General features: G+C 40.0%; 1 protein-coding gene across 2 annotated transcripts; it reads right to left on the reverse strand.

Annotated features, from left to right (window-relative positions):
* Window positions 1-35,345: 35,345 nt before the first annotated feature.
* TOX3 (TOX high mobility group box family member 3) lies at window positions 35,346-124,936 on the reverse strand. Of its 2 annotated transcripts, XM_072117697.1 has the most exons (8): window positions 124,223-124,936; window positions 102,927-102,944; window positions 74,315-74,380; window positions 67,520-67,771; window positions 51,714-51,983; window positions 50,835-51,062; window positions 48,709-48,789; window positions 35,346-38,606 (listed from the first exon to the last, which is right to left on the reverse strand). In XM_072117697.1, exons 1-8 carry the CDS (start codon window positions 124,319-124,321, stop codon window positions 37,854-37,856), a joined length of 1,767 nt encoding a protein of 588 aa, XP_071973798.1. In that variant the 5' UTR covers window positions 124,322-124,936; the 3' UTR covers window positions 35,346-37,853. The 2 variants fall into 2 exon arrangements, with proteins under 2 accessions (XP_071973798.1, XP_071973799.1); XM_072117698.1 differs by lacking the exon at window positions 102,927-102,944.
* Between the last annotated feature and the right edge of the window lie 163,422 nt (window positions 124,937-288,358).

The raw sequence follows: 288,358 nt of genomic DNA on the forward strand, positions 1-288,358 counted from the left end.
GAACATAGGAATGTAATTGAATCCACAAACACAATAGAGTTAAAAGCAAAGCTCACTTGACTTGAACGGGAGCTGAGATGTATTGACTGGATATGGCCATTATACAGAGAACAGAGCTATGCTTCCAGTTTTCTTCTCTATGTTGTTTCCAGTTTAGGCAAAGAATAGAGTTGCATCTTGTTATATTTTAAATCCATGATACAGATTCAGCTGATTTCTTTTTGGCCTTATTTAAAATCTTCACACAAAAAAGCTACATAACAGTACTGTGCTGGGGGAAGTGACTTTTCACAAACCTGAGTGCTATTGAATTCAGCTTACATTACAGCTGACACATTTATTATATACAAATGAAATAAAGTAAAAGTCCCCAAAACAACTCCATGTATAGAAATACCGAATAAATACCGTCCTGAAATGACCACTGAAAAGAACAACTCTTCTTGCTAAAAATAAACCCTCAACTGAAAGTTTAAAAGGTCATACCTCTTCAATCTCCTCATGGCCGGACACAGCAGCTGAAGGTAAACCTGCGACAGGGACTGTGACAAGGGGAGAAACCCGTCACCAGCGTTGCAAGCACCAATGAAAATGTGTCAAAATGTGCTAATCATAAAATATATACATATCCCTAAAAAAAACTTTTTTGACAATACATTTATTATGGTACTCTATTTTTTTTCTTATTTTGATACCAAGAAGAAAATCCAAAAGACTCATGTCTAATTTGTTGTTTAAGCTGCTAGGGCCTGGGGCTTTGATTTTCAATGTCCATCTTTTTTAACCTTTTTTTCTGAAGGAGGAGACATTGTTGGTCTCCTCCTGATTTTAGAGGTGGCACATATACAATCCTTGCAAATAAAATTTTTAGAAGGTTAGCATTGTAACATGAAAAAGAAATTTCCGGATCCAGCTAGGTGCAGATTAAAATCGCCTTTATTTGATTTTCAGGGCATCCATCAGATAAAATACAGGTGGCATGGTATAATCGTGGTATAATCGTAATCTGCACCTAGCTGGATCCGGAAATTTCTTTTTTGTGGACTACATCGCCCAGCAGTGGGGTGGATCCGTGCTAGCGGACTAAGTTGCCACATGATCCAGGTGAGCTGGAGGACTCTTTGTATATATAGCATTGTAACATGACCTGATATGCTTACTTAGTCTTGGTGCCCCATGTCCAGTTCTGATGGACCTTACATGTGCACGAAACCTGATATTAAGATCTCTAATTGTTTACCAAAATGAAACCGTTGGTAGGGTTAAATTATAGCATACACACTACATCATTTGATTTGCATGTCATAAATTGTCTAATTTTTCTTTGTGTCATCCAACCTAGAGTTGTCTAGAGTGTAAGAACTAAAGACAAAAAGTGAAGCCCCAAACTTATGGTTGCCCTTAGGTGTAAAATGTGTCAACCAATCATCAATCGTAGGATTAAAAGAATTAGTCACTAGCTCTGTTTTTAACAACCTTTCTCGCGGGAAAGTCACTATTGGCCATCTTTCTACTAATTCTTTCATAACTACTTCAGTAATAAACCAATTGCTTTTTATTGCTGTTCTTACTTTTTTGGATAGTGGCCTATAATCAAACGAAAAGTGAACTCCTTGTCTTCCTCTGGATTTTTTATTCACATAATAGGGGTGGTAACTCTGAAAATGTAGGAGGGCATTTCTTGCTGTCATTTTTCCAAGCTATCACATCCTATCTGTAATCTAAATAGCATATTCATATCATATTGGGAAATTAGATAGTAGATCAAGTCCCTAAACATGGGGATGCTTTACTGTAAGAGTAGTGAGACTATATAATTCTCTCACACAGGAGGTTTTTATGGTGGACTCTATGTACATGTTCAAGAGAGGCCTGAATGCCTTTCTGAACAGCAAAAATATCACGGGCTATGGCAAAAAAATGTTTAATTCTTTAAGGTTGGACTTGATGGACTTGCATCTTTTACAGCTTTATATAGTATGATACTATGCCCCAGCCCCCAGAAGACAAATATATCACCCACATAATTGTACATATGTATGAATTGTATATAGGGTATCTTTTTAGAAAACACAAATTTCTCTTCAAATATATCCAGAAAGAAGTTAGCGTAGCTACAGGAGACAAGAATCCCCATAGCGTTCCCCTTTTTCTGGGCGTGCTACCTTTTGTAATGTCTGAACGTTTTGTGTGTAAACATGTACATCAGAGCCTCATAGCTTGCATTGCTGGGAATCAATTCAGGAATTTATGGGAGAAGATACTAGAGAGGGGAATAAATTAATATACCTGTACCACTTATCTTCATACACATACAAGATGGAAGAAGCGTTTGTGTGTGAAACAGCCGTAGCTGTTGTTTTGTGATGTACTGCATGTCCATTCCTCCCTTTTACTGTACCAGCACGTGTAGTTAAGTACTATCCATAAAAGAAGATGCTTTTACATGGTGAGTGCCTCTCCACTTTTTCTTACATGTTGATGTTAACAAGGCTAACAACAGACGTGGACCACTAACAGATATGTTGTAAGGCTTAACTAGAAAGTGGAGTCTTTGGGTATTACATCTTATTACATCATTACATCTTTTGTAGCTTCTATCCACCATGGAGAAGAAATAAGATTGAAAAAAATGCCAGCATGCATTCCATATTATTCTTTTCCTTTCTGGAAAATCCGCCTCAGCTTTGAAAACAGACATTTGCAGACACTGTACAAAAAATGCCTGCAGAATTTTTTAATCTGGCTCTATTTTAATATTAGGTGCAGGATGAGTGCATCCAGTAACCAAATGTCATTAGCTGCTTCTTGCTCATACATAAAACTATTGGTTGGACCCAGTTTATATATGCACCCTAATCCACCCTATAGAAGCATAGGCCACATCTCTGGGTTTAAAGATCCTGAGCAGTTTACAATATCCATCATCCAATTTGTAGATGGAATGATGACTGAATTGTCAAAGAAGTGGAATCATGGACAGAATTCATTTTTTTCCAAGGCACTAAACATGCAGGGTCAGAACACATAGCAGTCAAAAACGTATTGTACATAAAACTTGGTTCAACATCAAACAGAACCACAGCTAGACCATTTGGAAACTGCTAACCTATGTGTTAGTTGTAGTCATCCAATGCTTCAGAAGGTAATTGGGCTGCAGCCTTGCCTGGTTACCGGATCTGGTAGGTGCTGGACTAGTAGTTATAGTTAGATAGTTATATAGAGTTAAAAAGTAACTCTGACCGGAGCTCCAAAGTGTTCAATCGTCCTTCCTTTTTTTTGGATATATCCCTGCTTTCACTGTGACGGGAAGGGCAACGTCTATCCACGATTTTTATAGCACTCGAACATCCGACAAGACTAGACCACTGTTCAGAACTCCCTTCATGCGGTTTTCTTTCTTCAATCCCGCCACTGTCTCCAGCGGGCTGCTAGAATAAAATATTCGCACGGATAGTGTAGTATGTTCTTTAAAACAGGGTATTCTTTATTTAAAATATACTCACAATGGTAGTTTAAAAAATGTGCATATCAAATTTCCAGAGGACGCCAGCTACACATGACCGCCCGACCCTGGGTTTTGCCAACCTCAGCTTCTTCCAGGGCGTTTGCTAGCATCCAATTGCAGTCCTCCCTTATAAACCAATCCTGGCATAGATTGGGTATAATACAATGAACATAATCATATCACTCTCTTATATTATATCTACAACTATATACATAGTAAAAAATAAAGAAAAATTATAAAAAAGCTTTGAATAAAACCTAAAGGCATTAAGGTTAGTTCTAGAGATGAGCGAGTATACTCGTCCGAGCTTGATGCTCGTTCGAGTATTAAGGTACTCGAAACGGCTCGTTGCTCGGACGAGTATTTCCCCTGCTCGAGATCGAGCATTTAATTAAACAAACACAGTGAAGAACAATGAAGAATAGAATAAAAACAGTGAACACAGGATCATTTAAGTGAAAAACACAGTGAAGAACACAGTGAAGAATAGATTACAGATGTTCGGCACATCTGCTTACTTGTCGGAAGATACACGTGGAACGGGGAGACATCGCGCACCAGGGAGACATCGGGCGCAGCAGAGACACATCGGGCGCAGCAGAGACACATCGGGCGCAGCAGGGAGACATCGCACGCAGCAGGGAGACATCGCGCGCAGCAGGGAGACATCGCGCGCAACAGGGAGACATCGGGCACCAGGGAGACATCGGGGAGACTTCAGTGGAAGAAGAGGAGCGGATCCCAGGACAGCGTATCTCCTCTCCCGACAAGTAAGCAGATGTGCCGAACATCTGTAATCTATTCTTCACTGTGTTTTTCACTTAAATGATCCTATGTTCACTGTTTTTATTCTATTCTTCACTGTTCTTCACATCTGCTAACTTGTCGGGAGATAATATACGCGCGGAACAGTGAAGAATAGATTGCAGATGTTTGCATACATCTGCTAACTTATCAGAAGACATTCTTTTTCAATTAAATAACACATTTTATTCCCGAACCATGGTCCCTTTGAAAAATGCTCGAGTCTCCCATTGACTTCAATGGGGCTCGTTATTCGAGACGAGCACTCGAGCATCTGGAAAAGTTCGTCTCGAATAACGAGCACCCGAGCATTTTAGTGCTCGCTCATCTCTAGTTAGTACCTATAAATGCTCTAGTAGGTACCTCCCAATCATTTCCATATGTAGGCACCGCCTCAGACAAAATGCATTCCCCTATTCATTCATTGTCTTGCTCACCCCTCCTACGTCCGAAGTATTTTACTTATGGGTATAAGACCATTGAAAAAACTGTCACTGGCAAGGAGCCAGAACAGGCCCCCAACACGTCAGAAGTTCCTCAATAGCGGATTGGTGGGTTTACAGACCAATGGGATCCGGAGCAACCACGCTTGTGACCCAATCCCAGCTCTCCTTAAGCCACACACCTCCTTTGTTGCTGTGCGTCTCCACAAATAATGTCGTTCCTCTTTACTTGGAACCACCAATGGTCCACAATCAATCTATGATGTGTCTGGATCTACCGGACCAACATGTCAACACCAGATTTTCACGCAACTCCGTCCACAACATCACAACACGACCCCAACCTCCATAAAGTGAAGATACATTTTATATATACTCTTAGATGTAACAGAAACCATTTTACATTGTTTGGCCCTTGTGTAACCTATTTTTGATTATGTACTGTATTATATTACACCCATCTAGGTAAAAACTCCCTATTAATTTTATCTGTATCCCATAATGATAGTGATTATTGATCATGACTAGAGATGAGCGAGTATACTCGTCCGAGCTTGATGCTCGTTCGAGTATTAAGGTACTCGAAACGGCTCGTTGCTCGGACGAGTATTTCCCCTGCTCGAGATCGAGCATTTAATTAAACAAACACAGTGAAGAACAATGAAGAATAGAATAAAAACAGTGAACACAGGATCATTTAAGTGAAAAACACAGTGAAGAACACAGTGAAGAATAGATTACAGATGTTCGGCACATCTGCTTACTTGTCGGAAGATACACGCGGAACGGGGAGACATCGCGCACCAGGGAGACATCGGGCGCAGCAGAGACACATCGGGCGCAGCAGAGACACATCGGGCGCAGCAGGGAGACATCGCACGCAGCAGGGAGACATCGCGCGCAGCAGGGAGACATCGCGCGCAGCAGGGAGACATCGCGCGCAACAGGGAGACATCGGGCACCAGGGAGACATCGGGCACCAGGGAGACATCGGGGAGACTTCAGTGGAAGAAGAGGAGCGGATCCCAGGACAGCGTATCTCCTCTCCCGACAAGTAAGCAGATGTGCCGAACATCTGTAATCTATTCTTCACTGTGTTTTTCACTTAAATGATCCTATGTTCACTGTTTTTATTCTATTCTTCACTGTTCTTCACATCTGCTAACTTGTCGGGAGATAATATACGCGCGGAACAGTGAAGAATAGATTGCAGATGTTTGCATACATCTGCTAACTTATCAGAAGACATTCTTTTTCAATTAAATAACACATTTTATTCCCGAACCATGGTCCCTTTGAAAAATGCTTGAGTCTCCCATTGACTTCAATGGGGCTCGTTATTCGAGACGAGCACTCGAGCATCTGGAAAAGTTTGTCTCGAATAACGAGCACCCGAGCATTTTAGTGCTCGCTCATCTCTAATCATGACCATTATTTCTAATCTACGTCAAATCTTTCCTAACCTATCTAATAGTGGCTTTTTCTATGTGTAAAAGACTCTATACGTTAAATACTATCCATCTTTCAAAAAACATTTTAATTCAAAATCTATATTGAGTCCCCCTGGTGTGAGGGTACCCAATCTGTGAATCCAAAAGCCCTCTCTTCTACAAAGTTTAATATTTATGTGTTCACCTCGCCAATGTGTTTTAATTTTTTCTATTCCTGAAAAGTGCAAAAGTTTGGGATTGGAATTGTGAAACTTCTTAAAGTGTGCTAAAATGCTATGACTGGTTAACCCCTTCTTAATGTTACGGCAGTGTTCTGCCATTCTGGTTTTAATCTTTCTACTTGTTCTACCCACATAGCCCATACCACAAGGGCACATTAATAAATATACTGCATGAGTCATGTTACAACTTGTATCTTCTTTGAGTCTCATTGTTAGCCCATTAATTTCTTAATTTTTTAATTGTTTTCCTAGTTTGTCTAGTTACACTGCATGCTTTACAATCCTCACAATGTGTGAATTTATTTTTAGTATTCTCGTTATATCGTTCTTCATTATCTCTCACGTAACTCCTGGTTAGCATGTCCTTCAGAGAGGGGGCTTTCCGAAAAATTATTTTGGATTTATCTATAAGCTTTTTCCCTATAACAGGGTCATTTTTCAATATGTTTTTGTATTATTGATTTAATTTTTAGGGCTTCTTTTGAAAATGTGGTGATAAATAGAGGATTAATTGTATCGGTATTGACATTTTTTTTGTCTTGGAACAATGACTCGGGATAACCCCTTTCTCTAAATCTTTGTTTAATCACATTGGTTTGTGCCTGTATATCCCGTGTGTGTCAGGGTCGCTAGGGAAAAAGCTGGGACTTCTGGTTCTTCTGCTGGTGCCAGCAGCGTTCTCCGACCCCCGGCGCGTATCCGCGCAAACTCCACCTCTCGTCCCGGGCAGCGGCTGCTAAGATCTCGCGCTGTCTAGGAGTTGTTTTCGGAACTGCTGGGACTTGTGTACCTCTGCATGATGCCTGGTTGTTCTGCACCATGAGGGGTTAATTCCCAGAAGCTGTCCAGCTCCTATCAGGTTCTGGAGGTGGAGTTCTGGCTGCATAAATTGGCACAGGTGGCTAGTGAAGCTGCAGTGTTTGAAATCCCTTCTCCACTCGCTCTCAGCATTAGGTTTGACTTGCTCTGTATCTGTACCTGTATCGTTGTGACCTCGGCTCGTTTTTTGACTCTTTGTATACTGATTTTGCTATTGACGTACCCTCTCGTTGTGAATCCGGCTAGTTTGCTATTCTTTTGTGTTTTATGTTTGTCAGTCTGTTTGTGTTTCCCTTCCCACACTTATCAGTGTATTTCGAGTCTTCAAGTAGTCGCCCCACGCTTTAGCGTGGGGGGGCTATAGGAAGGGACAGAGGTTGGGGCAAGCTCAGGGCACACTATCCCCTGTCTTTTGTGTTACCCATCCTAACAGTGTGTTCATACAATTCCTTTCTATTCTTTTGATCTGGCCTCTGGGAATGTTCTCCATCCAGGGTCTATAATGACAGTTATATAGAGTAATGATAACCAGTAAGCCAGGTAATTAGCAAGGTATGTTTATTCATATACACAAGTGGGTTTGCTTCATCGCGTTTTAGCAGCATACCGCTCCCTTTATCGGGTCAAAAGAAAGCATATGGGATGCTGCAGGTCCGAAGATAGCAAGAGAAGATGATGACTATTGGAGGGTTTAGTGCAAGAAAATAGCAGGCTGCAGGTGTGGACAGGATCGTTGCGACGAAGGGACCTGTAAGCCCCTGAAACACATTAGGGCACATTAACTTACCCGGTCCAGTCGCGATCCCGCGGCGCATTGTCAGACGCTGATTCTGGTATGCTGGGATTCACTAAGGTCGTGCGCCTGATATACAGCAGGTGTCGCTGCTGCGCCGGAGTTCACCTTCTTCTTCCCGGGTCATGTAGGTACTGATCTTACGACACAATTCTTTTTTTAAATTCCATGGTTTTTCCGAATCCGTCGGGTTGTCCGACGGCCACACCCCCCCATTTCTGTCGCGTGAAAGCTGGCACCGAAGCGACACAATCTGATCGCGTGCGCCAAAATCCCGGGGCAATTCGCCGCAAATCGGAAATATTCTGGAAACCTGATCAAAGTGCGGCGTTCGGACCCTTAGTAAATGAGCCCCATTGTATCAAAGCCATTTTTGCATATGATTAAACAGACCTTGCTAAATACTTAGCAGCACTTCTACAACTATTTTAAGTACTATATCTAAAATGATTTGAGAAAGCCATAGTGCAGCTGCCAGTTTCAGCAGCAGCAGGACAACAATACTGGTGACCCAGAGGTTTGTTGTATAACTTTTATATCACATAATATAGTGGCATTTGAATGGTCATAATGTCCCATTATAAATAGTGACAGGGAGTCAGACCAGAATTTAATGTTGAAAAACATGAGAAGATCAGTTCAATTCAATATGTTGGTACAATATAGGATAAAATGGAGGATCCAGTGCAGCATGGCTCAAAAAACTCAAGGATGATCAAATCTGTAGCAAATCAATAGGTGAGCAGTCACAGGCAGACATGGAAGCTATGTCAGAGGTGTAGCCTAAGAAGAGCTAAATATACTTTATTATGTTACTGCTACTGATAAGTTACATAATTTGGACAACCCCTTTAAGTTTTTAAAAGATTTGGGCACATATTGAACAGAGAAAAACATTCTGTTCTTGCTAATATTTATTGTGTCATTATCATGACAATAGATTACACATTTATATTTATAATGTCTTGATTAATCCTAGTAATATTTCCACTCAATCTATTATGACATATTAAACATAGAATGACAAAATGTTACAATCAAGCTCTATACGCTTGGCAGTAATTTAGTATCAAATCGGAACTTCATCTTAATCCACCCCATAAACATAGATACATTATAGCAGACACTGGTTATTTTGGAAATCCCTCTGCAGTTAAAGAATAAAACACAACTAAGCTACAATACGATGCTACAAAACTCCCTGTAGCCGACAGTTTAATACGACGTCTGTGCAGTGAACTTCAAATGACCCTCTATAAAATAGTCTAAAAAAAGGTTTGGCTATCATGGGGGTGATTTACACCAATGATACAAATTCATATTTAAACATTACATCAAGAACAGTAAAGTATTACTTGCAATAATATTTAACACTATTAAATTATATATTAGGAAGGTGAATTAATACCCAGTGTTACTGACAATAAAAAGAATACAACACTTACTGAGTGTGTTTTTCTACAATAGTAGATGTGTTTTATGGGAAGGAATGTACAAAAGAACACAAATACTCACATTATAAGCAGCATATTATAAAGTTTTAATCTTTTAAAATAATAACAATAAAATAGTAATAATAATAATTTATGAAATCCTAACATGTTCTGTAGTACTTTACAAATAAGAGGGTACATGTACAGACACAATTAACAGAGTTAAAAAATTAAAGATATTTTCATGTTTAATACCTATCAATAATAAGATAATTACTATCAAATTAGTGGGGTCCCTGCAGATCAGACAACTGAGACAGAAAACAGCTCTGTTCTTGGTTTAATGTATGAGCTGTGTTCCTGCACCTCCGCTTGGCAGTGAGGTGTCGGGAGCAACAGCGGCAGCATGTGCAGATCGCAGATGGATGCAGAGACTGCGTGCCTCCACAATGGGTGGGGGGAGATATGGGGGCATGGGAGGGTTTTTTAAAATTAGACGCATGATGGAGTGGTTTCTCAAGAGTGGAGGGGAAACCGTCTCTTACTTGCCACTCCCATGGGACAAGGGAAACAGCTCTGCATACAGAAAGGTAAACTTTGATCTAAGTTATATTTTTTTCTGTAAAAAGTCAGTTTTATTATAAAAACTCTTTGGCAATGGGTACATTATGTTCTATGGGGACATAGGGGAGCTAGAAAAAGGACTCCTAATGACAGATTCCCTTTAAAAGTTCCTGTGTCTCCAGGTGATGTTCAATAACCATGATATACAAACATAATATCATTAACCCCTTAACAGTGTGTGACGTAAAATCACACATCATCTGGCAATGTTTGGAGTGGGCTCATGGAATGAACCCTCTCCATACCCGGAGGGTGTTGGCTGCATATTGCTATTGCCGCCCATGTTCCGCCATCTTGGTGAAGATCATCGCTCCGTGTGATGTCAGATTTATATTTAAAAAAAAAAAAATTCAAATCACCCCCTTTCCCTAGACCTGATATAAATATAAATAAACAGTAAAAATCATAAACATTATAGGTATATCCGTGTCTCAAAATGTCCGATCTATCAAAATATAATAACAGTTATTCCTGGCGTTTAACCCCATAATGGAAAATAGCGGCCAATATAAAAAAAGCCACTTTTTTGTCATTTTGCAAAATATAAAAAAAAATTTATAAAAAGTAATTAAAAGTCCATACAGTCCTCAAAATGATAGAATTGAAAATGTCATCTCATTTCGCAAAAAATGACATTACAATTTCATTGAAGTATGAAAAATTCATAAGACAACAAAATGAAGAATTTTTTTTTTTGGACAGGAGGTTTTAATTTTTGTAAATGTATGAAAACAGTTTAAAACCTATACAAATTTGGTATCACTGTGATCGTACCGACCCAAAGAATAAAGTAGATTTGTCATTTGAGGTGCACAGTGAAAGCCGTATTCATTTGCATTTCCCAGTACAAGGTCCTCATACAGCTCTTTAGATGTAAAAATATAAAATTTAGGGATTTTTGAAGGTGGGGAGTGAAAAATGAAAACACAAAACAAAAAAGGGTCTGGTGGTTATTGGGTTAAAAAGGTTGTCCCAAGTAACTTATCCCTAAGTGGATCCCCTTCTCATTAGTGTCCCTATTTTGGACTGCACATGTTGACAGTGGGTGCAGCCTCAGTGGGCATGGTCATCCTGCAGCTACATTCACTGTACATAGGTAGTCTGAGATAGCTGAGCACTGTGCTCTACTAACTCTGTCACTCCCATAGAATTTAATGGAGCTCCAGGGTGCATGCTTTTCCTGCCGCTCCCACCATAAACAGCCAACTAGTTATCCCTTATACTATTGGCAACCCAGTTTTTTGTATAATTTTGCACTCACAACAAATCCACTGGATTGATATGATGTTTAGGAAGGCAATGAAACATGCATTTAAAGAAATTGTTTGCTGTAGTTTGAACCAACACCAGTAAAACATAAAAACATGCTGTCCTTCCGCCCCCAATCCTGATAAAGGGCAATTTTTACTAGTGCTGCCCATTTTGAGATGTAATGGAGCAGCCCATTGTGATGCAGCCAACACTGCTCATTGAAACCACCTGTCGCCATGTGAAGTCACTGAGCACTGCAAACTCAAAAATATAAGGGACGTGGCACTGCCCTCAATTATATAATGGAGATAAGTGACAAACTGCAGTTTATTATAACATAACACAGCATTTCATATATTGGAATAAGGTAAATCCATATTTAAAGCAATTGCCCAGAGCAAGCCATCTGAAAAGCTAACAATCTATGGAAAAACTAGGTTGGCAAACATTTAATTAATAGTGTTTTATTGTAGTTTTGAGAGGATATCTTGACACGAAGTTTATCAGACTATTTCTATAAAACTGTTACTATAGGGAGAATCAACTCTGTTGTCCCTATCCCAGAAGCAATTGTATCCATCCCATAGATGTATAGTTTTAGTGAGTGCCAGATCCCAATATGGTACACTTTCATTTGGCAGACTATTGTTACTGGTAAATTTTATGCAATATGTGAAGAGGCAACAGAGAATGTTTCATGCTTTCTGTATAGTGTATTATAGCAGGTTGCAGGCTATATCCTTGCAATGGGATTGAGTGATTGCAGGGCAACAAAAGCCCCCTCCATGTGTCTAACCACTTATTAATGGTGACATCTAAGGTATTGAATTTCTGGAAATGGTGTTAACTTCAATCTTGGACATTAGAGCATTATATCAACTGCATCAACTGAAACCTACTGTTGATGGCACGATTCCCAAACTGGCAGTAGTACTTTGAGTGGAGGCTAGACACGTCACAGCACAATGTACTTGTTTTACAGGAGAAGAATAATTCTAAAGTTTTGCCATTTTGTAATTTTAAAACTGGAGAAAATTCTAAGAACAATTATTTTCTATATACATTGCAGGGCTTTATTATGTGGCCAAATATGATCCTGTAACTGCATCATTTTGCATTCTTTTTATCTCTTTTATTCTCTCTTTTGAAAAATTATTTAATTTCTTTTGTTAAAATATTTCCAAAATATATGTCACAGTCTGTATTTCGTAAGAGATACCATACCCAGTCATTTAACAGTGGCCATTCGGACATAGGCTTAATATTAGACTGACACTTGGTCATAGGTGTTTTCTTTACAAAAGTCAGTTTATTTGCATCAGATTACAGATAGACAGGTTAAGCCTGCATTCACATCTCGGTTTGTCCATGTTTTAAGGATATTTTGGGAGGCTTGCTGATGTGGCCTCAGAATGTATGAAACAGGTAAATGTGTCCCACTTTAAACTCCTACCTGAAGCCTCCTCTATCCCCCTGAATGATGTTGAGGGTGTTTCTCCAGTGATGTCACTGTCCTTCTATGGATAGTCACTAGAGATGAGCGAGTACTAAAATGCTCGGGTGCTCGTTATTCGAGACGAACTTTTCCAGATGCTCGAGTGCTCGTCTCGAATAACGAGCCCCATTGAAGTCAATGGGAGACCCGAACATTTTTCAAAGGGACCATGGTTCAGGAATAAAATGTGTTATTTAATTGAAAAAGAATGTCTTCTGATAAGTTAGCAGATGTATGCAAACATCTACAATCTATTCTTCACTGTTCCGCGCGTATATTATCTCCCGACAAGTTAACAGATGTGAAGAACAGTGAAGAATAGAATAAAAACAGTGAACACAGGATCATTTAAGTGAAAAACGCAGTGAAAAACAGATTACAGATGTTCGGCACATCTGCTTACTTGTCGGGGTGATACGCTGTCCCGGGATCGCTCCTCTTCTTCCACTGAAGTCTCCCCCGTGCTGCTGCCCGATGTCTCCCCCGTGCTGCTGCCCGATGTCTCCCCCGTGCTGCTGCCCGATGTCTCCCCCGTGCTGCTGCCCGATGTCTCCCCCGTGCTGCTGCCCGATGTCTCTACCGTGCTGCTGCCCGATGTCTCCCCCGTGCTGCTGCCCGATGTCTCCCCCGTGCTGCTGCCGTTCCGCGCGTATCTTCCGACAAGTAAGCAGATGTGCCGAACATCTGTAATCTATTCTTCACTGTGTTCTTCACTGTCTTTTTCACTTAAATGATCCTGTGTTAACTGTGTTCACCGTTTTTATGCTATTCTTCATTGTTCTTCACTGTGTTTTTTTAATTAAATGCTCGATCTCGAGCAGGGGAAATACTCGTCCGAGCAACGAGCCATTTCGAGTACCTTAATACTCGAACGAGCATCAAGCTCGGACGAGTATACTCGCTCATCTCTAATAGTCACATCACTGGGCTCCTCCCTATGTATGTAGTGTATTACTTCTGCACTTGCCCCTATAGACTTCAATGGCCTCTGCTGTTTTTTTAAACAGTATACAAATTGTAAAATACCTGTCACCCCAAGTGTCACCAAAAACATCATTTGTATATACACCTTCTGTATATCATTTCATTTATTATTTTATGGCTTTCCCTTACACTAATATTACCACGTTAAATAAATTGCATACAGGTTTCCTCTTGTGGCTTTTAGCCATGCATTATTTTTTTTCAAAGTTATTTATTTTAATTGCCTTGAACTTTGTTGCAAATGTATCCAGTTAGCAGATTTGCACGTATATCATGGATACCAAATCAAATAGCTCTGTAGATTTATGTAGCAATTTCATGGGTAGTGCTGAGCGAACCCAAATTTTAAAAATCTATTCAGTTTCTGGTACCCCCATCTATAGCGCATTTTTGCTATTTTGGGGAGGTTTGTTGCTTACAATATCTTTGGGGAGTGACAATACCCCCACCCCCCAAAAAATAGCATTATATTGCAAATTCTGCCTGTTACCCACCAGTAAAGTTGCAGCTTTTTTCAGGAATGTCAGAAATGTTGATCAATTTAATAGACAAGCCTTGGTAACTGTACAAGGTTGCACTACTTGCTGTTTTATAAAATTCCCTGTGTCTTCAAGCTGACAATATAGGTGCAAAAGCGAGTGAAATTACTACATCTCAGCCTCATTTATTGGTCCACTTTTTATACACATGTGTAACAAAGGCAGTTGCCAGCTGTTTCATGTTATATTTTGACTTGTTGCTGTGATTTTTGGTGTAAGGGCGCATTCACACGTTCCGCTAACATTGTGTTCATAACGCTATACTAGCTCTCAGGGGGCGGGGCACAGGGCGATCACATATGCGTTTCCCGGGAAATGCATGTGATTGATAACCCAAACGCATGTGTTTCTCTGGAAATGCATATGCGATCGCCCCAAGTCCCGCCCCCTGTACACTAGCAGCGCTAGCTGAACTCGTGAGCGCGCCCTAAAGATTACCCCCTTTAAAGCTCAGCCGATTCAGGATTGTGGCTGCGTTTACACATTGGGATCAATTTATCAAAAACAGTGCAAAATGCAGTTTGCCTGTGAAGTGTGCCAAGTCCACCAGATTCAGGATTTGTGACACCCATTTTTCAAGAATGCTGCACTCCCTGCACTATTCCCACAGAGTGCACCAACTTTTTTTGGAGCACCTTTAACATGGGGCGGGCAACACACTTTTGTCAGACTCTGCATGATAAATGTCTTGCACTGTCCAAGTGTGCACCGGAACGTCACTTTATGTGCAAAAATTTGTGTAACGTCAGGGATAGAGCAGCTGAGACACAAATGAGTAGGATTTGCAAAGAATGTCTGACAGAAAACTTATGCAAGAACCTTAATAAATATGCCCCATTGTGTTTTAGTTGTGTTTTTAAATGCAACTCAAATGCAACTGGGAGGGGCTTGAAACACATGCATTCTGGAATCAGCAGCAGGTGTTTTGCATTATTTGTGGAAACAATTATGCTTTCTGGCTAAGCCCCTCCCTGTTGAGTTTGTGTTGCATTTAAAAACACAACTAAAATGCAATGGGGCTCATTTACTTAGCCGTCTGCTGGAGTTCCCTGAAAGTGCATTGTCCGACGATAATGTATTGTACTGGGATTCACTAAGATCATGCGCCCGATATCCTGCATGCATCTCCGACAGAGATCACCTTCTTTTTCGTAGTGCTTGTAAGTGCTTGGGCTTGCAACACAATTTGAATGTTAAATCCTGCACTCATTCCGAATCAGTCGGATCATCCAATGCCCCCCAATTCGTGTTGCATGGAAGCCAGCACAGTTGCACCAAAAACCGATTGTGTTCACCTAAGGCCGGCGCCACACAGGGCGCTTTGTCTGCGCTTGCAAACGCAAACGCAGACAAAGTCGCGCCCACCGGGGCGGGCCTCGGCTCGATCGCATCGGCGTTTCTATGGAAACGCCTGCGATCGGGAACGAGCCGCCGGTGTTTCGCGTTAATTTAACGCAAAACACCGGCGGCTCGTTCCCGATCGCAGGCGTTTCCATAGAAACGCCGATGCGATCGAGCCGAGGCCCGCCCCGGTGGGCGCGACTTTGTCTGCGTTTGCAAGCGCAGACAAAGCGCCCTGTGTGGCGCCGGCCTAAATCCCAATACAGACACTTGTTAAATACCTGTACAAGCCATGTAATCCCCGAAAAAGGTGCACAGTCCGATGAAAGTGCTCTCTACATCCCTTAGTAAATGTGCCCCAATGTGTGAAAATGGCCTCAGTCAGCCAGAAGCCAAGCCCACACCCGTAAAGTAAACAATTTTCTCCATTCTTATAATTTTTGCTAGTTTAGAATATTCTCCTTGCATATGGGTCAATGTTTATTATTAATTTTAATGAAATTATATTTTGTTGCCATTATTAAAAAATCTAACCATTTGAAAACTATAATGTTGCATAGTTGGCCATTATTTGATGTGTTATAAAGGGGTGGATTGAGTCGTGGGGCCTTTACTACCATGGCACAGCATCTATATTTACTGATAAGTGAAGTAATTTCATGGTATTTGCTCATTCCTCACCACCCAAAAAGATTCTTTTACATTTGGATTCAATCCAGATTAATAAAACATTAAGATAGTATAACATTTGTAATGCCTTTCTAAAATGGTTATATCTGTAATAATTTCTGGGAACATTTTGTATCTAATTAGGTCTATAAAAAGTTAGTAGTTGATCCATAAATTTAGGATTTTAACAGTACCAGGAATGTAATGGCACTCTGAAAGAACAGGCTCTGATCCACTCTTCAATGTCCACACATGACATTAAAATAGATTCAATCAAGGTACAATGTACTTTAAAATGTCAGAAGAACATATTTCTTTTAGCAATCTCAATCCAAGGCAAGGATTTTATTGACTGTTGGCTGAGCCAGGTTTTGTAGTATATCACCCCCAAAAAGGTCCAGGGTGACAGATTAAGTCCGTAATGGGTAAACTCTCTGCTTTCCATCAAATTCCATGACAGCTTGAAATAAAATATAGGTTTTAGACGCCTTGCTGAAAAACTGTGGCCATTTTCAATTTTTGATGCCGAGCTGTGTGAACTATTAAGAAAATAAATCATTTATCTGAAAAGGTTTTGAAAGTGAGTTAATAAATTGCTTGGTGACTCCCTCACTGAGATAGGTTGGTGACAAACTTATTTTCTGTACGATATGAAGTCAAAGCCTCAAAAAAGCTTATTGCCTATATTTCTCTGCTGCAAAATTGACATCTGTCTACATTTATCTATAATGCAATGCATGTAGGTGCAATGTTCTGAAGGAATTCTTCAGCCAGTGACTGACTATAACAAAACAAAGCATTTTGTATAATATCCTCTTTCAAAATGTATACATAAAACACACATAGAATTTCAGCCTGGCAACCGTATATGTACTAAGCACAAGCACTTATTCTGAAACACATTGACCTCCCAGCACCAGGAAAGTAACAGTGAACAAGCCATAAGTCCAACCCCATTCCCTGTATACTGGCCAGTGCTAAGAACTGCAGCCTGGCTCCAATTCACTTCACACACAATGTGCACCAGATCATTGTCCCCTTAGAAACTAATGCAAAGGAGGACAATCACATTTTTCAATTATGATCAGACCTGATTTACTTTTCATAATCTTTTCTTAAGGGAATGTTTCTTATTCCATTTTGTCAAGAGTTAATCTTTCTTTTAATTAATGAAACATAATAATTGGATTCACTTGCATAAGGTGTATCATAATTATTAAGAGGTGAATGCTTTTTACAAACTTTGGTACCCTTAATTGTCTATGTGAATGAGTAGGATCCAGCTATAATAAATAACAGGAATGCCATTGGTTAAATTAAATTTGCCATTTGCAGGGCAGATTGTGGGCTTGGCAAGGCTCAGAACAGAGCACAGTTGCCTCTACAATAAATAATTATTGTTTCAATTAGCGAACTGTCATATATACACATAGTATATAGAAAGGTAATAACAGCACTCTAGACGTAGAATTGTGCAAAAAGATAAGTGGATTTATTTCATATTCAAAGCAACGTTTTGGCTCAAAGTTTGAGCTTTCCTCCACACATGCAGTTTTGCATACTTAGCTCCCTAGTGCATGTGGTCCAAGGTGAAGAAAAGTGCAGGAACACATCCAGGGAAATTTTTGGAGTAAGGGAGATTTCTTTTTTTTTTGGATATTTCCCCAAATTTACAAAAGAGCTATACAGCACTCCTGCTAAAACGCATATTGGTGTAGAAATCCATGAATATATGTGGCAAATAAACATTTGCATCCTTTGTATCTTGCTAATTTATTTTCATGTAAACCTTTACAATGCCTATACATCACTGCATCTACAATAAAGCTTCAGCCCTACATTTCATCATGCTTTTTGTTTTTCCCTTAAATGGGGGAAGGGTCATTCCTTTCACCTGCTTTGTAAAGCCTGTACACAAGAGAAAAAGACTGCAGCAAACAGACAAGGGTCAGGGAATCTTCCAGCTTCAACACTCCCATTCCTATACGTTCAAAATGTCCATAGGTTTCCCAGTATGTTAGACCTCTGCCATCTAGATTGTAGCACAAGGTATTTCAATAAGAAATCTGTACATTGATCTTCTTAATAGTAATGAAGTACCACCCTTTGTGATGGAATATAGTGATTGTAACGACAGAATAATTTCAATGTGAGTACAGAGAAGAGTGAATGATATAAATTAGTCTTCATTCCTATTGTTTCAACAGACCATGGTTATTGCTGTGTAATGTCTTTTGCTTGTACATGTAACCTATGACCTGTAAAGCACTGCGGAATATGTTGTCTATGCATATAACTAAAATGTATTATTATTATTCCTGATATTATTATTATTGCACATTCTCATTTCTCATTACATCAATACATAAGAAATAGGTAAGGGAGCATTAATACAATAATATTTTATTTAGGGTTATTTTACATACCATACAGCACAAGCATTGTAGTTACACATATTTACCACTACTTATATCTACTACTTATATCTTTCAGAGACTGTTTCCATTTCCACTTGACATACAGTAATTTCACTTGTTTCTGTATGTTGACATTTAACAGCTATGCAATTATTATGAAAATTACTGAAATTTGTAAAAGATTACAATCCATGATACATCATTTTCAGTGCAGTCTTTGCTTATATACCTAATTAAACTGGCAACGTACACTCACCGGCCACTTTATTAGGTACACCTGTCCAACTGCTTGTTAACACTTAATTTCTAATCAGCCAATCACATGGCGGCAACTCACTGCATTTAGGCATGTAGACATGGTCAAGACAATCTCCTGCAGTTCAAACCGAGCATCAGTATGGGGAAGAAAGGTGATTTGAGTGCCTTTGAATGTGGCATGGTTGTTGGTGCCAGAAGGGCTGGTCTGAGTATTTCAGAAACTGCTGATCTACTGGGATTTTCACGCACAACCATCTCTAGGGTTTACAGAGAATGGTCCGAAAAAGAAAAAACATCCAGTGAGCGGCAGTTCTGTGGGCGGAAATGCCTAGTTGATGCCAGAGGTCAGAGGAGAATGGGCAGACTGGTTCGAGCTGATAGAAAGGCAACAGTGACTCAAATCGCTACCCGTTACAACCAAGGTAGGTAGAAGAGGATCTCTGAATGCACAGTACGTCGAACTTTGAGGCAGATGGGCTACAGCAGCAGAAGACCACACCGGGTGCCACTCCTTTCAGCTAAGAACAGGAAACTGAGGCTACAATTTGCACAAGCTCATCGAAATTGGACAGTAGAAGATTGGAAAAATATTGCCTGGTCTGATGAGTCTCGATTTTTGCTGCGACATTCAGATGGTAGGGTCAGAATTTGGCGTCAACAATATGAAAGCATGGATCCATCCTGCCTTGTATCAACGGTTCAGGCTGGTGGTGGTGGTGTCATGTTGTGGGGAATATTTTCTTGGCACTCTTTGGGCCCCTTGGTACCAATTGAGCATCATTGCAATGCCGCAGCCTACCTGAGTATTGTTGCTGACCATGTCCATCCCTGACCACAATGTACCCAACATCTGATGGCTACTTTCAGCAGGATAATGCGCCATGTCATAAAGCTGGAATCATCTCAGACTGGTTTCTTGAACATGACAATGAGTTCACTGTACTCAAATGGCCTCCACAGTCACCAGATCTCAATCCAATAGAGCCCCTTTTTTGGATGTGGTGGAACGGGAGATTCGCATCATGGATGTGCAGCCGACAAATCTGCGGCAACTGTGTGATGCCATCATGTCAATATGGACCAAAATCTCTGAGGAATGCTTCCAGCACCTTGTTGAATCTATGCCACGAAGAATTGAGGCAGTTCTGAAGGCAAAAGGGGGTCCAACCCGTTACTAGCATGGTGTACCTAATAAAGTGGCCGGTGAGTGTAAGTAAATATGCTGAAAAGCAGATAAAATGCAGGTGCAACCAGAATGCAATGATATTTATTTTCTATTGCTGAAGACCCATAGGCTGTCATGATTAAAGGGGTTCCCCCCAGGAGAAGCTCTATCTATTTTTGGCATTTTTTCATTTACTTTAGGAAGGGGTGGTTGTAAAGTTGTAAAAATGCTGGACATCCTGAAGCGTTTTCTATGCTACAGTATATACCACCCTTATTTTACTGCAGATAATATGGCAGCAACCCCCCAACCAGGGGCTAACCCACTGTAATCTATTTATATCACTGAAAGTACGTGCGTTGTATTTTTTCACAGAATAACTCCTATGGGGTATCTAAATCACTGAGAATGGAGATATTTCTAAGGAATAATTTTAAAATATAACTTTTAATATACTATTAATAAAATAGGACTCCAAAGTATAGACAAACAAACATGAAACAAGTGTGAATCTCAGTCTAGACATAAAAGGTAAATGCTGTCATGGTTTCATGCGCGCAGTTATTGCGGTTCAAATCCCCTAGATTTCTCCTTAGCAGCTAGTATGTCCTGAGATTATGATAAAAAAACTATATTGCTGTGGCTAGTTGGGTTTGTTACGCCACATCAATACTGTAGAGCAGTATATGGTGTTAGTAGTGGTAACTTGTGGGATGGCGTACTAGGTGAACACTAGTGCAGCATATGGAAGTCACGCTGCTGTGTCAGGCATAATGATGGCCTCTTATACCATCAATCTACAGTGGAACATATAACTGTGCCTGTGCCTATGCCTATCCCAATAGAGAGCCTAATTATTGTCTGAAATCCTAGCTGGTAAACGGCAGCTTATATTTTGTAAAGCTGCCGTGTCAGTGACAGTCAGATCGCCAGTATTTTGGCATTCTTTTACTGACACTATGGGGTTGGCAGATATAAAACTTTGTGTGTGCCTGCAGAATCAATACCAGCTGAGATAGCTGGTCGCAACGCACATCTGCCAACTCCAGCAAAACTGATCTACTGACGAGAGTTCACTAACGTTACTCCTGTGAACTCTCCTTGCTAAGTTCAGAGTAATGGCTGAAACACTGCACTAACTACTGCTTAGATCGTGTATACCCTAAGACCCAACGCGTTTCATCCGCCTAGACGCATCAGGGGTCATTGTTTGCGGCATTAATATTAGGGGTATGTGTCACATAGGTCTGTGCTGGTGCACGTCGGCATTGTTATGGCCGCGGCGTGCTGTTGCGGTCCTGCTTATATTGCTGCTCCATAGCTCGTCACCGCTGACGAGCCTCCTTGTTTAACCAGTTGTTAATCAGCTAGCTCTAATATGCAAGGGGGCGTAATCACTCTATGTCAAATTATTGACCAATTGGAGCGTGTACAGGAGGTTCCCAGACACCGCCTCATCCTGCCTCCTACTCATTCAAGTTAAGGATAACTTCCTGGACAGTAAACAGGGTACGTATTGCAATTCTGGATGGTAATATAGACTCCAAATTGGAGCTGTACTTAGGAGTAAATCTCAGACATGTATTTTAGTCTCTGGCATGTGGCATTTACATTTTCCTCACAGTCCCAGTCGTTGCGACAGATGTCCGGATGCCCATCGCAGAGTATATTCCGATAGTCATCAGATATCCTCCCAGTGTGTTACCAGAATGTGGGCTCCAAAACATCCCGAGGCGCCTATTTCTTCTCAGGCTTAAATCGCAAAGGAGTTAAAGGCGGTCACTTTGACCGCTGGGCTGTTACCCATTTTTTTATATATATACATACCCTGCTTAAAAGCCCCAAGGATTGTGGACCTATTGAAGTATCCCTGTTTGATGGAATGACGTAGGTGACATATATAATAGCGTGGGTGGCATAGGTGAGCTAGCTGATCGGCTTATCTATTGGAGTTTTCAAAATGGGCTGCAGAAATTTTATTTGTTTAAAAGATAGGAACGGCACTGCTTCCAGTGCCCTTATTGCAGGCATCCTTCCTGTACTAGGTGAAACTGTATGTATCAATGGCTTCAAAGGACTAAAATCATCATAGATGTGTGTTCAGTGTGTCACAGTAAGATGTATTGAAAATAGAGTACATAAGGGGTTTCTACCCAGTTAATGTACAGTTTAAAGAATCGCAGCCTACCCAGTGGGATGGGCCAATTATTACAGGGGTGTTATAAACTAGAGGTTGTACTTATATTCCGAGTGCTCCAGGGGTGTTATAATCCGGAGGTTGTACTCTATTTGATGAAACTTGCATATGAGATGAAGTCATTCATTCCATATGGTTTGACCGAGTTCATTCTAAAGGTCCACTGGGCTTCCTTTCTGAGGATCATTCTGTCCCAGTCTCCTCCTCTCATCGGTGGCCGTACTTCCTCAATACCCCTGAAGGAAATCTCTGGTTTGCCCTGATGGTATTTCCACATATGCCTAGCTAATGGGGTATCTTTGTTGTCTTTAATGTTAAGCATATGTTCTTGGATCCTCTTTTTAAATTGTCTATAGGTTTTCCCTATGTACTCTATGGGACAGGTGCACGTCGCTATATATACCACTCCCATGGTGGAGCAATCAATAAAGTCCCGAATTTCGAAACTTTCTGACGTAGATGCACTCGTCATATGCTTACATGGTGTTACCCATTTGCATGTGGAACAATGTCCACAGCGAAAGGCACCCTTGGGTTTCCTCTGTAGCCATGTCTCATTGGGTTTGTGTGGTGGTAAGTAACTGTGGACCAAAAGGTCCCTGAGGTTTCGACCTCTTCTATAACTGATCGCCGGGGACTGAGGAATCAATTGGGCCACCTCTCTATCATGAAGGAGAATGTCCCAATGTTTGTTGATGATACTCCTAATCTCCTTGTTGTTACCATCAAAGGTGCTAATAATGCGTGTGTTATTTTCAGACCCCTCATCTCTTTTTTTAGGGGTAAGTAGAGATGTTCTGTCCACCATACAGGCCTGTTGGTATGATTCTTTCAGAATCCCTGATGGAAACCCTCGCCCTGTAAAGCGCTCATTCAGGTCTTGGGATTTCTTTTTTAATTCCCGAAAGCCACTACAATTCCTCCTCATGCGGAGGAATTGCCCCTTGGGAATACCCTTTTTCAGGGAGTAGGGATGGCAACTATCCCAACATAAAAGATTGTTGGTAGCAGTAGTTATTCTATATACCGTCGTGGCTACTTGTCCTGTTGGTGTTTTGCTAATTTCTAAATCTAGAAATGCAATTTTCTGGGTATGAATTTCAGATGTAAAACGTAGACCTAAATTGTTGTGATTCAACTGAGCCACAAAAGCCCCAAACTCTTCTGGGGTGGATGTCCAGATCAGCAGTACATCATCTATGTACCTCAGCCATAGTGGTATATGTTGTGCCCACATTGTCATCTCCTCTCCGAAGACCACCCTGTCCTCCCACCACCCGAGGTACAGATTTGCGTATGTAGGGGCGCAGGGTGTCCCCATAGCCGTACCTCGGGATTGGTGGAAGAGGGCGTCCCCGAAGAGGAAATAATTATGGCTGAGGACATAGATGAGAAGGTCCAGAAAGAATTCGTTATGTTGGTAATACTGTACCCCTCTGGCTTGTAAGAATAAACGTACTGCTTCAATTCCCTTATCGTGCGGGATCGATGAATAAAGAGCTTCCACGTCTAAGCTTGCCAGGAAGTGATTGGGATCCACTTGGAGTCCTTCCAGTTTTTTGAGAACTTCCATGGTATCCCTAACATAAGAGGGGAAGGACAATACAAAAGGTCTTAGTAGGTTGTCTAAGTAGCAACTAGCATTTTGTGTCAGGTTATACATTATATGTACATCCTTCGGGGGCAATTTATCATATCCTATTCTTTATTTGTTTTTCTGGCACCATGGTTGATTTTTTTCCCCTTTAAGACACACTCCCTACCTATTTCACCACACCTGAGTTTTCCTATGCTGAACCTAATTTATCGCTGGTTTCAGCCCCTAGTAATTTACCAGCCGGGACAGGTAACACGGCTGTATAAGAGGTGGGGTTATATCTTCCAGCATTGTTACAGCTGGGAGAGAGATGGGGACAGTCAGACAAGCACCTTTATAATTACCATTTTCAGGGCAGGTAGGCAGGCTAAGAAGGATGGAACAGTTAGGGACAGCTAGAAATTAATTAATTAGTGACATTAACCAGGTGTTTGTACCCTTATCATCTTATAGTGCAGTGGCATTCTCTGCGTGTATGTTGTATCATTTTTAAGTGCAGTGGATATCCATACTGACTTATAGCACACTGACATTAAAGGGAACCTATCAGCAGAAATTTAGCTAATAAACCACTACCAGAGATATAAACTGGCAGTATAAAGTCAAGGAGGCGGAGATTTTAACACTGAAGTCATTTGCTCTCTTCCTCAGAAAACCCTCTTCACTGTAATTGAAGTTCCTGAATCCAGAGACATCACTTACCAGATCTCCTGAAGTCTGATGCATGATGCCAATCACAGAGGAGAAGTCGTTCAGAGCTCCCCAACTTGACTTCAAACTCTCCGTCTAATTGACTTTGTACAACCAATTTACATCTTAGTTCAAAGTTGATTTTCTAAATGATGCCATCACACTGACCATGAAAGAAAAAAAAAAACTAGAAGCTGCTATGCTGTTTGACATTCTTTTTGTGGTTTATTAGGCAAATTGCTGATGACAGGTTCCTTTTATCTGCATGTATATATCCATAGCATCTTATATTTTATTAACAGAATTTTTATTCCCATAGTGTCTCATAAAGCAGTGACAATAACTGCCTGTGCATTTTTATCTGTCTTAGGGCACAGTGACAGTAACTGCGTGTAAATATTCATACCATCATAGAGCACAGTTATAGTAGTTGCGTGTTTATACCTATACCATCTTCTAGTACAGTGACAATAACTGAATGTGTATACTCATACTGAATTTCATTGTAGTAATTTACAGTATTTATTTTTTGCAGTTTTGCAGCCCTTTACCCATTACAACCCCTCATTTTACAGACATTTTTGGGTAAACAAGTTCAGATCCCCATTGCCTTCTATGGGGTTCAGGTCAAACTGAACTTTTGTTGAAAGGTTAGCTCAATTTCAATAGATGCCTTAAAACTATTGCTAAAATACTGGAAAAAATACATAGGAAAAGTTTGATAAATCAAATTTTTGTGGATTTTAATATAATTTGTGTTTTTTCTTCACAGCATTCTGGGCAGATTCATCAAAAGTACTGCAAGGTAAGACAATGCAGTTAGACTAAAAAGTCTCATGCTGCACCAAAGTTGTCAATGTGCTTCATGCTGGATGGTAAATCTTGCCTAGTTTAAGACTATCAAGTCACACTTTGCACCTCCTATTAGTAGAAGTTTACAACAGCTTTCTACTATACATTTGTACTTTTTTTTTTGATAAATGTGCACATTTTTAAGCCATGCCCTTTCTAGTGCAGATTTTGGAAAATCTGTAAGTAAGTTGTTATTTTAGGATTACTTTGCTCATAAATCTGTGTAATATGATGTAAGCCATTCTTTCTGGTGCTCGTTATGACTAAGAATTGTCATACCTAATTGATACATTTACCTCACCATGTTCTAGGTGCAACTTTTTTCAGCGACAGTATTTTCCTCCTACCCTTTATCCTAAAAGTCATACAGCAAAATCATGTTTAAAATGTTGCGAAAAAAGATCTTGCCACAAAATATTACATGATTTTGAATTATATAGTCATCAAAGGAATTTTCCAGGTTTGGGATATCAAATTGTAGGTCACCAATATCAATTTGAAATAACTCCAAAACTTAATTCCTGCACAATTAAAATTAATCAATTAGTCTCTGATGGAGAAACTGGAAGCATAGCTTTGTGCTCGGACTAATGTTTAGACATATGTGGATCTATTTGTTAATTTGTAGATTCAGTATGAATTTGGTGATTTTCAGGCACCGAATCAAATCCAAATATTTCCATTTATTTTTATGGTTTTGACAGTTTACGTTATTGTCAATTTGCACTGCTTCCGTTATGCTTTCATAATTATAGTTTTGTTGAAAACTAGAGATGAGCGAGTATACTCGTCCGAGCTTGATGCTCGTTCAAGTATTAGTACCCGAAACGGCTCGTTGCTCGGACGAGTATTTCGCCTGCTCAATAACGAGCTTTCACTTAAGGAAACACAGTGAAGAACAGTGAAGAACACAGTGAAAACAGTGAACACAGAAAACACAGTGAACACATGATCATTTAAGTGAAGAACACATTGCAGATGTTTCCGTACATCTGCTAACGTATCAGAAGAAATTAGTGCAGAACGGTGTTCTTCACAATAGTATTTGAAGAACAATATGTGTGAAGAACACATTGCAGATGTTTAACACGGGTCATTCTTCTTTTTGAAGTTCCACGAATATTCCATTTAATTAAAAAAACAAAGAAACAGGACTGACTTCCTTATTTCTCAATAAATTGACACATTTTATTGCAGAGCCTTGGTCCCCATGAAAAATGCTCGAGTATCCCATTGACTTCAATGGGGTTCATTATTCGAAACGAGCACTCAAGCATCTGGAAAAGTTCAACTCGAGTAAAGAGCACTCGAGCATTTTAGTGCTTGCTCATCTCTATTGAAAACCAAAAATAAAAAAATATATATAAAATTACAAAAACAAAATAGAACCTTTTCTTAGAAAAGAAAACCAGTGCTTTAGAAAAATAGGTATGGTTATGTGCTAATTTCCAGTACAATAAACACAACATTGAATAGTTTCAAACCTGAATTGAATCTTATGAGAAATTTGGAAAAGTTTCTGCTTGAATTATTCACTCCTCTATAGAAGTGTCAGCAGAGGTACATACATTTGTGCATTTTTTAATAACTGCTGCAACACTAATTTAACTATAACTTTTTGAAAATGATTGCCTTCTTTGATGTGGCATGTTTTGCCTATGCATGGACCTGCTTTCTACATACAAAGTATGAAAACAATGACTAATTTTTGAATCTGAGACACTGAATGATGCATTTAAAGCTCATAGGAAAGTTTAGAAAAGCCTAAGGGTTGGTGAGATATTGGGAGAACAAATATAGGGCCCCATAAAAGTAGGATAGATTAAAGTAGGATAGGTACAAAATATGCATTAATAGTAAAGTCCCTATGGATACATGGGAGAAAAGTCACTTTGTGGTCCCAAAATTTCATGTTTATAGATGTCCTTGCTAAATGAGTCATTATTACAACAAGGAAATCCCAAACATTTAACAAATTAAGCTGCCTTGTTACACATGCTTAAATGCATCCTATGGGCACAATATTTTTTTTATATAGCTAATGGTTTCAAAATAAATGAGCTAGATGAGTAAAATCTACTAAAAATATATAAAACAAAGATCATCTTTTATTTGGGTTTCAATGACCCATCCCACATGCATAGTTTGTAAAAACATGACTATAAAATGATCAATTTCACTCCTTCCTACTTAGACCTCTTAATGTATGCCATTACTGATTGTGTGTTTCTATGGCAGCACAGCCTATAAACTGTACCAGGAGACTGCCGTGATAGATTACATATACATGCTGTGTCATTTCCAATTAGCTCAAATTGACTGTGCACTGCATTATGCTGTTAAAGCAGAGAGAATCAATAAGTATGTACAGAATCGAGAGGATCTTCTTCCTTTCCCATCTCTTTCTACTGGGTCTTGGGCAGATCGTACTACAAAGATGTTTAATAGTGCTGGTAAAGGGGCAGGTGGTGTATAGACACTATTCAGACTCAGCCTATTTAATCCAAAGTCTCCTAACTCTCCATTCATGCATAGCAAAACACCATCTGGTCCTGTTATGCCTCCAGCAACCACAGCTGACCAAAAAATGATAACAACAGCTGTTACAACACAAAAGCCAAACAAAGGAGGGGAGGGAAAGGTTAGAACCATTTCTGATGCTGAGATGGTGAAGAGGGGATGGGAGACGCAGCTAATTCAAGTATCTGGAAAAAAAGAATGTCTTTTAATTAAACTGGTAAAGACTCAGCTTAAACCTGGGAAATGTAATCTCTGCGATAGTGTAAAAATATATCAAGTGCATCACCTTATGTTCTCCGAACACCAGGGTTATTAATACCACTGCAGAGCTGATACACTAAGAGGGCCATGTATTGATACAAAGAGCTGTTTGGCTGTATGTAAGATGTGGTTGTAGTTTACTTACTAGGTGTCTAAGATAAACAGCAATGACCTCATCCTCCAGTTCATTCTAGAAAGTCTTTTTATTATCTAAACAGGTTCACGGAAGAGGAATGTCTAGCCGGGGTCATTAAACACCTGCTACAATGTTGCAGCACTTTATACAGAGAGTCACAGTGAATATATATATGTTACATAGCATAGAAAAGGAGATTAAACGATAGCATAGTAAAAGAGAAATTGTCTTACATATTTATAAGATAGAAAATGTAGAACAAAGATAAAATCTTTGCTTTTCGTTTTATCAACAGTTTTCAAGATAGGAATGTAATATCAAAGGAAAAAGCATGAATACTAAACAAAAAAGCAATAGCAATAGTATGTAATAGCGATAGTAGCAGTACTACTAAATAAAAAAAACAATAAAGCATAGTTAAAGAAAACCTGTCATAGCCTATGCTATGCTAATTTTAAAATGCCTTTGTCAGTATTCTGAATCATTTCAGTACTTGATAAAACTTTATCTCTAATTACCTGGCTCTCTGCCATCAGCATGCGTTGAGTCCCGTGGAGAAGGGGTCAACTGCAGAAGCCTGTGTGCTTGTGTCTCAGTTTCCTCTCCTCCACATCATTCTCCTCCAGCTCCCTCACCATTAACTTCCATTTACATTGAGCAGGCAGGGGAGGAAGTCTTGTGAAGGAGAGGAAGAATGCATAAGGAGACTTAGACACAGGATGTGCCCCCAGGACTCACCACACACTGCTGACAGAGAGCCAGGGTATGTGAAATGAAGTTTAGTAAAATACTGAAATGATTCAGAACAAAGGCATTTTAAAATCAGCATAGCCTAGGCTATTGCAACTTGTCACTAGCTAAAAATTACATTCCTATTGACAGATTTGCTTTTAAAACATCCCCCCCTCCTTCTGCATAACCAATTTTTACTTAAAAATGAGAATGGGTTTATATTTTTTTTTTCTGCCCATTCATCCAATAAATTATGTGCATCAAGACATGATCCCATTGAAAAATATAACTGGTCTCACTAAATACAATACCCAATGCAGCAAAGTAGCAGCAAAATTAAAAAAATACTTAAAATATGTGACTTTTTCGATAAAATGTTAGTTTTTGTTAGTTTGTGTTCATCTATTTTATCCAAAGTCAAAACCAGTAGCTGTCAGTTTCTCTGCATGTCCTGAAATGTTACTCCAGGAAGGCTGTTGAAATACCATAGAAAAATGTTACACATTCCAAAAAGAGTTTCTTCAAACCTCTAGCATTAAAACAGATAGTATAGCTCTAGGGAGAAATTCTACTATGGAGTCATGTCTAATTGACAAAGAAGGATGTCTTTTCATGCTATATTTTTGTGTTGTGATTTTACTGTGATTACCACAGTAAGCTGCACAATATTGCTGTAAGTTCATGGTAATTGAGACAAAGCTGCAGCATGAAAACCATGTAATGTACTGAAAATGTATAGTACCACTGGTGCAATCACACAAAAAGTGGGCAGATTTACATTAAATCCTAAGGAAAACTGCACCTGAATGTCTCCAGCCCCTGGAAATGGACCAGTATGTTGGTCCAATTCCATGGAGTGAACAGGACAAGAATCCTTGCATCATACAGAAAGTGCACTGTACTGTTCTTGTGCAGCCAGCCTAAGGTTGGGGACACAATGATATGGCCGCTGTGAATATTCCTCTGCAGATACACAAGACAAAAAAATGCCTGGATTTTGTAACTCAATAAAACAAGTAATGAGTAAAATACATGAAACCTATGACCTATGTACAGTTTTAGGATTGTGTAACATGCCTGCAAAATACTACAAACTGGACCAGACAAACCGTGTAAACAGGTGTGAAACAAAGGAAGTAATTATTTTCAGTCAACTAAAGGCAGCTGAACACATCTTAATGAATTGGAATATTTTAAAGCAAAATTACTTTGTGTTGTTAAACAAATATTTATGTAACAAATTACTAGAAACCTGTAATACTGGATTTCACACCTGCCAAACTGCCATCCGCAAATATTCCTCGTTATACCCGGTGCAATTTCCCTTGAAGCTACAATTCATCCTAAATTACTTTATGGTTAGTTTAAGATGTCATGCACATGGCAATGCCATATACATGATGTCAGTAGGCATAATACAATAGTAACAGGTACTTTATTTACGGTGTGAATGGAATAGTCATATGGCACAATAGTATAGGCCAGTCCTAAAATAAATGTTACTGAGTTCTATGCATCAATATAAAGTCAGTGGTACAGTAAGTAAAGTAGGCACAGCAACATCATACACATGAGGCTTACATGGCTGAACTAAGAATATGTGATGCTCTATGTTATTGAGCAATAGGCACCTCATGTATGCTTTTATGGTGCCAATATATGGCACAATAGCTCAGAATTATTTCCACAAAGAATTGTTTCTATTTTAGTCATATATATTTCCACACAAAATCAGTAGTCATGAATCTAGGAGGCTAGAGTTTGGTCAAGGTTGGTTGCTACTTATCTCCTTTCACTGTACTGAAGTACTGTGTAGGTTCATTAAGACTCATTATTGGTAGTTGCCAATTGAAAAGGTCAGAAAACATTGATTAGGGTGGGGGAGGTCTGACAATCTGAAGAATTATCCAGTGGAAGCGCTAATCAGAATGTGGCACATGGGTTTTAGTGCTAGTGTTTTTCATATTGAACTAAATGGGACTTACTAAATTATTGCAATTGTGGAAAAAATAGGTCATCTTCATATTAAAATATAAATTGCCTTAATATTCTAACAAAATACTGAATATATATATATACTACACAGTAGCAAAATGTAATTTTTTGGTTGCGATCATGTTACATAGGATACACAGTTAAGCCATATTTTCATAATACATAATGAAATAATTCCCTCTATCATAAATGTTTAATGTATAAGAAGCAAGGAGGACAATTACTCAGAAGTAATGATAAAGAAAAATATAAGGTTTTGAGCTATTTCTTAGGAATCTCTGTTCCAAACTACTCAATACTCATAGACAATAACAAGACTGGGTTCATTAAATATTAAGTGTTCAATCCATTATTAATAATCTACTGTATTACATACATTCTGGACAACGACTGTCTTGAGCCCATTCTGCATTCCGATTGTATCTCTGACAGAATTGGTTTCCCAAGCAAATCTCCAACAATATCATTGTTTGGGAATTAGGATTCTGATCAGGTCTGTTAGTTTGCTGTTTTTAATTTTCATTTTATCATAAGCAGTTTAAGATTGTTGCCAGCGGTAATTTGCAATTTTTATCAAGACCTCTTCATTATAGCTTGTGACAGGACAGATGCTGTAATTAATCTTGCAAGACAACTGGGGAATTGTGTCCGTAACACTTGCTGTACTGTGGGATGAGGGAAGAGAAAAATAGAGAGGGCAGTAAATGAACCTGTTTTGTTCTGAAATGTAAACAAGAAAAAACAGATCTGACATTATCCCTCCGCTGTATTCCTAAGAAACCAGGTATCTGTCATGTCATATAAAAGATCATTTGTACAGCACCTTCATTGTCTCAGCTCCGATAAAGCTTTCTTCTTTTTAGTGCTTTCAACAAAGAAACAAAAAACATCTGTCCTCTTGTTTAACCCCTTATCACCGACACTAGTTTTCAGCTCAATGACCAGACTTGATTTTTCAAATCTGACAAGTCTCACGATAATTGGTTATAACTTCGGAACGCTTTAACATATCCCGGTGATTTTGAGAATGTTTTCTCGTGACACATTGTACTTCATGTTAGTTATAAAATTTAAGTGATAAGTTTTGCATTTCGTTCTGAAAAAAAGTGAAAATTTGGCAAAAGTTTGTAAAAATTCTTCATTTTCCAAGTTTGAAATGTTCTGGTTTCCAGACAAGATGTAAAACTACCCAAAAAGTTTGATAATTAACATTTACAGAATATCTGCTTTATGTTGGGATGATAATTTATGCTTCCGGTCATTTTTCTAGGATGTTATGAGGTGCAGAACTTTAGGTGCGATTTTTCTTATTTTCATGAAAATTGCCAAAACTCACATTTTGAGGGACAACTCAGCTTTCAAGTGACTTTGAGAGGCCTAAATAATAGTAATACCCCATAAATTACCTCACTATAGAAACTTCACCCCTCAACGTATGTAAAACAACTTCTATTAAGTCTATTAACCGTTTAAGTGTTTCACATGGGTTAAAAAATATGGACCTGCGATTTAGAAACTATTGAATTTTTTTGGAAAATACATTCATTTAGGCCAAAACTGAAATTTTCAGAATAAATTAAATGATGAAACGCACTGCAACGCTTGATGCCCAATTCCTCCCGAGTGTACTGATACCCCATATGTGGTGGTAAACTGCTGTACGGGCGCACGGCCGAGTATAGAATGAATGGAGGCGCCATTCACTGCAGATTTGTATTGTCACATTGTACGACCTATAAATTTTTATTTTTTTTGGTAATACAAACATATGAGGGCTTATTATGTACGGGATGAGATACAATGTATAGATAATTTATTTTGGGAGTCTAAAGCTTATTCTTGAGATTTTATTAACTATTTCAAGGGGGACACAAACAAAATCATCAATTTTTATTTTGGATTGTTAGCATTTTTTTTCCCCCGCTCACCGTAACGTAAAAATAATATTTTATCTTTATTCTCTGGTTCACTACGATTGCGGTGATACCTCATTTATATAGTTTTTCTTATTTTTGCTTAATTTTCCTGAGCAAAACCAATATTGGAGAAAATCGCATTGTTTTTACTATTGACAACTTTTTAGGGCCATAACTTCTGTATTTTTCTGTTGTCAGATCTGGTTGAGGGCTTATTTTTTGCGAAAACAGTTGTTCTTTTCAGTCGTATCATATTAGGGAACGTAACTTTTTTTGATCACTTTTTAGAACATTTTTTGTGATGGTGTTTGATGAAAAATGTTATATTATGGGAAGTTTTCCGAGTTTTTTTTTTACGTAGTTCACCGAGCGGGTTCAATATTGATTTAGATTTATTGTACAGATTAATACGGATGCGGTGATACCAAATATGTATGTTTTTGTGTTTTATTTACTGTATATGCATTTTATGTGTTACAGGGGAGATTATGGGACTTTTATTTTATTTATTTATTTAATTATATTATAAAAAGTTTTAATTTTTTTTTTTTTACTTTTTTACATTTTCCACATTTTGGCTTGAATAAGCGATCATCCGATCACTTATTCAAGCCTCTACACTGCAATAACCTTGTATTGCAGTGTATAGTGTAAGTAACTGAGCATGCTGCGCATGCTCAGTTACTTACAGCCGGGTCCTGCCAGGAAGGCAGGACCCAGCAAGAAGAGGAGCCGACAGCCTCGGGTCACTCGCCGGGACCCGGGGCAGCGGCAGGAGGGATCGGATCCCCCGGTAAGCACACCGGGGGGCTCCGATCCACGGGGGACACACTTGCACGCCGCGGTCATGCTTGACCGCGGCGTGTAAGGGGTTAAACACCCGGGATCGGAGTTTTTCCGATCCCGGGTGTTAGTGCCGGGTCTGGGCTGTGATATCACAGCCCGACACCGGCACTAAACTGACCCGATGTCCCGAAATCTTCTTCTGACGCGGCGCCGTAGAAAGGCGTCGCGTTAGAAGAAGTACCCTTAATGACCGCCGTAGAATCCCGATAGGGCGGTCATTAAGGGGTTAATATTTAATCCAACAGAACTAAGGCTGTACAATCTATCCATCAGGTTGGTCATTTAGGCAATTTACGAGAAGAAATAAGTATTTGAAATGTTTCAAAACCAAGAAATAATAAGCACAAATATTTTCTTTAGTTTTTGTTTAGTGGGAATCATGTATAATGGCAGGGGCATTTAAATTAATGTGTTAATTTGTGCATACACAAATTGATGTCATCACAGAGTGATTGGCATAGTACATGAGACACATTCATTTGGGGGGGGGGGGTTTAGCTGGAAACTGAAGTTCGTTTAAGGATTTGGGGGCCCAACCGGCAAGGTTCTTTACGGACCCAAACTTTTTTGTGCATGTCCACTCCACACTGTTGATCACGCTTGATGATGTAAAGTGTACCTATAATAACGTGTACCTGTCTGTAAATATGTTCTAAATTATGCTCCACTTGAAGTCACCGCACTACCATATCCCACTAATTATAGCCGGTTATATATATAAATGATGGTTCTATAAAGCATTCCCCTACAAAACAGTAGTTATGGTCTCCTTATTATTAAACATTGGTTTGGGTATAAGCTTAGACAACAGGTAGATGAAAATTTCACCTGAGAAAACTCCATTGAGCTTTCACATGCTTACATAACACCAATGTTTATCCAGAACCCATTTTTGCGACAGCAATTTAGTATTCTATTATTATCCAAACAGGACATTTTGTGTGAGAAAACCATTCCCCTAAAGGATTACTTTTCAATTCTAAGTTGCATTTTGGTTGGAGAAAAGTAGCTTAAAATTAAATCTAATAAATGGTTAAAAGTTTGTAATAATGAGGCATAACTATCATAAGACTATGTAAATCCCCTTACTGCTTGCTACAATGTTAACAGAAGTCTGTTTTTATACTAATTTACAGGTCAATTAAAGCATCATTGGGTCAAATAGATTTGCACTCAAATTGAATGTTATGAAAAATTTGATGAAGCTTCAAATAAATGAATTTTGAATGATTCACTCAGTTCTACTGTTAGCAAGGGCATTATTTAGCATTTTTCATGCAAATCTTGGATTATAGAATTTTATCCATTCAAAATACAACTTTTTTTCTTTTCAAAGATTTGGTATGTGTTGTATAACAAGACAGTAAAGGAAATGAACAACAAAAATGTCTGTATATTATTTGTTTATTTGTCAATATGTTTATCTCTTGTAAGAAAAAATATCTACTAGCACTCTGAAATTTCCACATCCACAATTTGACAAATGTATGGTTCCAAAGAATACACAGTGACAAGGGTCAATAACAGTAGATAGCTGAACTGAATAATTCTTTTGGTCAAGGGAATTATGTCACAAAGAGCATTAGCGGTATGATACTTTCAATGTTAAATATTCGGAGGTATCCAAGTGCTCCTTTGTAAGTTTTTCCTTTTACGGTATTACAGCATTTCTTAATTGATTCATACTTTTGCATGTAATCACATACACAGAGCAGATTTAAACATGAGCATCCAAGTTTTAAATTACCCTTATAAAATCAATATAAAATGGATATGTCCAAAGACCATCCAATAAGTTCTGAGAGGTTACATAACTAAAAAAAATGTGCACATTTGTAATAGTTATTCAAAAAACTATTTAATTAAAAATGATAGTGCCTTGTCTTATAGAGGACCTGTAACAAACATATGACTAATAATAGGGATGTGCCAAATAGAAAACAGATTCGAGATCATGATAATGTTAACCAAAAATGTTGTTTTGTTATTTGGAGAACACAAAAAAATACAGTAAAGTTATTGTTATAAGTACACATTTTTATAATGTGAGTGTTTCCCCACCAAAAGGGGGATTATCCAGGATTAGAAAACTGTGCCACGCCAGTTTATAGGTTGTCTGTGATATTGCAGTTCTCTTTCACTAAAAGGAATGAAACTGAATTGCAATACCAATCACAACCGATGGAAAGATGTTTTTTTTTTCTAGAAGAGAACAGCAATGTTTTATTTCAATACCTTGACAAACACTAGCCAGAAAATCCCCCCTACATTTAAAAAAAAAATGATGTAATATTTATATATAGTCAAGTTTCTCGCACCTTCCAATACTTAAATGGAGTACTTTACAGAGAATTCCATTTCATTTACATTGCCATGGCCTTTTTGTTCATATATTTGACGCTTAGTGCAGGGCCTGAATAGGATGGCAGCATTATGTACATCAATCTCTGTTTAAATACATACTTCCTTTTATAGATAATATCTTTTTATACTGGATATTGGTAGACCAGATTATATGAGGATCTTGAATTTGCTGGCATGTGAGCTTAGGGTTATGAAAGTACCACAGGAAACCAAATGGTAATGTGAGAAATAACATGCTAAGGTCAATGGCAAAGTAAGAAATAAACCAGTCAAGAAAGATATAAGAGGTCATTGGACTTAGGATACTCATGATATATAGGTTTATATTCTTCTGCACTGGTGATGTACTCTGTATATTCTTTTTTTCACCAGAATTTGTTGAAATGGGCAGTTCAAAGCCTTTCACTGAAACTTAAATAAATACATTTGTAAAAGTAATATAAAAACTACAGGCAATCCCAAAAATAAATAAACATCATGCAACCTATTACAGAAATGTGTTTATTCTATCGCAAGATAAAAGCATTTTTTCAGTTAAGCAAAAATACAAACAACTTAACTGGCGCTATCAGAACTCATAAAAAAGTATAAAACAGCATAAAAACACAAGAAGCGATGTAGCAATTAATGTTTGTGTAACCAGTGTTACATTAAAGCCTTGTTTATGAAAACATTTTACAAGAAGTTATATTAAACCGTACAACTTGAAAAGAAAATATATACACCTTATTAGGGTACCCTTTTTAAATATTCTACTGTTCATACAGTACTTGTAGCATTAGTTAATTTTAGCTCTTAGAATAATCATATACAGTATTTAAGTGCATTTCCCTTTTAAAAATACATTGTTTTAAGAAGAAATGTGTCACTTCTGCACACTAAAATCACATTTCTGTCCTAATGCAGATGACGGGACACAGGTCATCAATGTACCATTACAGTGTATTCCAAACTCAATTTTGGTTGCTAATGAGAATTCTTTTTTTTAATTTCCATATAGACAAACATGAAAAAATAAGAACTTTGGCAAACATCTGTGATTTACATTATATCATATGACAAAAATGCCATTAACTATGTATATGTCATACAAATGCACTTGCATGGTCGTGACATCATCACTTTACAGGTAGCATACATTTTGTCTCTGTGAGCTTCCAATGCCAGCAACGCATTGAGGTCGCTTTTAAATGCTCTGTTGCATGTTCAAGTTCACTCAAATTGTCCACAGTTTTTTTGTGATTTCCCTGTCTGCTTTAGGATTACACAATTCACATATTTTAGGAAATTAAATCAATAAATTAAAAAAAGCATCACATAAAAAAGTCAGCATTCTTCAGTTTCCAGAGAAGAGATTTTGAAGATGCTAAAGTATGATACAAGTTACGCTGTCTTTTATTGCCTATCTAATAGACACATAATAGTCTCACTTGGTCCGTCATGCATTCTTGCATAACATGTTTCGACAATATGCAGAATATGTACCTTTCCTTAAAGAGATGAAAGTATCCTGCAATGAAACCCTTGGAGGATTAAAAAATACTGACTTGAGAGAGCACTTGAGTCTGTGCTTGGGATTGTATCAAGGGCTGGTGATGTTGAGATGCTGGGGAAGGACTATTGATATGGGGAATTGGGGATGCTATTTGGGAAGGAACACCAGTTTGGGAAGGGGCAGGAGAGGGCTGTTGAGGAGACAATTGTGACTGATGCTGAATATGTTGCATCTGCTGCTGTTGTTGCTGCATCTGCTGTAGATGTATGTGTTGCAGTTGCTGCTGCATTTGTTGTTGAAGTTGATGCTGTTGCTGCTGTTGGAGTTGCTGCTGCATATGATGTTGAAAATGCTGTTGCTGCATTTGTTGCTGAATCTGCTGGTGCATTTGGTGCTGATGAAGTTGTTGTTGCTGCATTTGTTGCAACTGCTGCTGCTGCAGTTGTTGGATGTGATGCTGCTGGTTCTGCATTGAAGGACTCACTTGAGAAGATGGAGGAGTGGCAACCATTGGTGCACCCATTGAGCTCATTAATGGAGTTCCCATAGTAGATGGCATGTTTGGTGCAATGGTTACTGAGGTCACAATCTGGTTTGATGGTAGCCTCATGGTTAAAGGTTTGGGTGCGATTGCCCTAGGAATTGACTGTTGGAGATTCTGTGCTGCCACAGAGAGAGATGCATGTTGAGAAAGTGAGGAGTTAAGTAAAAGAGTAGATGAGAGGTTTGTTGAAGCCAGTGTTTGCTGGACAGAGCGAATCGTCTGAGCCTCTGCAGATTCTGCTGCAGCCTATTAAAAAAAAATACAAAAACATCAAAAATATGGCATTACTACATTAATAACATAATGCAGAACATCAAAATATCAAGCAGACCTGGAGCCCCACATAGTGTCCATGTAACATATTACATTTTGGGATCCGCTGTTTCAGTTTGATAAAACTCAAACACTTGGTAAAATCCTGTCATTTAGGAGTTGGCTATGTTAATCAAAACTCCATCTGTTGCTAGCTCAAAGAAGGTCAACAGTGTATGAGGGAAGGCTAGTCTATCCATGCTTATACTTATATTTAATTGAAATTAGAATGTGCTGCTTTGTAGGATGAACACTTAAATTTAATTCAAAACATAGATTTGTTTAGGCTTCTATGTCAAACCAACAAAAAGATGTGTAAACAATAGGAGTTAGAATAGTTTCTTTGTAGTTGAAACTCGTCTTCATTTGTTTTATTTTCTAGTCTTGATATTTTTCTCACTGTAAGTTTATTTTTGGAAAATAGAAAATTCTAACGGATAAGATTATGGAGGCAGCCATCATTTTTGGGTTGCTGCTTTATAGCAACCATTGGTACCACAGGAACCTACAAACTGGAGGTATTTTTTTACTTCAATGAAGGGAGAGATGCTCTTTGACCTAGGTGGGGTACAAAGTTAACTTTGTATAAAAGAAAAAGTGGAACTGGCACTGCCACAACATAGGAAGTGTATAAGGCAATCCTATTTCTTGAAGGACCACAAATCCCAGGATGGTAACTAATACACAGGTGGTGCAAAGGGTAAACGTCTTCAAGTATAAATCTGAAAAAAGGCAAGAGAGTCCTATGCACTCAGCATAAATGCAACATCTTTATTCAAGCCATGTTGCAAAAATCATGCCAGACACAGATGAATGACGGACCGTGAAACAGTTCGTCATTCATCTATGTCTGGCATGATTTTTGCTCCCTGCGTGGCTTGAATAAAGAAGTTGCATATATGGTGAGTGAATCTCTATAGTGAAAGTTGTATTCTTGTGTTATCTATGCATTGGAAAAAAACTCAGGAGTGTAACTACAGTGGCAGCAGCTGCTATGGGGCCCGTAGTGTCAGGGGGCCCTATTATCCAAACTGACACAGGATGTGCACCATATTATGTATATATGGTGCACATATATATTATGTATGTTACATATATGTGACGTATATCTATGCTGTATCTGATGTATATATGCTGTATGTGTATATGGTGTATGGTTCCTGTACATACTGTGTTTACATATGCTGTAAATTTGTATATGTCCCTGTATGTGTGTGTATATGCTCTATATCTGTGTGCATAAGTGTGTAAATGTGCGATTGCATACTCACACATGCAAGTTACAAATATGTATATTTTTTAAATGGGAAGTTAATTGCTAGTTAATCCACTGCAATACGTTTTACTATTAACTTGTTCAGTAATAAGATGACTACTGCTGGGTTATCTCTAGGAAATTGGAAGTGTCAGCCTGTTACTATACTTGGCCACAGATAGAACTAACAGATTCCAGCATATTTTTATACAGGGAAATTAATTTTAAAAATTCCAAACAGCTAGCACTGTATTTAAATATAATAGGTCATTCAATTTTTGATGACAATACTGACAATTATGACAATATAATACTATAGCCTTTGCTCATCTGTTTTACACAAATATATGTGTTTATAAATATAATACGTAAACACGATAGACAGATAGATATATAACTGTATGGAATGTTCAACAATTTATTTCTTCCTTCTATTCTCTTATCTTTCAGATAGAAATCCCATCATGTCAGCCAGATCTTAATACAACTCCACCGCTTACTAATATATACCAACTAGAGATGAGCGAACACTAAAATGCTCGGGTACTCGTTATTCGAGACGAACTTTTCCCGATGCTCGAGTGCTCGTCTCGAATAACGAACCCCATTGAAGTCAATGGGAGACTCGAGCATTTTTCAAGGGGACCAAGGCTCTGCACAGGGAAGCTTGGCCAAACACCTGGGAACCTCAGAAAAGGATGGAAACACCACGGAAATGGACAGGAAACAGCAGGGGCAGCATGCATGGATGCCTCTGAGGCTGCCTAATCGCACCATTATGCCAAAATTATGGGCAACAGCATGGCCATGACAGAGTGACAGAATGAAGCTAGATAGCATCTAAAACATCCAATAATTGACCCTGACACTATAGGGGACGGCATGCAGAGGCAGCGGCAGCAGCGGCAGGCTACAGAGTGGCATGGCGACATACCCTAAATGGACTCAGGCTTCAAACCAATGGGTGGCAGAGAGGAACCAAAGGAGGTGAGCAAGAAGCGCTCAAATAATATCGCTACATGATAAAAGTTTGCCAGTATATTTTGTGGATTACACAGCAGGGTGGCGACAAAGTTAACATGGAAGCCATGAAAACAACCCCAAATTCTGCCTGACACAGCTCGTTTGATAAGGGGACCATGTATGCTTACAGTTCATGCCAGTCGCTGCACTTGCTGCCAGTCTCCTTTCGAATAGTTTAAAATAATAATAACCCTCATCCATAAAGCTCTGTATAATGCTGCACCCCCCTACCTCTCCTCTCTTATCTCAGTCTATCGCCCAACCCGTGCTCTTAGATCCGCCAGTGATCTTAGATTAACCTCTACCCTAGTGCGGACCTCCCACTCGCGTCTCCAAGACTTCTCTAGAGCTGCACCAATTCTATGGAATGCTCTGCCCCGGACTATCAGACTAATACCTAACCTCCAAAGTTTCAAACGTGCTCTTAAAACCCATTTCTTTAGGCAAGCCTATAACACTCATTAACTGCATGAAGTTTTAACTCTTCTACTAACCCGTCCTGTGTCGTCCTCCCATCTGTTATCCAGCAACCAACAGGCACCAGACTTCTCTGCAGTCCCATTCACCCTGGACCTGGTATATAAGATGACGGCTGAGTGTTTCAAGCGACAGCAATTCCATTTATTATATTTTTTTCTATTCCCTAAGAAGAATGGCTTGACCATTAAATATTCTTTTACCTCGTGTTACCCCATCATCTTCATAAAACGTAAGCTCTGGCGAGCAGGGACCTCACTCCTGTTGTTCCATACAAATGTTGTGCTCTGTTACATTACATTTGTATTTGTTTCCTATGATTTGTAAAGCGCTGCAGAATATGATGACGCTATATAAATAAAGATTATTATTATTATGGAGGCAGTGAACTAGTAGTAGATTAAAGGTGCTGCAACTATGTTAGTTGGATCTTGTGATGGAGCTGGCGCTCTGCAGCCAGGCGAGCTTTCGCCAATCCAAGCCCCTGTTTCTAGGCTACTCCCCAAACAGCACTTCTAAGAACCTTTTGTATAAGATCAAGTGTAGTAGCGTTCTTATAAGTTTAGGATATGCCGGGTGAGGGGAATGTAAACAGATGCGCAAGAAGCGCATGATGCGCATGGAGCTGGCGCTCCGCTGCCAGGCGAGCTTTCGCCAATCCAAGCCCCTGTCTCTAGGCTACTCCCCAAACAGCACTTCTAAGAACCTTTTGTATAAGATCAAGTGTAGTAGCGTTCTTATAAGTTTAGGATATGCCGGGTGAGGGGAATGTAAACAGATGCGCAAGAAGCGCATGATGCGCATGGAGCTGGCGCTCCGCTGCCAGGCGAGCTTTCGCCAATCCAAGCCCCTGTCTCTAGGCTACTCCCCAAACAGCACTTCTAAGAACCTTTTGTATAAGATCAAGTGTAGTAGCGTTCTTATAAGTTTAGGATATGCCGGGTGAGGGGAATGTAAACAGATGCGCAAGAAGCGCATGATGCGCATGGAGCTGGCGCTCCGCTGCCAGGCGAGCTTTCGCCAATCCAAGCCCCTGTCTCTAGGCTACTCCCCAAACAGCACTTCTAAGAACCTTTTGTATAAGATCAAGTGTAGTAGCGTTCTTATAAGTTTAGGATATGCCGGGTGAGGGGAATGTAAACAGATGCGCAAGAAGCGCTGAAATAATATCCCTAAATGGTAAAAGTTTGCCAGTATATTTTGTGGATAACACAGCAGGGTGGCGACAAAGTTAACAACTTTGATGTGGAATCCATGAAAACAACCCAAATTTCTGCCTGACACACCTCGTTTGATAAAGGGACGATGTATGGAGGCAGCTATATGGACGACTTTTGGAGGTAGCAATGGAGACAACGTGTGGAGGCTGCTATGGAGACAATTTAATTTGGATAGTGCCTGTATGTGGCAGTCCCAAACATTTTTCAAACCAGAGGAGCAGGTAGGTGGCCCTCCAGTAAAATGGAATAGATTGAGTGCCTGTATGTGGCAGTCCCAAAAATTCTTCAAACCAGAGGAGCAGGTAGGTGGCCCTCCAGTAAAATGGAATAGATTGAGTGCCTGTATGTGGCAGTCCCAAAAATTCTTCAAACCAGAGGAGCAGGTAGGTGGCCCTGCAGTAAAATGGAATAGATTGAGTGCCTGTATGTGGCAGTCCCAAAAATGTTTCAAACCAGAGGAGCAGGTAGGTGGCCCTCCAGTAAAATGGAATAGATTGAGTGCCTGTATGTGGCAGTCCCAAAAATTCTTCAAACCAGAGGAGCAGGTAGGTGGCCCTCCAGTAAAATGGAATAGATTGAGTGCCTGTATGTGGCAGTCCCAAAAATTCTTCAAACCAGAGGAGCAGGTAGGTGGCCCTCCAGTAAAATGGAATAGATTGAGTGCCTGTATGTGGCAGTCCCAAAAATTGTTCAAACCAGAGGAGCAGGTAGGTGGCCCTGCAGTAAAATGGAATAGATTGAGTGCCTGTATGTGGCAGTCCCAAAAATTGTTCAAACCAGAGGAGCAGGTAGGTGGCCCTGCAGTAAAATGGAATAGATTGAGTGCCTGTATGTGGCAGTCCCAAAAATGTTTCAAACCAGAGGAGCAGGTAGGTGGCCCTCCAGTAAAATGGAATAGATTGAGTGCCTGTATGTGGCAGTCCCAAAAATTTTTTAAAACAGAGGACCGGGTAGGTGGCCCTCCAGAAAAATGGAATAGATTGAGTGCCTGTATGTGGCACTCACAAAAATTGTTTCAAACAGAGGACCGGGTAGGTGGCCCTCCAGAAAAATTAAATGCATGAAGTACTATAGCAAGAGCCAGTGGGCCCTGTCAAAAAATAGCCATTTTCCTCTGCTTTACTGTACAAAGAGGAGGAGAAGGAGGAAAATGAGGAGGAGGAGGAGGAGTGGATCAATTATTCAGGTTGAGCTTCCTTCACCTGGTGGAGATTGGAAATTCTGAGAAATCCAGCCTTTATTCATTTTAATAAGCGTCAGCCTGTCAGCGCTGTCAGTCGACAGGCGTGTACGCTTATCGGTGATGATGCCACCAGCTGCACTGAAAACCCGCTCGGACAAGACGCTAGCGGCAGGGCAGGCAAGAACCTCCAAGGCGTACAGCGCCAGTTCGTGCCACATGTCCAGCTTTGAAACCCAGTAGTTGTAGGGAGCTGTGTGATCATTTAGGACGATGGTATGGTCAGCTACGTACTCCCTCACCATCTTTCTGTAAAGATCAGCCCTACTCTGCCGAGACTGGGGACAGGTGACAGTGTCTTGCTGGGGTGACATAAAGCTGGCAAAAGCCTTGTAAAGCGTACCCTTGCCAGTGCTGGACAAGCTGCCTGCTCGCCTACTCTCCCTCGCTACTTGTCCCGCAGAACTACGCACTCTGCCGCTAGCGCTGTCAGAAGGGAAATACTGTTTCAGCTTGTGCACCAGGGCCTGCTGGTATTCATGCATTCTCACACTCCTTTCCTCTGCAGGGATGAGAGTGGGAAGATTTTGCTTGTACCGTGGGTCCAGGAGAGTGAACACCCAGTAATCGGTGCTGGAATAAATTCTTTGAACGCGAGGGTCACGGGATAGGCAGCCTAGCATGAAATCTGCCATATGCGCCAGAGTACCAACGCGTAAGAATTCACTCCCCTCACTGGCCTGACTGTCCATTTCCTCCTCCTCCAACTCCTCCAACTCCTCTTCTTCTGCCCATACACGCTGAACAGTGAAGGACTCAACAATGGTCCCCTCTTGTGTCTCGCCAACATTCTCCTCCTCTTCCTCCTCATCCTCCTCCACCTCCACCTCCTCCGATATGCGCTGAGAAACAGACCTCAGGGTGCTTTGGCTATCAACAAGGGAATATTCTTCCCCCGTCTCTTGTGACGAGCGCAAAGCTTCCGACTTCATGCTGACCAGAGAGTTTTTCAACAGGCCAAGCAGCGGGATGGTGAGGCTGATGATGGCGGCATCGCCACTGACCATCTGTGTTGACTCCTCAAAGTTACTCAGCACCTGACAGATATCAGACATCCACGTCCACTCCTCATTGTAGACTTGAGGAAGCTGACTGACCTGACTACCAGTTCTGGTGGAAGTTGACATCTGGCAGTCTACAATCGCTCTGCGCTGCTGGTAAACTCTGGATAACATGGTCAGTGTTGAATTCCACCTCGTGGGCACGTCGCACAACAGTCGGTGAGCGGGCAGTTGGAGGCGGCGCTGCGCTGCCCTGAGAGTGGCAGCATCTGGGCTGGACTTCCTGAAATGCGCACAGATGCGGCGCACCTTCGTGAGCAAATCAGACAGATTGGGGTATGTCTTGAGGAAACGCTGCACTATCAGATTTAACACATGGGCCAGGCATGGCACATGTGTCAGTCTGCCGAGTTGCAGAGCCGCCACCAGGTTACGGCCGTTGTCACACACAACCATTCCCGGCTTGAGGTTCAGCGGTGCCAGCCACAGATCAGTCTGCGCCGTGATGCCCTGTAATAGCTCTTGGGCGGTGTGCCTTTTGTCGCCTAGGCTCAGCAGTTTGAGCACCGCCTGCTGTCGCTTAGCGACGGCACTGCTGCTGTGCCTAGAGCTACCGACTGATGGCGCCGTGCCCACGGATGGTAGTTCGGAGGAGGAGGTGGAGGAGGGGTGGGAGGAGGAGGAGGCATAGTAGGCCTGAAACACCTGGACCGAGGTAGGCCCCGCAATCCTCGGCGTCGGCAGTATATGAGCAGCCCCAGGGTCAGACTCGGTCCCAGCCTCCACCAAGTTAACCCAATGTGCCGTCAGCGATATATAGTGGCCCTGCCCGGCAGCACTCGTCCACGTGTCCGTGGTCAGGTGGACCTTGTCAGAAACGGCGTTGGTCAGGGCACGGATGATGTTGTCTGACACGTGCTGGTGCAGGGCTGGGACGGCACATCGGGAAAAGTAGTGGCGGCTGGGGACCGAATACCGAGGGGCGGCCGCCGCCATGAGGTTGCGAAAGGCCTCGGTCTCTACTAGCCTATAGGGCAGCATCTCCAGGCTAAGCAATCTGGAGATGTGCACATTAAGGGCTTGGGCGTGCGGGTGGGTTGCACTATATTTGCGTTTCCGCTCCAGCGTCTGGGGTATGGAGAGCTGAACGCTGGTGGATGCTGTGGAGGATCGTGGAGGCGACGATGGGGTTTTTGTGCCAGGGTCCTGGGCAGGGGGCTGACTAGCAGCTGACACAGGGGAAGGAGCAGTGGTGTGCACGGCCGGAGGTGAACGGGCTTGTTGCCACTGAGTGGGGTGCTTAGCATTCATATGCCTGCGCATACTGGTGGTAGTTAAGCTAGTAGTGGTGGAACCCCTGCTGAGCCTGGTTTGGCAAATGTTGCACACCACAGTCCGTCGGTCATCCGGTGTTTCCTTAAAGAACCTCCACACTTCTGAAGATCTAGCCCTCGCCGCAAGAGCCCTCACCACGGGAGCTTCACTAGTTGACAGTGGCGCTGATGCACCAGCTCTGGCCCTGCCTCTCCGTCTGGCCCCACCACTGCCTCTTCCAACCTGTTCAGGTCGAGGACTCTCCTCCGTCTCAGAAGCACTGTGTTCACCCGGCCTCTCAACCCAGCTTGGGTCTGTCACCTCATCATCCTCCGATCCCTCAGTCTGCTCCCCCCTCGGACTTCCTGCCCTGACAACAACTTCACCACTGTCTGACAACCGTGTCTCCTCATCGTCGGACACCTCTTTACACACTTCCACTACGTCAAGAAGGTCATCATCACCCACAGACTGTGACTGGTGGAAAACCTGGGCATCGGAAAATTGCTCAGCAGCAACCGGACAAGTGGTTTGTGACTGTGGGAAGGGTCCAGAAAACAGTTCCTCAGAGTATGCCGGTTCAAATGGCAAATTTTCCTGGGAGGGGGCAGACTGGGGGGGAGGAGGCTGAGGTGCAGGAGCTGGAGGAGTGGGGATTTCGGTGACATGGGTGGACTGCGTGGAAGACTGACTGGTGGTGGACAAATTGCTCGAAGCATTGTCAGCAATCCACGACATCACCTGTTCGCACTGTTCTGGCCTCAACAGTGCTCTACCACGAGTCCCAGTAACTTCAGACATGAACCTAGGGAGTGTAGCTCTGCGGCGTTCCCCTGCTCCCTCATCAGCAGGTGGTGTCTCACCCCGCCCAGGACCACGGCCTCTGACCCCTGCAGTAGTTGGACGCCCACGTCCCCGCCCTCGTCCTCTACCCCTAGCCCTCGGGTTAAACATTTTTAAAATGAGAGTTATAACTTTTTTTTTTTTTTTACTTCTTTTTGTTTTTTTTTGTGTTTTTTTGTGTTTTTTTTTTTTTTTTGTGTTTTTTTTTTTTTTTTGAGTTTTTAAAACCAAACAATCCTATCCTATTGCTATGGCTATTTTCTAGCCAAGTATCAAAGGAAGCACACTACTATGCCAGATGAGATGACACTGAGTTAGTGCCTAATAGAAATCCAACCCCTACTGAATTTTGCCACTTCGGCCTTTGCTATGGATATGTGCGCCACTAAGCGCAGAACACAGCGGTCGCAAGTCTCACTACAAATTGCTCAGAATTGGCAAGTACATGCACTGCAGAAACTACAGCCACCAGCAGATCAACCAGAAATCAAATATATAGAACGCTACTGTAGGCTTCAAGAAGCTGTTTGTATTCTCCTATGGCTATTTTCTAGCCAAGTATCAAAGGAAGCACACTACTATGCCAGATGAGATGACACTGAGTTATTGCCTAATAGAAATCCAACCCCTACTGAATTTTGCCACTTCGGCCTTTGCTATGGATATGTGCGCCACTAAGCGCAGAACACAGCGGTCGCAAGTCTCACTACAAATTGCTCAGAATTGGCAAGTACATGCACTGCAGAAACTACAGCCACCAGCAGATCAACCAGAAATCAAATATATAGAACGCTACTGTAGGCTTCAAGAAGCTGTTTGTATTCTCCTATGGCTATTTTCTAGCCAAGTATCAAAGGAAGCACACTACTATGCCAGATGAGATGACACTGAGTTATTGCCTAATAGAAATCCAACCCCTACTGAATTTTCCCACTTCGGTCTTTGCTATGGATATGTGTGCCACTAAGAGCTAAACACAACGGTAGCAAGTCCCCCTGCTAATTCCTCACAAAATGGTAATAGATGCAAATTAAAATAAAAAAAGTAGAACGTTATTGTAGCCCTAAGAAGGGCTGTTGGGTTCTTTGAGAATCACTCCTGCCTAACAGTAAGCTAATAGAACACCCTAACGCTTTCCCTGACCAGCAGCAGCTCTCTCCCTAGCGGCATCCAGAGACAGAATGATCCGAGCAGCGCGGCCAGCGGCTAGTCTATCCCAGGGTCACCTGATCTGGCCAGCCAACCACTGCTATCGACGTGTAAGGGTACCACGTCATGCTGGGTGGAGTGCAGAGTCTCCTGGCTTGTGATTGGCTCTGTTTCTGGCCGCCAAAAAGCAAAACGGCGGGAGCTGCCATTTTCTCGAGCGGGCGAAGTATTCGTCCGAGTAACGAGCAGTTTCGAGTACCCTAATGCTCGACCGAGCATCAAGCTCGGACGAGCATGTTCGCTCATCTCTAATACCAACTTAATAAATGCAAAACACAAACAAATACCAAACATTCTGCAGCAGATCTGAATTCACATGAAAGAAATTACTGCCATGTGTGAAAAATTATACCACATGGGAATTCCTTCTAAAATGTAAAACACAATAGCAACATCCTTAGGAGGCTATACAGGTCCTAAATTATAAAAATATAACTATTATCACAATCCTTACCTTAGACACAAGACTGGCTCTGTAGGCTGCAAGAGCCTTTAAATATTCTTTTTTGGCAGCTTCAGTTTTCCGCTTATAAACCTGTAAGGAGATGGAATTTATTGATTTTATTACATTAATGTTATAAAAAAAATCACTCTTATGACATTGTGAAAATTGTGAACATTTTCATTTAAAGAAAAAAAAAGAATAACAAATAGAACAAAAAGAAATAAAATAGGTTGACATTTTCCTGCTAGTTTGCCCCTCTCCTTGAATACAGATTAATATGCAGAGCTGCATGTGTGTCAGCTGTACATGCTAATAAGAAATCTGCAGGTATTGATAGAAATATTAACAAAATTAACAAAAAATAGTAAATAACTAGAACTGTATCACTATAAAAGAACTTAATCCTAAACATTGTCGTGATATATATTTATCATTTACATAATTATAGAACTACTTCTTAGACAAGTGCAGTAAAAAAAGACCTAGAGAAATCTTTGGATAGTTTCTCCGGTTTCTTGAATGGTTGTGATTATGCTTTTCATGACTTCCTGCCTCCTAAAGCCTGGCCTTTGCTGCATATTTTTTGTGCATTCAACAAAGGCCCAGTTGTTGCACACAACTACAAATAGGCTTGATTAATCACCATCATTAAATCATAACAGGGGAAGTCTGGTAGAGAGCAGATGTCTTAGAAACTTGTACACAATGCCATCATGTTACATTAACAGACTCCAAATAATAATTAAAAAAAAAACATACATTTTATACCACAAAACAAAAAACACGTTCCTTCCAAAACTATGGGAAAAGCAGCAATCACTCTTAGCATATATTTATTTATCATATGATGTACATTAATCCTAAAATGTAGCACTAACATACTCTGCAGACCTTCACAAGTCCCTGGCAGAAAGTCAAATAACCCTTACAAATTATCAAATATGGAACAAAAAAATATTCCCAGTAGCTCAATTGCAAAATCTTTTGTTAAAGCGTAACTAAAACTTTGAAGCGTTTTTTTTTAATTTCTGAAATAGGGCGGTAAAATAGAGGTGAAACTAGTAAATATTGTAATATACTTTATTAAAAGGGTTTGCCCATGAAAGAAACATGCTATCACGGAGTGATGGTCAGTGTAAAATTCCAGTGTGTTGGCTGTAGGGTGTGGGGACTTTTTAAGCAGACACTTCATGATTCCTCTGTACTATGAGATGCTGTGTGCTGGCAATGTGCTTATAATATCAAGGTCCATGGTTTATTTACACTTTTATTTAGCTTCTAAACTTTATACCCTTTAAGGAGATATTTCCACAAAGACAAGATTCTTAAATATACACAGGATAACAAGATAACACATTCTCTGATTCAGTGCTATCACAAAAATACAACATTTCACAGATATAATTCCAACTTGTCCATCAGCCCAGATGTACACAATTTTGGTTGCCCCTGGATCCAAACATCAATCTTCTTATGACTAGTGTCGGGCATGGAAGATTATTTTAATGAAACTAAATATACAAGCTACAGACAGATAAAATCTATATAGCAGGGGAGGGATGCATATAGCAGAGCTGACTGTATGTTATAGTTCAGATGTAGCAGAGCTAAGAGTGTCATTCTGTTTTATATCCAACTCATGGATCTCATTATCTCTCATCTCAGATCTGTCTCATCTCTTTCAATGTGTCAGATACTAGTACAATGTTCAGGAGCTAAATGAGTGTATATAAACCTGTACCTGTAATCTATCCACACTATCACTACACTGAACTAGAGGGTTCATGAAGTGTCTGCTCAGAGAGTCCTCGTTCACACTCTGGAAACTTACACTGACCATCACTGAGTGATAGTTTTATTTTATGTTTCAGCTCCTGAGTAAAATTGCAAAGTAAGCGGGTTGAAAGAAATTATCTTTATTATGTAAAGATGACTGTGGGATTAAAATTTGAGAACTTTAAGAAAAGCAGCTTATATGTGCCTTGATACCTCTAATACTATTATTTCAGGGGAAAATGGTATTCACTGTAAAGGTGAAACGCAACTAGAGATAGAGACCGCAATATAAAGAATTACATTTTTTATGTACAAATGACAAATGACACCATTTTAAGAAAAGACACCATAAATATTACCTGTTTTTGCTCTTCTCCAAGACCATCCCACATGGAGGCAACAATTTTTGATACTTCACCGAACGTTGCATTAGGGTTCTGACCTTTGATTGCAGCTTGTGTATCTCTAAAAAACAAAGCGTATGCAGAGACGGGTTTCTGGGGCTCGTTTGGATCTTTCTTTTTCTTCTTCTTTGGTGTTTTAGGCTTTTTGCCTGAATCTGGTGCTGCTCTTTTTTCTCCAATAGTCTGAAAAGTTAATACAATATATATTTTAGTAAAATATTTGCTAATATTTTATTGTTTATTTATAATGTTGTCAAAGTTAAAACATTAGGTAATAGACTATTGTTATTAAATATACTTTGTGAATATAATAAGAATTTTATCACACTAGACCACATTATTAACAATTTTATAGTAATAAAGCAGCTGGAGTAGATTAAAATCATTTGACTTTTTTATGTAGTCTTTTAATTCATATTTCTGAATAATAATATACATTGAGCTCTTGTTTTGGCAGGCTGAACTCTCTTGTGAATTTTGTTCTTGAAGGTGAATTGAAAATAACTACACATTCTGCTGAAATGTAAATTATTTATAAATCTGCTATTACCAAGAAGAATGAAGTATTCAGATGCAAAAGTACTTTCTCCAAAAGAAAAAGAAAATAATGTCACAGCACTCATGACATACATCATGTCTGTAAACAGGATTAATCACATACTTAACACTGGCATTAGTATGTGCGCCATCGCAATGTAAACAATAAGAGTTACTTAGTTCTAAAGAGAGTCTAATATTTTGGATGGATTAGGAAAGATAATGTAAACCGAGTTCTGAAAACACTGGGTACGGGAATCAAAATGAACCAGATATAATCTGCATTAATATACGCACTCTGTTTGTTTCATCAACATCTTCTTCATTTACTGAACTGGAAGGAGATGGAGTGGCCGACTTGCTTGCTGGAGGTGAAGGAGACGTATGGGGAATGGAAGTAGTACCAATATTGAGTCCCAACTGTGCACTAAGCTGGGACTGGTTTATGGTGGTAAGTTGACTTTGAGATATTATTCCTGCTCGTGCTACATCGGACATGTGAACCAATGACCTCATGATTAGGGAGGGATCCTGGCGATACTGAGCCATCTGAGCGTGTCTTTGATCCTTAAAAACAAAAAATATTATGTTAACCCAGATATGTACATTTATTAACAAATAAAAATTTAATGATACAATGTCATTAGCACATGACAAGTTCTTCAATCACAATGCATATCATAATATTGATAGAGTTAGTAGTAAAAGAGGGATACATAATGACTAGAGATGAGCGAGTATACTTGTCCGAGTATACTGCTCGGTCGAGTATTAGCATACTCGGACCGGCTCGTTACTCGGACGAGTATCTCGCCGGCTCGAGACCGAGCAGTAAATTAATAAAATAAATTGAATAAAAGTATTTTTATTGTAAAAAAAAAATATTACACATGTTTGCAGATGTTTTACTTGCAAGAACACATTGAAATAACACTATTCTTCACTTTCCAGGTGTTCGCGCGTGTCTCCCGCTAGGTTCAGAGATGTTCGGAACACCTGGAATGTGAAGAATATTGTTCTTTCAATGTGTTCTGCACTTAAATGCTCCTGTATTCACTGTTTTTAATGTTTTAATTCTATTCTTCACTTTGCAGCTGTGCGCGCGTATCTCCGAACCTATCGGGAGACACGCGCGCACACCTGCAATGTGAAGAATAGAATTAAAACATTAAAAACAGTGAACACAGGAGCATTTAAGTGCAGAACACATTGAAAGAACACTATTCTTCACATTCCAGATGTTCGTGCACATCTCCTAACTTAGCGGGAGACACGCGCGAACACCTGCAAAGTGAAGAATAGTGTTATTTCAATGTGTTCTTACAAGTAAAACATCTGCAAACATCTGGATTTTTTTTTTTTTTGCACTGTTCTTTTACTGTTCAGTTTTATTAAAAAAATGCTCAGGTCTCCCATTGACTTCAATGGGGCTCGTTATTCGAGACGAGCACTCGAGCATCTGGAAAAGTTTGTCTCGAATAACGAGCACCCGAGCATTTTAGTGCTCGCTCATCTCTAATAATGACCATAAAATGTATTTAGGTCAGTAAGTCAATTATGAGTTCTGGTTCTGCAACACAGTGCACATATTATTGGATTCATATTATTGGAGGCTTGCTGACAATGGCCGTTGCTCACAAGTGAGTTCTATATATGTGCTGGATTTGCCCAACCTAGGACAAAAATGTCATGCTGAGTTCAATTCATTGATTCTAGGTTTGGTAAATTCAGAACAAACTCACTCTTGAGCAAAGGTTTTATGTATCTTCCCTTGTCATCATAGAATTTCAGTTACACTTTGAATTGTGTAAATATTTAGCAGGAAGCACCGCAGAATCACTTATTTGAGCTTTAGGTGTGATGATTGGATCTCACCGGCACACTGTTACAGATTGTCAAGAATGAGAGGCCTGGAGTTTCACACAGACTCCAGGCTTTCATGAGAATGAGTTGTCGCTACCCAATGATGTCATGGGAGCAATGTGATTAAGCAAAATACTTGTGTGTGTGTGCAAAGCTGACAGCAGCATTTTCAAGGGTTGACACCCATCAACACCGGTTGCCAGCACTGACTGCATGCATTGACTGTGTGCTTCATAATGCAGCTGGTGAGTCCTCGTCAAACATCCTTAACCCCTTAAGAAAGCAGCCCTTTTGTAGCTTAAGGCTCAGCCCCATTTTTTGTATTCTGACTTGCGTCGCTTTATATGGTTATAAGTTTTGAACACTGTTACTTATCAAAGTGATTATGAGATGCATAGGCTGACATTGTGCCTGTAAGATGACTTCATAGATGCCATCTTACAGGCCCTGCTGGCAGGAATGATCTGCGACCCTTGAAGTCAGCACAGGGGGGGGGGGAATCATGGGGAAAAGGCCCCCAGAAGGCAGTTTAAATGCCCAGGTTGCGATGACCACGGCATTTAACAGGTTAAACATCCGCAATCGGAGACCACTCCGGCAGCCGATATTACACTGGGGTGTCGGCATCAGTTCTGCATCCGAAATATCGGACACTGAGCGTTAAGTCACTGCCCTCAGCAGCTGATATATCGGATTATGAGCGCAAAGGGGCTAAAGGCTCCATGATGTATATCTTCATCAACCCAGTGAGCTGAATCCCAAACCCTCAATGTTCACCATGGACCAAAACATTGCAGTTTAGGTTCTAATCTTTACAATTCTTTTAAAACATGAAATCAAAATTACTGGTTAAAGATTTTGTCAATAAAGGCGGTCCCCAACTTAAGAACGCCCGAGCTACAGATGACCCCTAGTTACAAACAGACTTCTGAATGTTGGTAATTTACTGTACTTTAGCCTTAGACTACAATAAACAGCTATAACAGTTATCACATGTGTCTGCAATGAAGCTTTATTGGTAATCCTGGTTCTTATTAGAATCTAACATTTTTAAAATCCAAATGTTGCAGAGACCAAAAAAATTTTTGGCTGGGGTTACAATTATAAAATATACAGTTCCGACTTACATACAAATTCAATTTAAGAACAAATCTACGTAACCCAGGGACTGCCTGTAAATAGAAAAATTCTTAACATTCAGAAGCCTATTAATATTTTTTCACAGGCCCGCTAAACTATGTGTTTCACGCAATAGCTTAAACTATATACAACACTTTGGTTAACCTTGAGGATTTATATACCAAAAATATGCATAAATAACTTCTACAAGTCTCTGAACAATCAAAATGTTTATTCAAAATCAAAAATGTGATTATTCAACATCTAAAATGAGCAATCGTAGTAGATTTGACCTTTATTATAATAACTTTAATAAATATTTTTTGACATAAAACTTTAGATAGCCAATGTCAAGGCTGTAAGATAATATTTTAGATGTTCAAAAAATTATAACAATATACCAAGATGTCAGAATTCTTTGTGAATTAGAGCCAAATATTGTAAAAATCAACACGAGTGTTTTCATGTGCAGGTTGTGTTCTTAGAGGAATGTCACTGAAAGAACTCAATTAAGATTAGAATATTGGAAAATGTATGTCATCAGTGTATTTATTTTTACCTTTGGTTACTCTTTAACTGACAGAGATAACAGAGTAATCCAAGCTGTTTTTATACAACCGATCTCAGATCAACAGTAGGTGCTATCTTTCTGCAGTGGAGGAAGTCATTTTTATGTAAACACACAACTGATATGTGTATTCAATCACCAATCTTACCAAGCTTTCTCTGTAGTACCACCCCACAGGAAATGGAGCATCTGTCATCTAGTGAAATCAATGGATTTACTCTCAATTTGGTAATAATAATGGATGTATACTAATGTAGCAGTGCTATAAAATATGCAGCTTATCTGTAGTCAATAAAAATGTGCCATTATGTATAACTGTGCTAAAATCATCTAAATTATGGTAATAACACAGAATAAAAGAGCATATTTCTAATTGTTACCATTCTTTGAGTCACTGAGATTAGTAGACCGTCCACAATTTTTTTGTTACTCAGAAAATCTATTTTCAATCAGAGATATAACACTTTACATTTTCATTATCTATTTTACCAGGAGAAAGGTACAAAGCAAACGAAACACAATATATATTTTCTAAGAAAACTGCTTGTTTTTAATGAGCATACAAACACTCTTCACAGCACTTTGATTTACATGCTAAACTATGAAAAGAATTAGAGCAAGAACTGAGAAATCAGATCCAGCATGTGTTAATTTCTTTGACTCAACTAAATTTAAAAGTCAAAGCCATAAATTGACTTGATGTAAAATAAAATGTCACCAGCATAAGAACTTAACAGGCAGTAATAAAATGCCCATTTTCCCAACATGCCTTGTAATGACTGCTGAGAGAATGGCTTCAACAGTTTCTGCTGTGCCATTGTACATATTTTTTATGTGCTTTATCAAAGATACTCTTTTTAAAATGTACATTCTAAAAGAAAGCCTATAGTTCAGTTACAAAAATCATAAAGAATCCCCTGGTGGAGGATAGTATATAACTTAATATCACAGTTACCAAACTACTTTATTGTTTATTTATTTACATGTTCAACTAACTTCAAATGGTGTAAGGATAAGGATTAATAAACTGTCAGAATAATTACCAAATGTTTTATGACAAAATGATGATAATAAGCCATCATTTCCACTATTGCCATAGTGGATATCTTGCCCCCAAATTGTAAACTGTAGTGTTTAAGGTTAATGTTATTTTCTATTACACCCAGTACCCACAGTGTGGCCTGTAGAGTTACAGAATAGATTACTGTTGCAACAGGGGATATTCTCATAATCTAAATAGATGAAGGCACCACAGATAAAGCCTTACCTTACAAAGATCAAATAGAATATTAACCATGATTCTCACTCAAAAATACCTTTACTGTACAATAGTCTGTACTCTTATTTTATGTGTTAAGCATAAAATTTTTCTGATGGAAAATAAAGCCAATACTGGCATTACACAGATATTTAAAAACTGCAAAACCAGAATTGTGAATGTTGATCTGCAAAGAATTATTTATGTCTCATATCCATTATAAACAATCTTTCTCATTCTTCTTCTTTGAGCCTATTCTTTTTCATAGCTATTTAGCACCACTGCTGTAAACATTTGAAGGTGTGTAATTGTATTGAATGTAATTTCCACAACATCTATCAATCTCAGCTTGAAATAAGAAAAACCTTTGGCTGCTCGCTGATGATAATCCAAATCTTCTGCTAAAAGAAAGCTAGAAACAAGAGAAGCAACCTCACATAAGATGAATGATTATGGCCTTCAAAAATCTAGTTGTACTCTGGCTGTTAACCATAGTAATAAACATCTTCATAAAAATAATAAGTGCTTGTTTTAATAGAATGTTCCACGCATTAAACACATTAATGACCCATGAAATAACTGTTTTATCTGCAACACATTAGGCAACATAGCCCAAACACTGTATTAATTGAAAATGTGCTCATGTTAGCTAAATATAAGGTCATAAAGAGTAGAGACAGAAATATACGCAAAAGCTTAAAATGTTCTGTAAATGCTATCAAAAAGTGATGGTCAATTGTTCTGTTGTTGTCTTTCATATGTCAAATATTTTAAGACAGACTATAGCTAAAAATATATTAGCTGTACTATTCTTGATATAAGTACAAACATTAGAAAAAAACAAATTTTGCCAAATCCCTTAGCTGTCTCCAACTGTAATGTAAAAATCTAGCACAAGATAAACCTCTGTACAGTTCCAAAAATATACATAAAATCTTAGAAACAGTGGAAGCAATGGTTATTTATTTCTAGGTTTAGTCATCCATTAAATAGTTCTATTTCTTTTTTAGGATATTATGGAATAATGAAATTGAACATAAAATTGAATAACAATATCAAGGGTGTTAAGTATTCTTTAGATACAAATATTTGAAGGGACAGAACAGAGACCTTTCCAAAGATTTTTTATACCCAAGTCAGTGATCAGAACAAGGGGGCATCCTCTACGCCAAGAAGTGAAGGGGTTCTACCCTCACCATAGATAGGTTTCCATTGCCCACAAGATCAAGTCTATCTTAATGCTCTGTATGTATAATAATATTATGAGTTCACAATGAATTTTTGTCTCTAAATATGTTTATTAACTCTAAAATGAAGTTGTATGTTATTTTATCATCTGTATTGTTCATCTCAAGCTTATACAACTATGCTAATTACCGGATACTGTCATCTACCAATGAGATGACACCGGTTTATTTAAATAGTCTCTCATTTCCAATGTATATGTATGAACCAGAAGAAGCGCTCGACTCGAGCGCGAAATGCGTTGTTCGGAACTTATTTTATAGACTTTTATTTATTTATTTATTTATTATTGTGTACCTATTTTATAAAATTAAAAGATCTTGAAAATACCAAATGGGTCGCCCTAGCGCCATTCAAACGCTCAACATCTCTACATACATCCATTGGACTCACCATAGACAGGGACTCTTTACTGTGTAGTGAGGATGTGGATACTTTTTACATGTTCAAGAGGGACCTGGATGTTTTCTTGAGAACACATATATCTCTTTTATGGAAAAAAAAAAACTTCTTCAATCTTATATTTTGGACTTGATGGACCTATATCTACCATGATACTTTTTAAAACTACAAAAATGGGATCTGGCTTCTTGGAAAAAGGCCATGGGTTTGTGGAAATGTTGGAATGGCTAAATGAATAACACTTTTTGAGCATTTTTTTTTTTTACTGGCTTTTTAACTACAAGAGTCATAGGGATTCACTGGTATTGGCCCCTTGTCTCTGTCTATGCATTGTCAACATAAATATATATGTATCCATATTATAAGCCACTTCCTTAGTAGAGATAATTTCAGGTTTATAAACTTCTGTTTGGACTCGGTAGATACTCTTTGTAAGTATGACAGAATATATCACATATTAATCTGTCACACAAAACTACTCATTTTATAAAATGACAGAATTATTTTGCTCATCTTTATGTGTGAAGATTCCTTTGCTGGAGTTAGAATGTGTGAAAGTCAGACAAAGGGCTAATTACTTTAATGAGACATTAAAATCCAGCCATGATTAGGAAGTGTTAATGACAACCCTTCGTTTTACTCAGCCTGAATAGATAATTTTAAAAGCTAAACATTGGACTTTTACCCATGTACATGCTGTTTACTTATATACAAGCAGTTGATACGTATGGCAACAGCTGCTCTTTGTTAGATAGCCAAGGAATTCAACTGGGAACGTGTGTCTTAAGTCTGGCTTTGTGCGCCCGTTTTTTCTATTTGGCTTTTCTGCTGGTCTGCTGTGTGATCTTAGCGTTTTTCCTTATTGCTACCTGTGGCGTTTGAAGAGTTTAGGCTTTGGTAAATTTGCTACTTTTTCAAAAAGTCGCAAGTTTCACATCTGGAATCAGGCGATAGCCCATTAGACACTGCAGAAAATTGACCATGGGGAATTTTTATGGAGACTTTCTTAGGTGAAAAAAAAGTCACAAAATGCACATGTACCACAAAAAGTCAAGCGAAAAATTAGATTCATGTGTCCCAGTATCTTCAAGTTGGCTTCGAAAAGGTTTTTCAGTAATTTAGATGTGCCTAGGCTTTGAAAAAGATTTCATGTGCAGGCAGGATTTCGTCGCCTGGTTCATCCTGGTTTGAGCCTTATTGATCTTTGTATTTTGCCAGATTATGTTTGCTTTAGTATTGGAAAGTTGCAAAAAAGAACTCTGGTACTCTCCTGGCATTGGTTAACTGAAGATATTTTCTTTCTTCAATTTTTTTATTTTAAAAGTTGCAAATATAGAGTAGACCATAAACCAGATTTATCAAGCTGTCTGAGCTACTATGAAAAAGAGCTCCTTAGACACTATAAAAGACTGGTGCACTAGTCCAGCCTATTTATAAATCTCCTCTGATATACTTTGGACATGTGGCTCATTAGGGTTTTTCCAGAAATGGACCACAGCTATGTTACTTTTGTCTACTTTTGCATATAATCTTCATTATATGCAATATAGATGGTTAAATTTAATACCTGTAAAAAACATGGCTCTGCTTGTGACAAGAAAAATATTATTCCTAAGTTCTTTAACTCTTGATAAATGCTATTTTAAACATGTTACAATCAAGTCCAGAAAATTGGATCTTGAAATACTGAAAGAAAAAAAAGAGGAACCAACAAGAAGATGGATGAGTAGAATTACAAAATATCATGAGCACTTCATTGAGAAGCCTGAAGGCCTAAATACTAGATAGACCATAATTCACATGTTCACTTGGAGTCAATAACAACTTAATAATGCTGGTAGTAATGTACTAAATGGCTTCAAGAAATGTTTTGTACTGTATGGTATCACCTATATAACTAGAAGATTATTACAAATGATTAACTGGACACTGCCAGTATATAAGGACTCCGGGCTTTGTGTAATGTCTGTGTTTGTGAGAACACTGTGCTTCACAAGATACCCTTATTTCTACTGCATAAATATAGGTACATGAAAAGAGAACTTAAGTCTTTAAGTTTTATATTTTTACTCTGGGAATAAGGCCCTCTAGTAATGAATAGTAAATTTCTATAACATTATTCTTTCCTCACCCCAAAAAATAAATATTAAATATGTAAAAATAAAATACAGAATATCCAGCACTATTTAGTGCTTTCCATTATAGTGTCATGTTAGATATTTACATATCCACTTCAGCACACTATATTCATAATTCTGGAACAGAAGATGGAGATATGTACACTGTTCCTTTGTCTCCACCCAGATTTATCATCCTGTTGTGCCAATCGGAGATATTTATCAAGCCTTGTATATCAGTTTTGTGGTATACAAGGCATTAAAAAGTCCCAATTTCTGGTGTGGGACAAGGAAGTTGTGACTTAATTCCTCCTTCCACCATCGTCACCCTGGCATGCTACATTTTCAGTAGCTTGTGCTTAGATACTTAAGCATGTTATTACCTTAAATCTATACCACGCTGGACCGGTAATAGATTTAATTAGGGTCCAGTAATACCCTTATGTTGTGCAACTGTGTCGGGAGTATTAAGAATCAAGAACGATGAGCCATTCATAACAAATTCCTCCGATCATCTTCCAGAAGCTATTTTGAAAAAAGACAATCTGTGTTCCACATAGCTTTTGCCTCATTGTAGTCTTTAAAAAAGAGATTTTATAAGTCATGCAACTATAATAGATACTTGCTTGTTATGTTCTGGCTCGAAGTTCCCAAACAATTTAATTCCCTTCATTTGTACAAGTAATCATGGTAAATATATTTACCAGGCTTTAGATAGATTGTAAGCCATTTGTCTTCTTGATACGAGTTTAAGCACCAGGTAAGATTATAAATGTTTTCTCTCATTTAGTAAAACCTATTTAGCTTTTCCAAGCTAAAGATAAAAAAGGTCCTAATATAATATATTTGACTGGCTTTTATGTGTATATTGAGAAGAAAAAGAAGTTCTAAATTCATCAAAGCTAACCTTCTCTTACATACAACAGACTAAGCAGAAGAGAATGTTAACAAGTTCAATTTCCATTCAATCACCACTGCTGTTCTGAGAAGTGTTTCATTGCAGGAAAGAAATAAAAATAATCTATATGGTAATTATAAGGACAAATTCCCAAGTAACTTTCAGCTACATGAAAGGTCAGTTCTATTCAAGATATTTTATCAGTGCACTGCACATACTTTCTGTCCTGTCATTTTAAATCTGGACGGTATTTTATTTTCCCATTTAGAGCTACCTGCAGAATTAAGTACTTAAGCCAAATAAGAAAAAAAAGGGGAAAAAAGAAATGTTGAATTCTGGCATAGGCTATAATAGCGCAGAGATAAATCGTTCAGCTGTTCACTTGCAAGCCTCTGGGGCTGCAGATTTTTCTTTCTCCTGGTGCACTGTGGGTATTCAAAACTTGTTCAACATGATTTCATTTCATTTCAGGCACTGCCTGAGAAAACTAAATTACCGAATCAATCATACAGAAGGTCAGAGTGAGACTTTATTACAAGTATTGCATGCTTGCATGAATATCTTTCATTTATGACTGACCCAATATGTCACAATAGCTGTCTTGTAAAAATAATCCACTTTTTGAAATTGATGTAGCACTGATGTCAATACTGCTCAGCAAGCTGGACAGATTATAGGGAGGTGTTAAAAAGGGGGGGCCTAGTCCAAAGGCAAAGATACAGATATATACAGCTGCTATCTTTTAGAGATCGTAAGAAAGACAGACAAAAGGAACATGTTTGGAGTGTTCATTAAAGGCATATTGTTCATATTTACCAAGTATAGATAAATCCTTATTATAAATGTGTAAGTGAAACATGTATTATAAAAAAAATGGATTTTTATAATAATTACTAAATGAATCTTGGAAACTAGTCATCATTCTAATCCAAATTCTAGTTAACACTGCAAATATGATTGATATTACTTTGAAAACTTTATCAAATTACAAGTACTGGAACATTGTCAGGAACTGATGACATTTTTTTACATCTATTTCAGGTGGCTGCATCAGAAATATTATTATTTGTTTAAAGAGGACCTGTCACCCATAATTTCTGCACTAGGTGCTGCTTACTAAAGTAAGTAGCTCCTAGTGCTTGAACAAACGCCGCAGTGTTAGAAGGATAGCGTTGCCGAAAACCTCCGGTAACGCTATCTAACACTGCGGCGGGGTACAATGTTATTGTCAGACCGCTCACAAAGTGGTCCGATGTCTTCATGAGGGGGCGTGGTTAGGGTTGGTGACTGCCGCATGACACGCGGCAGTCACCGCTAGCCTATGGAGCGAGTGGGGCGGTCCAGGGAAGAGGCAGCGCCGACAATTACACTGTACCCTGGCGCAGTGTTAGATAGCGTTACCGGAGGTTTCCAGTAATGCTATCCTTCAACACTGCAGCGTTTGTTCGAGCACTAGGAGCTGCTTACTTTAGTCATTGTAAGTCATTTGTCTTCTTGATACGAGTTTAAGCACCAGGTAAGATTATAAAAGTTTTCTCATATTTAGTAAAACCTATTTAGCTTTTCCAAACCAAAGATAAAAAAGGTCCTAATATAATACATTTGACTGGCTTTTTGTGTATATTGAGAAGAAAAAGTAGTTCTAAATTCATCAAAGCTAACCTTCTCTTACATACAACAGACTAAGCAGAAGAGAATCTTAACAAGTTCAATTTCCAATAGTGCAGAAATTATGGGTGACAGGTCCTCTTTAAAGCAAAACTGTTAAATTTTCTATTATGTTATACTTTGTGTTAAAATGTTTCAGTTTTCAAAATTTTTGTTTTCATTCACTTTTTGGGGACCTTCACTGTTAAAGAAATTGCACCATTTAGGTGAAGGATACATAAGAAAATCCAGTAAATCCTGGGGTGTACTCAGTTAGTAAATAAAGCAGGACTCGACCTCAACACCCCAACCCACCTTTCTCCCTGCCCCTACCTTCCCCTTAAGGAGAAAGTGCCATTCGAAACAAAGTAAGCCTGGAAATGTCTTCCATTTTAACCAAGGTCATGGTGATATGGGAAACTGAACCATGCACAGGCCCTTATGGACTGGTGGTTTAGAGCCACAAATCGCCCTTTACCAAGTCCCCATGTGCACCCTATGAAAAAACCATTATACTTACCTAGAGATGCATTGGACCCATGTCTTGTGCTGCTTGTGCTTGCGCAGCTGCATAGTAAATTTGGAGCTGTACACCCCGGCTACATTGCCTAAGCGCAAGAACTACGGCTCATGTGCAGTAAAACCAGGGTTAAGTATGTCAGTTTCACAACTCAACAGCGCTGGCTGCACAGGTCATCTTTAAACACCAGCACAAATTTGACTTTTATTTTCCCTGACAAACCCCCTGACAAAATGGAGGCTGATAATGATTGAATGCATCTCATTTCAAGGGTCTATGCAAGATTACCAAAGCCATAGACAGTTATAGCTTTGATAATGTTTAGCATGTCCACATTTACACTGCATAAGAAATGAAGCTTTAGTCAAATAACATGCTCAAAATTTATTAAGGGAATAGCAAAAAAAAATTGCAAAAGCAAAACAGGCAGGAGTAGACTCACGCCAATAAGCGTCTTAAAAAAATAGAGTTTTGTGCATAATTTACAAAAGTGGAAACAACACCTAGGATAGCTACCAGTTTTTTTGGGATACTGCCTTGCAGTATTAGAAATATTGCCCTCTGGTGTGCATCTTAACACACTGGGGTATTCAGAAAAAAAAATTTGAAAAAATGTGCAAAAAGAAAAGAACAAGCCCAAATAAATATACATATACCTCATAATTATTTTTATATTACAAATTGGATAATAAACATATTAAACCAACATATTGTATTTCCATTATTATTTCCCTGTATCTTTCTAAAGTATATACGGTAGTACATTAAAATTATCAGCATCCTATCAATTTCCAGCAACCAATCGGTTCCAAGGTAAAAAACAAAAATTGAAGTCTTTTGTAACATGATATCATTTTACAGAAACCTATAGTTATTAAGATAACAAGCAACTTCCTTCCACTTTATGGATCTCAAGATATCTATGAAGCAATAAGAGAAGTCACCGTTCATTTTTATCAGTCTTCCACTGGGAAATATATGAGGGTAGTGCAAAAATATTATTATTTATCTAGCCAACAAAAATCCTGAGGGATGCATTGAGGAACTTTGACATAACCTATTTTTAACTATACCTCCGGCAATTGTGAATTCAAGTTTATAGGTGAATGTGTCAAATAGACCACAGAAAAAAAAGACTTACAATATTACTGATAAACCCACCAAGTGCATTTGTGTTAATCATCACTTGTGGTTCTTATAACGTTTTTCCAAGGAAAAGCAAAATAATTATATCCCTTTGGTACGCTGAAATATTAATGTAACAAAGATGGTATCCATAAAAGCCATTGGAAAAAGTTAAAAATTATAAATATGATGTGTGTCATTTTTTAAAAACATTTATTCTGATCTAATGATAATAAAATAATATCATTAAAAAGTCCACTTCAAAAGTCAAACTTTAGTTTCTACAAGGCATTTTTTTTAATATCCAACACTTTTCATACAACTCCCACTACAACACTTCTTAGTTCTATTACACAAAGCCTCGTCTGGTCCAACAACTTTGCTCTATATGTTGACCCAAACTCATTAGTTGAACTATATGCAGCTTGTCAGTTGAGTTTAGCTGTATTCATTTCTGTAATCCAGTGGGGCAGATTTATCAAGCTTTCTGAAAGTCAGAATATGTCTAGTTGCCCATGGCAACCAATCACAGCTCCCTTTTAAAATATTCCAGAGCACTGGTAAAATGAAAGCTGAACTGTTATTGGTTGCCATGGGCAACTAGAAATATTCTGACTTTTAGACAGCTTGATAAATCTGTCCCAGTAAGTTTGTCTGACACGTGGACCAAGTTTGACAGACCTAGCCTGTTTTATACCTCCTTCAGCAGTTTACTGAAAATTGATACATGTGATCATTATGTAATGGAGTATAAGTCTATACCAATGCATACTACCATAAAGTCACTTTGTGTCATGGTAAATCCAAAGTTTATTTGTATATTAATTAAAATACTGTACAAGTTGCCGTTGTTAGGGGAGTTAATTTGCCGGATAGGCTGTTCAGCAGTCAATCCAGCAATATGTCCAGGTTACACCATTAAATACTGGACCTTAACGGAAAGTTCGGGTCTGCTCATTGTAGCATGTTGTGTCTAATGCAATCCACTTGCTACTGAGCTTAAGTCTCCAATATTTCTTGTTGGATAAAAGCAGGCTGACTTACATAATGTATCCCTAGATCAGAGATTTTATGCATGCTACTAGTTATATGCCAGTGCATTTACATTAAAATGACTCACTCATAGTTAACATAATATACCCAATAACTGATTTAATGATTCATTGCTAGCCTATTGATAAATATTTGCCTTTCTAGTAAGAACCGATAGACATCTTATTAAGAGCTGTCAAAATATTGATTTGGGAGATTTTAATGAACTGTGTAACAAACAGAAAGGCCAAGCAATCTAGATAATAAATTGGCAAATTAACGCAGGCAGGTGTAAATTAATTCTAGCCTGCCTTTTGTTCATGCCACGCTCCACATTTAGATGCAGGAGAAAGGTGAAGTGCTGGAATGATTAGTTACTTACATTAGTTTGTATACAATAACAGGGCTAAGCTTGTATTGATGTATTTGGTTCTGCTAGGTGAAGCAGAACAGTGTTTTTAAAAAGCTTTTTAAAAAAGTGTTAAGGTACAGAATCCAACATGTTTAGAATTTTACTGGCCACACAAAAATCTAGAAATTCTGTAATGGGCAATACTGATAAAACTGAACTGAAATTTTTATCTCGATTTCAAGCATTTTACATTATTTTCAATGGCTTGGGGAGAGACAGAATTCATTTAAACTGGGAATTTATCATGCCTTGTTCGCCGGTTTTCAGGCATACAAGGCACTAAAAAGTCATGATTTCTGTCACATGACCAGGAATTGTAACTTTCGTCTTATCTAATATTCACTATTCTCTTTCAGAAAGTGGATGTGGAGGGATGAGTTGAAATGCCCACCCCAGACTGGAGAATTTACTATAGTCTGTGGCAGAATACTAGAGCCCTTTAGTATATCCAGTGTCTTGTTTGCTGGCAGGGGGAACGTTAAGACTGGTGCATAATACCCTTCAATATCTACTGTATACAACCCCTGTATGGTAAATTTGTATTAAATCTATTTTATTACTGTGACATTATGAACATTTGGGTAATTTGTTCATGCTCAAATTAGAGAACAGAAATTATTAGGCAGATTTATTAATGGCATCTAAATATCAGCAGTGCCAAGTTACTGGTTAGATGGTCATAACTGCAGATTTATTAAAGTGCCTAATGTTTTAAGTTTAAGCAAGTTTTAAGACTAACACTGTTAAGGTTTACGAATGTATACTTCCTATTTGTTGACCAGGCCAGTTATAGAAGAGTGAGTTTATTCTAACAAACTCTCGCCATGTGAGTGCAATTTTGCAGTCTGAACATTGAACTGCAGAACTTAACTGACTCTCTGAATATCTGTTCAGTTCAACACTTTTATGTTAGGGTCAGTAAACTCTGCAAACACATGGAACAGGATGTCAGAAGCATACTCTTTCATGTGCAAATGGCCTAAGTCTATGTTAGAACACTGTGACAACAGTATGGTGCATTGGCATTACTTTTGCCCAAACTTCTAAGAAAAAAGAAATATTTTATTCCTTTGGAACACAAAATGGAAAAGTGTTTACAAACATAATTCATTCATGCATGAAAGGTATATGTTATAATTGTGACACATTTCTCACAAAAACAGATTTAAATGCCCCTTTGTAAATAAATGAGTGTTAAACATAGTAATTAGAAGATCTTCTTTTGTGCTAAAAAAATTTCACATTGATCATGTAGACCCATTACTTGTAGTATCCACCAGGCAGCAATCTGTACACTTAATAAATAATATATAATAAAATATATGTAGGAATATTACCCAGTCACACAAATCTTATAGCTGCCCAACCATTTTTCTTCATGCAGAACAGTAAATAGATTGGTGGTTCTTGTTTTTAATTAGACATTTTACATCTAGACATTATTAGATCCTGTTGCTTTCCTACAATGATTATAGTTATTATTCATTTCATTTCTCAGCTCTCCACAAGAATTCAGACCCCTAAGGCTCATTATGAAACTGAAAAGAAAAAAACTTCATTACTGCAGAGAATGCCCAAATACTGGAATGTGCTAATCTGTTATATATTGATGTTATTACATATAAAATAGGCCTTCAGACTCCAATACCAATAAACAACATCTTAATAGAAGTGAAACACATTGCGACACATGTGCATGGGTGTAGTTCCAGGGCTTTAAATGTATCTAAATACTGCACAATTATACTAGATTCTTTACACTCATATAGTGACAATGTGGCGGATGCATTAAAAAGTGTATCATGAGCTTTGCACTAGTTTGTCTTCCTAACTCAAAGAAATTTATAAGAATTGTGTCTTAGTTTTGATATTGAGGTTTTTTTTTTATAAGACTCACCATTGACAACCCATTAGTATGCAATGTTCCTTCTTGGTCCACTGGATTGCGGGAAATAGTAATAGAAGGGAGGTCCAGACTTTGAGGAGGAAATTGTGGTGTAAATTCGTTCACTTGGGCAGCCAAAGCTTCACCCATAACTTGAAATGGGAGCAGAACATCATTGATCCCAAGGGAAGGCTCATTCTCTGGAGGTGGAGTTATAGGAGGAATTTCAAATTCTTCATCTCCAAGACTTGGAGTGTGGAATGTCTGTAAATCAACAGAATGGCATGGATTTAGTCAGATGGTAACTATAGACTATTTACTGTGGAACTGAATGAAATAAACTATTATGGATTGCTACATATTAAAAAAATTTAAATTGTAAAAAAATTCAAGTATAATGCTGTAAATTTCCCCACTCTGGGACTAATTAATGATTATCTTATCAAACTTGTGGAAGTGTAGTGATTGGTCAGTAAAATTTATTTACAGACCAATCTTAGATCCATCAGAGCCTAGTTCAATAGCAAAATTGACTAATGGTCACGGGTGCCCCCGCAATCCATGTCTCGGATCACGGGCACACCCGTTCCCCCCTTCATTGCGGCAATGTCCCGGTCCCTGGCCCACTCTTACCTCTCCGTGATCCTGCTCTGCTCCCGGCTAGTCCCCACTCCCTAGGGGGTAGGCGCTGGCACTAGAGGATTTAAAGGGCCAGCTCACCGCTGATTGGCGCCAGCTGGATCTTTGAGCTCTATAGCAACAAGAGAAAGCTTCCTCTGCAATTCCTGTGTTCCTGTTTCTGCTCCTGTGTGATTTCCAGTTGTGACCTCGGACCTGCCTTTGACTTGGGACTAGGTGTCGGCTAGTACCAGTTTTTTGTAGATTATCTTAGTCTAAACCTCTGCCCTACTAAACTACACTGCTTTCTCTTTCCTTTAGACCAACAAGAGCTTTACTTTAGCATTTTACCAAAGCATGTGAACCAAAATAATGTCTATTTCGCTCTGCAATATGTGCTGAATGTATGGTACAGTTTAGCATAATACATCTAACCAAAATATTTCCAGCAGTATCTGGTGATGTAACTACATAAATATTCAGTATTGCTGTACAGAGAAATGTTATACTGAAGTTGTTGTCAACTAGATGTATATCATTATTAAAAGGAAATTGAAAGCTTTCAAGTATAAAATGTTCAGGCATGGTATAAAACCAAACATATTCTTATTACAAAACCTGTTACTATTTTACAGCCTTTGACATGTAATCTTTTAATTCAAAGACAAATCTCTGTTCCTTGAATTTTGAAAGTGCTTAAAAAACAGATCTTTCTGATCAAAGATTTAAGGGCAATTATCATACTACTGTAATAGTGCACCCGTATTAACAGGCGTTTAATGGAGACTTAATTAGCAACATCTGTCTTTGTTTGTTTCGAAAAAAGACACATTAGGGCTAGTGCATATCAAATGGCCTATTTATTGATATCTGAGTGCAATAAAAAATAGCTCATCACCGCCAATACATCCTATACTCTGCAATTAACTAGGATTTGTACAAATAAGGGAAAATTCAAACCCATATTCCGTGGAAAAGGTACTTTAAATGTAGAGTAAGAAATAGGTTTTCAAGAAGCGATGCTGATACAAAGGCTATTGCTGTCAGGTAATAGTATTTAAGCATTGGATATGTTATTATTAACTATTTTCTTGTGTAGTTAGCTTTAAGCATATTTCATATTTGTGAATAGATTTTTTCTTTTAGTCTTCATTTTGGTTTATGCTACTTTTTAATACATACAAGACAAGGATATAGTATGTACTTATACATATACACAGGAGAGATGGACTATAGTTTTAAAATTTAAGTGAAATAAAATAGAAGCATTTAAATTATTGATAAATTAAATACTAAATAAAATTATAAAAAAATCCATAAATTAAAAATAAAAATTCACATTTACCAAATATTTAATTATAAATCATAAATGGGCACTTTGAACTTGCTGAGAACAGTGGGTGCAATATGCTTATTAATTATGTAGGGAAGTACAGATGATAAATACAATCCTCATTACATGTCTGTTAACTATAACAAAACATAATTATTCCACCAGTGTGCTGTAAACACATTTTTATGGTATGCAAGACAGAGTTTTGCATGCTGGTTAATAGGAGAAAAAAGATGCATTCTAGGGAAAGATCTCATTAGCTGCAGCACATTGTCATCCTTCAAACTGTTAATGATGATAGAAATTAATAACCGCATACTGTAGAAAGGTGGTATACAGAGGGAAAAAAAACAGAAAACCCTTTGCTTGCATACACAACGTGTCAGCTGTCATTAGGGGTCAGGAGTGATGGGCCCTGCACTTCTATAGGAAGATGCTATTTGGATAGACTGTTGAAGCTCAAATAATCACTTTTGATGCAAAGCACAATTTATGCTGGAGCAGTGGGGGGTTTATGTTTTTTTTCTGTGTTGCTTAGACAAAAACAGTGTCGTTTCTCTCATCCACCATACATAGATTTGCCATGATCAGAAGCAATTGGCTAATAAGCATAATCCAGTGGCTGCATTTGCAGTTGTTTGGCACTAATATGGTTTTCTAACAGATGCAACAGTAATTTGTGACTCATTTGCTACACCATTACTGCTTAATAAAATCTAACATATCACATTAACAATACGGGTAAACACTCATTCTTGTTATGCTGCATTTTAACTTGTTTTCATTATCACTTTAATTAAAGCTTTGAAATATTATTTCAATAAATATTTCTGGTGCCAGAGAGATATGTGGTGACATACACAGAGATGTTACTGCTTCCTATGTGTCAGCTTTTGTAGATATAACAGAAGGTTACACAATATCTCAAATATTGAAAATTTCTGCTCAGAAAGGGCTGCTAAAACACTAATATCTACGAAGTTAATGGATGACATAAGCCAAACATCTCAGGTGAAGACAGGAGACAACATCAGGTAATATTTTTACCTCAATCAGATAACCCCAGTTATCAGAGAGGAAAAAGATATATGGCAAGGCTGATATTTTAGATGACTTCTAATCATGAAAAAATAGGCCAAATATAATCTATTATCTAATGCACTAAAATTAAAATCAAAGAGTAATGGTGCCTGCAAAAGGATCATGGTCAATGACCTACTAAGATATTACACCATCAAACTGGGTAGTACTTTGGACCTTTAACCCCTTCCCGACATTTGACGTACTATTACTGCATATTACTGCAATGCTACATATTATAGCTGACACCCGCCTCTCACACAACCGCGATCGGAGATTTCTCCAATCGCGGGTGTTAACCCCTAACATGCCGCGGTTGCGCTGACCGCGGCGTGTCAGGGGCATTTGACCGTAATCGGACCCCCCCGCGGCGCTTACCGGGGGGTGTAAGTGCCTCCGATCGCAGCCCCGGGAATGCCAGTGCCCAGGGCTGCGCGATCTCCTTCCGGGGAGCCGGGTCCTTCTGGCAGGACCCCGCTGTGACACACTGAGCATGCGCAGCATGCTCAGTGTGTCACATAATACAGTGTAATACATCTGTATTACACTGTATTAGGTGAAGAATAGCTTGAACAAGTGATCAGTGGATCACTTGTTCAAGCTAACCTGTGAAAGTAAAGAGAAAAAGTTAAAAACACTAATTAAACACACTTTTTTATAAAAAGAATTAATTAAATAAAGTTAAAGTCCCCTACACACAAACATTCCCTATACACATCTAATAAAGTAAAAAAAAAACACCAAAACCCCCCACATATTTGGTATCGCCGCGTCTGTAACAATCTTTACAATAAGTCAGAAACATTATTGGACCCGTACGGTGAACGCCGTGAAAACAAAACCTGAAAAAAATCACCAAAAATGTAAATTTTCATAAAATCCCTAAACAAAAATGCTCCAAAAAGTGATTAAAAAAAAGTTACGTGCACCGAAATGGTACCACTGAAAATGACAACTCAACACGTAAAAAATAAGCCATAAACCAGCTTTGTCAACCCAAAAATATTAAAGTTACATCTCCGAAACAATGGCGATGCAAAAACAAATGAGATTTTCTTTATATTCGTTTTTTCCTGTAAAATTGTAAAATATATTAAAAAACTATATAAGTGAGGTATCACCGTAATCGTAGTGATCTATAGAATGAAAATATTGTAGTATGTTTAGTGTATGGTGTACGACCCCCAAAATATACAAAAAAAAAGAAACCCAAAATTGACAATTTTGTTTTCCTCCATACATTAAAGAGTTAATAAAATCTCATCAAAAAGCTAATGACCCACTAAAATGAAGTATTTGTAAAGTGTATCTCATGTCGCAAAAAATAAGCCCTTATATGTCCAGATTGCCAATAAAATAAAGATTGTATAGCCATTATAAAGTGACAATGCATAATCTGCTCTGAATGGCGCAGCTCCCCCTCCATGCCCTGTCGTGTGCCCATATAGCAGTTACCACCACATATGGGGGATTGTTATACACGGGAGGGATTGGGTATCAAATTTTGTGGAGCGTTTTGGTATTTTATCCACTGAGAATTTGTACATTTTATGAAAAACACATTCATTTAGCCCAAAAAAATTTAATTTCAAAATTGCATCCGATTTTGTTTTAACCCCTGTAAACCAATTAAAGGGTTAACAAACTTCATAAAAGTTGTTTTACGTACGTTGAGGGGTGTAGTTTCTATAATGTAGTAATTTATGGGGTTGTACTTTTATTTAGGCCTCTCAAAGTGACTTCATACCTGAGCAGGTCCCTCAATAGCAGCATTTAGCTTTTTTAATAAAAATATGAAAAATTGCACCTGACGTTCAAAGCCCCATAACATCCTACAAAAATAAGAGTATGCATAAAAAACCACGGAGGTATAAAGTAGACATTCGGTGAATGTTAGTTATTACGTTTTTTGGGGTTATGACTTATGTGTGGAAAAAGTAGAACATTTTGAATTTCGAAAATTGTGAATTTTTCCAAATTTTCACCAAATATCTGATTTTCTCATAAATAAATGCACAACATACCACCAAAATTTTTTAAACTAACATGAAGTACAATGTGTCACGAGAAAACAATTTCAAAATCACTTGGATATGTTAAAGCGTTCCAAAGTTATAACCATTTATAGTGACACAGGGCAGATTTGAAAAAATGGGCCGTGTCAGGAAGGTGAAAAGTGTCTTCAGCGTTAAGGGGTTAAATAAAAGGTGTCTATGTTACCCAATTCTGTCCATAAATGTGTACAGGAGTCTTTTAACACATTCTGAAAGAAATTTAACAAGATAAAGCTATGAAATAAAGATTCATCAGCCCACTGTTGTTTCTGCACAAACAAATAACGATATTTTAAAACACAATAAAATTCTAATCAACCATGATGCTGCACACGATAATAATCAATTTACAATTAGACACCTTTATACTTGAAAATGTTAGAATTTTAAGCAGAAATAAAACTATTTTACACTGTTTCCTTATGTTTCGACCAAATAGAATACATTCAAATATTTATTCTTTTAAATAAAAAAGCTATATAAAAAAAATACATTAACCAGGGTGTAGATGGTTGAATGCCATCTGTACGGAAATGTTGAAAACATTTGTTCCTTTTGATAAAAATGCAAATGTTGAGAGGTTGTTGTATCAACATATAACAGCCTATGTCTTCCACGGTGAATTATCACAGCTGGAATTAAATTGTCTCTTAACAGCTGCTAGCAGCGGACTTTTCATCAATGCTCGATTCAAATGTAGGAAGAAATTCTACAGAATGAAACATTATGTTATCCTTACAGATGGGGTTCTGTGTTCATTATCACAAATAAATGCCGGGCCCCATGCCAAACATTATTCCATTATCTAAGCAAGTCTTGATGGTCATAGAAAACAAGTGACTGGAATATTAATTCTGAAAAGTCCTATTGATCAGCACAACTACTGTACTTCCCTTGAATGGGGAGCATAGTACACTCAAAGAATTTCTTCCAAAATTGTATTTTTCATGTTCATCCATCACAATATATGCTGAAGTTTTTTTTAATTTAAAGTTCCTGAAATCAGCAGCTATAAAAAGGTCCTCTGTTGGGTAATGCAAGGCATGTATATAGATATTATATTATTTAACATTTCAGCTTAACTTTTTTTTATCAATGGAGGAAATTTTTCATACGGTTATCTGTATATGCTAACTGAGGCAGTGTGGTTCGATAGCAAACTTAATGGTGTCTAGTACCATGTATAGACTAAACAAAAGCTATCCAGCGGTTTCTATCAAATGTAACTTTTGGCTGCAAATTTTCATGGAAACGCTCTCCTTACTTTGGTAAAAAATATATAATAAAAACAAAGTTTTGTATATTAGTATTATTACTATTAGACTATTAAATGGTACAATATTTTTACATACTCACAAATACATATCTATACTACTTGTGTTTATGACATATCCTACAACAAACGATTCACACCATAAGATTTTCCTTGACATTCATATGTCCATAATTGTTAGATTTCCCCTCCCCATATTATATGTATATTGCTTGATTTCCCATTAGGCAAGTTCCTTCTGCATTGGCATGCTACAGGCATAACTGCCTTATGGCCAGCTAAATTGAGTGGTAATGTAGTACTGTCAGGTTATTTTCTTTCTCATTAAAGTCTTTATTTTGTGCTCCATGAAACACATTCAGATGCAGAGTTTCAATCTTATTTATCCCCTGACTGCTAAATTATCTAAGCAAACAGCTGTATATGAAAAGAGATAAAAATACACCTACCTCATTTGCAGCAAGAAATGCATTATTGGCTTCTGCCATATTCATGTAGTTGTTATTATTTCCAAACTGAAAAAGAATAAGGAAAAGAAGATTGGTTTGCTTAGCAAATCTGGAGTTTGATATATTTCTGCTCGTAATGATCCAAACAAGCAATAACAAACATTTCTATTCATCCATCATATCTTGGAAGATAGATGTTGTTTCTGAGAGAACACAAATCTGAAAGCATGCAGGCAGTAAGTCGTCCTACATTAGAAATTTAATTACCATGTTCCATTCTGACAGAATAATATTTTACATACAAAATGCCATAGCTTATGTCTGTACAGGCAGTCCCCGGGTTACGTACAAGATAGGGTATGGAGGTTTGTTCTTAAGTTGAATTTGTATGCAAGTCGAAACTGTATACTTTATAATTGTAGATCCAGACAAAAATGTTTTTGGGCCCAGTGACAATTGGAGTTTAAACATTTTTTGCTGCAATGGGACCAAGGATTATCAATAAAGCTTCATTACAGACACTTTACGGCTGATTATTGCAGTCTGGGAATATAGTAAAGCATTCAGAAAGCTTCCCCAGAAGTCAGAGGGGTCTGTCTGTAACTATGGGTTGTCTGTAAGTCGGGTGTCCTTAAGTAGGGGACCGCCTGTATATATTTCTCCAAAAACACACATTTATCTGCTTTTAAGGATTCTCCTAAAAAATGCCTAAATTATATCCATATAAACCTTCAAAGCAAGCTAATAGCCATCATTACCTTGACACTGTCATAAAAATAGGCGTAATCTATAAACTCTTTCCTTAGATTAGGAAAATTTGTGGCTATTCTTATTTTCAGAGAATGCTATAAGTGAAAACAAAACTATCCCACTACTACTATCTACTGTACAACTTATATTTTTAGTGGATCTTAATGGATCAATGAATTCTGTTAGCAAAGCATCTCAAATGGATAATATAGGGCATCAAAACTGTGCTAGCAAAAAAGAAAAGATTACCAGCAGCATGAATTAGTCTTTTTCATATAGCTTTCCATACAGTCTTGGAAATCTGCCAAGATACTATTTTCATTGATTGTATTAAGTGCATAGTTACATTTAGGTCAGCTTTATTTGTCAGCAATTTTAAATTACCTTATAAAGATACGGTCAGTAAGAACAAAGAATACAAATAATACAGGTCACGCTCTTAGGCCACAACAAAAAGCCATTGGATCAGACCCAGACAAGATGTAGGCAATATTACAAATAAAGGAGTTAAAGTATTTCATTATGTAAACACATAACTTTGTTCTATTGTTCATAATATGTTATATGTAACAATTTGCCTCCTTCCGGGTTCCAGATTGACAGGTTACAGTGTTAGCGTACAGTTAGTGTGCAAGAAGCACTTCCCCCTCCCAGTGAGTGCTGAAACTTGCTCTGTTGCCATGAGATTACATCAGGCAGAGGAGGGTGGTGCTGAGGGAGCAGAGGGGATGACGTCTAACAGCCTCAGCACTAAAGGGCTTCTGTAAAAACACCAGGAAACTTTCAGTTGGTTTAAAAGTTGGTTTTAGAAAGAAAGAGGCTGTAGACTACAAATATAAGATTACCACAGTCATACTGCCTGGATCTATGAGTTAGCTGCACAGGTTTATCACGCTTGATTTTGATTGTAGATTTCCTTTAAGATTCTTTATAAGCAAAAGTTTCTGTTAAAATGTCAATAACACAAATACAACAGAGATTCATCTGCATGGAACATGAAGTGTTCGGCATAAATTAAACTTCCATTGTTGATACAGAAGCATACATTTATGGAAAAATTGTAAAATCACACAGCAAAATTAAATCTGGCAATCAGTGTTCTATAGGCTAATTTGGCAGTTTCTGTCCAGCTCTGTAAAAGACCTTCTATGGCCTAAGTCTAGTAATATACATAACCAACTTATAAATTTGGAGTGGGCTATATTTGAACTGCCAGATAGTACTAGAAAGCAGTGCTACCATGTGTTTTACTAAGTGCAGTGTTAAGAGTCACAGTTCCAATAAGACACAAACAACTGTTATTGTATTCTGAAGCCACGTGATTCCATCAAAACAATTAAACCTGATGCTGATGGCAACAATAATTAAAATAATGATGTCAGTAATTAGTTGACTGACAACAGACATTAGTTATCCCTGATAAGGCATAAGTAGTTGCTTGCCATTTTCCCATATTTCAAAAGTAAGTCACCCATCTAGCAGAAATCATTTCTATATATAATTAAGGATAATCTGAGCTACATTGCAGGAGACAATGGGATTGCTTTTTCAAAATGTATATTTGACAGTTTCATTGTATAGAACAAGATAATAGAAACATGTAAGCAAAACACTGTTACCTATCATTTATTGAAAACTAGGTCCCTAAATTGTAGGCACAAGGTTTCATGAAGGAGATGGCCTGCAAACATTCATAGTCATTTTATGTCTTCAGTATTCATTGTAGAAATGAAGTGCTGTACCTCCCACTGTTGTTGACTAGGACAACCGTTCAGAAAACAAGCAATGGTACTGTACTGCAACTGTTTACTTCATGCCAATAGTGAATAGCTGGAAACAGGTCAAGTGCAAAACTGATAACATCTTCTGCTTGGGGAAGCAAGAAATTTATGCCTAATAATTTTTTGGTGCCTATAAAATTGGATCCTATAGGTTTTTGTATTCAAATAATCCCTTTGCCGTTTATATATAAAATATCACTACATGAATCCATGATAGGGTTAAAGTGCAGACTATTTTCCTTTAAATAGTATCTGCCTTGTGCCCATCTTGGGAAACTTGGAAGGGACTTTAACAGTCAAAGGGGGACGGGATTTATCAACAAGTTATCTGACATAATACTTTTTGGGGGACTTTTTGGCACAGGCAAGACAAAAAAAAAGTCTCAAAAGTATTTCGAAAAAAAAACTGAAAATGTGGTGATAAACCCCCCCCAAAGTCTCAGGTCAGAGGCTACTTGACAACTATTGTTGAACTCTATAGTCTATAATCTTGAAGAGTAAACTTAATTTTTTTATTTATTCCTAGTACACAAAAAATAATTTTCTAAAAAAGAATAAAAATCTATTTGTGACTGGGATAAATGGAACCGAGCTTTGGGTTCCATCATCATTATTAATCTTAAGTAGGTTTCTTCAGTGACATTTTGTTATGGTTTGTATATTAGACAGATCCTATACCTATGAGATGTAACAGCAAAACCATCTTTAAGGTTAAACTCAATTAACAACATCTGCAAGGAGTAACAATGGCTGAAAACCAGAATAAAAAGGAGCCATTATCTCAAGGGCCAGAACAATTCAGAAAACAAATTAGTCTTTCAGTGAAATAAGAACTGGGTTAGGAATACTCTTCTGAACAGTTAGCAAGCGAATGTAATTACTGAAGAAACTACTGCTAATCAGCTGCGAACTGTATCCATTAATTAGTATTTGCCCTGGAGAAATTAGGAAAATTGGTAACAATGTTAACACTGCAATGTACTGATGAGGGATACGAGGCCCTCAGCATTTAGACTAGCAGGTGGTTTCAATGGTCCGTCTAATTTGAAAAGCATCCACCTGAAGTACTGTGACATATCTCCTGCATCTTTATCAGTCTATAATTAATAGCTTATAATTTAGGAGCAGTGTGATCAGCTGGGGACACACATATATATGTTACAGCTTCCTGGCAGGAGCTCTCTTTTACTTAAGAATAATATTGTGGTTGGCTCAGGATGATTAAAAAGGATTCACAAAAGATGTAAGCTTTGCTGGAATGTAAGCAGATTCCCCTTAGGATCCAAGAGCTTTCAGCTGTTAAAAAAAAGCAAATAGCCATATTTTCTGCATGTGGTTTTCTTTTAATTACCTTGCAGCTCATTCAGTGTTTACAAGGCCAGTTTATTATATCAGTTACAGTTAGGTAGCTTTATAATAAACAGTTCAATTATATTTGCCACTGACAGAGCAATATTTTTATACACTGGTATACATACATTGCCTTTGTAGAACAGTTCATTAGTGTAGATGTCAGTAGGAAGATACCCATTGGCAGTTAAAATATATTGCATGAGGAGAATCAAACAAAACCGAAAAACGCTAAAAATTCCACACACAAAGCAATTCTATGCTATACTATGACAAAGTTATAAAATAATCCACACGAAAATCTATCCAGGTCTTTTCCTACAGCATACCCTTTACAAAGTGTTTCATACAACACTGAACTGCCCACAGTGAGTACACTGTTTGGTGCCTGAGCTAGGTGGGGCCCCAGCTCTGTTATTATTGGTGCAAGGAAGAATACACTCAAAGCACATTAAACAATAACATATTTGCTATACTTTACACTCATTGGGTGACAGAGATGACATCTAAACGCATTGTCCTGTCAAATAAGATCATTCCAACCTTCTCAGTCATGTTGCTGGGCCCCAATCACCGATCATCTTTCATTCAAACAATACCTTAAAAAATATATCATTTTTCACCCGCAACAAATAAGTGACTTGTCACTTATTGTGGTCAATAAAATTTCAGAAATGTTTGCAATGCAAAAGTTTTGCTCCCCCCACTGGTCGTGGCGGTAAGTCCCATAGCCTTTTGGTGCAGGTATCCATACAGTTGATAGCAAGGGTTGAGATGCAAGCAACTTTTATTTTTAAAAGGGGGTCAGAATATTTGCAAATGGGTGCTCAAAAAGTCCACCTTACAAAGCTCTATAAATGTGTTTTACTGGCCCCTACTGCAGCTACATATTAATTGCACATCCCTTATTGTTGGAGACAAGTGAAAACATAGTAATATAATAAAAATTAAAAATGCCCAATGTGATGTTTTTTTAAATGTATTACAATATTGAAAAATTTGACTCTTACCATCCTAGCATGATAACAAAGGATTCTTTTGTCACATGGCAGGGACCTGTACATGTTTATAATTGTTCTCTATAGCAGATAAATATCAGTTGAATAATGATCCATACTTTTGGTTGTCATTTTTCCTAGCTAAATAAATCTTACTAGTGCACATACTGAGGAAACATTACATTGTGTTGTCCACCTTCTCCTGGAATAGGTTATAAATAAACTGATGTATTATGTCTCAGTAGCAGGAAAATTGATCTGTTTAACAAAACATCTCTAGAGCTCAATGTTCTGAACGTAACCAGGCGCCTTTTCCATGTGTACAAGAAACAAAACCATTTTGTAACGGAACAATATGTTTCTCCCTCTGGTCTATATGTTTGATTGTGTTATTTCAGATAAAAAACAAATGTTTAACCGGTGAATGTGAAGTGACTGGGTGACAATAATTGAGAGTCGGCATTACAAATTTCAGTATATAACAACCAACTCTGCTCTAGGGTGCCCAATGATTTATTCTCATTTCCAATCCTTTCTCTGTTTCCAATAAATTGTCTGTCAAGCACAAAAAAAACAAGAGGCCACATTGCAAAAGAAAAACATAAAGCAGCAGAGAGTTTTATATACTTTAATCTGCTTTATCGTAAAGTTTTAGGTCACAGTGCACAGTGTCTAAATCAAAAGGTCAGGTCAAAGTCATTAAATTGCTGGTCAAATACAACATATTCACTTTGACAGGTGCACTTTATCTAATCTACAGGCAGCCAGTTATTCAGCAAGAGGAGCAGAGATGATCAATATATAATTTTTTGTAAGAAATTGTGTAGTATAATTTGTACTATACTCATTTACTCCTATGACAATACCAAGCTTATTAGTCATGTGGGTGATTGTACTCCAATGTTTTACAACTGACTCTGCATGATACCGGGAAGAATGTAATAATTTTTTTGCATGTGCTTTTTAAAAAAATTTCTCTGTATACTATGTGATTCTTTAAGGACAAGTAAAGACTTCTTTTTCTCCACGTGCTTTTTTCACATTTCAGTATGTTTGTGGCAAAGTTTTAAAACACAAAAAAATTGTTTATTCCCATTTTATGTTTATTCCTTTTTTTCAGTAATGATAATGGGGAACCAAGGGGGATTTGTTGTGATCGATTTATAACTTTTTTTTTTTTTGCAGAATTTGTTGTGACCTCAACCTCTCTGCTACTAATGTGTCACAGTAGTCACTGGGCTCTATTGGTGACTTGGTTTGGTATTAAGGCATTACCCTATTCGGGTGAATTAGGTTGAGCTACATTGCCCACTACACAGCCCACTGTTCTTAGGGGGATAAATGCCTTCATTCAGAATTTACTAGCCCTTTAAGAGTAAATATTTTGAACTCTGTGTTCTGGTGACAGAGCTCTATGGAAGCATTGCCATGAAGAAAGTTTATATATAATCTACAGTACATGTTTATAACAAAGATAACAGTAATACGATCACTCTTTAGAAATGTAATTGCTCTAAATAAAGCAACTTATCCATTACAGCTAACATGGCTAATGTAACCGAGACTGTGTAAATCAGATTCAAAAGGCATTTACCGAAAATAGCAGCAAGATTTCTATGAGATCACTGAGCTATAGATCTATATAAATATTCTACATAGACTTGTAAACATTTACCAGACTCTTAATAAAACCCAAGAATGGAGGATGAATGTAGACATAAACTTAAGAGCTTACGAACACAACAGCTTTTGAAAGCCTGGATGTAGTAAACACAACATATAGAAGACAGATGTAGGGCCACTTAAGTATAATGGGTTTGGTCTGACAAAATCAAATATTTTATGATGAAGTTAAAAATAATTTCCCCACAAGTGAAACAATGATGTGTCTCAATTTGTTTCATACTTTTTATACAGTGTTAACATTTATAAAAAAAAATGTTTTACCCTTTTTTAATAAATATACTGGGGGGGGGGGGGGAGTGTCAATCTGTCTACGCCAGAAGTAATTTGCACCTGAAATTCCCTGCACCACATTTACTGAAGGTTTAAGTGGTCTTATGATTCCTCTAGAAAAGGGGTGTGAAAAATCAGTCCATGCACTTTGCCTGGTGCTGTACCATTTGCACTTGAATGAATATAAATTATTGGGAAAAAAAGAAGTCTGATATACAGAGATAGTAAAACAAAGAGTTTGCATTGAGGAAGTAAACCAAAGCCATATACAGGCAACACCTGACTTACAGACAGACCCTCCATGCCCACTGTGATCTCTGGATGCTGGTAATTTACTAAATTAAAGCCCTAAGCAGGAATGATCTACTGATAGTGTTATCAAAATGTGTCAGTAATTAAGCTTTTTTTGTAAATACATAGCTAATCGCATGTTAATCTCATGACAATCCAAAATTTCTAAAATCCAGCCATCACAGGGACAAAAAGAATATTTGTCTGGAGTCACGTTTACAAAATAAACCTATATTTTGACATACTTAGAAATTCAACATTAAGAACAAAGCTATAAATTCAGAGCCCGCTTGTACATGAAAACTGCATGGTGTAACATTGAGTATCCTCATATCCTGTACAGACTCCATCAGTTACCGTAGGCCACAAGGTGGAACAAATAATGATTCGATCAGAAAATATCTCACTAACACAAGATGCCATGAAGCATGTCATTATTTATTCTCATGGATATCGAACGTTTCTGTGAGAACCTAGATCTGAAAATGAAAAATTTTATGCTCAGAATCCAAAATAGCAGTGATACCAGGGTGTGAGTGAAAACATACTCTTGTATTGTAAGGTCATCATAGAACAAACTCAGTATAAATAATAACAGGCTGTGCTCTAGGTGCAAATTGGACAGCAGATTGTTAAACAAGTGGGGTGATTTCAATTTAAACAAACCATGTTTTACATTGCACATATGATGGCCAATCTTTGTTATTCATAACTGGATCCCTATGCTATTGGGTGATAAAATGAAAACAACTGTGATAAGATGACATGCAGTGCTACCCCAATGTACTCAGTACATAATATAGTATTGTAACAAAATTACCTTAAAACTTCTCTTATTTAAAATCAACTGTACATAAAATTCTATAATTTTCTACTACATAAACAAGACTAGAACATTCTATATAATTGTATCATCTACTGTACATCTTTTACAATGCATCTAAAATACACATAAAAGTAGCTCCCTTAGAGATGTCATATCCAATACACTTTACAAAAGGTCATTGATGAAAAAACAAGCCATGTCACTGTCTAATCGCTGTTAAACAGAATGGCTGATTGAATGAAATGACAAATTCAATTAATGATGAATGCTGGCTTTAGTGAGTTTGATGGGAATCCATGTGGATGGAAGACGATACAAACAATACACCTTCTAATTAAAAGATGGAAATCTGAACTTGTTCTGCTGTTGCGTGCCGAAAACCAACAATGTGGCCCAGGGTCACACGCAGCCGGCTTGCTGACACAGATATATATGCGAACTTAGTAAATATATAAGCTGTAATTTAGCACTTTAGAGCTGCTGTCACTGGATGAGCTCATAAATTAAAATGGGGGTTATCCACAATTAGTAAAATTAAAAAGACACTTTGTCAACCAGGAGGTATAAAAGGTGTTCGGTTTTATGACTATTCAAGTAAAAGGAGCGAAACTGTAATACCATGCTCATCCTGTAGATGCAAGTTTTGCTTTTTGGGGAGCTTTAAGTCCCAGGACTCAATTGCAACTTTAGATCACCCTAAAAAATCCCAGCAATGACAGCACAGCAGAGTTTGTGAGGAGGTAGTGATAGGTATGGGAGCCTACAAGTTGTGACCTACAATAGTCACTATAGAACCTTACTCTTAAGACAACTCTAAACATTAAAAACTTCCAGAAAAATCTGAACGGTTCATTCAAGTATTATCTTTTGTGTATGGCTACTTTACAGCTTATGTGCCATATGTTATAATAACATGTATCTTTAGGACATGCATCAATTGTGTCACTTTATATTACTATGCTGATCTGTTCTTCAAGTGTATAGCCCATATTTGTTACATGACCTCAAGTGTGGCATTATAATGTGATGAACTGAATGACACTTCTGAAACATTTGTAATTTTGCAGTTGGTAATATATACAGCAACTAAGAATAAGGGCCTGTAGTCATAGGATCCTGTATAATTCAAGCAGTTTCAATCTAATAAAGAGAAAGGACAGTGTTACAGAAATGTACATTAGCCAGCACATCATTACTGAGAGTTAAAAGCCTATTTTCTTATATTTTCTCACCTAGAGTTTGAAATTATAACAGCTTATACATTTTAGATGACAAGCCTTTAATAGCATTTGAATCCAATCCAGATATCTGTATGAATCAATCTTGCGGTATAAATTTATAATGATATGTCATGAAAGGCTTTGCATTTTGTAAGAGAAAAGAAAAAGGTTTTGCACACTATGCAGAATAGAAAATTGTGATTACATACGTGTTTTCTTTTTTCCTGTGACTTTTATGTTTGCTTAAATTCCACCGAGAGACACCTTTACCAGATGGAGAAAGCTTAAGCTTTAATTTGCTCTGCAACCTTTAAATAGATATATGTTTCATACTATATAAGGCCCTTTAAGGGATAGTATATTATTATCATATGAAGTATTTATGTCCCCCTGGCCAATCATAGCCATGTGTTGGTTGCTAGGGACATCCATTTGCCGAAATGGCTGTTCGGCAATATGGAAGGGTCAGGTAGCCAAACTTGAAAGCTGGGTCCGTTTATCTCTACATGTAGCTGCACCAAAGAGTATGCAGAGAATTAGAGAGAAACAAAACGTAATTGGTATCCAAAATTCCCACTCTGAAGTAGTGATGGGTCTATAATATGCTTAACCCCCCCCCCTCCCATCCCTAATATCCAAATAAGGCAAGCTTTTAAAAATTCCTGTAGCCCAAGAAGCTGAAGAACTGCCAGCTAGGAATGAATTCTAAGCTAGTGAAGAACTACAATAAGTTATTTGTTATGTAAAGCACTGAAAGAAGGTCAGGAGAAGCCAAACAGAAACCCTGCATACACCAAGACTTTGTACTGCATTGTGTATTGTGCCTCTCTTTCTTTAAAGATCATAACCGCCAAGATTGAAGTAAACTATCATGAGTAGTCTATTCATTCTATTTATTTGGGTTACAATGGCACCCTGATTCAGTCACCCTTATCAATGTGCTGTCCCAACCACAACATGTAGAAGATACCAGTGGTTTGGCCACTGGGCTAATGACCTGCCTAAAAGCCCAACTAGCACCACTCAAGGGGAATTGTCACCTGTCCTGTGGCTGTATGCCAGCTCGTTTTGTTTTGTACTAATTTTTCATTCACATACAGTTTAATTATCGGCAAAGGCATATCCCCTATTTATGCGTGTAGATGTGTTGCCAAGTGATGATTTTGATTTCCCATTAACGGGATCCATGACAAACTACTATTTTCTTTTTTGTCAACTTATGAGTGGTTACATCTTTTATGTTCCCATAATTCATCTGCTAATAACTCTCTCTGTAACAGATGATAAATTTTATAGTATAATTATAGAAAATAGTTTATTTTAGTTTTTGTAATTCTCATAAAATTGATCTTGAACTGGAGGATAGTGGACAGATTTACATTTACTTCTGAGGACATGGCTCCCTTACATTAAAAAGCATTCCACATTACACATTCACAGTATTTCCATTATGGTATGCCATAAATGTATGATAGATGCTGGTCTAACCAGGCTGGGATCATCATTAAAGAGGTGTTTTAACAAAGCAAGTTAAGTCATGGGACCCCTAGATGGCATGGGACCACTAGAACTGGGGTCCAATGTAGTGCGATGTACCCCTGTTGGACCCCTTGTAGCACCACCGAGATGACTGGTGCCATCTTAGTGGTCACGCATGTGTGGGCTGCCCCGCTCATGTCTATGGAGCTGACCAAGATTGCCAAGCACAGTACTCGGCTGCTCCAGCCATCTCGTGGAGCTATGAGGGGTGCAAAGGGGGTACATCGGACCACATTGGACCCCAGTTATAGTTATCTGTGGGAGTCCCATCACTGAAGCCCCCACCAATCAGTAAGTTAGGCCCTATGCTGTGGAAAGGGCCCCACTTGCTTTGTGGGAAAACCCCTTAAAACTGCTGACCATAGGTTATGGCAATCAGGGAGACCGCAAGAAATGCCATTCAAATGTATGACAATTTTTTCCAATAATTCTCCTTCTGGATTTAATGGTTTTAGGCATACTTCCATTTGGTTAGTTTGGTCCTTACATTGATTGGATTTTTTACCTTTCCGTATTGTTATACTTGGAAAATAGGTTCATAAGTAGAGATGAGCGAGCACTAAAATGCTCGGGTGCTCGTTACTCGAGCCGAACATTTCCAGATGCTCGAGTGCTCGTTTCGAGTAACGAGCCCCATTGAAGTCAATGGGAGACCCGAGCATTTTTCAAAGGGACCATGGTTCGGGAATAAAATGTGTTATTTAATTGAAAAAGAATGTCTTCTGATAATTTGCAAACATCTGCGATCTATTCTTCACTGTTCCGCGCGTATATTATCTCCCGACAAGTTAGCAGATGTAAAGAACAGTGAAGAATAGAATAAAAACAGTGAACACAGTGAACACAGTGAACACAGGATCATTTAAGATAAAAACACAGTGCAGAACACAGTGCAGAATAGATTACAGATGTTCGGCACATCTGCTTACTTGTCGGGAGATACGCGCGGAACGGCGCGAACAAAATAGCATGTGAAGAACAATATATATGTGTGTGAAGAACACATTGCAGATGTTTAAATACATCTGCAATGTGTTCTTCACACATATATATTGTTCTTCACATGCTATTTTGTTCGCGCCGTTCCGCGCGTATCTCCCGACAAGTAAGCAGATGTGCCGAACATCTGTAATCTATTCTGCACTGTGTTCTGCACTGTGTTTTTATCTTAAATGATCCTGTGTTCACTGTTTTTATTCTATTCTTCATTGTTCTTCACTGTGTTTTTTTAATTAAATGCTCGATCTCGAGCAGGGGAAATACTCGTCCGAGCAACGAGCCGTCTCGAGTACCCTAATGCTCGACCGAGCATCAAGCTCGGACGAGCATGTTCGCTCATCTCTATTCATAAGCCTTAACAAAATTTACAAAAAAAAAACTAAGACAAGATAAGGCGAAAAAAAAAACTATTTTATCCTTTAATTCAACCTACAATATTAGAAGACAGAATTATCTGAACCAACAGAGACAAACAGATGTGATACTGATTTTTTATGATGTCTTCTTTAAAATCTCTGTTGTAAATGACTGAACCTTAATCTGTTTCCATTTCTATTTTAGTGGATCCGTTTATTTCACAGTTTATTTTTTGGTAAACACAGAGCATGAGGAACATGAAAGAGCAGGTGATAAAGTTTTTACAGTTACAATATAGAAATGAAAAGTCATAAAAGACAACACGTCTCCAAAATCGTGTCCTGAAAAACTCCCAAACTGCTAGAGCTTGTTTCTTCTTCTAGAACAGTTAATTGTTATTGTTTGTCACCAGGTACAGCGTAAACCAGTTGTTCAATGTATATAAATTCAAGAAACACACATTGCTAGGGAGTGACTCATATATCAGTCTATTATATGCTACTAGGCTAACTGCATTAAACAAATCGCTCTACCCACAGTTGAAGAATAGAAGCTATATACAGAGCAGAGGTTATTGTCCAATTTAAATCTTGGCTCTGTTCCCAGAGCTGTGCAAGATTCCAATTTGTGAAAATGTTGCTCTTTGCTACTGCCAGAAAAACTGCAGAAAATGGTATTGGGTGCCATCCAGAAATATGTCTGCAAAGTGCCAATCAACAAGTCACTGAAGATTAACAGTATAACTGTACCAAATTAATTTAAATTATAGAAACATATGGCTGAGATGTTTGCTTTACACATTTTGAAACACCTGCTTTTCACAAAATAGCAATGGACAGTGTGGGGAGATCAAAAGGAGTAACTGTTAAATACAATGGCTTTACAGAAGCATGTATAGGAAAGTTATTAAACCAAGATTACATCTCAAGTTATTGTCTCAGCTCTTCATAAAAGACATACATGATAAATCCCTTGAGAGGTTTCAATATGAATTGCAGTTCTTAGGATAGAAGATTAATATAGAAGAGTTATCTCATAAGGTATGGTATATGTAATAGGACTCTTTCATTGTTTATTATATTTATTTAAAATGAATTCTATTTATTTAAAAAACTATTATTGAGTCACCTTACTTTGTTTTCCAGGCTAAAGACAGATGACCTATTGTTACAATGGCTCACCAATTTTATTGTTTATATTTTTATTGTTTTTCTACTAAACAGTAAAATTCATGTCATAGCCAATATCACTCAGTTCGAGTGTGTTTACAACTTTCAACATTCTCTGCAGAGTTAGCCATCTACATACATAGATAAGATACTTGGTGGGGGAAAAAGGAAGGTTAGGAGGAGGGTAGGGTATTTGAAGGGGGGGGGGGGGGTTAAGTGGTTCAGTGTGTATATAATACATGTTGGATCCCAATGATATTCTCTAACATAGAAATATTCATCTAGCAAGTCCTTCCTGGAGTTTGGTGCCAAGAAACACCTGTTCCATTCTTAGAAACTTACAGTTCACACAGTGTTGCATCTAATTCCACCTGTAATCTTCTGCAAAATTCCAGATCCTCGGGAACCTCTTGAGATTATTCAGGGTAGACTGGTTTGGGGAAGTGGAAAGTGGTTGGGGCAGTGAGTGGGGAGTAGAATATAAAGAAAGGATAAGCTAGCTTCCTGGTACTCAACAATATATTAATGAGAATTTCCATACTTAATTACCTTCTGCAGGTACCTTGTATTCCTATAAACAAATAAACTCAACATAGTAAAAACTTGGGTGTCCTGCCGTGAGCCTGAGGTTCATCTACAAAGTTTATTCATCTCTAGTTCGATTGTAGGTGATATTCTTTTTATTGATGTGATATGGTATGGCCTCACCAATTTAAAGGAAACCTACCACTTGAAGTGGCAGGTATAAGAGGGAACTACCGAGCACCAGGGTGAGCTGGTGCCGGAGCTTATTTTTGTTAGTGTTTTAAACCGCAGTATTGTGATTTAAAACACTTTTTAAACTTTATGGCTGAAGCTGCCTCGGCGCAGGGAGGTACGCGCTCGGCGCACCATTCGCGCGACCGTGCACGCGGCTACATAGGAAGTGAAGGAGAGCGCATACCTCCCTGCACCGAAGCAGCTTCGGTCATAAAGTTTAAAAAGTGTTTTAAACCGCGATACTGCGGTTTAAAACACTAACAAAAATAAGCTCCGGCACCAGCTCACCCCGAGCTGGTGTTCGGTAGTTCCCTCTTATACCTGCCACTTCAAGTGGTAGGTTTCCTTAAAGATTGGAGGGGTCTAAAACTGGAACTTTCCACTGATCAATTTTTGAGCAGTCAATGCATAGAGAGTGAAAAAGGAACCAGACAGAAACCAGGCTCCCTACTGTGTGTAGTGGCGAGCTGAGTAATTACAGTTCAGTTCCTAGTAAAATTTATTGTGTATTTACTAACTTGAATGGGTTCCAGGATCATACTCCACTAATCTAAAACTAGTGAGCTATCATGAGGATAGACCATCAATATCTAGCCTGGAAAATTGACATGAAAAAAAGCTACATCAAATAAGATAATTTACTTATAAAAAAAATGAAAGTGTATGATATAAATACACCATGATATAAATACACCATGATTAAGAACAGTTAACCCGTTTGAAACGCGTTGGATTGAGAAAGGGAATATCGAAAAACAATGCTGTGGATGTTTGAATTCTGACCAAATAAAGTCTTAAAGTTTTTTCCGGAATTTGGCTGGACTGTCGACAGTTTTTTCTGTATGCAATTGGGACCTCAGCAAACGAGGTGAAGCCCGTGCCATTTCCGAAGTACATAGAGGCTGGAGGTGAGCTGGAAAAAGATTTATTTTTATTGTATGATATAAATCCCTTAACTGTGAGTCTGAATTGTATCTTAAAATATTTTAATGAAAAAAGTAATATATATATATATATATATATATATATATATATATGTCAGTTTTAGCTGACCCAAATATAAGGCAAGGCCTCTTTTACCTTAATAAAACAGGGTAAAAACTTATTGTGTGGTCACATGGTGGATTTACATTACGTTTAGAAACACAATGCAAATGCCTGGGGGCAGGGCACCACTAAATCACACATGCATTTCTTTTGAAACAAATGTGATCAACCGGTGTTTTGCAAGGATAGCTTTAGTTTTTTTTATGACAGTTTATTATGTGTATGTAAAGGTTATTTTGGTAACTTCAATATAATTTTAATGTTATTAATTATATGCTTAAGAAAAAAGAGAATAAATGTAGTGATATATAAAGAGATCTCTATATATACACACAAGCTTAATGCACTTTCCTTACAGTTTCTGTTGAGTGGTTTTCTATTATTGCTTGCCTAACAGAAACCCATCAAACAAATGTTCTATCACTGAAATAAATACTTAGGTTGACCTATACATCTAAGAGGAATGAGAACAATATCAGCTTACTTTGGGTCCAAATATGACACTGATAAATGAAGCTGTGAATTTCTATCACAGTTTCAAACAACCTGGGCAATTCTGCCTATATGTGACTCCAGTACGGACAATTTTATTCATTCATCTTCATTAAGAGGCTCTTGACCCTGCTCTCAGTAGCATCTAACAAAATGTATAACCTGACCACTTAGCTTATACAGTGTGAAACTGAAGATTTTTTATTTTAGGGGAAAGTTCTATTTTCCTTGAAGATTTCAATATTAATACTAGGTAAAGGCTATTTTCTGTAGGCCTAGCACCCAGTCATTTGCTGAAATTAGATTTTCCTTTCTTGATACCAATAAACATGTAAAAAGTGATTTTAGGGTGATACATGAAAAGGTATAATTACCAGATAGGTGACTTTTTTGTTGGCAGCACCAAATTTAGTAATGCTACTCTTTCGAATACTACTACACGAGCCGCTCAGCCATGAAAGTATACAACATAACTATATCAAAATATCAAATTCCTTAGGTCAAATGAATTAAGATCAGATGAAATCTAAATAACAGATTAATTTAATGAAATTCCTTCATTAACTTTGTTGTTTACTTTGCATAGGACAATTTCTCAGCTCAACATGGCAAAAATAGTAAACAGAATCTAATAGAAAATGACTGATTCAGTAGTCGGCTCCAAATGTACTTGTTCTCTGATATACCTTAAGTGTCTCTTATAATCATGTTAGCCAATCCAACCATAAGCCAGGCCAAAACCATTATACCTTGTTCTCAATTTTTAAACTCAATATACGAGTAGCTGAAAATGACTATTGTGCAGTTGGTGCCTACAGACTCTACTTGAATTGATATATTTCTATTTGTTAGCTGCAGTAATAAAAATATGCACATAAAAAGATGTTTTTTTTATTTATAACTCCCCCCCCCCTTTTTAGTTCTTATTATTCGATTCAAACTTTTTCTTTTATGAATGAATATGAATGAATATGAATGAATAAAAGACAACTTCATTTACTTAAACTTGACCCTTTTAAATAGTTCAGTTGATATTGCTCTACAGTTATAGAAACAGTACAAGCTGTGCTTGGCGTACAAAAGCTCTCAATCTAGCAGATCATCATTGGAGAACTCTCCTTGTTTACTATTTCCCAGCTGTGAGCCAATGGTAACAGATGGAAAGAGTCACACAAAGCTTTCCTATGACCTCCTATTGTGAAGTGAAGCTACTGAAGCATTAAACAACCTGTTCTTATTTTCTAGGTTTCCTTCCTACTATCTAGACTGCAGTCTCCAGTGTACAGCGGTGAAAGGCTATGTGCTGAACTCATGTGCACCAATTACTAGCATGGATTTGGCAGAAGATCCAATGTTCGTACAATGAAATATGATAGTGTAGGTTTTTCTTATTTTACTTTATCTCCAAGTAGATCAGAATCTAATTATCTTTATTGTTCTCTTTAAATTTCCACATTTTAAGTGACTTTCCACACAGTACAATATCAAAATATGCATTGAAAAGATAGGTTTTTAAAAATTAAAACACCTATGCTGTTCTATACAAATGACAAGTCTGCTATTTAGGGTTATTTGGGATTACTAATTTCCAATATGCTAGTAAAGATATATAAGGTATATACACTGCCTGTAGGAAAGTTGAAAAATATGAGAAAATACACTACATGCATAACGGAACTTTGAACGAATCAGAAAAGATCTGGTCAACCAAACAGATGTGAGGTTTATAGTATAGCGAGGTCGGTAATTTTTTTTTTCCCTTCCGGCTGTGGGGAGTTAGGTGGGATAGTGGGCGGGGGTTATGAAAAAAGCTAGTCATTATTATATAACAGTATGGATTATGGAATCACAGCTGTTTTGTTCTGTTGAAGGTAACTGGAAGTACCACACGAGTCAATATTAGTTACTGTATGTGCATAATAAAACAGCTACTGTATTAATACACATGTGGCTACACGTTCATGTTATTTTTTTCGAAATGTAACCTTTTGTATGGTGTGTAAAAGGTACAATACAGGATGTGATGTAATGTATAATGGAAAATATAAATAAAATGTAATTAAAAAAAGAAAAGGTAAATTTTAAGCCAATCAATCAATGTAAAGCAGTGGATTTCCACACTAGAAATATAGCTATAGTAGCAAGCTAAGGTAAAGGCCCGTCTATTCTAATAAAGTAGTTGGTGTAAATAGGATTGGTGCAGCATGTTTAAATACAAGTTTGAGACATTAGCCAAGATTCATCAAAAGTAGTGCAATCTGCAGTAACTGCAGTTTGTCTCAAGAATGTGCAGGGTGCTCCAGATTATTCAATACTGGTGCACTTTCTTCAATTTTCTGGCGTACCCAACACTGCTCTGGAAATGTGCACCATTTTATTTTATGTGCACCACAATTCTATCAAATCGCTGTATTAAATGTGTTGTAAACACTGAGTAAGCACTATCACGCTCGTTTAGGTGCTCTTTTTTTTCTGTCTTCTCGGTCACAGCACAGCTGTGACACAAAACTGCCGCAGGCAATTTTTAAATATAAGTGCAAGCTCCAAAGACATTCTTTTCAGTGCAAAGGCAGATCTGGGCCATTAGCTATTGATAGGTATAGGAGCAAACCTCATCCCACTGCTCAGTTGTTGGGTTGCAAATGCAGGTCATTTACCTTGCATGCAATGCAGCAAACCATGGCTGATAACAGTGGTGTTTCCAAAGGGCTGAGATAATACTTGTTTACCTATAAATCTATTGGAAAACATCAGGGGTCTATGAAACTGAGTAGTCGGAGAGACCCAAAGTGCCTTAAAATTAAATGCTGTGCTTAAAGTGAATTTTAGTGCATTTGACTTGATTTTAATGTCTTGATAGTTGGCTTGTATGTGATGGATTACTGGATGTTTATTTAGCTGTGTGTATATAGACTATACTTGTCTACAATTAATTACATTTATTCATTTTTTGTGTTCATTTATAGTTTTGCTTTTCTTTGCTAGAATATCAATGAGCATAACAGAAACGGAAAATATCTGATGATGTACCCTAGATAGCTCTGGGTTATTTGTAAGATAGATAGACATGGATAGAGAGCTAAAACTAGATACACTGTATAACATTTCCTGTATAAAGATAATAATATAATGCATTACTATCATCACACACATTTTCCACAAGGTCCAATATTAATTTTCACCTTTCCGAAATTTCAGGTTTATTTATAATCATAATGGGAAAAAAACCCACCATGATTTACGTGCCAGAATTTCCAAATCAAACATTTCCCATTATGATCGAAGAACTCATCTAAAATACATTTCTCTTGTACATAAAGCTTCCATGTTATTAGCCTTCCTTTAAATCACAAACACACGCCAATGTCAATTTCAAGCACTCAAGGTCACAGTCCTACATTGTAGTTTGCAAATTTACCATCTTACCAACATTTTCCCATTCAGCCGCTTTTATGTAGAGCTAACAATTCAATAATGCAATATTGCACAGTGAATTTTAATAATGTATTATACAACCCAGAATAATTCCCTCAGTTTTAGAGTCTTAGAATTAATGAAGTCTTATTAGTTTCTTTCCACTGCTTCTGTAATTATTCTTTCCAGATTTTTTTTAAACTTAAAGAACATTTTTAAATAATGTGATTCAGTTTTCCTCAGTGCATGATAAATTTAACATGACACGCTGTGTAACTGACATTTTAATGAGCAATTATATGAAGAAAATGTATCTACAAATTAATTTGAAGCTAAATATACATTTCACATGCCTATGGACTAAATGTATATACATTTATCGAATAAAAGATTGAATTTATAATCTAAATATATTTCTTGGAATTAGCAATGGTCTGATACTAGATCATGGTATTTCTTGTAGAATTATAAAACGGAAAAAGGTATTCCAAGAAGCCTAAAAAAGAAGTATTTAATCAAACTAAAAGAAAAACCACATACTTACCTCTCTGGAAAGCTCGTCTTTAACAGTAATGATCTCCAATGGCCTCAGTGGTTATCAATGACTGAACGTCATGTTAGCACAAAGGCCAGGGATTGGCTCAACCAAAACAGACACAGTCCATGTAGATATAGCAATTTTAATTTGGCTCAGTGTTAACTTGCCCACATACCTAATTTTGCGGTTTAATCCACACCCTGGTCTAGTGTTGTTTACTGCTGAGGTCAGTGTCTGGGTGCCATGTTGACCTAAGCTTTATAGCCACATCTGCATTGCAGCAAAATAAATCACGAGTAGCATGGGGTAGCATTACAAACTAGCCTGTATAGATTTATATTATAATTGTATAAGTAGCAAATTATTATCATTAAATTCATAACCATTTGTCTGCTGACAAAACTAGTTGAGAGCTTTTTTTTGAATGTTCAGCTATAATTGTTTTCATTACCATTAGATACATTTGTCTTTTTGAGCTCTTTTTATGAAGACTTTTTGGAGATTAAAAGTCAAAAACAAAGCATTTTTAGGACATGAGCTAAGCAGGATACATAATGTACTGTCTTCATACATTGGGGCATTATGAACAGACATACCAAATATGGGAATTTTTTATTTTAACATTTTGATCATATTAAAATGGCTTTAATGAGGCAAGGGGATATTTGAGTTTAATTATGGACTTTTTTTCATTGTTCAAGGAGGGGACTAGAAGGTAATGCTATGAATACACTGCAATACTATGGTGGCTGTCAGCAAAAGTTGACAGCCAGTGTATTAGGTCCTGCTTTTTGCAGAACTTAATGTAAAGTAAACATTAGCTAAATGGACACTATTTTTGTTAATGCTGACTGAAGGCATTGATGCAAGGGGCTCATTTTCTGGCCCTGTTCAAACACCATGGAATAACTTTACATCATGGTGCAAAAATATACTGACCACCATGTGCAGTTATGCAAATTTTATACAAAAAATTGTACAACTTTCCATTATACAGATAATAAACTTGTTTGTCAACAATGATCAACCCCAACCCTAATATATTGTGTCATGAAGTGACACATATAGATTTAAGTTACAAAATAATTATCATTGTTTTTAAAGTTTTCCATGTCATTATCTATCTGTAATAAATAGTACACTATTTTTCAATTTTCATTCTGCCCACTAAGCTTAGTAAAAGGCTGATACTTGCTAAATCTGTTGGGGCTTTCTATGCTGCAATCACCTTATTTATATCACATGACAAGGCAGACAGGATTACTACTGACAATAGATGATGTCAGAGCTTATGTTCACCCTTCTCTTCAAAGTGCATTTCTCTATTGCTGCTTATGGCCAAGAGACTTCTGAAATGCACATCACTACTTATATATATAAAAAAAAAAAAACAGAAGAGAAGCTCAGGCAATATGGCTGTCCCTATGATAATGTACAGAAATGAATAAAAAAAAAAAGTGTGTTTCACTTTCTGGTTTTAATAATTAAAACAGAACATTGATGATACATTCCCTTTTATGTCTCTTTATATGGTTTGTCCTTAAAAAGACATATTCAGAGTTATTGAGCTGCAACTCCCATATGTCTGCTTCATTACAGAGATTACAGCCTGCCTAGCAATGTCTTATTAGGGACATTATTCAATAAATAGCATACATTTATTTCTTCAGTTTAAAGTCATTTCTTAAACCGATTAATGTTTTTGGCACATTTGGCTATTCTATAGAAGATATACCATTATCCGCATTTACAATATGGATACTTACAATGACTTCCGTGTAATGAATGACATAAGGATGCAACTTCTATATTCTGCTGTTGAGGTTTGCATAGGACACTTGAACATTATAAATGTACATCTTTTTAATACATGATTTATGGGGTAGATTTTATTCCTAATCCCTTTTCCTTTTCATATAAACATCTATTGGCTCTAAAAAGCTTTCATTTACAATTTGTTATTCAGCCTGGAGAAGCATGCATTCCACTATGTACTTAACCAATAAAGGCTCCATTTCAATTAACCACTGTGTAACATGATCATTAAATGACTGAGTAAACAAACAGAGGCTAAAATGAAAGCTTGTGCTATTCCCCATATGTTTGGCAAGAATCCCTTCAGGGAAATGTAGACCTGAGGTGTGGTGTACACTGCATACTGTATAAAGTATGTCTTAGAAAACTTGTGGATCATAAAGACACAAAAGTCTTTTGACAAAGAAGAAATAGGAGCTAGAATGCCGCCTGCTCTAACCACAAGAACCATCATTCCTCATTCTTCATCTTGAATCTTATTAAGTATGTGATTTCATAGACACTAAAGTGAAAATATTTACTATCCATAAACTGTAGAATATATCAGTTGGTATAATGAATAGAAAACTCTGAAACATGCATTATTTACAACATGGGGAATTGAAATTTGCAGGAGCTAGCATATACAACTGTAGCAATATAATACACAATGATAATGATATCTGGCTTATGAATATAGCAATTCTTCCTCTCAAGTTACAATGACTATTACTTGGATCCCTTGACTAAACACTGGAGTAGAAAAGATTTCAACATATGTCAAGTACTTTGCTTCTTTAGATTGCACAACCTAGGCCTCCATAGCCTCTTTAAAGGTTGAATATTGACAGAATTCTCCCTTTAATAGGAGGTGCTAGTACATGACTGCCTTTTATCTTTATTTTTGGAAAGGATATTGTGTTCCCAGTGGGGAATGGCACATAATAAGACGTAAAGGAAATCTACCACATGGATGGTGCTTACACCAATCACACTTACATACTTACAGGGTGTGTCTCCTGAAACAGAATCGCTTCTTTTTGCTTCTAATAGCTTAGCTTTTGAGAAAACCCATATTTTAAAATTATGAAAATGAGCCTCATGGGCTCATGGCTAGATGACAGAAGCGCCTCCTGGCTCCGTAGTTAGCTAATTATTCACACCAATATTCAGAGTTTCTACAAGTCTCCTCCCTTCCCCAACCAGAGACCCGGAGGAGTGGAGGAGTGAATAATAAGCAGGCCACAGAGCCTGCTTTTTTTGATGTAGCCACATGTGACCTCCACACCTAAAGTGAAACAATATTCTCTTTCAGATACTGATAGACAATAAAAATAGTGGTCATTTAGGGCCCTTAAAATCAGTAGATAAATGAAGTTTTTACAATTACACCCCACTGATCGAAATTTGATTACCAATTTCATGGAGAGGACAGAAATTCCATCAACCTCCAAGTTACAAAAAAAAAAAAAAATTCTTAAGTTGAATTTGTAAGCAATTTGGAGCAGTATATTTTGTAAGTGTAATACCAGACACATTTGACACATTTTTGTCCCTGTGACAGTTGGATTTTCCAAATTTTAGGAATTTGGTAACAAGACACTTTTGATACAGTTGACCATTGCAGCCTAGGGATAAAGATCAGTAAATTAACATCTTCCAGGGAGCTCTACCGAGCTGTCACCGTGGGCAGAGAGGTCCATCTGTAATTAGGAGTCATCTTTAAGTCTGGTGTTCTGAACTCAGGGACTGTCAGTATTTATATAATTTTTTTAAATATATTTATTTGAATTAAAACACTGCAGATTTAAAGTGGGAAGTTTTGGCCAATAGTGTACAACATCAGAAAGTGCAAGTACAAATTTGCTCCCGACAATAATTTTGGTGTGATTGATGGATGGCTCGTCACAAAACACTTTGCAGATTTTAAGAAAAAAGGATTATTTCTGTAAATGAATCTAGTTTAGATTCCATGTAATAACAGGTTTCTATTGTTTAACCAAACAGCAGCAACAATTAATTGAGCCTATGGTAGAGGATGTGATGAGTCACATGTTAGTTCAGAATATAGAGCAATAGAATAGCCCTGTATAGTTACTTTCAACGACAGCTGTTCAAGTTTTCACCTAAGTTGATGAAACCATAGAAACCATCTCTAGAACTTACTTAACTTCTAATTACATATACTTAGAAATATTAATTAACCTACATGTTGTTGGATAATGTAGAAATAAAATATCCATGGACCTACAAATGAGTAATGCAAAATACTTTAAATAAAAAAAATTATGTTTAAAATAATAAAGCAGTTTAATGTTAAAGGTATATAAAAAGGGGAAATGTCTGTCTTACAGAGAGAGTTCATCTAGCTAAATATGTTCTTCTCTTAAAATGTTAAAAGAAATAAAATCATAAAAGTACTTCAGCTTGTCCCTTTCATTTAGATTAGATAACTAGCCGATTGATGAGAGACCCAGCAGTCAGAAGATAGTGGATAACTTAGAAACTTGGGACAACCACTTTAAGTTACTTCAATAACTTTTGATTTATTTGATTTTAATTTTAACAACTCAAAAATCTATAGGTAAGTAGACGCAGACAGATTTAATCTGCTAGCTTCGGTTCCATAGCAACCGGCTTGTTGCAGGTAACTTATATTTGAAATGGAACATAAACTATACTGACAATATCGAAGCAGAGTATATTTGAGAAACAGACTGACAAGTTGTATTGATCCATTGAGGATTAAAGAGAATATTAAATATTGAGAAAATAGGTGTAACCGATTGGATATAGTCTAGGTGGAAACACAACCAATGAGTTCTGAGAATATGCAGAGATAAGCTTTTTTTTCTGGGTGAGAGATCATATTCAGATGTTAATTTACACATACATATTAAGGAGAAATATAGTATATCCTATATACTCTCCAAAATTGTTATTTTATAATTATAAGTTTTTTGTTTTTTTTAAAGCTGGCTGGCTGTATGCTACAAGGGGCAGGCTGGGCTGGCTGTATACTACTGGGAGCTGGCTGGCTGTATACAACTGGGAGGCTGTGACCAATACATTTCCCACCCTCGGCTTATACTCTGGTCAATGGGTTTTCCCGGTTTTTGGTGGTAAAATTAGGGGTCTCTGCTTATACTCGGGTCGGCTTAAACTCGGGTATATACGATACTTTAAATTTAGCAAATCTTTATTGCTTGCATAGTAGAAGATAGATAGCACCTTATAAACACTGATCAACAATATAGCTGTTATTTATTTGAACAGAAACCTACAGCAAAGTCATGTGAATCCAGAAGCTCAAGGCCCATGCTATTGCAATGCTTCTATACAGTATAGATAAACAGTAATCCTTCCTAATACAATCCATAGTTTGAACATGCCTTATTAAAAACAAAGCATATTTGCCTAGCAGAATATATTTTCATAGCATTGCCAATGGTAGCATTCTACTAACAATGTATTTATTCACTAGTCTAAATGATGTGCTTGGTAACTTGTAAGGCTTACAATAACCTAAGTAAACATTAGTTATGAATTACAACACAACGAAAGCTAAACTCCAAACAGCAGCCTGCTGTGACCACAAATAACCCTAGAATTCAAATAACCTTATAATGTACCCATACAGGTCCTGGAGGCTGAGCTATAAGCACTTCATACTGGAAAACCACTTAGCAGATCTTTGTGCCGGATGGATAAGAACACTATTGAGCTACTGAAGATTTTATTTCCCATGCTAAAAATAAACACATCTAGCCATCTAACAATGCAGAATAGGCAGAGTTTGAATGGAGCACCAGTTTGGTATGTATGTTCTTGATCCATTCAACTCTACGGGACGGCAAGAAATAGCCTCTTTGTTTCAATTCCCAGTATTTTGACTCCTACCAGTAGTAGTTATCCTATCTGCAATTAAAAGGGCAAAACTTGTTATAACTAGAGTTCCCCACTCAGATTTTAGAGTAACCATGGTTCAGGCATGATAAATCAGGGGCACATACTCGTAGATCCAGGCACTGTGGTAATCTTATATTTTTTATGCATGGCCTCCCTCAAGACTTGATTGAGCAGTGGGGAGGACAGTAACAGTCTGTAAAGTCACATCACAGAGGTGTTAGGTCTATGAGCAAATGTCCCTTGTTCATCATGCTGGATTTTGACGGTAGATTTCTTTAAAAGAATAACCATGAAAGATGTTTTATGAATCAAACTGCTGCTATAAGCTTTTGTCTGGACTCCTGCTAAACACCAATCTGAAGCTTCTTCTAGCAGGCCCAGGAAAAAAGATTTATGATAGCATATCCCTCTATTGAAATGTGGGATCTAGATTTGCTTGTTAAAGTCCATCCCAGTAAGTTGCCCAGGGAATAAAAATACAACTCTAGTGGCAAGGAATTTCCTAAATCTGTCCTCATATCCTATACAAATACCGCAGAAAAGATAAAACCACTATGCAGTCTAGATAATAATTCTAACAAAAGTAAAGTATGTTTTACATGGTTATCTCTTATTTTACCTCTGCATTTCACAATATTTTACCTCTGGTTTAAGATATCAACACAAGATTTAAAACTTTGCCATTAATGGCAAATTAACAATTGGCCACTATACAGGCGGTCCCCTACTTAAGGACACCCGACTTACAGACAACCCATAGTTACAGACGGACCCCTCTGCCCACTGTGACCTCTGGTGAAGCTCTCTGGATGCTTTACTATAGTCCCAGACTGCAATGATCAGCTGTAAGATGTCTGTAATGAAGCTTTATTGATAATTCTTGGTCCAATTACACCAAAAATTTTGAAACTCCAATTGTCACTGGGGCAAAAGAAAAAAAATTCTCTAGAACTTCCATTATAAAATATACAGTTTCGACTTACATACAAATTCAACTTAAGAACAAACCTCCAGACCCTATCTTGTATGTAACCCGGGGACTGCCTGTAACTGGAATATAATAGAACTGTCTGTGCAAAGTCTTTATCAATCAATTTGTCCTCTGAAAGTAACTTTTATAAAGCACCAGTGCTCACGTGTGTCATTTTACCGATAGATCTATTTTCATTTTTATTAGCTGCCGTGTCAACACAAGTTGTGGTTCACTGTCCTTTCAATGAGTTGCTTTTCTCTTTCCAATTTCTAGGAATAACATGGCCTGTGGGTAATAGACTGTTTCCAGGTAAATGGCCTAGTAAAACCATTCATTCATCTAGAATGGTGAAATACAAGATACATTGACAAAATTTTAGTTGGTAATTACATTTACTAAAATCTATTCACCAAAGCTTCACTCCAAGCCTCAACAACATTGCTGACAGATGAGCTGACATAGACAATTAATAGAGTAGTGTACAACAGCTGTACATGTCCCTCTCCTTGGGCGCTATGTAAATTGTGTTTCCTATTCATGAGCCAGCAACTCCGACAAACTGTTTACAAGAGGCTGTTTTGCAAAAGACAGCACACTGCGCTAGGATTTCATCAAACTGACCCTCAGGTTTTCAAGACCAACACATCAACAGAAGACTGCAATGCCAGCACGTTTTACAATGATGAATGAGTGAATGCAAAGGCAGACAGCTTGTAAGCAAAGTTTTTCAGACAAAGGTAATTTGAGAAGATAAAAGAGAAAAACGATTTGTAAAAAGATGCTTGTGCTCCCGAAGATAGATCAGAGAGATAGAGAGGCAGAAAGCTTAATACAACCCAGGAAGTGGCACAATACTGTTTCTTTTATGAAATATGATATGGCAGGTAAACACAAAGGATATGGTTAAACCTGAACAAAAGCTGATAGCAGGCTGTTCACAGAGGTCATTCTAATTACTCTTTTCTCCAACCAAAGTAAATAATGTGACCCATTGTTTGCAGTTAATCAACTCTGTATCATGAAACACATTTTTTATCAATAGAAAAGAGATCCTTTATCGTGTACATGGGTAAGGAAATAAAAAGATGATTATGTAAATAAAGTAAAAAGTTACTTATAACTTTGTGCATGACACAAAAGCAGCATTGCCGAGTTTCATCAAAATGCCCCTGCTGTGTTGCAAATTAACATACAGAACCAGTTAGCCTAGCAAATTAATACAACAGTTTATTCAATGAGACAGCAGGGTTTTACAACTGTTTAGAGAACATTAATTGTAAAAGCAATCTGTACAGACCCAATTGTCTTGCTGGGCACTCTTATTATAATCTTCCCATAGACTGTCACAAGTAGAATGCTCTTGCTTTAGAAACTACACCAGGCACAATATGGAAAAGACACCTGTTCTAAGCGAGTGAGGCTAATGTTCAGCTCTATTAGGCCTAGGGCAGTGTTTTACCACCTTGTCTGGTTTCTTGTACTACTTTGAGACTTTTTTGTCTCAACTGCAACAAAAGGTATTGAAAAGAAGTACAAGAAACCAGACAAGGTGGTGCGAAATCCCCACTTCCACTTTATTTTAGCTTCTGGGACAATGACATATGTGTAGCAGCCACCTACACACTATATTCCATCATGATAACAACATTATTGCTCACATACAATACTATGAATTCTGACTTTCCAATAAGCTAACACCTCAGTTATACATCCTACAAAGATTACACCACTTTTATGAGGCACTTTTCATTTAACCAGACAAACAGCAGGTTATACCCAATAAACAATATTTGTTTTTAGTAAACACAAAACTGCTTCCTTAAACCTCAATGTTTTACTGACACTCAAAGACATTCAGCACATCTTACTCATGGATTACTGTTGAAGGACGGAAATTCCCACATGATGCTGCTTTTAAATATTATTCCATCAGAAACAACCATCTATTTTCTCATGGATTTAATTTAGCATTTTTTAAATTCCTTTAACTCTTTGGCATTTTACTTACCTTAACAGGTGGTATTTTGGGCATAAACTTGCTAAATCAAATCTATGTTTTGAACTACAGCAGTAACAAGCAGATTAATGTATTTATAGGTGCAGTAGTTGTTACATAGATAGTCAAATCATAGGCTAAAACAGGTTAAACATGCCAGGTGATGTAATGTTTGTGCACAATGCAAATTAAAATCGTTTCAATTAGCGGGTGTAACAATTTACCATAATGTTCCATATTAATACTTGGCATAGACTGCTCTATCACCATCTTTATCAGCAAGCACAATGCATTAACTTTACATTATTTTGGTCTTCTAATTTTACATACATAATGTGATATAACATTATAGGAATAATGCACTCAGTGATGTCATTGAAAAGGTTAAATCTATGCAATGGTGATACAGTGCAGGCATAATGAACGCAACTGCAAAGGAAAGTTTGAAACATACCTGTGACCTCATAGCATACTGTAAGGGAAAAAAAATATGTCACTTGCAGATATACCCATGACAAAATACAGGTGCTCAGTAACCAAACCTTATGGACATAAACACATTTCTGGGGCTCCATCTCCACATCAACTGCTATTCCAGATAGATACCTTGATAGATATTTCAACAGGTCCAATGTAAACATTAACAACTGGGATGCACAATAGTCCTGCCAAGTCAAGCCAAATCATACTATTCAGTACCAAGAAAGTACAAATATCTCCTTGATTGTTGTAATAAGGCCACTGTCAGTCACCTTAAAACTCTAATTAGTCATTTAGTTGATTTCAACCTCAATTCAACCATTTTACTCATTAGGGCAAATTTATCAAGCTGTCTGAAAGTCAGAATATTTCTAGTTGCCCATGTCAACCAATCACAGCTCCCCTTTAAAATAATCATGCACACTGGTAAAATGAAAGTTGAGCTCTTATTGGTTGCCATTGGCAACTAGTAATATTCTGACTTTCAGACAGCCTGATAAATGTGCCCCACTGTGTTGAATTAATATAGACATAAAGCATACAACATAACAAGTCTGGTGCTACATTCAGATAAGGAAATGTATTCTTGAGTGATTCTGTCATCTCTAGTGCCATATATCTAGAAGATAAGTAATAGATTAGGCCAATTGTACTTGTCCATTTTGTTCACAGCATATGTGAGGATGGTCTCATGACCCATAAAAATACAGCACTGATGGTTCTCAGCAAATTATACAAATGTTTAATTAGAATGGTGAAATCAAGGAAGCTACTTTGTCACCTTTGACTCCTCATAATACTACAAAGCTACTTAAAAATATAGTTAGTAAGTGGGTTCTAATGTGATACTATAGTTTTCATACAACACCACACATTTTTGTAAATTATTTTAAACCTTCCCTTTCACATACAGATTGTATAACTGTAAAAGCCTCTGCAAGGAAACACAATAAGAAAAAAATCTGTCTTTTTAGAATTTAATATGTCATTATAACTTTGATTTATCAAGGTAGTCATTTTCTATTTTACAATTATTAGAAAGGTTCAAATCATTTGACATGACTAAATTAATTTGGTCATATTGCCAGAGCATGGATTTTCAAGTTGATAAAAGTTCCTGATTAGATACAAAATAAATCTCTTGAAATGGTATCCATAATTTAATCTCATTAACCATAGAGAGCACTGAAATTAGCTTGAAGCATTAAGAATAGTGATATTCATTAAGTGTTATGTAATAGGGCAAAGGAATAATGACCAGGTTAAGCAGATGGGAGAAATTTAAGACAACGGGATATGTGGCAATAAATTATGCTCAGTGGAGGACACAAAACTGTTATTGTTATATACAGATTTATGTTATGGCTCTTTTACAGCATGAATGCTTTTCATAAAGCTTACCATACTCTAAGTGAACTATATTCTAATAAAAAGGTATTGGTAAGTAATTTACTATTATTATTACAAATGATTCCAGTAAAGAGTGCCGATTTGCAGATCAGACATCCACACATCAGATATTATACTTTGAGTTATATTGCTGTCTTTTAATATGAATGTTTATTTCATATCTGCAAACCTAGTTTACATGCAAAGGGAGCTATTGCACTAACACACACACACATTATATATATATATATATATATATTATATATCATGAGCAACGTTGATGTGGGACTCATACTTAAATTTGACCTTTCCGGACTCCCAGACCTGATCCCAAACTGGATTAGAAATTTGGGCTCTGGGCTGGATTCGGCTGAACGACACAGCCGTACCTTTTTAAATGGCAGTGGCAAAGTTGCCAGTGGCATTTAAATAACTCTGACAGCGCTGTTTTCTGTCATTTTGGGAAGGGTGGTCGCTCTTGATGACATCATCTTTCCAAAAAGGCGGTGCCCTGTGCAAAGTTCACTGCAGACTGGAACTTTGCTTTTAGGTTCCGCTCATGACTAGTCATGAGTCAAGAATGGATGCGGTTTGTGTGGCATTTACTCTGAAATATTTCAATGTAACAGAATTCTATGGTTCTAAGTTCTGTGGAGTAAACACAGATTCTACTTTTTTATGCCAAAGTGCCTTACATAATAAAGCATTGCTTCTGCGTTTTTGCCTTTGCGCTTTAGAAGATGAGGAGTGTTCAGTTTAACATCTACAAATCACACATATACAAATTGCTCAACTAATTCCCGATGATACATTCAACCATTCAACAGTGTTTGCCCAGGAGATTTTATGCGAGTTAACTCATACTAACCAAGGGGGTAGTAACTTTTTTCTCTAGTGGGTGTGCTTCTGTGAGCCTGTGCGAAAATAAAACTTTAGGCTGGCTGCACACAAATTGATGCATCCGTGGAATCAGGCTAACATATGGTCCATTTCCTTGTGCTGCTGGCCTTATCAAAGGCTTTTTACATAGAAACTTCCAAGGGCCATATCTTTTGTGAAGGTGTATACATTCAAAAAAGGCTGGTAAGCTGGAGCATTAAAAAAACAAAACTATTTCAACAGGAAACTCACTTTTTTTAACTACTATTTATTTGATATAAATAAAAATAACAGCAATGGATGATGGCTTCCCTGATTGCAGCAGTTATAAAAGCATGGTCATATACATGCACTTAATAATATATGCGCAAAGTGACAGCACTTTTTACATTAAGTATGGTGCCATGGTGGGTGGCGAGTGAGAAATATTTCATGGGCTAGTTTGGCCTCTTATATCCTACCTATTGAGTTAATTCATTACAATAGATTAAAGAGTATTCTATGTCTGCACCCACACAACAACTCTTGCTGTTCTTGTACTTTAAGCAATAAAGTCTTTACAGGATGGGATTGTGACCCCAATATTGGATCTTGATATCAGTTACATAACTGCAAAATAAATCAACAGTCTCTGATTAGTCTAGATTTGTAACCTCCCACCATGTAAAGGATGCTGAAATTGTTACACTGTACAGAGGTTAAACCATAAGGCTCTTTCCAGTGTAGGGTAGCAGTGCATGGTCCTATACACTTTAATGCACTTTAGTTCCTCAATGCTCCCTAAATATTGTAAGAAGCCTTATGATTCTGGAACCAGAATATATTATTGATGGGGGGGGGGGGGTGTCTTAGTTCTGGATGATCACCTATTGGATACCAAGCTAGTGGATATTTTGTCAGCATTAAAATACAATATAACCATGACCCACTGAGCAGTCCATGGAATTCTTTCCCTTGACAACAAAAGCATCGATAACAAAAGCCTACCAAATATAGACAGGACATTTATATTTTGTGGTCACATATTTGGTCCTGTTGACAGATTCACTTTATGAATGTCATGATCAAAGTACAGTATCTCTGTAATATATATAGAGGACAGTAGGACATGCACTACATTATAGCAGGCTGCCTGCTCTCTTTATAGCATTTTAATCAGTTTCTGCCAGATAAACTGATTCCTATATAAATTTGATCCTTCGTAAATATAATACGGATTAGAGCATATGATACAAAATGGTCTTGAGAGAAGAGATATTTTAAATAGTTACAAAATATCTGACACTCAGAAATGATGTGGGATGAACAATAATATTATCCTTCATATTGTAATGATTAAATCTTTAAAATATTTTTAAATGAAAACCTCTGGATTCAATAGAAGATATTTGTATATATGTAGATACGTATACTGAATGCATTCATCTGACGTGAATGTTTATCTGCATTTTTCTACCAACGCAGAAGTGAACTGGACCTTAGACCCCAATACACTCTATGGGATCTATTAACAATCTAATGTCTATATACATACACATGTCTGCACACGTATAGACCAAACTGTAATAGCAGTTAGATCAGATAGTCCTTTTTTAATTACAGTTTCATCGTTCAAGACTAGCTGTTGTTACAACAAAAATAAAAGAAGTGCATCCAAACGTTTAGGCAAATCTTTTCCAATATGTATGCAATTTTACACCAATAGGGATCTGCATTTATGCTAGTCTCCATCTTTTTATTGGCCTTTTTGTGGGGGTACTGGTATTAGCCAACCTACATCTGTTAATACTGGACATTACATCTACAGTTACTGGTTAGAGGCCAATATACAAGTTGAGTATATGGTTCTAATTTAAAGAGTAATTTGTTCTCTTAATAAGGTAGTTTTGGTTTTTTCAAACAATATTATCAAAGGTTATTTTTTAGCATCTTTAATTTGTTCAGTGAAAAATATTAATTGTTGGAGAGAAGTACTTTAGATCATCTTACGATAATCAGTGCAACAACAAGCATCTATGCTAAAAAGAATCCTATGCAATTTCCCTGTTTTCATAGCACATTTCATATATTTTTGTGAAGTCTCAAAATATTGTAATCCACTCTTAATGGAAAATTCACATCAAATAAATCTATCTTAGCACAGAAGTTAAAATACACATCAGACAAATAACCCAAACACAGTTATGAGCTCCACCTCAACTGTAGGACCATTGTATGGAGGGGTATGAATGGAGCGGAGGCATACTTTATTGCCGTATATTAAATTCCTTATATTTTCAAACTAGAATGTCTCATTATAAATGATGTCTCATCTCTCTCAACTGCTTAATTGTAGATATTTTTCACAGAAGTCAAAGTAACAATGTGTAACATATGGTGCAGAAGATATTTAACTAGGAAAGATTTTTTTGGATCTAAATAAAAAGGAATCCAACAATTATATCCAATACTAGCTGTAGCTCCTGCTGTTGCCCGAGATGGTAAATAACTGATCTTAGCTATAGCAAAATAGAAAGGGTCAACAAAAAATATTTTGTATGTATCTATCTCCCTCTCTCTCTGACCGTCTCTGTGTCTCTCTATGACTGACTGACTGACTGTCTGTCTACAACTGTGACCGTCTCTGTATTTGTATCTGTCTCTATCACTTTGTCTGTGGCGAGATTTATCCATGGCAAACAGATCTCAAGTTAAATTTTACCACAGCTCTTTATAAAATACAGATGATATCTGATTGGTTTCTATGGGCAACAGTTTTACCTCAGACATTTCTGATAAATCTACCCCAATCTCTCTATCCCTATCCATATTACTTCACACATGAGCGGTCTTATACTAATTGCCTATACTAACCAATCAAAGCTCAGAGTTAATATTAATGACCTGTGGCAAAATAGCAACCATTCACAGCAGCAGCAGACATTGGCTGGTGTATATGGTGGTTAATAAGTGTATTTTGGAAAGCGTGGAGTGAAAATTTTGGCTCAAAACCTAGTCTATGGCATTCCTCGAATCACAGAGAGCGGCTATGCAAAATTTAATTATTTTACATGCAATGGTGCAGATTCCTTTAGTGTTCATACATACCCACACATATATATAAACTCAGCTTTATATACAAGATTGTTTGACTGGTTATGTAGTATAAATAACTACAATAAAAAGGCCATACACATGGGTTTTGACACGTATGGCCAGTTCACATCTCTGTTAGTTATTTGCATGAGTTATTGCGAGGCTATACCAGATGATGCAACTGAAGATAGGATGTATATAATGTAACAACATGCACTTGTTATTTGTTAGGTCTTCAGTTATTTGCATCAGTTAGTTTTAGCCAGGTGTGACTGAACACAAGCATTCCTGCCATGTTACAAACACTAAGCTGCAAGTTTGCTGGGATCTGAAGGACTATCTGACAGGACAACATTCTGGCGATTCAGCCTAGCATTTCTATATCCTATTTAAATAGCTTCAAATTTGTCATTAACTTTTCACCAACTTTGCCTAAATATATGCAAATACATAAAGCTTTCCTCTTTCTTTTAAAACTGACAATCACAGAAACATCTGATTATTTTCTTCAGCCAGCATTAAAAAGAGGCATCAGTTTCTGGAAGGGCAAGGAGGCAGAAAGACACAGGAACAACATTTTTAGAGAGATTGCTCCAAAGAAATATGACAATTCATATTAAATTTAATTGTTTAGTACCAACAATCTTGGTTTCAACATGTTCTCTCTATGAAGATCTCTTAGCAGTTAGCATCAACCTTCCAGATCATGGACAACTGAAATGTAGAGGGCAATTTTGCAAGAAAATAAAAGTAAACAATGACCAAAAATATTATGCTCTGTTGTAACAGTATTGTACCAATTAGACCTGGGTTGGCAATTTCTTTCTTACTGTTTTGCCATCTATGCGGTCTCTAAAATGCCAAATATGAATGCACAAGAAATAGAAAGTGTTTTTTTTTTTTTTTTAGACGTGGTGGAAAACATCTGAGATTTCCATTCAAACGAATATTGTAACGATTTATTAATGCAAACCAAAACATATTGAAAAACATGCACCCTGCAGCCCAGAGCCTCTTAGTATATTCAGAAGTGATCTCGGCCAGGTCACACTATAGTAAATATAGACCCACTCTTGCACATGCCTAAACCATCAGAAAACTGGTGCAACAGGCATAACAAATCTTCTCCATAGGACCCTGAGCATACAAAAAAAAAATCACTTAAAGAAAATCTACCATCAAATTCATTAAATCCAGAGGCACTTATTAATAGATCCAGGCACTGTGACTTCTTATATTTGGCTAACATGGCCTCCTTCCTTCTAAAATCAACTTTTAAAGTTACGCTAATGAGCATGAGGGGCACAGAGCCTCTCCGTGATGTCTTTTTACTAGTTGTTACAATTGGCAGATCAGGTCTCCCTTCTCTCTGTTGCTGCTAGATTACACAGGAGGGGGCAGAGAGCAGGAGGGAAGGCGATTATTGTAAACTGTCTGTAAATATGTAGCACTGAAGGGCTCTGTAAACACCCACGAGAGCCCCTCAGTCTTATTAATTTTAAAAGCGTATTTTAAAAGGAAAGAAGCCATGGGTAACAAATAAGAAGATTAATCTCGAAGAGTAAAATGAAAATCTGGGTTCAGTCAAGGCAGTTATTCGAAAGTGACATTTAAACTCCAGTTAAAGATGTAATTAGCCCTTCAATCCTTTAAAAATAAAGCTTGTTTCATCGATATCAAACGATGAAGGAAAGTGAATATAACATTAGGTAAACTTAAATGTCCCCGACTTTAGCAAAAATAAAAAATATCCCTTTCCCGACCTTAAAATATACAATCATTCCACACACACACAAACCAGTCCAGTAATGTAAATAAGCAGGTATACTGTAAAACAGAGATTGTTTTGTTTCATGCTGCTATGACATTTTACCAAGCTTGTTTCAATATAGCTCCATGTATTTAACTACCTAATTAAATAGAGTGTGACTTTTATAGGGAAAATGTCAGTATTTTTCAGTTCATTAAATCCATCTAAAGCCAAGTGTATTTTGTCTTCTTTTTTTCTTTTTGAAGGATAATAAAAAATTAAATATGTTAAACATATAAACTTTGCATTTTCTTCTGAAGTATGAGGTTTGTTCCTTTGTTGATACAAATAGTATACTATTTGTTCCTTTTTAAGTATACATCTGGAGAGGCTCTGTTATACCGTCTTGGTTATTTAACTGGTAGACACATTTCTTATTATATTAAGATGTCACTTTTTATTATGACCACATAGAACTTTGCATGTCATATTAAAAATAAACTATTTGTAGTAGAGGCATCAGAAAGAATCTGATGCATATGATGTGAAATGTAATAAGTTGACAAATCCTGCAGGGCTTGTAAGTTGTCTACTTTACTTTTATAAAACATTCTCTGAGGAGAATTTCATAAAAAAGATGAGGAAGAGTTCAATGAGAATTTGTTTTTTAATTCCAAATTTATTTAAAGCTTTGGAAGTAAATTTTATGCTCCATGGGTCAGATGTGAAGAGGGTTTTTTTATGCAGAGAATGATTAACCCATTAACGATATGTGATGTATATGCATGTCACATGTATGTAAAGGAAGGTATACATAGCAGTTGGCAGCTGCATTATGCAACTAACACCAACGAGTGCCAGAATTGATCCTGGTTGTTAACCTCTTAATTGCCAGCAAACGCCAACACTTATGTGGCAGTGCTGCCATCATGCATACGATCAGCGCACCGTGTGACATCATTGAAGGGCACCTGCCATTTGCTATTACAGCAAGGAGCCAAACCAAAGGTGCCATGATTGTCATAGCAAGATCTATAAAGTGCCTGCAGTGATGTTGCTACTGTACTATTGCAGTATATTGTATAAGTGATAAAACTTTCTATGATTCAAGTACCATACGGGATATAGAAATATTTAGTATTACCCTGTTTTCCTGAAAATAAGACACCCCCCCCTTAAAAATAAGACTTAGTTCAGTTTTTTTTTTCACACTTAGAAATACAAGGCCTGAAAATAAGACCTAGCAGCAGTCATTACTATAGCATCCCCCATACCATATGTTAGGTTTGGTAGATCATTTAGATACTAAAAGAGGTTGGAACACAGGATAAAATCACTGACTGTTGTGTTGAAAATGCACTACGAGTAGGCTGCCCAGAAGTTCTCATTGTAGGAAAGAGTTATTGCTAAACGTGAGAGGTTGCGGCCAATGATTATACAAGAAATGGAGTCACAAGAAATTCAGCATGAAATTCAGGTTTTGGGGAGTTATGAGGTTCCAGAAGGTGATGTTACAACTGTCTTAAAATACTGGGATCGGCAACATAGATTGTTGTACATGGAAGTAGAGTCACAAGAAATTCTTAACTGAATTCTGAGTTTGTCTGGTTATGCTGAGGTTTGTGATGTAATGACTACAGAATATTAATAAAATGTTGATTTTGTGCCAAATAAAAAAATTCTTGTACATCAAAAAAAAATAAGGCATCCCTTATTTTTGGAGAAAAAAAAAAAAAAAGAAAAAAAAATCTGAATAGCTCAATCCAGTCCCCTTTTACTAGATATCAAATAAAAATAAACTAATAAAATCATGAATATGTTAGGCATCATCATGTCCCAAAAGTCAAAATCTATAAAAATATAAACCCTGGAACCCTTGTTCGAGGTACAAGCAGTCCGCGGGTTACGTACAAGATGGGTTCTGTAGGTTGTTCTGAAGTTGAATTTGTATGTAAGTCGGAACAATTGTAGCCCCAGCAAAAATATTCTTGGTCTCTGTGACAATTAGATTTTAAAAATGTTGGATTGTTATAAGAACCAGGATTAACAAAAACACTTAATTGCAGATACCTTTAAAGAGGTATTCTCATCTGGACATTCATATTCAGTTTCATTAATCTGCCATATATAAACATTTCTTCAATTAGATGTTATTAAAAAACATGTTCATGTGTGAAGAAAATTTCTCATGAATGTAGTTATATGGTCCCTTAGAAACAAGACTGTGTCTCTGGATACGGCCACCTCTGCTGGCGTGATTGCACAAGGAAACAAAACGTTTTTGCATATGAAATGTCAGGGAGTTACTCCAGGTCCCACAGACGTCCTGTGGTAATGATCGCTGAATCCATGTGGTCAGGCAGGGCTCAATAGGGCATATCTGGCCACCGCTGCCAAAATGTGAGGTGGTCGTATCCGAGGAAGTTATCTCATTTCTAAGGGACAGAATGACTACATTTATGAGAAATTATCTTCACACAGGAACTTTTTTTTAATAACATCCAATTGAAGAAATGTTTACATATGGCAAATTAATTTAATTAAATGTGAATGCCCCTTTAATAATTATAACTGTTTATTGTAGCCTAGGGTAAAAGAACATTCAGAGGACCGTTTGTAACTAGGGGTCGGATGTATGTTGGGTGTTCTTAAGTAGGGTGCCGCCTGTATATATATTTATACATACATATATATATTATATGTAATCTGTATACACATAACATGGTTATGATTTAGACTTCTCTAAAGTACTGTTAATTGCTGAATCTATAACAAATATCGTAATATGTTTAAGTGGTCCAGTGAGACACTAAAAGCTTTGTGCATATTATAATATCATTGGAATAATCTCTTGTAGGCCCATTAAGCGTCATCACAATTTACAACTTCCTAATGAAAAGATAAAGTTATAAAATTGCATCTGGCAATACATTTTCCCATCTGTAACCTGCTAGATCTAAACAGAAGGTGGAGAAATCTCTCTTCCAGAAATATAGATCTTGTTCTGCATACAGACCATTCATGATATGAGAGGACGTATTTTCAATTTTTCAAGTTTATGATTCAAGCAATATATTGTGTCCTTATCTGTAAAGCTTTTAAATGGTTTTCCAGATTAATATTGATGACTTATTCATAGAATAGGTCATCAATAAAATATAGTTCAGGGTTCCATACGTAGGCACTGGAGATAGAAGGTCAGGATCTTGAGTCAATCTTTAGAACTGAGCCGATTACCTCTCAGGGGTTGTCTACTTTTAGCAAACAATTTATACTGTTTGTGTAAGGAAAAGTTATACAATTTTCCAATATACTTTCAGTAAAAATGTCTTAAATTTTTCTAGATATCTACTTGCTGTCCTTCTATAGAAAGCTTCTAGGTTTACTTTCAGTGGATAGAAATCGGTCCATGGTCAGGTGATGTCACACAGGTGTACAGAGTTGTGTGTTATAACAAGTTGTGCACCTTTGTAACCATGGACAGATTTCCATCCACTGGAAGTAAACAGTGAAGATTTCCTGAGCAATTAGAGATCTGAAAGTATATTGGAGAATTGAATAACTTTTCATTATACAAACAATATCAGTTATTTGCTTAATGTGGACAACCCCTATAATCATTTCTTTCAGATTGAAATTTCAAGGTAGCAGGATTACTGGATAGCTTGTAGACTAGTGAGGATTATGCGCATAAAGGCAGTCTGAAAAAGCCTGTATTTATCTGGTGTTTGCTGGATAACAAATAGGAGTTTAAAACAGGATGGGTTAGTAAAGAGAGAGAAATTCTTGCAGTTAGCGAGTGTGATAGGCTTGCCTAAAGAGATGGTTTTTAGGGGATGTTTGAAACTTTGGAGGTTAGCTATTAGTCTAGCTCAGAAGAAGTCCTGGAGAGGCGAGTGAGAGGTTTGAATTAAGGTAGAGCTAAGATCATTGGCTGATCGAAGAGCACAAGTTGGATGATATACTAAGATGAGATAGTAGACGTAGGGAGGTGTGGATAGAGTTATTATTTTAAACTGTATTTGGAAGGAGACGGACAACCAGTCTAGTGACTGACACAAACTAGAGGCATCCATATAGCATTTGGCCTGAAAGACAAGCCTGGCTGCTGCATGAAGAATAGATTGGAGAAAAGAGAGTTTATGGTGTATGAGATCGGTTAGCAGGGAGTTACAGTAGTCTCCCTACTTACACACAATATCTACAGACTTATCCACCAAACATAGTGCTCACTGATGTCAACAAAACATGTGAAGGAAACCTAGGACATCTGGCACTACTGCATAATAAGTTTCTTTAAATGATGAAAGCTGTACAGTGGGGCCTGTATGGAGAGAAATATCTTTTTAAGGAGATTTCACAGATGGCAAAACGGGATTGAGAGCTAAAAATCATGGAGGCCAAAGCAACACCTTGAACTCTTACCATGTTCCTAAAACAATTACTAAACACATTTTTGGGAAATATGCTTTCCAGGATGGAAAGCCCAAGCCTGAAAATCTTATTTGCATATTTCCCAGAATCCACTAGTGGATCAATAGCTATAACGCCTTCAAGGCGCTGTTTATTCTTCTCCATAAGAACTCTTACTTACTGACCCTAAACACATTACCTGCTGAAAGAGGCCACTGTGTACAGTTTGGAATGTATTTCTTTTGGACTAGATATATTGGTGTGACTTTTATCCCACAATATGTCATTAGGCCTCTGGAAAGTCATACGTGATGTCAGAGGGCTGCTTTGCAAGATAGCCACTGTCTTGGATGTTCCGTAGTTTGGGATTATGACAGAAGTCTAAGCTCACAGACTGCATTATTCTCATTTTTTATTAATAGGTCAGAAAAATTTCTTTGGAAAGAAAAGGTATTTAATATGATGTCCATATCCTAATAAAATAATATGTAAAGATGTCATCCTCATAAGGCATCCCCTTTAGCTTTTAAACTTAAAATCAGCTCTCTGATTCCTCTGCATAACATGCACTATTCTTTTCTATGATTAAATTAATAATTCTATACTATTCCATAACCCCTGAAATGTTAATGTCCTCTAAACTCACTAGTGCCCTCCCCCCACCCCCCAAAAAAAACAACCTTTAGCTACTATTCCCTTTTGCAACAGCTAGCTCTAAATTGTGAGGTTAAGGAAACCTAAAAATTTTAATTATAAATATAATTATAAATTTTTTCACTCGAGTATAAGCCGAGCTGGAGTTTTCAGCACATTTTTTTTGCTGAATAACTAGGCTTATACTTGAGTAGATATGGTAATTGTAATCCCCCTGATCAGAATACAATAGTTTGGTATAACACTTTTAGATAATTGTTATTCAAGCAATTTAATCTGTTTAGTTAAAAAGTTTAAAACAAAGATGAAAAAACATTCAATATTTTATTTTAACCAGTAAGGATACATAGGGATTTATATAAATTTCATTTTAGATTAGCAGTTTTGTACTGAGCCAAGCCAACATGTTTCTTAACAAAGGAACATAGACTTATTTCAGTGCATTCAAGGTCAACTAAATGGATCATAAGTAATACTTTGAATTGGCTTCATCTAAATGAAATGCTCTATTAAGGGTAGTGGAATCAGGTTTATTTCCGCACAACAGAGATTGATGCACTCTGTTAAGACTCCTGCAAGTGAACATCTGAACACAGAGATGATATTTGTGGCATATAACAGTAATGGATTTATAAGAGTGGCACCGAAGAGCAGTGACTGCATTCTTTTTATTTGTCATATTGAAAGTGTTCAAGGCTTGCAGGCCTCATATATTATGTACACAATTATATACACTCTACGGTGCCTATTACTATGCGAATCGAAAGTTCAGGTTGTGCTTTATTAAAGATGGAGTGAGCATATAAAAGGATAAGATTGGACATATGTTTATTTCAGTGCTTGGCTATTCTTATTACTCCCCCTAGATACTCACTGAAATAGCAGTCATTTGATATTCTATGGGTGGCACAAAAGTCATTAGATGGTATCCTGCAATACAACCTCCTCTTTTGGGCCTGAGCCACTGAATTCAGTATAGGTAGAATTATTCATGGAACACCAAAGAATCCCTGCATCATGCACTTCCCCTTTAGGGCAGTGAATAAGTCATATTGTCCACATAACTTTTTCATGTATTGGGCTAAATGCATACATACATCTGCACAAGAACTTCTCCTAGCACTACCCACTAGTTCTTCTGTTCCCCTTCATTACTGTACTATATGGTAGAGGCAGATCAGAGTGTGAACAAGAGGGAAGCAGTCAATTTCAGGGAGAGTCTCATTCTAGGGATTACCCAGATGGAGACGAAAGGGATGGGGTTCTGTGTACAATTATAAAAGGGAAAGCAACATTTATACAGAAAACTGCCAAAAGGAGAAGGGAATAGACACATAAGCAGAAGAATGTGCTATATTATCACACGAGTATTCTTTTTAGGGCTGGATCTGTGGTCCGTTGTTAGTTGACTGTCATATGAGGTCAGCTCACTTTGTGATGACAAAAGAAAAGACTACCCAAGCCACAAGATAGGCAGGGATAGGATATACTCAAGAGTGCACTTTGGCAGTTTGGAGAGTGCTATACAAGCAACGATGGCTGCCACACATCCACAAATAAAGGCCGAAATAGTTCTTTAAAATGACCTCTATGAGGAGGTTTATTTTAAATAAAACATTTTTCAATTTATTTTCCTCAGTGAAATCTTTTCAATAAGGCAGTTTTATCTGCGGTGCTCTAGGATTAAGTCACTAAGCTAGCAAAAAATGGACAAGATTTGGTGCAAATTTACGCCAGTCCCCACCCTTGGTTAGTTGCGACTTTGGGGTTGGGGTTTTTGCAACTTTTCATGCGATTGTCGCTTACAACCAAAACTACTGCGGAACTCGAAAGACAAAAATACAACTGTCTAAAGGAGCCATTCTAATGATAATCCCCCCCCCCCCCCCATTGAGTTTGGTTTATTATTTCTTGTTTATTAAATTTAAAAGAATTCAGGAAAGACACATGTTGTTAGGGACACCAAAATATTATTTCTATAATCCACAGTTATGGCTTTACCTATTTTTAAATGTTACATTGCAGGTTTTAAATATAATTTTTTTACTTGACCTTTGATTACAAAGCGCAGTACTTCTATATATGGCTCTTGGCTAGTCTTGACATATTCATTATTCGTACACTTTAATTATGGCTTAAATACATCAATTATTGTGAATTGTCCAAGCCCTAGGCTATTCCCTAAACATTTATGTTCCATACTGACAAGCTATTCACATACAGTCTGGTCTATGACATCTGGTGCTGACAAACACGGAGCCAATAACTATACACAATGACGACAACCAAAAATATTTTTTACTTTATTCTTAAACTTTTGCTGTAGAAATAAAGCTGGTAACTTATTGGTTGCTAACCACCAGGTGTTTGCAAATACTACTGTAATCTTTATGTAGGAGACCTACTAGCGAATATATTTTCCTTCTACTTTTTCCTATTTCTCTCATATCATTCTTGTTTCATTCATTTAAAACTACCTAGTATATTACTTACTTTGTGATTCCTAATACTTTGTTTTCCCTAAAATATAAGCAGCATTAAAAGCATTAAAGCAGAACTAAAACAGTTTTGCAAGTTGTGAAAAAGAAAATATATATTCATTAGCTATAAAACAAACCAGATCCAGAAAATAATGGGGGTTGCGGATTGCACTTTTGTGAGATTTTCCAACGTTTTCGGGTTTTGCGCCGCTGTGACGGGTATTTAACTGGGGCTTGTGTTGCAGGTGATGGGATTGTGTCGCGGCTGCACTGGCTTTCATGCTACAGAAATGGGGGGGGGGGGGGGGGAGGGGGCCGACCCCGCCAATCAGACTGAGCGCAGTATTTAACTTTCAAATTGTGGTAGAGAGCATTCCAGTCGGACAAAGCACTTTCTGTGAACTCCTCCGGAGTATATATGTGGCCCAAGATTTGTTTAATTCATTATAATGTTTTGTTGTCTACACCTCAGCACAGTGGGGACAGCAATATCTGGTTTCAGCCCAAATATAAACTCAAATTTTGAAAGAAACACTTAGTATGACCAAAAATATTTTTATAGTAAAATTATTACTTGTAAATATATGGTAGCTGTCAACCACATAATGGCTGCGCTGCTTTGGTCCACTTTTTAATGTGACTTTTTAGTATTTAAAACTTTTTCTTGTAAAGTTATGAAAGATGTGAAGATGTTATAGATTGTGAGCCCTCATGGGCAAGGTTTCCTCATCACTGCAGTTTTATATTTGTGCTTGCATAATAATAAATATGAGGTAACAATTACCAGATCATATATCAGTTGATAAATGGATATTGCACTACAGGCCACTTCTCTGCAGTACCACTAAAATGTTGTGTAAACGTACAGTTCTGGACCTTGTAAGCCCAGATGTTGTGATGCCATAAAGTCCTCCAAGGCCACACCTTATTTGAGGATAATTGGATAAATGACCTCATCAACAGTAGATTGGTGGGGCATTGGTAACTGAATAAATTAACTGTTAACTCTGCTCCTGGTTTTGGCGCACAATTACGGACACAAAAAACTTAATCACTTGTCTGAAAAGGGCCTTGGAGTCAAAGATTGGTCAAATTTATCATATGAAATTTGATAAATTTCACCCAAATTATGGCAACACAGACTCCAGCCTAATTCCTTTCTTGAGACATTACCTCCTAGTATTTATAAAAGTTGAATTGAATGCTTCACAACCACAACATCAGCAACCCGATGAGTCAGCTCTCCAAGCCAATAATTAACAAAACTGCTATGGTCAGCATTTTAGAAAGTAGCCCAAGGAAGGTATTCTCATTATATTCCTTACTAGTCAGTATAAAAATGCACACATTTGGTCTTAATGTGATATATGTACTGTGTAACCATCAGATAGTACTCTATCAAAATGGAATACACTGACATTTCACCTTTTACCTCCACAGAAAACCTAATTTATCCTTTGCAAAGGAAATGATGATAAACCATTTTACTACTACATTACTGATGAGCAGCCAGATATGCACCATGGTCAAACATGTAAGAGTTCTCTAGTGTGCTTTATTACAGACTGCACATTTAATACAGAACCTGTCCTTCCTGGTTGCAGGTAAAGCTTTTAGTCATCAGCAACGCAATTGATAAAAATTCAGTAAAGAGAAAGCAGATTTGTGATCTCCAGTTGCTACACAACTATTGAAGTGTTTGAGGTTTAGGTTTTTGGAAATCTACAGTTAAGTTCTCTAAAGCTTAAAACCTCAACGAGACTAAGGTTTTACTACTGAAAAATATGTAAAAATACTCTATCATGAGTTTTGTGCATAACTCATTTTTGCAATTTGCCTGTTGAATGTCAGTTTTTAAAAGGTAGAGATTCAAAATCAAAGTGATTGTAATGGCAGATAATAATCTGCTGCTGTAATTCTTCTATTCAGGTAGGCTTTGCTCTTCAATGGCATGGGGATCAGCAGTAGCAGTTTGAATACATGGAAATCTTCTGTACTTGGTCCAACATGGCAGTGTGGCTTGTCAGTAGAGTGGCAAGTCTCATCTATCTAAGGGGGCAGAACTTAACCACCAAAACAGTGGTCAAAAAAGGCACAATTGTAATGAGAAACCAAACAAATAGAAGATGTATCCAGACATAAAATTCATTCAACTATAGCATCTAGATTTGCACAAATAGTTTGGATTTTCCTTTAAGCCAATAACTATAGCCCATTAAGAATTCCATAATTAATTTCTAGTCAAAAATGGTAAAACTATCTTACATTACTTACCCTTTGTGGATTACACAAACACATGTGTAACATTGGAATAGCTCCCTTGACAAATAACTAATGCATTTATAGGTGTACAAGACAGAAGGGAATGCAAACCTCTATTATGGGTCCCATATATATTACTATAGAGTTCAAAAAAGTAAAACAAACTTCTAAAATTAAATCTAGGCCTCTTATCGTTATGATTCTTAATGTGTTACAAGATCATATTTAACCTATACTATTTTATAAACACCTAAACACTCAAGCTAACCATTAACAATGTCAGATTTAGAAATTTATAAAGCCAGGAAATGCCCCTCTGTACAATATTTGCAATGACAGTAACCTTAATCTTATTAACAGTAGGATTTGTGATCAACCTGTAGCCTGCGTTGCATTGCCGCTTACACTTCTGACTATAGACCTGTTGCTTTGATCAGTACAGCAATTAACTACACAACAATGCACGAGAGATGGAGCCAAAATAATGAGAAAGGCTGAACTACCCCACTTCTTGAGTTTTTATATAACACCATTAATGCCCTTTTTTTATCTACCTCCATCTGGACAATAAATATCAGTAAAGTTTAGTCTTCCATTATATCAGTGTTCAAGTAGAGACTGAATGATTGACTGATTGATTGATTGGTTCCTTTTTCTTAAGGCAGTCAAGCATGGTCATGTGATTTACTTTTCCACAATTGGGTGAAGCTAAACATGACAATACTAATAACTTACCTGTGAACAGAGTCTGACCTTTAGGCTGGGTTTACATACAGTATTCAGAAAGGCCAAGGGAAATTTTATTTATCAATCCACTATTAAATTTGGCTTCAAAAACTGCTTCAACAAACCTCTGTAGGGAAACGTGCATTATGTTGTTCATATCTTAATGGCAAGACCCAGCTTATTAGAGATAAAATAAATATCTCAGTACTGTACACTATAATTATGTCCATTGAAGAAGCATATTTGTCATCTGTGTGTGATCTCCACTCATATGGTCTGATGAGAGTAGAAGGGACTTCCTGATCCACAAATATAGTCAGGTATAGGACTTGTTCTATTATTTGGGCCTAGGCAATAAGGTCACACACATGGCCATAGGGAAAACGGTCATGTGTGTGAGTCCATAGAAATACACGGGGACAGCCAAAATGCATGTTGATATGCATGCAATATAAATAAAGATTATTATTATTATTAGGCCTTAGGTAGAGGATATTTAGTATTTAAAACTATGACTGCAACCACATCACCGCTGACCTCACCACTTATCAGATTCCATAGAAATTTATGACACCAATAGTGAATTCCAGACCCATTAGTGAATTCTACTTTATACAAAAACATTATACTTATGATACTGAATATCATACCTAAACATTTAAAATATACCCATCAATACATTTTAGTTGACTTAATCCAAAACAGATGCCAGTATTTTCCTATTGATTGCCTATTTGTCTCATTCTATGTGAAATGACATCAATCCTAATATCTCACTTGTGTTTGACACCCACGCTGCATCACTAAAGACAGATATCCTCATTGAATTTTTAAAGAATCGCCTTGAAATAATGCCCCTCAATAGGGGGTCATTCCTAATAGGCAGTGAATGGATAAAATTCAATTTCATTGGATGTGGTATAAGAAGGGGGTGTGTGCTCTGTTAAAATGGGAAAAGTGTTATTGGCATGACATTAACTGAATAACACACAATTGAATCTAAAAGCCACTTTAGTTTGTCATTTCAGGAGTGTGTTTAAAATAATATAGTTTCCTCTATTTGTGCACTAGTTTGGAGACATTCATAACAGTAGCATATAGTGAAGCATGCTATATGGATTATAATTACAACAATAATTGTAACCAATAGTGCCTACAATTTCTTTGACTTGAACATAGAAATACTGTCCAGAGTGGGAAATTTCATATAAAGTCTATTATCCTTTTAGTTTGTTTTGAAAGATGCAGATGGCAAACATGATGTAGATGTTACGCTCATTGACTTTAGTACTGTAGGCAAGAGTGTCTACTCCACACATGATCTCTATCTATCTATATTTATTCCAAGAAAACTCATATTTTTTAAACTTTTGAGGTTCTTATTTCATCAAATGAGGTTGCATATCTATTCCTCCAAACTGAAAAATAACACAAATACTTTTGATGTATCCGATTGCATTGTGATGGTAAAACCTAGAAGATCAGAACAACAGTGTACGTGTGTCCTGAGTGTAGTTAACACATTTTATTAATTTAGGCATGTATTCTGATCCCAAAATGCTTTTACGGATTAAGGAATGTGGTAACTTTTACACAATATTAAAAACCTACACATTTGAGAGGCAAGTCATCACTTTTTTGGTATCACATGACCTTTGTTGCACTTTGGTTGAAAAAGTAGCAGAATTTTTATTTTAAATTATTTAATACTGTTCCCTTATAAAGAATGACTGGACCATTATACAAGCTCTTATACCTCTTGTGTCACCCCTTCATAGACTGGAAACTCTTGTGTCACCCCTTAAAGGGCACCTACCACCACAAATCAACCTATAAAGGTAGATCGGGTGGTAGGTGAATCAATGGGACGTGAGGATAGCCCTTTTAAGGGCTAATCCTCACGTCCCCGCACTGTTTTATAAACTTTTATTACCCTAATATGTTAATTTACTTATGCGGCTACTGGGGCGTGGAGTAGCCGCATCTGAGATTACACGAGGCGGCTACTCCACGCCCCGGTAGCCACTTTACCCCTCCTACTCACCATGTTCGGCGCGCAGCTGCTCGTAGCTGCGCGCCCTCGTCCGCCGATCCTGACGTCTGCGCATGCGCAGAACAGCAGGCCCGCGCCTGCGCAGCCCCGGCTTCAGAGCAGTGACCGCGCAGGCGCGGGCCTGCTGTTCTGCGCATGCGCAGACGTCAGGATCGGCGGACGAGGGCGCGCAGCTACGAGCAGCTGCGCGCCGAACATGGTGAGTAGGAGGGGTAATGTGGCTACCGGGGCGTGGAGTAGCCGCCTCGTGTAACCTCAGATGCGGCTACTCCACGCCCCAGTAGCCGCATAAGTAAATTAACATATTAGGGTAATAAAAGTTTATAAAACAGTGCGGGGACGTGAGGATTAGCCCTTAAAAGGGCTATCCTCACGTCCCATTGATCCACCTACCACCCGATCTACCTTTATAGGTATATTTGTGGTGGTAGGTTTCCTTTAATGCTCACTGTAAGCTCTTGTGAGCAAGGCCCTCATTCCTATTGTTCCATATGACTGTTTGTAGTCTGTAAAGTAATATTTTATTTGTATATGTCCCCTACATTTTGTAAAGGCCTGCAGACAAAAACTTTTACTTGTGAGTAAGCCACATAAACAGTTCTCTATTGTTTAGGACATTACAAGACGGCATCTCCATGCTACATATCATGGGTTATACTGTGTACCAACAGTTAAAAGTCTAGCAAACATTGATGCCCATATGTATGAAAATAAGAACTGGCGCTTGCCCTGTCACAGTTAATAGTTAAACTTTTCCAGCATGTAAACTTCTTACACAGTACAGTATGTACAAACAGTAAGATAAATAGGGCACATACACCCACACATATCATTATGCTGTATAGAAAATCACCCAGTGGCCCTAGAAGCTACATTCATATACATACATATAAATGTATTGCAAAACTGATCATTTACACCCTAAAACAATCCATTAGACTTGAATAATGAGATAATGTAGTTCTAATTCTCTCCAGTCGTTGCCAGCTGTCATTTGTTATGAAAAGTGATTAAGCAAAGGAGCAGGTTATAATCCTGATAACATGAACCAGTAATTTATTCCCTTAACAATAGCACAAGAGGCAGGATATACACACAGTACAAGTCAAACATTCCACACTGTGTCTCTCCATTCACATCAAATATACTGTTGTCAAAACACTGCAACATTATGACAAAGGATTGAGCTAGGATACATCTCATGCAGACACCATGGGTGGATTGTAAAAGGGGGGAAAAAGAAAAACCTGGAGACAAGAAAGTTGCCAGTACAAAGACTGAAGCCCTGCACATAATTAGCACATGTGCAGCTCAACATTATTCTGTAATTAGATGTCTAATGTGCCTATAGGACGTACTCATTAATTGACACATTAGTGATACCATGAGGTATTTAGACAACCACTTGCATTGCTTGTCTTTTAGCTTACAGACATGCAACACATCGCCCTAGCATTACATATCCCTGCAGGTCCTAAAACATAATACACATGAGCTAACAATCTAGCATAATGAACAGGGTGGGATGAAAAAGATACATCGTGACTATTTACAAACACAGTATTATCATAATAATAACCAATAATCACCTTGTAAGTGTAGTAGTCTAAACACTGGGAAAAGTCCAGATTGGATGATTCTCCAGTCAGGGCATTGCCAGCAGCTACAGGGTAAAACCTTACATCCATGTTTTAAGTAGTCAAGTTGCAGTTTCAGCCAGTCCTAGTCAGAGGAGTAGGAGATGTTGGTCAGCAGCATTCAATATCTTGGAGTCCTCAGGTGCAAGTACAACACAAGTTACTGAGCAGAGGCTTAGATGTTAGGATGAGGAGTTCGGAAGGGTCTTCTCGTAGTAGGGAGGTTCGGGGCTGCTATTTGTAAAAATGCAGGCAGCCAAACCATAGGACTTGCCTATGCATTGATGCACAGCAGCTGCTATACACAAAGGAGACACGCGTTGGGTTATTGGAATCAGGAGATCCCGGAGCAGAAGCTGATCACAAGCAACCAAAACAATGCAAAAATAAAAAAGCAGAGGTCACTCTCAAACCATGATAATAATTGAGAACAAAGTAAACTCCAAACAGATCCAGAGGACTTTATTCCAGAAATAGGGGTTTGTGCAATGATGGATACATGAGTTTCTATGAAATGACCTCTCTGCTGGCTTAAAAGAAACGAAGGGGGTGGAGTGGGGGGTATTGAAAAACAAAACAAAAAAAGTCTTTGCAGCCAACGGTTGCAGAGTGGAGTTAGAAGTGGTAGAGAGTCAGGAGCTGCTGCTGGCAGGGCTCCCTGGGAGAAATGAATAGTAATAGGCAATGACAAGCAGGAGCTGGGTTCCTCCTCCCTCCACCACTCCCACTGAGTGCAGCTGCTACTGTGTACATAGTGTGGACATACTGATGCAAGGAGGCACCTACTGTTGTTACAGGGATGCTGGGATACAGCAGGCACTGACATAGGTGGATTGCTGTGGCTGCACTTCTGCATGTGTGCTGCTATTTGCTGCTTGTCAGGATGTTTGCATTGTCACAATACAGTACATCTTGTCTAGGTTTCAGCTTAGTGAATGTTTTGTGCAGAATATATGTTGTGATGCAGTGCACAACATGAACTGACCATAACAATCTGTCTTTAATTCACAGTGACTAGTCTTTCTAGCTAGCCCTTTGTTAAAGGGATGTATCAGCAGGACTGTAGTTGTACTATGAACTATACTATGCTACCAATAGAGAGAATATATTGGTTGTGTTATAACATTTGTAGTATAATATATACTATGCTACCAGTAGAGAGCATATAATGGCTTGTATTAAGCAGTACTATGATAAACCCTCAACCAAAAATCATATGGAGCAAATTATAATTAATGAAGGTTCTACCCAGCACACTTGTGCAACTGTAATCAATTGACACACAAGGTTCTAGTGAACGCACACAAAAACAGTGCTGGACTATCATTTGGTGCAATCAACAAGCATTTTCAAATCAAGTATATTTTTTTATGAAGTTTTTGTAACGTATACACAAAGGACCTGATTAAGGCTAGGGATAAAGAGCAGCATTGTAGCAGATTTACAAAGTGCATGCAACATGAAAAACCTACAATTAGAGATGGGCGAATCGATTCTAACAAAGCGGAATTTGTTTAGAATTTCAGGAAAACTTTGATTCATCAGAAATCCAAAGTTTCCGGTGATTCGTGGGAACAAAGTTTTTTTCCCCACTTTATTAGCTAAATGGGTGTGAGCACAACTTGTTAAATGGGGCAGAGAACTCTGGGAAGAAGAAAGGAACACCCTCGATGACATGTGCAGACGTAAAAGCCAATCAGCGACAGGCAGGCTAATGTGATGTTAGGGCGCGTTTACACGTTGCATTTTGACCTGCGTTTTCATTGCATTTGAAACACATTGCAACAGCTGAGGAGAGGTGATTTGCCTAATTACATCAATGTTAACATTTCCGTTTACAAAACGCATAGTAAATGCGATGTTTATGCATACGTTAACAATGCGTTAACAAACGTAAGCGGTAATTTAATTAGGCAAATTACCTCTCATCAGCTGCTGTAATGCGTTTCAAACGCAATGAAAAAGCAAACAAAACGCCACGTGTGAACGTGCCCTCACAGCCCCATAAAAACAGGCAGCCATTTACAATCTCATCATTTCACACTGCATGTGCTGTCTGTAGCGTCCAGCTGCTTGTGCTCAGGGTGTCCGTTTTGGGTGATCTGTATATCTCAAATTGCTGGTCTTTTTATTTACTGAAGTTAATAGCAAGAAATCTGTAAAATCCAGATGGTTTCTGCTGTGATTTTTGCTCCAATTCCATGGTGTCCATTTTGGGTGAACTGTATACCCCAAATTACTGGTCTTTTTAGTTGCTGAAATTAATAGCAAGAAATCTGTGTAAAATCCACATAGTTGCTGCTGTGATATTTGTTCCAATTCCAGAGTGTCAGGTGTTGATTGAAAAAAACCCCAAAGTTTTTTTGGTTCATAAGGTAGATATCAATAAATCCATGTCAAATCAACATAGTTGATTAACCAATATGTCAGGCAGAGAGGTGGCAGTTGGAGCAGGCACAGGTCACAGCACAGTAAGGGGATGCCGCAGCAGGGGTGACTCTGTTAGGCCAGAACTGCTGGTGTCATCTAGCGGCAGAGTGTAGAATAATAACTCAAAGGTTTTTTATTGGTTAAGTCATCCACTTCCTCCCAAATGACAACTGACAACCCCAGCCAAGAGTATGTGGGTTCGTCAGATACAACGCTTAGTTGGCATGGCCCAGGAGCAGGTCAGCGGCCCTCATTTGTCCTCAACCAGCCTCTGTCTTGTTCATTTCCCTCAGCCAGAAATTTACTAGGTGGTCTGGGCTCTGCGCCACTATACAGCGAGTACAAATTCTTTGAGGACAGTCAGCAGCTGCTTGGCAGTAAAGAGGTGGAGCAGACATCTGCTGCTTCATGAAGTAGGCGGGAAAGTAGAGATGTGGAGAGTGGCAAAGGAGGTTATGTTGCACTTGCAAGTAGTCGGGCTGTGCATACTGGGACCAGGAGAATAGTAGTGATAGTGAAACACAAATCGATGATGATGTAGCCAATGGCACTTGGGAGCCGGATGAAGCCATGGCTTCATCATCATCGTCGGGAGTAAAGAGTGTCACCTTGCGCGTCAGGCAGTAAAGCAGGCAGCAAGTCGCTACTGTGGCCGTGAGTCAGCAGGGTGGCAGCAGTGCGAGGACGGGAGACAAACAGCCGTGGGGTACAAAACCCTCTTCCTCTAATTAACAAGTGCCACAGGGGCTCAGCGAGGCAGCGGCATTAGTACTCTCTCCATGCAGAGTGTTGGCGGTAAAATCACCTTCTCGGGGGTATGGCAGTTTTTTGTTAAGACAACAGAGGAGCCGAGTGGAAAGGGAAGCGTGGCCAGGGAGCTAAAGTTGGCACCACGTCCCTGCCTCAACACATGCAGCGTCATTATCCAATGGCCTGGAAGAAACGTGTCTCAGATGGGGAGGTCTATCCTGCCGCCGCAGCAACAGAAACAGCACTTAGTGGCACAAATGCCATTTCAGCCAGTCAAGGCTCTCTGCCGATGGGAGCTGTTTGTCTTTGACATCTTCTCCCCGTCCAGATGCTCCTTCTCCTTGCTACGCATGGTGGCAGCAGTCATTGCTCGAGGTGATTACAAAGAGACAACTGTATGCGTCCAGCTATTCTAAGGTGCAGAAGCTGACGTGCTCCTGTCCAAGTTGTTGATACTGCAGTTCCTCCCTTTCCAAGTTGTGGACTCTGCACCCTTCAGAGAACTAATGGCTTGTGTCGAACCGAGGTGGAGAGTTCCAAGCCAAAATTTCTTTTCCTAAAAGGCAGTACTAGCCCTTCACAAATATGTATAACAGAAGGTGGGCCAGTCCTTGAGCTTATCAGCAGCGCAGACGTGTGGAGCTGTAACTACGGTCAGGGCCAGTACATGTCCTTTACGACCCACTGGGTGAATGTGCTTCCCGCCCAGCCACACCAACAACTTGAACAGGAGACGCCGCTTTCTCCTCCACGTTGTCAAACTGCTGCTCCTGCGCCAAAATCTGAATCCTCCTTCTCCACCACCACCTCAGCCTCCACAATTTTAAGTGCTGCTCCATCATACCACATGTGCAGGGCACAGTGGTGTCACGCAATTCTACACCTGGTTTGCCTGGGCGAACGATGTCACACAGGTGAGGAACATCTCCGCCTCATGCGAGAAGAAATCAATATGTGGCTTTGTCCACATGAGTCCGATGGGGGCTGAACTGGAGGAGGACATTGGAGCACAAGCAGAGTCTAGTGCAATTTAGTGGTTTTTCTACTCGGGTGACAGGAAAGGAGGAGCAGGAGCATCCGGAGGAGGTAGAAGATGGGGCAGATGACCCACAAGCACCGTAGCAGTATACAGTGGAGATGGAGGTTGGGAGCCCCTCAGAGTCACTTGCGCAGATGGCCCACAGCATGCTGCTTTGCCTAACTAGTGACAGCTAAATAGTTAATATCAAGCATAGGGATGACTTTTGGCTCTCCACCCTCTTGGACCCTTGCTACCGGCCCAAAATAGTTGCCTTTTTTTCCAGCTGCTGAGAGTGAGCAACAAGTGGCCCACTATAGAGAATTACTGTGCAGACAGTTGGCCGCTGCCTATGTGCACCATTGTCCATCCTCTGTCAGGTCTGACCAGGGGATTCCTGGCAGTCATCGCTCACCATCGGCAGCAGCTTAAGTCTGGAGTCCTTAATGAGCATCTTTCTTCACCCGCCTAGTGAGGAGGGTAGCCACCAACAGCAGCAGGACATAGAGCAGACCCTGCAGCAGCAGGTGGTGGCCTACTTGGACAGCACTTTACCACCCCAGGTAAAGGATCCCCTGGACTACTGGGTAGCCAAACTCGATGTGTGGCTGCAACTTGCAGAGTTTTCAGTAGAGTAGCTGTCCTGCTGGCCAGTAGTGTGGCATCAGAGCGGGTGTTCAGTACAGCAGGGGGCCATCGTTACCCCAAGGAGAACCCGCTTGTCCACCCGTAATGTGGAGAGACTGACCTTTGTCAAGATGAATCAGGCCAGGATTTCAACACACCAGTACCTTATGCATCAGATTAGATCAGTCATGATGCCTCCCCCAAACGTTGAGAAATGAGTCTGGATTCTAACTAGCTGCCTCAGCCACTATTCTGATGCTGCCGCCCACCATTTTGATCAGGGACTGGAATTGTCACCCACCTCCACACACCGTCATTGTTCCACTCTGTGGCCTCCTGCTGCTGCCACCTCCACATTCTGCCATTGTGCCACTCTGTGGCCTACCATGTTGCTGTCAGCTAAAAATTTATCATTTTGCCACTCTCTGACCTTCTGCTGCTGCTTCCACCTCTACACTCTGTCATTGTGACACACTGTTGCCTCCTGCTGCTGCCGACACCTCAACATTCTGTCATTGTGCCACTCTGTGTCCTACCTTGCTGCCACCTCCACATTCTGTCATTGTGCCACTCTGTGGCCTGCCATGTTGATGCCACCTCCACACTCTGCAACCTCCACACTCTCCATAATTTGTCATTGTTCCACTCTGCGGCCTACTCATGCTGTTGCCTTCTAACTGCTGTCTCCCTGGAACACCCTGTGATTTCCATAATGCTGTTTTCACCCTCCACCACTCTATGACATTGCCACTATGTTTTGTTTTCCCCTTCATTTCATCTGAATGAAAAGCCTGAGGATTGTTAGCCAAAAGCAGTAGTGGGTAGAGAACACAGAGGACATGCAAATATCCCATTTACTCTTTACACCTTATCCACTCTTTTCGGGATTTTCTACATGTAGTCGCATTTAACAGAACAGGTTCCATCGTAATCTATGGAATAGAGATGAGCGAGTATACTCATCCGAGCTTGATTAAGGTACTCGAAACAGCTAGTTGCTCGGACGAGTATTTCCCTTGCTCAAGATCGAGCATTTAATTAAAAAAACACAGGGGCAGTGGCAGCACGGAGACATCGGGGCAGCACGGGGACATCGGGGCAGCGGCAGCACGGGGACATCGGGTCAGCGGCAGCACGGAGACATCGGGTCAGCGGCAGCACGGAGACATCGGGTCAGCGGCAGCACGGAGACATCGGGGCAGCGGCAGCACGGAGACATCGGGGCAGCGGCAGCACAGAGACATCGGGGCAGCGGCAGCACGGAGACATCGGGGCAGCGGCAGCACGGAGACATCGGGGCAGCGGCAGCACGGAGACATCGGGGCAGCACGGAGACATCGGGGCAGCACGGAGACATCGGGGCAGCACGGGGACATCGGGGCAGCACGGGGACATCGGGGCAGCACGGGGACATCGGGTCAGCGGCAGCACGGAGACATCGGGTCAGCGGCAGCACAGAGACATCGGGGCAGCAGCAGCACGGAGACATCAGGGCAGCACGGAGACATTGGGGCAACGGCAGCACTGAGACATCGGGGCAGCGGCAGCACGGAGACATCGGGGCAGCCACACAGAGACATCGGGAAGGGCAGAGAGATCGGCGAGAATTCAGTGGAAGAAGAGGAGCGGATCCCGGGACAGCGTATCTCCCGACAAGTAAGCAGATGTGCCGAACATCTGCAATCTATTCTTCACTGTGTTTTTCACTTAAATGATCCTGTGTTCACTGTGTTCACTGTTTTATTCTGTTCTTCACTGTTCTTCACATCTGCTAACTTGTCGGGAGATAATATACGCGTGGAACAGTGAAGAATAGATTGCAGATGTTTGCATACATCTGCTAACTTATGAGAAGACATTCTTTTTCAATTAAATAACACATTTTATTCCCGAACCATGGTCCCTTTGAAAAATGCTCGAGTCTCCTATTGACTTTAATGGGGCTCGTTATTCGTGACGAGCACTCGAGCATCTGGAAAAGTTTGTCTCAAATAACGAGCATCTGATTTCAATGTAAAAAGAGTGGACTCTTTGATGTTAAAGTGGGATCTTGGCCCTTAGCTCAGTCCTTTCGAGCTGGCACAGATGTTACCTTGTCAGGCTGTGTTCCCACTTCACTTATTTGGTCAATTTGGCCCCTTTAAGTGCCCATAGAATTGAAGAGTGAAGCGAATCTAAGAGCGGTGGCTGTCATGTGCATGTCATACTAAAACACAGCATTGTTTGAAGACCAAACCACGCTCTCTATGCATATTTGAGCATGTCACAACATTCTACAACATCCTACAGGCTCTATATAGCCAGGAAATATCTGTTTTTTTAATGTGATTCAACATGATTCAATTCGAAATTTTTAAAAAATTTGGTGAAAATGGTCGAATTGAATTTTGACAAATTCACCCATCTCTACCAACAATGTAAAATTATTTCTTCTACAGGTGTAGGATCCATAGCCTATCAAATATTGCTCATGATTCAATGGTAAAATTCAACATTAGCTATGCAAACTTTTTTTTGCCTTCATCATATTGTGGGTTAAAGTGACACTGCCACATTTGTGTTTAAATGTAGTTAAAGGCTGCAAAAAGAGGTTGAACTGATCCAATTTGTGCCGGGGCAGCGGCAGCACGGAGACATCGGGGCAGCGGCAGCACGGAGACATAGGGGCAGCGGCAGCACGGAGACATCGGGGCAGCGGCAGCACGGAGACATCGGGGCAGCACGGGGACATCGGGTCAGCGCCAGCACGGAGACATCGGGGCAGCGGCAGCACGGAGACATCGGGGCAGCGGCAGCACGGAGACATCAGGGCAGCACGGAGACATCAGGGCAGCACTGAGACATCAGGGCAGCACTGAGACATCGGGGCAGCGGCAGCACTGAGACATCGGGGCAGCGGCAGCACTGAGACATCGGGGCAGCGGCAGCACTGAGACATCGGGGCAGCCACACAGAGACATCGGGAAGGGCAGAGAGATCGGGGAGACTTCAGTGGAAGAAGAGGAGCCCCTTTAAGTGCCCATAGAATTGAAGAGTGAAGCGAATCTAAGAGCGGTGGCTGTCATATGCATGTCATACTAAAACACAGCATTGTTTGAAGACCAAACCACGCTCTCTATGCATATTTGAGCATGTCACAACATTCTACAACATCCTACAGGCTCTCTATAGCCAGGAAATACCTGTTTTTTTAATGTGATTCAACATGATTCAATTCGAAATTTTTTAAAAATTTGGTGAAAATGGTTGAATTGAATTTTTACAAATTCACCCATCTCTACCAACAATGTAAAATTATTTCTTCTACAGGTGTAGGATCCATAGCCTATCAAATATTGCTCATGATTCAATGGTAAAATTCAACATTAGCTATGCAAACTTTTTTTTGCCTCCATCATATTGTGGGTTAAAGTGACACTGCCACATTTGTGTTTAAATGTAGTTAAAGGCTGCAAAAAGAGGTTGAACCGATCCAATTTGTGTTTACATTGAAACGCTTTGTAACGAGATTGAGAACCACGTGTTTTACATTGTTTACATGCAGGTCACATTATTGTATCACCTATTAGCTGATCTGCAAATACAGCTGGATCATGAAAGCCCATGAAAATGTACCTGTTTGTTGGTCCATAAGACAGACAGACTACACACATTGCCAAACTGTATTGCCTGTTGAGTTCTCTGCTCCAAACCTTTAAAATGTTTTTTAAACCCTGATTTTTATTCTTTAAATGACCCCTTTTAAAAAAAAGGCTTGTCCATAAAGAAAAAAAAGAAAACAACAAACCTGAAATTTGAACCACTCATTCCAAGATGAAAAACAATTCTCATGAAATTAGACTGCACTTTGACCTTTCACTTCTTCATCACATCTACTTGGAGACACAGACAGTGAAGGGTTGGGAGCGGGTTATGTACAGCATCTGGAATAGAGCTGTGTGCCCAAATTAGCATAAAATTTGTGCTGAGCAAACTGATTTGTCCATTCATATATTTTGTCACTCCACTCATGATTGATTTGCTGGCACATTTAAAAGAAGTATATTCCGGTGTACTTGTTTAATGCATGTTCTGGGAAGGGACTGAGACTCAGAGAAAGACAGTGGGCTCTAAAACTAAACCCCCTTTCAAGTTGTTCCTGCCTATTGCCCGGCCCACTATAGGCAGTAGGTAAACAACTAGGAGACATTCCCTTTCTTTGCCAAAGTGTAAAACACAAAGAGTAAACAAGGGTTGTCAGTACAAAATCACAGGAGCAGAGAATAGTCAAAACACAATCCAAAAGTCAGAATAGCAGAGACAGAAATTATAATCACAAGAAAAGTATGGAGCTAACTAAGAAACTTCTTCAGCCTTACAATGTTGGGCAGAACTGTTTTGTCATATCAGATCTGGTTCCAACAGTCATGCGGTCAGAAGAGGGAGGAAGAACCTGTCAATAACAGCAGGTTATTGATGAACCATAGCCAAGCTGATTGAGAGAAAAAGGTGGCGTGCTTATCAATTCAAACAGACACCAAGTCTGAACCCAGTTCACACGGACAGCATTCAAGAAAGACGCAAACATACAATAAGAACCTCCTCAGCTGCACAGTGCAAGAAGCAGACACAGATGCGACAACCTGTTTTCTTAATCTGGAAAAATAGCAAAATGCTAATGTTAAGGAATTGGTGAATTGGGTAGAGATATCCATTATTGTTCACCAGGAACTTGACTTTAACAAGGACAACCAACACCTCTTACAAGTAAAAGCAGGAGCACAAAGTTCATTGCTAGAAAGAGCAGTGCAGTCAGTAGCCAATGGTAGACCATTGCTGAGAGCAACTAGATGGAATAACACTTATGCTTATTTGTTTTATTGTTTTCAACAATAATGCAGACAATGCAGAATATTCTCTATATGCAATAATCTCTTGTATTATTTATTCTATAATTTTATGCCAACCATTTATTTTTCTATTCAGTTGATACTACACTAAAACATCTGTTTTACAGAAAAGGTATTGTTGTCATTCCATTTTCCCCAGTGTTTCTGCAAGCTTTATCTTATCTGTAGGGAGCAAAGAATAAAAAATAAAAATAAATGTATTTTTCTGGTAACACAAGGTGCAGTCATGCCAGTAAACAGTAAAACATTTTTTTCAGTATTCTTTCTAGGTTGTAGGGTATTCATGGTATTTTGGGATTTCTTTAATTTATTTGGTCCTTTTTTATTATATATATTTAAGTGAATATTTAAAGGGGTTATGCCATAACCTAACTTTCTTTTTAAAATCACCCCAAAAGCACTACATATTCAGAAAAATATAAATAATGGTTAACTCGAGTAAAAAAAAATGTTTTTATTTGTTATCTTGGTGCTTGTTCGGCCTCTATTGTGTGTGTCTCACAGAAACAAATGTGGGAGGGGCCAAGAAGGCACATGCACAGCACTAAGGTGCAGTTTTACCCATAATCATTTGCAGGTTCTTCTCTCTCAGTGGCCATCCCCTACCTTGACAACACTGCTTAAAGTCTTCTTCCCCCTGCTGTGTTCAAATAGTCCCTGTACTTACTGATCCGCACTACATCAGGATTACAGTAAATATCATGGAAATGCTGCATGTTCTCTTGCCAAAGCCTTGACACTCTTTCCCCTGTCCCTTCTTATCCTTGTCACCATAAGGATTTATCACAAGTGTGAGAAGAAAACTGTTCTAGTTGCTCATGGTAAACAATCAAAGATCAAGTGTTATTTTACAAACTAAGTTAGTAAACTGAAAGCCGAGATCCGATTGGTTGCCATTAGTAACTAGAACAAGTGCTCTCAGGCACTTCAGATTAATCCAATAACTTAAATATATACTTATATGGACCTCATTAATAATAATAACAACCACTCACAGTTCAGCTATCATTTTTTCAAAGCAGTTAAAAAACTTAAACCGTGCCAAGATTTGCTATTAGCAGCATTAAAAACATGATCACCATAGCAGCTGATAATCTTCTATCTACATGAAGAAAGGCAGATAGCATTTCTGAGGGTGTGTTGACACGTTGTGTTTTCATTGCGTTTAAAACGCATTACAACAGCTGAGGAAAAGTGATTTGCCCAATTACATTACTATTTACATTTGTTAACGCTATGTTAATGTATGTTAACATCGCATTTACAATGCGTTTTGTAAATGAAAATGTTAACAGTAATGGAATTAGGCAAATCACCTCTGTTGAGCTGTTGTAATGTGTTTTAAACGCAATGAAAACGCAACGTGTCAACACACCCTCAGAAATGCTATCTGCCTTTCTTCATGTAATGTGTTTTAAAACGCAATGAAAATGCAACCAAAGTGCAACGTGTGACCGCGCCCTTAGGAGTGCAGTGAGTGCTGCGCTCTCCTAATTAGGAGCTTGGACAGAGCTGCCTTGGACTTTTTATTTACTTTTAATAGGTTTTTTGACAGTTTATTTTTTACTACGACACTAATATACTAAATAATATATGTGTGTGTTCCCTTTAGTTAATATATAGTTCACGCAACACTATTATCTTATAGCAACACTCCACAGGATCACTGTTATCAGTGAACTATACATACAGACAGGCAGAAAGGGTGCAGAGTGCATCTTCCCTTCATCTGCTCATCCCCTTTGCTCCAGGAATCCTTGTGATCTCATCAGTGACGTCACAGGATTCCTTGGCATCCATTGGGGTGTGTTCACATGTGGCAATTTCTGGATGCATTCTAAAAACATCCGAAAAACACATTCCTTAAAAACCACATGCATTAGTAAAACACAATGGAGCATGTTCTTCATGAATCTGGCGCCCCTTGCACTCCCCCGACATAGTTCACTTTTTTATGGTGCACCTTAAACATGGGCCGTGCAACACAATTCTGTTAGACTTGTTAAATCTGTCACGGTCCACCTGAGCACAGAAACACCCCCTAATTAATGTTTCACGATTAATAGTGCAGCCGCGCCATAAAAGGGCCGTGTGGACCCTTCTTAAATATGGAACATCCCTGCCAATGCAATGCAGAGGAGTGGTTGCGAATAAGCCCCTTATATGTGTGTCCCCCTAATAGTGAGTCTAATCAGCTCCCCTGCACTACAGATATACTCGATGACAACAATAAACAATATTTAACCCTTCCCTCAATAGGCAAGGGTTAAATATTGTTTATTGTTGTCATCCAATAATATGCCTCAATACACTTAATTGTGAACTGGAGTGTGATTGGAGGAGGAGACCACCTGACCAGGGATTAACTAAACCCTTGGTCAGGGGAGGAGTTAGCTCTCTGGAGATCGAGCTCTCAACACAGGAGAAGCTCGGAGCACCAAGCTTCTGACTGAGAAGCACCACCTCAGAGCACATGCTCTGGCCACAGGCCTCCTAAGTCTTAGCAACTACAGACAGAGTGACACAGGACAAACAGGACAAAGCCGCAGCTTCCAGCATTGGACCCAGCTACATCCCAGCCTGCCCCTGCATCCAGGCTTGTGACCTAACTCCTAAGGTTCCTTCTCCAAGATCACTCCAGTACTGCACTTGTACAGAATCGTTTGGCGTGTTGTTACTGTTGGTTCGAATAAAGAACTGTAAGTTACTTTTATGCAGAAGCTGGTCCTTGCTACAGCTGTATCACCATTAAGGTCTGCCCCAGGTAGAACCAGTACATCAGCCTCTCCCTCTATATAATTTCTTGCATACACCACCTGCTGGAGACCTGCCAGGCTGTGGGACAGCCCTTCGGTCCCCATACCAAGCACCGTGACACCGTAGACCGCAACCGCCAGCCACTCCGGTATTCTGGGCTCCGGCTGCCTCCAGGTCCCAAGAAAAGGCTAGGCCCTGGTGGGGGATGTTGCAAATACCTGTGCAAGCAGTTTAGAAATAAAGTGCAAAGTCAGAAAGAAAACTGGCGCAGGTCTTTTTTTTTAAATCAAATAAATTTTTATTAAACATTTTCAAGTTTTACATACATTAAAACAGTATCCCCCCCCCACCCCCTCCCTTCCAACAACCCCCCCTCCCCACCTGGTTACACATATAGGGGCAAATTTACTTACCCGGTCCATTCGCGTTCCAGCGGCGGCTTCTCCGCTCTGGATTCGGGTCTGGCCGGGATTTAATAAGGTAGTTCTTCCGCCGTCCACCAGGTGGCGCTGCTGCGCTGAAAGTAAACTCATCGCGCCGGAATGCACCGAGCTGGACCAGGTGAAGGTAAGCGGTCCTTATGCGACACATTTTCGGTTTTTAAATGCGGCGGTTTTTCCGAATACGTCGGGTTTTCGTTCGGCCACGCCCCCCGATTTCCGTCGCGCGCATGCCAGCGCCGATGCGCCACAATCCGATCGCGTGCGCCAAAATCCCGGGGCAATTTAAGTACAAGCGGCGCAAAACGGAAATATTCGGGTAACACGTCGGGAAAACGCGAATCGGGCCCTTAATAAATGACCCCCATAGTCTCATAAGTACAATGTGTTACGGTTCACTCAATGAACTTTTTACAGACAGTAAGGAGCCTGGTTATCAATGAACAATTTCTATTCGTTATCAGGATATAATGTCACATTTTAACAATTCCTCAGTCTATAGCCAATATATCACAAACTCACTCCCGGCCACTCTCCCCAAATCTTATCAAATTTTTTAATAGCTTTCCTCTTAAGATAAACCCCTTTTTCCATTTGGAGGAGTCTAATCATTTTGTCCTTATATTCTTCTAAGGTAGGTGGGTCTGGGCTCAACCACTTTTGAGCTATCAGCTTCCTAGCTTGATATAGTGATCTTTTGAGCGCTAATCTGAGACTCTCATTACCCGGTAGTTCCTCAACATATCCCAGGACACATTGTAGAGGATTCTTGGGAATAGTCAGTTGAAATATGCTTTCCAGATATGTAAGCACTCCACTCCAGAAGCGACCCAGGAATGCGCAGCCCCAGAACATGTGCATATGATCAGCTGGGCCCTGGGCACATCTAGGGCACACATCATCCTGCCTAACTCATACGCGGTAGAGGAAGGCAGGAGTTCTGTACACCCTGTGAACAAGATATATTTGTGAAATCCTTAGGGCCTCAGACGTGGACACCTGAGGAACTGATGCTAAAATTCCCTCCCATTGGTCATCTGAGATGGGACCCAAGTCCACCTCCCATTTCTGCTTCAAATTGAGGGGGAAATTCTTTAGGTAGGCTTCAAGCAAATGACTATACAATACGGAGATCAGGCCAGAAGTTTCCCCTTTGGCGGCCGTTATTGTGATCACAGGAGCAGTACCAGTGGTAAGTTTCGTTGTGGTCACTTGTGTATCCCACGCATGTCGTAGCTGTAAGAATTTGTAGAACTGGCTATGTGGTAATTGGAACGGCTCCTGCAGGTCAGAGAATGCCTTAAAAGTACCCTCAGAGTGTAGCTGATGGATAAACTTCACACCCGCCTGTTCCCAGGGAGTAAAGCCCTCCAGCCTAAAAAATTCTGGTAACCTTGGGTTCTTCCAGATGGGGGTGAAAAGAGTGCAACCTTCAACCTCCATCAATTGCTTGATTTTCCCCCAGACCTTTACCATAAGTGTCAGCGTGGGGATCCTAGCTCCTCCCTGTCCCGGAAACCCAGCTTCAATGGCAGCTAACAAGGGCCTGTGAGGTGTCATTTCCCTAATTAAAGCCGCAACAGCCCCACTTCCCTCCTCCACTCCCCAACCCCTCAGATGTTGTAGTTGGGAGGCCAAAAAATAAATCCAGGGGTTTGGGGCCGCCAGACCTCCAGCCTCTTTAGACCTCTGCAGCGTCTCATATTTAATCCGCGCCACCCCTTTTTTCCAGATTAATTCTCTAAACAAAGACTGTAATTTATGGAAAAATCTAAGGGGAATCCATATAGGGGTGTTATGTACAATGTACAATAGTTGGGGCATCATTATCATCTTGGTCAAATTGACTCTACCAATGACCGAGAGTGGTAGCTTGCACCATGTCGTGATTTTAGTAGCAAATCTCGCAATGAGAGGGGTCAAATTAAGCTGCAGGTAATCTTGGACTCTAGCTGAGACCTGAACACCAAGGTACTTGAATGTATTAACTACCTGAATAGGAGTGTTAGCTACCGTGGAGTCTTCTGAGAGTGGATCAATAGGCAATAGTACTGACTTACTCCAGTTTATCCGGAGCCCGGAAAAATCTCCAAACTGCACTATAGTAGTGATATCACTCTCTAGCGATACTCCTGTGTCACCTAAGAAGAGAAGCAAATCGTCTGCATATAAAGCTACTTTATCCATATGCATGTTATACTTGAGCCCTGTAATCGACTGACTGTCCCTCAGCATTTGCGCCAGTGGCTCGATTGCCAAAGCAAACAGCAAGGGTGACAGAGGGCACCCCTGCCTTGTCCCCCTGGTTAGACCAAAAGGTTGGGACAGTATCCCGTTAGCCCTCACTCTTGCTTTGGGGCAAGAATATAAAAGCTGCACCCATTTCCTAAAGTTGGGACCCAAACCTAAAGCTCTCCAGGACCACCCACAGGTACTCCCACTCAACGCTATCGAAAGCCTTCGCAGCGTCGAGTGAGAGCACCGCCCGACTCCCCACATTGTCTGGCTTCGACTGGAGGTTAAGGAAAAGCCTACGTAAGTTAATTGCTGTGGAGCGATTGGGCATAAAGCCGGATTGATCACTATGAATCAACCCATCTATAACAGTTATTAAACGTTGCGCCATAATCTTGGCCAGGATTTTAATATCAACTGTCAATAACGAGATAGGTCTATAGGATTCTGTCAGTTGTGTATCCTTCCCTGGCTTAGGTATAACTGTAATCACCGCTTCCCTCATAGATTCTGGTAACCTCCCAGTCTTAAATGCTGCCTGGTAGACTTCTAGTAATTTTGGGATAAGCAACTCCCTTAGTTCTTTATAGGCTTCTGTCGGTAAGCCGTCTAACCCTAGAGCTTTATTATTCTGGAAAGTATCCAGTGCCTCCTCTAACTCCTCCACTGATATCGGCTGGTCCAATGTCTCTCTTTGCTCTAGTGTGAGTGTAGGTAAGTGAATCTTATCTAGGTATTCCCTAATTTGCGACTTCTCCTTATTCAGCCTTGATGTATAAAGGTCATCGTAGAATCTCTGAAACTCTGTTACAATTTCTACTGTATCTACCATCAGAGCGCCAGTATCAGTTCTCAAAGATGGCACATGCGCAGCCCCATTTTTAGCATTAACAATTGTGGCCAGCAGATGGCCTGCACTTTCCCCCTCAATAAAGTAATGCTGTTTTAAAAAGAAACGCTTGTTAGCCGCCTACTGAAGCAAGTGATCAGTAAGGGTTTTCTGTGCCTCCAGCCACTGTTCCCTGTTAGCCTCTGATGGGCTTTCCACATATTCCATTTCGGTGGTATCTACTCTCCCCTTCAGCGTATTCGTGAGATTAGAACTGCGCTTTTTAACTCTGGAGATATGTTTAAAGTATAGACCTCTAAGATGCGATTTAGCTGCATCCCAAATGCTAGCGTTCCCTTCCCTAGGTGCATTATCCCTATAAAATTCCTCCATTTCTACTACAATCTCGGGCACATTGTTCAGAATGGGAAGCCAATAAGGGTTTAGTTTCCACATTGGTCTTTGACGGTGCTCAGGGACTCCTATATTGAGACTAAGCTGTAATGGGGCATGGTCTGATAGTGTCCGTGTGCCATATGAGACATGAGTGACTAGTCCCATTAGTCTACCATTCCCTATAGCTAAATCTATGCGGGAGAGCGACATATATGAAGCCGAAAAACATGAGTATCTCTTTTCCTGTGGGTTGCGAACCCTCCAGATATCCATTAGCTGCACCTCCTGCAGCAAGCGTGCAAGCGCCGTAGGGGGGCTGTTTGCGGGTATCGTTCCAGTATGGAACTTATCTAGGTGCGCCTGCAACCAACAGTTATAATCCCCTATCAGGAGAGTCGGTACATTTGGGTCAGCCATCACAAACGATAACACTGTCTTAATAACCCCTGCATTATATGGGGGAGGGACATATATGGCTGCTATACAAATATCAGTTTGATAGATAGTACCCGTTAAGCATACAAAGCGCCCCTCTGAATCAATTAAGGTTCTAGAGCATCGGAATGGCACATTTTTGTGGATAAGCACGCTTACCCCCCTAGAATTAGCCGTAAAATAGGAATGATATGCCATCCCAATCCAGGACCTATTGAAGAGGTGCACCGTTTCCGGGGTCATGTGAGTCTCTTGCAGGCACACAATAGAATCGGGAACAGCTTTCAGGGCTCTCATAACAGCATACCTTTTATTCGCCTCTCCTAACCCTCGTACATTCCACGAATGGACATTAAGTATCCTCGCCATTTGAATAATAATGAAAATAACCTATACACCATTTCCACACAGAAGAAAAAGCCACATTGACTACGTCCCAGACAATCACAATGAGACCAGGTTTCCTATTATGCCAAAAACCAGGGGGATTCCCACCCACAACAACACACAACCCGTCCCTCCCACCCTCCCCAACTTTTTGCAAACCCCAGGGGTAAAAACCCATAAACACCTGAATGCTGAGTAGCATTAAAGTATAAGCATTGCACTTTTTCATAGTGGTTAACTCTGTAAACAATTGAAATGCAATTCGTCAGTACCTTCCTTCGTTCCTGCATTATAATAACATAAGACCACCCTCTGTTCACACTTATTAACTTCTACAATAACTATTAGAAAATGGCTAATAACACTGCATGTACTCTTACAATATCAACCATCTTGCCTGACAGTGTCCAAAAAAAAATAGAACCTGTCCGTCAGGATAGGAGCTTTACGCCATTATGGGGATGGGGTTCGTCTCCCCCTCAGCTCTCTCTCATGGATGTCCAGCCAGGTCGTAGCATCCGCTGTCGAATCAAAGAAATGAGTGGTGTCCATGGCCGAAGCCTTCTTTTCACGTTCTGGAACTGAGCCCGTTTCCGCTGCACTTCACCGGAGAAATCTGGAAAGAGCGCCACTTTACCCCCTCCAATACTCAGTTGCTGCTTATCTCTCGCCATTCTTAGGATCCGGTCTCTATCCTTAAAATGCAGAAGCTTCACTAATACCGGTCTTGGGGGGCCCCCTGGTGGTAAGGGGCGGGATGGTACTCTGTGGGCTCTCTCCACAGCAAAAAGTGGTGTGAGGGCCTCTTTGCCAAATGTCTCTAGTATCCAAGCCTCAAAGAAATCGTCAGGATTCTTGCCTTCTATCCTTTCTGGCACACCAACTATACGGATATTATTGCGGCGCAGTCTATTTTCAAGATCATCTGCTTTCGCCATTAATGTCGCCACTTGACCAGATGTCTTTTTGACTTCTCTGGTGATCGGGGGTATAAGATCCTCCACCACCCCCACTCTTTCTTCTGCTGCTGACACCCTCTCTCTCACCGTTTGCAGATCATGTCTTATTATGGAGATGTCTGATTTTACATAGCCCATGTGGTCAGTTAATGTAGTCAGGGCCCCATTACATTGCATGACTGCTTTAAAAACATCAGTTAGGGTCGGTTCCTCCTCCTCAGCTTCACTCTCTGTCTGCAGTGTTTCCTGCTGAATGTCTGCAGGCTCACCTCGTGCCTTCTCAGGGGATTTCCCTTCCTCGCTCAGGCCGGCGCCATCTTGTCCACGCGGGCTGCTGTCTTCTCCGGCTTGTAGGCCACCTCTCCCCCTGCGACCCTCGGCAGTATCCGGTGAGTTAGTGGTTCGGGCAAATTGCTCTAACCGAGCCGCTACATCCAGCACTTTCGGGGTGTTGCGCAGCGTCTTATTCATGGCAGCAGCAGATGACGTGCGCGGGCCACCCGTCTCCGCTTTACCTCCGGTCTTGCTTTTCCCCTTTTCCGCCTTGGTAACCATTTCGGGCGATATATATGCTGCAGTCAGTGATCTTTCCGGGTGCTTTCCCCTCTCTGCTCCAGCACCAATTAGCACAGAAATCGGGTGTTCTCAGGATAAATCAGGATATTGTGCAGGAGCTCAGGCTGCGTGCGACCGCTCACATACTCGGCTCGGCCACGCCCCCCGGCGCAGGTCTTTTAGTAAATGTGCCCCAATGTGTTTTTGGCAGATATTGAGTTTACAATTACTGAAAGCCTCTATAAAAGAACCTATGGTTGGTTTCACAGCCCAATCTTGTCAATGGCACTGAAAGCATAGGTGTACAGTGCCTCATATTCACCATATAAGTGGACTGGCAGCAGATCTGTTAGAAAAAAAACATATTGGGCATTGCCACAGCTATTACAACCTAGCTTATATATGTAGCACAATATTTATCCGGTCCTGTAAATAAAATTATTTTTTAGTCTTCAATCTTTCATTTCAGCCTTCAGTCTTAAAGTTAGTCCGTTAAAAAATTTTAGGGAGATTTTAAAAATAGTTTGGAAAATTTTTCATGTCATTCACTATTTGTATTCAATAGATTACTATACAATAGTACTATATTCAATAATTCTCACTCTAGACAAAAGGATTAAGGGCTCATGCCCACGACAGTACAAAATGGCCTCAAGCTGTCTGTATTTGAACATATGCTTCATGGCTGCATAAATCTAATACTTTCCTGCATGTTTCGCTTCCCCGCTCAGTTCCGCTGGAGTTCACATTCTTTTTGATGGTGCTTGATCTTGCTACACAATTTGAAAGTTAAATCCCGTGCTCAGTTGGATTATCCAACAGCCCGCCCCCGATTTCTGTCGCATGAAAGCTGGCGCAGCTGCTCCAAAATCTGATCACGTGCAACACAATCACCGGTTAAATACCTGTCACAGCCGTGCAATACCAGAAAACGTTTGAAAATCTGGTGAAAGTGTGGCCGCGGACCCTTAGTAAATAAGCCCCCACATGTCTGTTTCATTAATGAGTAAATAATGTGTAAACCGCTCATGGATTTCATAAACAATAATTTATGAGTGATCCGTAAAAAACACATGCCAAACTAATGCAAACCGGCTGTGAAATACTTTGGGAGCATTACATATGGCATTGTCAGAAATTGCAGAAATTAGTAAATATGCTCCAATATTCCATAAGTGGTCTGATCATTGATTTGTTTAAGGGCAAAACTATGTAATTATCATGAGAATGTATTCATCTCTTGAAACATAGAATATTTGATTTGCTCTATTAGCAGCTGTTTGGCTCTGGTCACTAATATTAAGTTTACCATCAACCAATAGCCACCAAATCTTTTCCAGTTGCAGTTTTAACCACTAATTGTTTAGAACACAGTTTAACCAATTGTTTAGAAATGTAAGTTAAGGTTTAATGTATATAAATGTAGGCCTCATTTATGCATCTAAAGCAAAAGACCCTGCTACACAGAACAATCAGCTTCAGAGACTTAAAACACTATTAGATACCACCTGGTTTCTACACCAGGTACCTTTTCTTAAATGATCCCAACACTATTAATTTTTCCTGCCACTGAAAACCATCACCCACACAACCACCAGGTCAGAGCAGTAGACAGTAGGTCACTGCAGCATCTACAGCCTCGTACTCAACTTAACCAGATAGCTGGCAGCTCCCTTCTAACATTTTAACTTCAGAGTGCCCATCGGTTGTGCGTATCACTCAACTAGTACTGCTAGCTGAGGTTCTCTGATACACATTCAACCAGGTCAGAGGGTTCCTCCCATTCTGCTAACAAGCTCCGTTCCTGTTACAGATGTCAAATTTCTAGTCTGTGCAATCTATATGGCCCTCTTTGAGGCAACCCTATACTATATATGAGCCTTCAAACAGAGCACTACGATCTTTAGTGTAAGCATCACCAGGAGCCATAGAAGTCTATGGGGGGTGCCGTCATCTGGTCGCAAATCATGCAACCAGATCACAGCCCCCACAGCGGCCGTCTGAATTAGTCCTTTGTTGTGGTCTGTAGTTCCTATGTAAAACAACATGCTTTCCTTGTTCTTATCATGGGCAGGGATTTTAACCATGTTCTATGGCCTTCTATAGACTCCATCTCTACTACCCAACAACAGGAACCTACACCATTTTCCACCACTTTATTTGACATATTGGGGCAGATTTATGAAGCTGTATGAAAGTCAGAATATTTCTAATTGCCCATGGCAACCAATTGCAGCTCAGCTTTCATTTTGCCAGGGCTCATGAATATTTTAAAAGGGAGCTGTGATTGGTTCTCATGGGCATTCTGACTTTCAGACAGCTTAATAAATCGGCCTGAATGTGTGTTTATCATCCCTCAGAGCCCGACTATACTTTTATTAAATCGCTATAGGTCCTACTCAAGAATCACCTTTTTCTTAGTAGACAGTGAGCATCTTTGTAGAGTATCATAGTATATAAGGCTGGAAGGAGACGCAAGTCCATCAAGTCCAACCTTTAAGAATTAAATGTTTTATCCCCATAACCCGTGATATTTTTTCTCTCCAGAAAGTCATCCAGGCCTCTCTTGAACATGTACATAGAGTCCGCCATAACAACCTCCTGCGGCAGAGAGTTCCACAGTCTCACTGCTCTTACAGTAAAGAACCTTTGTCTATGGTGATGGTAAAATCGCCTCTCCTCTAGGCGTAGAGGATGCCCCCTTGTCCTGGTCACAGGCCGAGGTATAAAAAGATCTTTGGAGAGATCCTTGTACTGTCCGTTCAGGCATTTGTAAATTGTAATGAGGTCTCCCCTCAGTCGTCTTTTTTCTAAACTGAATAATCCCAAATTTTGTAATCTGTCAGTGTATTCTAGTTCCCCCATTCCCCTAATAATCCTGGTTGCTCTCCTCTGCACCCGTTCCAGCTCTACTATATCCTTTTTATACACTGGTGCCCAAAACTGTACACAATATTCCATGTGTGGTCTGACCAGGGATTTGTATAAGGGCAAAACTATGTCTTTATCATGAGAATCTATTCCTCTCTTGATACATCCCATTATTTTATTTGCTTTAGCGGCAGCCGCCTGGCTCTGGTCACTAAAATTAAGTTTACCATCCACCAATACCCCCAAGTCCTTTTCAGCTTCAGTTTTACTAAGTAATTGACCGTTTAGAACATAATTATACTTTTTGTTTCCATGGCCCAAGTGCATAACTTTACATTTATCTACATTAAACCTCATCAACCACTTCTCTGCCCACTCCTCAAGCTTCCACAAATCCCTCTGTAATGCTAAACTATCGACCTCAGTATTTATTACTTCACACAGCTTAGTATCATCTGCAAATATTGAAACTTGACTGTGTAAACCCACTACAAGGTCATTAATAAAAATATTAAAAAGAAGTGGCCCTAATACTGACCCCTGTGGCACTCCACTGGTAACATCAACCCAATCTGAGAATGTGCCATTAATGACCACCCTCTGTTTTCTATCACTAAGCCAATTATTTACTCAAATACACAGATTTTCTCCTATTCCCAGCAGTCTCATTTTATATACCAACCTTTTATGTGGCACGGTGTCAAATGCCTTTGAAAAGTCCAGATATACAACATCCACAGCGTCCCCCAGATCCAGTCTTGAACTTACCTCCTCGTAGAAACCTCGCAGATTAGTCTGACAGGACCGATCTCTCATAAACCCATGCTGACGCTGGGTTATAAGGTTGTGCACAGTCAGATACTCCAGGATAGCATTTCTAATAAACCCCTCAAATATTTTCCCCACCACAGCAGTTAGACTCACGGGTCTGTAGTTTCCAGGATCGCTATTTGATCCTTTTTTGTATATTGGTACCACATTTGCTATGCGCCATTCCTGTGGAACATAACCAGTCCTCAGTGAATCTTCAAATATTAAAAATAACGGTTTGTTTATCACCGTACATAATTCATGCAGAACCCAGGGGTGTATGCCTTCTGGCCCAGTTGATTTATCTATCTTAGTGGTTGCGAGGCGGCGCCGTACCTCTTCCTGGGTTAAACTGTTGACATTATAAAAAGAATTAACATTATTCCTCATTGTGTCTTCCACCAGGGGATTTTCCTGGGTAAAGACAGTTGAGAAGGCGACATTCAGTAGATTGGCCCTTTCCTCATCTCCTTCCACCATGACCCCCATGTTATTTCTAAGGGGACCCACACTCTCTGTTTTTAGTTTCTTATCATTTATATACTTGAAAAATAATTTGGGATTATTTTTGCTCTCCCTGGCAATATTTCTCTCAGTCTCTATTTTTGCGGCCTTTATCTGCTTTTTACAGGATTTATTTTTCTCTCTATAATCCTGTAATGCCTCATTGCTACCTTCACGTTTTAGCACCTTAAACGCTTTATCTTTCTCGCTTATTGCTTTCCTTACAAGACTAGTTAGCCACATTGGGTTTTTCTTGTTCCTTTTATGCTTTTTCCCATAAGGTATGTGTTTCTCACAGGACTTTTTCAGAATATATGAGAAAAAGTCCCATTTTTTTTTTTGGGGGGGGGGGGCTTTTGTCTTTGAGAACATTATCCCAGTCTGTGCCTTTAAGGTCTTCCCTTAGTTGCTGAAAATTTGCCCTCCTGAAGTTTAGAGTGTTGGTTGCCCCTTCACTAACGCTCTTAGTAAAGCGTAATACAAAATCAATGATATTATGATCACTATTCCCCAGGCTCCCCCCAAACTGTAGTTTTGATACCCTATCAGGTCTGTTGGTAAGGATAAGGTCCAGCAGTGCCCCCCCTCTTGTTGGCTCCAGGACTAGTTGCGACAGGTAATTGTCTTTTGTTGTTGACAAGAACCTGCTGCCTTTGAAGGACCTGCAGGTTTCTGCCCCCCAGTCGATATCTGGGTAATTGAAGTCTCCCATGATAAGTACTTCACCTTGCTTTGAAGCCGCATACATTTCACTTATCAGCATTTCCTCTGCTGCCTCCATTATATTTGGAGCCTTATAACAAACCCCTAGTAATATTTTATTATTCTTTTTCCCTCCTCTTATCTCCACCCATAGGGACTCCACATTTGCATTACTGATGTCATCTCGCAGGACGGGCTTGAGGCAAGAATTCACATATAAGCAAACCCCTCCACCTTTTTTATTTTCACGATCCTTTCTAAAAAGACTATAACCATCTATAGTAACATCCCAGTCATAGCTACTGTCCAGCCATGTCTCGCTGATACCCACTATATCATATTTCCGCTCCAACATCAAGAGTTCCAGTTCCTCCATTTTGTTTGTGAGGCTTCTGGCATTTGTGTACATACACTTTATATGGTTTTCCCTGTCCGTATTCCTTTTGTCCTTATTCCCCAATCTCATTCCAGCCCCCCTTCCTCCCCCATGGACTATGACTCTTCCCAGCTCTCTATGTACACTATCTATTTGCCCTGCACAAGTGTAGTTGCCCTCCCCCCAGGTCTCTAGTTTAAACACTCCTCCAACCTTCTAGCCATTTTTTCCCCTAAAACAGCGGCCCCCTCCCCATTGAGGTGCAGCCCATCCCTACTGAAGAGCCTGTAGCCGACAGAAAAGTCAGTCCAGTTCTCCATGAACCCAAAACCCTCCTTCCTACACCAACTTTTGAGCCACTTATTTACCTCCTTGATCTCCCGCTGCCTTTCTGGTGTGGCACGTGGTACAGGCAGTATTTCGGAGAAAATTACCTTTGAGGTCCTTGCCCTGAGCTTATGGCCTAAATCTCTGAAATCATTTTTAAGGACCTTCCACCTACCTCTTACTTTGTCATTAGTGCCAATGTGGACCATGACCGCTGGTTCCTCACCAGCCCCTCCCAGTAATCCGTCAACCCGATCCGCAACATGCCGAACCCGAGCACCTGGCAAACAACACACTGTTCGGTATGCACGGTCTTTGTGACAGATTGCTCTAATAATCGAATCTCCCACTACCAGCACCTGTCTGACCTTGCCTGTGCTCCCATTACCCTTCTTACTGGAGCAGACATTCCCCTGGTTGCTAGCGGCCACGTCTTTCTGCAGCATTGCTACCCCAGAGCTGATATCCCCCTCATCCACCAGCCTGGCAAACTTATTGGGGTGTACCAGATCAGGACTAGATGAGAGAGAAAAAGCGAAAAAGGACAACCAAAGAGGACGGCGCCTCGTGTGATAACGTTTGGGAGGTTTGTATGCAGGTAGATAATTGGAGGTGCTCACCTGGTGGCCACTTGGCCAATAGCAGATATAGATATGAGGGTCTTGGTTACCCTTGGAGATGAGTCCTTGGTGGGGTTACCTCAGCAGCTTTCCATGCGCACATTGGAACCGGTATCCAGAGGAACCGTCAGGAAAAGGAGTATCCACAGGAAAAAACAGTGGCGCTACAGTTGGATGCGCTTGTAACCCAGAAATTATGTTTACCAACACACGGTTTGGTAGAAAGGTAAATTGGTATTTATTAAAAATATTTTTTTTTAAATTGGATATCAAACATTGGTTACGCGTTTCGGGAGTGTCCCTTCATCAGACCAATACTATAAAACATGACAACAGAAGAATAAATATAAATAAATAAATAAATAAAGTATAGTCCATATATAAACACAATGGAATTGAGAGCGAATGGCAAGTGAAATCTTATAAAGATACCAACAAATAAATAAATAAATAAAGTATAGTCCATATATATACACAAAAGAACTGAGAGCAGATGGCAAGTGAAATCTTGTAGAGATACCATCCAGGTGATGATTGAGGTCCATATATATACAAAATCAAAGTTAAATGAAATAAAGTGGAAGACAAGTAATATCGCAAAATTCCCAAAAAATAACAAATAAATATTGAAAAAGTCCCATAGAAGGGGGTAGTATGGCTCAAAGTATATAGTATAAAGTACATGGTGCATGGAGGTGAAAAAATCACTTACATAGTACAGCAAACCAGAGGTGTGTGGATGCTGCAGAAGAATGAATGACTGAGCGCGCGCTGCCGCGCCGCCTGTCTATAAACAGTGCGGATGTCGGTGCGCGCGCGAAATGGGTCGCATGACCGCGCATGCGCACTGGTGCACGAAGTGCACCCGAGTGGCGCATGCGCAGAGGAAAACTGCCGGTGTGTGGCGCACGCGCTAGGGATGCTGCGCCACAAATGACATATTAGAAGAATGCTAAAACAGATATACGATAGGTACAATGTTGCAAGGATAATTGGATAAAACGATCTCTCGATAAATAAATGCTTAGTTGGGGACAAACTTGGAGCGAGGTGGTATGGGGCAGGGGAATGATAGAATGATGACACCAAATAGTAATATAATGAGAGGCCAAAGGTGGATAGATGAAATATGTATTATTATAATATAATGATAATTAACATAATATAGTATAAATTAACATAATAAATGAGACAATGGTAATAAGATATATTAAGATAATAATATAATGGGAGACCTAAAGTAAATAAAGGAACTAATTCAGGATAAAAGAACGGATCGGATGTTAAAAGATATTTTCTAATGACTCATTAAGTCCGGCTGGTGTGAGGGTTTGGAGTCTAAAAATCCAGTACATCTCACGTTTAATGAGGTGGTTATATCTCTGTGGAGTGGACGGGGGGATGTGTTCTATTGGGGTGATGGTGAAATCCTTATAGTTACGTTTATGAAATTGTGCTGCATGTCTGGATAGACTATGTAGAGGGAAGGCATTACTGATATTGCTTCTGTGTTTGTTGAGACGTTCCCTCAGAGGTTGTATAGTGCGGCCCACATATTGCAGTTTGCAGCCACATTCTATCAGGTATATTACATAGCTAGAGCTACAGTTGAGGAAGTGTTTTATCTGAAAACATTCACCCGAGTTGCTGGATGTAAAAGATGATTTTCTGTGGCTTATAGTTTCACAGCATTTACACATGCTATGACCGCATCTGAAACTCCCTAAGATTTTAGGAAAAAATGAGGTAGTTTTGTTCTTGGGCATGGGTAAACGGCTAGGGGCAAGTATATTCTTGAGGGTACGGGATCTTCTAAAAGTAATCCTAGGATTGCTAGGTAGAGTATTTTTGAGGTGCGGGTCGTGAAGTAGGAGGCTCCAATGTTTTTTCAAAATCCTCCTAATATCACCACCATCATCTGAGAAAGTGGTAATGAAGTTAATCTCATTGTGTGCTTCTAGGGCATTCCTGGCCTTTGGTTTTAGACATTCGGTTTGGGTTAGGGTACTTGCTTTAGAGCGTGCAGAGGTAAGTAGGGGAGCAGGGTATCCTTTTGCTTTAAAACGATCACAAAGGATTTTGCTTTGTATCGCGTAGTCCTCATTAGTCGTGCAGTTACGTCTGATTCTTTTGAGTTGGCCATATGGTATGTTGGTTTTCCATTTTTTGAAGTGGTTGCTATTAAAATCCAGGAAACTGTTGCTGTCCACAGTTTTGAAGAAAGTTCTGGTGTTGATCTGTCGATTGTTGGGGTAGACCACGACATCTAAAAACTCGGTTTCTTCTGTTGTTATATTAGAAGTGAATTGTAGACCCCAGTCATTATCATTTATATTATTAATAAAGCTAAGGGCCTCTTCTTTGTTGCCTCTCCAAATAATAAAAATATCGTCTATGTATCGTTTATAGACTACACATTTCTCAAAATGTGGGTGGGTAAAAACATTTAGCTCCTCAAAAAGGCCTACATAGAGATTGGCATAGCTGGGGGCAAATTTGCTGCCCATAGCCGTACCCCTCTGCTGAATATATATTTTGTTTTGAAAAGAAAAATAGTTGTGGGAGAGAATAAAGCTGATGGCTCTGAGTATGAAGGTGCTCTGAGAGTCAGACATGGCTGGGTCTTGTCTTAAATAATGGGATGAGGCATGTGTGCCTAGGTCATGGGGAATAACTGTATAGAGGGAAGAGATGTCCATCGTGATAAATAGGTATGAGTCCTCCCAGGGAATGGGTAGGATGTGTTGAATAAGATCTGAAGTATCAAGGGTGAAAGATTTGAGATTACGTACATATTTTTGTAAAAAAAGGTCAACATAATGTGAGAGGTTAGCCGTGAGGGAGTTGATTCCTGAAATGATCGGGCGACCTGGTGGATTCTGGGTATTTTTATGCACCTTTGGCAGGTAATAAAAAATGGGAGTGGATGGTTCCTCTATTTTCAGATACTGAAATTCTTTCTTGGAGAGTACGCCTAGACTGAAACCCTCATCCAGTAGGGCATACAGTTCAGTTTTGAATTTGACTGTTGGGTTATGGGAAAGTTGAGAATAGAAATTAGTGTCAGAGAGTAATCGGAGGGACTCCGCAATATAATCGGATCTGTTGAGTATAACAATTCCTCCACCCTTATCTGCTGATTTAATCACAATGTTTTCGTTATTAGAAAGTTTCTTAAGGGCTTTTCTTTCTTTAAATGACAAGTTGTTTTTACGATGGGTTTTATCTTTATTTTTATTTTTATTTTTGGCTTCCAAGTTCTGAAAATCCGTGGAGACTAGAGCATAAAACGTGTCGATATAATTACCCTTGTGGTGGGTAGGGTAGAAGGTAGACTTGGGTTTTAGCTCTGTGTGGATAAAAGGGGAGGGGGTTAGAGGGGGAGATTCAGTGTTGTGGGTCATAGCTATGGGATGATTAGTACTGGTTAAGTTGAAATGGCGTTTAAGAGTGAGTTTTCGAATGAATTTATTGAGGTCAACAAATAAATCAAAATCATTAGAAGTGGACGAGGGGCAGAAAGAGAGACCTTTCTCCAAAGTCTTGATCTCTATCTCTTCTAGTACATAGTTAGATATATTAAATATTTTGACCCGGTCTGTAGACTGCTGTTTAGACTGATTAGAGGTGGGAGTTGGGACTTTGGTTGTGGAGTGGTTTATTTTTGTCTTTTGAGTTTGGGAGTCTCCGTCGATGGGTCTCCCTGTGTGGGTGGAGTTTCTGGGTCCGGATCTTCCTCCTCTGCTTCCTCTCTTATGTGGTTTTTTCTTTTTAGTCCTAATGGGGGTGCCAGGTGGACTATTTCCTTTATGCTTGGGTTGGGTGGATATTGGAACGTAGGGGTCCTTTTGACTTCGCGGGGAAGCCCTAAAAAAGAATGACCTGACTCATTAGATGAAGGTACTTGGTGAGGGGATAAGTCATGAGTGGTGGTGGTGAGTGGAGTCACTCTCGGGGTAAAGAAAAGGGCCTCTTCATGAGGGCTACTGGACAATGAGCCGTTACTATGTGTGGTTAAAATAGAGTCATTGAGATCTTTAAAGAGACCAGATGGTAAGTTGGGTCTTTGGAGGTCAAGGTCCAATAGGCTGTGGATGGTGGACGTTTTGGACACGGGCTCGGGATTAACGGTGGAGACGGTGCTCCTAATGGGGATAGTTTTGGGTAATGTAGTGCCATTTAGTTTAGCTCGCAGGAGGGGGGCAGATGGCAGATGGCAGTGTGTTGGAGGATGTGAAAGTTCTGCCAGAACGGATGGGTGAAGGGTGTGGGCGTGGTCTGTACGACTGTCGTTTGTCGTCTAAAATGGGGTTTTTGGATGCTATGTTTGACCTATTGTGATGGGGATAGGTACGAGGTACATCTGGGATGGAAAAATTAGAGCGTCTTCCCACTTTGTATGTGTTCTTTCTAAGTTTATTCTCTTTTGTCCAGTATTTTACATTTGACGAGGTGTAATCAGTACGATCTCTTTCGAGTTTACCTCTTTTTTTATCTAAAATTTCTTTTTCTAATGATTGTATTTCTGTTTTTAATTTCTTGTCGAGTTTATCGTACAGTGGATGGTGTTCGAATTTTATTAATTTGGACGTGATGGTATCTATGGCCGTGGTAGCGGTATTGATCAATATAGATCTTTTGTCTGAGAGGCATTTTAAAAGGGACATAGAACTGTGGCGTAGCAGTGAGTCCCAGTTTTTAACGAAAACAGGGTCATTTTTGAAGGCCGGTTCGGGACGGAGCCTAAGCCCCCTAGGAATAATGTTTTCTCGCTGGTAGGTATCTAAAAAGAGCTTATCTAGGTGATGCTGAGACTCAGTTTTCATTGCTTTTTCAAGCTCAAAGTACAGAGTCGTGATTGACTCTTCATCCGAACCTGAGTTGGAAATGTTATGGTTTGTGGTGCTCGAAGGTTCAAACTTAGCATTTGTGAAGTCCATGAAGAATCGTTCACGTTCACGGAATCTCTTGTCCTTAGGACACATCGTGGTCGGATCCGGTAAGGGGGCGAGACGTGTGTCCAGCGTTGATTGTAGGGTCCACAGGAATTCTGAGTATTAGGTCGAGTCAGTCCCAAAAAGTAGTCTGCCTGTGCGCTCTTGGTTGGACGGTGCCCGACAGGGGAACCCTGTCGGTAAAAACTAGATGAGAGAGAAAAAGCGAAAAAGGACAACCAAAGAGGACGGCGCCTCGTGTGATAACGTTTGGGAGGTTTGTATGCAGGTAGATAATTGGAGGTGCTCACCTGGTGGCCACTTGGCCAATAGCAGATATAGATATGAGGGTCTTGGTTACCCTTGGAGATGAGTCCTTGGTGGGGTTACCTCAGCAGCTTTCCATGCGCACATTGGAACCGGTATCCAGAGGAACCGTCAGGAAAAGGAGTATCCACAGGAAAAAACAGTGGCGCTACAGTTGGATGCGCTTGTAACCCAGAAATTATGTTTACCAACACACGGTTTGGTAGAAAGGTAAATTGGTATTTATTAAAAATATTTTTTTTAAAACATTGGTTACGCGTTTCGGGAGTGTCCCTTCATCAGACCAATACTATAAAACATGACAACAGAAGAATAAATATAAATAAATAAATAAATAAAGTATAGTCCATATATAAACACAATGGAATTGAGAGCGAATGGCAAGTGAAATCTTATAAAGATACCAACAAATAAATAAATAAATAAAGTATAGTCCATATATATACACAAAAGAACTGAGAGCAGATGGCAAGTGAAATCTTGTAGAGATACCATCCAGGTGATGATTGAGGTCCATATATATACACAATCAAAGTTAAATGAAATAAAGTGGAAGACAAGTAATATCGCAAAATTCCCAAAAAATAACAAATAAATATTGAAAAAGTCCCATAGAAGGGGGTAGTATGGCTCAAAGTATATAGTATAAAGTACATGGTGCATGGAGGTGAAAAAATCACTTACATAGTACAGCAAACCAGAGGTGTGTGGATGCTGCAGAAGAATGAATGACTGAGCGCGCGCTGCCGCGCCGCCTGTCTATAAACAGTGCGGATGTCGGTGCGCGCGCGAAATGGGTCGCATGACCGCGCATGCGCACTGGTGCACGAAGTGCACCCGAGTGGCGCATGCGCAGAGGGAATCTGAGCGACGGAAACTGCCGGTGTGTGGCGCACGCGCTAGGGATGCTGCGCCACAAATGACATATTAGAAGAATGCTAAAACAGATATACGATAGGTACAATGTTGCAAGGATAATTGGATAAAACGATCTCTCGATAAATAAATGCTTAGTTGGGGACAAACTTGGAGCGAGGTGGTACCTATTTATCACGATGGACATCTCTTCCCTCTATACAGTTATTCCCCATGACCTAGGCACACATGCCTCATCCCATTATTTAAGACAAGACCCAGCCATGTCTGACTCTCAGAGCACCTTCATACTCAGAGCCATCAGCTTTATTCTCTCCCACAACTATTTTTCTTTTCAAAACAAAATATATATTCAGCAGAGGGGTACGGCTATGGGCAGCAAATTTGCCCCCAGCTATGCCAATCTCTATGTAGGCCTTTTTGAGGAGCTAAATGTTTTTACCCACCCACATTTTGAGAAATGTGTAGTCTATAAACGATACATAGACAATATTTTTATTATTTGGAGAGGCAACAAAGAAGAGGCCCTTAGCTTTATTAATAATATAAATGATAATGACTGGGGTCTACAATTCACTTCTAATATAACAACAGAAGAAACCGAGTTTTTAGATGTCGTGGTCTACCCCAACAATCGACAGATCAACACCAGAACTTTCTTCAAAACTGTGGACAGCAACAGTTTCCTGGATTTTAATAGCAACCACTTCAAAAAATGGAAAACCAACATACCATATGGCCAACTCAAAAGAATCAGACGTAACTGCACGACTAATGAGGACTACGCGATACAAAGCAAAATCCTTTGTGATCGTTTTAAAGCAAAAGGATACCCTGCTCCCCTACTTACCTCTGCACGCTCTAAAGCAAGTACCCTAACCCAAACCGAATGTCTAAAACCAAAGGCCAGGAATGCCCTAGAAGCACACAATGAGATTAACTTCATTACCACTTTCTCAGATGATGGTGGTGATATTAGGAGGATTTTGAAAAAACATTGGAGCCTCCTACTTCACGACCCGCACCTCAAAAATACTCTACCTAGCAATCCTAGGATTACTTTTAGAAGATCCCGTACCCTCAAGAATATACTTGCCCCTAGCCGTTTACCCATGCCCAAGAACAAAACTACCTCATTTTTTCCTAAAATCTTAGGGAGTTTCAGATGCGGTCATAGCATGTGTAAATGCTGTGAAACTATAAGCCACAGAAAATCATCTTTTACATCCAGCAACTCGGGTGAATGTTTTCAGATAAAACACTTCCTCAACTGTAGCTCTAGCTATGTAATATACCTGATAGAATGTGGCTGCAAACTGCAATATGTGGGCCGCACTATACAACCTCTGAGGGAACGTCTCAACAAACACAGAAGCAATATCAGTAATGCCTTCCCTCTACATAGTCTATCCAGACATGCAGCACAATTTCATAAACGTAACTATAAGGATTTCACCATCACCCCAATAGAACACATCCCCCCGTCCACTCCACAGAGATATAACCACCTCATTAAACGTGAGATGTACTGGATTTTTAGACTCCAAACCCTCACACCAGCCGGACTTAATGAGTCATTAGAAAATATCTTTTAACATCCGATCCGTTCTTTTATCCTGAATTAGTTCCTTTATTTACTTTAGGTCTCCCATTATATTATTATCTTAATATATCTTATTACCATTGTCTCATTTATTATGTTAATTTATACTATATTATGTTAATTATCATTATATTATAATAATACATATTTCATCTATCCACCTTTGGCCTCTCATTATATTACTATTTGGTGTCATCATTCTATCATTCCCCTGCCCCATACCACCTCGCTCCAAGTTTGTCCCCAACTAAGCATTTATTTATCGAGAGATCGTTTTATCCAATTATCCTTGCAACATTGTACCTATCGTATATCTGTTTTAGCATTCTTCTAATATGTCATTTGTGGCGCAGCATCCCTAGCGCGTGCGCCACACACCGGCAGTTTCCGTCGCTCAGATTCCCTCTGCGCATGCGCCACTCGGGTGCACTTCGTGCACCAGTGCGCATGCGCGGTCATGCGACCCATTTCGCGCGCGCACCGACATCCGCACTGTTTATAGACAGGCGGCGCGGCAGCGCGCGCTCAGTCATTCATTCTTCTGCAGCATCCACACACCTCTGGTTTGCTGTACTATGTAAGTGATTTTTTCACCTCCATGCACCATGTACTTTATACTATATACTTTGAGCCATACTACCCCCTTCTATGGGACTTTTTCAATATTTATTTGTTATTTTTTGGGAATTTTGCGATATTACTTGTCTTCCACTTTATTTCATTTAACTTTGATTGTGTATATATATGGACCTCAATCATCACCTGGATGGTATCTCTACAAGATTTCACTTGCCATCTGCTCTCAGTTCTTTTGTGTATATATATGGACTATACTTTATTTATTTATTTATTTGTTGGTATCTTTATAAGATTTCACTTGCCATTCGCTCTCAATTCCATTGTGTTTATATATGGACTATACTTTATTTATTTATTTATTTATATTTATTCTTCTGTTGTCATGTTTTATAGTATTGGTCTGATGAAGGGACACTCCCGAAACGCGTAACCAATGTTTGATATCCAATTTTAAAAAAAATATTTTTAATAAATACCAATTTACCTTTCTACCAAACCGTGTGTTGGTAAACATAATTTCTGGGTTACAAGCGCATCCAACTGTAGCGCCACTGTTTTCTCCTGTGGATACTCCAGATCAGGACTAGACTCCCTACAACTCTTCCCTCTACCCCGCTTTCTACATGTTACCCAACTAGCTGACCCCTCACTCTGCACCTCCATACTTCCCTCCCCACACCCATCTTCCCCAGAGAGTTTGTGCTCCAGGAGCAGCAAACTTCATTTCATATTATCAATTGCCCGCAGCCTTGAAACTTGCTCATTTAGATCCAGAATCTGGGCTTCCAGATGAGCAATTTTCACACACCCCACACAGCAGTATTCCCCCTCGAACGGCTGTTCAAGGAAAGCATACATGGCACAGGATGTACACTGTGTAGCAATGCCACTTATGATTTCCATTATTCTAATGGGGATTACAATAGAAATATGCACAGAAAGAAGAATTTACAGTCAAAGTAACACAAAACACAGCAGTTACCTGCTAAAGCCCCTCAAACGTAAGTCCCTTAACCCCTTAACGACTTGGCCTTTTTTAGTTTTTTCACTTCCATTTTTCACTCCCCACCTTCAAAAATCTATAACTTTTTTATTTTTCCACATAAAGAGCTCTGTTATGGCTTATTTTCTGCGTAACAAATTGCACTTCGTAGTGGCGGTATTTAATATTCCATGGCGCGTACTGGGAAGCGGGAAAAAAATTCCAAATGCAGTGAAAATGGTGAAAAAACACATTTGCAACGTTTTCTTGTGGGCTTGGATTTTACAGCTTTCACTGTGTGCCCCAAATGGCAGGTCTATTTTATTCTTTGGGTTGCTACGATCACAGGGATACCACATTTGTACAGGTTTTATAATGTTTTCATACATTTAAAAAAATTAAAACCTCCTGCACAAAATTTTTTTTTTTTTATTTTGCCATCTTCTGGCGCTAATAACTTTTTTATACTTTGGTGTACAGAGCTGTGGGTGGTGTCATTTTTTGCGACTTTTGATGGCGTTTTCATTGCTATCATTGTTAGGACTGTATGACCTTTTGATCACTTTTTATTAATTTTTTTATATTTTCCAAAATGGCAAAAAAATGTCATTTTTGACTTTGGACGCTATTTTCCGTTACGGGGTTAAACGCAGTGAAAAACCGTTATTATATTTTGATAGATTGGACATTTTCGGATGCGGCGGTACCTAATGTGTTTATGATTTTTACTGTTTATTAATATTAATATCAGTTCTAGGGAAAGGGGGGTGATTTGAATTTTTAGGTTTTTTTAATATAATTTTTTTTTTTAAACTTTTTTTTACTTTTACTTTAACTATTTTTCAGACTCCCTAGGGTACTTTAACCCTAGGTTGTCTGATCGATCCTACCATATACTGCCATACTGCAATATGGCAGTATATGGGGATTTTACTCCTCATTCATTACAATGTGCTGATAGCACATTGTAATGAATGGGTTAAAACGAGACAGCATCGGGCCTTCGTGAGACCTGATGCTGTCATGGCAACGGATCACCGCTCCCCGTGACGTCATCGGGGAGCGGCGATCCGCGGCAAGATGGCGGCGCCCATGCGGCGCCATCTTTTTGAAGCCTCCGGCAGCATTGCCGGCGGCGATCGCCGTGAAAGCACCCGCGATCGGTGCTAGCACCGATCGCGGGTGTTACCGGTAAGCCTTTGCTGCAATATGCAGCAAAGACTTACCGGCTATGGAGAGGGCTCGGCCCGCGAGCCCTCTCCATGCACCGGGACCCAGGGGAGGGGAAGGGGAAGGGGTTAAACCTAAGTCACACTTAAAACACTGCACACACTTGGTATCAATGCACACTCACCGCCAAGCTCACACACTCGCTTTTCTGATGCTTTTTTTAAAGGTTATGTGCCACAAAACTCTGCAGAGCTCACTGCAATAAGATCTGGCTGCAAACCACCAAACAAACTGACCACAGAAGTATATAAAGGCTGCTAATTAGATAGCCACACCCCACTATTAATTAGGCAGCACCTGTGACTATACTGTCTAGATAAGCAAGGTGAATGCCTCCCTATACCCCCCACACAATATACAGATTATGCAAGTAAAATACCTTCAGATCTACTTGGTTGCAATAAAAATCACACAATGAATATCAGGAAATAAAAATGTAGATGCACTTATCTATTTGTTGCTGGATCCAAAAAGTACTCCTTCCCTTAAACCTAAGTCACACTTAGTCACGCTTTTTTTAAAGGTTATCTGCCTCAAAAATCTGCAGAGCTCACTGCAACAAGATCTGGCTGCAAAACCATGTCCCCATTACTCTAGACATTGAGGAGCAGTACTCACCCCCCCCCATAATTCAGTGTGGCATTTGAATAATTATAGCCTCAAACTAATTATGTCACTTCCAAGGTATCATCGTTGCCATAATTTTTCCATATTATTGACAATAATGAGGTTAACGATATCACATAGTGTCCCCACAAAGACACAATCAGAAGACATTTCATAAAACAATTGGCCCATGCTATAATAGTACACTTGCACAAAGAGACCTAAAACAATTTGCAAATGCTATGCAGGTTTTATAAAAAGAATTCCGACTCTGACAGCAACTTACAGATTGCCTCACTGACCTCTCAGCTCTGAGAATAAAATGCTCACAAATTGACTTTACCTCCCGTAAGATAAAAATGACACAATACTGGAATGGAAATCGTGCTGGGTGTCTTCTTGCAGACATATTTGAAGCAGAGGGCCTCCAAGTCACGCATACCATGTAGAATTCAGCAAAATCCTTTGCTGATTTATTTATCTGATATTATTCATTCCTATATAAAGTAAAGGATGACCCCACTATCAAGCAACAAATAAAGCAAGACATATGATACTTTTTTAAAACACTTACACCTACACCAAATCTTTATTTTATTTTATGTTATGGCGAGCGGGCAAAAAAAATTCTAAATAAAAATTGGTGATTTTATTTGTGCCCCTCCTAAAATAGTTAATAAAATCTTATAAATAAGGTATGAACCAGGTATATACCCCCTTTGGAGTAATCTCGATGAACCTCCTTCTAAGGTGCGTAGTGGTGACAGCTGGTAGCATGCAATAGTATAGTGCCGGAGGTAGTATAGCGATACAATGTTGTACAAACCTTTTTTTATCAAGCCATATACCCAATCATTTGTTTAACTTTATACTAGACAAAATGGGGCACATTTACTAAAGGCTTTGTGCCTTACTTTTGTTGGACTGTGCACTTTCTTCTAGGCTAAAACAGCTTGCACAGGTGTTTAAGAAGTGTCTGTGTCGCTATTGTGTTGCACAAGACCCCGTTGGGGTGCAGCTGTGCTAGCGTCCGTGCGACACAAATAAGAGGGCGTGCCATCAGTCGGTTTGACCGTTTCGGACCGAGCGATGTATTTCACTTGCAAATTGCGTTGCACACCGTAAGTTAAAGGTGCACCACAAATACGTGCAATCCCACGCCATCTTAGCAACCTAAATTATTACAAACTTAATGCCTCTTAATCATTGATGCTGAACATGGGTATACCCTCTTCTCTACAGACACTCTTGCAAAAGATATACCCATTCAAATGGTCACTGGGATTTGTGCCTTACTTAGGGCTAACCTAGACATAGCCTATTAGAATACTGGTTGCAGCAAATGTCTATGCTCTCCTAGATTCTTTACTCAAAGAACTAAAAGATTATGCAAATTTTTCCATCTCTTGGATATGACAAATATTTACAGTTAGGATAATGATACTCCCTAAGGTATTATATTACTTTAGAAATGTTGTCATACACATACCTAACTTCACTTTCAAAAGGTTTTTGTGTGGAAGAGCCAAACGAGTTGGTGGAATCTTACAACACAAATTCAACCAATAGCAGAAGGTGGCTTGGGGTGTCCATGCAGGCGTTTCTACTACCAGGCAGCAGTGGCCAAACAAATAAAACCACTATAGCTTTAAGATCCAGATTGTGGGTGCAAATACAAAACCTGAGGTCTGAGGTAGTAGATCCTCTGCACCAGCCCGACCGGTGGCGTAAGCTGACACCTGGGAGTGGAGCTAAGTGGCACCTGTTTTTCACCAAAGTGCAACGCAAAACGAGATAGACTTGCTGCTGCAAGGGACAAAGCAGGAGGTCAGGACAGGCAGCACAGAGTAAAAGTCAGGAATGGTACCGGGGTCACAACGGAAAATCATCACACAGGCACTAGGCAACAAAACAAGCTATCTCTGAAGCATATAGCACAAAGATCTGGTGGGGAATGCTGGGAGAGGCCAGCTTTTATTAAATCCCTAGGAATGGCCAGCACCAAGACTGGAGAGAGTGGGTCGTACCTCCACTCACATAACAGTACACCGTCACGGTTTGGAGGAGCCTTTGTAGGAGGTCACGGTCCAAGGTATTGTACAACCTTTTTCCAGTCAACTAGGAAGAACTGCTTAGCTCTCACTGTCTTCATGTGCAGGAGGAAGAAGCAGTTCAAGATGACAAGCTTCAGGAGAGAGACATAAAAGGAGTTTGCGCATAGTGGTAAGAAGGCAGAGTTTATAGGCCACAGGATTTATGCTCTTTATCACCTGGAATGGCCCCAAAAAACGTGGACCAAGCTTGTAGCTGGGAATCTTCAGCCGACATATCTGGATGATAAGGCCTACCACACCTTGTCACCCAGAGAGAAGACTGGAGGAGCCCTGCGTTTCTTTTCAGCTTGGGTCTTGGTGCAAGCCGACGCCTGAAGCAGAGAGTGATGTGTCTGTTCCCAGATCGATTTGAGGTCCTGCGCCACAGGAACATCCGAGGGAACATACAGAGGAAGAGGTAGGCGTGGAATTCGTCCATGGACATTAAAGAAAGGGACAGCAAAATGCTGGGTGTGCCTAGCGGGATGACATAAGCGCGTCGCTCCCGGTCCCTCCCCCACCATGCTTCACTCCCCGGCGTTCTCCTCCATGAGCCGAAAGTAGCTGATGGCTCGACAAACCGGCTTGTGAGCGGCGATCCCCCGGACTCCCGGACTAGCACACCCCTGGAGCTCTGTTGCACGGAGGAGGGGACACGGTGGGAGAGCAGTGGCTGCCGTGGTATGGACCGCCTGCCCGTGGTCAGGAGATGGTGAGCCGGACCCCCTTGGCGCTCTACATCGTTTGGAGAGTAACCCCAGGAGTACTTTGAGGTGGAGGAACCTAAGAAGAACCTAGGAGGAAAAATCCCCGAAGAACCCCTAGGCGCAGAAGAGGGAGTGGGGGATGGTGCAATTAAGCTGCATGTAAAATCAAAGTGCCAGCTAAGTATTGTTTATTTTTCCTATATGTGATGGAAGTGGTTCTGATCCTGCTCTGTGTTAACCCCCTGTGACTTTAATTCATTGTTGTCCATACAAAGATAAGGGACATCCTGAGCTGTGGAGGAAATACTATACAGTAAAGCTGGACTCTTCTAAGACGGGGCTATACATAACCGCTTATGCCGCTTTGTTACTAATCTTCTGTGGGACTTCTTCCATGCTTGCAGGTAGCATCCTGTAGCTGGGGGATAGCCCAGTGACTGCTGTCCATTGATTAACGACTAACTGGTATGGAATACCTATTATCCTGGGTTAACCCCCTGTGACTTTGATTTATTGCTACTAGAGATGAGCGAGTATACTCGTCCGAGCTTGATGCTCGTTCGAGTATTAAGGTACTCGAAACGGCTCGTTGCTCGGACGAGTATTTCCCCTGCTCGAGATCGAGCATTTAATTAAAAAAACACAGTGAAGAACAATGAAGAATAGAATAAAAACAGTGAACACAGTGAACACAGGATCATTTAAGTGAAAAAGACAGTGAAGAACACAGTGAAGAATAGATTACAGATGTTCGGCACATCTGCTTACCTGTCGGAAGATACGCGCGGAACGGCAGCCAGGAGACATCGCGCAGCAGGGAGACATCAAGCAGCACGGGGAGACATCGGGCAGCACGGGGGGAGACATCGGGCAGCACGGGGCAGACATCGGGCAGCACGGGGAGACATCGGGCAGCACGGGGCAGACATCGGGCAGCACGGGGCAGACATCGGGCAGCACGGGGGAGACATCGGGCAGCACGGGGGAGACATCGGGCAGCACGGGGGAGACATCGGGCAGCACGGGGGAGACATCGGGCAGCACGGGGGAGACATCAGCTAGCACGGGGGAGACATCGGGCAGCACGGGGGAGACATCGGGCAGCACGGGGAGACATCGGGCAGCACGGGGAGACATCGGGCAGCACGGGGAGACATCGGGCAGCACGGGGGAGACATCGGGCAGCACGGGGAGACTTCAGTGGAAGAAGAGGAACGGATCCCGGGACAGCGTATCAACCCGACAAGTAAGCAGATGTGCCGAACATCTGTAATCTATTCTTCACTGTGTTTTTCACTGCGTTTTTCACTTAAATGATCCTGTGTTCACAGTTTTTATTCTATTCTTCACTGTTCTTCACATCTGTTAACTTGTCGGGAGATAATATAAGCGCGGAACAGTGAAGAATAGATTGCAGATGTTTGCATACATCTGCTAACTTATCAGAAGACATTCTTTTTCAATTAAATAACACATTTTATTCCTGAACCATGGTCCCTTTGAAAAATGCTCGGGTCTCCCATTGACTTCAATGGGGCTCGTTATTCGAGATGAGCACTCGAGCATCTGGAAAAGTTCCTCTCGAATAACGAGCACCCGAGCATTTTAGTGCTCGCTCATCTCTAATTGCTACCCATACAAGGATAAGGGACATCCAGAGCTGTGGCGGAAATATCATACAGCAAAGCTGGGCACTCCTAAGATGTGGCTATACCTAACCGTTTTTGCTGCTTTGTTACTAATTTTTTTGTGGGACCTCTCTTCCGTGTCTGCATTAACAATTGGCAGGTTTAACCCTGTAGCTGGGGGACGGCCCAGTGTCTGCTGCCCACTGATTAACGACTAACTGTTCTGGAACACTCATTATTAATCCTAGTGGGGACTCTTAGGACTAACCACCTTTCTTAAAAGCCGGAAGACCCCTTGATGTGGGAGATGATTTATGGACGCTAAAGTATCTATTAAGCTCTCCAGGCTGCATTAATTTCCAACTGCAGTATTTCTCTTCTTCTTTCCAATTTGATTAAAATAGTGCTTGGTTAAAGTCTGCAGCTGGTGGAGGGCCTAACCACAAACCCGAGATCTGTTACCTACTGCTCGCTGAAGCAGCCGATGGAGGGCCTAATTAACAACTTGAGGACTGTCGTCTATGGTCCGGTGTTTAATCGCTTTGGAATAACTGTTACTAATATTAGCGGTTGCTGATCACCGTGTTAAATGCGCTAGTTGAGATTTATTGAGTAATCCGCTGTTATTGTGTTTTTTTTTTCTGTTTGAGGGGTGGTCTTATACAAGGAATACGGAATTGTTTCTATCTGTGAATACTGTACTGCCTCTCAGTTTTTTTTGTTTTTTTTTTGGGCGCCCTGTCATTTTCTCTCCCAGTACATCCCCGCCCCTGAGTAAATATGCCTCCCAAAACACAAGGAAGGAAATCAGGGGGCATGTCTTCCCCTAAGGAGAAAGATCAGGGGGGAAAGCAGAGCAGGCGGGGAAGCTAGACAAATTGTGGAAATCGCCTAGCATCAAAACTAGACACCTAGGGAAATATTCTCAGACTCAGCCTGACCTCCAGGAAGAGGGGGGGGGGGGGGACAGGCAGCGGGTCTAGGTATGAGGTACTGGAGGATAGGTCTAGAAGAGGCAATCTCCGCTTTGTAGGATTCCCAGAAGATACAAGAGGAAAAGATTTAGAGTTTTTCTTGGAAAAATGGTTAGTGGACGAGATAAAAATAGAGGGTCTCTCCAAATCTTTTGCAATAGAACAGGCTCACAGGGTTCCGGGGAAACCCCCTCCGGTGGCATCTCTTCCCAGAGTGATCCTGGCAAAGTTACTCAACTCAAAAGACAGGGAAATTATCCTAAGAAACTTACGGGAAAAAAAGGAGATCATTTACAATGGAAACAGGATTTTTGTCTTTGTGGATTACTCTCGGGAGACTCTGCAGAAACAGGCAAAGTTTAAGGAAATGAAAAAACGGCTCCATGGGCAAAACTAAAATTTTCACTACGCTTCCCGGCAAAACTAAGAGTTATGCATAACGACAAGGCATATTTTTTCTATAATACTGAAGAAGCTGCAAATTGGCTTGATAGTATTGGAATACAATAAGGAGTTAATTCGAAGGAGGTAATGGGGAACTGTAGGGGGAGGGATGCACAGAAGGTAGAGGCCTGCTGTACCAGAAGCAAGGCAGGTCAAGGAAGGGGGAGGGGGGGAGGGGAGGGTTGAAGGGAGGGATAGGAGTTGGGTAGAGAAGGGGAGGGGAGGGTGGTTGGTAGGGGGGAGGGGAGGGTGGTTAGCAGGGGGGAGGGGAGGGTGGTTGGCAGGGGGGAGGGGAGGGTGGTTGGCAGGGGGGAGGGGAGGGTGGTTGGCAGGGGGGAGGGGAGGGTTAGGGAGCATCTCATGGCTGTAGACTTTTTCTGGTTTACCTTTATTTTTTTCTCCTTTTTTTTTTTCTGTTTGAAAAATGTAGCTACAAATAGTGACCTGGAATGTTAGGGGTATGGGGGACCGAACAAAAAGATGTATGGTAGAGGACCTTATAAAAAGGCACCTCCCTTCCATAGTTTGTTTATTAGAAACCCATCTTACCCTGGAATCAAAACACTGGTTGGAAAAAAGATGGGCCTCAAAGATATTTCATTTGTTCGGCTCCTCATACTCCAGAGGGGTTACGGTTTTGTTTCATAATAAGATTGAGTATAAGATTTTAAGAACAGAAATTGATAAATTGGGGAGATATATTTTTTTGTATGGGTCCTGGAGGGGGCAGGTTAATATTCTGGCCTTTGTTTACATTCCCCCTCCATTCTCGTTTACAGTTCTGGGAAAGCTTCTGGAGTTCATGGAGGTAAGGGATCCATGTCCCGTTTTTGATATGGGGGATATAAATGGTATTATGGATGGGGAAAGGGACAGAATGAGGATGAGGGGAAATATGAATTATAAGAACAGTAGTACCCCAAATTTGAGAAATTTTTGTAAGGAAGCTGGCTTTGTTGATGTTTGGCGGTTTCTATACTCTGAAAAAAAGGCCTTCTCTTGTTATAGTCAGACCCACAAGAGCTTCTCCAGAATAGACTTATGTTTGGTAAACAACAAAGCACTAGATTTAATAAGTAGTATGAGGTACGAAAATATCACCATATCTATTCACTCACCAGTGGTATTGAGGTTGAAAATAGGGGGAAGAAGAAAGGAAGAAATCTCGTTTAGACTAAACCCTCACTGGTTGAGTGTTTTAGATGACAAAGGGGAAATTCTGGGGCTTATTAACGAATTTTGGGAAAAAAACTGTGGTATGCCCGATTTGTTATTAGTCTGGGATACCTTGAAAGCGTATCTTAGAGGGATATTTAGGGATAAAATTGACGATAAAAAGATGGAATTTAAAGCCCAGGAAAGATCCCTAAGAAGAGATATGGAAGAGAAGCTTAAGAATTTGGTCAAAGATCCAACTAAAGAAAGGAAGATAGCCTGGTGGGAGGCTAGAAAAGGCACAGCAAAAAGTCTTTTTTAGGGGACAGAAGAATTTTTTGGAAAGAGGAAAACCGGGAAAAGTTTTAGCCTCCATTATAGCCCCAGAGTCACAGAATAGTAAAATTAAAGAAGTATTAAATCAGGAGGGAGGACTGGAGAAAACGGAGGAGGGAATACTGGAACAGTTTAGGATTTATTATCAGAAACTGTACCAATCAGAGGGGGATGGCTCGATTTCAGAACTTCAACCCTATCTGGACAATATTAGCTTCCCTAAGTTGACAGCGGGGGAAAGAGAGGCACTGGAGGCACCAGTCTCCCTAGTGGAAGTAATGGAGGTTATTGGGACGTCACCCGACTCCAGTCCAGGAGCGGACAGTTTCCCATATAGGCTTTATAAAGAATACTCCGAGGTATTGGGACCTCTTCTGTTCCAGGTGTTCAATGAGGTGAGGAAAGTGGGTCGTATCTCACAGTCTATGGAGGAGGCAGTAATAGTGGTGATTCCAAAGAAGGACAAGTATTTGAGGGAGGTAGGCTCATATCGGCCTATATCTCTTTTAAATTCGGATGTTAAACTCTATGCTAATATTATAGCAAATAGATTAAAAAAAGTGATCCCCTCTTTGGTACACCCGGACCAGAACGGGTTTATACCCGGTAGAAGCACAAACCATAATCTGCACCGTCTCTTCTCGGATGTTCAGCTGGGATTGGGGGGTGCCGCTCTATCCTGTCATTAGATGCCGTGAAGGCTTTTGACAGGGTGGAGTGGCGCTTCCTCTGGGCTGTATTGAAAAAATCTGGTTTTGGACTAAGGTTTATCGAGGAGGTAAGGGTGATGTATCAGACCCCGAAGGCCAGGGTTAGGGTGGGGGGAAGTAATTCATCTTGTTTAACTTTGACCAGAGGTACACGGCAGGGGTGTCCCCTCTCTCCGCTTCTCTTCGCATTATATTCAGGGATGCGGGAGCGGCGGAGAGAGGGATAAGATATCCCTGTACGCAGATGATATTCTGTTTACATTGCAGAACTCGGAGGAAGGGATCCCTAGAGTGATCAAAGTAGTAGAGGAAAAATCCACAGTACTCCCACTGGGGGAAGAAATCAAATTGCAGGATTGTAAGCTGAGGTACCTGAAAAAGGGTGGAAATTTCAAATACTTAGGAGTCCTGGTTTCGGAGGAAATAGTGTTTAAATCTACGAAACAACTCAATTGAAATTAGAAAAAGAGTAAACGGTTGGAAAAAAATGCCATTCTCAAAGGCAGATAGAGTGAGCCTAATTAAAATGGTGGTCCTGCCACAACTATTATATCCCCTCAGCTGCTCCCCGGTCTGGATCCAACAAGGGACCTTTAAAAAAATAGAGAGCATTCTGGGGAATTTAATTTGGGGAGGGAAGAGAGCCATGATAAGGATCTCCCACTTATATAATCCAGTGAACCTAGGGGGCTTAGCTATCCCGGACTTCAGAGCGTATTTTGTGGCGTCCCAATTAAGTTTCCTGATCCTAAGAAGGGATTGCTCAGCATTTCAAAGGATGATTGATATGAGCCAGGGGAAATATGGAAATCTATTAAAATTATTGGAGAGTGGCGTATTAATGCAAGAGAGATATCGGAATATGGATATTAGTAAACTATTGAATAAATGTTGGGGAAAAATAAAAGAGTGGCTGAAGGTTAGGGGGGGTTTCTCATTTAGTCCAATATGGCACAATTTTAATTTTAAGGAATTCTTAACTATTCCAGAATATGGTTTTTGGACTAGAAAGGGGATTAAATATATTTCACAAATTGTATATGAGGAGGGGAGAATCACTATGGAGTTTTTGATGAAAATACCAGAATTAAGGCGGATAGGGCCCTTTAGAGCCTTCCAAGTTTATCACGCAGCACATAAACAAGGGTGCATCCTCTATGCCTAGAGGAGAGGCGATTTTACCATCACCATAGACAAAGGTTCTTTACTGTAAGAGCAGTGAGACTGTGGAACTCTCTGCCGCAGGAGGTTGTTATGGCGGACTCTATGTACATGTTCAAGAGAGGCCTGGATGACTTTCTGGAGAGAAAAAATATCACGGGTTATGGGGATAAAACATTTATTTAATTCTTAAAGGTTGGACTTGATGGACTTGCGTCTCCTTCCAGCCTTATATACTATGATACTATACTATGATAAAATAGAAAGGGAAAGATTAGGTTTGGAGACATGTCAAAGTATTGAAATTATAAGGTTAGGGGGTAGGAATAAGGGGGTTCTTTCACAATTATATAAGAGTATAATGAGGGAGAAATGTAAATATGAGCAATATCCTGCAAAGAAAGGGTGGGAAAAGGAGTTAGGAAATATAGGGGAAAGAATGTGGTTAGAAATATTTAGGAATATAAAAAGGTCTTCACTTGGTGGTAGCCACAGAATAGTCCAATTTAATATAGTACAAAGATTGCATTATACGCCTGAAAAATTGTATAGAATTAAGTTGAGGGAAAATGCCGACTGTGAGAAATGCTCCAATCCAAACGCTGGCTATCTACATAAAATATGGGAGTGTCCCAAGATTCGTCCCTTCTGGAGGAAGGTGATAGAAGAAGTAGAAAGGAGGTGTACAGGGGATGTGAGGATCTCAGTAAGGGATGCGTTATTCGGGGTAATTGATCTGGAGAAGCTCTCGAGGGTTGACAGTGATAGATGTAATAAAATGTTATTTTTAGGTAGATTGTTAGTGGTTAGACAATGGGGGAGTAAGGAGCTTCCAATATTCAGGAACTGGGAAGAACTGGTTGAATTAGTGAGATTTCTCATTATAAAACAATAGGTAAGAGGGAGTACGGGGAGATGGTTTGGGGGGTAGATAGAGGAGCAGGGTTTGTTTCCCTCCAGGTCAACGTGACCGCGGCATTTAACATGCCTTCTGGGGGTCTTTACCCCACGATCGCCCCCCCCCCCCCCGCACCGTTTTCGGGGGGGGGGGGGCGATCGCTGTTTTGGCTCCTCTGGGGTCCGATCGAGACCCCAGAGAAGCCTGAAGGCATTGCCTTTAAGATGGCGTCTGTGACGTCATCTTAAAGGCAAAGTGTCAGCCTATGCATTTGCATAGGCTGGCACTGCTAATAACCTGCAATACATTAGTATTGCAGAGTATTATCAAGAACAAGCAATCAGATGATTGCTTGTTCATATCCCATGGTGGATCATGTAAAAAAATGTACAAAATAATGTTTTTCAAAAAAAAATTACTTTATAAATCACTAAAAATGCCCATAAGCCCCAAAACATATAAAGAGACATAATGCTCAAAAAAGTCTAAATCAGAACACAAACCCCACATATATAGTATCACAGCGTCCGTAACAATCCATAGAATAAAACTAAATAACTATTGAACCCATATGATGAACGCCGTAAAAAAAAAAAACGCCAAAAACCCGCCAAAAATTATGATTTTTACCTATTATATCCCACTAAAAATGCAATAAAAAGTGATCAACAAAACATATGTACTCCATAATTGTCCATAAGAACAACATGTCCCGCAAAAAAACAAGCCATCAACCAGCTCTGTAGCCAAAAACGTAACAATGTTATGCCACTTGGAAGACGGCGATGCAAAAATGATAGATTTTTCCCCACATTAGGATTTTATTTGGCAAATTTAGTAAAACCTAAGAAAAAATATTCATGTCTGGTATCCCCGTAATCGTATCGACCCATAGAATAAAGATAACAGGATTATTAGGATATAAGATGAACACAAAAAAAAAAAAAAAGTAAAAAATCCAGTACAAAATTGATGCTTTTCTACTCATGACCTCAAAAAAAGTTCCTAAATTTTCAACAATAGGTGATGCCAACCCCAAAATGGTAACACTGGAAAAAGCATCTTGTCCTGCAAAAAAAATGCCGTCACATGGCCCAAATAACAGAAAAGCGAAAATTTTATAGCCTTCAAAAGGGGGCAACAAGAAAACTAAAATCCTGGCAGCTGCAGGGTGCTCCTTCCCTTCTGCGCCTCGCTGTGCCCCCATAACACAAGTAATGTCCACATGTGGGGGGTCGCTGCACTCAGGAGAAATTGTAGAACAAATTTTATGGTGAGTTTTCTCTTTTTATCTTTTGGAAATGTGTAAATTTTAGGGCTAAATGGACGTATAACCGACAAAACTTGACCATTCTAAATTTCACCGCCATTTTGATTCAATTACTATGAAGATCTCCAGGGGTTAACAATCTTTGTAAATGCTGTTTCTGATAGTTTGAGGGGTGCAGATTTGAAAATGGGTTGGTTATATAGGGGGTTTTGTTGCTAAATATGTAAAATTTGATTTCAAACAGTATTTATCCCCAAAATAGTCAAATCCGAAAATACGGAAAATCGCTATTCGATTTGTAGGCCGCGTGACGTCAAAGTAAATTATCCAAACATTTCAAAAATTATGAAAATGTAAAGTAGACAAATGGGAAATGTTATTCTGCAAGTTATTTAGGTGGTAAATCTATCTGCCTGAAAACGCGGTGATTTTGAATTTCGAAAATGGCAAATTTTTCTAAAAATTCATCATTTTTTTTCTTTTTTTTGTAAATAAACGCAAAACTTAACAGCCAAAATTTACCACTAAAATGAAGTACAACATGTGGGGAAAAAATAATCTCAGAATCGCTTTGATAAGTAACAGTGTTCAAAAGTTATAACCATATAAAGAGACGCAGGTCATGATCTAAAAACTGGGACTGAGCCTTAACCTGCAAACAGGCTGCGTCCTTAAGGGGTTAATCTGTTGGATATATGGAATTTTTATGTATCTGGTATTATATTGTATTTAAATACGTATAACGGTTTAAGAGATTATGTATTTGTGATTTGGATTAATAAAATTTTCTATACAAAAAAAAAAAGAAAGGGACAGCACCTGCAGACTCAGGATCCAAGGAGTTGTAGGAGAACTCTGCCCACGGTAACAGAGAGGACCAATCGTCTGAACGTGCATAGACAAAATGACGAAGATAACAGCCCAGAGTTTGGTTAACTCTCTCTGCCTGTCCATTTGACTGTGGATGGAGAAGGAGAAGTCCAAATTCACTTGAAGCTGGTTACATAGAGATCGCCAGAAGCGGGAGACAAACAAGATCCAGCGCGCGTTCTGTGTGGAGGATTCGGGTCTTCCGGCGAATCACTAAGGTAGCGTGCCCGATGTCCACCAGGTGTCGCTGCTGCGCTGAATTCTGTCGGTGTGCACTGAAGTTCACCGTCCTACACTGGGTGCAGGTAAGTGCGTGTCAAGCGACACTTTTTTTAAAAAAAATTTGGCGATTTTTAAAAAATCCGTCGGGTTTTCTTATGGCCATGCCCCCCAATTTCCGTTGCTTGCATGCCGGCGCCGATGCACCACAATACAATCGCGTGCACCAAAAAACCCGGGGCAATTCAAGGAAAATCGGCGTAAATCGGAAACATTCGGGTAACACGACGGACAAACGTGTTTCGGGGCCTTAGTAAATGGCGCCCTACGTGTAGCAGAAGTCCATGAAGGCAAAAGATGTGGGTAAAGTACAGGTTGGCAAGGCAAGGAGCTGTCCAAATAGGGAAAAAGAAAGCACAGCGCAGACAGTAGGTACGATGGTTATTAGCTACAGAGATTAACAGTATGATCACAGAAATATCTTAGTGGTGCTGCTGCAATCGACCTTTTATCCGAGACTGGCAGGTGTCGGATCGGTATGTTCATGGAAGAGATGAAAAAATAAGGTCTTTTGATGCACTGCTTAGTAAATTCAGATTTTTATTTTCAAAACACATGTGCACGGTGGACTACGTGTTTCGGGAACAGACCGTTCCCTTCATCAGGTCCGATAATATATTCTAAAAGAATATTTCACACATAAAAATTGTGTCAGAACAACGGTGTATAGAATACATAGTAATAAAAAATGTTGCTATAGAATGCGTCTTTTAAAATAGTAATTACAGAATGGGTGGTAGATACATAAAAGTGATATAATGGTAAACCATGGCATTGGTTAACAAATCAGAGAGTAAAAAGAGTAAATTACTTAAAGAGTAAGTATATAAAAGTCAAGTGTATGCACATACATATAACATAAAGCATAAATATAGTAATAAAAATTGTATAAGATTCAGGAAGAGTAGCAGTGGTACATTCAATTGCTAGTATAAAAATAGAGGTATAAATTCATAGGTAGTGGCGGTGAATGAATTCATAAGGGACCTCAGTAAATGGGTAAATAAATGCGCATCGAAGGCAAGGAGCTGACGGCAGACCTGGCAGCAGAACAAAAGGGGACTTCTTGGAGAACCAGTCAGTTACCACCTAAATGACAGTAATCCCAGAGGAAGATCTATAACAAAGTCTATGGCCACATGAGTCCACGGGCAGCTGGGTATCAGCAAAAGCAATAGGAGACCAGCAGGTTTGAGGCGAGATGGCTTATTACGAGCACAGAAGGTACAAGAACCCACAAAATCCTTTTCCTGGCCACCAATAGAAATGGGAAATGAGAGCTACTGAGCGCTGCACCCCACGGTGCCCAACCACATGAGAGCAATGTCCCCAAGACAATGGGGCTCATTTACTAAGGGTCCAAATCGCACACTTTCATCGGGTTTCCCGACGATTTCAGATTTGCCCAGAATTGCCCTGAGATTTTGTCACACACGATTGGATTTTGGCGCATCAGCGCCGACTTTCACACGATAGAAATCGGGGGGCGTGGCCATCAGACAACCCAACGGATTCAGAGAAACCGCTGAATTAAAAAAAAAAATTATTCGCAAGATCAGCACTTACTTGCAGCGGGATGAAGCAGGTGAACTCTGGCAGACCTCGGTGCAGCATGGACACCTGGTGGATATCGGGAGCATGGCAGACCCGAATTAACGTTGGAGAACACGCCGCTGTATCGCGACTGGACCAGGTAAGTAAATGAGCCCCATTATCTTTTTCCATAGGGCAGGTCCGACATAACTTTTGCCAGGTGGAAGCTGCCGCAGATCCACTGTAGCAGCAAGAACCATTCTTTTCCGGAAAAATTACGTGTTGCGGAGTCGGTTGTTCTCCAATAACATTGGAGTCATGAGACTGCATCAGCCTTGACATTCTTATCACCAGGACAGAAGTGAATCAGGAAATTGAATCAGGAGAGTTCAGACGCTGAGCAGTTTGGAGGTACAGTAGGTTTTTGTGGTGCGTATATTTGCAGACTGGATGGCGAGCTCTATCCAAAAGATATCGCCACTCCTGCAGGGAAAGTTTGATAGCCAGAAGCTCACAGTCTCCTAAGGAGTAATTCTTCTTCGGCTTCTTCATCTGCCTTCTGCCAGAGTTTAGGATCAGTGTTCTTCATAGTCAACGCCACAATGGGAGACACGAGTAAAAATGTGGTATAAACTGCCGGTAGTAATTGGGAAAGCCCAGGAATCTCTGTATGGCACAAAGTCCTCCTGGGCGGGGCCACTAAATTACCACAGACAAATTGGTTGGATCCATGTGTAGGCCTTTATCAGAGATTAGAAACGGGAGACTCTTCTGATGGAACTGGCACTCCTCCAGTTTGGCACAGAGACGATTAGGCGCCTAATAACTTGTACATGAACTTGGTAAGACCCAAGGTCAGAAGAGAACACCAAGATGTCATCTGAGTAGACTACAACACAGGAGTAGAGCAAGTCTCTGAAGATGTCGTTGACAAATTCCTGAAACACTGCATGTGTATTGCACAGTCCAAAGGGCATGACCAGATATTCGAAGTGCCGTCTCGATTATTAAAGGCAGTCTTCCACTCATCGACTTCATGGATGCGGATGAGGTTATATGCTCCTTGCAGATCCAACTTGGTGAAAACCCTGTAAACGAAAGTTCAGGGATGAGAGTTAGTGGGTAGCAGTTTTTCACAGTGACCTTATTCAGGCCGCGGGAGACAGATGGAGAGAGTCATCCTTCCTGGCCACAAAAAGGAATCCATCACTGGCAGGTGAAGAGGATTTGCGGATATACTCCTTCTGCTGATTCTACATGATATAGGCTGACATTGCCGTGGTCTCAGATACGGATAGTGGGTATACCCGACCGCGTGGGGGAGATGTGCTCGGTAGCAGCTCTATAGGACAATCAAAGGGTCGGTGCGATGGCAGAGTCTCAGCTTGTTTCCCTGAAGAGACATCAGCAAAGTCCATATAAACAGCGGGAAGGCCCACCATTGGCTTGGAATACTCAGAAGAAGACATGGCAGACAAAGGATGCAGAGCCATGAGGCATGTGAGACTGGCATTCAGGTCGCTAGCGGAGAACCTCCTCAGTCTACCAGTTGAGGACATGTGTGTGTTGCTGTAACCACAGAAGTCCCAATAGAAGGGAGGATATGGACCGGGGAGGTACATAGAAAGACGGTCTCTCCTTCTGTGTGATACAGGACCAAGTCACAGAGGATCTGCCCACTGACGGATGAGGTGACCAGTGGCTTCTCAAGATGAACCACAGAAAAACGATGCCAGGAGACCAGAGCAGCATCCACAAAATTGCCTGCAGAGAGTCCAGGAAAGCGAAGGCTTGAACCGGATCACTGGTTCCAAAACTGAGCAGAACAGGAACATGCAGGCGTGGAGAAGCTTTGTTCTTGCCTTGGGACACTTCTCCCAAGAACCCTCGGTGCCTGTGTTTCCCGGATGCCGAGGACAGGCAGGGCAAGTCTGTAGAAAGTCTTCTGAACTGGCACAATAGAAGCAAAGATTCTCCAGTCTTGTCTGTTTGTTTTGTTGTCTTGATTTTTATCCATCTGCATGAGTTCCTCGGAAGCAGACATGGAGGAAATTAGAGGTGGATTTTGAAAAACCGGAGCCAAGCAAGGAAGGCGTTGTGTCCTATCTGGCGTTTGATCAAGACGTTGCTATTTAAGGTGCTCAGAGATTCGGATTTTTACCTGAGTAGTCAGGGAGATAAGTCTACTCAGGGAAGATGGCAGGTCCCATGCAGACAGCTCGTTCGGAAGGTCCTTTTTTGAAGGTAACGACCAGGGCGGCTTCATTCTAGTTTAGCTCCGAAGCCAGGGTACAGAACTGAACCACATAGTTACCAACAGAAGATTCCCCTTGACGGAGGTTCACGGGGTGGTCTCAGCAGAAGGTACCACCAGGTCGCTCCACAGAGGCAACTTTGCCTGTGATGCCAAGGCATGGTACAAAGTCATGAAGCAGAATTTTGGTTGGTGACAGGCAGGAGGTTGAGACAGGCAGCATGGGATCAACATCAGGGACAAAGCAGGAGGTAAGTACAGGCAACACGGAGTCAAAGTAAGGAATGGAACTGGGGTCACAACGGGAAATCAGCAGACAGGGACTAGGCAGCGAAACAAGCTTTCTCTGATACATAGAGTACAAAGATCTGGCAGGGAATGCTGGCAGAGGCCGGCTTTTATTCAATTCCTGGGAAAGGAAGTATACTCCTCCGAGCTTGATGCTCGTTCGAGTATTAAGGTACTCGAAACGGCTCGTTGCTCGGACGAGTATTTCCCCTGCTCGAGATCGAGCATTTAATTAAAAAAACACAGTGAAGAACAATGAAGAATAGAATAAAAACAGTGAACACAGTGAACACAGGATCATTTAAGTGAAAAAGACAGTGAAGAACACAGTGAAGAATAGAGTACAGATGTTCGGCACATCTGCTTACTTGTCGGAAGATACGCGCGGAACGGCAGCAGGGAGACATCAAGCAGCAGGGAGACATCGGGCAGCACGGGGGAGACATCGGGCAGCACGGGGGAGACATCGGGCAGCACGGGGGAGACATCGGGCAGCACGGGGGAGACATCGGGCAGCACGGGGGAGACATCGGGCAGCACGGGGGAGACATCGGGCAGCACGGGGGAGACATCGGGCAGCACGGGGGAGACATCGGGCAGCACGGGGGAGACATCGGGCAGCACGGGGGAGACATCGGGCAGCACGGGGGAGACATCGGGCAGCACGGGGGAGACATCGGGCAGCACGGGGGAGACATCGGGCAGCACGGGGGAGACATCGGGCAGCACGGGGGAGACATCGGGCAGCACGGGGGAGACATCGGGCAGCACGGGGAGACATCGGGCAGCACTGGGGAGACATCGGGCAGCACGGGGGAGACATCGGGCAGCACGGGGGAGACATCGGGCAGCACGGGGGAGACATCGGCAGATGTGCCGAACATCTGTAATCTATTCTTCACTGTGTTTTTCACTGCGTTTTTCACTTAAATGATCCTGTGTTCACTGTGTTCACTGTTTTTATTCTATTCTTCACTGTTCTTCACATCTGTTAACTTGTCGGGAGATAATATACGCGCGGAACAGTGAAGAATAGATTGCAGATGTTTGCATACATCTGATCACTTATCAGAAGACATTCTTTTTCAATTAAATAACACATTTTATTCCTGAACCATGGTCCCTTTGAAAAATGCTCGGGTCTCCCATTGACTTCAATGGGGCTCTTTATTCGAGACGAGCACTCGAGCATCTGGAAAAGTTCGTCTCGAATAACGAGCACCCGAGCATTTTAGTGCTCGCTCATCTCTAGTCAGCACCAATCAGCGGTGAGCCCTAGGTGGCGGGGACGCCTGCTGAGAATGGCGGAGCAGGAACGAGGAGAGGTAAGGCAGTAGGACAGGGAACTGGGGTGTGCCTGTGGTTTTTGCGACTACTTGTGACAACAATATTATTTCTAATATAACCCCTTGACCACTTACTATGGAAATCTAGGGTTTAACAGATCTTTCCATTCACAATACTCCCCATGCTTAAGACTTCCATCAATCTATGTCCATAATCATAGTCCAACATATTTTCCCAACTCTGACTACTCCTGGATAGCTAAGAGTCCATAATCCATAGCCCCACAAATTATCTCCATCTCTGACTTCTTCTCCTGGAGAACTAAGGGCTTGTTGACCATAGGAAAACTCTACAGAGGATCTACTGCTTTCCAACCACTATCACAATTCCTCGTGAAACATTCTTTTTTTTACGTAAGGTATTTCTGTAATATACAACACCCCTTAAAATCAACCTCTGATAGTACTCTCCCAATTCTCTCTAGATGGGAATGGGAATTGCACAGCCAGTTTTCTTCCCAACAATGGCAGGAAGCATTCCATATCAGCTCTACATCTTCCCACTGTATTAAACATCTAGTAGTAACCAGGACATTTTTATATAGATATAGGTAGTATATCACCTATCATGGGTGCTTCACATCTCGGGTCGCGAGCTCACCTTTGCCATGGCCTCCCATCACTCTGATTCACCAGTTCTGAATTCCCGTTGTGATCCCAGTTTCTTCCCAGTCTCTGATCCTGGAAGAGACTGGAAGAAGCCTGAATAGGCGAAACCTTGGTCGGGCGAGGTGTTTTAGGCGTCTTATGCTTTTACTACATGCCCGCTTTTAAATTGGATTGTGTGAGTATATACAATAAATACTATTTCCTTTTTGAACCTGGCAATCTGCACTATCCTTTCGCAAACCTTCTGATGTAGGATTGGGAACACGCCGTGGACACAGTAACGAGACGAGGATTGTGTTTCAACCCACTAAAGGAGGACGATTGGCGGTGCAAGTAGTCGGGGATATCTTTTATTTCCAGTCCATGAAGAGGTGGTTAGAGGCTCTAGCCATTTGACAAACAGTATAAGGAGTAGAGCACTAATTTTATATCTTTGACTCTGTGACTTTGTGGCATATACGGGAGTATGCCGTATTAGTGGCTCCTCCATATTTTTTATGTTACATTTTCCATCTTTCCTGGATATTTTATTATTTATTTCTGATCCTGTGCTGCCTGTCCTGACCTCCTGTCTGCGTTTCTGTTCAACCTCTCTGTGCCTTGCCTTACCACCACCATGCACAAAGTCGTGAAATGACCTGGTGGTACCACACCGCAACAAGTCCAACCTGCTTTGCAGCAGGCTCTGGTGAAAACCTGGTACCACTTAGACTCTGGTCTCAGGTGTCAGCTTACGTCATCGTTGGCGGTGGTCCAGTGGGTCCACTACCCCTGGTGCCTGACATCACCCTATAACACCATTTAGAATGTACTCCACAGCTTCCAACTCCTTCTGGAGATGCCAAAGTGATGCTGGTACACTTTGGCATGTATGGTTTAAATGCAGAACTGTCATCTTTTTGCTTTCAATCTTCCTCTTTCTGAAGAAAGTACTCCAATTTCCACCATCTTGGGGTCCCCAGGTTACCCTTTTATATTTAAACTTGGAGGATCTTGCCAGAGAGGATACAATGCTAGCCTTTCACATATTTATAGTCACCAGGGTACACATAGCTAGTAAATAGAAATCCACCTCACTACCTGGAGATTATCCAAAGGGTACAGTTTAATGCTGTTATGATCTAAGTATTCAATAGATGTGTGCAGTTGCACCTCGAATATTATGAGTGCTAGGTAGGATTAGGGTTCCCGCCACAAATACTTCAAAATTAAAGAATAATCCAAGCACTCTCTTGGAAAATATAATGCCAAGTAAATAGTTTTTTTTCACAAGAAAGTGATCATATTCAAATTAGTGACATTTCTGCCAAACATAGGCCTTTGTCAAACACGGTAAGACACAAATAGTATATACATTGGTGTAAATATATGATACAACATATATAGATGCATGCTAATATAGTGTTAGAGAGCATATCAGCAACATTTAAACCAGAGTGTACAAATACAGAGTCACTATCATACTGTCTCATTGTCATACTGTATACATAAACATAAAGTAGAGCAGAATAAAGGTTTGTCCCCTATTGTTTATATGTGATTACTCCTAATGGGTCTGTGCCAATCTATTGCCAGTCAACTAGTGACCTGAAAACAATAAGTAAAGGAGAAATGAGAGGCCATATTTACCAGATCGTAGTAAGGAAAAAGTTTGTCTGGCACTGCATGCGCTCAGGTATTAATACAGCTTGTCAGGGAATAGCATGCTGTGTGCTATGGACTGCCGCGGCGTTAAGAACGCTAAGCCTGCCCCTTGGTGATGTCAGACTCACATAACCTCCCTGGTGATGTCACAGTCGCAGCGCTAAGCCCCGCCCCTGGTGTCGTCAGAGTCACATGACCTCCCTGGTGATGTCGCGGCGCTAGGCCTCATTTCCTAAATCTATTAGCCATTTCCTGTAAGTGGGTGGTTTGTAATGTGGTGTTACTAACTATCCGTCTAACTCTTGTGAATTGGGATCTGGGAATGACTTGTATTGTTGCGGGAGAATGAATAGTGAAAAGTAGAAGACTGTTGCGGTCGGTATCTTTCCGGAAAAGGTCAGTGGAGAGACGGCTCATGGTATCCTTGGTGACTGTGGTATCCAGAAAACTGATAGTGTTTGGGTCGTGGTGTAGGGTTAACTGTAGTTCTGGATATATTGAATTGATGTATTTGTGGAATTCTAGTAATGTCTCGGTAGGGCCATTCCAGATACAAAAGATATCATCAATGTATCTTCTATAGATGGTATGTTGGTTAAAGAGAGGATGATGATAGAGAAAATGTCTCTCGAAGTAGTCCATAAAGCAATTGGCATAGGGTGGTGCCACATTAGAGCCCATGGCCGTCCTTGGAGTTGTAGGTAGAACTGGTCTTGGAACATGAAATAATTCTGCTCCAATACCAAGGAGAGTAAGTCCGCGTAAATGGAAATTTTTGTGGGTTCAGTGTCATGTTCTGCCAATAGTTCTTTGATTGCTTGGTGTCCCTTGGTGTGTTGAATGGATGTATAAAGGCTAGTTAAGTCCCATGTTACTAGCTTAGCTGGGGGGGGGGGGAAGGGGACCTAGTGAATGAATCTGTTGGAAGAATGTGGATGTGTCCAGGAGGAATGAATGTGTGTCTCGTATAAGGGGTGTGAGGATTTTTTCAAGGAATATCGACAGTGGTGATAATATCGAGTCGGTGGAGGCTACAATCGGTCTACTGGGCAGTTTGTCGAGGCGTTTATGGATCTTGGGTAGGATATAAAAAACAGGAATGACTGGGTGTGGGTTGGATAGAAAACGGGCTGTGGAGGTGGAAATGATAACCTGGTTGAGATATTGGTCTATTGTATTTTGAATGTGAGATCTAATCTTATGAGTAGGGTCTTGGACAATTTCTGGTAGGCATTCTTCCACATAGTCCATTTTATCCATTATTACCAAAGCACCGCCTTTGTTGGCGGGCTTGATAATAATTTCCTTATTCTGCAATAGTGATTGGAGGACCTGTCTGTCTGTCCCAGACATGTTGCTGTGAGTTTTGTACTGACCTCTATTAAGATCATGCCGAAACTGGTCAAAGTCCTTAGAGACCATTTGTATATACGTATCAATGGCAGGGGTGGATTTAGGTGGCATGTACGTGCTCTTGTTTTTAAGACCACGTTCTTTCAATGGTCTAATATTGCGGAAGAACCTCTGGAGGTCCATCTCCAGTTGAAATATGTCAAATTGGTACGTGGGACAGAAGGATGAACCTTTCTGTAGTAGGTTTATTTGGGCTGGACTCAATGAGTGGGAGAATATGTTGGTGGTAAGGGTTTGGGGGTTTTGAGTCACCTGCCACCTCGCCTCGTCTTCTTCCTTGTGGTCTCGAGCGTTGATCTAAAAAATGTGGTTCTGGCAACCTTTATTCTGCTCTACTTTATGCTCTACTTTATGCTTATATCTACAGTCTGACAATAATAGTGACTCTGTATTTGTACACTCTGATCTAAATATTACTGATAAACTCTCTAACGATTATACACTATATTACCATGTATCTATATATGTTGTATCATATATTTACACTTATGTATATACTATTTGTGTCTTACAGTGTTTGAGAAAGGCCTATGTTTGGCAGAAACGTCACAAATTTGAATATAATTGCTTACTTGTAAACAAATTATTCACTTGGCATTGTATATTCCAAAGGAGTGCTTGGACTATTCAACAAGTATGAAAATGAGAGCTGACCAGTGATTGATTGCTATGGGAAGCAGAGTTTTCTTTGCAGAAACTCTTTGTAAATCTGCTGTATTGTTCTTCACATTGTACTATATGAAATTAAACAGTTTTTATGCTGCATACTCATACATTTTACTAAAAGCAAATGTAGTGTAGGGTTCTCATTTAGAATTATTGAAAGCAACAAAATATTTTTTTCCAATTGGTTTTCAGCTTAATGTAGATTTTATAGCCAAATGTTTCCCATAAACTGTAAATTAAATCTCTTAAATCTTAGATAATATTTAAATTAGCCGCTACTTAGCACAAATATTAAGTTATAAATTGACTTTAATGACAAAAACTTATCTCATGCTGTTTTAATGTTGTGTGATGAAATAGGACTTTATTATTGCTTTGCATCTTTAAATAAAAGCCATGTATCTGAAAGCAGTATATCACATTTCACCGTGCAGCTTATTTACTTGCTGGAAAATAAATTTGGAATTTTCTAGAAATTGTAACGATCAGGTACAAAAGTCATCATTACCACAACAGCTAGGAAGCTGTCATAACCAAATCTACTGTGCTTGATGCTATAAATAACAGGCTATTGTTGAGCAACACAGCAAAAGAAAAATAACAATAACGTGTTTAGATTTCAGTCAACTGTCAAATATGATAAAGTTTTTTACCGTTTTCATCCTAAAAAATACAAATCATGACATGCATCTAAAAGTATGTTTAACCCTTCAACTGCCTTTACTGACCCCTCTACCGCAAGCAAGGAAATCTATGCATTTAGAGGTTTCCAGGAGGAGAAAGTAGGAAACAAAGTAGGGAATTGCTAATGAAATCTTCATTGATTTCTTGCAGAACAAGGGTAATTTTAACATTATACATGATGCCCAAGTTGACTGTACTATTGAAGTTAATTAGATAAGATCTTGCATCTCAAAATGGGTGTGCACTGACCCTCATCTGTAATCTGGGTAGAATGCATGGCCATTCATACATACGAGTTTATGGTAACACCAAAAATAGCTGAATAAATTGTCAAGGCTATTTGTGAAACTTGGAAAGACCTGAATGGAGACATGTGTCATAAATACTAAGAATGAGGATACCCTTTAGCTGACAAAAAATCCAGATGATAATCCATAAAAAGAATTCCATGCACATTTTCTAAAATCTGGGTTTTGTGCATATCACCTGACAGGTGCTATAAAAACAAACAGTGAAAAAACACAGTGTGATGAGGGAACAGGGTCTCAACAAGGGTGCAGAGTTCAACAAACCTGGTTCCAGGAAATATGTTGGGAATCCACAGAACCCCGAGTCCTTCAAGTGATATATAGTATGACACCAACATAAATATCTCCATTACTAAACCACAATTCCTTTTCTTGTTAGAGAGTTTTTATCCAGTGAATACTATTCATTAATTCTCATGCATGTGTCAGATAAATGTCCAACAAGCAGCACAACCACTACCAAACTTGGTGCAAGCTGTGCAAGACAGGGAAAGCTTACGTCGTCTATCAGCTGCTAGATGGTGGAGTTAACAGGTAACAAGAAGTGAGAGACTGGTAAGTGTTCACACTCGGACACAGAGGGACAAACAACAGATACAGACAAGCGTAGTCAGCCATAACCACGTCAAAACCAAAGTGGTGACAAAGGCATAGAATCTCATGACTAGAGAGAGGTCAAGTAACTTAGAAGAGGTTGAATACACAGAATAGCAAAGTAACAACATGCAGTAAACGGGAAAAGTTATGAGACTAGCAAGGAGTAATTGAACTGGACTAATATATAAAGAAGGACCTGATCGCTGCCTACAGCAGCTGACTGGATAGGCCTTCCATCACTCTATGAACCCTTGCTGGACAGAGCTGACCTGTAGAGAGCTGGGTGTCGCTCAATCAATCCCAATACAGCAGCAACCTTAGCCACAGTTCACACACACAACACAAAGGGATGATAATGCCATTTAAGCCACACCCTGCAGAAAGAGAAAGTCTTTGGCATGGATATTACAGCATGCTTGTATGGTACTGAAAATCAAGCAAATAGATGAAGTTTTTTTTTTAAATTTTATTTATTTATGTATATAATAGAAGTATATTTAAGCCTTCAACTGAAGCCTTTCTCAAGCCTGGCTGAAATGTAGCACCACGAAACTAAAACATAGCACTATGGAATAAGGTCCGCTGATTTTTTTCTCCAATCTGGAGTGCTGACATTTCTTTCTTTAATATGTGCATGTGGAATTTTGTCAGTGTGTTTATACATACACTACTACAATACCTTTTCCGATAAACAGGAATGTAACTATTATAATACTGCCCCTAAGAAAAATATATTAGAATACTGAATCCTGTGTACGAGATTTTAGTACTATAATACTGCCCACTATGTACAAGAAATTAACTACTACAAAGTTGCCTCCAAAAGGTGAGGTTGTCTGTAGTTACAGCTCCTGAGTCTCCTGATGCCTGACCCAGGTTCCAAGCCTGCACCGGGAGAAAACTCCCAAACCACTACTGATGGGGATGTACATCCCAGAGTTACCAGCCAACAGAACAACAGCCAGTAAGTAAGTAAAGCTAATTTTTTTAAGAAGAATGTAAAGAAAGTGAGTGCAGTACAGGGTGAAGTAAGTTCCTTGCCCGGACAGCATGGTGTTTGGATAATGAAGCAACAGCGTATAGGACAGGCAGCAGGTGAACAGCCCCCCCACTCCGGCACCCAGACAAAGAGAACATCTCTTGAGAAAAAGACCCTGCAAGAAAATCTGCAGCAGAAAGATGCTGTATCTGGCATGGCCTGTACAAGCCACACAAGATCTACAGCAAAACCGCAAATTGTCTCTGCAAAATTTGATCGAGCCTCAGTCTCAGGCCTAGCCATTGCAAGCAGCAAGTGTTAACTAATAACGGATACAATGATCCAAAAAGAAAATATTGCTATGATATCAAAAAGTTTTTTTATTTGTCAAAGGGCTATGCCTACATGAAATATATAACCTATAAATTACAGTCCCTATTAAGTTGTACACTCAAAAATTCCTAGAAGACACCAATATGTCAAGAATCAATATTTATTAATTACAGACCCCAAGTGACATAAAAAAATACCCCAAATAAAAACATCATATATAAACATACAAGAATCATGGACAGTGGGACCTATATAAAGCACAATGTAAAAAGTTCATATGTGGGCTCTGTGAAATCAAATGCCCAAAACAACAATATCAAAGCCGTGGAAATATAGTAACAGACGGTATGCATGAATGCTGGCTTATAATTGTTACCAATAAAGTGCAAGTGCGGACACTGTATCATGTTTTTGATACTATAAATCCTTATTGCATCACATCATATATACAGTAGACTCAAAATCAACTAGCAAGTGCAAAATGTGTCATTTCTACAAACAAGCCATGTCCCAAACAAGAGAAATCAACTACTGGCCATCATGCTGTATAAAATGCAGTCACACTGTCCAGCACCCCAAAGCACGTTTTGCAACCAGCTTCATCAGGGGGTCCTGAGCAAACCTGGGAAGCCAAGGCAGGAGATGGTCACACCCAAACAGCCTGGAGAACTACAGAGACCTGCACAGCAGCTGAGGGAGACCAAACGTGCACCTGAGATGAAGATGGCGGAGTAGATCCCGGCACTGGTAAGGAGGATGGGAGAGCTGAGTCACCCCAAGCAAATGCTGCAGATGCAGATGGACTTTCTGTATAACCTGAAAAATGCACACCCAGAGAGTAGTGGCCTGTACAATTCTAAGCTACAGGCACTGAGTAAAGAGCTTGCTGTGGTGGTGAGGGACATGAACTGTGTGCTGGAGAGGATCGGGCCCCTGGTCGAGTCGTATAAGACCAGGGAGCACCTTGCACAGCAGAAGCAGAGCTGTGACCCTGGAACCCTGAAGCACAACCAGGATCCATTCAACCAGAATCTATTCAACCAGATGTACCCCAAAAAGTGTCAGACCAAGTATTCAACTTCTCATTCCAGAAGACCTTCAGACCTTGCGCTCAAGTGAACGCTAAGACACATGATACCACAGGAACTGCTCATATATATTTGTATATGCTTGCCTTTGAAAACATGGACTATGTGCAATAATGAAAGTTGGAAAGTCAATGCATACAAATGTGTTAATGTTTTACAGATGGTATCTAAAGATTTCTAAAACGAATGGTGTGTTTAAATGATAAGAGATCGTCACTAAGAACAAAGACACTGATGCCATCTGCACTGGAGGATGGAAGGTATTGGTGAAGCTAAGGCAGTATAACAACATCACCCTAGATCTCCCCAACTCTTCCTTTATAGGGAGAGAGAAAGGCGTCTGCTTCTATCCAGGGCAAACACGGAAGTGCTTTAAATGCAGTAAGATTGCTCACATGGCCAAAATATACACAGTAGTAAAATGTAATCTGTGTGGGGAGGTCGGCCATCTCTCTGCCAACTGCAAGACGGTCATATGTAACCTGTGTGGGGAGATTGGCCACCCACACAATGATTGCTCGGAAGCCTGGCACATTATTGCCAAGGACTTCTCAGGGATGAGATGGTGCAGGAGGCAGACGCCTTGGAGGAGGAAGCTTTGGTGTCAGGACAAATTCAAACTAGGCAGGTTATATGACAAGGGTCAGAACCTCAGCAGTCACCCAGGATTAGCTTCAGGAAAAAAAAATTTCTCCCATAAGCCCGAAGAAGACTGTAACTTAGGCCCAAAAACAAGGTGGTGATGCCGGGGTCATGGTCCTTTCTGACCGGTTTGCTGCTCTGTCAGATGGTGATTATGAGCGAGAGTTTCAACATATTGATAATGAGTGTGAGGAGCACATAAGGGACCCCCAAGTAAAAAGAATCTCACAGTAGACAGCTAGCCAACCCCTAATATATAACCTGCCAGCCCCAGTATGCAGTTAGCCAGCGCTAAGTATACAGCTAGCTAACCCCCAGTATACAGCCAGTCAGCCTCCAGTATTTAGCCTGCCAGCCCTCCGCTCAGCTCATGAAAATAATAAACTCTGTAGTCACCTGTATAGACCAGTGGACTATCTTTTGAGGTGACAAAATGTATGACATGAATTACTCTTGAGGAATTATGGTTCCCCTCTCTGTCTTGGACAAAACCCATCTGTTCAGGATTTATTAAAGGACACCTGTCATCAGGTCTCTGTCACTATTTCTGTCACCACTACCTGTTGGAGCAGCTCACAAGGATTCCACCCCAGCCTTTATCTAGTCAATTAATAAATTAATCATTCTAAAATCATCTATTCTTTATTATGTAAATGAGGTATCTGTGCGTAATGTATAGTAAAGCATTGCTAGTACCTGTGCTTTATCTGCTGACATGCTCTCCCTCCTAATACACATGTGTGAGACACAGTCATCAGCTACCTGACATGTTCTGCTATAACATGGCTGCCTGCAGCTGTTGTATCTCTCCTATACACACACAAGCTGCAGGGGGCGTGGCCGCCAGCACCAGGAAGCACATGTAGGAGCCATTACACCATTATACCTCACATCATTATACAGCCTGTGAGTCATGTGTATAGGAGTATCCCATATACACAGGCTGCAGGGGGAATGGCCTCCAGAGCCAGGAAGCACATGGAGGAGCCATTACACCTTTGTACCTCACATCATTATACAGGCTGCCAGTCATGTGTGTAGGAGTATTGTATACACACAGGCTGCAGAGGGTGCCAGCACCAGGAAGCACATGGAGGAGCCATTACACCATTATACATCACACCATTATACAGGCTGTCAGTCAAGCACTGGGAGTGTGGCTGTGCCTCCCATTTATAAATAAGCTGGACAGCTTGAATATGATAATGACTCATTGGACATCTCACAGGTCATTTGCATACAGCTGTAGGACCTCATTACTTATGTTTACAGTCATGTAGAGGGACAATGAAGGGATAGAGGCAATGCTTTCTAATGGCAGTTTATGAAAATATATTTAGTTTAGGGGGTTAATTTGCCTGACAGGTTCTCTTTAATTGTGGTATGAAAGGTATCTTAGCCAATAATTTTACATTTTTACATTAACGTTCAATAACAAGATGGGTCTATAACTGCCACAATTATCTAAGGGTTATCCTTCTTTAGGGAGTATAGTGACGTTTGCTGTTAATGTTTGCGGGGGTAGGGATTCACCACTAAGTAGAGAATTCTACCAGTCTGTCATGTGAGGAAGAAGCATTTTAGCAAATTTCTTATACAGGCAGTCCCATTCTGAAGGACACCCGACTTACAGACAACGCCAGTCCTGTCTTTCTTTATTAGATGTGACATGAGTTTGTTGCCTTTGTTCCTGTTGGCACCATATTTAAATCTGGCATATTGATATACTTTGGCCCATTTTATATTACGTAGGTTTAGGAGCTAATTTCTCAGGGACTAGAGCTGCTGCTGGTGAGCTAACGCTTCATCAGCACCTGTAAAACAAGATATGGGTTGAACAAGACAGTTTCAAAAACATCTAAGATCGTATCGTTGAGGCACCATGTGCTGACTCTATCTGGGACATCATAAATGTGAACAATTGCTGAAACTTGGGCATTTTCTGACATAGTACAAAGGCCAATGTCCGAAGAAGCTATGTTTTCAATTGGATGGAATGAGAGAGATCTATTATCTAATCTCTGGAGGGAGTTGTGAACTGTCGGATTGAGCGCTCTCCAAACATCTATAACCCCAACATCTTTTAGTGTTCTATGGATAGAGCTTAAAGATTTTTGTGAGTTTGAGGAAATCCCAGAGGAACTGTCTAAAAAAGAATATAGTTCTAGGTTTATATGCCCCCCTATAATTCTAACACCTTCCGCGAGTTCCTGTATCTTACCCATCATTTCTCTATCAGCTGGCTTGTTCAGTATTTGGTGCGTATATTGAGGCTAATGTAACTGTGACAGGTCCAATTTTGCCTTTGATTATATACATCTCTCTTCGGGGTCTGACCAGGTCTAGTAGTGGGAAAACAGCACCATCTTTGACATTAGGAAGCTTGTTCCTCTTTCTTCCCTGGAATGTGTACTATGACAGCAGCAATTAAATTTATATTTTGGGAAAGAAGATCAAGCTTAAAATAGGTTTCCTGGAGGAAACATTTGTCAGATTTGCTATGCCGTAACAGGGATAGCAATTGAGACCTCTTTTTGGTGATATTATGGCATCTGACATTAAAAGTAGTGACTTTTATGTGAGCCACAGATCTGGTTCTGAGCGAGTTCTCAGGCTAGGATCAGAGGACTGGATCATGGTTGGGATTACTATTAAAACAATGGACTTGTAACAATAACAGTGAACACATGTGAACAATTCAGATATAAGTAAATTCCAGCTGGACATTTATTTCTGGTGGACACTAAGACTTGTAAATGTGATCCGTTTATTGACCAGCCTTCTTGTTCCACTGAAACGGGGTACATGCTATGAGGGTTGACATGTAAAGCTAAAGGATCAGGAGGGCAGGCCCATGTACACATACTTAGTCAAAAAGTGGTGGTGTTAAACCACAGAGAAAGAGGCTCACGTTTTGTATGAGCATAGTGTAGAGGCTTAGAAAAGAGTGTGGAAGCTCTAGATAAGGTAGAGGACATCTAGTCAAGAGATGAAAGGACCAAGGAAGCAGAAGGGTAATGAGGATGCTTGCAGAAAATATGAGTTAGTATAGGAGTGTAACCAGCATGTGAGAGAGAGATTTTTATAATCTGCTCATGCGTTGCACGCCTACTCAGAAAATGGGGGTGCTTTGAGGCATGGCTGACTTTAGCTTGCTTTTCAGGGATTTGAAATTGCCGGTTGTTGACCATCTCTAAATGACTGGAAGTGGTGGAAAGTCCAGACGTTGTTCTGTTATCGGCATCCAGGAAGAAATGTCCATTGGGAGAATATTGAGAAAGGCTTTTTTAGGTCTTGATTGTGCACCACTTTTCTTCTATTAAGAAGCGGATACTAAATAGATAGAGCCTTCTGAATAATATAGTCTGACTTCTAAGGTGGTCTATCAATGGCCGTAGCAGCCTTTTTTTATACTAGGTGGAAGGGGCCAGGTCTTGAAAGAAAGAGAGCTTAGTGTCCTCATATTCAAATTCTTTGGCCTGCCTTGCTGCTCAAAGAATCTTCGCCTTGTCACTGTAACTGAAGAGACCACATACTGCGTCTCTTGGGGCTCATCTGGCTTGGGAGGAGGTCTTAAGGATCTGTGGATCCTCTCAATTATGATTATTTGGGCTTTCTTCCCAAGAGGTGTTTTACAAAACGTTTCATGGCTAGTTCTTTCAGGTTGTCATGTGTATAAGATTCAGGCAGTCCTCTGATGCAGTTGTTCTTGCATCTGCTTCTATTCTTTTGGTCTTCAGCATGCAGAAGCGCCATGTTTAAACCATCTGCTTGCGTCAACATGCTGTGTACCAGTGCTGCATTGAAGTCCACAATAACCTCCTGTTTGTTTTCCAGCAATTTGACTCTCCTGCCCATGGCCTTGATGTCCTCTCTTATTGTAGATAGTTTATGCATTACCGGGACCATGGCCTGCAACAGTACTTTCTTCAGTGTGGTGTTTGATAGAGGTGCAGCCTCAGCTAGGTTAGAGGCAGGATCTGTGTCAGCCATACTTTCCTCAGCAGAGTCTTCCCGATAGCCTGATTCGGGCAGGAATTTAGGCATCATTTTGCGCAGGAGGGGTTAAGACCTTCTTATGGAAGTATTTCTCCATTTTTCCTTGATTTTTTTTCTTGCTCTTGGGGGTTTTGCAGCATTCTATCACTTTTCCCCTGTTCGATATTTTCCCATTACTGGGATTGTGAGCCGCAAATTTTATGCGTAGCTGGGTCCACTGTGCAGGAGCTCTCACTCAAGCGTCCGGCATAAAGTGTAGTCACGCTCCACCCCCTAGGACTTGGTTTTAAAGGGTAAATATACAATTTAATTTCTATGATTTGCGTGTACGTGAGGGGGGTTATTTCATTCTTTTGGAGACAGGTGGGACAAAAACAGTATTTCTTCTTTAATGGAGCAAATGTTTTAGGATACTTTAGTAATTGGGGGCTCAATCACTACTATACTACACTGCAATGCATATGCCTATGGACAAGATGTATTAAAAGAAAACTTACACATATAGCCAAATGCACAAAGGTGCAAAATATTCTGTAACATATTCAGAAAAATATAAAGAATACAGCTTTTGTTAAATATCCAAGCATCTATTTTGAATCTTTTTATTAAATTCAGCCAAATATCACCAATATTTAATATGGAGATTTAATGAAGAAATATCAATTTGTATTGGATACGGAATTATCTTTGTCTGTTCCTAAAATTGTAGTTTAATTGTAGGATGTCAATTAGCAGCTGTTATTTGTAATGTACCTAAGGTGTTGCAGGTGCTTGTCTACCACATTGATTACATAGGCAATCCTTGTGTTCCCAGGCAATAAGAATGGCATACTGTTCAATGCATTCTGCATTCATTATTTCTTTCAGGTGACATGTAGAATGTGAACTGATGAATCCAAGGTGTCCCTGTGAGCTAGGGCTTCTTCAATAAGGTGTGTGAGGGATGTTTATGGTTGGACTGTCTCTGCATCTGAATTTCAATAACTTAGCAGATATTTTTAGCACATAATAAATAATCTACTGGTACCCAGTTTAGGGATTGGGTGCTCTGTACCAAACACCAAACATGCAAGGTATGTGCGAATCATCTTCTCCTTATGGTCCCTTGTATCCAAAATCATTACCAAGTTAAATCTTATCAGATGAGTTTGACAGAGATACTCTTTCTCTTACCCATTAAATCCATGAAAAAATGCCATCTCCTATAGCAGTGGTGCCAGAGGTGCTCTGTGGGCACCCAGGTTGGTGCCCCTGCACAAAATTTGCCTAATAGGACTCAAAACATCCTCTTGCAGGCTGCCTAGGATTGGCCATTATCAGCAGTGTTTTAAACTTTTTTGGCTGCCTTGGACAGCAGGAGGAATGAGTATGTATTGAGTGGGCTGGATTATCATTGGAGCTTCTGCAATTTCTGGTTTCCCTTGGAGGAAGCTACAATGATTATCTGAAGTGGTTGTAGTTTGGGGTTTCCCAATTAGAAACACTTCAATCCCATCCACAGGAAAGCATTCTGTCCCTTTGTATTGAGGCGAAAACATCATTTTGCTCTGAAAAAAGGCTATCTTTAATACTAGAAGTTTTGAGAAACTATATAGGGTTTTAAACTATTATTATATATACAATGACAAGCATAAATGGTTGCTTTATAGGAACCTTTAGGTACACAATATTAGAGCCTGTATCTAACTAGAAAAACAAACATCCACAATATATGTCTTAGTGTATATTTAATGGTTGCAGTATTTCCTGTGGATTTTCTCTTTTTCCACATTCCATTTCTATGTTTACTGTATTTTTTGTTTATTACCTTTTGTTTGCCTGATACCTGGCTTGCTGTTTTAAATGTTTTGTATTACCGATAACCCATTTAGATTACAAGCTTTCTCTAGAGCAGACTTAAAAATCTATATTTTTATCTATTCTGCAATTGTTACTCCTATTTCTCTTTTCTGCTACGGTATGTATTTTAAGAAGACATATAAGTAATTCTATACTGAAATCAATTCAATTTACTCTGATCTTAAGTATGATCATACAATAGGTTTCAATCATGCCTCCATTATGTGTCATTAAATAATCAAAGGATACACATCTTGTATTTATGATACAATATTCTTTTGCCTTTGAGCATCAAACTACCATCTCAAAATGGATCAATACCTTACTTCTCCCTGAAGCAGAATTTTATGACCCAAGAAAAGATCAATAAATAATCCACCGAGAAATTCTCATAGGTTTCAATAGATAAACATGTTCACAAAGAGTTTGCAAAAGATCTGCTTGACATAAGACTGTAGGTTCAAACAAATAATATACTTATTGTAGTGATTCATTAGATGGGATCATTAAAGTAGCAAAGTATATGTGTTTTCTAAGCACATAAAATATACAAAAGCAATTATTAAAAATGTCGATTTTCATATAAAAGGGGAATGTTGCAGGGTGTTGCTGGGGATACCCAGGAGTAGATAAAGATTGGTAATGACCCCATGATTAAACATGCGACTGTACTGTTAAGTAGAAAATTAGTGCAAATGGTTTAATGAATTCAGTTGTACATTCATAATTACTATTGTACTTCCAGTTATGCCTTGGGTTGCCTACTATTGTTTGGGAAAAGTACAGCAAACACAGCACCTATTAAATATTACCATACAGTGCTACCATGACAAAATATTGTGGGGATGGGTGATATGCTGTCCGACCACAGCTATTGCAATTCCTCCACAGTTGATATGATCCTAAATGGGTATATTTTATGTATGAATGCTAAAATTATCAAATACAATGTATGCTGGTAGAAGTGTATCTCTTCTTACGACATTATAATATTGAATTTAATCAAGGGAGAATTCTTCTCTCATCATCAATTAAATATATGAATTCAACATAAAAACACATTTGTGTGCATGAAGCTTAAAGAAATCTAGAATTTGATTTCATGCATTATGAACCAAACATACCTTGAGAATGATGTAGCCACACTGATGCAGGCACATATATTTTTTTAATCCCTAAGCTGAGTGGTTTTTGCTGAAAAAACAATAATAACATTCAGGACCTTGGGAATGCTGGATTGCTTCAGCCTGACGTGGATAAACACATTCCAAGGAGGGTTCACAATGCATGAAATAAAATGGTAGATTTCCTTTAAAAACCCCTTCACGCTCCGTGGCGGAAATATATGAAGGGTGTATGAAGAGGGCTCACGGGCTGAGCCCTCTTCATACAGAGATGGGCTTTGCTGCATATCGCAGCAAAGACCCATCGCTAACATCCGCGGTCGGTGTTTGCATCGATCGCTGGTGTTAACCTTTTCTATGCCACCGGCAAAGTCGCTGGTGGTGCTGAAAGCATGGCGCATGGGCGCCGCCATCTTACCCCCAATCATCGCTTCGCGTGTGACTCAAGGCTGAATGGCTTCTGCCTATTGATTACAATGAGCCAGTGGCTCATTGTAATGAATCATGAGCAAAAATGCCATATACTGCGATACAGAAGTATTGCAGTGTATGGTAGGAATGATCTGACCATCTTGGGTTAATGTACCCTAGATGGTCTAAGAAATTGTGAAAAAAAAGAAAAAAAAGTTTAAAAAATGTAAAAAAAACAATAAAAGTTCAAATCACCCCGCCTTCCCTAGAACTGATATAAAACATAATAAACAGTAAAAATCACAGAAACATTAGGTATAGCTGCGTCCCAAAATGCCCGATCTATCAAAATATAGAAACGGTTATTGACGGCGGTGACCGACGAGACGGGAAATGGCGCCCAAATGTCCGAAACACGACTTTTACACCTTTTTACATGACATAAAAAATGTAATAAAAAATGATCAAAGTGTTACGCAGTTCTCAAAATGGTAGCAATGAAAACGTCGGCTCATTTCGCAAAAAATGACATAGCACACAAAATAAACCTGCTCCAACTCAGCTCCAACAACCTGCTCCAACATTAACATTAAGCTCCAACATTAAGGCCTTTGGGGCCTCTGGGGCCCATTTTAATGCAGTCAATGCCCCAGTATTTGGCGCCTAAATAATCTCCTGGAAGAATACTATTACCTTATTAAGCACGCTCCATAGACGCCCACGGCTACGGAGACCAGGAAGGCTGCCGGATTTGCTCATACTTTATCCAAAACATCTTTTAACGTGTTGTACCGGCCGTACAACCGAAAAAGGTGAGTAGAACTGATCTTGTCTAAAGCTCACACATTGAAAATAGATCTCACACATGTGGCGCCTGCATTGTCCTTCTTCTTTTCTTTGAATTCAATGATTTTATATGGGCATATCGGAGCACGGTTCCGTTTTCATGGAGGCTAAATTGTGAGTATTGATTCAATTAATTGTTCACTTAGTGCTTCCGCAAATATTTAATAACTTTCCATCCATAGAGTGGGATGTTTTTAGTGTATATGAGATGGACTAATCATTGTAGGCGGACATTATGAGAGTGGATCCTTCCACACTCTCCTCAGTATTATTCGGTCTTATCGCGTATGTCATCTATAACAGGACTTCGTTATCGATTTATCACTATTTATCAAGTAGACCCATTATACGGTTCATTCATATATGGTATGTCGTTGTCCCTTTCTTATCCGATGACCCTGGTGTAGGTGTGCCTTAGTGGAATGATCAGGTCCTATCATTTGTTCTAGGTCATTGTCACTTTTCATAAAAATGCTGCATAAGTGAATCCCTCATTAAGGCCTTTGGGGCTCAGTGTTCCCAATCGGTAGATCCATTTTGCCTCTAGTTGTAAGAGTCGGCGATCTGGGTCACCCCCTTTGGGGTCCATTTTAATGCAGTCGATGCCCCAGAAACGTAATTGTTCAAATTCGCCCTTATGTACCGATTGCATATGTCTGGATAACGTCGTATCCTTATTGGTTCTCATAGTGCTTAAGTGTGAGGATATTCTCCGTCTCAGCTCCTGCACCGTTTTACCTACATATAGTAGGGGGCATTTGCATTGCGCTATGTATATGACCCTAGTCGTCTTGCAATTGATGTAATGTTTAATCTGAGAATTCCTTTCTTTTTGTCATATATCTGCAGAAGGAGCATCCACCACAGGGATAAGACCCCAGGAAAGAAACATCAACTAACAACTTATTAAGTTGGCAAAGCTTAATAGATTTGCCACTTTAAAGAAAAAGGAAATCTACTGGATTTATAAACTTAACACCCAAAAACCATCTGGACTCAACGAGATGACAGAGACCATAGTGACTCAAAAATACCACCTAATAACACCACTCTAACTAGTTGTCCTATCCCCGTAAACACATTACAGTTCCAATATACCCCTTCCCCTTCTCTAGACCTCATCCCCACCAGTCCATCAGTTAATTTAATCTATACATACCAAAAATCCGACATTCCACTGAAGTACATCCACAGCTCACTGCGGTTCATGACATCCTCCGTCAAAGAACGACAGTATGCTTTTTGAACCTCTCCGGCTTCCGTAGTCTGTTTTAATCAGAGGATCGCGATGAGATCTCCGCGCTGGATAAAACAAGGTCTTAATGCCTTTCTCACACATCAAAAGCACACGGCCCGATACCCAAGAATCTCCTATGCACCATTACAATGGTTATATATATTTTATATTCTCTAATTTATTTGAATCTTAGAATATACATTTAAACTTAATTTATTTAATATGTACTTTTAATCATGGTTTTATTTATTATATGTGTATAAAAAAGCTGAATATTAGGATTACTATATAGTTTTATTTTGAGCAAAGGGACTTAAGATGAGTCAATTTTATGAATGAATAGAATCACTATAATGTATGTGTTTACATAGTGACATCACTATGACGTAAGCTGGGGGTTATCTTTCCGCCAAGTGATGCTTATAAACCTGCTATTCCTATGTACTGTATGCCTTGAGTAACTGATGAAGAGCCCGGTTCGGGCTCGAAACGCGTCTTACCCAATAAAGGAACTCTAAGTTTATGCAACTTTAGAGTCAGAGTATTTGGCGCCTAAATAATCTCCTGGAAGAATACTATTACCTCATATAAAATCATTGGCAGGACCAGAGTCACGCGTACATGTAGGGACAGTAATAGCTGGGTATTAAGTCCCTGGGCATGCGCAGTTGACCCTTGCCGGTATGCAGCGCTTGGACGGGAGACTAAGTCACCCGTCATGCGCACAGGCAGGAACTGCAATAGCTGGGGACTCAGTCCGTGGGCATGCGCAGTCCGTGGGCATGAGCAGGTGCGCAACACCTGGACATGTGCACTACAGATACGGGGAGACGTCCTTATGACACGCCTCCAGTATCTGTGACACACAATCATTCGCGGAGGGATTGGACGAAAGGAACGAGCCCTTGATGATACGATTGGACACTGAAAACGGACCTCCCCATTCTCCTCCCCCCTGCTGATACGTCAGCATGGGAGTCCCTAAATATCACTCGTGTGTTTGGCGTGCCGCAATATAGCCCCGGTACCCCTGAGGACGCCACGTTCAGTGGCGAAACATGTCGGGGGGGCTAGTCTGTATTATGTAATTTTAGATTCAGCAGTATGCTAAAGCGTTTTGCAATTACAGCAATTAGACAAACTATATGTGTGTTGGCATGACTGGAGATCAACTATAGGGCAATGTATAGGAATCCTCCCTTACTCCCCCTTCCCCTCCTCCCCTTAGCTTGTTGAGGCTGTGATAAAGAATGATGTTGGTCTCTGAATGGGCTGTATCATAGCTTACAGATAGGAGACTTAAGGGGTCGCATTGGAGTGAGGTTACTTAGCTGGGAAACCAATCTATGGTGCGGACGATATAGACCTATACCTGATAGAGTCAATTACTATTGGTACCTATATGCCCTGGATTCCTGATGTCCAATCCGCTGTGCATCACTGTCTGTTAGTTTTAATACCCCACTTGTAGTTGAATGATCTTCGATCCATCCTTTTTTTTTTTCTTTTAAAAAGTTAAGAATAAAAGTTAAATTTTATGTGACTAATGGGTGACAATGTCCTCATAGGACAAACTCTCTTCCCGATATATATTACATATGACTCAGTTCAGTAGTTTTGGTTTTCTTCTCAACATTTTACTTTTGGAGACATTTTGCATTATGTGTACCAAACATTTCCACACATGAACTCATGACTACATTAGACTACATTAGTTCTGTATTTATTTGCCATCAATCCTAAAACAAAAAAAAGTAGCCAAAATAATTATCATGAATGTAATGCTGCCAGTGTTCTTAGAATTCCTCTTCAGTATGTTGCGTTGGATTTGTTTGGTGTTCCAATTAATTTACATTTCTGTATATTGAATATCTTTCAACATGTCAGCTCTCTTTCCACATCATTTGCATCCACCTACATTACTCATTCAATCTGTAAGGGTATATAAACATTGCAAAACATCCTTCATCTAAAAATACATATTCAAAAACCCCAGCAAAACAAAATACTTTCCACTGCCAATAGCAGCGTACAAAACAAGAATTTATATGCAAACCTATCCAGCTCTTTCATAATCACGACAAGTCGCTGATTTCATGTAAAATGTTTTCTTACGGAATAAATGTACACTTTACGAAAGTCTAGGCTACTGTATTGTACAACAAACTGCTGTAGTTACTTATATGAAGTTTCGTCAAATTTTTAAATTCAGCAAAATCTGTAGCATCTGTAAATCTGAGCATATTGCAGGGTCATGGAGGGGGAGTATCAGAAGGAAATGGATAGCATGTAAGTTAAATATGAATATCATAGCAAAATGTCTAAATACTTAAAGTGTAACCTTCATTTAAAAAAAACTTTTGATATATTGTAGGGCAGGTAATTTTAATCCCTTTTGCAATTGGATTAGTTACCCGAATCTTGCTCCTTCCTCTTGTATGCTGCAGACTTCCCCTAGATCTCTCATATGGCTGTTGCTAGGAACATTCCTTCTTCACAGAGGAGCTGACTACGGAGGGAGAGACACGTTCCCCTGTCCTCTCTCTGCTCACAGCTGATTTCCTCATGTCCCATTGCTCCAGCACTGTCATGTGCAGAGAGAAGCCCTAACTAATATAGAAACAAAACGCCTACACTCTTATCTCTCTTTCAGCTTTCCAAACACTTGTGTATAAACAAATAATCCATACCGGCACAAACTGCACAGTGATCACAGCCCCCTACCCCCATCACCTCATACTCCACAGCAGGAAGTGGGAGGAGAGACTCTCCAAGTCTTCATGCTGTCCTCTTATATGCTGTGCGGTGCTGAAGTTTTACTTAGATAGGTAGATAGATAGATGGGTAGATACATACATAGATAGATATGAGCTAAATAGATAGATATGACCTAGATAGATAGGTAGATAGATTGATAGATACATATGAGATAGATAATAGACATATATATGAGATAGATAGATAGATATGATATAGATACAAATAAAGATATTAGATATTAGATAGCTATGGTGTCATTGGTCAGCAGCAGCTGTTTGTGATGAGGTGACAGGAGGCAGGCCGATTGCTGATTGTAGTTATTTTTAGAGCTGGAAACCAAAACAGGTACTAAATGAGGACCGAGAGGCAAAATACTTTGAGGAATGATTCCCAGGGATCAGCAGAATTATGTTTTTTTAGTATTTTTTGCTCAGAATGACAGTTACACTTTAAGACCATGTGATATTTCAGTTATTTCAAGATGGGGAGCAGAGTGTACATTTTTGATCTTACCAATTGGCTGCAATGAAACAAAGAGTGAAAAATTTAAATCGGTCTTAATACCCACTTGACACTTTTTATATCCTGGTGTAAGTATGTAATATGCCATATACTGAGCTGTTTGAGGTTATATACAGGGCACATTGTACATCCTGCTGTCAATATGTAATATCCAATTCCATTTATAGAGCTATATGAGGACCCATTGTATGTTCTGGTGTCAGTATGTAATATCCCATGCCATGTACAGAGCTGTGTGAATGTTATATACAGGATATATTGTACGTCCTGGTGTCAGTATGTAATATCCCATGCCTTGTACAGAGCCGTATGAGGCTGTTATATACAGGACACATTGTACATCCTGGTAGCGATATGTAACATTTCATATCATGTGCAGAGCTGTGTGAGGTTATATACAGGACACATTGAATGTCATGGTGTCAGTATGTAATATCTCATGTCATATACAGGACAAGAAAAATATGATTGGTTCTAATATTAAAGGGAAATTTCTGGTCACAAAATGAAAGAAGAATTTGGGAATACAAGTTTATTACCCTCTTTGACACCCTCCACACAGGACTCAATCTATCAAAGGGATTCATGACTCACTACAACCTCCAACAGATGTTATCTTGAGATAATGGGTCATCAGAGACTCCATAAGTCATCTAATTAAGGACGTGTTGTCTTAAATTTGTTATTGCTATTGTCCTTTTGTTTACGTTTTGTTTGCATTTCTTCTCTGTCCATGGTGTAAGACTTTCATACCAGGCCTGATTAAGGGACCATAGCTGTCACAAAAGCTTGCCTGTAACATCTTATATTTCAGTTAGCCATTAAAAGGTATCACAATCTCAAGAAGGTTACTTTATGTACAGAACTGTATGAGGTATTATATAAAGGACAAATTATAAGTTCTGGTGTTGATATTAATACCCCATGTAATATATAAAGGAAAGCAGAAAATAAATTCTAAATGAACTAGAAAATGTGCCATTTTTTTTGAGACTTTTAAACATATATCTATTTTCTATGTTTTTGAACCCTAGCTGATACAATATATTGTATTGCATGTTGTATTGCATACTGTATTGCATACTGTATCAGTATTAGTATCAGTATTAGATCCTGATTTCACATGTATGTAGAAGTCCTGGTTCTAGTAAAATATCTTTGTACTCAATGTACTCAATTTATAAATATCTTGGTTCTGTTAACATATCGGTTTAGTAACCTTAATTCCGATTCTATTTTTATGTTTGTTGTATTTTTGGTTTTGGTAGCATATCTATGTAGTGGTCTTGGTTACTGTTAATATGTAGTTAAATTAGTTATGTTGTTGTATCTTTATAGTATGGTGGCTTCTGGTACTGACCCATTTTATAAATTTAGTTATGTTATACTTTTGCTGTAACAAGTTATGTTATATTATAAAAGCAAGCAAGATATTGTCATGTATGAAAATAGATATTGACTCTTAGGATAGAGATGTAATATTATCACTATACAAGGCTTTGGTTCTGGACGTAAAAAGGATGTCCAGAAGTGGGAGTGGGTACAAACGAGTGCCACAAAATTGATAAAGGGTATGAAGCATCTCAATTGAAAGATTAAAAGAACTAGATGTATTTAGTCTTGAGAAAAGATGACTAAGGAAGACATGATTAATTTATATGAATATATAAATTGTCCATACAAAAAATATGGACCAGAGGGGAACATACTTCTTTATTGTAAGAACTGTGAACCTGTGCAATAGTCTCCCTCATGATCTGGTCACAGTAGAGAAAGCAGAGAGAGTCAGACAATTACAAAATGTGTCCATATAGTATAAACAGTATAAATTTCGAAAGGTCCTGGAATTCTTGGAACAGCTAATGCTTGAAAGGTTTTTTCACAGTTAGTTGTGATTATTAATAGGTAAGGGACCTTTTTTGCAAAAAAGTAACATTGGTGGTTACATTATAAAATAGAACAATGTTCACTTACATCCTTTCCCCTCAGCCCTTTCCCTTGACTTCCTTGGATAAATTTGATGGATATATCTTTTTTCAAGTGTACTAACTATAAAACTATGTAACTTAGTGTAGTTTTGTATTATTTAGGTATTTTATACATAGCTACCATGCAAGCTACTATTTACTAATCATGTCTATACTAGAGCGATGCCACTCCAGTTACCCAAAAATGTTTTATGTCTCAGAGACACCCAGAGACAGCCCCTTCCCTCTGGGTGGGTGGCCAGAGTTAGACGCGGATAAACAGGGCTGATTTTGAGGGCCTAAGCAAAAGCAATTTTCAATAATTTTTTTTATTATGAATATCAAAACTGAGCTCTCAATATTCCCTAATGTTCTGTCTTTTTTGTATGCCACTTAGATATTTAATAAATCAATGGAACATGGAGCAGAACATTATCAGTAAAATATATACATTCAATATTTCTTTTATATGGGTTATATACAGTATGGTGTATTCACCGTATGTACGTATATAAAATTTATACTGAAAAACCCTAACTCGGCTTATACTCTAGTCTATAAAAAAACTAACTAAAGGTAATTAACCTTCGATGCCCCCAAAGGTCCTCTTCTTGCTTCCGATGCTTCGGTGCCTCTTCTGGTTCTTCAGGTCCTCTTCAAGTCCTTTGGCTCCTCTCCGGCTCCTCTTTGGGTCCTCCCACTCCTCTCATGGTCCCCTCACGTTACCGGCAGTTCACAAACAATTATGTCAGCAAGCGGCTGACATCATTGTGTGTGCCGGCCGAGCATGAGGGCCCGAAGAGGAGCCGAAGAAGACCGAAGGACCCGAAGAGGATTCAAAGAAGGAAGAGGACCTACGGGGAAGTGGCGGGTTGGGGGATGTGACGGATAGGTGAGTACAGTGTTAATTCTTTTTCTCTACAGGGAGGCACATTGGCTATATACTATGGTGCTGGCTGGCTATATGCTACAGGGGACTGGCAGGCTATATACTACAGGGGACTGGCAGGCTATGTACTACAGGGGCTGGCAGGCTATATACTGGGATGCTGAGACCAATGCATTTCACACCCTCGGCTTATACTTGAGTCAATTGGTTTTTTGAATTTTTGTGTCAAAATTAGGTACTTTTGCTTATACTTGTGTCAGCTTATACTCAAATATATACGGTAGTTGTATATATACCATAGTTGTTGTAATTAGATATTGATCATATAGAAGAAGAAGAAGAAAAAAAAAAGCAGCACTCCAAGGATGTAAAGTGTTCAGGTGGGTTTATTATATATATCTCAAAATGGAGGACATCACATCATTTGTAGCTCTACCCACATAGTTCAAAGTTCAAAGAAAGTACAGAAGTGCAAATAAAGTAAACAAATGACAGCATAATGGAAAAGAACATATGCACTTTATCATGAATGTATGATATAATAATATTAATTTATGATAGATTGTGAAATTCATATATTAAAATGTTGATAAATGAATCTCTATCAATCAGTGCATGATAAATTTAGACCCACAAAGGCCAAGGATGTGCTCCCCGCCGTCTCACCTCCATAGATTAACTGAAGCACAATCGCATGTATGAAAACAAAAAAGACGAGCGTGGAACACAAGTTGGAATGCGGAAGACCAGAAATGTATACTGCGCATGCCGACTGCCATGCAAGTTTATAAGCAGGTTGCTTATAATGAAAAATAGACACAATCTTTCATTAAGACTATAAAATAAAGATGAGAATCACATCGCTGGATAAGGCAAGTATCAAATTGTTTTATCAGTCAGAGCCAACATTACTTGGGGATTTTATATATATAAAAAGAAATGCCAAAGAACCTATTGAAACAGCTTACAGGCTATTGTAGTGTGAATAAGTGCAAATATGTGGCTAACAAAAGAAGTCAAAAAGCTATTGAAGTATGCCCACATTTAAGGGGACACATTCCAGGAGGACATGAGGGAAACCACCACCATGTGTTCTCATGGCAAATGGTCCTCAATGTCACCTATCCTGGTAGTGGTCACTAAAAGGTGACACTATAAACTATATGACATGGTATGTGGAGAGTAAGTCACCCAGGATTATAATGTGGTGGATTAACTGTTTCAAATAAGGTTAAAAATGTTCAGTGGAGAATTGAGTAACAGTGAAAAGATTGAGCTGTTAAAGAAGGTATATGAGGAAGTCTCAAGAAGTTATCAAATGGAGTCAGTCCAACACCTGGAAGTCACCAGTGAAGGTGACACAAGGGACCTTCTCAATCTTTCAGCTGCATTTCCAACCTTTCAGGAGTCAAGTGGGGAAAGACAGAAGCGGTGGGCGCACAACGAGAGCGGATAGGGATTTACTCCAATCCGGTCTCGTTGTGCGCCCACCGCTTCTGTCTTTCCCCACTTGATTCTCAGACTCCAACCGGCCTAGTCCCCTGTGATTGGAGACCACACTGAAGCATCGGCAGCCACTGACCTTTGATATTGCACACTAATACTGGAGTTGTGCCTTGGTGAGCACAACCCGACCAGGTGAGCAAACGACTTAACTTTATTACTCATCCACTACCTTACAATATTACCCTATGAGCGCTTCCTGTTTTCACTATTACCCTCCCAACCTTTCAGGAGGACAGAGAGAACATTGACAACTGTTTGGGAACATTCCAGATCAAGTGTAAGTCTTAGAGTATTGCAGAGGTGGACTGGACCTGTTTATTGGCCTGGAAACTCACAGGTAGAACAAGTTCTACATTACTTGCACTTTCAGATGAAGACCAGTCAGACTATTTTGAATTTAAAGGGAACCTGTCACTACAATTTCACAAATTTAGCTAGTGGCAGATTCCTACAAACCACATGTAATCAACTTTATAATTTTACCTGGGATCCAGGGATATCTATAGCAAGTTAAGGGGGCGAGTCCTGTACAGAAAACTGTGCACCATGCATATATTTGATCACATGAAATCACAGCATGCCTCCATGGACTTCTACTACTGTTCATGCCTCCATTCAGGCATGCGGTGATTTCATGTGATCAGATATATGCATGGTGTACAGTTTGCTAATGTTATGAGGCTAATGAACCTGGGATTTACAGTATTGTTTGGTAATAAAGGTCTTTTATAATGAGGAAAGCAGGAATTAAGGGTCAAGGACTTGGGTGTGGTGCTGCTGCTGTGCTGGTGGTGGTGCTGCACGGAGAGGATGTGGTCTGTCTCTGCCTGCTCCATATAGTGTGAGTGGTTGCCAAGATATGCAGCTTGTAATGTAGGCCCCAATAGGTCCCACAACATTGAGGCATTGGTCAATTACATGGTAGACAGTACATAAACTTCCATGGGATTATCTTCACCACGTTCATCCTCTGTTGTAAGTCCAAAGCCCTCCACTTTACCACCCCTTTCAAAGTAGCAAAGCTGTTTCAGTCACAAGTCATGGAGCAATCAGTCATGCTGTATGTTGATGACTCTCCTAGCTGGGTATGTATGGCCAATCCACCTGCCCCTGTCGCAGACATAGAGTTGTAAGATTCCCAATTACTTTTTTTGGAAGATGAGGGTGTGGGTGATGGACAATTAGAAGAGACTTAAGATGATGATGAAGCTTGTTCCACTGCCTTCCAAGTCACAAGGCTAACTGTCTCCCCACAAGAAGAGTGAAGAAAGTGAAGGCTAACTCAGTATATTTGGTGGTGAGCTTTGAGAACACTAGTTCTCTTCGTCAGACATGATGCTATGCATGAAACAGAACATTCACAGCATTTTATACACACTAAACAGTGATCATCAAAGGATATTAAAAAAACTCAAAAACAACAGTTTGATAACAGTTTGATCTTATTTACGACAGGTAGGCAAGAAAAACATTAAAAACCTGTGAAGCGAGACACAAGAGCCCTGGCTCTTATCTGCTTGTGGCCTCCAGGTCAGAGATAGGAGGTCATGAAGCTGGCATAAATGTTAAGACTACTTTGTAAGGTCTTGAATCTCATTAATTTATTCTCACTTTCTTTCCTTTCCCTCTGTGTCTTAAAATGTCCCATTAAAATAGTAATTTGCTAATCTGCTAATGGTCCTCTCTGGAGGAATGTGCAGCCACTGGGAGATCTTTGCTTTCATTTTTAATATCAGATCTGTGCGAGATCATACGTTGATGGAGTCTCTGGCCTGTTTCCCCAACATAAAGGCCTGTGGTTGAACACTGTTAACACGTAATAAGGTAAACCACATTAGAGGACCTCCAGGAAATTGTCCCCTTGATCTGATGTACCTGCTGTGATTGAGGTACAGGTACCTGTCACATGTGACAATGTGCTGGCACATTTTACACCTGCTTTGAAGGCAGGGTAAGGTACCATTTTCTGATGGAGGGCACTCTGGACAACCAGTTGTTTCAGGTTTGGTGGTTGCCAGAAGGACAGGAGTGGAGGGAGTGGAAATATTTAATTTAGTCTTGTATCTTTATGCAGAATCGGTTGGAGCTCCTTGGCAATGTGACATAGGATCTCCAGTTGTGGGCTATAAGTGACTACTAGGGCTATCCTGGCCTCCTGTTGGTTCTCCTTAAATGTGAGTAAATCATCTCTGTTGATGGCTGCTGCTTTTCCTATTTGGTCATCTGTCACTTTTTGTCTGTAGCCCAACTGGAAAAAATCATACCTGAGCTCCAGGTGGTGTTTTTCCAGGTCTGTCTTGTCTGAACGGGTATGGTTGTAGTGTATGGCCTGGCTGAATATGATAGACTGTCTGGTATGTTTGGGGTGGAAGCTGTTATTTTTTAGGTAGGCCATTCTGTCTGTTGGTTTATGCAATATTGATGTGGTTAGGCAGCTGTCTTTAATCTGTATGATGGTATCCAGAAAGTGTATCTCCTTATCTGAATAGCTTAATTTCAGATTGATGGTGGGGTGAAAGTTGTTGTAGCCCTTATGGAATTGAAGCAGGACCTCCTCACCTGCAGTCCAAATGATCAGACTATCATCAATATAACAGAGGTAGATCATGGGTTTTGTGGTGCATGTGGATAAGTAAGCACCTTTCAGTTCAGCCATAAAAAGACTGGCATAGTGTGGTGCACATTGATGTTCGCATACAATGTAGGTAAAGATCCTCTCCAAATGAGCAATATGGGGGATGTTAGTGTGTAGAGATTCCACATCCGTGGTGGCCAGAATTTTAACATCAGGAAGTGGTCCTACCATCGTGAGTTTATTTAAAAGGCCAGTAGTGTCCTGGATGTAGCTAGGAGTACTTCTGACCAGGGGTTTAAGGAGATTTTCTTTCAATGATATAATAGCCCTTTCTTCCTGCAGGGTTAGGTTATTGACTTGTTTATTTCTTTTCCCCAGGATTTCAGTTTTCACTTTTTTTCTGAAGTGGTCAATGTATGTATTCAGTGTTTCCAGATTTCCAGATTTCCAGAAGTGGTTCCAGATTTGGGGGTCCAGGTAGATCTTTTACTTGGGTTTGCTGTTGAACTGTCCTGTCTCCAAATCTGTGCGGTGAGGAGAGTCTCTTTCATGGAAATATTCTTGTTTTTCTGAAGAATTCCTTTATGTCATTGCAGAAGTTAATTTTGTCCACAGATCTTACAGGGCAGAAGGACAGACCTTTGGAAAGAACTGACATCTCATGTTTGTCAGGCCCATAGGAGGAAAGGTTCACAAAGCAGCTCTGGTGACCTGGCTGAGCACTTGTGCCTGTGGTCATGGAGACTTTTTGTTTTAGTCTATGGATCATTTTCTTTTTGTTGTTGATCATCATATCCTGAAGTTTATGGTAATATAATTGGAGTTTGTCCTTCATCTCCTATGTGTCAAGTTCCAGTAGTGTCTTTAGGGCATGTATTTCCTCCTGTATTTAAGTACAAAAGGAAAATATGACGCCAGCACCACAACTATGACCACCAGCAGCACCACTGTCACCAAGCCTGTCCATACCAACCATTCAGCACTCCCCCAAATCATGGAGAAAAAGCAAAAGTTTGGAATATCACACACATGAGCTCAGGTTCTGAATAGCAGCATTTCCAAATTGCTCACCAATGCTTCCATTCAGGCTGGTGGAGAAGGACAGCTTTAAAGATCTGATGGCCGCAGCTGTCCAAAAGTGTCAAGTTCTGAACACCAATTACTTTTCCCGGCAGGCGGTCCCCTCCCTTAACCAACAGGTTGCGCTCAATATCACATATGCTCATATCCTCAGTGTATCTCACAACTGACACCTGGACCAGTAAGCACAGGCAGGAATGTTACATATCCTTAACAGCCCAATGGGTTAAAGTAGTGGCAGGGGGAACCAAGGCAGACGGCACTCTGGCTCACATTCTGCTCACAGGGATTGCCAGACATTGCTCTTTGCCTCCAGTTGCCTCCTACTCCACTTCCTCCTCTCCTGGTTATTATCCAATCTGCACCTCATCACAGCACCACTTTTTGCAAATCAATGGAAAAACGGCAGCAGGTCATGCTAAAACTTGTCTGTCTATGGACTAGGATCCAGGAGCAGACAGATTAGTGGTTGCTACCACTGAACCCCAAGCCCACCAAGGTGAACCTTGTAGCAGCTCTGGTCACAGCCAAGTTTAAGCATGTCCAAACTATTGCACATGTGCTCAACTTAGTGCAAAGATTCCTGGCCAACCCTACAGACCTGTCAGTGCTGCTGCTTTAAGTGTGTGCAGTGTGTTTGCATATTTGGAGTTCACACTGCTGTTTGCCTATCCACACTGCAGAGAAACTGCCGGGGAGATGAGAGGTTATGATATGAGAGGGAGATGAGAGGACACAATATAATAAATGGGAGGGTGAGCAGTCACAATATGAGGAGGAGAAAAGGGGAGGCCAGGAATATAAGGGGGAGATGAGAGGCTACGATATGGGGGGGAAATTAGAGGATCCATAATGTGAGGGAGAGATGAGAGGAGGAAACAATATAAGGGGAGAGATGAGAGAGGCCACAGTGTTAGAGGGAAATTAGGTGTCACACTATGAGGCAGAGATTAGAGTGGCCACAATTTGAAGAGGAGACAAGGGGGCCACAATATAAGGGACAGATGAAAGGGCTACTTTATGAGTAGAAGATGATGGGGTTACAATAGGACGCTGACAGAGGCACAAATCACTATAAATGTTTACAGATGTATTTGAGATGCACTTGAAAACGCAATTCAATTTTATGGTGACTCCTGAAAGGTCTGGTACGTAGCAACAAGTGTTTTTTTAAAAGGCAAAGCATGTTACTACTTATCAAACTCAAGCATTTAGATATAAACACATCTGTGTTCATTGAGCATTCACTCTAAATGTTCTTGGAATGTACTTTAAAGTGCAATTCAATCGCATCTTGTGAAAGTGGCTATAGGCCAGTGTGTTTTCATTACGTTTTAAAACGTAATGCAAACACCAGAAAAAATGCAACTCAAAATATATCAGCATTTTAACCATACTGATGTGTTTTGGGATTCCTTTTTTTTTCATTTATTTGCCCTGCCTTTCAAAAAGCAAAGATGTGCCCGAAAATGATGTTTTTCTAAAATGCCTTTTGACACATTCATGACGGTTTTTAACCCCTACGGGACTCTATTTTGGCCTTTAGGATGCGGACCCATTTTTCTAATCTGCCCTGTGTCAATATGAGTGGCTATAGCTTTGGAACCCTATGAGATATCTAGGGGATTTTGAGATTGTTTTAACATGACACATTGTACTTCAAATTATTTAAAAAATTTGGATGATATCTTTTGTGTTTAGTAATGAAAAAAAAACTAAATTTGGCAAAAATTTTAAAAAATTCTTTATTTTCAACATTGTAAATTCTCTACTTTTGATGCAGATAGTCATAGCACCCAAAGTATTTCATAACTTACATTTCCCAAATGTCTGCTTTATGTTGGATGTTTTTTTAAGATTCCACATATTTTACTAGAATGTTATGAGGCTCAGAATTTAGTTACATTTTTCACATTTTTTGTAAAATCACCAAAACCCGTATTTAGATGGACCTGCTCAACTTCTAATTGACACTTAGAGGCCTAAATAATAGATAGACTCGTAAATTACCCCATTATGGAAACTACACCCCTCGAAGTATGAAAAAACACTTTTAAGAAGTTTGTTAACCCTTTAAGTGTTTTATAGGGGTTAAAACAAAATGGAGGTGCAGTCTACAAATTTTAATATTTTTTTCATAATATACGCATTTTTGGTGGAAAATTAAACATTTGCAATGGATTAAATGAAAACAGTCTCCACAAAGTTTGATACCCAATTTCTCCTGAGTATACCGATACCCTATATGTGGTGGTAACCTGCTGTGCGGGCGTCTGCAGGGCATAGAATGAAAGGAGGCACCATCCAGTTTCATTGTCACCCATACCATAAAAATAGTAAATAAAATTTATTCTATGGGTCGCCACGATTACGAAAATACCTCATTTATATAGATTTTTTATTTTTTTACTGAATAAAAAGTAATTTGGCAAAAATGTTAATTTTAGCATCACCGTCTTTCATATGCATAACTTTTTTATTTTTTGCCTCACAAATCTATTTAAGGGCTTATTTTTTGCAAGAAGGATTGTTCTTTTTAGTGGTCTTATTTTAGAGTGCATAACATTTTCTAAATCACTTTTTAGAGCATTTTTTATTGGGTATTAATTAAAAATTATCTTTTTTTGGAGCGTTTTTCTTTGTTTTTATTTTTTTACGGGGTTCACTTTACGGATCTAATAATAATTCTATTTTATTATGCAGATAGGTATGGACACAGTGATACCAAATATGTGGGGGTATTTTGTGTATTTTATTCAATTGTACTGAATAAAAACTAATTTGGAGAAAATCTTGTTCATTTTAGCATCACCATCTTTTCATATACATAACTTTTTTGTTTTTCGGCTGACAAATCTGGTTAGGGGCTTGTTTTTTGCAAGAAGAGTTGTTCTTTTTAGTGGGCTTATTTTAGAGTTCGGAACATTTTGTTATCACTTTTTAGAGCATTTTTTTAAAGGTATTAATTAAAAATGATCTTTTTTCGGAAAGATTTTTGCGTTTTTTCTCCAGCGTTTACCGTGCGGTCCAGTAATGATTCTGTTTTATTGTACAGATTGTTTTGGACGCGGCAACACCAAATATGTGGGGATTTTTTGTGTTTTTATACTTTATTAAGTGTTTTTATGGGAAAGTGACATTTTAGGGGCTTATATTTTTATGTATTTATTTTTTATTTATTCTAATGTGTTAACTTTTGTGTTTTTAACTTTTTTTACTTATACATACTTGAACTTGAACCAGCAATGCTCTGATCGCTGGTTCAAGTTCAATACACTGCTCTACAATACTATTTTATTGGAGAGCAGTGTAAACTGTCTGAGCATGCAGACACTCAGAAGATCGGGCAGTCACGGGGCACTCGGAAGTGTATCGGATCCCCCGGTAAGCATCACGGGGGATCCGATCCATAGCGGGAACACCCTTACACCCCCTTACCCTCAAGCATGACCGCGCAGTGTAAGGGGTTAACACCCGCGATTGGAGCCACCTCCGATCGTGGGTGTTAGCACGCAGTGTCAGCTGTGATAGACAGCTGACAGCCGCTGCTTCTGGTGTCGGCTCAGTTCGGGAGCCGGTGCCAGAAGCAGGACTTTAGAGCGGGTTCCTGTGCGCTAAGTATCTAGCTGCAGGGACATACTATAACGTCCTGGTGCGCCTAGGGGTTAAACCATTTTCTTGCTGTTTTCCGACTCGTCCAACAAAGAAGGTGTGGCCTATTAAACGGGACGTGGTCTGTGGAAATTAAGCTGTGCACCAAAAAATCCAGGAGGTTGTGCCAAAAAGTGGCGCACACATTAGACCAGCTAAAAGCTTAAATTCAAACTCGACATTTCGGATTCATTATGAAAATAATGAATCTGGTGCAGCTCCAGACTATTGGCGACCAGCTCTGCACTGTCAAAGCCTGAGACACTTTAATGAATTTCCCCGATTGAGTAAATGGGGTCTAATGAGGTACAGGTAAAATTTGTAGCAGTATGTGTGCCTCCAGAATCAATTACACTGGTGGGTCATGGACCCCAAAGTCCAACCTTGGGTTGGACATTGGTCTAAAAACATCCATGCTGCCAGGCCAAGCCCACAAGTTCTGAACCCCATCATCTCACAGACACAGCATCACAGTAGTTGAAGCCCCTATGTAACACGGACCATAGATCAACGTATAATACATAGATGTGTAGTTCATGTGTTTGTTGTTACCAAATTTTTCCTAAGGCATATTCAGGAGTGGTGAAAAGTGTGCTTTAAGACCTAAACCTGTTGTTTTTCTTCCATTTAACTATTTACTTGAAAAATTGCTTTTTATTTGAATACATGCAGGTGCAGATGCTTCTACATTGTAGCATACTGTCTTATCTTGAAAGTTTACATCTGTGCGTGGGACACAATTTTTCTAGGCCAACTTCAAGTTTATTTCTATGCCACCTGTTTACTAGGTTTGTACACTGGGCAGAATGCAATGCAATTAGAGGCAATGAAATGAGAAAGAATGACCTTGTTCATTATATGGAACAAAGCAACAACAAAGCTAATGCTGTGGAGCATGACCTTGTGTAACCCCTGGAAAAACATAATTCATCTGAAATCCTTCATTCAGCCCTCTATTTTGTAGCAAGCTTTGTTCTGAAGTTCTTCGGGCCTTACAAAGCCTTACTCCCCAAAAACTGAATGTATTAGAGATTGTTTTAGCTGTTTGTGGGAAAATAAGCATTTATCAGAGAGAATAATATGACATGGGGAATTGTATTTTAATGCCGTATATTGACAGTAGAAAAATGTATTTGAACTGATTAAATTCTCTTTGTATTTCAATGATAATGAGCAAATAATATTAATTTAGTGCTTAACAACATGCTTCTTTTATATTTCATTTGCATTGTAATTAGAATTCTAGTCCTGATGTCTAAAATTTGCCCTTTATTTTTATTGTAGTTAATTAAAGTTATCATTGACTTGTTTTATTGTGATACTTATTATGTTGGATTATTGTGTACATTAAACATATTTTGCTGTTGTGTTACTCATCATTGTGGTCTATAATGTTTAAACACACACATATAGATATAATTTATATTGTTATTTAGTTAAAAAAAAAAGGTTAAAAGCTTTGTATACACCGCTGCTACAGATTTAGGCTTCCTGCGCATGAACATATTTTCCTATAGCCGCAAAATTGTCTCAATTTGCTCTGTGTCAACAGAATTTCCTTCTGTGGCAACAAAGTAGGCCGTGTATTCGTTGTGTAGTCCATTTTAGCGGAGGTTATTACTTTGCAACCCACTGCAAATACGGATGAGATACAAATTGCACAATGTGTATTTTTCCACAGCCACTTAGACTGCAGAGCAGCAAACACAGCCAAGAATAGGACCTACTCTGATTTTATTCTCAAGGACTGTAGGCTGAGACATGGGGCTGAGGAATCCTCAGATGTGTATGTGATCAGCTATATCACCAGAGGAAACAATGTTTGTGGCTTTCGTTTGTTTAGAGAAAATCTTAAGCACACAGCCTGTTTAAGCCTTCATGACAGAGAACTTTCTTTAGTTTTCCCATACTCAACTATTTAACTCAATTGTGGGCTCTAAACATTTTAAAAATATTCATGGTGGCAATTTAAAAATGTTTGAATGGCAAGGGATAGAAAGGGTTACCAAACCCCCAAGAGGACTGGATATAAGAAAAAAACTCCTAAGCCGGGAATCATACTGGATGTTCGTATTGAATACAAGATATCCAGAGGACTTGAACTTACGCCAGGACCTGATCCTATGTTATTAGTGCATACTCCTCCAAGTGACAATAATGTCCTAAAGATTAAATAGTTGGTTTTTCTGTTTACCTCCCTTTTTGCCACATACTAGAATATATATCCCTATAAATTTAAAAAAATTATTTCTTATAGGACATAGAGGTAAAGAAGTTTTCTCAGTCTCCTTTTCATGAACTGACAAGGAAAGGGTTTTTTGCAAACCAATATTGCTCCACCCCCTGTGACATCACAGGAAAGGGAAAGGATGTTAAGTGTTTTAAATGGAGACAGTGGGGCTCATTTACTTACCCAGTCCCTGCGCAATCCCTGATGTGCGTTGTCCTACGAGGATGAAGTCTGCTGCGATTCATCAAGATCGTGAGCCCTAGATCCTGCATGTGTCGCTTCCCCGCTCAGGTCCGCTGGAGTTCACCTTCTTTTTCCCGGTGTATGTAGGTGTATGTTTTGCGACACAATTTGAATTGTTAAATCCCGCGCATAGTCCATATGCATCGGAACGTCCGACGTCTCGCCCCCCGATTTGTGTCACGTGAAAGCCGGTGCCATTGCGACTCAAAACGATCGTGTGCGGTACAATTCCTGGTACGATGCCCAAAAACGTTGGAAAACCCCACGGAAATGGGGCCGTGGGACCTAAGTAAATAAGCCCCAGTATGTTTGAATGTTAGATCATGACTAAAGACGGCAAGGCATCTATGCTATGTGCCGTGGATATATTTTTATCAAAGTTTTCAATAAAAAAGTTTTATGTTTTTACCCACCGAAGACTGTGCTGGAATATTTGCTTTTTTTCTGGAAAGTCTGGAGTTTTGGGATCGTCCGTGCATATCAGGTGGCGAGCACTACGGAGTGGTGAGCTGAAAATTTTGTTTTTCTCTTTTGGCAATGTACCCTAGAGGGTCTAAAAAATAGTCAAAAACAGTTTTAAAAAAGTTTCAAAAATAATTAAAAAAGTAAAAAACCTAAAAGTTCAAATCACCCACCTTTCACTAGAACTGATATAAAATGTAAATATAAAACAGTAAAAGTCAGACATAAAAACGTGAATCACACGAAACGTGACTTTTACTCCAAATTACATTACATAAAAAATGGAATAAAAAGTGACCAAAATATTGCACAGTCCTCAAAATGGTAGCAATGAAAATGTCGGCTCATTTCACAAAGAATGACATCCAAGACAGCTCCGTACACCAAAGTATAAAATATGGCAATTTTTTTTTTCTTTTTTACACAATCATTTAATTTTTGAAAATGTATTAAAACACAAGAAAACTGTGATTGTACCGAACCAAAGAATAAAATAGAGGTGTTATTTGGAGCGCACATGAAAGTTGTAAAAACTGAACCCACAAGAACCTGATAGGAACGTGTTTTCTTTCCAATTTTTCCACATTTGGAATTTTGTTCCAGCTTCCTACTACATGGCATGGAATAATAAATAATGCAACGGAGAAGTAACATTTGTTATGCACAAAATAAGCCCTCATAGAACTCTGTACACGGAAAAATAAAAAAGTTACGGATTTTTGAAGGTGGAGAGCAAAAAAACCCTGCGTCCTTAAGGGGTTAACCCCTTACCAACATTTGACATAATAGTACATCACATGTCAGCTGCGGGTATATGGAGAAGGCTCACGGACTTCATACATGGTGGTTGTTTTCTGCATATTGCTAGCACCGATCACGGGTGTTAACTCTTCGATCACCGCCGGCATCTCTTCTTGTGTGTCTCCATATTGGTTTTGATTGTCGCTCCCCGTGACATCATCGGGGAATGATGATCTGCCTGACCATTTATTAAAATGTGCAGATAAATGTGTACAATAAATAGTTTTCACATGTCATCAAAAGGTCTTGCAAACTTTCCACTTTTTAACCCACATGCCTCTGACACTCTCAGTGTCTAAAACAGGTTCTCAGATGATCATAAAATAACAAAAGACTTTGATTCTCAAAAGAGAGATTGTACCTGTGGGGCCGCTGAGCTGGACAATCTCGAAGACCAAAATAACTAGTAAATGTTAGTACAAAAATTGAGAAACATTTTACATCTATACTACATGAAATATAAAAATGCAGATTGGATAATAAATAGGAAAACACAAAGATAGGTTTTGTATCATCCATATCTTGTGAAATGATAAATGAGTCAAAATAAAGAGGTTTGTATATGATATTTGATAAATTAAAGGATTAAACTCATTTCCACTATTCTCTCAATTCTCTCTCCATGTGCTGGACACAGATGTTCTGTTTGTCACAGGCATAGTACAGTTCTGCTATTGTTGTTACACTATGTTGTTACAATTTATACATGGAACCCAAAGACCATGTGAAAGCTTACATACGATTTTAAGTTTACTTTTACTGAAGCTTCCCTTTTGAGGAAAAGTAATAAATCCCATGGGAATATTTTCTATATTTTTTCTGTAATAAAGTATGTGTTAAAAATAAATATTTTCTACATTCTGTCTGAGGATAGTGGGCCGGACAGAGGGGTTAATAAGAAGCAGGCGGGGGTGTGCATAATTACAGAGTGGTGGAGCCATGAGTCACTAAGGTGATGTGAGCCTGAGAGCCTTAGGGTGATGCCACACATGGCGTTTTGAACCCGTTTTTGGTTCGTTTTTAAGCAGTCTGTTAAAAAACGCATGCGTCTTTTAACAGAATACTTAAAAACGGAAAGGAAAAAGAAAAAAGTTTCAGCTCACCATTTGTTGATTTATCATTGTGCTGGCTGCTGCTCCGGGACCGGGAAGGTTAAATCCAAATATTGTAGAAGAAGAATCGCATGCCGCACCAAAAATCGTAGATAAAAGCATGTAGTTTTATTCCAGAAAAATATTCTTTAAAAGACAATCATAAGATAACAATAAGTTTAGCGAGACAGCCTGATTGGCATAGAGTGAAACGGCTGACTGGATCGCCTACGCGTTTCGGGCTCAAAAGACGCCCTTACTCATGGGAAGTAGGCGCCAGTGGGAAGGAGGCGCCATCCAGATCAGATTTGCTATGTCACATTGTACAGGCTATAATTTTTTTCTTTTTTTTAATGTGGACCTTTAGGGGCTTATTTCTTTTGCCACATGAGATGCACTTTTCTGGTACGTAATTTGGGGGAATCTATAGGCTAATTGGTGAGATTTTATTAACTCTTTGTTGGTGGAGGAAATGAAAATCATCACTTTTCAGGAAGATTTTTATGGGGTTTTTTTTGGCTGTTTACCATACCATAAAAATAGCATATTATTTTTATTCTATGGGTCGACTCTATTACAAAAAGACCTAATTTATATAGATTTTTTATTTTTTTCCCATTTTTACTGAATAAAAAGTAATTTGGCAAAAATGTTGTTAATTTTAGCATCACAAATCTGTTTAAGGGCTTATTTTTTGCGAGAAGGATTGTTCTTTTTAGTGGTCTTATTTTAGAGTGCATAACAATTTTTAAATCCCTTTTTAGAGCATTTTTATAGGGTATTAATTGAAAATGATCTTTTTTCTGGAGCTTTTTTTTGTTTTGTTTTTTACGGGGTTCACTTTGCGGATCTAATAACGATTCTGTTTTATTATGCAGATTGTTACGGACGCAGGGATACCAAATATGTGGGGGTTTTGTGTATTTTATTCAATTGTACTGAATAAAAACCAATTTGGAGAAAATCTTGTTCATTTTAGCATCACCATTAGAGATGAGCGAGCACTAAAATGCTCGGGTACTCGTTATTCGAGACAAACTTTTCCTGATGCTCCTGATACTCGTCCCGAATAACGAGCCCCATTGAAGTCAATGGGAGACTTGAGCATTTTTCAAGGGGACCAAGGCTCTGCACAGGGAAGCTTGTCCAAACACCTGGAAACCTCAGAAAAGGATGGAAACACCACGGAAATGGACAGGAAACAGCAGGGGCAGCATGCATGGATGACTCTGAGGCTGCTTAAATGCACCATTATGCCAAAATTATGGGCAACAGCATGGCCATGACAGAGTGACAGAATGAAGCTAGATAGCATCTAAAACATCCAATAATTGACCCTGACACTATAGGGGACGGCATGCAGAGGCAGCGGCAGCAGCGGCAGGCTAGAGAGTGTCTTGGCAACATACCCCAAATGGACTCAGGCTTAAAACCAATGGGTGGCAGAGAGGAACCAAAGGAGGTGAGCAAGAAGCGCTCAAATAATATCGGTAAATGATAAAAGTTTGCCAGTATATTTTGTGGATTATACAGCAGGGTGGCGACAAAGTTAACAAGTTTGATGTGGAAGCCATGAAAACAACCCAAAATTCTGCCTGACACAGCTCGTTTGATAAGGGGACCATGTATGGAGGCAGTGAACTAGTAGTAGATTAAAGGTGCTGCAGTTAAAACTATGTTAGTTGGATCTTGGGATGGAGCTGGCGCTCCGCTGCCAGGCGAGCTTTCGCCAATCCAAGCCCCTGTCTCTAGGCTACTCCCCAAACAGCACTTCTAAGAACCTTTTGTATAAGATCAAGTGTAGTAGCGTTCTTATAAGTTTAGGATATGGCGGGTGAGGGGAATGTAAACAGATGCGCAAGAAGCGCTGAAATAATATTGGTAAATGATAAAAGTTTGCCAGTATATTTTGTGGATTACACAGCAGGGTGGCGACAAAGTTAACAAGTTTGTTGTGGAAGCCATGAAAACAACCCAAAATTCTGCCTGACACAGCTCGTTTGATAAGGGGACCATGTATGCCTACAGTTCATGCCAGTCGCTGCACTGGCTGCCAGTCTCCTTTCGAATACAGTTTAAAATAATAACCCTCATCCATAAAGCTCTGTATAATGCTGCACCCCCCTACCTCTCCTCTCTTATCTCAGTCTATCGCCCAACCCGTGCTCTTAGATCCGCCAGTGATCTTAGATTAACCTCTACCCTAGTGCGGACCTCCCACTCGCGTCTCCAAGACTTCTCTAGAGCTGCACCAATTCTATGGAATGCTCTGCCCCGGACTATCAGACTAATACCTAACCTCCAAAGTTTCAAACGTGCTCTTAAAACCCATTTCTTTAGGCAAGCCTATAACACTCATTAACTGCATGAAGTTTTAACTCTTCTACTAACCCGTCCTGTGTCGTCCTCCCATCTGTTATCCAGCAACCAACAGGCACCAGACTTCTCTGCAGTCCCATTCTCCCTGGACCTGGTATATAAGATGACGGCTGAGTGGTTCAAGCGACAGCAATTCCATTTATTATATTTTGTTCTATTCCCTAAGAAGAATGGCTTGACCATTAAATATTCTTTTACCTCGTGTTACCCCATCATCTTCATAAACCGTAAGCTCTGGCGAGCAGGGACCTCACTCCTGTTGTTCCATACAAATGTTGTGCTCTGTTACATTACATTTGTATTTGTTTCCTATGATTTGTAAAGCGCTACGGAATATGATGGCGCTATATAAATAAAGATTATTATTATTATTATTATGGAGGCAGTGAACTAGTAGTAGATTAAAGGTGCTGCAGTTAAAACTATGTTAGTTGGATCTTGGGATGGAGCTGGCGCTCCGCTTCCAGGTGAGCTTTCACCAATCCAAGCCCCTGTCTCTAGGCTACTTCCCAAACAGCACTTCTAAGAACCTTTTGTATAAGATCAAGTGTAGTAGCGTTCTTATAAGTTTGGGATATGGCGGGTGAGGGGAATGTAAACAGATGCGCAAGAAGCGCTGAAATAATATCGGTAAATGATAAAAGTTTGCCAGTATATTTTGTGGATTACACAGCAGGGTGGCGACAAAGTTAACAAGTTTGATGTGGAATGCCCTGTAATAGCTCTTGGGCGGTGTGCCTTTTATCGCCTAGGCTCAGCAGTTTGAGCACCGCCTGCTGTCGCTTAGCGACGGCACTGCTGCTGTGCCTAGAGCTACCGACTGATGGCGCCATGCCCACGGATGGTAATTCGGAGGAGGTGGAGGAGGGGTGGGAGGAGGAGGAGGTATAGTAGGCCTTTGAGACCTGGACCGAGGTAGGCCCCGCAATCCTCTGCGTCGGCAGTATATGGCCAGCCCCATGGTCAGACTCGGTCCCAGCCTCCACCAAGTTAAGTGTAGTAGCGTTCTTATAAGTTTGGGATATGGCGGGTGAGGGGAATGTAAACAGATGTGCAAGAAGTGCTGAAATAATATCCGTAAATGGTAAAAGTTTGCCAGTATATTTTGTGGATTACACAGCAGGGTGGCGACAAAGTTAACAAGTTTGATGTGAAATGCCCTGTAATAGCTCTTGGGCGGTGTGCCTTTTATCGCCTAGGCTCAGCAGTTTGAGCACCTCCTGCTGTCGCTTAGCGACGGCACTGCTGCTGTGCCTAGAGCTACCGACTGATGGCCCCATGCCCACGGATGGTAATTCGGAGGAGGAGGAGGTGGAGGAGGGGTGGGAGGAGGAGGAGGTATAGTAGGCCTTTGAGACCTGGACCGAGGTAGGCCCCGCAATCCAATGCGTCGGCAGTATATGACCAGCCCCATGGTCAGACTCAGTCCCAGCCTCCACCAAGTTAAGTGTAGTAGCGTTCTTATAAGTTTGGGATATGGCGGGTGAGGGGAATGTAAACAGATGCGCAAGAAGCGCTGAAATAATATCCGTAAATGGTAAAAGTTTGCCAGTATATTTTGTGGATTACACAGCAGGGTGGCGACAAAGTTAACAACTTTGATGTGGAATCCATGAAAACAACCCAAATTTCTGCCTGACACAACTCGTTTGATAAGGGGACGATGTATGGAGGCAGCTATATGGACGACTTTTGGAGGTAGCAATGGAGACAACGTGTGGAGGCTGCTATGGAGACAATTTAATTTGGATAGTGCCTGTATGTGGCAGTCCAAAAAAGTTTTCAAACCAGAGGAGCAGGTAGGTGGCCCTCCAGAAAAATGAAATAGATTGAGTGCCTGTATGTGGCAGTCCAAAAAAGTTTTCAAACCAGAGGAGCAGGTAGGTGGCCCTCCAGAAAAATGAAATAGATTGAGTGCCTGTATGTGGCAGTCCAAAAAAGTTTTCAAACCAGAGGAGCAGGTAGGTGGCCTTCCAGAAAAATGAAATAGATTGAGTGCCTGTATGTGGCAGTCCAAAAAAGTTTTCAAACCAGAGGAGCAGGTAGGTGGCCCTCCAGAAAAATTGAATAGATTGAGTGCCTGTATGTGGCAGTCCAAAAAAGTTTTCAAACCAGAGGAGCAGGTAGGTGGCCCTCCAGAAAAATTGAATAGATTGAGTGCCTGTATGTGGCAGTCCAAAAAAGTTTTCAAACCAGAGGAGCAGGTAGGTGGCCCTCCAGAAAAATGAAATAGATTGAGTGCCTGTATGTGGCATTCCAAAAAAGTTTTCAAACCAGAGGAGCAGGTAGGTGGCCCTCCAGAAAAATTGAATAGATTGAGTGCCTGTATGTGGCACTCCCAAAAATTGTTTAAAACAGAGGACCGGGTAGGTGGCCCTCCAGAAAAATTAAATGCATAAAGTACTATAGCTAGAGCCAGTGGGCCCTGTCAAAAAATAGCCAGTTTCCTCTGCTTTACTGTACAAAGAGGAGGAGAAGGAGGAAAATGAGGAGGAGGAGTGCATAAATTATTCAGGTTGAGCTTCCTTCACCTGGTGGAGATTGGAAATTATGAGAAATCCAGGCTTTATTCATCTTAATAAGCGTCAGCCTGTCAGCGCTGTCAGTCGACAGGCGTGTACGCTTATCGGTGATGATGCCACCAGCTGCACTGAAAACCCGCTCGGACAACACGCTAGCGGCAGGGCAGGCAAGAACCTCCAAGGCGTACAGCGCCAGTTCGTGCCACATGTCCAGCTTTGAAACCCAGTAGTTGTAGGGAGCTGTGTGATCATTTAGGACAATGGTATGGTCAGCTACGTACTCCCTCACCATCTTTCTGTAAAGATCAGCCCTACTCTGCCGAGACTGAGGACAGGTGACAGTGTCTTGCTGGGGTGACATAAAGCTGGCAAAAGCCTTGTAAAGCGTACCCTTGCCAGTGCTGGACAAGCTGCCTGCTCGCCTACTCTCCCTCGCTACTTGTCCCGCAGAACTACGCCCTCTGCCGCTAGCGCTGTCAGAAGGGAAATACTGTTTCAGCTTGTGCACCAGGGCCTGCTGGTATTCATGCATTCTCACACTCCTTTCCTCTCCAGGGATGAGAGTGGAAAGATTTTGCTTGTACCGTGGGTCCAGGAGAGTGAATACCCAGTAATCGGTGCTGGAATAAATTCTTTGAACGCGAGGGTCACGGGATAGGCAGCCTAGAATGAAATCTGCCATATGCGCCAGAGTACCAACGCGCAAGAATTCACTCCCCTCACTGGCCTGACTGTCCATTTCCTCTTCCTCCAACTCCTCCAACTCCTCTTCTTCTGCCCATACACGCTGAACAGTGAAGGACTGAACAATGGTCCCCTCTTGTGTCTCGCCAACATTCTCCTCCTCTTCCTCCTCATCCTCCTCCACCTCCTCCAATATGCGCTGAGAAACAGACCTAAGGGTGCTTTGGCTATCAACAAGGGAATCTTCTTCCCCCGTCTCTTGTGACGAGCGCAAAGCTTCCTACTTCATGCTGATCAGAGAGTTTTTCAACAGGCCAAGCAGCGGGATGGTGAGGCTGATGATGGCGGCATCGCCACTGACCATCTGTGTTGACTCCTCGAAGTTACTCAGCACCTGACAGATATCAGACATCCACGTCCACTCCTCATTGTAGACTTGAGGAAGCTGACTGACCTGACTACCAGTTCTGGTGGAAGTTGACATCTGGCAGTCTACAATCGCTCTGCGCTGCTGGTAAACTCTGGATAACATGGTTAATGTTGAATTCCACCTCGTGGGCACGTCGCACAACAGTCGGTGAGCGGGCAGTTGGAGGCGGCGCTGCGCTGCCCTGAGAGTGGCAGCATCTGTGCTGGACTTCCTGAAATGCACACAGATGCGGCGCACCTTCGTGAGCAAATCAGACAGATTAAGGTATGTCTTGAGGAAACGCTGAACTATCAGATTTAACACATGGGCCAGGCATGGCACATGTGTCAGTCTGCCGAGCTGCAGAGCCACCACCAGGTTACGGCCGTTGTCACACACAACCATGCCTGACTTCAGGTTCAGCGGTGCCAGCCACAGATCAGTCTGCGCCGTGATGCCCTGTAATAGTTCTTGGGCGGTGTGCCTTTTATCGCCTAGGCTCAGCAGTTTGAGCACCGCCTGCTGTCGCTTAGCGACGGCACTGCTGCTGTGCCTAGAGCTAGCGACTGATGGGCGACATGCCCACGGATGGTAGTTCGGAGGAGGAGGTGGAGGAGGGGTGGGAGGAGGAGGAAGCATAGTAGGCCTGAAAGACCTGGACCGAGGTAGGCCCCGCAATCCTTGGTGTCGGCAGTATATGACCAGCCGCAGGGTCAGACTCGGTCCCAGCCTCCACCAAGTTAACCCAATGTGCCGTCAGCGATATATAGTGGCCTTGCCCGGCAGCATTCGTCCACGTGTCCGTGGTCAGGTGGACCTTGTCAGAAACGGCGTTGGTCAGGGCACGGATGATGTTGTCTGACACGTGCTGGTGCAGGGCTGGGACGGCACATCGGGAAAAGTAGTGGCGGCTGGGGACCGAATACCGAGGGGCGGCCGCCGCCCTGAGGTTTCGAAAGGCCTCGGTCTCTACTAGCCTATAGGGCAGCATCTCCAGGCTAAGCAATCTGGAGATGTGGACATTAAGGGCTTGGGCGTGCGGGTGGGTTGCACTATATTTCCGTTTCCGCTCCAGCGTCTGGGGTATGGAGAGCTGAACGCTGGTGGATGCTGTGGAGGATCGTGGAGGCGACGATGGGGTTTTTGTGCCAGGGTCCTGGGCAGGGGGCTGACTATCAGCTGACACAGGGGAAGGAGCAGTGGTGTGCACGGCTGGAGGTGAACGGGCTTGTTGCCACTGAGTGGGGTGTTTAGCATTCATATGCCTGCGCATACTGGTGGTAGTTAAGCTAGTAGTGGTGGAACCCCTGCTGATCCTGGTTTGGCAAAGGTTGCACACCACAGTCCGTCGGTCATCCGGTGTTTCCTTAAAGAACCTCCAGACTTCTGAAAATCTAGCCCTCGCCGCGGGAGCCCTCGCCACGGGAGCTTCACTACGTGACACATTTGGCGCTGATGCACCTGCTCTGGCCCTGCCTCTCCGTCTGGCCCCACCACTGCCTCTTCCAACCTGTTCTGGTCGAGGACTCTCCTCCGTCTCAGAAGCACTGTGTTCACCCGGCCTCTCAACCCAGCTTGGGTCTGTCACCTCATCATCCTCCGATCCCTCAGTCTGCTCCCCCCTCGGACTTCCTGCCCTGACAACAACTTCACCACTGTCTGACAACCGTGTCTCCTCATCGTCGGACACCTCTTTACACACTTCTTCCACTACGTCAAGAAGGTCATCATCACCCACAGACTGCGACTGGTGGAAAACCTGGGCATCGGAAAATTGCTCAGCAGCAACCGGACAAGTGGTTTGTGACTGTGGGAAGGGTCCAGAAAACAGTTCCTCAGAGTATGCCGGTTCAAATGCCAAATTTTCCTGGAAGAGGGCAGACTGGGGGGGAGGAGGCTGAGGTGCAGGAGCTGGAGGAGTGCCGATTTCGGTGACATGGGTGGACTGCGTGGAAGACTGACTGGTGGACAAATTGCTCGAAGCATTGTCGGCAATCCACGACATCACCTGTTCGCACTGTTCTGGCCTCAACAGTGCTCTACCAAGAGTCCCAGTAACTTCAGACATGAACCTAGGGAGTGTAGCTCTGCGGCGTTCCCCTGCTCCCTCATCAGCAGGTGGTGTCTCACCCCGCCCAGGACCACGGCCTCTGACCCCTGCAGTAGTTGGACGCCCACGTCCCCGCCCTCGTCCTCTACCCCTAGCCCTCTGGTTAAACATTTTGAAAATGAAAGTTATAACTTTAATTTTTTTTTAACTTTTTTTTGTGTTTTTTTGTGTTTTTTAGTTTTTAAAACCAAAGGATGCTATCCTATTGCTATGGCTATTTTCTAGCCAAATATGAAAGCACACTGCTATGCCAGATGAGATGACGCTGAGTTACGAAAAAATAAACGTAAAATAAAAAGTAAATGGCACACTGTGCCTAATTGAAATCAAACCCCTAATAAATTTTCCCACTTCGGTCTTTGCGATGGATATGTGCGTCACTAAGCGCTAAACACAACGGTCGCAAGTCTCACTACAAATTCCTCACAATATGGTAGTAGATGCACTACAGCAAGGACAGCCACCAGCAGATCAACCAGAAATAAAATATATAACGCTATTGTAGGCCTAAGTAAGCCGTTTGGATTCTCCTATGGCTATTTTCTAGCCAAGTATGAAAGCACACTGCTATGCCAGATGAGATGACGCTGAGTTATGAAAAAATAAACGTAAAATAAAAAGTAAATGGCAGACTGTGCCTAATTGAAATCAAACCCCTAATAAATTTTCCCACTTCGGTCTTTGCGATGGATATGTGCGTCACTAAGAGCTAAACACAACGGTAGCAAGTCCCCCTGCAAATTCCTCACAATATGGTACTAGCTGCAAATAAAAAAAAAAATGTATAACGTTATTGTAGCCCTAAGAAGGGGTGTTGGGTTCTTGTAGAATCACTCCTGCCTAACACTATTCTAATAGAACAGCCTAACGCTTTCCCTGACCAGCAGCAGCTCTCTCACTAGCGGCATCCAGACACAGAATGATCCGAGCAGCGCAGGCAGGGGCTAGTCTATTCCAGGGTCACCTGATCTGGCCAGCCAACCACTGCTATCGACGTGTAAGGGTACCATGTCATGCTGGGTGGAGTGCAGAGTCTCCTGGCTTGTGATTGGCTCTGTTTCTGGCCGCCAAAAAGCAAAACGGCGGGAGATGCCATTTTCTCGAGCGGCAAAGTATTCGTCCGAGCAACGAGCAGTTTCGAGTACGCTAATGCTCGAACGAGCAACAAGCTCGGACGAGTATGTTCGCTCATCTCTAATCACCATCTTTTGATATGCATAACTTTGTGGCTGCAGGTTTTCTAATTTTTATTAAAATTGCCAAAAACCTAATTTAGAGGCACCTGCTCAGCTTTAAGTGACTTTGAGAGGCCTAAATAGCAGTAAAATCCTGTAAATTATGCCGTTTTAGAAACTGCACCCTTCAATGTTTCAGAGGTGTTAAAACAAAATGGAGGTGTAATTTACAAGCTCTAATTTTTTGGCCAAAAATTAAACCATCACAAAGTATTAAATGACCAAAAACTCCCCAAAGTTTGATACCCAATTTCTCCCGAGCATAAGGATGCCCCATATGTGGTGGTAAACTGCTGTATGGGCACATGGCCAGACATAGAACGGAAGGAGAGCCATTCAGAGCAGTTCGGCATTGTCACATTTTCGAGGCTATAAGATGTTTCTTTTTTTTAATTTGGACATATGGAGTATTTTTTTTTTTCTGGAGATGAGATCCACTTTTTAGGTACATCATTTCCGGTGGGTTCAATAGCTAATAAACAGATTTTATCAACTCTTTCTTAGCAGTGGTAAAAAAATTATTCTCTACTATTTATGTTTTTTAGCATTATATTTTCCGTATGTTCACCGTACCATAAAAATAATATGTTCTCTTTATTCTATTGGTCATCACGATTATGGTAATACATCATTTATATAGCTTTTTTATGGTTAACTTGGAAACCCGACTTACAGACGACCCTTAGTAACAGACTGACCCATCTGACCTCTGGTGAAGCTTTTTGAATGCTTTACTATAGTCCTAGGCTACAATGATCAGCTGTAAGATGTCTGTAATGAAGCTTTATTGATAATCCTTGGTCCCATTACAGCAAAAAATGGATCTACAATTATTAAATATACAGTTTGAACTTACATACAAATTCAAATTAAGAGCAAATCTCCGGAACCTATGTTGTATGTAACCCAGGGACTGCTTGTATAGAACTCATTTTTGGAGAAATTAGCTTGTTTTTGCATCGCTATGTAACAATGGGCATAACATTTATATTTTTTTGTTTACAGAGCTGTTTTAGAGCTTAATTTATGTGGGATAGGCTGTACTTTTTCTTGGTATCCTGTCTGGGTAACTGTTACTTTTTGATTACTATTATTATTTATGCACTCATTATGAAGTCAGATGTGAAAATTTCATAATTTTGGGTGTTTTCTCTTATGGGATCAGTGACAATTTTATTTTATTGTAGGGGTTGTTATGGACGTTGTGATACCCAATATGTTGTGGGGTTTTTTTGGTGATTTTCAATTTTTTAAATATTTTATTTGATTTTTGCACGGGATGGGACTTCAGGGACTTTTATTCTTATTTAATAATTTTTTTAATTGCCCTTTTTTTTATAACTTTTTTTCACTGTATTATTTTGTTGCAGGATGGCACATAAACAAGTAATCATTTGATCACTTGCTCATTGTAATATACTGCATTACTAATGTATTTCAGCATATTATATAGTCAGCCTATGAATTCTGCTTAGGCTGACATTAGCACTGACATAGTCACAATCACAGCTGTTAATGCAGGATCCTGCACACGGGCTCAGCTTCAGTGCTTGGGCCATTGCCATAACGTTATTCTACGTGAAGGTACGGGAACGACACCGCATCCTATGACGTAGAACCATGTGCAGGAAGGGGTTAAGAAACTCCAGAAACCAAAAAATTTGAAATTACCATTTAGCATGTATCATCAGTTTTGCCGTCCAATGGATAAGGAGAAAAAAACATGTTTGTATATCTAGAGCGAGGGCTCTTTCACATTGCCATTGGTGCTCAGCTTCGGTTGCGCATCCATTGCTTTTTGTCTCCATTGTTTCTCGGTTTTGTCTATGTGTCTAGAGGTTTAACATTGCTTTGAAAACATCACACCTGGTTTTTCAGCCTAATCAGGAAAAAGATAATCCATGAAAAGATAAGACGTGTTTCACAATTTTTTACACGGACAATGGATCGGTGAAAATACAAGCTAATATGAAAACAGCCATAGAAATCAATGGCTCTGTGATTCATCGGTGGAAATCACTGAACCAAGCATGGAACCCAATGCCAATGTGAAATTGCCCTAAGATGAACACTTTAATCAGAAAACACTTAATTTAAAGACAATGGGTAAAATTTCCTTTCTTCTGAAAGATTCCAGAGCGGCCTGGAAAACATTAAAGAAGAGATTCCCACTATCACAGGAGGTTTTACAATGTATGGCATTACACCAAAGCAAAGGGCACCAACAATTTTAACTAAATTAACTCTTTTTTTCCAATTTTTGCTCCTCATCCTCAAAAATTCAACACTTCTTTATTTTTCGTGTACAGAGACATATGAAGCCATTACTCAATGGCAGGGGAAAGAAGGTGATTATCATTTTTTTTAATTTTTAAACCTGTTCTATGGGAAAATGAGCTATGGCATAAAGAAAGGGGCATAATGTTCTGGGGCATAAAGAGAGAGGTATAATGAGCTGGGGCATAATTATATGGGTCATAATTAGAGATGAGCGAACATGCTCGTCCGAGCTTGATGCTCGGTCGAGCATTAGGGTACTCGAGACGGCTCGTTGCTCGGACGAGTATTTCCCCTGCTCGAGATCGAGCATTTAATTAAAAAAACACAGTGAAGAACAATGAAGAATAGAATAAAAACAGTGAACACAGGATCATTTAAGATAAAAACACAGTGCAGAACACAGTGCAGAATAGATTACAGATGTTCGGCACATCTGCTTACTTGTCGGGAGATACGCGCGGAACGGCGCGAACAAAATAGCATGTGAAGAACAATATATATGTGTGAAGAACACATTGCAGATGTATTTAAACATCTGCAATGTGTTCTTCACACACATATATATTGTTCTTCACATGCTATTTTGTTCGCGCCGTTCCGCGCGTATCTCCCGACAAGTAAGCAGATGTGCCGAACATCTGTAATCTATTCTGCACTGTGTTCTGCACTGTGTTTTTATCTTAAATGATCCTGTGTTCACTGTGTTCACTGTTTTTATTCTATTCTTCACTGTTCTTTACATCTGCTAACTTGTCGGGAGATAATATACGCGCGGAACAGTGAAGAATAGATCGCAGATGTTTGCAAATTATCAGAAGACATTCTTTTTCAATTAAATAACACATTTTATTCCCGAACCATGGTCCCTTTGAAAAATGCTCGGGTCTCCCATTGACTTCAATGGGGCTCGTTACTCGAAACGAGCACTCGAGCATCTGGAAATGTTCGGCTCGAGTAACGAGCACCCGAGCATTTTAGTGCTCGCTCATCTCTAGTCATAATGTGAGGGGAAATAAGGAGCTGAGGGATAATGAGCTAAGGAATAATGAGAGGGGGCATTCATTTAGAATGTGGACAAAATAAGGGCCATTAATTAAGAATAAAGGCAAAAGATTGAATTTTTTAAACCACTTAACTTCTTGCAACGTATTAGTACATTACATGTCAATTAAGGGTACATGGAATGGGCTCATGGATGAGCCCTCTCCACACAAGCTGGGTGCTTGCTTCACACTGTAGCAAACACCCACTGGTAACACCCTAGTTTTTTCACCAGATAATGGCATGGAATATTAAATACAGTCACTACGAAGTATAATTTGTTATGAAGAAAACAAGCCTACATACAGCTCTGTATTGTACATGGAAAAATATAAAAAGTTAGGGGAGTGAAAATGGAAACGCAAAAACAAAAAAGGTGCAATTATCAAGGAAGCGGCATTATCATTGGGATAAGATGGAAGTTAGAAGGAAGGAGGCACTAATTCTTTAAATGGACACTTGAGTAAGGGGGGAAAAACACAATAAAGCTGATTGGGAAAGGAGGGAACTAACCTGAAGAGGGAGGAAATAAGTGGCCATCAAGCTTAAAAGGCGAGGGACATTAACCCCTTACCGACATGTGATGTAATAGTACGTCACATGTCGGGTCCCGGTACATGGAGAGGGCTTGCGGGCCGAGCCCTCTCCATAGCCAGTAAGTCTTTGCTGCATAAACGGCACCACGCACAGCTCCATAACCAAAGTATGAAAAAGTTATTAGCGTCAAAAGATGGCAAAATCCCCCCCAAAATTTTTGTACAGGAGGTTTTAATTTTTTTAAATGTATGAAAAAATTATAAAACCTATACAAATTTGGTATCCCCGTAATTATACTGACCCAAAGAATAAAGTAGACATGTCATTTGGGGCGCACAGTGAAATCCGTAAAATCCAAGCCCACAAGAATACGGCACAAATGCTTTTTTTTACCAATTTCGCTGCATTTGGAATTGTTTTCCCGTTTCCCAGTACACGGCATGGAATATTTAATACCACCATTTTGAAGTGCAATTTGTATCGCAGAAAATAAGCCATCACACAGCTCTGTACATGGAAAAATAAAAAAGTTACAGATTTTTGAATGTGGGAAGTGAAAAATGAAAAAGCAAAAACGGGGCCGCAGCGGGAAGGGGTAAAGTAACAAGAGGGCAGAGGATGCAATGAATGCATGTGGTGTGGGTGAACTAACATGGCAATATTATTCTGTAGAGGGCATAAATGGATATGATAGATAAAGTAGGATGAGGGATAATCATGTCTGCTTTGTACAGTCCACATAGATAATTTGTGGCTTGAAGAAGTCTTGAACATCTGACTGAAAATGAGAAGAGGTCAGTGCGGAAGTAAGTGGATTTAGTTGTATTGTCTGTGCAGAGCTGCTATGTTACTGCATTGTGGTATATTGGATAAACTGCTGATATATTTGTTGGCATTAATATTAATCATAGTGTAGCGGTATTATTTGGGCCTCATAAAGCCTTATCATTGGTAATATTGTGCTTTAAATTGTCAGTACCCTTAATATTGGTCTATGGACCTAATATTTATCACTGTACTCAGGTAACATTTTCTCCGGGCACAGTACAAAAATATTTTTGCTTTTTATAGAAATGATGGTAGTTTTTTATTTTCTTTTGTTTCAGTTATAGTGGTCACGGTTACAGGCCCCATTAGGATTTTTGTCCTGGGGCCCAGAGGACTCTAAGGACAAGGCTTAGTGGCGTACCTATAGAGGTATTCCCATGAAGACAAGTTTCTTAAATGTACTCAGGATAACAAAATAACACATTCTCTAATTCAATGCTATTAATAAAAATACAGCATTTCACAGATATAATTCCAACCTATTTCTATAGGTCCTAGTTTACACAATTTTGGTTCCCCTAGACCCGACCCTGTATCTTCTGAGTTTAGGGTTGGGTAGACATTTTGCTCTTCTCTCTGACACTAAGCTTCTCTCTACCACTAGCCCCACCCTTGAATTCCAGGACAAGCTCAAACATACCCTCACCACCTGCCAGCTGGCTCGTGAGGGGAGTAAAGCTACAGACAGATAAGATCCTTCTCCAGGTGAGGCACAGCAGATCTGACAGTATTTGAGATATAGCAGAACTGTGTATGTTATGGCTGCGATAGTATTTATGTGTAATATGCATCACATGGATCTCTTCATCTCTCATCTGTCTTTTCTGTGTCAGATACTAGTACAATGTTCAGGAGCTAAATGAAAGTATATAAAAACCTGTACCCTGATAATCTAACCACATTGTCAGCACACAGGGATCATAATGGGGGTAATTTACTAAGGGCCTGTTTCGCATTTTCCCGACGAGTTACCCGAATATTTCCGATTTGCGGCGATTTTCCCTGAATTGCCCCGGGTTTTTGGCACACACGATCGGATTGTGACGCATCGGCGCAGGCATTCACGCGACGGAAATGGGGGGGCGTGGCTGAACGAGAAACCGCCGCATTTAAAAAAAAAAGGGTCGCTGGACAAACGCTTACCTTCACCAGGGATAGGTGAACTCCGGCGGACCTCGGCGAACTTCAGCGCAGCAGCGACACCTGGTGGACGTCGGAGGAACTGCCTTAGTGAATCGCCGGAAGACCCGAATCCACCACAGAGAACGCGCCCCTGGATCGTGAATGGACCAGGTAAGTAAATCTGCCCCAATGTGTCTGCTTAGAGAGTCCCCGTCCACACTGAGAGGTGCTAAAACAGCAATAAAACTGAGTAAAATTGTAAAGTAAGGGGTTAAAAATGATCTTTATTGATCACTAGGGGATTACAAATTGAGAATATTCTTAAGGTGTTAACAGACCACATGTATCATAACATTTCAACTTTTTTTTATAAATAATTCTGACTGTTCATGTAAAATATAAAATGGAGAACAGGTGTACAAACTGCTGAAGACAGAACCCATCCTACAATATGCAGTTCAGATCTCCATTGGTTCTCTACATGGCTTTCATTAGTATAAATTACTAAATGACTAGAGTGTACTTTTTGTAGTTCCATTCCACTCAAACTGTTATGGAATTTAGAGAAAAAGAAAATAATTAAAATGTATTGTTTGAATAAATCTGTATCTATCTTTCTAGTTAGAAGTATCGCCGCCATTTTAATCTATTTAAATATATTGCAGGCAAATGATATCATCTGCAGGGCATTGTGAATATTTAATTTCACACAGGGAATATTCTCTGTGCCCCTACAATGAAACGCTAAGATTAGACACACAACATAATTTCTATTATGTTAATGTAGCCTTAAAATATATTGTACTGAGTGCTGTAACAATCAAATTATCAATTATAATGTCTGCGCAGGGTAGGAAAGTGTTCTAAAAACACGGGGCTGATTATTGCTTCAGTACATCCAATCTGCATACTCATTGTTTGGTACAGGGAAAAACAAATTATCTTCTTCTGGCCTTAGTTCAAATTTAATTAAACGAGTGCAAAGCAATTATAATAAAGTACAATAGTTGAGTAATGAAAGGAAGATAATTCATTAACCTATTAATCTTTATTTATGTTACTCTCAAATAAGTATGTAATTTCTTTATTGCATTCCTTACGAAAATGAGCACTATGAATCTGGTATAACCCTTTCGGCACCTAAATTGCTCCATAGTTATTTACTTTAGAAATCAGCTAAATTACTATGTAATCAAAATTTTAATAATGGATAAATTTGATGTACTCAAGCAATAAGATTATTAATAGATTTTGGATTGCTGAAAATTCGGAATTCTGAAATAGTGGTATAGCTGTTATGAACCGGGTAAAAAAAAGTAGCCGACCAAACATGCTACCAAACATACTGTGCCCATTCCATTTCATGGAAACAACAGGCCCCATAATTGCTAGGGCCTATTCTTACCAATACCATAAGGGCATTCCAAGCTCTTATTCTCTCAGATTACTGACATTGAAAGAATACAATGTAGACATCCCATCTTACTTTTTCTTCTGTTACACCCTTTGGCCAAAGTGCTGTAATGTTGATTAGTGCATGGTCACAACAGATATTATTGGCTCACCATTCAGACATATATAGTTCCTGATCTGAGTCTGAGTCTATTGCAATTGCTCTGAAGAATAGTATAGGAGGGAAGCATGGACAGCACTAAAAGCTAAAGTTAAAGCTTGTGTTCTTTAAAGATAGGCATGTTTAGTGGAAATTTTGCTAAGCCAAAAACTAGTCACAGAAGTAATTTTTTTTATTCTTCAATCCAGTACCTCACTGCCCTATAGACAATTATTCATTGGATTTATTAAGCAGAATTCTGACAGTTATTTTTTTATATGGTTCTGACTAGAGATGAGCGAGCACTAAAATGCTCGGGTACTCGTTATTCGAGACGAACTTTTCCCGATGCTCGAGTGCTCGTCTTGAATAACGAACCCCATTGAAGTCAATGGGAGACTCGAGCATTTTTCAAGGGGACCAAGGCTCTGCACAGGGAAGCTTGGCCAAACACCTGGGAACCTCAGAAAAGGATGGAAACACCACGGAAATGGACAGGAAACAGCAGGGGCAGCATGCATGGATGCCTCTGAGGCTGCATAATCGCACCATTATGCCAAAATTATGGGCAACAGCATGGCCATGACAGAGTGACAGAATGAAGCTAGATAGCATCTAAAACATCCAATAATTGACCCTGACACTATAGGGGACGGCATGCAGAGGCAGCAGCGGCAGGCTAGAGAGTGTCATGGCGACATACCCTAAATGGACTCAGGCTTCAAACCAATGGGTGGCAGAGAGGAACCAAAGGAGGTGAGCAAGAAGCGCTCAAATAATATCGGTACATGATAAAAGTTTGCAAGTATATTTTTGTGGATTACACAGCAGGGTGGCGACAAAGTTAACATGGAAGCCATGAAAACAACCCAAAATTCTGCCTGACACAGCTCGTTTGATAAGGGGACCATGTATGGAGGCAGTGAACTAGTAGTAGATTAAAGGTGCTGCAGTTAAAACTATGTTAGTTGGATCTTGGCATGGAGCTGGCGCTCCGCTGCCAGGCGAGCTTTCGCCAATCCAAGCCCCTGTCTCTAGGCTACTCCCCAAACAGCACTTCTAAGAACCTTTTGTATAAGATCAAGTGTAGTAGCGTTCTTATAAGTTTAGGATATGGCGGGTGAGGGGAATGTAAACAGATGCGCAAGAAGCGCTGAAATAATATCGGTAAATGATAAAAGTTTGCCAGTATTTTTTGTGGATTACACAGCAGGGTGGCGACAAAGTTAACAAGTTTGTTGTGGAAGCCATGAAAACAACCCAAAATTCTGCCTGACACAGCTCGTTTGATAAGGGGACCATGTATGCTTACAGTTCATGCCAGTAGCTGCACTGGCTGCCAGTCTCCTTTCGAATAGTTTAAAATAATAACCCTCATCCATAAAGCTCTGTATAATGCTGCACCCCCCTACCTCTCCTCTCTTATCTCAGTCTATCGCCCAACCCGTGCTCTTAGATCCGCCAGTGATCTTAGATTAACCTCTACCCTAGTGCGGACCTCCCACTCGCGTCTCCAAGACTTCTCTAGAGCTGCACCAATTCTATGGAATGCTCTGCCCCGGACTATCAGACTAATACCTAACCTCCAAAGTTTCAAACGTGCTCTTAAAACCCATTTCTTTAGGCAAGCCTATAACACTCATTAACTGCATGAAGTTTTAACTCTTCTACTAACCCGTCCTGTGTCGTCCTCCCATCTGTTATCCAGCAACCAACAGGCACCAGACTTCTCTACAGTCCCATTCACCCTGGACCTGGTATATAAGATGACGGCTGAGTGGTTCAAGCGACAGCAATTCCATTTATTATATTTTGTTCTATTCCCTAAGAAGAATGGCTTGACCATTAAATATTCTTTTACCTCGTGTTACCCCATCATCTTCATAAACCGTAAGCTCTGGCGAGCAGGGACCTCACTCCTGTTGTTCCATACAAATGTTGTGCTCTGTTACATTACATTTGTATTTGTTTCCTATGATTTGTAAAGCGCTACGGAATATGATGGCGCTATATAAATAAAGATTATTATTATTATTATTATTATGGAGGCAGTGAACTAGTAGTAGATTAAAGGTGCTGCAGTTAAAACTATGTTAGTTGGATCTTGGGATGGAGCTGGCGCTCCGCAGCCAGGCGAGCTTTCGCCAATCCAAGCCCCTGTCTCTAGGCTACTCCCCAAACAGCACTTCTAAGAACCTTTTGTATAAGATCAAGTGTAGTAGCGTTCTTATAAGTTTGGGATATGGCGGGTGAGGGGAATGTAAACAGATGCGCAAGAAGCGCTGAAATAATATTGGTAAATGATAAAAGTTTATTAGTATATTTTGTGGATAACACAGCTGGGTGGCGACAAAGTTAACAACTTTGATGTGGAATCCATGAAAACAACCCAAATTTCTGCCTGACACACCTCGTTTGATAAAGGGACGATGTATGGAGGCAGCTATATGGACGACTTTTGGAGGTAGCAATGGAGACAACGTGTGGAGGCTGCTATGGAGACAATTTAATTTGGATAGTGCCTGTATGTGGCAGTCCCAAAAATTTTTCAAACCAGAGGAGCAGGTAGGTGGCCCTCCAGAAAAATAGAATAGATTGAGTGCCTGTATGTGGCAGTCCCAAAAAGTTTTCAAACCAGAGGAGCAGGTAGGTGGCCCTCCAGAAAAATAGAATAGATTGAGTGCCTGTATGTGGCAGTCCCAAAAAGTTTTCAAACCAGAGGAGCAGGTAGGTGGCCCTCCAGAAAAATTGAATCGATTGAGTGCCTGTATGTGGCAGTCCCAAAAAGTTTTCAAACCAGAGGAGCAGGTAGGTGGCCCTCCAGAAAAATGGAATCGATTGAGTGCCTGTATGTGGCAGTCCCAAAAAGTTTTCAAACCAGAGGAGCAGGTAGGTGGCCCTCCAGAAAAATGGAATCGATTGAGTGCCTGTATGTGGCAGTCCCAAAAAGTTTTCAAACCAGAGGAGCAGGTAGGTGGCCCTCCAGAAAAATAGAATAGATTGAGTGCCTGTATGTGGCAGTCCCAAAAAATTTTCAAACCAGAGGAGCAGGTAGGTGGCCCTCCAGAAAAATTGAATCGATTGAGTGCCTGTATGTGGCAGTCCCAAAAAGTTTTCAAACCAGAGGAGCAGGTAGGTGGCCCTCCAGAAAAATTGAATAGATTGTGTGCCTGTATGTGGCACTCCCAAAAATTGTTTAAAACAGAGGACCGGGTCGGTGGCCCTCCAGAAAAATTAAATGCATAAAGTACTATAGCTAGAGCCAGTGGGCCCTGTCAAAAAATAGCCAGTTTCCTCTGCTTTACTGTACAAAGAGGAGGAGAAGGAGGAAAATGAGGAGGAGGAGGAGTGGATCAATTATTCAGGTTGAGCTTCCTTCACCTGGTGGAGATTGGAAATTATGAAAAAATCCAGGCTTTATTCATGTTAATAAGCGTCAGCCTGTCAGTGCTGTCAGTCGACAGGCGTGTACGCTTATCGGTGATGATGCCACCAGCTGCACTGAAAACCCGCTCGGACAAGACGCTAGCGGCAGGGCAGGCAAGAACCTCCAAGGCGTACAGCGCCAGTTCGTGCCACATGTCCAGCTTTGAAACCCAGTAGTTGTAGGGAGCTGTGTGATCATTTAGGACGATGGTATGGTCAGCTACGTACTCCCTCACCATCTTTCTGTAAAGATCAGCCCTACTCTGCCGAGACTGGGGACAGGTGACAGTGTCTTGCTGGGGTGACATAAAGCTGGCAAAAGCCTTGTAAAGCGTACCCTTGCCAGTGCTGGACAAGCTGCCTGCTCGCCTACTCTCCCTCGCTACTTGTCCCGCAGAACTACGCACTCTGACGCTAGCGCTGTCAGAAGGGAAATACTGTTTCAGCTTGTGAACCAGGGCCTGCTGGTATTCATGCATTCTCACACTCCTTTCCTCTGCAGGGATGAGAGTGGAAAGATTTTGCTTGTACCGTGGGTCCAGGAGAGTGAACACCCAGTAATCGGTGCTGGAATAAATTCTTTGAACGCGAGGGTCACGGGATAGGCAGCCTAGCATGAAATCTGCCATATGCGCCAGAGTACCAACGCGTAAGAATTCACTCCCCTCACTGGCCTGACTGTCCATTTCCTCCTCCTCCAACTCCTCTTCTTCTGCCCATACACGCTGAACAGTGAAGGACTCAACAATGGTCCCCTCTTGTGTCTCGCCAACATTCTCCTCCTCTTCCTCCTCATCCTCCTCCACCTCCACCTCCTCCGATATGCGCTGAGAAACAGACCTAAGGGTGCTTTGGCTATCAACAAGGGAATCTTCTTCCCCCGTCTCTTGTGACGAGCGCAAAGCTTCCGACTTCATGCTGATCAGAGAGTTTTTCAACAGGCCAAGCAGCGGGATGGTGAGGCTGATGATGGCGGCATCGCCACTGACCATCTGTGTTGACTCCTCAAAGTTACTCAGCACCTGACAGATATCAGACATCCACGTCCACTCCTCATTGTAGACTTGAGGAAGCTGACTGACCTGACTACCAGTTCTGGTGGAAGTTGACATCTGGCAGTCTACAATGGCTCGGCGCTGCTGGTAAACTCTGGATAACATGGTCAGTGTTGAATTCCACCTCGTGGGCACGTCGCACAACAGTCGGTGAGCGGGCAGTTGGAGGCGGCGCTGCGCTGCCCTGAGAGTGGCAGCATCTGTGCTGGACTTCCTGAAATGAGCACAGATGCGGCGCACCTTCGTGAGCAAATCTGACAGATTGGGGTATGTCTTGAGGAAACGCTGAACTATCAGATTTAACACATGGGCCAGGCATGGCACATGTGTCAGTCTGCCGAGTTGCAGAGCCGCCACTAGGTTACGGCCGTTGTCACACACAACCATGCCTGGCTTCAGGTTCAGCGGTGCCAGCCACAGATCAGTCTGCGCCGTGATGCCCTGTAATAGCTCTTGGGCGGTGTGCCTTTTATCGCCTAGGCTCAGCAGTTTGAGCACCGCCTGCTGTCGCTTAGCAACGGCACTTCTGCTGTGCCTAGAGCTACCGACTGATGGCGCCGTGCCCACGGATGGTAGTTCGGAGGAGGAGGTGGAGGAGGGGTGGGAGGAGGAGGAGGCATAGTAGGCCTGAAACACCTGGACCGAGGTAGGCCCCGCAATCCTCGGCGTCGGCAGTATATGACCAGCCCCAGGGTCAGACTCGGTCCCAGCCTCCACCAAGTTAACCCAATGTGCCGTCAGCGATATATAGTGGCCCTGCCCGGCAGCACTCGTCCACGTGTCCGTGGTCAGGTGGACCTTGTCAGAAACGGCGTTGGTCAGGGCACGGGTGATGTTGTCTGACACGTGCTGGTGCAGGGCTGGGACGGCACATCGGGAAAAGTAGTGGCGGCTGGGGACCAAATACCGAGGGGCGGCCGCCGCCATGAGGTTGCGAAAGGCCTCGGTCTCTACTAGCCTATAGGGCAGCATCTCCAGGCTAAGCAATCTGGAGATGTGCACATTAAGGGCTTGGGCGTGCGGGTGGGTTGCACTATATTTGCGTTTCCGCTCCAGCGTCTGGGGTATGGAGAGCTGAACGCTGGTGGATGCTGTGGAGGATCGTGGAGGCGACGATGGGGTTTTTGTGGCAGGGTCCTGGGCAGGGGGCTGACTATCAGCTGACACAGGGGAAGGAGCAGTGGTGTGCACGGCCGGAGGTGAACGGGCTTGTTGCCACTGAGTGGGGTGTTTAGCATTCATATGCCTGCGCATACTGGTGGTAGTTAAGCTAGTAGTGGTGGAACCCCTGCTGAGCCTGGTTTGGCAAATGTTGCACACCACAGTCCGTCGGTCATCCGGTGTTTCCTTAAAGAACCTCCAGACTTCTGAAGATCTAGCCCTCGCCGCAAGAGCCCTCGCCACGGGAGCTTCACTAGTTGACACATTTGGCGCTGATGCACCAGCTCTGGCCCTGCCTCTCCGTCTGGCCCCACCACTGCCTCTTCCAACCTGTTCTGGTCGAGGACTCTCCTCCGTATCAGAAGCACTGTGTTCACCCGGCCTCTCAACCCAGCTTGGGTCTGTCACCTCATCATCCTCCGATCCCTCAGTCTGCTCCCCCCTCGGACTTCCTGCCCTGACAACAACTTCCCCACTGTCTGACAACCGTGTCTCCTCATCGTCGGACACCTCTTTACACACTTCCACTACGTCAAGAAGGTCATCATCACCCACAGACTGTGACTGGTGGAAAACCTGGGCATCGGAAAATTGCTCAGCAGCAACCGGACAAGTGGTTTGTGACTGTGGGAAGGGTCCAGAAAACAGTTCCTCAGAGTATGCCGGTTCAAATGCCAAATTTTCCTGGGAGGGGGCAGACTGGGGGGGAGGAGGCTGAGGTGCAGGAGCTGGAGGAGTGGCGATTTCGGTGACATGGGTGGACTGCGTGGAAGACTGGTGGACAAATTGCTCGAAGCATTGTCAGCAATCCACGACATCACCTGTTCGCACTGTTCTGGCCTCAACAGTGCTCTACCACGAGTCCCAGTAACTTCAGACATGAACCTAGGGAGTGTAGTTCTGTGGCGTTCCCCTGCTCCCTCATAAGCAGGTGGTGTCTCACCCCGGCCAGGACCACGGCCTCTGACCCCTGCAGTAGTTGGACGCCCACGTCCCCGCCCTCGTCCTCTACCCCTAGCCCTCGGGTTAAACATTTTTAAAATGAGAGTTATAGCTTTAATTTTTTTTTAACTTTTTTTTGTATTTTTTTTTTTTTTTGTGTTTTTGAGTTTTTAAAACCAAACAATGCTATCCTATTGCTATGGCTATTTTCTAGCCAAGTATGAAAGCACACTACTATGCCAGATGAGATGACGCTGAGTTATTAAACAAAATAAACGTAAAATAAAAAAGGACAAATGGCAGACTGTGCCTAATTGAAATCCAACCCCTACTAAATTTTCCCACTTCGGTCTTTGCAATGGATATGTGCGTCACTAAGCGCAAAACACAGCGGTCGCAAGTCTCACTACAAATTGCTCACAATTGGCTAGTAGATGCACTGCAGCAAGTACAGCCACCAGCAGATCAACCAGAAATCAAATATATAACGCTACTGTAGGCGTAAGCCGTTTGGATTCTCCTATGGCTATTTTCGAGCCAAGTATGAAAGCACACTACTATGCCAGATGAGATGACGCTGAGTTATTAAACAAAATAAACGTAAAATAAAAAAGGACAAATGGCAGACTGTGCCTAATTGAAATCCAACCCCTACTAAATTTTCCCACTTCGGTCTTTGCAATGGATATGTGCGTCACTAAGCGCAAATTCACAGCGGTCGCAAGTCTCACTACAAATTGCTCACAATTGGCTAGTAGATGCACTGCAGCAAGTACAGCCACCAGCAGATCAACCAGAAATCAAATATATAACGCTACTGTAGGCGTAAGCCGTTTGGATTCTCCTATGGCTATTTTCTAGCCAAGTATGAAAGCACACTACTATGCCAGATGAGATGACGCTGAGTTATTAAACAAAATAAACGTAAAATAAAAAAGGACAAATGGCAGACTGTGCCTAATTGAAATCCAACCCCTACTAAATTTTCCCACTTCGGTCTTTGCAATGGATATGTGCGTCACTAAGCGCAAAACACAGCGGTCGCAAGTCTCACTACAAATTGCTCACAATTGGCTAGTAGATGCACTGCAGCAAGTACAGCCACCAGCAGATCAACCAGAAATCAAATATATAAAGCTACTGTAGGCGTAAGCCGTTTGGATTCTCCTATGGCTATTTTCTAGCCAAGTATGAAAGCACACTACTATGCCAGATGAGATGACACTGAGTTATTAAACAAAATAAACGTAAAATAAAAAAGGAAAAATGCCAGACTGTGCCTAATTGAAATCCAACCCCTACTAAATTTTCCCACTTTGGTGTTTGAGGTGGATATGTGTGCCACTAAGAGCTAAACACAACGGTAGCAAGTCCCCCTGCTAATTCCTCACAAAATGGTACTAGATGCAAATAAAAAAAAAAAAAGTAGAACGTTATTGTAGCCCTAAGAAGGGCTGTTGGGTTCTTGGAGAATCACTCCTGCCTAACAGTAAGCTAATAGAACACCCTAACGCTTTCCCTGACCAGCAGCAGCTCTCTCCCTAGCGGCATCCAGACACAGAATGATCCGAGCAGCGCGGGCAGCGGCTAGTCTATCCCAGGGTCACCTGATCTGGCCAGCCAACCACTGCTATCGACGTGTAAGGGTACCACGTCATGCTGGGTGGAGTGCAGAGTCTCCTGGCTTGTGATTGCCTCTGTTTCTGGCCGCCAAAAAGCAAAACGGCGGGAGCTGCCATTTTCTCGAGCGGGCGAAGTATTCGTCCGAGCAACGAGCAGTTTCGAGTACGCTAATGCTCGAACGAGCATCAAGCTCGGACGAGCATGTTCGCTCATCTCTAGTTCTGACCTTTTTCTGACACCACTGGCCAGGTCAGGACATTTTAGTGACCAAGGTAGTAAAGAGAACCTAAGAGCATATGCTACAGTCTGATATAGCTTGACAGTATGGGGCTCAAAAATTGTTATGCAGATGAAGTCTTGTGTAGATCCCAACCGTAATTCTGCTTTATGAAAACTATGTCTAGTTCATGGAACCTTACATGTAGCCAGGGCTGTGGAGTGTCAGGATTCATGATAGCACACCCACTGCACCACAGCGGACAATGACGTAAGCCAACACCTGGGAGCGGAGTCCAAGTGGTACCCAGTTTTCCCCAGAGCCCACCACAAAGCAGGTTGGACTTGCTGCGTCGTGGTGCTACTAAGTCGCTCCACAGGCACAACTTTGTCTGCGGTGGTGGTCAAGGCGAGATGCAGAATCAAGGCAGTAGGCTAGAGCCAATTATTGACACGCTGGCTCTTTAAACCTCTTTAAACGTACATAAGCACTAGGAGGTGGGGATGCATGCACTAGAGTGTGGGGACCACCGCTGAAGCCAGTGAAAGTAAGTGAGGCTGCAGACATGATCCAGCGGTACAGGGAGGCACATGGGTGCACCTGCGACCCAGCATATGGGTCACAGGAGCACCCGTGATATGGAGTCCGTAAGCCAAACTTCCAACACCAATTCCGACACCTTACTATCTGTGTCTCGAAGTCCAGCTCCACCAAAATGGTCACCGGTTTCACTACTCCAGCTCCTCAGCCCTGGTTTCTAGGTCACTCTACAGGCATTCCATCCCAGTGCCTTATTCTTCTGAACGGAAGCAGGTGAGCTTCTCTACTGAGCATGTGCATAAAGTGCAGCACACTTCATCTAAACTGAAAACCTAGATAAGAATGCACAACCAGCGCCAACAATCCACATGTGGCCTCTTAAGCCATGAGTGCACTGAGTCCAATGAGCACATCCAAAACTGATGGAAGCGTTCATTGGTGTAGGATGTTGTGAGAGCAGCTGGGAAGTCCTTACTGCTCCCAACCCCATTCTTGTTGCTCCACTCTGTGTCCTGACTCCTAACATTTGCTATGTGCATCAGGGTCAAGAACCACAGCACAGAGGCCGCAGGAGAAGAAGAGAACCCATGAGTGCTAAGTTTTTGTCAGCTATATTGTACCGCTCCCAGGTCTTCTCCTGCTTCTGGCAAAGTTCTCTATGTGCCACTCTGCTCAGGACACAGTGTTGGAGAGAAGTAGCTGCAGTATGGTGCAAGGAGGAGAAGAGGTCTCCAGTATTTGTCTGCTCTGGTGGTCTCCAGTAGTTGTCCATGCTGAGTTTCTCCAGTATTTGTAGTTTTATGATCTCAGAGTCTCCAGTATTATTGTCTGCTTTGGAGTTTCTAGTATTTGTATGCTCTGGGGGTCTCCCTTATTTGTATGCTCAGGAGGTCTCTAGTATTTGTTTGCTTTTGGGGTCTCCAGTAATAGTAGTTTTATGCTCACGGGGTCACCAGGAGGATCTGTGTACCTTGAAATCTATAATGGAGATTTTCTCCTATCTCATGCATGAGACTGTGGTGGCACTGGGTAGCACCTTCAGTGACCAACTGCTTCACCCCAAGTGTAAAAGGGAGAATTATTGGAAGCTATTCCTCCCTGCTGCAATCAGGCTGTTCAACCAACGAGGCCCAAATAAAAATAAACTGTGCCCACCATCTAACCAGTCACTGCATGTCCCATTCAAAGACTAAATGTCAAACTGCCAATCATTGCTTATCTTTTTTGTCTTTTTTTTATCATTCTTTTTGTTTATTTATCTCATTATTATTGGTATGTCATTCTTTGTACTGTATTCTCTCTTCTGATGTAATGCTCTGAATTTCCCCACTGTGGGACTAATAAAGGATTATCTTATTATCTACTATGGGGTCTCCAGTATTTGTCTGTTTTGGGAATCTCAAGTATTAGTAGTTTTATTCTCTAGGGATCTTCAGCATTTTGTTTGTCTGCTATGTGGTCTCAAGTATTATAATCTGTTATGATGTCTCCAGTATTATTATTGTGTACTATTGGGTGTCTCTCCATTATTATCTTCATATCTCATTTTTGACCACAGTGCATGAGAAAACTAAACACTAAGGGCCCGATTCGCGGTTTCCTGACGTGTTACCCAAATATTTCCGATTTGCGCAGATTTCCACTGAATTGCCCCGGGCTTTTGGTGCACGTGATCGGATTGTGGTGCATCGGCGCTGGTATGAAAATCGGGGGGCGTGGCCGAATGAAAACCCGACGGATTCGGAAAAACCGCCGCATTTAAAAAAAAAAAAAAGTGTCGCGAAACTTGCACTTACCTTCACTAGGAATAGGCCGGTGAACTTGAGTGCATTTCGGCAGGCCTCGGGGAACTTCAGCGCAGCAGCGCCACCTGGTGGACGTCGGAATCCCGGCCGGACCCAAATCCACCACAGAGAACGCGCCGCTGGATCGCGAATGGACGGGGTAAGTAAATCTGCCCCTCTATATTAATTTAATCATAGTATTGCACATATTTAAAAAAAAATGCAGGTGTCCTTGAGATAGTGGTTGTTCAATTCCTTTCAACATTTTGTTTTCTTTATATTCTTTTTTCAACCTGCCTTTTGCATATATAAAAGTTCAGTGCATACCAACTTTGTCTTGTTGACCCATGTGTCATTGCACACACTGGTCTTCCTGCTATACAGAAGTGACTTGGGATTTTAAGTTGCAAACAGATAATAAATCTGACAGCTACCACACTGCCATCCATCTGTCCACTATTTTCTGGGGTGTCTTGATTTGTATGATTGTGCTTACTTCAAAGACTTCCAAATAATATACTGTTTATAACATAACCATTACATGTGAAAGTATGATTCTGTATTGTTGAGGTCCATTTTTTGCATTTTTTGCTTATTATTTTGAAATATGACATTTACATAAAGTCATATATCTGCAAGAGCACATCTAGGTTGCATTGAATGTTCAACGTTATGATAATTCACATCTTTAGGTCACCATTCAAATATGTTTGTTTTTTACATCACAGTTACCACAAGGAGGAAACAGTATAAGCAACAATAACAATTCTTCAATAAAATGTAATTCTTCTTTAATGGAAAGCCTATTTTATTTAACCATAATATATTGCCTTGTAAAAGGAATCTTACCTTCTGCAGCCTCCAGTATATTACTTCCAATTCTGCTAAATTACAACTGTGACACATCCATACATTTTTACATCTCCAACATTGATGATGCGTCATGATTTTCCATGAATATCATTTAAATGAATATTGCTTTCTCTGAAGAGATTCAGTTATTTTTATTTTAAATTAAGAGATCTTAAGACATTTAAAGTGATAAAACTGAGTCTCTTCATCAGAGGAAAAATCAGCACACAGCAATGTGTCAAGGCTGAAAAAAAGTGTTTTAATTATTCTTTTACAACCAATTCTATTATTTATAACAGGCATGAGCTTTTCAGTGTAATGAAAGGGCCATAAAATTGTCAACCGTGAAGTAAAACTGTGTGAGGGAAGATTGTCAATTTTACAGTATGCCAAAGCAGATCATTAAACTGGGTTACTGTAATAATGTAAAAGAGCAGACAAAGGCAATTGGGAAAAAATACAATGTTATATAAAATAACATACAATTATATGTAAAATATGGATATATGCAGTATACTGTAATGAAGATGACAAGAAGAACAGTGTTTAATGGAACACAGGAACAGAACACAGGGACGGACAACAGGGATGGACCACAGTATACACAGGAACGGACCACAAGATACACAGAAATGGACGAAGGAGAGGTAAGACCAGGGACGGATTGTGGGTGCACCCGTGACAGTATCACCTCCTCTTCTTTGGTCTTCTGAGGAGGAGAGCAAGTGTGACAAACACCTTGCCAGAGGGTAACTGCAAAGGAACAGGAACCTTACCAGCGAAGTCCGAAGAGGTCAGGATGGTTGGTGGTGAAGAAATGCAGCTTGGGTGGCATTCTGATCCCCAACTCAGGATTTCACTAGTTTTACCACTTGAGGACCGGAGCATGGAGTTGCAGCCATGGAAGACCCAAAAGAAGAGTTGAGGTGGAGTGTGGCAGGGCATAGAAGGAGAGTCTTTCTTTGTGATGAGCTCCATCCTGTAGAAGAACTGGCTTCGTATGGTACCGGACCGGATCAGGCAAGATCTGTCCATCGATGGAAGATATAGATAAAGAAATCTCGAGTGGAACCACCGGATTGTGATGCCGGGAGACCAGAGCGGCATTCACAAAATTCCCCGCAGAACCAAAGTCAAGGAATGCTGTGACTTGCAGTGGAGCATTGTTACCAACGCTGAGGAGTATCGAAACTGTTAGGCGTGGAGACACCGTATTCTCACCTAGGGATGTTGTTCCTAGAACTCCAAGGTGTTGGTGTCCCCTAGACATGGAGACGGGCACTGTCGACTTGCATAGACTCCAATTCAGACTGTTCAGCTGGAGACTGGAGCAGCTTTTGGAACACCAGAGTCTGGAACGGCTTTTGGAAACCCGGAGACTAGAGAGGCTTTTGCAACTCCAGAGCAAGTCAAGGCAGGCATGGCAGCCGGACTTGAGGTTGTTCGTGGAGCAATTCTTCAGCACGCTCCATGAACCGCACGTCTATCAGAGTGGCCAGAGTGATGAGACCACTTAGAGTAGCCGGCAGATCACGGGCTGCCAGTGCGTCTTTAACCTGGGAAGATAGTCCTTTCTTGAAAGCTGCTGACAAGGTTGCATCATTCCTGTAGAGCTCAGAAGCTATAGTGCTGAACTTGATGGCATATTCACCTACGGACAAGTCTCCTTGGCTCAGGTTCAGCAGCACCACTTCAACTGAGGAGGCTTGAGTGGACTCCTCGAACACGGACCGGAATTCAGCCAGGAACGCAGCAAGGATGGCCGTGACTGGGTCGCCTTTGTCCCATAGAAAAGCAGCCCAGGCCAGGGCCTCACTGGTGAGAAAACAGAGGACAAACGCTACCTTGGAGCTTTCGGTGGTGAACTGGGATGGTATTAGTTCAATGTGCAGAGAGCACTGGGAAAAAAAACTTCGGCACAATTTGGGGTTGCCATCAAATTTTTCAGGCATAGAAAGTCTGAGTCTTGGTTCAGCTGCCAGGGGACAAGCCAGGGTGACTGGAGCAGCAGCAGGAGTAGTCACAGTAGCCTTCTGCTGGGCTTCAATCATCTGTTGAAGAGTGGCACCAACTTTGCCCAGTGTTTCTCCATGAGCACCGATTTGTTGAGACTGCTGGGCGATAACCCTGAGAAGATCAATCCATTGAGGGGGTGTCTCCTTGGCAGGGTCCATGGCCGGATCTTACTATCACACATGGGGGTGTGGGAGAGTCTCATAGGGAAGAGTCTGTGGACCCTCTGGACCACTGCGGGGGTCGGTTTCAGAGCCGCGGTGGCAGCCAAGGTAACAGATGCAGGAAACGGTCCAAGCCTGGGATGACAGCAGGGACACGGGGGAACTCTGGTAACAGTCCGAGCCTTGAATGATAGCAGGAACACAGTGGAATAATGGTAATGCTGGTACAGACTGAATGCACCGCTGGGCAGGAGTACAGGATGGCTGGAAGTCACAAGTAGGCAGCAACATACAACAGGAAAGGACCACTGGGACTGACCACCGGATACACAGGAATGGACCACTGGAAAGGACCACAGGATACACAGGAAAGGACCACAGGATACACAGGAACGGACCACTGGAATGGACCACAGGATACACAGGAATGGACCACAGGATACACAGGAACGGCAGGACCTCAGGATGGCAGGACCTCAGGATGACCACCAGGATACAGGACCCCCCCGAGGGTTTACAGGACCGCCACAGGAAAACAGTACCACCACAGGAATATACAGCAACACAGAGAAACCCAGGAAACCCAGGAACACTGAGGAACACTGGAGTACAGACACACGGAGGAATCCTGAGAACGCTGGAACCACAGGAGGGCTTTCACTTCAAGGGAAATGGCTTGAAGACCCAGCAGGAAGTGAAGGGAGCCGCCGGGTTATATGGTAACCCGAAAGTGACCAACGCCAATCAGGGGAACCCTCACCCTTTAAGTCTCGAGGAGACGGTGAGCACGCCCTAGCAGCGGGGGCGAGCAGTCTTGTCTGGAAGCAGACGTGTGACCTAATCTGATCCGGAGAAGTGGCAGGAGAGGTAAGACTGGGTCTGGGGATGGGGCAGACACGCCACCACAGAGAGGGACACGGGTGTGCCCGCGATCCTTGACATGGATCACTGGGGCACTGGTGACAACTCAAATATAAGCCTAGGGTGGCAAATGTGTTGGTCACAGCTAGTATATAGCTAGTCAGTGCCCTTCCCCCCTAGTATATAGCAATCCACCCCCCTGCCCCCCAGTATAAAGTCAACCAGCCCCCTAGCCCCAGTATATAGCCTGCCCTCTGCCCTCAGTATATAGCCAGCCATCATTCCCCCAGTATACAGCCAACCAGCATTCCCCCAGTATATAGCCAGCCAGCATTCCCCCAGTATATAGCCATCCCCCTGACCCTGTATATAAAACAGCTCCCTGCCCCATATATAAACAGCCCCTTCCCTGGTATATAGCCAGCTGTTTGCGCCTGTGAATAGCCAGCCCTCTGCCCCTATAGAAAGCCAGCTCCCTCTCCCTTTAGTTTGCCAGCCCTCTGCCCTTATAGCAGCTAGCATTCCCTTAATATAACCAACCACCTGCCCATTTAAATGGCGGGCCCCAGTTTGCCCAATTCCTAAAAAAATAAAGTCAAAACTCACCTTTCCAGTGCCCCCACAGGTCTCCTCTTCTTCGTCTGGTAGCGGCAGGTCCCGGCACACACAATATGATAACAGCGGCAGGTGATGTCATAGTCACCGGCCGATATGCACAGACCCATCACTGCCGGACTGAAGAAGAGAAGACCTGCGGGGGCGTGGTTTTGACTTAATTTTTTTCTGGACTCTAATAAAATCCAAGTTTGAGTTTTTAGGCACTTTTTTGTGCTGAAGAACTCATCTTATACTCGAGTATATATGGTAAATTTAATTTTAGTTTAGTAATCTAATATCTGATAAGATTGATACTCTTGTTAAAATATTAAGTTAAAGAATATGGCAGAAATAAAAAATATGAATACACCAGTTCTGGTATTAGTTTTAGGAATAAAAATAAATATCCAAACTAAAATATTTGAGAATATTGAGGAGTTCGTCAATCTGATGTAAAATCTCATAAATTCTCAAAAAGTCATATGCCTGGGGCAACACTGTTAAGTGGGATACAGAAATAACTCAATTCAAGTTGTTATTTTTTTCTTTTTTTTTTGAAGGTTAATTCAAGCTGACATATTGTAATTTAAATTGTAAAACTGAGGAATGTAAATGACTTTAGCACTTTTTAGGTGATAAATGATATATGTCAATTTGCAATATTCCTAAACTCAAAAAGCAAGTCAGTTTTAGGGGAAACTTACTTTGTTCCCTTTTCACAGTGAAAGCTGGAGTTTTGAGAATGTTGGATACGGTAGATTATTGTTATTATCATTATTATGGTCATTGATCCAAAATAAGTTATCCATTCTATAGGTAACATGCATTGAACCATTAACAATGTTTGCCAGCAAAATTCACCCCTGATCAAGAGAAACTTAGCCACCACACTTACAAATGCAGCATGTGAATGCAGCCAGATCAAATGCAACAGTAGTCTGGGAACATAATGTAAGGCCAGTGTCACACTCAGCCAACATGCGACATCATTTCCTCAGCATTCTGCAGTATATTTCTTTGCAAGTATTTACTAAGAAAAGAAAAAAAATGCTATTACTATTACTTATCAAAGCAATTCTGAGATATTTTTTTTTCTCACATGTTGCACTTCATTTTAGTGGTAAATGTTGGTTGATAAGTTTTGCGTTTATTTACAAAAAAAAGAAAAATTCTGAATTTTTTGAAAAATTTGCCATTTTTGAAATTTTAAAATCATTGTGTTTTCAGGCAGATCGATTTACCACCTAAATAAGTTGCTAAATAACATTTCCCATATATCTATGTCTAATTTTTGAAATGTCTGGATAATTTATTTTGATGTGCAGCTTCCAAATCGATTTTCCGTATTTTCAGAATCTACTATTTTGCGGATAAATACTGTTTTAAATGAAATTTTAAATATATTAAGCATTAAAACCACCCTACATAATCAACCCATTTCAAATCTGCACCCCTCAAACTATCAGAAACAGCTTTTAGAGATCTTCATCGTAATTGAATCAAAATGGAGGTGAAATTTAGAATGGACCGATTTTGTCGGTTATATGTTCATTTAGCCCTAAAATTTACACATTTGCAAAAGAGAAAACCCATCTTAAAATGTGTTATACAATTTCTCCCGAGTACAGAGACCCCCCACATGTGGCTGTTACATTTTTTATGGGCGGACAGATTTTAGTTTTCTCATTGGCCCCTTTTGCAGTCTATAAAATTTGAGCTTTTTCATTATTGGGCCCATGCGACAACAATTTTTTTGCGGGCTGAGATTCTTTTTCCAGTTTTACCATTTTTGGGTTGATATCTCCTATTGTTAAAAATGTATTAACTTTCTTATGAGGTCAGGAGTAGAAAAGCATCAATTCTGTACTGTATGTTTTACTTTTTTTTTTTTTTTTGGTGTTTGCCGTATAGCCTAATAATCATTTTATCTTTATTCTATGGGTCGAAACGATTACGGGGAATATTTTTTCTCATGTTGTACTAAATTTGGCAAATAAAACCCTAATGAGGGGAAAAAAATCTATCATTTGTGCATCGCCGTCTTCCAAGTGGCAGAAAATGTTTACTGGTTGATGGGCTGATTTTTGCATGACATGTTGTACTTTGCAACAGTCACATTCTGGAGTACATATGTTTATTTATCACTTTTTATTGCATTTTTTGTTGGATTAAATAGGTAAAAATCATAATTTTTGGCGTGTTCTTAACGTTCTTTTTTACATCGATCATCGTACAGGTTCAGTAATTATTTACTTTTACTCTTCGGGTTGTTATGGATGCGGTGATACTATATATGTATGGTTTGTGTTATGATTAACATTTTTTTGAGCATTATATGTCTCTTTATATGTTTTGGGGCTTATGGGCATTTTTATTGATTTATTTTTTATTGAACAACATTTTTCTTTTACTTTTTTATTATTTCCACTATGGGAAATGAACAAGCTATCATCTGATTGCTTGTTCATGATATTACTCTGCAATACTGATGTATGTACATGCATAGACTGACACTGTGCCTTTAAGATGACGTCACAGACGCCATCTTTCAGGCACTGCCTTCCGGCAGCCTTGTGGTCCTGATCGGACCTCAGGGCTGCCTTAGCAATGATCAGCGCCCCCGAAAACGCCTGGGGGGGGGGCTATTGTGGGGGAAAGACCCCCCAAAGGCATGTTAAATGCTGTGGTCGCGCTGACCGTGGCATTTAACGGTTAAACACCCGTGATCGGAGCCAGCGCAGTACTGGTACAGTGCTGAGCGCTAAGGGGTTAAACACATGTGGGGAGATTCCAAGTAGCATCCTCCACACCAGGCAGCATGTAAGAATAACAGGTAAACATCCAATTCAATACAAGGAAGATCTACCTAGGACAAATCATACTAAGAAACAAGTCAAGAAAGGAACTAGACTGAAAGGAAAACTAGAAAAAGACAACATAATTCTCCCTCATGGGGCTCATTCTCGATCACAAGTGTTTTAGTGTAAATGAGATTGAGAGAAACTCCTCCCCACTGTGCTTGAATTGCATTTTTTAATTTGCAGCATGTCAGCTGAGAGCAGTTTAGCAGTTACACTGAAATTTTGCATATCTAACAAATACATCAAAAATGCTTCACTTTCTATGTTAAAACTAAAGCTAAGTAGCCTACAAAAACTCACTGACTAACCCTCTCCAATCTGCAGTAGCTGCTTAGTTTATGAGATCCAATAAAACACAGTCACGTTTTGTAACTGAAACACTTTTAGTTGCTAAATGTTCGGGCTGGATGTTCCAGCAAGCACACCATATAAGTTTCATGTGAGTTGGACGCATCAAACTCACTCGTGGGCAATAAGCCTTAGCACAATGTACCTTGCGCTATGGGTTTTTTATCTTCAGCATGTCAATTATAGTTTCCATAGTCATTAATAACTTTCAACATTTTCAATACAAAGTTTGAATACTGAAGGACAAGTACAGCTGTACCTGGAATATAACTGCAGCAAAAGCCACCTGATTTCTTGTGCCTTTTCTACAGAAGGCATTGAAAAATTTCCTTGATAAAAAAATTACAAGGAATTGTGAAAGTTGCAGCAGATTTTCTGTTTGTGTAGTGTTAGTATCTACATATGTTATTGTTTTTGTGCCTTCCTCTTTTAAGACACTAAATCACTGATGAAATTGCTAGATACTATTAGTTTTAAAAAAAAGAATGCTACATACCTTGAACATACCCTGATTTTTTTATTGGATATTGAATAATACGAACAAGATCACGTAAATCAGACATCAGGTATAATACATGCAATGAGTATCAGGTTAATTGAGTTTTCATATCCCTATCACTCTGTCCTATCCCCCCACCCCCATTGACCACTACGACACCTAACTAGTGTGCCTCGATGATGAGTATATTTTTTTTATTTGGACTGTAGTTCCTCCAATAGCTTATATAGTTTGTTAGCCTGGTCTATCTCAGGAGCTTTTCTTTCAAGCCATTGCATCAGAATAGCTTTTTTTGGCTGCTAATTATTTCCTGTGAATATTCTCTGTAATATGTATTTCCCATGTCGTTGGATCGGGTTGACGTGAACTCACCTCGCTTCCAGACCTGCCCCCAGCTCCTGCATCGCCCATGTGCTGAACGTACTGCCTCCAGCTGGTCTAGACGCCCTCCTTACCCTGAAAGCAACCCCTCCGCATTGCCTTGAAGCCTCATGTTGGGATCCCGCAGTGTTCTCTGGATGCTCGAGGGGCATGGTTTGTTTCTCCGCTCGCTCCCGGAGGTGGAGGCAGAGGAGTTGATTGGCGCCCGTATGAACAGGCGCAACAATATCTACAGGTGCTCCGTGGTCTTCCGTGAACCTCCCGCCTGCTGCTCTGGCTGTTGCTTCCTAGGTTGTTATATTTGATGTCTTCGGCTGCAAGGTGCTTCTACACTCAAGTCAGCATGCCCTAGACTTCCCTCAAGAAGATCTGATCAAGCCTTAAGGTACCACTGTGTCTCAAACTTTTTGGGCTCCGTCGGGGAGCCTGATGCGTGGAGGCTTCCGTTTTTTGTCATTTCATCTACTAACATCTGTCGACTAATAACTCTAATGACTCTTTAAGACAATAACTTTACATCGCTGTGCGCAGATACTTGTTGTCCTTCTGGGACGCATGATGCTAAGTGTCCCCATTTCATATCCCCTTAATAACTTGTTACTAACATTTTGTCTTCTGTTAACTGTCATTAATATATTCTATTTTCTGAAGATCTGCATTCAGTTGGATTTGAACCCCCCCTTCCTATTTCTCCTCTGTGTTAAATTTCTACAGTTTTTTGTTAGGATGAAATTAATCTTTCTTAACATCTTCTCGGTGGACTTGCTAGAAAATATATAGAGACGTTTATATGACTCTTAAGTAGATATGAGTTATTTGTTGCTTTCCCTCATCATTCTTTGAGCATATCATTCCGTCATTTGAGGGCATGTTTGTGGGGGAATATGTTTATTTAACTATTTTTAAATGTTGAAAGTTATTAATGACTATTGAGGGAAGATCTGTCCAAAATTAATGGTAAGGTTTCTAACATTGTTCCCCAGGTCAGGGCCCTGGAAGGGGAAAATAATAGTTTGAAGAAGGAAATGGGGGGACTGTCTAAGGCACAGACTCTCCTCAGGGATTGATTTGGAACATTGCTCAAGGCGCTCCAATATTCAGATTATCTGCCTGCCTGAGGATTTGGGGAATAACCCAATTGAGGCATGGATACAATCTTGGCTTCTGGAACTTGTGGGGGCAGATGGGCTCTCCTTGCTATTTATGGTGAAAAGGGCCCATCAAGTCCCCAGTAAGCCTTCTGTCTCTGATGCCCCGCCTTGGGTAATCCTGGGGAAAATTCTTTGTTCCCAGAACAAAGACAAATTATTCAGGGCTACGCAGCAAAAGCAAGTAAAATTTAAACATGTGAAACAACCTATGAGGGAAACTGGTATGAAGTACTCATTACTGTATCCACCCAGATTGAGGGTGGTCTTTAATGAGCACATGTGCTTTTTTTACCGTTGCAGTGAGGCCTCTAACTGGCTGAAATCTAAGGGGTTTTGGAGGATTGATTCTGGCTACGACAGAGACACTGTTAATATGTAACTTTTCTTGGTTATTTGGTAAGTGGGGTGAAGGTGGGGGAAGGGAGTGGGATAACGTGGAAGATAAGAGACCAATTTTTGGATAGATCAAGGAGGAGAAAAGGGTGGAAAGGGGGGAGGGTAGATGGAGTGGGTGGAAGGAGGATGAGGGGGAGCTTTTTTCCTTTTTCTTTTTTTTGTTTTCTCTCCCTCTTAGAACATGTCAGTGAGAATTTTCCTTTGGAATGTAAGGGGGCTTAATGATCAGCATTAATAATGCATAGTTAATGACATCAGTGCCTGTCCTCTCCCGGGTATTATCTGTCTGGTTGAAACATTTCATTCATGTGGTTCCGCATTCTCCAGAGGAGTCTGTGTTGGTCCTCAATAAGGTGGAAATCAAAATTTCCACCCATTGAGTTGATAAAGGGGGCCAATTCGTTTTTTTTTGTTTGTTATATAGAGTCTTGTGTATTAAGCCCCTGGTTTAGATGGACTGCCTGCCCTTTGCTTTTTATAAAAACACTCTAGGGTCCTTGTTCCAATATTGGTAAAAGTGTTTGCTGCTGCCGTATATGCCTCTATGATGTAAGCATCTATAGTGTTGATTTTGAAAAAGGAGAAAAAAGAAACATTGTTAAACACCAATACAAAAATCTTAGCTAAAATTCTCTCTGCACAGCTGGAAAAGGTGATCTCCCTCAATATAAATTTGGACCAAAATGGTTTTACCCCTGCTAGGGGGACGTGGTTCAATCTCCATAGGATATCCAGCTTGGGAAGGGAGGGGGCCGCTCCAGCCTGTCTTTAGATGCAGTTAAAGCATTTGACAGGGTGTAGTGGCGTTATCTTTGGAATGTTCTGAGGCGATTTGGGCTGGGTAGTGTGACATCGAGGAGTTCACTACTTGATTTGGGGGATTTGACACTTTTTTTTTTAGGTATTTTCAGCTTTGACATGCATTTAATACTGTTAAAGCGAAATGTAGGTTCACTGTTCAAAATGACTTAGACAAAGAATTTTCGTTTAGCAATATAGTATGCAAAAAGGCGGTTTCTTTTTTATATAGGCAGGTAATTTTGGAAATCGCAAAAAATGTAGATCACCCTTCAAAGAAGAAATGGCAGGTGCTGTTAGGCCCCCTGACTAATGAGGTATGGGAGAGAAGCTACGGAGTGTAGGCTTGTCTTCTTCATCTTGGAACCATCGAATGGTACAATTTAATTTTGTGAACCAGTTATACTTTTCCCCAAAGCTGGTGTTCACGATAACATTGAAAGAGACCTCGAGCTGCCATAGATGCTCCTTGAAGAATGCGGACTTTGTGCATCTGGCCTATGACTGTCAAGAATTGAGGGCTTACTGGGACAAGATATTTTGTTTTATTGGAGAATCAGTGACACTCTGCTGCTCGGTTCAGGTTGCACTGTCTTTTTGAGTTAAATAGAGATAATTTGAGGAAACGATTGTTATATGTAAAATTCTCTTTCTGGCTAGGTTGATCATTGCACTTAAATTGGGTAACTCAGTGGCCCCCTTCTTTCATGAATTTATGGCAGAGGTCCGAAGGTTTAAGCACTACGAAATGATAAAGGCCAAACGGAATGGATAACTGGAAAAATGGAGAAAGATATGGATGGATATGCAGGCCAAATTTTAAAATATACCAGATAGATCTCAGGCTAGGAAGAAGCCAGAAGCATGATACAGATATCATTGGAATTGTTGTCAAAGGCTTTCTCCAGCTCTGCTCAAACTTTTCTTTGTCAGTAGCTTTAGAGTTGCACTTTCAACTTTATACTATTTAGAATACAGTCCTATGTCCTGCAGATGTAGTTTTACAAAACAAAAATATAAAAAAATTACAGAAATCAGACGTAAGGAATTTAAGAAACCAAAGAGACAATTTCTATGTTGGTCGAAATGGTGACCATATTGGTTGTCATCCAGATTCAGCTGATTACAATATTGAAATAATTCATGTAAGTCCGTGACTCAGAGACTATTAGTGGCTGTGTAGTTTTTTCTCTTTTCTTAAAAGTTCTAGAAGACTTTTCAATAAAAATTCTGTCATTTTTTGAAAAAAAAAATGTATTTCCTGGTTGAAATTAAAGAGACAAAACCAAGGATCCATGTTAATTTTTTTTGTTTTATCTTGTGAGTTTATATGGTCTATATGGGATAGGCTTTAACCCCTTAACGCTCTGCGCCGTAGCTCTACGGCGCAGAGGTATAAGGAGTGTATGAAGAGGGCTCACGGGCTGAGTCCTCTTCATACAAAGGTCGGGGTTTTTGCATTTTGCAGAAAACCCCCACCGCTAATAACCAGCAAAGTCGCGGGCGCCGTCATCTTTAATGCGATCGCCGCGCCCCCGAACGTCATCGGGGGGCGGCGATCGGTTGCCATGGTAGCCTCGGGTCTTCTTTTGACACGAGGCTACATGGCTTCTGGAGATTCGTTACAATGAGCCAGTGGCTCATTGTAATGAATGACCTGCAAAAATGCCATATATTGCAATACAGTTGTATTGCAGTATATGGTAGGAGCGATCTGACCATCTAGGGTTAATGTACCCTAGATGGTCTAAAAAATAGTGAAAAAAAAAAGAAAAAAAAAGTTTAAAAAATAAAAAAAATTAATAAAATATTAAAAATTCAAATCACCCCCCTTTCCCTAGAACGGATATAAAACATAATAAACAGTAAAAATCACAAACATATGAGGTATCGCCGCGTCCCAAAACGCCCGATCTATCAAAATATAAAAATGGTTACAGGCTGCGGTGAACTCCGAGGCGGGAAATGGCGCCCAAATGTCAGAAATGCGACTTTTACACCTTTTTACACAACATAAAAAATTAAATAAAAAGTCATCAGAATATCGCACAGACCTCAGAATGGCAGCAATGAAAACGTCGCCTCATTTTGCAAAAAATGACCCATCACGTGCGCCAAAGTATGAAAAAGTTATTAGCGTCAGAAGATGGCAAAAAATTAGTTTTCTTTTTTGTACACATTCATTTAATTTTTGAAAATGTATTAAAACACAATAAAACCTATATAAATTCGGTATCACCGCGATCGCACCGAACCAAAGAATAAAGTAGGCGTGTTATTTGGAGCGAAGAGTGAAAGTCGTAAAAAATGAGCCCACAAGAACGTGCCTTTTTTTTTTCAATATTTCCACATTTGGAATTTTTTTGCAGCTTCGCAGTACACGGCATGTTAAAATAAATAACATTACGGGAAAGTAAAATTTGTTTACGCACAAAATAAGCCCTCACAAAGGTCTGTAAAATGTAAAAGTTATGGATTTTTGAAGTTGGAGAGCGAGAAATGAGCCGAAAAACCCTGCGTCCTCAAGGGGTTAAAATAGTTTGCATATTGAAAGCTACTGTAATCACATTCATACCTCTTATATTTTTTTGCCATATCTCCTCACTTTTCATAGTGTTGAAAATGTCTTCCTTCCACTTAAGACTAGATTTTTCATACCAGTCTTTATTGTTTGACTGCATTAGTTCGCTATATAGATTTAATATAAGTTTAATATTGTGGATGAGAACTTTAGACTTGAAAAGCTTTTAAGTATAACAAATCATACTCAGCTTAGGTGCTAGCTACAGAATGCTAATAGAATGCTACATACCCTGTACATACCCTGGTAAGCACATCAATTTTGGCATTTGTACATAAATATTTTTAAGATGTACTTCTTCCCTTAACATTGTGTAGTATACAATATTAAACAGGCTTATTTTTAAGGACTAGTGTTATCATTATATTGGTTTCAAAACATAATCTTATATATGACATCAAATTACTTTAAACTTTTGTAAGTGTTGAATTTTTAATCCCTTAACTGGACTCACCAGCCATAGAATCATACTATCATTGTAGATAAGATTGGAAAAGAGCAAGGCCCATGAAGTCCAACCTTTAAGATTAGCAAAATGTTTTTACATCTACAATAGGTGATATTTTTATTCCAAGAAAGGTTTCCAGTCTCCTATTGAATATGTACAAATTATCACCCATTACAATATCCTGCGACATAGGGTTCCACAGTCTTCCTCCTGGTAAAACTGCACCACCTCTTGTCTTGGTCTCTTGTCTTGGCCATAGACAGATCTTTGTAAAGATGTCTTTACTTCCCTTTCAGATATTCCTAAAATTAATACCCCAAGTTTAGTGATCTTTCATTGTATCTAGTCTGTCAATTTCCCTAATAATCTTGATTGCTCTTCACTGCACCCGTTCCAGTTCGACAATATCCTTATCATACACTAGTCCCCAAAACACAAAATTCCATGTGTGGTCTGACCAGTGATTTGTTTAAGGGCAAAACTATGTCCATATCACGATAAAATTTGCCTCTCTTGGATTGATACATCCCATAATCTATTTGCATTATTAGCCGCTGCCTGGCTTCGGTCACTTAAATTAATTTCCTGTCCACTATTACCCTCAAGTCTTTTTCTGCTGCAGTTTTACCAATTAACTGACTGTTTGGAACATAGTGCATTGTTCTTTTGTTTCCATTGCCCAAGTGCATAACTTAAAATGTATCTACATTAAACTGAAAAATCAGCCATTTTTCCACCCAATACTACAGCTTCAACAAATCCATCTGCAATATATATGCATATATCAGTATATACTTTTATATTAATTATGCAACAGAACTTTGTATCGATATTGAAACTCTACTTTGCAAACCCTCTATGAGTTTATTTTTCCTTAGTCCCAGAAGTCTTTAAGTTTTTATGCAAAAACATTTTTTATGTGGTACAGCATCAAATGCCTTGGAAAAGTCCAGATAACCAACACCACCCCCCCCTTAAATCTCAAACTTACCTCCTCCTTAAAGCTAAATAGATTAGTTTGACAGGACCGATCCCTTAAGGTTATATGCATTGAGACACTCAATGTCCATAACATAAGATTAATTCATTTTAAATAGGAGGTACTAGAAATCAAATAGAGGTAGGGAACCCAATACTTTTATTATATTAATGTCAATTGTAGCCATAGTAACCTCAGCCATAGTTATTAAATTCTACTATTTATCTGAAGCAGTCATCAGACCTTCCTCAGCAGTGCATATATGTCTCTGAAAACAAAAGAAGAACTGAAATATTGATATAGCTACCAAATTATTTTCAGAAAATGTGACGATACATAATATAGAAAATCCCATCTAGAGATATCTAGTAACCCTGTATGTGCCATTGTAGCCCTCTTCACTATGGGCAGTGCTGTGTGCCAGGCGGGACATACGGCCCTGCCATATAAAATGCAGGGTCACATGTCCTTCCACCATTATAGAAAGGAGAAAAAGATAGAGAGAGGCTGCTGCTCCAGATAGGGTCAGTCAGACATGCAGGTACGTGGTATAAACTAATAATTGTCCTTTTTAGGTAGATAGGAAAAGGAGGCTGCTAGACCAAGGGACAGATAGAAATCTGAAATAATTGACCTTTTTATGGAAGTCTGAAGAACTTGATGTGTATACTAGTGCTATAATGTAGTGCCAATAAAACTACTATTTTCACCTATATCCTCATACAGTACTACAGTAGGTCCATTGACATTTGGACAGAGACTACAGTTTTATAATTTACCACAATGAATTCAGATGCACTTAAAGCTCATACTTTCAGTTTTAGTTCCTCACATTTTGATACAATCATTTTGTTCAGCCCACTGACTTGTGTTCTATATAAACAGGTTCTTCATTTCAGGGACTCAAATAATAATTGGATAAAATAATTAATTGTGATGCTGGCTGTTAAATGCTATAGTCGTCACCACGGTCATGGTAACCACGGCATTGATGGGTCAGGTACTTACCAGACTGATCAGCACCCTCTGTGCAGGGGATCCAGGGATCCACAATCTAACAGTGTGTCTGTAAGCCTATGCAAAATTCTGTATGCTGCAAAATAAGTCACTCTTAAAGAAACCTGTATAATCATAGGGAACCATACAATAAAGATAACCTATTGTTATCAACAAAAAAAGCTAAAAAACTAAAACGCGAATGATTTTCTTAACCACCACCAAAAAATTGTTAATAACATCTCATAAATAAGCTATTCAATCCCCCTAAATTATGTATCTGAAAAGTGGATCTCATCTCACAAAAAAATAAGCCCCCATGCGTCCAAATTACTAAAACGTAAAATTTTATAGCTTGTAAAATGTGACAATACAAATCTGTTCTGAATGGCGCTCCTTCCATTCTATGCCCTGCCATGCTCCCATACTGCAATTTATGCGCCAGTTTCTGTCTAACACGTTCTTTTAGGTGCAAACTATTTGCACAGGTATTTAAAGGGAACCTGTCACCATGGACCTCATTTATAGTAAAGACAGTTTGCAGAAGCTTATTACACATGCAGTGCAAATCTGCCTTTCTGCCTTTTCTAAGCATTTGCATTACAATATAATTGTGTGTTATAACTTACACTTGCACCATGACAAATTTCTGGGGTAGTCACAGGGGCTGGACTTTGGTTTGGATGCATTTCAAAAAACAACATGTGCCTTGTGTGTGTTACTCACTCCTCTGAGCTTGGCCCCCACCTTTGTGCTCCTGTACAGCTCCACCTCCTGCTCCTTCTCAGAGGTAACAGCCTGGTCAGCCTGACATCAGTCGGGCAGGGACAAGCTGTACAAGAGCACAAAGATGGAGGCAGCCTGCAGCTCAGTCAAGTCACATGTTGTTTTTTTTAAATGCATCCAAACCAAAGCCCAGCCTCTGTGACTACCCCAGTATTTTGTCAGGATGCAAGAGTAAGTTACAACACACAATTATATTGTAATGCAAATGCTTAGAAAAGGCAGAGAGGCATTTTTGCACTGCAGGTGTCATGGGCTTTTACAATCTGTCTTTAGTGGAAATTAGGTTACTGGTGACAGGTTCCCTTTAAGAAGTCCCTGCACCACAATTGTGTTGCATGCAAACCTTTTGTGGCGCAGCTGCCCTAGCCATCATGCAACACAAATTAGGCGGTGTTCTGATGCTCAGTCGGACCAGGCGCAAGATTTATCATGCAAAGCTCAACAGAATTGTGTCGCAAACCCTATGTTAAATATGCACCCTGTCAGGGCAGTACAGGGAGTGCCAGATTCATGAAGAATGGGTGCCAGAAATCCTGAATCTGGTGTACATTGCATTTACACAGGCAAACTGCATTTAGTGCAGTTTGCCCCGTTCTTAGTAAATGTGCCCCAAAATTCAAAACCTCCTAACAACTTAAAAAATGAGAGGATGCATAGAAAGCCATGCCAATGTAAAAGCAGAAGTTATTGTTAGTTATGAAGTTATTTGGGTGCTATGACTGTCCGCCTGAAAAGCAAAGAATTTAGAACTTTGAAAATGGAGAATTATTTGCAAATTTTAGTTTTTTTCATCGCTAAACAAAATGATATCATCCAAAATTTTCAACTAATTTGAAGTACAATGTGTTATGAGAAAACAATCTCAAAATCCCTTGGATATGTTAAAGTAATTCAACCATTTATAATGACACGGGAAAGATATAAAAATCAGGATTGGTCCTGAAGCCCTAAAATGGCTTGGTCCTGAAGAGGTTAATGAACTCCTAGGTTGTTTGGCTTTGTTTTGGCTCATTGTCCATCTGCCCAATCAGTTTGGCTGTGTTTAGCTGGATTCGTGCATACAGCATCTCTTTGAATAGCTCATAATTCATCCAGCAGCATCTGTCCTGTGTCACGTTATCAATAACTACTAGCAACCCAATGCCACTGGCAGCCATGCATACTCCAACCATCACACAACCTCCGCCGTGAGAATACACGTGATGTGCTATGCTGCTACGAGCATGAGCTGTACCATGCCACATTTATTTTCTTTTTACCATGAGGAACTGCATTGTGGGAAAAGGTGCTACAGCATTGTTATTGGCCATGTGTCAAAATCAAAAACAGGTTCTCTTTAAAAGTTAACAGAAAGGTTACATCCCAATAAGTCCTAAAGCTAGCAAGGTCAAAGAATTCAATGAAAATTTCATGTAGAAGGGCCAATTTAAAAATAGAACAGCAAAATAACTCAAACGGACTGTTTTCTGTCAGATAACAGCACTCAAAGACAGATTTCCATTGACAAGTATTTGAGATAATTGGCAACTGTATAAACTATATATGTGCAGTAATAGCTTGTAAATTGTTAAAAAGTTTGTTCATGAGTAAATGCCTCTCCATACAATAGACATAATAGCCTTTGTTCTTAGAATAAGATTACACTGTATATCTGCCAAACATAAATGTCAAGGTAAAATGTTAATGTGTTATTATAAAATCATATAGAATGCTAAGGTGATAAGAAAAAATCCATGGAATCATTTTGTTGCTGATCTAACGGAAAACTAGAATGTCACTGAAATACTTAACAGATTGACTGACAGAGAATATATTATGAGAGTGACTGTTACCCTTTATTTACCTAGTAAAAAGCAAAGTTATTGGTAAAAGCCTCATTTGAAATATGTTTTGTTTTCAGATACGTTTTAAAAATTGTCTATTTTAAAAACATATTTTTGACTGGAGAGACTAAAAGACCTTTGTCTGTGTTGCTGGATGGTAAATATGGTTCCTTTTAAGGGTTCTTTCACATTGGAGTTGGTGCCCAGTTTCAGTTGCCCATCCATAGCATTTTGTCTTCATTGTGCCTCCGTTTTGTCTCCATGATGCAACCATTTTGTCTCCGTGTCCACAAGAAAAACTGAAGGTTTAACATTACTTTGAAAACATCACACCTGGTTTTTCAGCCTCATCAGTGAAAAAAAAAACGGATGTTTCATCCATTTTTTTCGTGCATCCATAGATTTCTTTTGCCTTCTGTGATCCGCATGTGTAAAAAAATAGATACATGTAGCTTACTGCATCTCCCCTAGTGTTTAGAGAAAGTAATTGAAGGTTTTTTTCCAGGCTTGACCCCACAATTTGCAATGTTCTACTTATGGTCCTTTTGTTAATGTCAATACAAGTACTTTTTATGTGAATTGACAGATATACCTACTGCGTTAAGAGTAGCTTAAAGTAGTTAGTATTTATCAAATTCTGGCACATTTTGCGCCATTGCTTAATGCTATCCCCCACTCTTGCTGCGCCGGATATATCAAGAGATTCCAGTGTCTGGACAATTCTATGCAAGACCCTGCCTTACATGGATTTGTGCTGTATTGTGCACCAGTTACTGCAATCTTGTCCCCCATTGTATTTATCTTTTTAATCAGATGATCACATTAATAAAACAATACATGTGTGAAATCTGCATAAATAAAGCCGAATTACAGAATAAAGTGGATCTAGGCCAGTAGCTTTATCCACCAATTATTGACAAGAGAGAAGATTTATCAAGATTGTCATTTCCCACAACGATTTTGATCTGTGTGATAGAACAACGATGGGTTTAATTCACTGAGAGGTTCCATCATCTGTGCTCTGTGCCTAAGAAAATCAAATATATATATTTAGTTAGAAATAATATTCAACGTGGCCAGAGCCATGCAACAAACATAAGTAGCATGCTTTACAAGTAGAATGGGTGGGTTATAATAACAGAAAATCACCCACAGTTTGATTTCTTAATGTTTGTGATCCCTTTATGTTCTATCTATTCTTGGCAACGGGCAAGAGGGGAATTTTACTGTTGATACATGCTATGTCTACCATGTCATCTTCCTGATGAATGGGCATTGTGTGGTTGTAATACAAAAAAATTAGAAACTGTCTATGGTTCGGCTGGGTTGGTGTCCTTGGTATTATAATTTCTAGATTACAATTGATATTGTGGAGTAAATCCATGTTTTGACAATGGTTGTGCAAATAATCACTTTGAAAATAATGAACATTAAAATTTCCACTTTTAGATCAATTTAGGGATATTTTTCTGTATACAACACAATTGTCCTAATAAATGACAATATAAATAAATTGTATTTTATGCTGATCCCTTGAGGTGAATTTTTAATATAAAATAGAAAAATATAGTATATTTTCTTCCATCTCATTTATTTAGAAAAATTGACAGGTATTTGTAACATAATGTATTTGGAATTCAATTCCTTTGGCAGTAATGCAAGTGTTTTTGGCAGAAAGTATTTTTTCTTCCTAATGCTATTATATAGGGACGTGACTGCTGTTACTAAACACACAGTTATTGTTTCATTTAAAATCCAGACAACATAGCCTTTCAATAAATAGACATTGCTTTAGCAAGCATGACATTTGAACAAGATATAGATTTTTTGTTACATTTAGATTAATTAGGTAATGTTGAAAATATGATGTTTAATCTATGTTTTTCTATGGGAAGTAAATGCGGTCATGGTATCCCCAAAGTCCCGGTTGTTACGAACAGATTCTCTCACATCTGTATCCTTGATAGCATCTGGTCATTAGATTTTATTTATGAATTTATTACATATGGCTGTTTCTCAGGCTTCAATTTATTGTATCATATTCAGCTTTAAGGAATGTGAAATATTGTGCAAGACCAAATATATAAAAGGATGTGCTAACATGTATTTATTTATAAGGCTAGAGATTAGAGATGAGCGAGCACTAAAATGCTCGAGTGCTCATTATTCGAGACAAACTTTTCCCGATGCTCGAGTGCTCGTCTCGAATAACGAGTCCCATTGAAGTCAATGGGAGACTCGAGCATTTTTCAAAGGGACCATGGTTCGGGAATAAAATGTGTTATTTAATTGAAAAAGAATGTCTTCTCATAAGTTAGCAGATGTATGCAAACATCTGCAATCTATTCTTCACTGTTCCGCGCGTATATTATCTCCCGACAAGTTAGCAGAAAAACAGTGAAGAATAGAATAAAAACAGTGAACACAAATGATCCTTCACTAAGTGAAAAACGCAGTGAAAAACACAGTGAAGAATAGATTGTAGATGTTCCGCACATCTGCTTACTTGTCGGGAGATACGCTGTCCCGGGATCCGCTCCTCTTCTTCCACTGAAGTCTCCCCAATCTCTCTGCCCTTCCCGATATCTCTGTGCGGCTGCTCCAATGTCTCCGTGCTGCCGCTGCCCCGGTGTCTCCGTGCTGCCGCTGCCCCGGTGTCTCGTGCTGCCGCTGCCCCGGTGTCTCCGTGCTGCCACTGCCCCGGTGTCTCCGTGCTGCCGCGGCCCTTGTGTCTCTGTGCTGCTGCTGCCCCAATGTCTCCGTGCTGCCCCGATGTCTCTGTGCTGCCCCGATGTCTCCGTGTTGCCGCTGCCCCGATGTCTCCGTGCTGCCGCTGCCCCGATATCTCCGTGCTGCCGCTGCCCCGATGTCTCTGTGCTGCTCCCCGGTGTCTCTGTGCTGCTCCCCGGTGTCTCTGTCCTGCTTCCCGGTGTCTCTGTCCTGCTCCCCGGTGTCTCTGTCCTGCTCCCTGGTGTCTCTTTCCTGCTCACCGTGTTCTTCAATGTGTTCTTCACACACATATATATTGTTCTTCACATACTATTTTGTTTGCACCGTTTTGCGCGTATCTTCCGACAAGTAAGCAGATGTGCCGAACATCTGTAATCTATTCTTCACTGTATTTTTCACTTAAATGATCCTGTGTTCACTGTGTTCACTGTTTTTATTCTATTCTTCATAGTTCTTCACTGTGTTTTTTTAATTAAATGCTCGATCTCGAGCAGGGGAAATACTCGTCCGAGCAACGAGCCTTTTAGAGTACCTTAATACACGAACGAGCATCAAGCTCGGACGAGCATACTCGCTCATCTCTACTAGAGATATGAACTAAGGCTCCACATTCTAAAATGTAATCCAAACTGTAATTACAACTCTAATGCATATCAATTAAATGGATTATCTCATGTCCTGGAGCATTTGGAGACTATATGATGATGCAAGTGTTAGGCATACAGTAATTCTATTTTGTCCGCACAATATTGCTAGATTTTGAGAGGTAGTTAGTAGGGATTGCACATTGGGGTACATTTATCACAAGTGTTCCAGTTTATTATGGTGCTGCGCCCCCTGACAGGTGCCAAATCTATCAGGGGGCTCTGGTCTCCTGATAAATCATGGAGGGTGGCAGCACCTGTGCTGCACCTCTGAGGCACTTCTAAACCAGGTCTGACCTGGCATAGAATTGTGCCATATCCTGCACCTGAACTGCATGGTATTCAACCCCCTTCTTCCTCACCCAACAAGTGTAAAGGACAGAGAAGTCACAATTCTGGACTATACGTCCAGAGCCTTTAAAAAGGCTGAAACATCGCTAGTGCAATGTTTCGGTGTAGGCACACACCTTTGTTAAGCATTAATTATTTTTTGCTATAATGCAAAGTTGCTGCTCTTTGTCTCCTCTGGCTTGCTGTGCTGTGCACTAGCACTCTGTTCACCAGCTGCAGCACAGATTCTGTGTCCCGATTGCCTGAGCTGGTAAGGCCCATTCATGTGGTGCCAGGAGTAATTCTGGCTTCACTGCCCAGAGCTGAGGTCACAAGCAGGAAACTCTGCTCCCTTCAGAAAAAACTGAGTGCATTTTGCAGAGAGGAATGATAGATAGAAAAAGGTGTATTTGAGTCCAGGAATAAGTCAGCAGCATGATACAGGTATCGTTGTAATTGTTATCAAAGTCTCTCTCCAGTGTGCTAAAACTAATTTTTGTCCAGTAACTACACAGTTATGCTTTAAAGAGTGTAGCCAACATATATACATGATTACAATTTCATGGACAGATCTACATAGAAATAGTAACAATTAATAGAGGTATTATTATGGTATTATAGGTGTTAAATTATAGATTTCCTTTAAAAATACCAGAGTTATGAGTTACCTATTAACTCTTTCAGGACAATGTTTTTGTGTTTCACTGCTCTTCTTCTACAAACTTTTTGCTTTATTTTTTTGCTTAAAATATGGCGAATTGATAATCTAAATGAAATGTACCCATGAGTTTAGCAAATTGAAGGGTTTGGCATGTAGTTCCAAGAAACAGGGAAATATATATTACTCTGTATGGAAAGGATCTACTGATTTTACAACTCCTGCAATGAGATATACTGTAGTATTCCCTAAATAACTAGATAAAGCAGCATTGACAGAACCAAGGCCACACAGCATAAACAGGAGTCAAAGTAAAATTACTTTACTACTTTACAATAAGTTAGACTTATTCCAGACATCAGACAACAGAAGAACAACAAGGAACAGCAGATGTTTTGGTTAAAAAGGACTTTTGTTTCCTGGGAGATAAACACTTAACAGAGGGTTCAGACAGTATCTTATTTTCCTATCTCTGAAACAAACTTAATTAACTGTCATTTGAGATAATAAAAGGGGTATTCCGGGAATATGAACGTCTGATACAAAAACCCATAATGCTATAAATAAATGAATGTAACAAAACTAAATTTGATCATCACCAAGATGGCTGTCACTGGAAACTACAAGTCCCAAAATCCTTTAGTTCTCAGTAACTCCTCCTCCCTCTAATTCTCTGCTCCCAATGATGATATAACAGACTTTCTTGCTCTGTTACCATAGTCATGATGTGTAACTGCCATCACCAAAACACTGGCCATACTGGCTGCACTGCAAACAACCAACTACAGCCAAACGTAGTGGTGATCACATGACCTGCCTAGGCAGGACATGTGATGTGGACCTGTGACCAGCGGCCATCTTCTGTCCAGTGTATGCTCAGCATCGGAGCGTGGAGGAAATTAATGGACTGATTAAAGGGCCAGTAACATTTTAATTCTTCATTACACTGTATGCCAGCATTTTTCTGCTAACGGAAGCAAAATTTTAAATAACAACTAATTAAATATAAGCTTATGTTTTAAGGACCCATTTGTATATGAATTATGCTGATTCCTGGAATACCCCTTTAAGATTATTTTTAATATTGAGGGGTGGGGAATTGTTGTAAACATTTATCGGATATACTACATTAACTTCTCCCTCTCCCACCACTGAAGAAAGACATTAGCAGGTGGGGGTCCAGATTCTGCAGCATTGTTTTTCAAAGTCACTGTAATTTCTCCAAAGACTGGGTCTTCAGCTGTCAGACAAAGCCAGAGACCCTAGGGAGCAGACAGAAGTGGGACAATGGCCCCACAGGGGGCTTTCATAGGGGAAAAGTTGTAAATAATTTAAAAAAAAGTAAAAAAAAAGTGGAAATGTCCTCCAGGGTATTTATTACAACCCCATGGGGGACATATAAAGAAAAAACACACAAACAAAATTTTAATAATAATTAATTGTCCCCATTGGGGAAAAGAGTGTGTCACATCCAGTAAAATACAAATACATTAACACACAGGAACACAGGCACAACCGGAAGTGACGTACAGCCAGGAGCCGGCCACATGGCATGGAGGTATATTCCATTTATACTCCAATATATAACAATAAACATTAATATTTCCCAATAAATGAGTATAGTAGACTATAGTCTACCATTGCAATCTTTTTCTAACGGATATATTTTCTTTCCCTGCTCTGCCCTACTTCCTTTATCAAGTTGAAAGTGAAAGTCAGGCCCCTTTTCACACTGGTGTTTTTCATGCAAGTGTTCTGCACGTGTATTTGACATGCAAAACTTGCATCATGCTCTGAACCATTGATTTCAATGGATTTTATCACACTTGAATTTTATTTCACACACACACACACACACATTATTTTTAACATGCATTAAAATCTCAGTACGCTTTATTTTTGCAAGTAACTCATGTTAAAAATGCACAAGTCTAGTACAAGTACAAGTCTATGGAGATGCATCAAAAATGCGTTGCTCTCTGAGACAGATGCAAGTCCAATGCAAGTGCAATGCGTTTCACTGATAAATTACCATAGAAAAGATAGACAACAGTTATGAGTCTTTTTCACATGTGTTGTCTCCTTGGTAAAAACCCATTGAAAATGCATAGAAAACACCAAAAAGAAGTGTGTGAAAAACTGAGACACTGAACAAACTCTGACTGAAAACTGACTGAACTCTGATAAAAAAGTGTCAGTTTTGCACTGGCCAACCCTGATTGATCTTAGGACTCTTGCACATTTGCTTTGCAGATCACATCAGAGTCTTTTGAGATTGCAAAGTGATAAAGGAAGAGTGCAGAAATGTTTAAGACTCACTGCTAAGGGTGGTATAAACAAACATTGGGCGGTTTGATCGAAGGCTACATTCACACAGACGTGTGCCCTCCATGCTAAGGTATGTCGGCACCGGGGAGAGGAGGAGGGGGTGAGCGCCTCTCAACCCCGACCCTCTCCATAGCGATATATGGCCGCAGTGCCGTATAACGGGAGAAAGATTGGACATGTCTTATCTTTCTCCCGGCTACAGAACGGTACGATGCTGCACATGTACCACTTCTGTACGGCCCCGGGTACCCTTGCCGTGTATGGGGGGGGGGGCGTATATATGCCGTATATACGTTGGCCGTACGCATGTGTGTGTGAATGGAGAATGGAGCCTAAGCATGTATTTAGCCTCCATAGACACACACTATACAGAAAATACGTTCTGACCGGAGCTCCTGATTCTCTTGCTTCCGTGTGTCTTTCTTCTTCCAATATATCACTCACAAAATAGAGTAATTCAACACAAATTCCTGAATCCTCCGATAGGAATATACCACTATTCAGACCAACTCTCCTGTGTTTCTCCTGTGACCTCCTCTGTTTGCAACATATGTTGTGGTGGATCGCTGGAAGAAATTCTCCCACAGAAAGCGTAGTACAGTTTGACACTCAGGATTTATTTAGATTAAAAATATACTCACAAAAGAGCAAAAAAAAAAATGTGCATGTAAAACTCCAACATGGGACGCCAGCTACACGTTCTCACCCGACCCTGGGTTTCGCCCTGGCTACATTGAGATAGCTGAAACGTTGCACCTTTCCACTGGTGAAATAAACACTTGTTTTATCATGGAGTGCTGCTTCCTTGTCTTGGATTTTGGACATTGATTCATGTAGAGTAGAGGCTTACTAAGGGTCGGCTGCTCACTATGTGCCTTTTTCAGGGATTACATGGCTTTCACAGGTATTTAACAAGTGGCTGGGATTTTGGCTCACGCAATCCTTTAAGGTACATCTGTGCTCGCTTCCATGTGACACAATTTAAGGGACGTGGCGTTAACTTTCAAATTGTGTTGCAAGTCAAAGCACTTACATGCCCCACTAAAAAGGTGGTGAACTCTGTTGGACCTGAGCGGAGAAGCAAAACATGCAAGATTTCGGGAGCACGATATTAGTGAATTGCGGCACAGGGCATATGTCGGCAAACTCCAGCGGCCGGGTGTATAAATGTGCCCCCTATGGTTTAATCTGACTTGATGGGTTTATAGATATTTTTACCACAATAGTTCTTTCTGTGATTTGGAGATTCATATTCAACAATTATGTTTGTATGTGAAGTTACACTGGTGCTGCAGAGCGCTTTTCTCTTTGGAAGACCTATCATAGCTAGAAACAGAATAAAGCTGTAATATATACAAATGCATGAAACATTTTTGTGTTTAAACAATGCAGTATTATAATCATATAATAATAGGGATATCTAAAGGGAAGAATTATTTTTCAAAGCACTCACAATTGCCTTATATTTGTGTTAATTACATTGTACTATTTCATGCTACTAAGGACTTATGCATTCTAGTTTGTCATTTAGAACTTAAAGATCTCGTTTCCCCAAAGGAGAAAATGTAGAAAAATTAATTTAGAGTATTTATAAAACAAATGTATTCACTAACAACCATTTTACATCTCACTGTCACTCAATATATACATGCACATTTAGTTCCTGAGTGAATTAAGTATAGATTTAGTAGACTGTCAAATCTCTGGAGAAATAATGTGCTATAAAAATGCTGACCTTTTAAGTGTTTTATTGTAGAAGTGACACAGAAAAATAACCCACAACATAATTCAAAGATCTCATTTATTCATCCTTTTTGGAAAATGGTGCTATTGGCAGATTGTCAATTTATTTGATGTGTTTCTGTTTTCTATTGACACTTAAGATTTATGCAGAATTGTCCATGAGGAATGCGTTTCTGAATACTTAGAGGAAAAAGTTACACTAAGACAATTCTGAAATATGTACAGTGTATCCATCCAGCAAACTTTTCTTCATTATTTATGTGCATAGCAATTTAAGACTTGGAATCTGTTCATTACATTCTTCAATTGAAGTTATTAGTTATTCAGGAGGAATTTCAAAGATAGTGCTAAAATGTTTGGAATAAAAGATGAAAGAATACAACAAGGATGTAGTCCCTTTTGCAATTCTACCTAGCCAAAATATATAATATAAATAAGTTAATATGCCCACCACATATATAAATGGATATATGCACCCATAGAAAATATTCCTTACTAAATACTTGAATACTAGAGCAGTAACAGGATTTTTAATGCCAAATCCCAAACTGCAACCCACTATACAATATTTCCAATAGATGTTGCAGATGTTTCCCTGATGCATGACCTAAAGGAAAGATAATATATTACTTTAAATCACCAGGACTGTCTACTGCATTAAGTCATTCTCTAATTCACTGTTATTAACAAAAATACAGCATTTCACAGATATAAGTTCAACCTGTCTCTATCAGTCCTGGGCCACAATTTTAGTTGCCCCTGGACACAACCATGTAACTTCTGACTTTCGGGTTGGCAGCTATCTTGTCTGAGGCTTCATGGAGCTTGTCTCTCTCTCTCCGCTCCCTGCAAGGGTCCCTTCCCTTACATTCTAGGAGGGAGCTCTCACTGATACACAGACACTGACTTCTTGCAATCATGTACACAGTGTAAGGAGAACCTCATGCTACAGACATATAAGTTATTTATCTGTGGAGGGGGAAGCACATCAGATCTGATAGTGTGTGTGTGTAGCTGACATGTAGCAAGAGCTGGAAAGTGTCATTGTGTGTAATATGCATCTAATGAATCTCATAATTTCCTATCTCTGATCTGTCTCCTCTCTCTCTTTCCATGTGTCAGATATCATAATGTGTCTGTTTAGAGCCTTAGAGTGTGATAGGAGCAAAAACAGCAATAAAACACAGTAAAATTGTAAAGTAAAGAGTTGAAAATGATCTTTATTGTGTTAACATCACTAAAAAGGGGGATGGTAATTACATAGTACAATAGTATTACATTCTAGCAGTTTTGTAAACAGCATGATTATGCTTACAATACTTTAATTACCCTGGAATGGTGAGGGTCTCACTTGACTTTAATAGGAGGTGTTTTATTGCTCTGCATACCAATTTAAAATTTGTGCTTTTGGAGGTACTTTGGTATATTTTAATTGTTTTACTATTGTCTGTGTGGTCTGTTTTTTGTATCTCTTTAAATAAACTTTATTATTTACTGTTTGCCTCATGACACATAGCGTTTTCTCTTGTGTTTCATATCTATTTTTTTGTGTTGGCATTATGTAAGAACTTTAATATTGGTTGTGCAGGGTTCAATCTTTTTTGAATGCCCCCTAGTGATGTTAACATAATAAAAATCATTTTAGTAAACAATTTTACTCAGCTTTATTGCTGTTTGAGCGCCCATCACTCAGAGATGGTCAGTGCAAAATTCCAGAGTGTGGACGAAACTCTCTAAGCAGACACTTCATCTAGTTCTATGTGCCGACAATGTGGTTAGATTATCGGCTTACAGGTTTATATACACTTTTATTTACATTCTGAACATTTAACAGTATCTGACACATAGAACGATCTGAGATGAGACAGATCAGAGATAAGATTCATTAGATTATTACACACAAAGTCACAGCATTCCTACATCTCTGCACATCCACTCTGCACATCTACATCTGCTGTGCCTTCCTCCCCCGATAAAGAACTTATCTATCTGTAGTTTGTAGTTCTCCTCATGCTGCTACTGCCATTGGGAACTCTGTGTATCAGTGTGCATCAGTGAGTGAGTTCCTTCCTGGACTGCAGGGGGCAGGGCTAGAGGCAGGGAAACACAAATCTCAGCTCTGCGGCCTCACACTGAAATCCAAGATCAGAAGTCATAGGGTCGTGTCTAGGGGCAACTGAAATTGTGTACACCAGTACTGATAGAGACAGGTTGGAATTATATCTGTGAAATGCTGTATATTTGTTAATAACATTGAATTAGAGAATGTGTTTTTTGTTATCCTGAGTACACTTAAGAAACTTGTGTACACCAGTACTGCTAGAGACAGGTTGGAATTATATCTGTGAAATGCTGTATATTTGTTAATAACATTGAATTAGAGAATGTGTTTTTGTTATCCTGAGTACACTTAAGAAACTTGTCGTGATGAGAATAATCCTTTAACTCTCCCTAACTACTGTTTAATGACCTTACATAGTCTACAGAGTCTGCCCCCTCTTTAACCTGTTAACCCCTTTAGTTTCTTCCTTGTCCTACATCTCTTTCCTAGTTTAAATGCTCCTCAATTAACCCCTTAATGACCAGGCCCTTTTTAATTTTTGCATTTTCATTTCTCACTTCCCACCCTCAAAAATCCATAACTTTTTTATTTATCCATGTAAATAGCAGTGTGAGGGCTTGTTTTCTGCTTAATGAATTGCACATCATAGTGACTGCATTTAATATTCCTTGTCATGTACTGGGAAGCAGCAAAAAAAATTCCAAATGCAGTGCAATTGGTGAAAAAATGCATTTGCGCCATTTTCTTGTGGGCTTGGATGTTACAGCTTTCAATGCGTGCCGCAATACCTAACATTTTTATGATTTTTTTTTACTTATATTTGTATCAGTTGTAGGGAAAGGGGGTGATTTGAATTGTTAGGTTTAATTTTAATAACCCAGCCCTGTACACACATCCTAGCTCCTCCTTCAGCCCAGCATATGTATGCCTGAGACTTCTGGTGGCCGAAGAGAGGGCACCTTGTGCCACCTCTGACGTCCGTGCAATAGGTTCATCACTGCCCTACACCAACTGTGCTACAAGCACTACAATCCTTCCTACTATGAGCTTGGCTGTTGAACCTCCTAATAGGGGTGCTATTTCTAATACTGAAATTGTTGCATCATCACACAATTTGGCGATATTCTCCTCTAGATCTCTAACCTGTGTCAGAGTTCGGGGTCAGTGGACCCCCTGGACCACCTTGGGAAATGGTACTAGCCGACACCTAGGACCGGAATCTAAGTGGCACCTGTTCTTCACCAGAGCCCGCCACAAAGCGGAATGGACTTGCTGCGGCAGGGTGCCACCAGGTCGTTCCACAGGTGCAACTAGCTCGCAGTGGCATCCTATGTCGAGATTGAGAATCAGCGTTCGAGTTCATGTTCAGGCTTAGGCAGGCAGCCACGGCAGGCGGAAGGGATGCAGAGGTCAGAAGTCAGAGGTCACAACAGGAATTCAGCAGAGCAAGGAACAACGCAGGGAGCACAGGAAGCTTTCTCTATTGCTAGGTAGCTCAAAGATCCGGTGGGGAATGATGGGAGCCGCCGGTCTTTATGGATACCGGAAGTGACCAGCGCCAATCAGTGGTGTGCTGGCCCTTTAAATCTTCAAGTGCTGGGAAACGCACGCCCTAGGGAGCAGGGACTAGCCTGGATGGGAGCAGGATCATGGAGAGGTAAGTCAGGACTGGGGGGCGCTGCGCAATGGAGAGGGGCATGGGTGTGCCTGCTATCCGAGACATGGATCGCGGGGGCACCCGTGACAAACTGAACTTTTAAATGGAATACTTGTGCACATCTGTCGTAGCCACTTAGTATTACAACCAATGTGAGCAAGCTTACAGTGTATGTTAAAGCATGGTTGGACTGGGCCGCTGGGATACCGGTGAAAACCCCGGAGGGCCCCAACGCCTGTTGGCTCCGTCCCCTCATTATCATAAGGCAAAATGTCCATCCTGGCAGGCATCGCACCTGCACAAGTTCCTGTGTGCCTGCTCCTCAACAGGGAGGGGCTAATTCCAGAACGAAAGGGTTTCAGTAGAAACACATATATGTTCTGGCAAAGCCGGAATTTCAGAGCCCTGTTTATGAGCCGACTGCCTGAGCTGCAAATGACAGAGCAGGTCCATGTTTGCTGTTAAGGCAGGCTATTATCATGTACTTACCTGCCTATGACAAACAATACTCAAACAATGTTCCATGGGACTATTGTTTGATTCCCAAGAACTGCACAAGTGTAGTGTGCAGGAAGCCTGAGGCTGCGTTCACACATCACATTTTTTTTGTTGCTAAAATTTGAACATTTAGTGTGTATACAAGCTTTTTCTTGAAGAAAATCTGGTTCATGTAGACTTCAGAATCCTTAAAAACACACATTAAAAAACAAATGTTAGTGCTCTAACTCCACAATAAAATGTTAAAATTGAGAGTTCCACAGAACAGTCTCACCCAGCTCCTTATAGATCGGAGATTGAAGAAATTTCTTCAGTAATTCTTCCTGTCACTATTTGGGAGTGTGCCAAGTTAGTAGCTCCTCCAGTATTGCCTCCCTTTTTCCGGATACTGCAACAAATTTTTTTTCAGAATCCTTAAAATGACATTTAGATGAGTTTATTAAAATTTTATGGTACATTTAATAAAATAAAAGAAATAGAAATGTTATCACTGTTCATTTAAAGAAGGCCTGTTAGGTAGATATGGGACCCTAAACCAACAACATGTCTGTGGTTTAGGTCCCAAATTGAACTGTATATCATCTTTGCATGGCTTCAGTTAAAAAGAAGCACACATTAATACTTACCTAGATGTGAGTCCGGTAAGGCACATTGAGCTCACGTCAGAAGATTCCACGGCAACACCTACACTCGCGCTGCGACAATATTCCAGGGCTTGTGCCATATCTCCAGGAGCTCCAGATACAGGTATGTATAAATTATTTTGTGACCCTGTAGGGGGTGATTTGAGACACTAAATCACCAATCCATAAGGACTTGTGGGTGGTTTACCAAAATGCACCTGACCACCAAAGAGAACAAGGGAATGCCAAGCATGGAGACAAGTAAGAGAGTGTGGAGTTACAATAAATTAAGGAATTTGCAGGTAACAAACTATTGGCAATGAGTGAACAATAATATTATGTCCATAGTCAACTTGTATATTGCATAGTTTCTTCAGTGGAAAGAAAACATAATACATGTTATCGGACGCTTGTATCATAGTGACTGAACAAGCAAAGCTGCTGTGCATGCAGTCACCCAAAAGAACAGCTAAAACAAGTCATACAGTAATTATGTGCCCCAATGGAAAATCTGTGTCAGGGTACCAGCTATTAAAATTTGTCAGAAGAGCCTTTGGGTGACCACCACCTATGTACCCCAATAGCTAAACCCTCCATGAGGTTATTTTTATTTCGGTATGGTGTTAAATTCCCTGTTACTTATAATGGTTAAATAAATCATTTCAATGCTCCTCCATTTAACTGACATTTCATCTGAAAAAAATCTGAATATATATAGCTTAAGGCGAACATAAACCTTCTGCTGTGAGTATACGTTATATAAATATATTTCCTATTTAAAGTGAGATGATATAGAGAACGATAAACAGTTATTCTTTTTACATCTTATTAAATTTCATGAAAAAGAAATAATTCTGAGGTTGAGATTCTGTTATTTTTATGTTGCCAACTAACAAGGACTGAGCCATTAGATGTGTATCCTACATGATATAAAATGATTTTAACACCTGTGCTTTCTATTTAGCTGCGTTAACAAAAGCAGTGATGACACACACAAGTTTTCACTTGGTTACCATTCATCCAAGATAACTACCAAGCAATTATTGAGCTTGAAAAAGTGCCCCTGTTCCAAGAATCTTGGAAAAGCAAAATCCAATTATTTTGAGTTTTTTTCCTACTGCAGTAAAGCTCTTCCCTTCTAATGCACAATTCGCTATTCTGTAGATTAACAGGCTTATCTGTCACAGTCAGTTATCACCCAGTGTCATTATTCATGTACTCTCTATCAATTTTTCTATATGCTTCTGGTTTCCTTCTGATCATGTTGAAATAAAATATATTTTTATCCAAGCGATTGACACATGCTTTATTTATCATCCCTAGAGCGAGGATGCAGTTTTCATACATTCATGAGAGATGATTTGCTCAACATATCTCTCTACAGCCTGAAATACTAATTTGTTTGCAATTATGTTACAGATATCAATCTGTAAGTCCTAGTGAAGATCGCAGATACTCTAAGCATAAAGAAATGTGTCATGTCAGTTATGCATATGATGCTATGTACATGGATTTTCCCAACATTGATAAACCTGCTGTTATGAAAATGTTCTTTATTTACAGGGCTTATTTTGGAATAATTACATTCCAGAGGACACATAGTGCCTACATCTATTGGATGTTTTGCCCTTTGGTAAAAGCTGAATGCAAATCTGGAAGAAGTTTGCTTTACATCCCGTGTAGTGGTGACTCTAGAAAAGGTTTTAGCCATGTTGCAAAGGTGTTCTTGTCCAGAAAGGACCAGTTAACATTGCAGTTATTTCCTCAGCTGTTTGTGTCAGTTATTGTTAGAGATGAGCAAATCAAATTTGACAAAGAAGAATTTAATCCAAACTTACTGAAAATTTTGAATTGTCAGAAACCCAAATTTCCTGGTATTATATGGTAACAAAATTTTTACTAAAGTGATTAAGAGTGAAAGCAAAAAGCACCACTGCAAACATTGACTTGCTGCATTAACTCATTCGAACTGTCAATAAAAGGTTTTGTTACTCATAATATGATTGTACTTGTATTTCTGTATGTGATAAAAACAGATGCAGAGGGTGCGTGTACTTCTGCAAAATGAAGTTCTATATTCTTCCTTCAGCTGATTCTGCCTTCAGGCTAGAAGTAGGGCATAATTCAAACTCCTGTATCTTCTGAACTTTTGCACAACTCTAGTGTCATATTCTACAGGAGAGTCCTCTTTAGTACGATATATGGATTGTGTATGGATGCTTAAGAGAACTGGAGATATCCATTTTTAAAGTTACAATCGGGAATACAAAGCTGTACATAAAAATCACATTTTTGGTACATATTTAAGAGTGAATATCTCCGGTACTGATAAGCATCCATACACATAGATCATATTAAAAGGAGAGATCGTTATGTTTAAAATGACATACAAATTATAATTCTATGTTCCAGGGTTCAGGAGATATGACCGTTTGAAGTTGGTTACTGTCAAGACGTTTATAGATGTCCTTTCAGCACAGCGTACAAATAGGACGTAAATGGCCATATGACAGTTTTAAAGCGGTTCTGGGGGTTCCATACCATCAGGAGAAAGTCAGTATCCCAAAAAAAAAAAACAACTGACCTGCTAAATAATAAAGGTATAAATCTGGTTATGCCAAGCCCGCCAGAGCCTTGGGCATTGGTGTTTAGCTAATTTCAACTTGGACCTATCCGAACCCAATAATTAAAGAATCTAGTGAAGTGAAAAAGGCTTTAAGAGTGGGATTAAAATATAAGTAAAAAAATAAAAATTATTGTAAAAAATTGAACAGTTGCCAGCTAATTATGACGGCGCAAGGAGTAAAAATATAAGTAGAATGGAGGTCCAGTATTCCTTATGATCAGGTAAAGGCAGTCTATAGGTTTTTTCTCTGCATCTATGTCATTCAGAAAAGAGGATTATGTATAAATGCATATAGTGATCAATGTAAACAGTACCTTGGATCAGGTGAAAATAAATAAACAATGAAGAAGCTATTTGAAGGTTTAAAGCTGACATCAAGTTCAGAGGTGCAGGCCCTGGGTGCAGACACACGGACGAGGACAGAGGAATACCTGACAAGACTGTAAAAGCAAATCCGGCACCACAAAGGCAACCATCAGGACAGGCTCAAGTAGCTGCTGCTTCTGCAGCAATAGCAAGGTTGGAATCTAAACAGGAAAAAGGCAAGACCACGCACAAGGTTTCTGATACAATTCATGCTCCAGAAACTGTTGCACTATTTCTCGTATCTCTCTCCACACAGGTGCTCCGTGGACCAAAGCGGAATGGAAAGTGCTGTGGTGGAGTTCCCGAGTCGGAGGGACCGGAGGTCTGCACAGCCACACGCTGTACACCGCAAGTGTAACAACGGGACCCACGAGAACACCACACAGAGGGAGCGCACGGAGACTTTATTTATTTATTTTCACCTGATCCAAGGTACTGTTTACATGGGATTAAAATATGTTGTGCATTTGTGTTTAATTATCAAATTAATAAAGTTTATACGGCCGGCCACTGAGACTGGGAGCTGGGACCAAATATCAAACTTGGACCTAAAGAGTGACATATATAGATGATACTTAATGGATATATTTTTGGTTATAAGGATCCCCAACTACTTAATCTCTCACAAAATTGAAACTCCCCAGATTCAGTTTTTTGGCGTTTTGTCCATTCAATAAAACACAAGAAGTAGAATTTTTGTAAATAAAATCTTTGAGACACATCTAATCCCATCTGCAGCAGAATTTGAGTTATTTGGCAATTATCTTCTGTTCTATGACCAGTGTTCACCATACCGCAGCCGAGCACTATAGGTGTCTACATGGACATATATAGTTTACGGCCCTACAGTGGCCATCTAAATAAGGGCTTACACGCACATTGCAAAAAACATGAGGTAAAGTGGACAACCCTTTTAAAGTACTCTTTCATTTCAGAGCCCTGAAGTTTTTCCAGGTAAAATATTCCAAATCACGCGTACGGTCTTTTTAAGATTGAGAAACATGGAATTATAAATGACTTTGTATAGTGGTGCCAGCTATTTACAACATATTGAGCAGTGCAATGATGTAAAAATGTAAATTTTATTGTGTATGAATCTTTGTGTATTACTGTTTGGAAACCACCTGCATAGTCACAATGCTCATTATAATAATAATAATAATAATAATAATATATATATAGCGCACACAGATTACGCAGCGCTGCACAAAGCATGTCAAATTGATCTACATGATACATTTATAAAGGGTGTAACTTCCACAATGGAGTGACTGTTTTTTCTGTTCTGATATCTCAGGTCCATTAATGTGACATGCCCCTGAAAACTTGACAGCAAAATCTGCCCTACAAAACCAAGTAGAACTTTTTCCCTTCTGAAACAACAACATGCTCCCCTACTGCCCTGCAGTGCCGAAGGGTGAGTACTACATTTATTTATTTTTTTTTAATTGTGCTGAAAATGCTCGAGTATATACAGTAGGTTAAAATCTGGCCTGGCTTAAAGGGAGATAATCCCATGGTTATATGTAGAAAACCCATTATATACACCTTTTTATCAACAACAGATTATATACAGATTAAATGCAATACATATAATATGACATAAATGTCATTAAAAACAAAAGGACCTCCAAAAAAACAAGCTATATGAATAGAGTTTAAAAAAAACAACAGGAAAATCATAGCATTCATACCAGCCACTGACATCCATAAAATAAGAACAGTCAACACAACTTTACAATTCAAAGAGACAGTTAATTATGTTCTATACAGTCAATTACTTGGTAACACTGGAGCTGAAAAGGACTTGGGGGTATTGGTAGATGGTAAACTTAATTTTAGTGACCAGAGCCAGGCGGCTGCTGCTAAAGCAAATACAATTTTGGGATTTATCAAGAGAGGATTAGATTCTCATGATAAAGACATAGTTTTGCCCTTTACAAATCCCTGGTCAGACCACACATGGAATATTGTGTACAGTTTGGGGCACCAGTGTATAAAAAGGACATAGTAGAGCTGGAAGGGTGCAGAGGAGAGCAACCAGGATTATTAGGGGAATGGAGGGATTAGAATACAATGACAGATTACAAAATTTGGGATTATTCAGTTTAGAAAAAAGACGACTGAGAGGAGACCTCATTACAATGTACAAATACCTGAATGGACAGTACAAGGATCTCTCCAAAGATCTTTTTATACCTAGGCCTGTGACCAGGACAAGGGGGCATCCTCTACGCCTAGAGGAGAGGCGATTTTACCATCAACATAGACAAAGGTTCTTTACTGTAAGAGCAGTGAGACTATGGAACTCTCTGCCACAGGAGGTTGTTATGGCGAACTCAATGTACATGTTCAAGAGAGGCATGGATGAATTTCTGGAGAAAAAAAAAATACACTGCCCAGGCTATATTCATACTTGAGAATTTAAAATGGCAACCAAATAGGCTATTAGCCAAACTATATGTAACTTATTTATATACATGGATAAACCACCAACATGGCCTAGAACCAGCAAAATATCATCTTAACTTCTGAGCAGCCAAATTTTGTTTTAGACGTTATTTTCTTTATTTTGAGCTGCAATAATTTTTTATGTTCTAAATTTTGGGTCAAATGAATGGGAATGCCATGTACACTAGCTTGGCACATGTCTAGTGCTTTAGCAAAAAATATATTGATTTGTTAGTTTAGGAAGCTTTCAAATCATTTATCACAGATTTTAATATTAATCATTTTAATCTTGAATTTACTCGTTATATTAATCAAATTGAGTTCTTAGACCTACAAATAGACGTCAAGAATGAAAGTTGCCTGTTATAGCTGCATGTTACAGTTATATTTTACAGTTTTTTAACATGCCCAGTTTACTTACCCATGGCACGAATGGCACCAATGGCACCAATGGTATGTATTGGGTGACTGCTAGTGGCACACAATATGGAGTTCCCTGCAAGAGGTTTTGTAAACATGGATGTGTTAACTGTTTTGGATGTTGCTGATGCCGTAAGTGAAATGTCTAAAAAGTGTGTTGAGGGATGGATTCTCTTTAGTAAATTTTAAATTGATATTATTATTGTTTATGTTGTCAAAAAGTTGGAAAATGTGTTTTTTTCTCCTTCCCACACTAAAATGATATTGTCCACATAACGCCCATAATAAATTATGTTATACAAGAATGGATTTGTTACCGAAAAGATATATTGTTCTTCCCACCAAGTGACAAAACATATCGGTAAAGAAGGTGAGAATTTAGACCCCATTGGGGCTCCACAAATCTGCAAAAAAAATTCTTTGTTGAACATAAAAAAATTGTGTTTTAAAAGAAATTCAATGGCTAATAGGATTCATAGGCGCTGCATCTGGCAAGATGGTATTTTATGGCTTCAATGGCTATGTAGTGTGGGATACATGAATATAAATTTACTACATCGCAAGTAGCAAATTTAAATGTGTCCTTCCAGACAAAATCCTGAAATATTTTTAACACATCTGACCCATCTTTTAAAAAAAGATGGTGTGCGCAAGACCAGCGGTTGCAGGTGGGCATCGACCCAGGCACTGAGCCTCTTGTTGAGAGACCCAATGCCTGAGATGATGGGGCAAAGGGGAGCGGGGAATGTGTCTTTGTGGGTTTTAGGAAACCCATGAAATATGGGTATACATGGGTTGTCAATGGTTAAATAATTAGCTGTCTTTTGATCCAAAACCCCTAGGCCAATCCCTTCTGCAATTGTTAGTTTTGGAGTTTCCTTAATGGAGTCGGTGGGATTTTTGGGTAGTCTCAAATATGTTTTTTTGTCGTTCAGAATCTGGTGTGCTAAATGCACATATATTGCTGTGTCCAAAACTACCACCGATCCTCCTTTATCTGATCTGTGTACTACTATATTTTTTATTCTTCTTAAGGGTAACTAGTGCTTTAAATTGTTTGGGGGTTAAATTTGCTCTTTGGTGCAAAAGTTGACTCGAAATGCCATCGTTTAACTCATGAAGTTCTTTTTCTATTAACCCTTGAAATTGATCCAAGACTTTAGACCTAGAATTAATGGGATAAAATGTTGAATTAGGCATGGCAAAATTGATATCATTTCTTTCTATGAGTAATGTATCGTCCAATTCATTTAAATCCTGTAAGGACATAAGTGCATTTTGTTCCAAAAAGGTAAGTCCTTTAAATTCATTATTGTGGATAGATGTCCTGTGTAGAGTTTTTATGTCGACATCTTGATCAGATGAAAAAAAATGTCTTTTAACCGTGATGGATCTAACGAATCCGTTGACATCCAATAGTGTCTGAAACAGATCAAAATTTTTTGAAGGTACAAAGTTCAACCCTTTAGATAAGATGTAGTATTGATCTTTAGACAGTATAATTGGTGATAAAATGATGACATTGTCTGGGTTTTGTTCTGTATCTTGCGTCCTTATTTCTTGTTCTTCCTGGTTGTATATCTTTTTTCTATGGGGTCCTCTTCTTTTGCTCCATGTTTTGGAATATTTTGAGGAGGTTTATTTTTCGTATACCTTTTTCTACCGTTGCGTGCATTGCTAGCAGTATTTTGTGTCGTCATATGTATCGGAAGTATCGCATTCTGATGAGGTGAAATTAATTTTTCTTTCATTTTCTGATGTTTCGGAACCTCTAGAATTATTTCTATTTTTCAGTATTGACTTAGTATATTTTTGTGATCTAAAGAGGTGGTTTTTCCAATCATATATGCGATTTCTTGCAAAATCCTCTATGTCTCTTTAATATTTATTCCGTTTTGTAGCCATAATGTCGTTTTCCAAGACTTAATAGCATGCTATATTGACCCACTTAATTTTATGTATCTATGCCAAGACAATCGTATGGAAATACAATGGTCTAATGCATGAATGTCCACAGTAATGAGGCTGAGGTATATATAAGGACATAAAAGTGGTAGGCATTATATACGATTTACCTCAATTCAAGACTTGCTTCCCAAGTGATTTTTACTAAAATTCACAAATTGACAGGCAATCAGAGGCTGCAAAAACTCGCAGCAGTATTTGGACAGAGTTCACATTGAAATGCTACGAATACAGATAGTGGGAAAGACGCACTCAGAAATTGGGAAAAGATATCTAAACAAGAATTAAGAGTGTGGTGGGACCACAACACATTAAAAACATATCTTGAAAAAAGCTTAATCCCTCGAGGCCTTAGAATGTACAAAACTCCAACCACTGTATTCAATGACGAATTCCAAGATAAATGGAACAGCATACTTTCAAAATGCTCTACTGATCTCATGTCTCTGATCGTATCCTATGAAGAAGTGAAACTAGGAACCATCAGAAAAGAAATAGAGGAATTAGAGACCACAATGTCCACTTTTTCAAACATTACAGAGTTTACTCAAATGAAAACAAAAATATAAGAAGATCTTGAGTCGAGTGAAAACAACATTATGGCTACAAAACGGAATAAATATGAAAGAGACTTAGAGGATTTTGCATGAAATCGCATATATAATTGGAAAAACCACCTCTTTAGATCATGAAAATATACTAAGTCAATACTGAAAAATAGAAATAATTTAGAGGTTCCAAAACATCAGAAAATGAAAGAAAAGTTAATTTCACCTCATCAGAATGTGATACTTCCGATACATATGACGACACTGAACAAAATACTGCTAGCAAAGCACGCAACGGTAGAAAAAGGTATATGAAAAATAAACCTCCTCAAAATATTCCAAAAAACGGAGCAAACGCAAAAGAAGAGGACTCCATAGAAAAAAGATATACAACCAGGAAGAACAAGAAATAAGGACGCATGATACAGGACAAAACCCAGACCATGTCATCATTTTATCACCAATTATACTGTCTAAAGATCAATACTACATCTTATCTAAAGGGTTGGACTTTGTACCTTCAAAAAATTTTGACCTGTTTCAAACACTATTGGATATCAAGCGATTCGTCAGATCCATCACGGTTAAAAGACATTTTATTTCATCTGATCAAGATGTCGACATAGAAACTCTACATGGGACATCTATCCACAATAATGAATTTAAAGGACTTACCTTTTTGGAACAAAATGCACTTATGTCCTTACAGGATTTAAATGAATTGGACGATACATTACTCATAGAAAGAAATGATATCAATTTTGCCATGCCTAATTCAACATTTTATCCCATTAATTCTAGGTCTAAAGTCTTGGATCAATTTCAAGGGTTAATAGAAAAAGAACGTCATGAGTTAAACAATGGCATTTCCAGTCAACCTTTGAACCACAGAGCAAATTTAACCCCCAAACAATTTAAAGCACTAGATACCCTTAAGAAGAATAAAAATATAGTAGTACACAGATCAGATAAAGGAGGATCGGTGGTAGTTTTGGACACAGCCCTATATGTGCAATTAGCACAGCAGATTCTGAATGACAAAAAAAACATATTTGAGACTACCCAAAAATCCCACCGACTCCATTAAGGAAACTCTAAAACTAACAATTGCAGAAGGGATTGGCCTAGGGGTTTTGGATCAAAAGACAGCTAATTATTTAACCATTGACAACCCATGTATACCCATATTTCATGGGTTTCCTAAAACCCACAAAGACACATTCCCCCCTTCCCTTCGCCCCATCATCTCAGGAATTGGGTCTCTCAACGAGAGGCTCATTGCCTGGGTAGATGCCCACCTGCAACCGCTGGTCTTGCGCACACCAGGTTTTTTTAAACCTGTTAAAAACCTGTTAAAAATATTTCAGGATTTTGTCTGGAAGGACACATTTAAATTTGCTACTTGTGATGTAGTAAATTTATATTCATGTATCCCACACTACATAGCCATTGAAGCCATAAAATACCATCTTGCCAGATGCAGCGCCTATGAATCCTATTAGCCATTGAATTTCTTTTAAAACACAATTTTTTATGTTCAACAAAGAATTTTTTTTGCAGATTTGTGGAGCCCCAATGGGGTCTAAATTCTCACCTTCTTTACCGATATGTTTTGTCACTTGGTGGGAAGAACAATATATCTTTTCAGTAACAAATCCATTCTTGTATAACATAATTTATTATGGGCGTTATGTGGACGATATCATTTTAGTGTGGGAAGGAGAAACAAACACATTTTCCAACTTCATTGACTACATAAACAATAACAATATCAATTTAAAATTTACTAATGATAATCCATCCCTCAACACACACTTTTTAGACATTTCACTTACGGCATCAGCAACATCCAAAACAGTTAACACATCCATGTTTACAAAACTTCTTGCAGGGAACTCCGTATTGTGTGCCACTAGCAGTCACCCAATACATACCATTCGTGCCATTCCATATGGAGAATTCCTGCGTGCAAAAAGAATATGCTCTGATAATCAGACCTTTCAAAATAATGTCACCAACATAGAAAATAAATTAATTAGAAGAGGATACTCCAAAAGAATATTATCTACTTCCCGTGATAAAGTTAATAAAGTCAAAAGTAATTAACTACTTTCTGACAGCTCAGTCAAGGCCAAACCCCGAAATGCAAAAGACACATATGGTATCCCCACTTTTAGCACTGCATATAGTCCACAATTTAATTCTATTAAAAAAAATTGTACAAAAATACATTCCAATGCTGAATCAAGACACCATATTAAAAATTCTGAATAAAAGGCACAGATGCGTTGCCAAAAGGGGTCAAACACTAGCCAATATCTTATCTCCCAGTATGATTAACACAAAAACAGAAGAAACCACATGGCTATCACTAAAAGGTTTCTTTAAATGTGGAGGGTCCCGTTGCAACGTATGTTTGCTAGCTCTAAATAGAACACTGGAGTTTAAAGTGAACTCACATAAAACACAAAAGATCAATGCATTCATAAACTGCGACTCTCACCACGTAGTGTATCATATATGTTGCACAGAATGTCTTAGCACTTATGTAGGATGTACAGTGCAAAAAATTGAAATCCAGAATAAGCCAACATATTCTTAATATTAGAAATGGAGAAGTGAATGCATCTGGAGCAGCAAGACATTTTATTGAGTGTCACAACAGAAGTATATCCACACTCCGTTTCTTTGGGGCAGAGTTTTTCGTCCAGTCCGTTGTGGTGACTTGAGAAAAACACTTCTTAAACGTAAAGCATATAGAATACTGGCTCTAGGTACAAGGTTTCCTGGAGGCATGAATTCCAAAAATGATCTTTCATATATATATATTGTCATTATTCGTTCCTCCTTTTACACCTTGTACGTTTCTTTTCAAAATCAGAACGTGACCACCGCATAGGTTTCCTTTTTCTCCTTTCCACATGCTGAGATTTCGCTATCCATGCATACGGTAATCCCAAAATAAGATTCAGTTAAACAATGTTTTGTCTAACTAAAACCATTCCACATACTTGTGATGTGCATGTATTTCTCGTTACGAAAGGCATTTCTTTAATATGTATACAATCTTAACATTGCATGTAGCGTTTTTTCCGTTCCAACCGGATATCATGCCACGAAGTCATCAGGTGTTTGTAGGTGATTTAAATGAAATGTAACCATTTGTTTTTAACTTTCACCATGAGTAAGGCTTAGGAACATGCCGAAACACGTAGATGGCTCTCCTACACTCACACCGCACTATTCTTTTAGTGCAAGAAGAATAAAAGTCATTTTTTTATTGGATGTGCCACGTCTATTCCCCTCTTTTTTTCGGATCTGTTTGGACACACAAGGCAGTGAGACACTGAGCACTCCGCAAACAAGCCTCCACTACCTCAAGACCGCCTCAAGCAAGCATGGGTATGTGAGACAACTTACTTCTTATTTATTTTTTCAAATAATTATCGTTTTATAGACACTCTCAGAACATATGGGTGCTGAAATGCACACAAAGTGATTTACAGTTGTCCACACAACCTCTGGATATGAAACAACAATAAATCACAACTCTGCATGACAAATCTGGTGCATGGTCTGACTCAGCACCAGAATGCCCATTTCAGTGCACCACGCCACAAAACTGTTGTGTGCAACACAAATGTGACGCAGGCACTTCTTAAATAACTGTGCATATACACTCACCGGACACTTTATTAGGTACACCATGCTAGTAACGGGTTGGACCCCCTTTTGCCTTCAGAACTGCCTCAATTCTTCGTGGCATAGATTCAACAAGGTGCTGGAAGCATTCCTCAGAGATTTTGGTCCATATTGACATCACACAGTTGCCGCAGATTTGTCGGCTGCACATCCATGATGCGAATCTCCCGTTCCACCACATCCCAAAGATGCTCTATTGGATTGAGATCTGGTGACTGTGGAGGCCATTTGAGTACAGTGAACTCATTGTCATGTTCAAGAAACCAGTCTGAGATGATTCCAGCTTTATGACATGGCGCATTATCCTGCTGAAAGTAGCCATCAGATGTTGGGTACATTGTGGTCATAAAGGGATAGACATGGTCAGCAACAATACTCAGGTAGGCTGTGGCCAGTGGCGTAACTACTGCCCATAAGGTTCAGGGGCCCTGGGATGCACGGACCCTGTGTGCAGTGCTTTGCAAAGTGGTCCGGGAATGCACTACCGGGTGCCTTGCAGATCATGTCCCCCGGGCCCCTCCCTCTGTGTCCCAGCTAACGCCCACCTCTCTCCTGGCGCA

This window comes from Engystomops pustulosus, chromosome 7 (assembly GCF_040894005.1).
Source record: "Engystomops pustulosus chromosome 7, aEngPut4.maternal, whole genome shotgun sequence".
In the NCBI taxonomy this organism is placed as follows: domain Eukaryota; kingdom Metazoa; phylum Chordata; class Amphibia; order Anura; family Leptodactylidae; genus Engystomops; species Engystomops pustulosus.

Coding starts and splice junctions, on each gene's coding strand:
- TOX3 (XM_072117697.1), bottom strand. CDS start 124,321: ATGGATGTAAGGTTTTACCCTGTAGCTGCTGGCAATGCCCTGACTGGA. Junction 67,772..74,314: donor CATTTCTTGCTGCAAATGAG/GTAGGTGTATTT, acceptor GTTGATTTACAG/ACATTCCACACTCCAAGTCT. Junction 48,790..50,834: donor TTGGAGAAGAGCAAAAACAG/GTAATATTTATG, acceptor ATCTCCTTACAG/GTTTATAAGCGGAAAACTGA.